The sequence below is a fragment of the Pelophylax lessonae genome, assembly GCF_965119305.1.
Source record: "Pelophylax lessonae genome assembly, chromosome: 4".
Classification (NCBI taxonomy): domain Eukaryota; kingdom Metazoa; phylum Chordata; class Amphibia; order Anura; family Ranidae; genus Pelophylax; species Pelophylax lessonae.
This window is the reverse complement of record NC_138771.1, coordinates 56,896,277-57,184,634: the sequence shown is the minus strand read 5'-3', so window position 1 is coordinate 57,184,634 and position 288,358 is coordinate 56,896,277. Positions and strand designations below refer to the sequence as shown.

The 288,358-nt window shown below is 43.8% G+C and overlaps 2 protein-coding genes across 2 annotated transcripts; one reads left to right on the top strand and one right to left on the bottom strand.

Annotated features, from left to right (window-relative positions):
• The first annotated feature begins 48,732 nt into the window (after positions 1 to 48,732).
• On the top strand, positions 48,733 to 68,719 carry CFAP161 (cilia and flagella associated protein 161). The gene is made up of 7 exons (XM_082253242.1): positions 48,733 to 48,803; positions 52,438 to 52,527; positions 53,366 to 53,604; positions 55,967 to 56,048; positions 62,885 to 63,043; positions 65,097 to 65,170; positions 68,469 to 68,719. The coding sequence occupies exons 1-7, from the start codon at positions 48,735 to 48,737 to the stop codon at positions 68,647 to 68,649; spliced, it is 894 nt and encodes a 297-aa protein (XP_082109368.1). The 5' UTR covers positions 48,733 to 48,734; the 3' UTR covers positions 68,650 to 68,719.
• A 24,748-nt stretch (positions 68,720 to 93,467) lies between these two features.
• ANPEP (alanyl aminopeptidase, membrane) lies at positions 93,468 to 240,858 on the bottom strand. The gene is made up of 21 exons (XM_082253221.1): positions 240,701 to 240,858; positions 220,118 to 220,950; positions 217,053 to 217,195; positions 208,809 to 208,933; positions 174,504 to 174,633; positions 171,494 to 171,648; positions 156,685 to 156,798; positions 155,960 to 156,103; positions 152,918 to 152,983; positions 149,154 to 149,219; positions 146,154 to 146,329; positions 134,865 to 134,941; positions 134,426 to 134,559; positions 132,334 to 132,389; positions 128,306 to 128,453; positions 124,842 to 124,933; positions 119,388 to 119,495; positions 115,389 to 115,556; positions 107,148 to 107,288; positions 97,573 to 97,654; positions 93,468 to 93,649 (listed from the first exon to the last, which is right to left on the bottom strand). Exons 2-21 carry the CDS (start codon positions 220,717 to 220,719, stop codon positions 93,491 to 93,493), a joined length of 2,886 nt encoding a protein of 961 aa, XP_082109347.1. The 5' UTR covers positions 220,720 to 220,950; positions 240,701 to 240,858; the 3' UTR covers positions 93,468 to 93,490.
• Between the last annotated feature and the right edge of the window lie 47,500 nt (positions 240,859 to 288,358).

Genomic DNA, 288,358 nt, shown 5'->3' with positions numbered 1-288,358 from the left:
CAGGGCCACTTGGACCTCGGAGGAAGTCCTCGGGTCACAAAAGATATTGATATCGTTTTTCCATCTGTTGGCTCTCATGGAGCAGACCCGAGGGCCTATAGTCACTGAGACTGGTGCATGGTCCGACCATGTAATTTGGCCTATGGTAGATTCCACTACCTGTTGTAGCAAAAATTTATCAGAGAGAATTACATCAATCCTGGAGTATGAGGAATGAACTTTGGAAAAAAAGGAAAAGTCCTTCTCCGAGGAGTGATGGCATCTCCAGATGTCCTGCAGGTCCGAAGAAGTCAGAAATTTGGATAAATCCGCTCTGCGGGGATGTTTTGGATGGTCTCTTGAAGTGTCCTGGCGACAATTGGGTACCAAGTTCAAATCTCCTCCCAGCAACACAAATCCTGAGAGGTCCGGTTTAATGCTTTTCCATAGCTTCTTCAGAAAATAATTTTGGTTAGCATTGGGGGCATAGACGTTGATGATGGAATATGCGACTTTGTTAAACGTGCACTTCAACAGGATGAAACGTCCTTCAGGGTCAGAGTGATGTGAAATGTATTTATAATCCACAGAGTCTTTAATGAGGATGGCCACTCCCCCTCTTTTCTTAGGGCCATTGGCATAGTAAACATGTGGGAATTGCTTGAACTTGAGCATGGGGTGTGTAGCTGCACAAAAATGGGTTTCCTGAACGAGCATGACATCACATTTTTGCGCTTTAAGTTCTCTGCATAGCATATGACGTTTAAACGGACTGTTAAGGCCTCGAACGTTCAATGATGTCAGTTTGAAAGACATGGTGGTGTGAAACGGTGTGAGCACTTCAAGGTGCGAGCGTCAAAAATAGTCAAAAGAAAGAACAAAAATAAAGTATGAAAAAAGATAAAAAGGATAAACACATACAACACCAGGCGCTAGGAACAGTTGGCGCCTGTAAGTAAAAATAGACGATATCCGGGTGGAAATCTGAGCAGAATGGAGTCTGCTAACTTGGGGCAATTAGTACAAAAATACTATAAGCAGCCGAACAGAACTGCCAGATATTTATAACTTGACGATTTAATGAATGGAGGGTCAACTCCCATATGAAGCAAGTGGATATTTTCTGGCAGGAGTCCTCAATTAGGTGGATGGAGAACAGTTAGGGCCCCTAGATTGGCGTTGCACGTCTGGATCATCAGGGTCCAGTATACCCCACTGACGGAGCAAGTTGATGCCGTATTCCAGGGTCGTTATTTTGAATTCCTTGTCCCCCTTAGTGACTAGAAGTGTTGCCGGATAGTTCCAGCGATACTGGATATGGTGGTTTCTCAAGGGTTTTGTTACGGTGAACAAATTTCTTCTCCTGTTCATGGTGTGGGCAGATAAGTCTGCGTATAGTTACAGGCCTTGCACGCTTGCCGGGAGGTCCACTACCTTCCTCATCCGTGCCATGACCCTCTCCTTCACAGTGTAGAAATGTATCCTGGCGATAGCATCTCTGGGGTATTTGTCTGGGATGTGCTTAGGTTTTGGTAACCTGTGGATCCTGTCAATTGCCAGGTCAGTGGGTGCAGCATTCGGTAGCAAGTCCTGCATAATAGAGGTGAAGTATTCAGACAGGTCTTGAGGTTTAACCGATTCGGGTATGCCCCTGATTTTGATATTGTTCCGTCTGGAACGATCCTCAAGGTCTGCCACTTTAGACTTAAGCCATATTATTTCGTCATCGTGGTCGTTATGTGCATCTACCATGTCGTTAAATGTGTTGGCAAACTCCCCCATCTTGTCTTCAATTTTTGTCACTCTGTCAGTCACAGCAAAAACTGCAGTATTGCATTGAGACATTAATTGCAGCATGTCAGAATGTATAGCAGAGCGTAGTGAGAGCATCATGTCCCTTAACATAGAAGCCATCACAGGTTGATCACCTGCAGGGAGAGCTGCCATAGTCTCCTGGAATTCCAGGGTGTCATTGATGGTGATGCCCTGTGAGGGATCTGTGGCAGCATGGTCCGTTTTTTGTTTAGATTTCACCGGGCTATTGGACTACGAAGTCGGGGAGGACTGTGGCAGGTGGCCCCCCTCGCTGTTTTGCATGCCTGAGGGATTCCCACTGTCTCTGGAGCCTGGGGATAGTAAGCGCTGGGGCTGTGATGAGCGTGGCGGGCCGGCGCCACCCCCCTGCTTCAGCAGTCCTCCAGTGTCATCATGACCGAGGCAGGGACCCTAGCTCTACATTAGATTTGAAGGCAGTGAGGAATAATCCACAGCTGGAGCATAAGGGAGTTCTGTCTGCCAGGGGAATGGAGGCACAGGTAAGTAAAACTGCTTTTCTGCCCCATAGGCATAAACAAACAGCTAAACCTTGAAGTGCGGGAACATCCCTACTGCAAGGGAGGGTTTTTAGGTTTCCTTTTTTGATCCAGAATGCTCCTCTACATTGGTGATCAATGATATGCTCCCTTACATTGGTGGTCAGTAGAGAAGTGCCCTCTTAGATTGGTGTGAGGAAGATTCCCTTACCTGGGTGGACATTAGGAGAGTCATTGAGGGAAGGGCCCCATTACATTGGTAGTCATTTGGAAGAATGCCCCCCTACAGATAGCTAAAAAGATCATTGGTGTCAGTGGTAACTTACCTTTGAGTCTGACATTGATCATAGATCAAGGAACCACTTGCAGCCTCTGGAGGGACCCTAGTTGAGAAAGGCATTACTAGATGGTATTTTGAAGGATAAGGTCTCGAAAAGTCAAATCAACTCTTTTTAAAACTGAAGATATCTTCATGAAACAACTGGAATTACTTCTGTTTTTGTAGTTTTTAAACATCCCTTGCAGTCTTATTAACATGTCTCCAGTCTCTGAATCCTGCAGCAAGGTTTATGGGCGGCACAGTGGTGTAGTGGTTAGCACTTTCACCTAGCAGCAAGAGTGTCGTTGGTTTGAATCCCAATCACGACACTACCTGCCTGGAGTTTGCATGTTCTCCCTGTGCCTGCGTGGGTTTCCTCCAGGTACTCCGGTTTCCTCCCACACTCCAAAGACATGCTGGTAGGTTAATTGGATCCTGTATAAAAAAATTGGCCTTACTATGTGTATGTATGAATGTGAGTTAGGGACCTTAGATTGTAAGCTCTTTGAGGGCAGGGACTGATGTGAATGTGCAATGTATATGTAAAGCGCTGCGTAAATTGACAGCGCTATATAAATACCTGAAATATCTGTCATTTTTAGTATGTCTGCAATCTATGACTGTCTTCTATAGCATTAAATTTACTGAATATAACATACCTCCTAACCATCCCAGATTCTGTGGGACTATCCTGCAATTTCAACAAATTCTGGTGTCCCGCAGCTCTTGGATGCAAAGTGTACATACACGTGCCGCAAGTCTCCCTAAGGTGTTCACCTTTCTCAAGTTCTAAAGTTGGGAGGTATAACATGTTGTGCAGCCTTTTGATGTTGTCAAGGGTCAAAGTTGTGGCCCCCTATACTTCATAAGCTTACACCACAAGCGATGGATCAACACATCCATCATGCCATACCATAGGGAAGGCTTGTGATTCGCCCCAAATGTATTCTGCAGCAGGACAATGACCCCAAACATACAGCCAATGTCGTTAAGAACTATCTTCAGTGTAAAGAAGAACAATGAATCCTGGAAGTGATGGTTTGGCCCTCACAGAGCCCTGATCTCAACATCACCCAGTCTGTCTGGGATTACATTAAGAGATTTGAGGCAGCCTACATCCACAGAAGATCTGTGGTTAGTTCGCAAAAATGTTTGGAACAACCTACCTGCCGATTTCCTTCAAAAACTGTGCAAGTGTACCTAGAAGAATTGATGCTGGTTTGAAACCAAAGGGGGGTCGCACCAAATATTGATTTGATTTACATTTTTCTTCTGTTCGCTCACTTTGCATTTTGTAAACTGATAAAAATAAACAATTAAAATATATATTTTTGAAAGCATTCCTTCTTTACTGCATTTACTCACACCTGCCTAAAACTTTTGCACAGTACTGTGTGTGCGTGTGAAGTAGAACAATACACACTTTACGGTGTGTTATAGAGGTAATTGTGCCCCGTCCATCTTTATTACAGGTTTTTACAGGTCACTGGTTGATGAAGCAGGCGGTTTCATGTCCTGAAGTTCAGAGCTGTAAATGTAGTTGATAGCCGTAGCTGAGAATTTGCAGCAGGAAGTGTTCAGGGCTGTGTGTGCATTCCCTGACTATGATGTCATGCTAATGGCTAAGGGACCAGCATCACACATGAATCTCCGCAACAGCATAGAGATAAATTCCTAGGTATATTTGAGGAAATGTTTCACCATCCTGTGGGCTGTCTGATTTGTCATAGAATTACTGTCTGATACAAATCCAAAAGAGATTTCCTTGGATTAGTCCTTAACTGAAATGCCTTCTAGTATCATCTACTCATCTACATCCATTTTAGTATCATCAACTAGAAGTTATATCTAGTAACTGAGTCCTGGATAAAACACAACTCAACTGTTTATTTTTACCGCTCTCCAAACACAAGTGTAAATCAGGCCTAAATAAAAGTGTCTTATTTGCTCCTAACTTCTAAATAAAATAACAGAGCCTGAGGAAGGGCAGGAGTTGTGTGTTGGTAGTGGTGGGGTACAGTCTGTGTGTTGGTGGTGGGGCAGGGGCTATGTGTTGGTGGTTGTGCGGCTGGAGTTTTGTGGTGGTGGGGTAGGGGCTGTGTGTTGGTGGTAATGGGGCTGGAGCTGTGTGTTGGTGTAGCAGGGGCTGTATGTCGGTGGTGATGGGGCAGGAGCTGTGTGTTGGTGTAGCAGGGGCTGTGTGTCGGTGGTGATTGGGCAGGGGCTGTATGTCGGTGATGATGGGGCAGGGGCTGTGTGTAGGTGGTGGTGGGGCAGGGGCTGTGTGTTGGTGGTGATGGGGCAGGGGCTGTGTGTAGGTGGTGGTGGGGCAGGGGCTGTGTGTTGGTGGGTATTGGGGCAGGAGTTTTGTGTTGGAGGTGGGGCATGAATTGTGTATTGGTAGTAGTAGTGGGGAAGGAGGAAGGGAGAATGGCAGGAGTTGTGTGTTAGTGGGGCAGGGGCTGTGTGTTGGTAGTGGTGGGGCAGGGGCTGTGTGTTGGTGGTATTGGGGCAGGAGTTGTGTGTTGGAGGTGGGGCAAGAATTGTGTATTGGTAGTAGTAGTGGGGAAGGGAGAATGGCAGGAGTTGTGTGTTGGTGGGGAAGGGGCTGTGTGTCGGTAGTGGTGGGGCAGGAGCTTTGTTGATGTTGGTGGGAAAGGGGTTGTGTGTTGGTGGTGGTGGGGCAGGAGTTGTGTGTTGGTGGTGTGGTGGGGCAGGGGTTGTGTGTTGGTAGTGGTGGGGCAGGGGTTGTGTGTTGGTGTTGGTGGGGCAGGGGTTATATGTTGGTGGTGGTGGGACAGGGGTTGTGTGTTGGTGGTGGTGGGGCAGGGGTTGTGTGTTGGTAGTGGTGGGGAAGGGATTGTGTGTTGGTGCTAGTGGGGCAGGGGTTATGTGTTGGTGGTGGGGGGGGTAGGGTTTGTGTGTTGGTGGGGTAGGGACTGTTTGTTGGCAGGGTAGGGACTGTGTGTTGGTGGTGGTGAGGTAGGGGCTGTGTGTTGGTGTTGGTGAAGCAGGGGTTGTGTGTTGCTGGTGGTGTGGCAGGGGTTGTGTGTTGGAGGTGGGGCACGAATTGTGTATTGATGGTGGTGTGGGGGAAGGAGGAAGGGGGATGGATGGCAGAAGTTGTGCGGTGGTGGTGGGATTGGATGTGCAGCTACTAGTGTTGTCCAATGGTGGTCTGCTTTATGCTGGGCTGCATGGTCGACACACATGCTGCTAATCCATTCAGACCTGGACAAGGAGTGGTTCCCCCTAAACACAATGAGATTCTCTTATTTTGGGGCTCCATACCTGGTGGGGACAGATAAGTTGCTACTTCAGACCCACTATGAGCGACTAAAGGACTATATTGCACCTCTTAAACATTCAATATGCTGAAAGAGGAAACGTTACTGTATGTTAAGTAAGTATACCTTTTATGTTGGAATTATTGTCATCATTTTTGGGTTTCCAGCACAAGAAAAAATGTTGTTGAGATTATTTATAGAATGCTCAGCTTGTCATGCTCCTATTTTTTAATTATCACCTATTTCTAGGAAATAAATTGATGTGTTGTGGTGGGAGTGGGGGGTACTCTCCTCAAATTTAAGTCCACTGGGTAAAATCTGGTAATATTGATAATGTTGGGTGGTTACTTAGGACAAATGTTTGTCTTTCAGCATAGTGACTCCACCAGTAGCCCCTACGAACCTATGAAATGTAGAATAGACCTATAGCCCTGAGACTGAGGCTGTTTTCAGAGGGATTTCCCTTTGAATTCTTCACCTAGTATGCTGATCTTACCTCCTAGAAATGCTAGTGGCCTGACTGTAATGTTATGTAATGGTACTTTGGGTCGCTGACTAGGAACAAGTTTGCTGATGTAACACCCTACAGGTAGGTGCTAGGTAAAGGTATAGTGGGCCTTGTCTGCCTAACAGCAGGGCTGTGATTTATTTAGTCAGGGTGTCATGGTTTCCAGATGTGCCTGCTGAAGCGGGAGTTTCCCCACTGGCTCCTGTGAGAGGGTTCTCATAGGGCGGTGGAGGAAATCCAATCCGGGGACACATCCCAGCTTGTAACTACCCCAGAAGGCAGATTATGCTGCAAAGGATTCTGGGAGTGGGTATAAGTTTGGGGGGAAGTGCGTGGCACGGTGTCTTTGGTGGGAGCAGAGTCCCAGGATGGAGAGTGCGGCTGTCTCTCCTCCTGTCTGAGGAAGGTGGATGTCTTGAGGTGTCGTCTGAGTTTCCAGAGAGTGCTGAGTTGAGCTGAGGGCATCCGGTGTGCCGAGAACCTGCGGAGAGAGAGAGGGGTTTAGTCCCAGGAAAGCCTACACATGTCGTGAGAACTGAGGATTGCCCCTGGGAGTCTGCCAGAGTTAAAGGGGGTCACTCCGGAAGAGGTTCTGGAATCCAGTGCCAGCTAGCGGAAAGGGGGTACCTAGGTTAAGGACAAAAGAATGAGTGAGACACACACTCTCTATAGCATGCTATTGCCACATCCATATTAAGAAAAAGGGGTGGGGGGAGGGGGGAAAAAAGAGAAAACCCACACAAATGAGTGGGGTCTCTCACCCCCTCAAATATTATGGGACTTTGTAGGCAACTAGCAATTGCTGATCTCAGTGAGAAGAAATGTAACAATCATTTCATAAAAAATATCATATTAATTAACACGGACATACAAAGATACAACAATAGACATGTGTTCAGTAAAACATAATCAATACATGCACATAAAACGTAGGACAAACTCCTACGATGCATTTCGCTTAGTCGCTTCCTCAGACGATTCCTAAAGAGTTGTCTCAAAAACGATCAATTTAAGTTACCCCATCAGTCAAAGTTAGGTGTCCAGTTTAAATGCACACGTGTCTTGTATGGCTCCACCAATATGTAATTTATTGAGCCCCCAAATAGATCACTGATGATCCCAAAACTTGGTCATAGGACTCATCTACTTATTACAGAGGGGTCGGGTTGTCCACGGCTCCCTTCACTTTCAAGCGAATGTCTAGAGAGCATAAAAAAGAAGAAAAGATCCCGGTCCTGTGTGGAAAATCATCAGCCTCTCCTTGGGAAGCTCACCCTGTCTGATGCTCACCTCATGCTCTCTAGACATTCGCTTGAAAGTGAAGGGAGCCGTGGACAACCCGACCCCTCTGTAATAAGTAGATGAGTCCTATGACCAAGTTTTGGGATCATCAGTGATCTATTTGGGGGCTCAATAAAAGACATATTAATGGAGCCATACAAGACACGTGTGCATTTAAACTGGACACCTTACTTTGACTGATGGGGTAACTTAAATTGATCGTTTTTGAGACAACTCTTTAGGAATCGTCTGAAGAAGCGACTAAGCAAAACGCGTCGTAGGAGTTTGTCCTACGATTTATGTGCATGTATTGATTATGTTTTACTGAACACATGTCTATTGTTGTATCTTTGTATGTCCGTGTTAATTAAAATGATATTTTTTATCAAATGATTGTTACATTTCTTCTCACTGAGATCAGCAAGTGCTAGTTGCCTACAAAGTCCCATAATATTTGAGGGGGTGAGAAACCCCACTCATTTGTGTGGTTTTCTCTCCCCCCCCCTTTTTCGTACCTAGGTTAAGGACCATGAAGTTACAGAGGGAGGTGCATAGACAGTGAAGCTCAAAGAATTCAAGGTTAAAGGGGGCATCTACTATTGGCCCTGAATTGTACAGAACGTGCCAGTCGGGATTTACAGTTCTTCAACATACTACCTCAAGCCAGAGCAAGGCGGGAGGGAAGTATTCAGTGACTTGTTGCAGTGTAACAGTGTCAGTGGTTCTACAATTTCCCAGTCCTGGATCTTTTGGACTTTAAGTCAAGGATTCACCACTTCTATTAAGCTACAATGTATTCTCAGAGTTAGTGAGCGTTGGCTGGCACCGGCTGGCGTCAAGGAAGCTCCAACTGGCATTTTTCAGGAATCAAGTCCCAAGTGTACATAGTTGAAGCCTAAAGGAGTATCCCACTCATTCCCTTCTCCCACCCCCTTTATCTACAAAAAAACAACAAAACAAAGATGCTGGAGTTGTCCATGTCTCAGTCTCTACATCCAGGGCCACAGCTCACATGGGCTGGAAAGGTAACCGGTAACAGTGACAGACCCACATCAGGCCACAGGAATGGAAACCTTGCTACACTGATATGGACTTTTTACTTCACTCTTACTTTCCTGATCTGCAAATTTTTCCTTGTTGGTGAACTAGACATTATTGAAGTAAGTGGGTCAGTGAGCATTTTTAAAAGGTAGTCAGCATTCAGCAACGGCCGCATCTATATTTATTTAATGTAAGGATTTCTTTAAAGATTTGCATGCCAAACTATGCCAGCCATAATCCAGGATTTACCATGTGTGCATGCAGCATTGTGCAGATAATGACACATCGTGACTCGGCAAACCCAAGCACAGAGACTGTTCTTGTATTACAGCTGGGGGGGGGGGGGGGGGATGAACAGTAAAACATCTCATTTGTGAGACATCTCATATGTGAGACATTTATAGATATTTAGTTTATCAATATATTGATCATTAGTTTACCATTGTGCATAATGTGGATTTAAATAAAAAGTCATATTTTATTTAATTGTTATTTAAAAAGACCTTTCCTTTTCAATCTGCAGCTCTGTCATTTTCTATAACATGCAATACAATATGGCTACCTGGAGGCATTCTGTATACAGGTGGTGTACACGACAACCCCCCAGATATGTCTTGACTCACCGATTTTCCCAGATTTCTGCACCAAGATTCAAGTCAGATTCTGAGCATCCCCTGCAAAGAAAATGTCATTTTTAGTGAGATACTCCCAAAGAGAAATCATGTCTGAAGGGATGCAGACCCTGCATCTATCCTCATTAGAGCCCTGCAGGTGCAGCAGCCGACTGATTATTATAAAATCACTCCCATACAGATTCACTTTCCACATAAACACAGACAAACAAACAGTTATTTCTTCAGAATAAAAAATAAGTAGGAATCTGCTGCAAAGTTTGTCAAAATTCTTGCAATGTACATAGATCAGCCAGAGGGAATTTTTTTTTTCTCTACAAAAGTTACTTTTTATTAAGATTGACATATTTATAGAGTGGTGAATGTGATTTTCACCAAACATTCACAGGTGGTTATTCATTCCCTGTCCTTTAAAACATCAGCCGCAGTGAACACTTTGTAAATATCAAAATTAACACTTTCAATATACAAAAATGACCCAACTTCTCATATAAACATTAAAGAGTAATGCCCCGTACACACGTGCAGATTATCTGCAGACTTTTGTCTGCAGACTTACCTTTTCTATGTAGTGCAAGGGCCTGCCGGATTGCATACAAATTGAAAGTGTTTAGGTTTGACCTCATATTATATGGTTTTGGTAAGTCTGCAGACAAAAGTCTGCAGATAATCTGCACGTGTGTATGGGGCATAACTCTACTTTTGTTGAGGGAAAAACATTCCCCTCCGGGTAACCTCTGTACATTGCAGGGATTTTAACAAACATTGTTGCAGATTCCTACCTTTTGTTATTCTGAAGAAATAGCTGTTTGTGTCTGGCATTGATTTTATCATAGGTGTATTTTTTTATTTTTTTTATTGAGAATAAAGCGGTACATACAGTAGTACAACATAAAAAAAGTAGCATAAAGATACAGTAACAGTTTTCATGAACAAAGCAATTAGGATCTTTGGAGATACAACTATTGACTAAAAAAAGAAACTGTAAACTGATAGTTTTAATGTTAAGAAATATATCACATGGATACTATTGGTGAGGAATCCAAGAGCTTAAAGGGGAGTTCCGGTGTTACATAGTTAGTGAGGTTGAAAAAAGACATAAGTCCATCCAGTTCAACCTATGATGTGTGTGTGTGTTTGCTTTTAACCGAACATTGTATACCCCTGTATGTTGTGGTCTTTAAGGTGTCCATCCAATAGTTTTTTGAAACTATCAATGCTCCCCGCTGATACGACTGCTTGTGGAAGAGAATTCCACATCCTTACCGCTCTTACAGTGAAGAACCCCTTACGCACTTTAAGGTTAAACTGCCTTTCCTCAAGTTTTAGTGAGTGGCCACGTGTCTTATTGTATCTCCTTTCTCTGAATAGTTTGTTCCTTATGCTAGGGTCGCCAGTACAGTATTTGTACATTGATATCATATCCCCCCTCAATCGTCTCTTCTCCAAAGAGAATAGGTTCAGTGCTTGTAGTCTTTCCTCATAGCTGATGTCCTCCATTCCCCTAATTATTTTTGTTGCCCTTCTCTGGACTTTCTCCAGTTCCAGCACATCCTTCCTGAGGACCGGTGCCCAGAACTGGACAGCATACTCCAGATGTGGCCGGACCAGAGTCTTGTAGAGTGGGAGAATAATCTCTTTATTTCTGGAGTGAATCCCCTTTTTTATACAACCCAGTATTCTGTTGGCTTTGCTTGCGGCGGCTTGGCATTGCATGCCACTGCCAAGCCTGTTGTCTACCAGTACCCCCAGGTCCCTTTCCATCCTAGACTCACCCAGAGGTTCCCCCCCTAGTGAGTAGCTTGCTTTCTGGTTTCTGGCCCCCAAGTGCATTACTTTACATTTTTCTACATTAACCACTTTACTACCGCTTACGGGAATACTACTGCGGCAGAGTGGCTCGTTCCCGTCCAGTCACGTAGTATTAACGTGACTGGACTCCTCCCCTTCTGGGCGGCGCTTGCGCGCCGCCGGAGGCTCGCTCCCGCTGTTTTCATTCACAGCGGGAGTCGGGCCAGGGGAGGAGCAGCGGCGATCGCCGCTGCTCTTACCCGATCGTCGGGGATCGAGTCTGGAGATCCGCCCGCTGTGTGTAAACACAGCGGGCGGATCTCCATAGTGACAGGGAGTGACAGATCGGACTGTTCAGCATAGCTGGACATCCGATCTGTCCATGAATCACATAGTCACCTCCCCCCCTACACGTCAGTAAGCACCAGGCATACATTAACCCCTCCCTCTCCAATAAAATTAACCCCTTCCCTGCCAGTGTCATTTTTACAGTAACAGTGCATATATATAGCACTGATTACTGCAGTAATGTCACTGGTACCCCCAAAAGTGTCAAAAATGTCAGTCAAGGGTCCGGTCTGTCCGCCGCAATGTCGCAGTCCCGCAAAAAAAATCGCAGATCGCCGCCATTACGCGTTAAAAAAAAAACACCAAAAATGACAGAAATCTTTCCCTTTGTTAGTAAACGCAATAACTTTTGCGCAAACCAATCAAAATACGCTTATTGCGATTTTTTTTACCAAACATATGTAGCATAAAACAAATTGGCAAAAAACTTTTAAAAAAATTGGTTTTTACATCTTTTTTGGGGGGAATTTCATATAAAAAAATGTGAAAAATATTGTTATTTTTTCAAAATAAACGCTCTTTTTTTGTTTATAGCGCAAAAAGTAAAAATCGCACAGGTGATCAAATACCACCAAAAGAAAGCTCTGTTTGTGGGAGAAAAAGGACGTAAATTTCGTTTGGGTACGGCGTCGCACGACCGCGCAATTGTCAGTTGAAGTCGCACAGCGCCGAATCGCAAAAAGTGGCCTGGACGGAAGACAGCAAAATCCTCCGGTTGTAAAGTGGTTAAATCTCATCTGCCATGTAGTTGCCCACCCCGTTATTTTGTTCAGGTCTGCTTGCAAGATTTCCACATCCTGCATAGAAGATATTGGCATGCCTAATTTAGTATAATCTGCAAATACTGAGATTGTACAAGATATCCCCTCCTCTAGATCATTTATGAATAAATTAAACAGGATTGGTCCCAGGACAGAACCCTGGGGGACCCCACTTTCCACACCCGCCCAATCCGAGTACTCCCCATTAATCGCCACCCTCTGTACTCTCCCCTGGAGCCAGTTCTCTATCCAGGTACTCACCTTATGGTCCATACCTACCTTCCTTAGTTTGTACAGTAAGCGTTTGTGGGGAACGGTGTCAAAGGCCTTTGCAAAGTCCAGATACACCACATCCACAGGCTTACCTTTATCTAAGTGGCAGCTCACTTCATCGTAGAAGGTTAATAGATTGGTTTGGCACGAACGATTTTTCATGAATCCATGCTGATTACTACTTATAATACCGTTTTCATTACTAAAGTCTTGTATGTGGTCCCTTATCATCCCCTCCAAAATTTTGCAGACTACTGATGTTAGGCTGACCGGCCTATAGTTACCCGGGATATATCTCGGCCCCTTTTTAAATATTGGTACCACGTTGGCTTTTTTCCAATCAGCTGGCACCATACCCGTCTGTAAACTATCCTTAAAGATCAAGAATAATGGTCTGGCAATCACCTGGCTGAGCTCATTAAGAACCCTTGGGTGCAAGCCATCCGGTCCCGGGGATTTATTTATGTCAAGTTTCTCTAGTTTAGCTCTAAGTCTATCCTCTGTTAGCCATGGCGGCACTTCCTGAGGTGTATTATTTAGTTCGGCCTTACAACTGTAACGTGTAACGTGAGAATTACCTACCCCGTGGGAAAAACCTACCCTCGTCACTTCGGGCCAGAAACAGCTGAGCAGCTCAGCAGTGCGCATGCTCACAGCCCCCGATACGTAATGGAGCAGCTGCGGATCAGACTAGTGCGCATGCGCACTAGTATGAAATTATCACGGTGTCCGTGAAAAAAACCTACCGACGCGGCGGTTAAATTAAAACAGCTGTGCTGCAATATGAGTCATCTCCGCTCCTGTCCCTGTCACTTCCCTGATCTCGGCTAGTAAATATAAAAGCGGCTCTCAGCTCCGTGATTTATCTTTTCATACAGCGTCGCCACTTTTATATTTACTAGCCGAGATCAGGGAAGTGACAGGGACAGGAGCGGAGATTACTCATATTGCAGCACAGCTGTTTTAATGTACCCACCGCGTTATACTCACTGCCGTGCAACCGGAAGTGACGAGGGTAGGTTTTTCTCACGGGTAGGTAATTCTCACGGAACACCGGCCTATTATGCAACTTTAGTGATTCCTGGAGTGCTCGATATGCTGATCAACAATTGGGCTTTTTCAGTTTTTTTCGGGGGTCCCTTACCTTATTTTCAGGGCATTTTTGATTGTACTTCCTCCTTTTCCCCCCTCTGTGGCCACGGCCACCGACATCACTTCCGCCTTTGCATTGCATCCTGGGAGCTGCTTGTCATCACTCCCAGGAGGCTGGAATCAGGAAGAACTCCCAGAACACTCCCTGGAATCAGGAAGAAGGACACAGCAGATTACACTGCGGCTTCAGATGCCCACATCCAAGATGGCCGCGCTCAGACAGCGTTTTTAAAAGTAAGATTTTGACTAAAATCCAATACGGTACACCTTGTAAGTATGAGAATAGCGGTTCTGTAAAGGGCGATGGATTAGTATTATAGGGTGGCACAGTGGTGTAGTGGTTAGCACTTTCACCTAGCAGCAAGAGGGTCACTGGTTCAAATCCCAACCACGACACTACCTGCCTGGAGTTTGCATGTTCTCCCTGTGCCTGCGTGGGTTTCCTCTGGGTACTTTGGTTTCCTCCCACACTCCAAAGACATGCTGGTAGGTTAATTGAATCCTGTGTGAAAAAATTGGCCCTACTATGTATGTATGAACGTGCGTTAGGGACCTTAGATTGTAAGCTCCTTGAGGGCAGGAACTGATGTGAATGTGCAATGTATATGTAAAGCGCTGCATAAATTGACAGCGCTATATAAGAACCTGAAATAAATAAATAAATAATAGGGGTATTTTTAGTTAAAAAAAGGTATTTGAGGCCGGAACTCCGCTTTAAATGGGGTCCAGTAATATGTTACTGGAGGTCGTCTTGTTGGGGAGGCTGAATTATATGTGAGCCATTGAGTTAGTGCCTCCTCTAATATTACTATGTAGATCTTACCAGTGGCGTAGCGTGGGTTGTCAGCGCCCGGGGCAAGGTAAGTAATTTGCGCCCCCTACACAAATCTACTAGACCACTACACTGACACCTACAGAGACCTACCTTATACCTACACTGACCTACCTGACCATTACAGAGACCTACCTTTTACCTACACTGACACCTTCACTGACACCTACAATGACCCCCCCCCCCCCCCACACTGACACCTTCACTGACAACTACACTGACCCCCCCATACACTGACACCTACACTGACCCATCTACACTGACCCCCCTTACACTGACAACTCCACTGACCACCCCTACATTCCCACATACACTGAGGCCTACACTGACACCTACAATGACCCCCCCCCCCCCACACTGACACCTTCACTGACAACTACACTGACCCCCCCATACACTGACACCTACACTGACCCATCTACACTGACCCCCCTTACACTGACAACTTCACTGACCACCCCTACATTCCCACATACACTGAGGCCTACACTGACAACTACACTGACCCCCCCCTAACACTGACACCACACACTGACTCCCCTACACTGACCCCCCTACACCAAGACCTACACTGACCCCCCATACACTGATACCCCCTACACTGACCCCCGCATACACTGACACCCACCCATACACTGACACCTACACTGACCCCCCCATACACTGACACCTACATTGACCCCCCATACACTGACACCCCCTACACTGACCCACACACTGAACTCCCCATACACTGACACCCCCTACACTGACACCCCCATACACTGACCCCCCCATACACTGACACCCCCATACACTGACACCCCCATACACTGACCCCCCCTACACTGACCCACACACTGAACCCCCCATAAACTGACACCTACACTGACCCCCCATACACTGACACCCCCTACACTGACCCACACACTGAACCCCCCATACACTGACACCCCCACTGACCCCTCATACACTGACACCCCCTACACTGACACCACACACCGACTCCCCTACACTAAGACCTACACTGACCCCCCTTACACTGACACCACACACCGACTCCCCTACACTGACCCCCCTACACTAAGACCTACACTGACCCCCCTTACACTGACACCACACACCGACTCCCCTACACTGACCCCCCTACACTAGACCTACACTGACCCCCTTAAACTGACAACTACACTGACCTCCACCCATACACTGACACCTACACTGACCACTACACTGACCCCCCCATACACTGATACCTACACTGACCCCTACACTGACCCCCCCTATACACTGACACCCCCATACACTGACCCTTGCACTAACCCCCCCATACACTGACACTTGCACTAACCCCCCCATACACTGACACCTCATACACTGACACCCCCATACACTGAAACCTACATGGACCCCTACACTGACCCCCCCCTATACACTGACACCTACAATTACCCCCCCATACACTGACACCTACACTGACCCCCCCCATACACTGACACCCCCTACACACTGGCCCCTCCCCATACACTGACACCCCCTACACACTGCCCCCCCCCAGGGGTGGACTGACAACTCATGGGGCCCCCGGGCAATCAGAGATCATGGGGCCCCCTGTGTCCACACTCAAGCCACACAAAGCCCCACCTAAAAATTGCAGCTAAGCCACATAGAGTGGGCATTTAATTATCTACCGCAGCATAGCCTGCATGGAAGTTCCTGGCTTCTTTCTGTAGTGTGTAGCCTCTCATGGGGCCCCCTACTGACCCTGGGCCCTCGGGCAGTGCCCTAATCCCCGAATGGTCAGTCCGCCCCTGCCCCCCCCCATACACTGACACCTACACTGACCCCCCCCATACACTGACACCCCCCTACACTGACCCCCCCCATACACTAACACCCCCTACACTGACCCCCCCATACACTAACACCCCCCTACACTGACCCCCCCCCATACACTAACACCCCCCTACACTGACCCCCCCCCCCATACACTAACACCCCCCTACACTTCCCTGGGCTCCCGGAGCAGCACATCACTCACCTCTTTCTGTGTCCAGACACTGGGGACTTGAGGAGGCGATCTGGAGCAGAGGAGAGAGCAGCAGCAGCAGCCAGCGTGGAGGCGGCCGGTCCAGACAGCAGGGAGAGACTCCAAGAGCGGCACTGCACATGCACAAAGCCACCGGTGTTGGCTGCCATCTTCACCCACGACCAGCCCCGCCCCCTGGCCGCACAGGACACCTTCAGCGTCCGCCGCTCGTCCTGCACAAACAGGCAGTAAAGGAGCCAAGTGCAGGAAAGAGCGGGCGGGCGCCGGACGAGCACTGTCACAATAAAGGGATGGGGACACTATTATCTTGCGGATGACGGGCGTGGAATGCGCCCCCCTAAATGTTGCGCCCGGTGCGAGTGGCCCCCTCTGCACCCCCCACGCTACGCCACTGGATCTTACTGCCCCTAGGTCTTGGATCCCCAATAGAGGGTCGTGGTCTATAGCGTGGTACTGTATGGAGAAATGAGAGATTCCTCGGTGGACGTTTTTCAGTGGGTGGAAATGGATGGGTGATTTTTCAATAGCATTTAGTAGGTTACGTACTAATGCTGGAATGAGGTGCTAATGGCAATACATTTGTTGTACCTGTATTGTTCAGGTGATGTTAAACTAAAGATCAGTTTGCTAAAGGTTAAGGGGGTGGAGGAGTGGGCAGGAAAAAAAGGGTGGGGCAAGATAATCAGGGAAAAAAAGGGGGGAGGATTGATTTTATAATGATCAATCACCCGATGCATCTGCAGGGTTCTAATGAGGAAAGTCTGCATCCCTTTAGACATGTTTTCCCTTTGGGAACATCTCACCAAAAATGAAACTTTTGTTGCAGAGGATGCTCAGAATCTGACTTGTATCTTAGTGCAGACTTCTGGGAAAATCAGTTCTAGGGGGTGCTTTGTAGACCATCTGCGTACAGAACGTCTCCAGGTTGCCATATGACTTGTGTCGCAATTGTATACACTATATTTTTTTTATAATTTGCTATTTTTTTCCCAAGAAAATGGAGTTACCCTTTAGGCACTTAGTGGTCTATTTTTTAAAAATGGTCATAGTCATTCATCCTGTGAATCTTCATGTATGTTGGATCTGTGCAAATTGGGCAAAAACAAATGTTCTTTTGGCTATTTTCACATTTGAACGAATGTCCCTTTATTATGGGCAATAGTAAAATACCGCATTATGGATGTTAGATGGAGTGGAGGAACAAAAGAAATATACACTATATTGTCAAAAGTATTGGGACGCCTACCTTTACATGCACATGAACTTTAAAGGCATGCCAGTCTTAGTCCGTAGGGTTCAATATTGTGTTGGCCCACCCTTTGCAACTATAACAGCTGTAAACTCTAGGAGGGTTGTCCACAAGGTTTAGGAGTGTGTCTATGGGAATGTTTGACCATTCTTCCAGAAGCGCATTTGTGAGGTCAGGCACTGATGTTGGATGCAGGGCCGGACTGGGAATAAAAACCAGCCCTGGAAATAATTTCATACCAGCCCCATAGCATTATTATACCGGCCCAACAGCATAACGCCATTTACGCCAAGAAAATTACGGTTAAAAGTGGTGAAGGTGGAGCAATCCAGGGGGACCCCAGGAACTCTGGGAATGTGTGTGTGTGTGTGTGTGGGGGGGGGGGGGGGGTAATGACATAAGGGGAGCCTTTATATTAATGCCCTCTTACATTATTGTATTCCCCTTTCCCCCTTACATCACTGACCCTCCCCCTTCAGACTTGCCTGATGGCGCTTTCCCTGACCTCCTCTCAACTTTTGCGCAAACCAATCAATATACGCCTATTGGGACTTGTTGTCCTCCACTAGTTGGGGGAGGGTAACATATCCTCAGTTCTGAAGGGTTCATTCTGGGACTTGCAGTTCTTCACTTTAGGGAGGGTCACATCCCCCAAAAGTGACAGATTACAAGTCCCAACATGAACCCCTCAGAGGTGAGGATGTGACACCCCCCCCCCCCAACTAGTGGAGGACAACAAGTCCCAATATGAGCCGCTGAGATTTAGGAATGTGATCCCCCCAAAAGTGAAGGACTACAAGTTCCAGCATGAACACCTGAGATCTAAGGATGTGACCCCTTATATCTGACGGGTTCTGGGACCCCTTATATCTGACGGGTTCTGGGACTTGCAGTTTTTCACTTTAGGGAGGGTCAGATCCCCCAAAAGTGACAGAGTACAAGTCCCAGCATGAACCCCTCAGAGCTATTTGCGCAGAAATTTTTAAAACGCGTTTTTTTGGGGGAAAAAACTGTTTTATGAATTAAAAAAAAAGCAAAACACCAAAGTTAGCCCAATTTTTTTGTCTAATGTTAAAGATGATGTTACACCGAGTAAATTGATACCTTACATGTCATTCTTTAAAATTGCACACTCTCGTGGAATGACGCCAAACTACAGTACTTTAAAATCTCCATAGGCAACACTTTAAAATTTTTTAAAGGTTACCAGTTTAGAGTTACAGAGGAGGTTTTCTCTCACTCTAACGTTCGTGGTGAAACCTCACATGTATGGATTAAACGCTGTTTACATATGTGGCCGCAACGTACTCATGCGTTCGCTTCTGTGTGCGAGCACGCAGGGATGGGAGCACTTTACATTTTTTTTCTTTTTTTTTTATTGTTTATTTATTATTTTATTATTTTTATATTTACACTTTCCCTTAAAATGTATACAAGGAATATAAACATCCCTTGTAATAGGAATAGTGCATGACAGGTCCTCTTTGTGGAGAGATCTGGGGTCAATAAGACCTCAGATCTCTCCTACAGGCTGGAAAGCCTGAAATAAAAAAATAAAAAAATGATCTCAGCTATCCAGCCGAGATCCCGGCAGTATTTACAACTGCCAGGCCTGGCTTGACATCATAGCATCGCGCCCGGGCCTCCAAGAGTCATAGAGACTGCTGGGGACTATGGTGTACTTCCGTTGCCAGGAGAATCCTTCTCTGGCTCTCTGGCGAGCCGGTAGAAGCACCCGAGGGCGGCGGGAGGGGGGGATGTTCCCTCCTACTGCCTGTAACAACGATCAAGCAGCTGAACAGCTGCAATGATTGTTCTTACGGTGCAGGGAAACGCCAGCTGAAAAAGAATTATATCCGAATGATGCCTGCAGCTGCATCCATAATTCAGATACCCCCACTTAAAGCCCTGGACGTCATATGACATACTGCGGTATGGAAGTGGTAGAACACAACATACAGGGATATGTGAAATAATTATCGACACTGACACACATACACATACACAGGTTGAACTGGGTGGACTATTGTCTTTTTTCAACCTTACCTATTATGTGTGGGGTTCTAAGTAATTTTCTAGCAAAAAAAAAACAACAGATTTTTGCTTGTAAACAAAACATGTCAGAATAGGACTGGTTTTTAAAGAGGAAGTAAATTTTCCTCTAACGTTTGTAGCTATAGGTAAGCCTATAATAAGACTTACCTATAGGTACTGTAAATATCTCATCAACTTGCACTGTTTAGGAGATATATACTGTATACTGCACAGATGACGTCATCGGCGCATGCGCTCTGAAGGAACAGCCACCCGTGCCGTTTCTTTAGAGCCCTGTGCCGTGACCGGTGGCTCCCACACGCACATTAGAGAGTGACGTCATGCGGCTCTGGCCAATCACACACCTGGAGTCCACGGACCTGGAAGGAAGACGGGCGAAGATGGAAGCGGCCTCCAGTGGGGACGACGAGTGCTTTGTTTGCAGGTAAGTGTCACCTACCGTGTTAGAATGGAATGCATACTAGCACATTATGCCTTTACTTTGCAGGTAAAAAAATAGGACAAAAAAAAAAGTTTACTTCCTCTTTAGGTGGCTAGAATTGCTACATTGTATCTCTAGTTACAAATATATTTCCTATGCTCCTCAGTTTCTTCTAGTGGCCATAATGCGATATTTACTACTGCCCATAATAAAAGAACATTTGTTCAAAAGAGAAAATATCCTAAAGAACGTTTGTTTCTCTAGCGCTCATCGACAGACGTAGTCCTCGGTGATACACCACCTTCGGGTTATGTTACCTCCGCAGGAGCAGGACTAGACAGGAAATTAAAAAGCTCTGGCCACACCCTAGGGGCAGTCCCAGAGGGTATATCCTCTCTCTCTCTGCCTCAGCAAATCAGTTATTTTCTGTCTAGTGAGGAGTAAGGACCTAGATACCTTGCTGGGATCTTAGGTCCTGGCAAGAAATTTTTTTCTAAAAGGATTTTTGGACAGCTTTTTTTCTCCAGTGTTCCTGTGAGATCTTCAAGCAAGAAAGCTGAACTGGGCGACGGGCTGGATGTTGAGATCCGGTGGTCACCCCAGTTCAGCCTACGAGCGCGTGCAGGCCATAGCTCCACGCTGAGTCGGCCGCGACAAAGTCCCATTAAAGGACTGAACCCGCGAGTTAAACGTCTCGCTGAAACGCCAAAGACCATGAGTCACGGCGTCTGTATCGGTCGACAGCCCTCCCGCCCCGGTGGAGAGGGGTACTGTCAGGAGTTGGTGCCCGCCTGGTTCCGGTATGGTGAGTAGTATGTTCCCCCTGTTTTCCCTGACGGGTTTTGTGGTGAACGCGGGCCCCTCTCTGTATGGTAAGAAAGAGTTTCTTTCTATCCTATAACATGTCACAAATCCTCCTACTTTGAGTGTGATTTTATGTGTGCAAAAGCCAGGAGGCTTGGTTTGGGAGCTAACAATCTATCGTATACATGTTTTAAAGATGTAATCTGTGGCATTCTGGGAATCTTATGGGTTAAGTATAAGCTACCTACCAGTCAGAAGCCATGGACATGTAGACTGCCTTCCAAGTCAGATCTCCAGCTAATAGCAGGCCTCCCGAACGGCCATGCGGTCCGCCAGGGCCGGTACCGCCAAACACGCCATATCCCCATGCAGAGAGAGTGTTGTGTGCCTGCAGCACACCGCTAGTCAGCACAGGCCGCCGCCATTTTTTTTTTGCTGGATCGCACGAGCCGCCATTTTGGCGTAGCCTCGTGTCTCCAGCATGGGGGCGGCCATGTTTTAGGTGATTCTACACCTCGTGGAGCTTGGGGGAGGCGCCGGAAGGCGTACAGAGGGGCGGAGCCGCCTCCTTTCTTCCTGGGCAGCCAGCCAAAAGACTTCCTGTTTGTCTAAGACAGCGCTGTAAGCTGTTGCAGTTCAACTCTGAACATCAAGTGGTGAGCCTGGGGGTCTATCTCTCTCTCTCTCGATCGATAGGGATCCCTAGCAGGTAACACTGAGGGGTTTTTTGTGGCGCTGAGGGTCAAAAAAAAAAAAAAAAAAAAAAAAAGGAAAAAGTTTTTTTTTTCTTTACTTTGAATTATATCATCCAGGAAGTAACTGGAGTTATTATGGACCCTGCCACACAGATTCCCCCACCTGTTTCCCTCGAGGGGGCCTCGGGACCCGCCGGTGTACAGAGTATAGAGTCATTTACAGCAATTTTGGAGTCTATGGTGGCTCGGGTGGAGGCGGCCTGTCAGGGACGGGGGTCAAGGAAGCGACCCCCGCCTACCCCTATACTATCTGACACCTCTGACTCTGATTCAGAGATGGTCACTGCAGTTGCAGGTTCCTCTGCAAGGGCTGCTATCCCAGGTAAAGCCCCCTCAGACAGTGAGGAGGACGCTTCTTCTCCTGCTATAATTCAGGAAGAAGCATTGGTGGACGCACTAGTTGTGGCAGTGCAAGAAACCTTAAAACTTGAGGCTTTACCGGCAGAGGCAACTGAAACAGAGAGGCCTTTTGGGACTAATAAGCCCATCAAGACGGCGAAAGCTTTTCCTGTACCTAAATGTTTTGGAAATCAGATTAAAGGAGAATGGGAACATTCTAAACGTACCTTTACTATTTCCAAGCGTATTGCTAGACGCTATCCGTTTGAGGAATCCATCATTAAGAAATGGACGGTACCACCAGTCGTGGATCCGCCTATTTCCAGGCTGAATAAAGCCACGGTTATTCCAGTGGAGGACACTTCGTCCTTTAAGGATCCGGTGGATCGAAAGATAGAAGCGGAGTCCCGCACTATCTTTTCTCTGATAGGGTCAGCATTTAGACCAGTAATTGTTATTGGTCTAGTTTCCCAGACACTTACAGAATGGGCGAAGATGGTACGCCAAGATCTTAGGGGAAAAGATATTCCCCAGGAGACATCTGATTTGATAGAACAGATCATACAAGGGCTACGGTTTATCTGTGACGCAGCCTTGGACACTACTCCCTTGTTAGGGCATGCATCTAAGTTAGCAGTAATCCTCAGACGTGTGCTGTGGTTAAAATGCTGGTCAGCTGACCTAGGTTCCAAAAAGACTTTGACCAATCTCCCTTTTCAGGGGAATCGTCTATTTGGAGCCAACCTAGATGAAATCATTAAGGATGCCACCGGGGGCAAGAGTACTTTTTTGCCACAGGCTGCAAAAGCTAAGGAACCTCGCAACAAGCGAGGACCTTTCTTTACCGCCCATAAAGGACGCCCGGCTGGTACTTCCGGGAAAGGCAAGACTCCTCCAGGAGGGTTCAAGAAGGGCTGGTCGGACAAGCAGAGGACCAACCCAGCCAAACCCGAAGTAAAGGAGTACACAGCCTGAAGGTGCGCCCCCACCCAATTTCAGGGTGGGGGGACGTTTTCACCGGTATTCAGGACATTAGATCGAGCATCAACCACTACTACCGGTGCGATTCTTCCCTTCCAACATTTAAGTACAGGAGGCGGTAGTTACCGTTCCCTGTATAGATCTTTTCCTTTACCTTTTCCCAAGATTAGTCCCGATACCTCACAGGAATCGGATCTGATTGACCAGATAGGCCAAGTAGCCTCTAGTCGGGTGACTTCGGTCCCTGAGGTTCAACCAGAAAAGATCACCTTGCCTGATAACTATCAGGTATCTGATAAATGTGTGGGAACAGAAAACGACCAGACTTTCTCGGATGGTCGGGGCCAGATACCTCTAGGGACGCCTGGTTCAGATCCAATCAGCGCCAGTGGTCCTAGAAATTCTAGGCTGGCCTCTTCAAGCCGACCTGGCCGACTTGGACAGGTTAGTCGCAGACGTTCCGTGGGAACTACGTCTCAGGGAGTGTCTGTAGTCTCAAGGACCTATTTACCATCGTGCTTTACAGTCGCTGGTTTTAATGGCCTGGCCATTGAGACCCAAGTACTGAAGGACAGAGGTTTGTCTACTTCTGTCATTCCTACCCTTATTAAAGCAAGGAAAGCGACTTCCAGCAAAGTCTATTATCACACATGGAAGACTTATATTGCGTGGTGCGAATCTTTAGGATTTCCTCCACGTACCTATTCGGTGTCTCGAATATTGGCCTTTTTGCAACAAGGGGTTGAGCAGAAGCTAGCCTTGAGCACCATCAAGGGTCAAGTTTCAGCATTAGCAATCTTCTTTCAGAAACCTTTGGTTTTGTCGGTTCTACAGAAACCTCCCTTTGAAAACATCAGGGAGATTCCCTTGCTTACTTTATCCCAGAAGGTGGTCTTCTTGGTGGCTATTACTTCTGCTCGCAGGGTGTCAGAACTGGCTGCATTATCATGCCAGTCCCCATACCTAGTGATTCATAGGGATAAGGTAGTACTTCATCCTAAGCCATCTTTTCTTCCTAAGGTGGTTTCAGATTTTCATCTGAATGAAGATATTGTACTACCTTCCTTGTGTCCTCAGCCCAAGCATCATCGGGAACATGCGTTGCATTCCTTGGATGTGGTTCGGGCAATCAGGGTATACCTGAAAGCTACGGAATCATTCCGTAAGACGGATTCACTTTTTGTGATCACGGATGGCCCCAGAAAGGGTTTGCCTGCATCTGCCGCGACCATTGCCAAATGGATTAGACAAACGGTGGTACAGGCTTATTCTATTAAGGGTCAGAGTCCTCCGTTCCCTGTTAGGGCGCACTCCACTCGAGCGCTCAGTACTTCCTGGGCCTTTCGCCATCAGGCGTCAGTGGTCCAGGTATGTAAGGCGGCCACTTGGTCGTCGGTACATACCTTTACTAAATTCTATAAAATTGATGTGACGGCATCGGCGGATGCCTCATTTGGCCGCAAGGTTTTGCAGGCCGCAATTTGAGGAGACCGGTGGTCTACCTCGAGGGTTTTTTTCTGTTTGAAAAATTTTTTTGTTGAGTCTCATCATTAAGGATGAGCATTGTAAACTTCTAGTTGGCACCGGTTGGGCCTTCTAGATTGGGATTTGATTTCCATTTTCCCACCCCTCAGTCGGGATACTGCTCTGGGACGTCCCGAAGGTGGTGTATCACCGAGGACTACGTCTGTCGATGAGCGCTAGAGAAAAATGGATTTTTGTAAAATCTTACCGTAAAATCCTTTTCTCTTAGCTCATCGACAGACGTAGTCCCCGCCCCTCTGTTTTGGAGTTGGGTTGGGTTAAATTCTCTAAGCACTGCTTTTTCACATAACTGATTTGCTGAGGCAGAGAGAGAGAGGATATACCCTCTGGGACTGCCCCTAGGGTGTGGCCAGAGCTTTTTAATTTCCTGTCTAGTCCTGCTCCTGCGGAGGTAACATAACCCGAAGGTGGTGTATCACCGAGGACTACGTCTGTCGATGAGCTAAGAGAAAAGGATTTTACGGTAAGATTTTACAAAAATCCATTTTTTTGCCCAGATAGTAAAGAACGAATGTACATGCAAACTTGCTGGACAAATAGCCATGATTTTTTTTTTTTTTTTTTTTTTTTAATACATATGTAGCACTGCCCCCTTAAGGACTGCCAAGTTTCAAACTTTTGGGTCCCCCTGAGTTATCAGCATACATAAATGTCAGTTTCAAATCCTTACATTCTCCTTCCTTGGCTCACTCCAATAATCAGTCCAGGGGTATTTTGGTTGTTTTGTATTTAATATAAATAGGCATAGGAGAAGGGAATAGCGGGATACTCCAATTTAACTATTTAACTAATTCAAATATTAACGCCAGGCTGTTGATTCACCCTGCCACTATGGGTGAATTTGGGGATTTAGTCTCTTTTCCTAAGACAACTTGGTGGACTAGCAATTATCTTCAGGACACTCTCACAAGCATCCTCTTTCCTTCTACTGCTTATCCACTGACTATCCTACACATGGGATGGCCCCCCTCAGGTCAGGCCCCTTGACACGAGTCCCTGTACTCACGATACTTTGGTCCCAGGGTCTCCAGTGTCTCCCCCTCAGTCAGCTCTCCTGGACATCTGGGTTCAGCTCCTCTCATCCATTCCTCTGACCCTCAGGACGACCTCCTGCGACCGCATGCCACTGCTACAGAGGAGGAGACAGCTGCCCCCCTCCCTCTGGGACTCTGATCTCCAGCCAAAGACCCCGCAACACATGTGCTTCTGGCTTTTATACAGTATTCCAGAATGCACCGAGGCAACCTGCCCCCTGCCAATCACCAGGACTGTATCAAAGCCTATGCATCCATTTGTCAGGTTTCCCCCACTGTCCAACATGCCTCCTTATTCGACCAGCGTGAAACACTTCTCTAGACATAATGATTTGCATACTGAGCACATTGAGCAGATCTCACTAACAGATCCTGCCCTCTGGTAGGCAGAGAACAATATCGATTTACCTGCATCCCCTCTGGTAAGCAGACAAGGCTCAAAACTATACTTCCCTCACTAGCAACTACTTAGGAGGGTGCTACATATAGACCCCTTAGTTAAAAGTAGTTTATTTCTGCAGTAACTTATAACAATGCTTAAGAACTCCAATATAATATAATGCTTCTGTACATCCATTACTCAAGGGGATCCTTTTTCAACCATTTACTCAATTTCATTTTCAAGGCCACCAGGATTGAAATGATAATTAAATCCTTATCAGGACCTTGAATTAGGTCCAAAAACACTCTTTTTGTGGGGAAGTGGGGAATCTACTCACATTTTATATATGGTAAATATAGGATGACATGGATAACTTTTATTACTCCTTTATGTATATCTGTTTACTTTCATAACTCTGGAGTGCTGGATGACCCAGGAATGATATTGTACAGGATAATGAAACCCATCGGTTTAGCGGTTTTGTCATAGTTGCAACTGTCCACTCAGGATGGGTGTAGTTACCTCTATTGTTCCCTAAATAATGGCAAACTCCTCAAATATCTGTGTTGGGCTGGCGAGGATCCAGCTCAGTGCTCACAGATGCAGCTGCATGGTCTGCTTACCAACACATGAATGTGATTATAGGTGGAGCCCCTTCCTTGCTGAACATAAAAGGGAACTGAAGTTGGGTCAGCATCCTGTAATCGAACAGATAAAATAACTAACAATTTATAAACGACTTACACATCTGCAACACATATGAATGCGTATCAATCTGCATCCAGGCAATACTTGGGTATCATGTGTTGAAATGTATTTATTTTTATACCATGAAATCTCACAGAAAATGGGCTCACCCTGTGACTGTGCAAAGCAGATGTTTCCTGCCGATTTCATGACCACAACCATCTCCCTCCAGGTATGTGTACTGTCACACGTACATGCACACGTTTTTTTCTTTTTCTCTGGTCTATGTAATGGTGGCAATACACACTTCAATAAACTACCAATTTAGTTTTACAGGCTCTTCTGATAGGAGTAATTGAATTATACTCAATGACCCATTCAAACAATATGCGACACGTGAGAAGTGGATTTTAATCCATAGTAAAGATACAATCAGAGTTTGTATGATCTTCCTGTGCTTGCATGGGCTCGACCCGGGTACTCATGTTGCCTCCCACACTGCTAAGTCATGCTGGTAGGTTAATTAGCTCCTATCTAAACTGACCCTAGTGGGGAGCTGGCAAAACCATTAACAGATTTATTTAACCAATCATTAGTAACAGGAGTCGTCCCGGAAGATTGGAAATTGGCGAATGTCGTGCCCATTCACAAGAAAGGTAGTAGGGAGGAATCGAGCAACTATAGACCAGTGAGTCTGACATCAATAGTAGGCAAATTAATGGAAACCCTATTAAAGGATAGGATTGTGGAACATCTTAAATCCCATGGATTGCAAGATGAAAAACAACATGGGTTTACTTCAGGGAGATCATGTCAAACAAATCTTATAGATTTTTTTGACTGGGTGACTAAAATAATAGACGGTGGAGGTGCAGTAGACATTGCATATCTAGATTTTAGTAAGGCTTTTGACACTGTCCCACATAGAAGACTTATCAATAAACTGCAGTCTTTGAGCATGGACTCCCATATTGTTGAGTGGATTAGGCATTGGCTGAGTGACAGACAACAGAGGGTTGTAGTCAATGGAGAACATTCAGAACAAGGTCATGTTACCAGTGGGGTACCTCAGGGATCTGTACTGGGACCAATTATGTTTAATATCTTCATAAGTGATATTGCAAAAGGCCTCGATGGTAAGGTTTGTCTTTTTGCTGATGACACAAAGATATGTAACAGGGTTGATGTTCCTGGAGGGAAACGCCAAATGGAAAAGGATTTAGGAAAACTAGAAGAATGGTCAGAACTCTGGCAACTGAAATTTAATGTGGATAAGTGCAAGATAATGCACCTGGGGCGTAAAAACCCAAGGGCAGAATATAGAATATTTGACACAGTCCTGACCTCAGTATCTGAGGAAAGGGATTTAGGAGTAATTATTTCAGAAGACTTAAAGGTGGGAAGACAATGTAATAGAGCAGCACGAAATGCCAGCAGAATGCTTGGATGTATAGGGAGAGGTATAAGCAGTAGAAAGAGAGAAGTGCTTATGCCGCTGTACAGAACACTGGTGAGACCTCACTTGGAGTATTGTGCGCAGTACTGGAGGCCATATCTCCAGAAGTATATAGATACTCTAGAGAGAGTTCAGAGAAGAGCTACTAAACTAGTACATGGATTGCAGGAAAAAACTTACCAGGAAAGGTTAAAGGACCTTAACATGTATAGCTTGGAAGAAAGAAGAGACAGAGGGGATATGATAGAAACTTTTAAATACATAAAGGGAATCAACTCGGTAAAGGAGGAGAGCATATTTAAAAGAAGAAAAACTACCACAAGAGGACACAGTTTTAAATTAGAGGGGCAAAGGTTTAAAAGTAATATGAGGAAGTATTACTTTACTGAGAGAGTAGTGGATGCATGGAATAACCTTCCTGCAGAAGTGGTAGCTGCAAATACAGTGAAGGAGTTTAAGCATGCAGGGGATAGGCATAAGGCTATCCTTCATATAAGATAGGGCCAGGGACTATTCATAGGATTCAGATATATTGGGCAGACAGATGGGCCAAATGGTTCTTATCTGCCGACACATTCTATGTTTCTATGTGTATGTATGTGTGTTGTATAAGGACCGTAGGCCCCTTTCACATGCCCGATCAGGTCCACCTGTCAGTTTTTCAGGCAGACCAGCAGGTGTAATTGGACTTGTGAACCTTTACACCCACCTACATCTGATCTGGTCTGTTAAAAACAAACAGAAGGGGATCTGTTCTCTATGTAGGCGGATCGTAGGGTAGTTGGGTGTAAATGGATAGTGGAATCCGTTTACACCCAGCCACCCATAAGATAAAGCAGGTCCTGTCCATGTCCGCTCAGTTTACGACCTGTCACCCACCTGCTCTGTTTTGATCAGCAGGTTTTAGCGGACAGATCCCCTGCTGATCAAAATGGAAGGCGCCCGTGTAAAAAGAGCCTTAGATTCTTGGTGCCAAACCTGCAGCCCACATGCAGCCCCCGAGGCCCCTGCAGACACTAATCTGTGTTTCCCTATTGCCCTGTTATAGCAGTGATATCTAGCAGTCTCATGTAATATGTCTCCAGTCTATCACTGTCTCCAGCAGCATGTCCCCAGTCTTCAACAACTCCTATACCATTTCCCCAGTCTCCACAACTCCTATACCATGTTCCCAGTCTCCAACAACTCCTATACCATTTCCCCAGTCTCCAACAACTGCTATACCATGTCCCCTGTCTCCAACAACTCCTATACCATGTCCCCGATCTCCAACAACTCCTATACCATGTCCCCAGTCTCCAACAACTCCTATACCATTTCCCCAGTCTCCAACAACTTCTATACCATGTCCCCAGTCTCCAACAACTCCCATACCATGTCCCCAGTCTTCAACAACTCCTATACCATGTCCCCTATCTCCAACAACTCCTATACCATGTCCCCAGTCTCCAACAACTTCTATACCATGTCCCCAGTCTCCAACAACTCCCATACCATGTCCCCAGTCTTCAACAACTCCTATACCATTTCCCCAGTCTCCACAACTCCTATACCATGTCCCCAGTCTCCAACAACTCCTATACCATGTCCCCAGTCTCTAACAACTCCTATACCATGTCCCCAGTCTCCAACAACTCCTATACCATGTCCCTAGTCTCCAACAACTCCTATACCATGTCCCCAGTCTCCATCAACTCCTATACCATGTTCCCAGTCTCCAATCACTTCTATACCATGTCCCCAGTCTCTAACAACTCCTATACCCTGTCCATAGTCTCCAACAACTTCTATACCATGTCCCCAGTCTCCAACACCTTCTATACTAAGTTCTCAGTCTCCAAAAACTCCTATACCATGTCCCTAGTCTCCAACAACTCCTATACCATGTCCCTAGTCTCCAGCAACTCCTATACCTAGTCCCCAGTCTCCAACAACTTCCATACCATGTCCCCAGTCTCCATCAACTCCGAAACCATGTCCCCAGTCTCCAACAACTCCTATACCATGTCCCCAGTCTCCAATAACTCCTATACCATGTCCCTAGTCTCCAACAACTCCTATACCATGCCCCCAGTCTCCAACAACTCCTATACCATGTCCCCAGTCTCCAACAACTCCTATACCATTTCCCCAGTCTCCAACAACTTCTATACCATGTCCCCAGTCTCCAACAACTCCCATACCATGTCCCCAGTCTTCAACAACTCCTATACCATGTCCCCTATCTCCAACAACTCCTATACCATGTCCCCAGTCTCCAACAACTTCTATACCATGTCCCCAGTCTCCAACAACTCCCATACCATGTCCCCAGTCTTCAACAACTCCTATACCATTTCCCCAGTCTCCACAACTCCTATACCATGTCCCCAGTCTCCAACAACTCCTATACCATGTCCCCAGTCTCTAACAACTCCTATACCATGTCCCCAGTCTCCAACACCTTCTATACTAAGTTCTCAGTCTCCAAAAACTCCTATACCATGTCCCTAGTCTCCAACAACTCCTATACCATGTCCCTAGTCTCCAGCAACTCCTATACCTAGTCCCCAGTCTCCAACAACTTCCATACCATGTCCCCAGTCTCCATCAACTCCGAAACCATGTCCCCAGTCTCCAACAACTCCTATACCATGTCCCCAGTCTCCAATAACTCCTATATCATGTCCCTAGTCTCCAACAACTCCTAAACCATGTCCCCAGTCTCCAACAACTCCTATACCATGTCCCCAGTCTCCAATAACTCCTATACCATGTCCCTAGTCTCCAACAAATCCTAAACCATGTCCCCAGTCTCCAACAACTCCTATACCATGTCCCCAGTCTCCAATAACTCCCATACCATGTCCCCTGTCTCCAACAACTCCTATACCATGTCCCCAGTCTCCAATAACTCCCATACCATGTCCTCTGACCATCTCTTGTGTCATGTATGCAGTCTTGGACCATCTCTTATTACATCAACAGTCTCTGACCATCTCTTGTGTTATATTAACAGTTTCTGACCATCTCCTGTACCATGTCCATAATCTCTGACCTTCTCCCGAATTGTGTCCGCCGTCACTGATCATCTCTTGTATCAAGCCCATAGTCCTTGACTATATCCTGTTGTGTGTCTGCTGTCTCTGACACCGACTATCCACTGAATTGTACGTGTGGCCCTTTGGTGATGTCAGGTGCCACACTTGAGGACCCTCCCTTCAGGAAAGTTGTCAATCACTATAAGCTCCTTGAAGGCAGGGACTTATGTGAATGTACAATATATATGTAAAGTGCTGCATCAATTGTCTGTATTATATGCTTGCTATGAGGAAGGCGTAAAGCCGAAACGCGTCAGCATCTGTCATGTTGTCACCGCTATCCATGTTGGAATAAAGCATTTTACTTGGAAGAAGACTTTTCGTGTGCCGGCTTTATTCATATAACATTTGTATTATATAAATACCTGAAATAAAAAAAATAAACTTACAAACGCAAGCTAGCGATTGTATCTGTTTCCCCCACGTAATCTCATAATCTGATTGATAGAAATATGATCATACTATGAACAAAGTAACTTGGTGCTGCCAATCGATGAAAAAGGATTAAGGCTGGCCATACACGATACAATTTTCTTACAATTTTCTGAACAATTTTCTTGAAATGTACCTTCAACTATGTAGTACAAAGGCCTGCCTAATTAGATACAAGTGAAAGTGTTGTTTAGCTTTGACCTCATATTATGTGGTTTGTGGTAAATCTAACAGAAAATTGTACAACAAAAGTTGAACATGTATGGCCAGCCTATAAGAATTGTTTTGCCCTGGCTGGTCAAAGGGAAGGTATAACCATTTAATTGTGTTCAGATTTGATAATTTCAGTCAAATCACATGTTGATCAAATAATAAAATATATAATAAAATCAAAGCATATATGGCCACTATAAGCCGGCATGTCCAGATGATGACAAAACACCAGACAAAGAACTGTCAGTTGGAAGCTGGGGATTCTGGACCTCTTTTACATCAACTTTTTAAAGTTCAGGCTCTGTCATGTATACTTACTATTAGTTTGACGTTTTCCCATAATAAAATGTGTGGGGTATGGATTTGATTCCAGGCTCTACAATACAAATGAAACAGACGTGATTCCAGCTTCATATGTCATGTCAGAATTACGGGCTACAGTTAGAATCTCGCAGGAAGTAATCTGCCGAGTTTGTTCTAAAATTAGAAGCAGGTGGCGGAGTTCCAGCACTGACACACTGTCCTGATCTCATACATAAGCTTTTATGTGATGTTCACATTACTACAAGCACCCAGCACTGGTCTATATCTACTCTGGAATGCAGCATTGGCTTCCTGTGGGTTACAGTTCTCTGTGTACAGGCTTTACTGGATATCCCATCTCTCTACTCTATGATTTCCCTAAAGCTCACCACACACATTACAAACCGATTGTACAATCATCCACCAACAAGTATGTAGTACAAGGGCTTACCTGATTGTGTACAAATTAATTGGTTACTTTAACCCCTTGGAGCTGGCGCTTCCTGGCCCTTTAAGGGGTTTAGGATCATGTGCCTGCTGTGATTGGCTGTCGCGACGGTCACATGATTAGAAGGCTCCCGATCTCAAGCAGCAATTGTGAGCTTTCCGTTAGCCATCGGTAACTGTGCCGAGATCGGCACAGCTGTATTCCACCAATTCACGCAAATTTACGGCCACTCAGCACCAAGGCCCACCCGCCAATAGGCTGCATATTTGTGTAGCACCCTCCCAGGTAAGTGCTAGGAAAACCCATAGGGGGGGCCCTGCCTGCTTATCAGGGGGGTCTGATTGTTCAGCTAGGCTGTCATGTGTTCCCAGGTGTGTCTGTTGAGCTTGGGGAGTCTCCCCACTGTGTCCAATGAGGGCTCTCATTGGACAATGGAGGAAAACTGACCAACAGCACACCAGGGCTTGTATCTATCCCAGAGGGCAGAATCTGCCGCAGTGCATCCTGGGATGCGGTATAAGTCTGAGGGGAGCTCATGATAGGGTGTCTTTGGCGGGAAGCAGAGTCCCAGGAGGAGGGTGACGGCTGTCTCTCCTCCTGTCAATGCTAGAGAAGGTGTCCTTGGCTGTCGGCCTGAAGGACAGAAGGTTGAGTTGAGCTGAGCTGCAGAGAGGGATCCAGAGTGCTGAGGACTGAGTGGAGGTGCTGAGGCAGAAGTTTCCAGGAAAGCAGTGTCATGAGTACTGTAAACTGCCCAGGGGTCTGCCTAGGATAGGGGACAACTCCAGAAGGTCAGAGGGATCCAGGAGCCAGCTAACCAGTAGAGAGGGCTTGGAAAGGGCGTGCCAGTGATTAAGCCCTGAAGATAAGTGTGTGTGAAAGAAGGTGCCGGTGCCGACCCTGAAGTGTTAAGCAATGCAGCAGTCTTACAAGTAGCTACCTCAGTGAAGAGGGGTCAAGGAAGCTTAGATTAGGAATTTTTGCCACATGAAAGTGTCAGAAATCAGTTCAGCGTTAACAGACAAGTCAGTGTTAACCAGCGTCAACCGGCATTGACCGGCAACTAGCCAGCGTCAAGTCAGTGCCAACTGGCGTTTTTCAGTTGTCCCACTCAAATTGTGTAAAGTTGAGCCAGAGGAGTATCCCACTCATCCCTTCTCCCATCCAAGTTCAAAATAAATACAAAAAAACCCAAAGATACTGGACTGTTCCTTGTCTCGGTGCTCACACTTGGAGAACATGCCTAAATGTGGTGTTGTTGCTAGCGGTAACCCAGGTGGACTCTCATCCAGCAAAATGGCTGGGAATCCTGCTACATTTGCATGCAGGCAACGCCTAGGGGTTAAAAGGGTTAGTTCACCTTTAACAAAAACTGCCATGCAGGTAAGGCTTGTCTGTAGGTTAAAAAAAACTGCACAACTTTGACTAAAGTTGAATAATGCTTTTGCTATAGGTGTAGGCGATTTTCACAACTCCCGAAGCCTGGCCAAAGAACTCCCATGGACGGTGTCTCCCTGTCCTGCCTTGTTGCTATGACATCACTAAGCCCCTCCCAGCTGTTACTACTCACTCAAATCCCCACACGTGTGGTCCACTAGCTCTTCTGTCGCAGTATCACTGAGCTCAGAGCTAACATGGCGGGAAGAAAGAGTATGCAAAGAGGTTTGAAATGAAGAAAGAGCTCACTCCTGGGATGGTGGGGTTAAAGCAGAGTTCCACGCAAAAGTGATCCTCTGACATGCCCCATTTGGCATGTCAATTTTTTTGGGTAGCGGGGACCTAGATTTAACAGTTCTCCTCTCCCCCTCCCTCTCCCTCCCTGCAATCTTCTGGGACACTTCAGAGGTCCCAGAAGATCGCCATCCACACCATCCAGAATGCGCAGCTCGACTCATGCATGTGCAGTGCGTACCCGGATGTAAAGTCGCAAGCTGTCACAGCCGGGTGCCCACATTAGTGATGCCGGCGCCGCTGGGAGAAGAGGGAGAGAACCGAGGCTCCTGCCGGCCGCATCGCTGGATCCTGGGATAGGTGAGTGTGTGTTTATTAACCATTTGCCGACTGCCGCAAGTACATATACTGCGGCGGTCAGCCCCGGCCAGGCAAAGTGACGTACCACCGCGGCTCGTTCCCTAACAAGTCAGTGCGTGTGACCGGCGGACCCGATGTCCTCCGGTCACTCGCGATCAATCGCCGGGAAGGGAGAAAGGCAGGCGGCTAATGTAAACAAGCCGCCTGTCATTCTCCCCTGTGTAAAAATGGAGATCAGACGGTTCTACTATGTAGGACCGTTGATCTCTGTTTTTACACTAGTAGCCATGTCCCATCACAGTTAGAAACACGCCCCTAGGACACACTTAACCCCTCCCTCTCCAATACAGTTAACCCCTTCCCTGCCAGTGTCATTTTTACACACGGATGTGCACACTGATTCTGTCAATATACGTTCTATTTTATTTTTAAGTTTTTTATTAATTTAATTTTCTTTTGCTTACACGTGGCACTTAGGGACTGAAGCTTTGGTCCCTGTTGACACAGATCACTTTATATTTATTTGTTGGTGACATTAGCAAACACATTGGCTCACCACCACTAAGTCATTTATTTGGAGGATTTTTTCACCATCCTTGCAAGATTTTGTCCTAAGTTTTTGTTTACAAATTGTGCACTCTTTTATGTTTATAATCTGCACCCTTTTAATAAATCAACTTCTAAAGCACCTTTGATTATCGCATTACTTTCTCTCACATTTTATATGAATTGGGCAGCACTGTGAGCTAAGCTCATTTTTCAGCACTTTATATTGGCACAGTACTTCACCCAGTCTCACTGTTTTGTGAGCCACGTTTATAGGTAGCGCCCGTAACCAGCCTTCACGCACTATTATTTCCCTAAGTGGTTAAAAGACAGCAGATACACTTTTTGTAGCTGTTGGCTTTTAATAAACATAAAAATGGGTGGAACTCCGCAGCAAGGAAAAAATTGGTATCTTTGGGAGTTTTTCAGCCAGGTGTATGGAACGTACCTAAATGGCCTACACCTATAGCAAGGACATTATTTAGAGCAGAGCTCTATGAAAAAAATGTTTTTTCCCATGCAGTGGGGCTGTGCCCGCACTGCATGGGTTAACTGCCCCTTTTTTTGTCTAGAGGAGCACAGAAAGGATATACTTACTTGATCTCCCCAACATCCAGCGGTGGACTGTTCTTGCCATCTTCACATCCATAGCCGGTCTATGGGTGTGATGACGTCAGGAACAGTCCATTACCAAGGCTGCTAGCGTGCGGGGGGGCAGGAGCGGTCTTGCGCTCGGAGGATCAGTAGATTGGGTAAGTACAGTATATCGCTGCTCTGCAATCCCCTAGAGCAGTGATGGTGAACCTTGGCACCCCAGATGTTTTGGAACAACATTTCCCATGATGCTCAAATACACTGCAGAGTGCATAAGCATCATGGAAAATGTAGTTCTAAAACATCTGGGGTGCCAAGGTTCACCATCACTGCCCTAGAGGTTGTGAAGGTGAACCAACCTATTAAGTTGGGTCTCATATTACATAGTTTCAATAGATCTAAAATTGATTGCATAGGGATTGTATAGTCAGATTAAAATGTGTATGGCGAGCAGTGCCATCTTAGGAGCATTAAAGGGCCCCAGGCAATGCAGTGCACTGGGGCCCCACCTACACAATCACCCACGAGAATAAAAATTCAAATTATCGATAAGGTGATATTTATTGGTACAGCAGTGCAAGGCTAATGACAGCTTCTAAGTTCGGCAGCTGGGTCCAGTGAACACACGAACAGACGGGAGTCAGACTTGACTGTCCTGTGTGTGCCTGTTCCCGTGGAGGTGGACAAGCATTCCTGCAGCTGTGGGCTCCCCCTCCACGGCCCAAGTGGTCTGACAGCAGCGCAGGGCCGACAGGCGCTTGCCACCTGCTAAGTTCAGCGGCGGATGCACACAGGAATCGGGACTGATGCTTGGCTGGGGCTGGACAGATGGGGCCCCCCGGGCAAGTTGGGCCCCTGGGCAACTGCCGAATGTGCCCATTCGGTAAGATGGCACTAATGGCAAGCCTAACAATGCATTTACACTGTGGCACTTTAACACACACTTTCTGGTGCTCTGAAATGCGTGTATCGTGGTTCCCCATATTAAAAAGTTTCAGCTTCCATGTCAACGCTGCAGTTCAGTGTGTTTTGAAAAATAGAAGTCTATTTCTTTTCTTAGTTTTTGTGCATTGGGAGGCCCAAAGAAATGGGGAAAGCAATAAAATGCATATATCAGGTTTTGATGTGTTGGCAAGAGATATTACCAACATTAGTCAATGAGTGTTAACCCTATTTGCTGGAAAGTCTAAATTAAAAAATGCATTGAAATCGCACATTAAAATGCACGTCAACGCATAAAGGAAACACTATGAGATATGACAAAGCACCAAAAAAGACTAAAAAAAAAAAAAAAAAAAAGCATTTTCTCATGACAGCATTGATGAGGCTGCACTGATGTGCACTGATGAGGCTGCACTGATGAGGCTACACTGATGTGCACTGATGGGCACAGATGAGGCTACACTGATGTGCACTGATGAGGCGGCAGTGATGTGCACTAATGAGGCAGCACTGATGAGGCTGCACTGATAAAGAGGCACTGATAGGCGGCACGATGAGCACTAATAGGAAGCACTGATGGGGCTGCACTGATCATCAAGACACTGATGATCAGTGCCCTGATTATCAGTATAAACAACGTACTCACTGTGCCCTGTCAAATTAGCCGGTTACCAGCTCACCTTTCCTCACACACAACATGTGAGGAAAGGAATGCCATTAACTGGCAAGTCGGTTTACATGTGACAAGCTGTGACTGGACACAGCTGATCATATGGTAAGGGGCCCCTGTGATTGGCCCTTACTGCAATCTGTGATCAGCTGTATCCAAAGGATGCGTGTCCCATGGGAGAACTGGAGAGCTGCGCTGCAACTGTCTTTTGACTATAGCGTGGGCAGGGAGGGGTTAAAATGTATTAAACTAGAATTCCACTTTTTTCCATGAGATCGGCTCCATGCCCATTACCACTCATTACAGCATAGGATCAGCCTAAATGTATCCAAAATTAAAGTGGACCATCGTTCTCCTTTTCTTCTTCATAAACAATTACCCCCCTCCTGTAACACAATCAGAAATACTCATCAATCCTCCATAACTTTATGACTAACCACATAATATTGAGTAGGCCCCCCCTCTTGCCACTGAAACAGCCCTGACTGGTTGAAGCCCGTGTACCACCCAAATTTACCGCATTAAAAATCACTCTATGAATGGTGAATGTAGATTTTTCATCCACTCATAGAGCACTTTTCATTCAGTGAAGTGATTGTACAGCTTCTATGAATAGAGGAGGGGGCAGAAAGTAGGGTTGCCACCTGTCCGGAATTCACCCGGACAGTCCCGGGTTTTGAATCATGTGTCCGGGTTTTAGTCCCTCTGAAACCGGACACATTATTCAGACATGAATGTAGCTCGGAACCAAACCTGACAGGGGGGTGAGGGGGCACTATGCCTGCTGCAATACTATTTTATTTAGAACGCCCATAAGGTGTCCCAGGTCTGTTACAATCCTATAGAGTATACTAAAAAAAAAAATTTGCTGTGCGCCATTAAAGTGTTCAGGTTGGGCTTGAAGAAAAAGTGGCAACCCTAGCAGAAAGGGTGGGCATAGTTGACACCTTTGATGAGTGCCTGTGACATTTCCAGCCACCTATTAACCCCTGCAGCACTGGAAGATTGCAGCTGCAGGATTACCAGGGGAGCAGAGAAATGAATAGCAAGAAATTATATCAGCGCAAGCGAATAAAAAAGAGATAAAATAAATAAATAAAGCAGCTGACACCAAGGTAAATACAAAAACCCCAATAATGTAACAATAGTAAAAGTGCAGCGCTAAAATAGATCAATAAAAATTCAGTAAAACACTTCAATGTCCTTGTAAAATTGCAATAACCATCAATAACTGAAAAGGAGAGAAAAAACGTCCATGATAAAAGATCCCAGGAAAAGTGCACAGTGCTCCATATGATAAGGTGCTCACATTGGGTGTCAGAATCCTCCACCAATAATTCAGCCTCTCACCTGAAGGCTGTGAGAAAACAGCCTTATTCTGATATCAGCACAGCACAGCAATATCTCCAGAGTAGGTCATCAGGCATTAAAGATATCCCTTTCTTTCAGGTACAAATGAAGGTGTTCCCCGAAAAAAACAAGAGGCGGATCATAGTGTATTATGTATAATAAGACACATTTATTGAAATAAGATAAGACAGCCTCTTACTTGATATAGGTGATATAACATCGGTTCACATTGGCAAGCTAAGCAGAGTCTCGCTCTGCCGACAGGGACTGCGGGTGACGTCACAATCTCCTCCCCCTTCCGCACGCGTTACGTCCGTGGGCAGAACTTCTTCAGCGAGCAGAGAAATGAAGATTTCAAAGAACCAAGCAGCCACCAGCACAACGAATACTTGCCATTCATGTGAGTACAATCCCTGGTGCTGCTTTATAAAATAAATACAATACTAAACTTCTGCTTTAATCCTTTTACTGCCACCGTCATATGTAGGTCAGCAGTGACAGTGGGGGGATCTTACACACAGCCCCGGCGGCTGCAGCAAATCTGAAAAGTCTACTGTCAGATTGAAGCAATCTGGTGGCTGCAGCCACCGGGAGTGTATGTAAAACCCCCCACTGCCACCACCGAACAACAAAAAACGCTTCCGGACCGCCCCCAGCATATACACTGCGGCAGGGCGGCCCAGCTGTGCAAAATCACGTACATGTACGTGATTTTGTGCACTGGATCAGGGGGAGCCAATCAGCGGGTCCAGGGGCCCGCGATGGACACCGGGACCCGCCGATCGTACGGAGGAAAGGCAGACCAGGCAGACCGCTGTTCTGTCAGGGAGTAAAAGAGAGATTTGTGTTTCAGCTAAGCAGAAACACGGATCCCTCTTTTTGTCCAGTGCACCCCCCCCCCACAGTTAGTAAGCACTCCCTAAGCACACACTTAACCCCTTCATCGCCCCTGGTGTTAGCCCCTTCCCTGCCAGTGTCATTTATACAGTGATACATTTTATTTAGCACTGATCACCGTTTTGGTGTTACTGGTCCCCAAAAAATGTCAGATTTGTCTGCTTCAATGTTGCAGTCCTGCTAAAAATCTCTGATCGCCGCCAATACTAGTAAAAACAATAAATAAAAAGTCTATAAATCCATCCCATAGTTTTTAGACGCTATAACTTTTGCGCAAACCAATCAATATACACTTTTTGGGATTTTTTTTTTACCAAACATATGTAGCGGAATACATATTGGTCTAAATTTATGAAGAAATTAGATTTTTTTACATTTTTTTATTAGGTATGTTTTATAGCAGAAATTAAATGTAGCAAGGTTTCCAGGCCTGTGGCCTGATGTGGGTCTGCCATTAGTACCGGTAATCTCTCCAGCCCATGTGAGCTGTGACCCTGGGTGTGACAACTGAAGCAGCGACAACTCCGGCATCTTTGTTTGTGGTTTTTATTGGAATAAAGGGGATGGGAGAAGGGAATGAATGGGATACTCCTTGAGGCTTGAACTAATTACAATTGGGACTTTACTTCTGAAATGCCCGTTGGCGCTTCCTTGACTCCAGCCGGCGCCAGCCAACGCTCACTGACACTGAGAACACTCTGTATAACAGAAGAAGTGCTGAATCATCGGCTTATAGTCCAGAAGATCCAAGACTGAGAACTGTAGAACTCCTGACACTGTTGTACTATGAAAGTCACTGAATACTTTCCCCCGCCTGGCACAGCTTGAGGTAGTATGTAGTAAACTCTGTATAGCTGTCACTGTAACTGGCACGCTCTGTACAATTCAGGGCCCAAACTGCAGGTGCCCCCTTTGACCTTGAACTCTTCAGGGTCCACTGACTAGGCACCCCCCTCTGTAGCTTCAGGGTCCTCAACCTGGGTACCCCCTTTACAGCTAGCTGACACTGGATCCCAGAACCTCCTCCGGAGTGGTCCCCTCTAACTTTAGGCACTCCAGGGGCAATCCTCAGTACTCATGACCTGTGTAGGCTTTCCTGGGACTGTACCCCTCTCTCTCTCCGCAGGCTCTCGGCACACAGGATCCCCTCAGCTCAATTCAGCACTCTCTGGACACTCAGGTGACACCCCGAGACATCCACTTCCTCAGACAGGAGGAGAGACAGCCGCACTCTCCTTCCTGGGACTCTGCTCCCACCAAAGACACCCCACAACGCAATTCCCCCCAAACTTATACCCACTCCCAGAATCCTTTGCAGCATAATCTGCCTTCTGGGGTAGTTAAGCTGGGGTGTGCTCCCTGATTGGGCTTTCCACACTGCCCTATGAGAAGCTCCTCACAGGAGCCAGTGGGGATACTTCTCCCCTCAGCCGGCACATCTGGAAGCCCTAACACCCTAGCTAAATAAATCACAGCCCTGCTGTTAGGCAGACAAGGCCCACTATACATTTACCTAGCACCTACCTGTAGGGTGCTACAAAAAAATTTTGTTTTTGTTTTTTTCAAAATTGTGGGTCTTTTTTTTTGTTTATAACCCCCCCAAAAAACTGCAGAGGTGATCAAATACCACCAAAAGAAAGCTTTATTTGTGGGAAAAAAAGACATCAATTGTATTTGGGCACAACAACAACACGACCGCGCAATTGTCAGTCAAAGCATTACAGTGCCGTATCAGTAAAAATAGCCAGGTAAGGAAGGGGGTAAAACCTTCCGGAGCTGAAGTGGTTAAATGGTAGCAGTAAAAGGGTTAAAGTGGATTGCTTCCACACACCCCTGTATATGTCGTTTCCCCCCCTGTAAACGGATCAGCATGGTGGGTGCCACCAGGTAGAGGGGAGGACCTTCCTGTAAATGACTCGGAAGCGACATGTAAAAAGCCACCTCCTGGTCCTGGTGACCCCAGTATGGCTGGGGAAAAAAAAAAAAACGAATGGAGTGCGATCTCCACTCCATTAGCTCCATTAGAGGACAGGTGAGACAGGTGGGGTTTAGACACCTGATGTCTCAATAAAAAGAACCTGTCACCAAAAAAAGCATCACATAGGGAACTTTTTTCCCTTATATGATGGAAAAAAGTTTAGTTAAAAAAAGTGTAGACAATTAGGAGTTACACCCAAGAACCTAAAATCCCCCCCCCCCCTCATTTTTGAACCCTCCAACCCCCACATACACATGCACACAAATCTAAATGCATATGTCAGGGGCAACTACACAGGAAAACATTGATTGTGCTACACATGTACATATTGTTGTGCATGCTGGAGTGACAGCAATAATTGTAGGCCAATTATTCATAGTTACCTCTAAACTGAGAACCTGTAGGGGGCCTTTAAAGTGTCCCCGGTGGAAAATATAAGGTACTGACGTTTGTCGCTGTTTAACGGGCGCATACAATTTTAAATGTTGGGTATCTATGTACTTGGTGGAACCTTATCTTTTATATTTTATAAAAACAATGCATTGTGTCTATGTGCCCTATTTTAACACAATTTCTGGCGCTCTAAAATGCGTTTATTGTGGTTCCCCATAATAACAAGCATAAGTTTCCATCTCAACGCTGCTGTTCAATGTGTTTTGAAAAACAGAAGTCTATTTTTTTTTCTTTGTTTTTGTGCATTGGGAGGCCCAAAGAATTAATTAGCAAAGCTATAAAATGCATATATCAGGTTTTTATGTATTGACAAGAGATATTAACAAGCCTTGGTCAATGACTGTTAACCCTATTTGCTCGAAAGTCTAAATTCAAAAATACATTGGAATCTCACATTAAAATGCATGTCAACACACAAAGGAAACACTATGACATATGACAAAGCACTTGCCTAACACTACAAAAAAAAGTACACCTCCATGCACATGCATAGATCTCAATGAGCCCAGTAATTCTGCACAGCTCTTGAGGTCAAAATAATGGCTTGCCCTATAACAGGTGAGGGTAAGATTCCTTCATTCTGTGTATGCATAAAGTAGCTAGGGCTGCACATTTTCTCATGACAGCATTGATGAGGCTGCACTGATGGGCACTGATAAGCTGCACTGATGGGCACTGATAAGCTTCACTGATGGGCACTGATAGGTCTGCACTGATAATTAGGGCGCTGATATAATTATAATTATGATATAATTAACTTAAGTATATTTTTTACAGAATTTTTTTTTTGTTTCATAAACTATTGCACTAATATTGTGTGACAAAAAAAATGTGAACTACCATTATTTTATTCTCTAGGGCAAGGATCTCCAAACGATGGCCCTCCAGCCATGGGCGTCCGCAGAACTTTTTTTTAGAGGGGGGCAACATTTTAAGGTCACCCATGCTCCGCCACTTTTCAACAATGTCATGAAGGGGAGGGGCTAAGTCATTATACTTATTTTGAGTATTTATATTTAAAAAACAAACAGCAGCATTTATTTTAAAGCATTTGTTACCTAACAAAAAAAAAAAAAAATAATTCTAATAAAGCATGTTATACAGCACAGTGCTTTGCTGTGTAATTTGGCCCCTTCTATTACCTAAAATACCTGGCTGATCCTTCTATCTGTAAATTGACCACTGTATACCATGACTGCTAAGCCCTGGCACTGTGGTCCGTTCACGTGCCTCCGCCATCCGCAGCCCTCCTGTCCTCCTCGGTCCTCTCTCCCCCCTCCCTCCCTGCCTGTCTGCTCCTGTGTCAGTGACCACCCCCTCCCCTCCTGCTGCTGTAGTTTTATTTAAAGTTTCATATCCTGTCTAAAGTCTGTTTAATAATCCTGTGTGCCCCTGTGCCTGTGTTTTATAAAAAATAAGCCATTCTTTACAAGTTTTCAGAGCGCTGCTCACATGTCCCGCCACCTCTCGGCAGGCAGGCAGCTGTCAGACGAGGAGAGGAGAGAGCTGATGGGTCACGTGAGCGGCACTCGGCCCCCTGAAAACTGGTAAACTATGGCTTATTTTTTAAAACCCATACACAGGGGCACAGGCACACAGGATTATTAAACAGACCAGACAGGATGGTATAAAGTGGCTTAACAACCACTTGAACAGGGAAGTTGAGATTCCAGGGGGGGCATTTGCCCCTCCTTGCCCCTACCTGCGGATGCCCATGCCTCCAGCTGTTGCGGAACTACACGTTCCATGAGGCATGGAAAAACAGACATTCACAGGTATGACTAGACATGATGGGAATTGTAGTTCCTCAACAACTGGAGGGCCATAGTTTGGAGACCCCTGCTCTAGGGTGTCCACTTTCAGAAAATATATATTGCTTTTTTTTTGGGGGTGGGGATTATGTATTCTTCTGGCCTACATTTTTTCTTTTTTTTCAAATACATTTGCAGAAAATGCAAAAATGGCTCTGGAAGCGAAAGGGTTAAATATTACTATAGGAAGGAACTGAACAAGCGCTATGGAAATCGAATGTGCCTGCAATATTTGTTTTGTCCACTAGATGTCAGCATTGTCCTACGGATAGCTATAGCATGTGGCCATGAACAAACATTATACTTGAGGACATTGTAGCCGTATTAGTGCACTTGCGACAGAGACAATTGAGTACTGTCCGTGATACTTTTTTTATTTGCACTAACATACAATTTTAAGGAAACCCATATCTAAATTTAAGCTGTTATTTTTTGCATCAAAAAGAAGTATCATTCTTAATTCAAAAGTTTTCCTTTCCTGGATAGTTCTGAAAATTCCTTTAAGAACTAAAACATTGAGGTCTTCTATAGTGTGGTCCGGTTGTGAAAAATGATGTCCCACAGGTGTGCAGACACTATCTTCTTTATGTTCCTTGATGGTATGTCTGTGCAAATTCATCCTCGCTTGCAACTTCTGTCCTGTTTAGCCTACATAAGATCCTTTGCTACATCTTTTGCATTGGATGAGTTACACAACATTACTGTAGGTGCAGTTGTATGATCCTGTTATATTAAAGGTCCCATTTGTGTGTGTGACACTTAAGACAGATTGATCTGTTTGCACAGTTTGCAGCGTTTTTTATGGCAGGGTTTGTTCCCATTATTTGTGACTTCATAATCAGAATGAAGTTTCCTGCTGATTAGTTTATGTCTGAGGTTGGGTGGTTGTCTGAAAGCCAGTATTGGAGGTTGTTGGAATATTCCTTTCAGAGTTTCATCTTCTGTTATAATGGGTTGTAAATCTTTGATTATTTTTCTTATCCCTTCTAGTGCTGGATTGTATGTGGTGACTAGAGGTACACGTTTATTTGTTTTTTTCTCTTTGTATCGGAGAAGATTTTCTCTTTGGGTTTTCAAGGCTGTGTTTATGCTGGTGTTGATGGTTTTGTAACCTTTCTTACGGAAGGAGTTTGCTAGTGTTCTGAGATGTTAATCTCTGTCTTCTGGGTCTGAACATATTCGGTGGTATCTGATGGCCTAATAAACAGGCAAAAAATTTGGGGGAGCATACCCATGTATTTCCAAAGCTGCTGCAGCTATGAACCAAAAGACATGTATATTAAAAAAGAATAGCGCGCAAATGCAAAAGAAATTACTACCAAATCTGAAGAGAGTCCATAAATAAAAATGGGGGTTTGGTCCCACCATATGGCCATATCGTGCTCAAGCCCACTACTGCGTCAAAGTACCCCATTATCAGTGGGTCCTACACTATCCATGAAAAAGAGATGAATCCAGCCTTTCTAACCCTTGGAGATAACACTCCTTGCTGGGGAAGATGTGCAAATGCACTACAGGGGACTCCTCTTATATCCACTTGATGGTGGACACTGATTGAGTACAGGTGTGTGTGGGGGGTGGGGAGGGCTGCTCAACCTCGATAGTCTGGTCAGACCGAATACATAATAAACAGGCAAAAAATTTGGGGGAGCATACCCATGTATTTCCAAAGCTGCTGCAGCTATGAACCAAAAGACATGTATATTAAAAAAGAATAGCGCGCAAATGCAAAAGAAATTACTACCAAATCTGAAGAGAGTCCATAAATAAAAATGGGGGTTTGGTCCCACCATATGGCCATATCGTGCTCAAGCCCAAGAGGTTGAGCAGCCCTCCCCACCCCCCCACACACACCTGTACTCAATCAGTGTCCACCATCAAGTGGATATAGGAGGAGTCCCCTGTAGTGCATTTGCACATCTCTCCCAGCAAGGAGTATTATCTCCAAGGGTTAGAAAGGCTGGATTCATCTCTTTTTCATGGATAGTGTAGGACCCACTGATAATGGGGTACTTTGACGCAGTAGTGGGCTTGAGCACGATATGGCCATATGGTGGGACCAAACCCCCATTTTTATTTATGGACTCTCTTCAGATTTGGTAGTAATTTCTTTTGCATTTGCGCGCTATTCTTTTTTAATATATATGTCTTTTGGTTCATAGCTGCAGCAGCTTTGGAAATACATGGGTATGCTCCCCCAAATGTTTTGCCTGTTTATTATGTATTCGGTCTGACCAGACTATCGAGGTTGAGCAGCCCTCCCCACCCCCCACACACACCTGTACTCAATCAGTGTCCACCATCAAGTGGATATAGGAGGAGTCCCCTGTAGTGCATTTGCACATCTCTCCCAGCAAGGAGTATTATCTCCAAGGGTTAGAAAGGCCGGATTCATCTCTTTTTCATGGATAGTGTAGGACCCACTGATAATGGGGTACTTTGACGCAGTAGTGGGCTTGAGCACGATATGGCCATATGGTGGGACCAAACCCCCATTTTTATTTATGGACTCTCTTCAGATTTGGTAGTAATTTCTTTTGCATTTGCGCGCTATTCTTTTTTAATGTATCTGATGGCCTGGCTGTGTATGATGGCCCGTTTAGTGTGTTGGGGGTGAAAACTGGAACTGTGGAGATAGCTGCATCGGTCAGTCGGTTTCCTGTATATTAAAGTATGAAGCTTGTCATCCCTGATGTATACTGTGGTGTCTAGGAAGTTTACATGCCTGTTAGAATAATCAATTTTAAGTTTGATAGATGGGTGAAAGGTGTTGATCAATGAAAAAAATTGTTTGAGATTTTCCTCACCTTCTGTCCATATGATGAAAATATCATCAATATAGCGATAATATCTGTATGGCTTATATTGTATGCTGTTCAGGAATTTGTCCTCCAAATCAGCCATAAATAAGTTTGCATACTGAGGTGCCATTTTACTTCCCATTGTAGTACCCATACACTGGAGATAGATGTCGCTATTGAAAGTGAAGTAGTTGAAAGTGAACAGAAGTTGCAAGCGAGGATGAATTTGCACAGACATACCATCAAGGAACATAAAGAAGATAGTGTCTGCACACCTGTGGGACATCATTTTTCACAACCGGACCACACTATAGAAGACCTCAATGTTTTAGTTCTTAAAGGGAATGTCAGAACTATCCAGGAAAGGAAAACTTTTGAATTAAGAATGATACTTCTTTTTGACACAAAAAATAACGGCTTAACCACTTGTCGACCAGTCACGTTGACTGTACTGCGGCAAAAGTGGCTCGATTCCGTCCAGCGACGTAGACCTATGTCGCTGTACTCCTCCCCCTGTAGGCGGCGCTCGCGCACCGCCGGAGGTGCGCTCCCGCTGTGACTGAAAACAGTCGGGCCAGGGCCGCCGCTGCTCTTCCCCGATCGTCGGGGAATCGAGTTTGGAGATCCACCCGCTTGTGTAAACAGAGCGGGCGGATTTCCTAAGTGACAAACAGAGACAGATTGCAGGGTTCAGCATAGCTGAACATGCGATCTGTCCCTGTGTCACTCAGTCACCACCCCCCACACACGTTAGTAAGCACCAGGCATACATTAACCCCTCCCTCTCCAATAAAATTAACCCCTTCCCTGCCAGTGTCATTTTTACAGTAACAGTGCATATGTATAGCACTGATTACTGCAGTAATGTCACTGGTAACCCCAAAAGTGTCAAAAATGTCAGTCAAGGGTCCGATCTGTCCGCCGGAATGTCGCAGTCCCACAAAAAAATCGCAGATCGCCGCCATTATTCATTAAAAAAAAAACACCAAAAATGACAGAAATCTTTACCTTAGTTAGTAAACGCAATAACTTTTGCGCAAACCAATCAAAATACGCTTATTGTGATTTTTTTTTTACCAAACATAGGTAGCAGAAAACAAATTGGCCAAAAATGTAAAAAAATTTAGATTTTTACATTTTTTTTGGGGGGGAGGGGAATTTCATATAAAAAAAATGTTAAAAATATTATTATTTTTTTAAAAAAAACGCTATTTTTTTGTTTATAGCGCAAAAAGTAAAAATGGCACAGGTGATCAAATACCACCAAAAGAAAGCTCTGTTTGTGGGAAAAAAAAGGATGTAAATTTCGTTTGGGTACGGCGTCGTACGACCGCGCAAATGTCAGTTAAAGTCGCACAGTGCCGAATCGCAAAAAGTGGCCCAGACGTAAGACAGCAAAATCCTCCGGTGGTAAAGTGGTTAAATTTAGATATGGGTTTCCTTACTCATTATCCCACAGTTTTACGAACCCTCTGTGACTATCCCCCCCCACCTTCCCCCCTGTCTTCAGATCTCCCTCTGTCTTATCTCACTAACTATGCTAATTTTATTACCATTGCCAGTTAAATTTGTTTATCTTTCTTTGGTTTTCTCTTTTTTTTCCTTTGGCTTAGAGATTTTGTGTTTTTTTAACATTTTGTGAATCAGTACTGCTTGGACCTTGAAGAAGGGGACATACCCCGAAAGCTTGTCCTGAAAAATTGTATGTTAGTGCAAATAAAAAAAGTATCACGGACAGTACTCAACAAACATTATAGAAATCTAACGTGCTTGCAATATTAATTTTGTCCACTAGGTGCCAGCATTGTCACAAGGCTATCTATAGCGTTGTATTGTGTTCTGTATCTAGGGTAACATGTAAACAAATCGTTCCTATAACAACAGGAATGCTGTGAGAGCTGGTAGAGTGGACAGCGAGTGGAATTTGGAGCCAGGATGAGTGTCCGAACCTTCAACCCATCTGTCCGGGTTGGGAATTGGAATGAAGATGTCTCCCTGGATGAGGTGAGTGACACCCATCATTATACTTTATTACCAGGAAGAGGATACTGGACATTACTCAGAATATGAGTCCTTACTAATGCTGCGTTCACCCTTCTGCGTGCTGGAAACGTGCGCAAAATCACGCACTTTCCCAACGCTAAATAAAAAAAAAAAAAGCACTGCCCTTTAGCAGATGCACAGCAGTGCCATTATTATTTATTAATTCCCAATGGCACCCGCACACATCTGATTACGTGCGTATTTTTGTGCGTGCCAAACTGCATGATGTCACAGTTTCCTGCGTTTTGGCATGGCGCAATTTTTCAAGGAACTTCTTTTCTATGCATTGCGTGTAGGGCAATCCATTCATTTTATTAGGCTGCCCAATGCGTGGAAAACCTGCAGAAGAAGTTCTTGACCCTTTTTGGAATGGCGCCTGGGGGTGGCATTAGGAATGAATGGTACTGCCATGCGTTTTGCTGACGGGCAGCGTGTTTCTGCGCGTGTCAGGAAAACGCACGGTTGCGTTTCCAAATTGCACAAAGTGTGAATGTAGCCTCACACAGGTGAACGCTTACCTACACCCCTGTGAATGAGGCCTTAACCACTTCTGGACCGGAAGGGTTTACCCCCTAATGACCAGGCCATTTTTTGCGATTTGGTACTGCGTTACTTTAACAGACAAATGTGCGGTCGTGCGACGCTGTACCCAAATAAAATTGACGTCCTTTTTTTCCCCACAAAGAGAGCTTTTTTTTGGTGGTATTTGATCACCTCTGCAATTTTTATTTTTTTTGCTCTATACACAAAAAAGAGCGACAATTCTGAAAAAAAAGCAATATTTTTTACTTTCTGCTGTATAACATTCCAAAAAAAAAAAATTATAAATCACATTTTTTTCATCATTTTAGGGCAATTTATATTCAGCGACATATTTTTGGTAAAAAAAAATCCCAATAAGCGTATTTTAATTGGTTTGCGCAAAAGTTATAGCGTCTACAAACTAGGGGAATGATTTATGTCATTTTTATTTATATATTTTTACTAGTAATGGCCGCGATCTGCGATTTTTAGCGGGACTTCAACATTGCAGCGGACAGATCGGACCCTTGACTGAAATTTTTGACACTTTTGGGGGGACCAGTGACATTACTACAGTAATCAGTGCTAAAAATATGTTACTGTAATAATGACACTGGCAGGGAAGGGGTTAACCCAGGGGCAATCAAAGGGTTAGATGTAAGCCTAGGGGTTTTTTTCTAACTGTTGGGGGAGGAGCTTATTGGACCAACATAGGGACCTTTGTTCCTAAATAGGAGGAACACAGGAGCCCTGTGATGATTACTGACAGAACAACGGTCTGCTGTGTTTACAACGGCAGATCGCTGTTCTGTCTTCCCGGGAAGTGATCGCTGGTGCCCGGCGGCCACGCATATCAGCTTTACCTCTCGCCGTGTGCGCGCCCCCCATGCTCGCTCCCGGGGAGCGATATGGGTACAGAGATTTGCACAGCTGAGTCAGCTTGCCGCAGTATATCTGCGGCGGGCGGTTGGCAAGCGGTTAACCGCTTCCAGTGCGGGCTAATTCTGACATTCTTCTCCTACATGTAAAAAGCATCAATTTTTTGCTAAAATTACTTGGAACCCCTAAACATTATATATTTTTTTAAGCAGAGGCCATAGAAAATAAAATGGCAGGTGTTGTACATTTATATGTTATGCGGTGTTTGCACAGTGTTTTTTTTTTCAAACGCAAATTTTTTGAAAGAAATACATTTTAATGAATTTTAATGCAAAAAAAAAAAAACACAATATAATACTCAATTGTTTAATAATATATAAAAAATGATGGTATGCTGAGTAAATAAACTCTATAGTCAAAAGTATTGGGACACATCCCAGTCTTAGTCCGTAGGGTTCAATATTAAGTTGGCCCACTGTTTGAACAGCTTCAACTCTTCTGGGAAGGCTGTCCACAAGGTTTAGGAGTGTGTCTATGGGAATGTTTTACCATTCTTCCAAAAGCTGATTTGTGAGGAAAGGCACTAATGTTGGACAAGAAGGCCTGTCTCACAGTCTCCGCTCAAATTTATCCCAAATATGTTCTATGGGGTTTAGGTCAGGACTCTGTGCAGGCCAGTCAAGTTTCTCCACCCCAAACTCGCCCATCCATGTCTTTATGGACCTTGCTTTGTGCACTGGTGTGCAGTCATGTTGGAACAGGAAGGGGCCATCCCCAAACTGTTCCCACAAAGTTGGGAGCATAAAATTGTCCAAATAGTTTTGGTATGCTGACACCTTAAGAGTTCCCTTCACTGGAACTAAGGGGCCAAGCCCAACCCCTGAAAAACAACCCCACACCATAATCCCCCCTCCACCAAATGATTTGGACCAGTGCACAAAGCAAGGTCCATAAAGACATGGATGAGCGAGTTTGGGGTGGAGGAACTTCACTGGCCTGCACAGAGTCCTGACCTCAACCCGACAGAACAACTTTGGGATGAATTAGAGTGGAGACTGCAAGCCAGGCCTTCTCTACAACATCAGTGCCTGACCTCACAAATGCGCTTCTGGAAAAATGGTCAAACATTCCCATAGACACACTCCTAAACCTTGTGGACAGCCTTCCCAGAAGAGTTGAAGCTGTTATAGCTACAAAGGGTGGGCCAACTCAATATTGAACCCTACGGACTAAGACTGGGATGCCATTAAATTTCATGTGTGTGTAAAGGTAAGCACCAAAATACTTTTAACAATATAGTGTATGTAGTTGGAGGGAGGTGGGGGGGGGGGGGGGCATGAAAGAGGTAATAGAACAAACACTGTCACTGAAACAGAATAAATGGATCTGCAGTTGCTTATCTATTCATTCTTTCCCTATTCATAAGTACTGCATTCTCCTCCCCCTGTTGTAAGTTGTTGCAAGGGGAAGGGATCAGCACTGTAAACAATACTACGTGATTGGTCATCACATCGGTCACATGGTATTGTTTGAAAGGGGAAGGGGAAGGGATCAGCACTGTAAACAATACTACGTGAATCACATCGGTCACATGGTATTGCTTACAGTGCTGATCCCTTCCCCTTCCCCTTACAAACAATACCATGTGATGACCAATCACAGCAATCACATGGTACCCAGCCCCTTGGATTGGCTAGGTACAGTGTCTCTGCATACTGAGCTTCCTAATGACAGCTTGGAACATAGTGAACACTGGGCGGATTGGGCACGTGATGCGTTTATGAACGGCACTGGGTAAATAAAGGGCCTCTGATCCGCTGCTGATAACCGTACTGTGGTAGAGAAGTGGTTTAGCTTTGTTAGCTCTGAGCAACAGTACGAGGGGCTCAGGAGCAATTCTAATATTTGTGACTGATCAGCAGGGATTTCATTCTCACAGAGGAGGTCTGCGGCTGACAATAATTTGATGTTTTTGTTCTCCATTCATAATTCTGTCAAACATTATCGCAGCAAGTAAAAAGACGCATCACAGTAGAAACCGGAGCACAGCAAGTGTGATTGGTCTGTGTGCAAAAGTACACTGAGAGACGTGTCATCATCCAGTCACAAATCTGTTCATAACAGTTCCTTCCTCTGTTTATTTCACTGTATCTTCCCTCTTGGCTTATATTTTTTGTTCTTCTATACATTATAGGATCTCTTGAAAGACTTTTTGGAAAAAAGAGAAAAGGGGGAACTGCTTTTGCAAAAGTCAAGTAATTTCAAGAAACATGTTTTGCAAAAGGTAAGTTGTGTGTATAGATAAGATTAGAAAGTGCTGCGCTACATTTAGTGATATTAAGGCCCCTTTCACACTTGTGTGACCTAAAAGTCACGCGATTTGGCAGAGATTTTGCCGCATTTTAATTGGATTTGAAGCAATGCCTATGTCTATGGACCTCAAAACGCATTAAAATCAGCCACAAGTAGTGCAGGGACTACTTTGAAGTCGTTGCGACTTGAAGTCGTACAGATATGAATGGTACTCATTGGAAATCATGGAATACGACTTGTCATATGACTTTGCAGTCCCAAATCGCAGGACAAGTCGCATAAATGTGAAAGGGGCCTAAAGAGGAACTGCAATCTGCTCACATAATTATAAAAACATATTTGCCATTCTGAAGCTTCCCTCCAACCACTTTGCATATTTTTTTACATATACTGTGATTCTGTACTTGCTGAATATGCTGCAGAAATCTTTCTCCACTAAACTTGGCTACAGCCATTTTAACTGTGGGCAGCTGAAGCCTCTGACTATTCACTTCCTGGATTTACACAGAGGCACACAGACAGGTAGACAGGTATATATATATATATATATATATATACTGTATATATATTGTAAGCTCTAACGAGCAGGGCCCTCTGATTCCTCCTGTATTGAATTGTGCTGTAACTGTATTGTCTTCCCCCACACTGTAAAGCACTGCGCAAACTGTTGGCGCTATATAAATCCTGTATAATAATAATATATATATATATATATTATCATATATATATATATATTATCATATATATATATATTATCACTTGAATGAGGTACACGGGAATTTTAGATATTTTTCCTTTCTTTATATTAGGCAGAGCTTTCCATCTCCAAGGACGGATTCCTCCACATTGGTGATGTAGTCATGCTGCTGAATCCAGAGAACAGCGAGCAGTCATTGAGTAATCCATCCCCGGTATATGGGAACTACACCATCTCTGCTAACCCAGATGAAAGTGCTTTACATTTAAAGAGCCACCTAACAGCACCGTGTGGAGTCAGTGGCAGCAGCAATGTCAAGCCATGTGCCAGGAATGCTTTCATTATAACAAGGTACAGTATATGTTTTCATCACATATATATACAGTATATATATATATATATATATATATATATATATATATATATAGTATCTCACAAAAGTGAGTACACCCCTCACATTTTTGTAAAAATGTTATTATATCTTTTCATGTTACAACACTGTAGAAATGAGACTTTGCTACAATGTAAAGTAGTGAGTGTACAGCTTGTATAACAGTTTAAATTTGCTGTCCCCTCAAAATATTTCAACACACAGCCATTAGGGTCTAAACCACTGGCAACAAAAGTGAGTACACCCCTAAGTGAAAATGTCCAAATTGGGCCCAATTAGCCGTTTTCCCTCCCCGGTGTCATGTGACTTATTAGTATTACAAGGTCTCAGATGTGAATGGGGAGTAGGTGTGTAAAATTTGGTGTTATCGCTCTCACTCTTTCATGCTGGTCACTGGAAGTTTACAAGAACTCTCTGAGGATCTGAAAAAAAGAATTGTTGCTCTACATAAAGATGGCCTAGGCTATAGAAAGATTGACAAAACCCTGAAACTGAGCTGCAGCATGGTGGCCAAGACCATACAGCGGTTTAACAGGACAGGTTCCACTCAGAACAGACCTCGCTATGGTCGACCGAAGATGTTGAGTGCACATGCTCAGCGTCATATCCAGAGGTTGTCTTTGGGAAATAGACGTATGAGTGCTGCCAGCATTGCTGCAGAGGTGAAGGGGTCAGGGGTCAGCCTGTCAGTGCTCAGGTAATGCGCCGATCACTGCATCACATTAGTCCTGCATGGTTGTCCTCCCAGAAGGAAGCCTCTTCTAAAGATGATGCACAAGAAAGCCCACAAATAGTTTGTTGAAGACAAGCAGACTAAGAACATGGATTACCGGAACCATGTCCTGTGGTCTAATGGGACGAAGATAAACTTATTTGGTTCAGATGGTGTCAAGCGTGTGTGGCGGCAACCAGGTGAGGAGTACAAACACAAGCGTGTCTTGCCTACAGTCAAGCATGGTGGTGGGAGTGTCATGGTCTGGGGCTGCATGAGTGCTGCCATCACTGGGGAGCTACAGTTCATTGAGGGAACCATGAATGCCAACATGTACTGTGACATACTGAAGCAGAGCATGATCCCCTCCCTTTGGAGACGGGGCCACAGGGCAGTATTCCAACATGATAACGACCTTAAACACACTTCCAAGACGACCACTGTCTTGATAAAGAAGCTGAGAGTAAAGGTGATGAACTGGCCAAGAATGTTTTCAGACCTAAACCCTATTGAACATCTGTGGGGCATCCTCAAATGGAAGGTGGAGGAGCACAAGGTCTCTAACATCCACCAGCTCTGTGATGTCGTCATGGAGGAGTGGAAGAGGATTCCAGTGGCAACCTGTGAAGCTCTGGTGAACTCCATGCCCAAGAGGGTTAAGGCAGCGCTGGAAAAAAATGGTGGCCACACAAAATATTTGGACCCAATTTGGAAATTTTAACTTAGTGGTGCCAGCGGTTTAGACATTAATGGCTGTGTGTTGAGGTATTTTGAGGGGACAGCAAATTTACACTGTTATACAAGCTGTACACTCACTACTTCATTGTAACAATGTGTCATTTCTTCAGTGTTGTCACATGAAAAGATAGAATAAAATATTTACAAAAATGTGAGGGGTGTACTCACTATTGTGAGATACTGTTTATATACACAAATGTTTTGCCTTTCATTTCTATTTTAAACAAAATGTTTTACAAGGTATTTATTCACATACTGTATACTTTACTTAAGTGATTGTAAACTCTCGTTTTTTTCCCTATTAAAATAACAAACATGTTATACTTACCTGCTCTGTGCAGTTGGCAACCCAGATCCTCCTCTTCTCTGGTTCCTGATTGGAGCTCCTGGCCCCTCCCTCCAGTTGAGTGGCCCCACACAAAGCAGCTTACTATGGGGGCCCCCGAGCTGAGTCACAGCTCCTTGTGTCCATTCAGACATGGAGCTGAGGTTCAGGCCCAGGCCCTCTCTCTCTCCTCATTGGCTAAGTTTGATTGACAACAGTGGGAGCCAATGGTGCCGCTGCTGTGTTTTAGCCAATCAGGAGGGAGAGTCCCAGCTGACTGAGGCATTTGTGGATATTGTTGGATCAAGGGGAGGCTCAGGTAAGTGTTGGGGGGGGGGGGGGCTGAGAGGGGCTGCTGCACACAGAAGGCTTTTTATCTTAATGCATAAAATGCATTAAGATAAGAAAAACACCTCTGAATTTACAACCACTTTAAGACCTGTTTAGGCTGCCACACAGAAGCCTTTAGATTTATTGTAAAAGCTCCTAAACTTTCACTATTCTAAAGTAACTGTATTTAATGTTTTTCCATGTTGTTGGGGAACAGTGTGGATGGCAGTGAACATGGGGAACCTCTCCATTATGGACAGAACTTTGCGTTAAGGACAACAGATGGTTTTATGGGACACGTAAGTGAACAATTTTTATACACTGAGACCATAAAACACACCTTGTTTTTTAATAGTGATAGCTCTTAAATAAATTCCACTTCCATAATACAACTACTTAACTCTTTAGCATTAGATTATGCATTCATTTTTTATTTTTATTTTCAGAGGGTTATGTCACTAAGGCATGTAGAATATTAGAATTGTTCTAGGAGGAGATTACATTGAAAGTGCAGAGCAGTTTGTAATGTTAAACAAAATAGATGGAGTTTCTATCAAAAGTAATCCTAAAATTGACATTGACGTGATGCAAAACCAACCCAAAATATGAAGGTAGAATAACTTTGGGATGGAATTACAACTGCAGTGACAATGTAGTAATTTAGGGATTTTAACAGATGTTGTATACCACATGTGTCAATCACAAGGCCCGTGGGCCTTTTTATGTGGCCCTCGCACCTCTCCTGTAGCTGCGGCAACCCCCTAGTTTCTGCCCCCACCTTGTCCCACCAGCCGGCAGCAGAGAGGATAACAGAATTCCTCTGCCAGATCCTAGGCTTTCTCCGTGCTGCTGTGGAGAGGCTCGTCTCTGCCCTCCCCCATCTCAGCAGTCAGCAGCAGAGAGGAGGACAAGACTCCTCCTACAGATCCTGAGGCTCTTTGTGCAGCACCCCCTTGTTCCTGCTCTCATCCTTTAACAAACTCCAGTAGCTGACTCCAGCCCTCCTCTAGACTCTGCACTTTCTGCTTCCCAACTTTTCCCCCAGTTTCTTCCCAGCAGCAGTACAGTGAAAGGGGGGTGTACAGTCATCTAAGAGAGGGTAGAGGTCTTTTGACTTCTGATGGTAGGAGGGCTCTTGACATCTGATTTAAGTAAGTGGTGTGGTGCTCCAGACATCTAGTCTGACAGATACAACCGGCCCTTTGAAGGAAGCAGTAATAATGAAGCGCCCGCAATGAAATTTAGTTTGATACCCCTGAGTGTACACTAATACAATAACAGTAATAGGGCTCAAACCCTTCTAGTTAACAAGTTTAAGTCCTTAATTAAATTGCAAATATGTTCCAGCAGCAGCAAGAATCTAGTGGATTTCCTCTACTGGATGTAGAGATGGATGTGGACAGTTGCGGCCGCTGAGCCTGTACAAAGTAATGACAACTGACAGAGGCCGCTGCTGTCCGTGGGTGTTTGGATGTAACCGCACAGCCAGTGATTCTCTGCGATAAGAGAATGATGACTGATTCTGGACGCCAACTCCTCTTCTGCCTGTGCCACCAGACTCTGCAATGGGGAAAAGATAATGATATCTGAAGATCCTGTTGAATCCATCAGTTCTGGTAGTGTTAGATTATTGGTCCCTGCTGTGCTGGTTTGATCCAACAGCCTCTAGGTCACTACTGTATCTTGTAGTGAGATGGGGGGTTGACACTCCCAGAAGTGTCAGATTCTGCAAGCTATTAAAGCAATAGTAACCCCAGGGCAGTTTAAGTCATAATGTGTTAGTATGCACCGCAGTGGCGGAACAATCAGAGTCGCAGCAGTCACGGTGGCGACCGGGCGCTAGAGTTCCACCACTGTGGGGGGGCCTCCGTTCTCCTACCGTGGGGGGCCCACCGACACCTGCCAGTTCTGGATGTGGATGTGCTACTCTGCCGTGTGAGTGAGCGCCTCCCTCCTCAGAGTCAGTCAGCGCCGCACGGGGGGTTGGATTAATCTGTGGCTGGCTATTAAGAAAAGGCTAAGCTGAGCTTTCTTACTATGATGAATGAGATAGCCAGCCAGCCAATCCATGTAGAGCAGGGAGTAGAGAGGCGGAGTTTCACAAACACTGAAGGAGAGTCAGCCGACCAGAAGGGGTGGAGCTCTCACCTCTGCGAGGAGACTCTGGCATGTGATTCACATGCATGCATCCCTGGACTGTGGAGGCCCTTTTCGTGACCTCTGAGCTGAGGGGGAATCGACTGACGGGCAGCTATGTAAGTGTCAGTGACAAATTGCTCCACCACTTATCCCAGTCTCCACCATTGCTGCCTCTTACTGATCCCACACAACAGATTTCATCCCTATTCCCCCCCCCCCCCATCACTTCCACAACCTTGGTGGTGGGGGATGGGATCAGTAAGAGGCAGAGGTGGGGGAGGATGGCACCACCACTAATCCCACCCCTCCTCATCCACTGATCCCCCCTCCCCACCATCACTGACCCCCCCCCCTCACCACCATCACTGATCCCCCCTCACCACCATCACTGATCCCCCCCTCCGCCCCACATTATCGCCACCCCTGATCTCACCCACCTCCCCACTATCACCACCACTGATCCCACCCCCTCCCCACCATCGCCGCCACTGATCCCACCCCCTTTGCCGCCACTATTACTGGTCCCATTCCCCCCCTCCCCACCAGTCCTGCCACTGACCCCATACCCCCCTCTCACCACCAGCACTATTATAGGTAATGAAATCATGTATAAATGTTATAATATGAATTAGATCACACAATACAAAATAGAAAAATGTCAGTAGTGCAGGAATGGTGGTACCTCCTAGCAACCTTTAAGTGCTTAAAGTAAATTGAGAAAACCGACTATAATATAATAACTGAATTACTGCACACTTCAGCCTAAAATCAATTAAAAGTCCTTAAAGTCCATAAACTCAAATGGGCAATAACTTGAAGATCTCATCCCGGGAAGAGCAACAAATGTGATTTTAGAGGGGACACCCTCACTCTCCACCTCCAATGTGCCAGAAATAATACGAATGAATGGGAGACTCACCAGACCACTATGCCTACCCTCTCTCATGGATCAGGCACAAATAACGTATTATCACAGATGTATTCCATCCAGAATGGATCAGCTCCTCTCCAGGTGATTTAGTCAGCGTGGAGCTGACAGGGGACCGAAGGTGACCACTACTCGTGTATTTGGTTATTATTGTGCGATTTTCTCATCCACAAAGTGAGTGTAATGTGTGCTGTTTTATTTGAATAATATTAAGTTGAAACGCTATCACTAGTGGAGGGTTGTTTTTATCTCTACATATACTGGTGAGTGGAAACAGTGCTGGAGAGGAGCTGATCCATACTGGATGGAATACATCTGTCACAGATGACGTCACAGGTGACATGAGGGGCGGGGTCTCCTGATGATGTCACCTGTCGGCCACGCCCACAATGGCTATATAACAAGCTGCAGAGACTGACATAATCACCGGAGACATCGTCTGAGGAGGACCGGAGGAAGAAGAAGAGCCGAGGGAAAAGAGCAGAAGATTGGACAGCAGAAGAGCGGACAGCAAAAGAGCAGAAGACAAGAAGAGCGGAGAGGGAGAAGACCAGAGCGGAGAAGTCCGGATGAAGATTTTTAATAAAGTTTCCAAAACGTCTCCTGTCGTTATTTCCATACACTTAATTTTATGGGGTGAATGGGTAGGGGTACAGTGTACCCCATACCCATTCACATAGGGAGGGGGTCCGGGATCTGGGGGGCCACCCTTGTTAAAGGGGGCTTCCAGATAGCGAGAAGCCCCCAGCCCGCAGACCCCCACAACCACCGGCCAGGGTTGTGGAGATGAGGCCCTTGTCCTCATCAACATGGGGGCAAGGTGCTTTGAGGTGGGGGGTGCAGAGCTCCCCCTGCCCCAAAGCACCAACACCCCCCCATGTTGAGGGCATGTGGCCTGGTATGGTCCAGGGGGGGTGGGGCTGCTCGCTTGTCCACTCCCCCTTCCTGCCCTACCGGGCTGCATGCTCAGATAAAGGTCTGGTATGGATTTTGGGCATTTTTTCGGTGTGGGGCTACCCTCAAATTCCATACCAGACCCAAAGGGCCTGGTTTGGAACCTGGGGGGGGGACCCCCACGCAGTTTTTTTTCCCCATTTTTGGTGTGGAGTTCCCCCTCAAGATTCTCACAGCCCAAGTCGCACCGCAAGTCGGATCATCCTGATCCGACTTGCGGTGCGACTTCCATTCAAATCAATAGGCTCCCATAGGGAACCATTGATTTTGAATGGAAGAAAAAAAAAAACGTATAACGTGGCTGAACGTACTTCATCACAAACGCCGGGAAACACACGTTCGAACGCAAATAATTGTGTTCCAAAAAACGTCCCTAAACTCAACTGCCTGCAAATGAATGTAAACGACCCTGTGTACATGGACAGATAAGATAACATTCAGGTGGGTTCAGGGGCTTCTGAAAAAAACGCCCAACTGCTCCTAAATGGCCATTTACAACGTCCCGTGTACATGGAGTTTTAGGAGGACCAAATAAAGCAGTTTGGTTGATATTTTGAGACCAGGTTAGTGATGAAGCTGAGGGCTGAGTTGTGGATGGCTTTTTAAGTTGTTGTTAGTACTGTTTGAATTTTATTCCTTGGGTGAGCGGGCGCTAGTGGAGGGACTGGCAGAGAGGGGTGCTAGACACTGAACGGTTGGTAAGGTGGACAGGTCTGGCAGCAGCATTCGTAAGGACTGAAGAGGGGATAGCCTATGTAAAGGTAATACAATGAGGAGGGAGTTACAGTAGTCGAGGCAAGAGATAACCAGGGAGTGAATTAGAAGCTTAGTGTGTCAATGGTTAAAAAGGGGCGTATCCTGGAGATGTTGTGGAGGTTGAAGCAGCATAATTTGAACAGGGATTGGATGTGGGGCTAAAAGGACAGTTCAGAATCCAGAGTTACCCCTAGCACCCTGGCATGTGGGGACAGACTGATAGTTGTGCCATTGATCCTGAAAGAGAAGTCAAGGGAAAGGGCACATGGGGGAGGAAATATTATGAGCTTGGCTTTGAATAGAATGAGTTTGAGGAAATGGTGTGACATCCAGTCAGATATGTCTGTTAGTAGATCAGTGATACGTAAGGAAACTGATGGGGTGAGCTGAGGGGTAGAGAGATAGATTTGGGTGTCATCAGCATAGAAACTGTACTGGAAGCCATAGAAGGCTATCTATCAGCTGACCCAGGGAGGAGGTGTAGATCGAGAATAGGAGAGGTTCAAGAACAGAACATTGGGGGACCCTAGTGGTAAGAGGAGTAGGAGAGGGGGAAGTAGAATTGTAAGTGACATTGAATGTGCAGGGAGATAGGTAAGACTTGAACTAACAGAGAGCACAGTCACAGAGACCAAGGAAATAGAGTTTTTTGAAGAGGAGGGGATGGTCAACTGTATCAAAGGCAGTGTAGAGGTCCAAGAGTAGGAGTACGGAATAGTGACTGTTGGTTTTAGCTGTTAGTCGTTTGTTAGTTTTAGGAGAACAGTTTCTGTTAAATGTTGCAGCCTAAAGGGGTTCAAGAAGGTTATTCTTGATAAAGTGGCAGCTCAGCTGGTTGTAGACTAGATGTTCAAGGAGTTTGGAGGCAAAAGGGAGTAAGGAGATGGGTCTTAGGTTGCTATATTTGGTAGGGTCCAGTGGGGCCTTTTAAGGTATGGGGGTGACTAGTGCATGTTTTAGAGGGTTGGGGAAGATGCCAGAAAAGAGGGATAGATTAAAGATATGAGTTAAAGAGTGTAGGAAAGAGTGTAGATGACTGTAGTATTTTCAAGGGAACAGGGTCCAGTGGGCAGGTAGTTAGGTGGGCGTTAGAAAAAAGTTTAGTGACTTCCTCTAAAGTAGCTGGGTTAAATGAGGGAAGTATCAATTGTGCAGTTGGACAAGGTTTCTATGGGTAATTGTTAGGTAGCTGGAAGGCAAGGTGGAGAAAGACAAGGAGAGAGTGAAACTAATAAGGTGGTTATCAGACAGAGGAAAAGGAATGATGAAGATGTTGCAAGGGGTGCATAGGTAGGAGAGTACAAGGTCAATGCAGTTCCTATCAGAGTGAGTTGAAGCATATGTCCATTGTTTTAGGTCAAAAGAGGTTAGGCTCAGAAGTTTAGAAGTGGCAGGAGTGTTAGGATTAACAGGGATGTTGAAGTCCCCGAGAATGATTGTGGGAATTTCAAAAAAGAGAAAGTAGGGTTGCCAGGCAGAGAAGTCATCGAGGAAGCTTAATACCGATCCAGAAGGCCAATAGAGCAAAGCAATCCTCAAAGAAACTAGAGAGAAAAGACAAATAGAGTGAGCTTCAAATGAGGAGAGGGACAGAGAGTGAGGTGGGGATAAGAGGATTCCAACTTCACCTCCGTTCTGTCCACTAGTCCTGGGAGTGTGAGTCCAGAGGAGGCCACCATGGAAGAGGGCAGCAGGAGAGGAAAAGTCAGATTCATGAAGCCAGGTTTCAGTAATTTCAAGTAGGTTAAAGGAGTTTGTGATAAAAATGTCATGTAAGTGAGTTTGTCACAGACAGAGTGGGCATTCCCAAAGGCACGGGAGAAGGGGAGGCTGGTTCTAGGAAGAAGAGGAAAAGAAACCAGATTGTGTAGATTGCGGCAGCTGAAAGAAGGTAAGGGTTGCCGGGTATGTTGGCCATAGGTAAATGATGGGGGTCCAGGATTTGGGGAAATATCTCCAGATGTTTGGAGAAGCAGAAAGATGAGAGAGGTAATATGGAAGTATGACTTATATGGGGGGACACATCCCAGTGTCCTGGAGGTTTTATGAGTATGTGGGTTCAGAATTAGCAGGATTAGATGAGTGCAGTATTAAGGTGAAGACAAGAGTGAGAGTGAGATATATAAGCTTTGGGGCAGAGAAGAGGGGTAAAGGAGAGAAAGTTTGAGGATAGAGGATAGAAATGTGTGAAGAAGTAGGGAGTGCATGGTACAGAGTGGTGAGATTAGGAAGCAGACTGGGAGATGAAAAAGATGGATGGGGAAACAGGTCACCCAAAGTCTGTTTGGTGTTTTGCAGTTGTCTGCTGTGGATTGTTGCTTTGTGCATTTATTCTTTATCTATCTATATTTATTCCAGTTATATCTGACAAGTGACCAAAAAACATTTCTAAAAAGCAGTAAGAAATCTCATTTGCAAGAAGTTAGTTTAACAGACCAGCCATCATATGAAACCTGCTGGCAACTTGTCTATTTGGATCCACAAATGAGAATGGAACATGAAGGATTCCCTGTTCAAGTAAGTATACACAGTGTTATTATTCTCCAAGGCTTTAAAAGCTTTCATGAGAAAATTTGGTAATTCATATTACACAGGGCATTATAATATATATTAACATGGTTTTACTGCAAAAGGAATATATCTTGCTCAAGGCATTCTATACATGTGATAAAGCCTAAGTGCAGCCCCAAAAAAAAAAATCATCACAAGGGACATAACTTACAGTAAGTAGGACATGTCCCTTGTGCTGATGTCTGTTTTTTTTTTTAGGTAAAATTCTCCTCTGTCTATGTCCCCCCACCCCTCTACTGCAATCTTCCATTAACCATGCCTACACTTTCAGCCCAGTGCCTCCTTTCATAGAAGCCGGACTACAGCTTTTATGAATGAAATGCGATCTATTAATGGAGGGAGCAGACCTTTCCGTCATCCACCCATCCTCCATTCAAGAATCATGTTTCATTCATATATATTCGATATCGGCCGATATTGTCCGATATTTTCGGACATTTAAAAAAAAAATTATTTTTTATTTTTTTACAGGTACTGTTGTGGAGGGATCTGGGGGTCTAAAATACCCCAAACCCCTCCTCTGCACTTAAAAGCATTCAAAACGCCAAGTTTGGCTGTTTTGAATGCTCACATTTTTTTTTAATTTGCCGCCGAGTACCCGGAAGTGATGTTATGACATCACTTCCGGGCTTTTTACATGGAGACGATCAGAGCCGAATGCGGCTTTGATCGGGTCTTCTCTTCAACGGGCGTGCAGGTAGGATGCCCGGGTCTCCTGGTGGGACGGGAGACCCGGACGAGTCGCAGAAGGCGGCAGGGGGGGGGGGGACGTCCCCTCCTGCTCCTTGTTATGACAGCCGAGCGGCTTCTCAGCCGCATCGGTTGTCATTATGAGACAGCCGACTGTCGGCTATGGACGCCGGTACCGGGGTGATGCCTCTAGCTGCAGTCATCACTCTGGTACAAGCACTTTCTCGAAATATCGGCAATATCGGTAACCTCAGGGGCCGATTCCGATATATCGGGGAAAGTGCATATCGGCCTTGCCGATAATTGGTCGATCCCTAGTTCGTATCAAAGTTGATTGGTGGATTGACTTCAGTACAACCAACCTACCAATAGATGGATTAAATCTTGTCTGGTCCCTGCTGAACCGGCCAAAATCCACTCCTTCTATGGCCGGTTTTAGATGTTGAATTGAAGGAAGGCATTTAGGACAGTTAATGGAGCAAAAGATGATGGTGCCAATATGTCAACATGTTTGGAGAATGGTACAGTTCATTTTATTATTTTAATATAAACCATATGAAAATATATTTTATTAAACAATGAATGTGCATAAAACATAATTAAGAAGCAGCTATACACAAATAAACATTTCTGAATAATTTATAGGTAAAAATAATTAAAAGTTTATTAAAAATTGCAGATTTCATTTCTTAATGGCAGGTTTTGGTTTATTTACTCTGAGCTGGTTCCTGATCTGCTGTATTCTCAGTGAACATCTATATCTAGGTTAATCACTACAAGAAAATCACCCATGTGCACCATCAGCTCAGTTCTGTTGTTTGTAAACATGATAGATAAGTCCCCTTTCACACCAGCGGACCGATCAGGTCCGCCTGTCCTTTTCAGGCAGACCCGATTGGGCCACCCATTGTTCTCTATGGGGCGGCAGATCGTAGCGGACATGTGTCGCCCCCAGGCATCCGATCCGACAAGATCCATTCTCCATCCATCCAAAGGCTTGGATGACAATCGGATGGAAACGGACATGCAGTCTGTTTCTATTTGACCGCCCCAATAGAGGGGAGTGGGCTCTGTCCTCGTCTGCTCTGCATAGTGGAGCGGACACGGACCTGTCATCCACCTGCTCATCCACCTCATCCACCTGCTCAATGAGGATCAGCGGAGAGATAGCCCGCTGAGCAGGTGGATTCCACTCAGACGGATCCGCCCTGTGTGAAAGGGGCCTAAACCTTGTACCCATATCATTTCTGTTCTATTGCTTTTAATTTCCATTCCAATAAAAAAAACTAAAACCAACTTGTATACATAGGCAAATACAAAACTCCTCATCGTTCACAGCAAAACAAACAGATGTCTGGCTGTTCTCAGGAAATACATCCTATGGTAGGTAAAATCATTTTTTATGTCTTGATGTTTCCGATGTATGTCTGGTGATAAACTGTGAATCTTTGATTACTGATGCCAACTTATTTCTGTAATGCATGCAATCCCTTTTAACGCATATATTTCTCTTTCTGGTTTTGAATGGTAAGAGAAAATGGAATGCTATTTATTTATTTTTACTCACATACACTATATTGTCAAAAGTATTTGGACCTCTCCCTTTACACGTGCATGAAATTGAATGGCATCCCAGTCTTAGTCCGTAGGGTTCAATCTTGAGCTGACCCACCCTTTGCAACTATAACAGCTTCACCTCTTCTGGGAAGGTTGTCCACAAGGTTTAGGAGTGTCTATGGGAATGTTTGACCATTCTTCCAGAAGCACATTTGTGAGGTCAGGCACTGATGTTGGAAAGAAGGCCTGGCTCGTTGTCTTTGCTCTCATTCATCCCAAAGGTGTTCTATCAGGTTGAGGTAAGAACTCTGTGCAGGGCAGTCAAGTTCTTCCACCCCAAACTCGCTCATCCATATTTTTATGGACCTTGCACTGGTGAGCAGTCATGTTGGCACAGAAAGGGGCCATCCCCAAACTGTTCCCACAAAGTTGGGAGCATGAAATTGTTCAAAATGTCTTGGTTTGCCTTGTAAAGTAAAGCGCTGCCTTTTTTTTTTTCTGACCTGCAAAGTAAAGGCATAATGTGCCAGTATGCATTGCTTAGCCACCCACCATAGAGGGCGGGTCAGTAACACCCACATTTGAAACAGTTTTCTGTCACTTTGCTTTGTATAAAAGAAGAGTGTAAGCAGTCTTTTTGGTGTGGTTCTGAAGAAGAGGAATTCCTCGAAACGCGTTAGCCCACGGAGGCCTTCAATGTCTGTTGTATCTGTACATGTTGATGCTTTTGGATGGAACATGCTGATATCTGTGATGCGCTTTTTACTATTGCTTTTGTGAGTATATTACTTACCGTGTTTTTATATAATAAATTATTTGTCTCAGGATAATGCACTAGGTCGGTGTGCCCTCTGTGTGTTTTGTATAGTTGCAGTGTTATAGAGTTCCCCAAGTCGTTGAGGGCAGCAAGACCGTGGTTAAGCATAATGAAGATCTAAGCATATCCATCTGGAGGGGCCATTTTCCTAAGAGCAGGAGGCATTGTATGTGTGACTGTTTCATGTATCACATACCAACACAATATGTGAAACTTACCTGCAAATGAAGCCCTCATTGTCACTGCTGGAGGCCGCATCCATCTTCACCCGTCTACTTTCTGGATCCGCGGACTCCGGCTATGTGACTGGCCGGAGCTGCGTGATGTCACTCCCCCCGCCGATCACAGCACAGGCCTTTTAAGAAATTGCACAGGTGGCCATTCCTTCAAAACGCATTTGCCGATGACGTCATCAGCTGCATATACAGTAAATATCTCCTAAATGGTGCATGTTTAGGAGTTGTTTATAGTACCTTTAGGTAAGCCATATTATGGGTTACCTATAGTTACAAACAATCAATTAAAGTTTACTTCCACTTTAAGAGTTCCCTTCACTGGAACTAAGGGGCCAAGCCCAACCCCTGAAAAAAAATCCACATCATAATCCTCCCTCCACCAAAGGAATTGGACCAGTGCACAAAGCACGATCCATAAAGACATGGCTGAGCGAGTTTGGTTTGGAGGAACTTGACTGGCCTGCACAGAGTCCTGACCTCAAACCGATAGAATACCTTTGGAATGAATTAGAGCAGAGATTTAGAGCTAGGCCTTCTCGTCCAACATCAGTGGCTGACCTCATAAAATGCGCTTTTGGAAGAATGGTCAAACATTCTCATAGACACACTCCTAAACCTTGCGGATGGCCTTCCCAGAAGAGTTGAAGCTGATATAGTTGCAAAGGGTGGACCAATTCAATATTGAACCCTACGGACTAAAACTGGGATGCCATTAAAATTTATGTGTGTGTGTGTAAAGGCAGGAGTACCAATACTTTTGACAATATAGCGTACATTGCTCACATACAATTAGTTGTCAATCATATGAACAGATAATATAATTGTAATGTATTAATTATTTACAGTTCAATGATAAAATAATTCATGTTGGTGATTGATCAGATTCCTCCATCCACACAAATGAGAATTTTCCCTGCCAGGACATTGTATTCTGATAGTGGGACTGTCAGAATCCACTGATCATTGGCTGCAGCCACTGAACGACAAAAGTTTTCCAACATTCCTGTTCTAACAATCAACTTCTGTCATACAGGGGCGGCCACACATAGAACTGAACCAGCCAGATTTCAATCCACCTATGGCCAACTTAAGGCTAAGATATGATAATATAAAATGATTATTACTTTTTTTTTTATTAGAGAAGCCTTGCTGCTCTATTTATTGCATAGCTTTTCGTCTCATAAAACTAGCCTGTACATTCGTTCTGTGAGAATGGGGATAAATAGATGTTTTCAAGCTATTTTTTCCACAGGTTGAATGTTTCTTGTTCATGAGAAATGAATGCCACATACCACATGGACATACCACGGTATGGACAATAGATGGCACTGATGACAATAGGAAATACATCTTTATTTGACAGTCCCCACTTTCATGAGACTCCCCTGCGGTGAAGTCCCTTGGAATTTCGGCCCCCCCTCCTCCTTCCTCCGCTGCTGGGCCAGTTAGAAAGCGCAGCATACGTCACGCATGCGCAGTAGGGAACCAGCTGTGAAGCCGAAAGGTTTCTCTGCTGGTTTCCCCCAACACGAATGTCAGCAGCAGCAACCGAGAGCCAATTCGAAAATCGGCTGGGGTGCCGACATCACGGGATCCCTGGACAGGTAAGTGTCCTAATATTAAAAGTCAGCATCTATAGATGAGGAACACAGAAAGTTACAAATTATACTATGTTTCAATGTAACTTTCTGTATTCTTGTCTGAGCAATGTTGTTGATAAACTGCTTTTTTTTTCACAGCTCCTACTGCCGACCTTCTCTGTGTACTCTTCAATGCAGCTATGGTTAATCACAGCTGAATTGCATTGTACTGGGAAAGGTAAAATCCCAGCAGCAAAGCAGAAGGACTGGATGTACTAGACACGCCCTGTGTACAAAGATGACATGTTTTTGGGCGTGTCAAGTATGCCCAAAGTCTGCGATTGGTTAAGAAGGTTTCGGCAATTTGAAATAAATTTAAATACATGGTCATTGTAATGTTGTTTGAATGGCCAAGGCAACATGCAATGGTCACAATTAGAAATGGGTTGGGGTAATTCTTTATTTACAAGTGTCTCTTCTCAACGTTTCAGGACTTTATTTGGCAAGGAATGTGAAGTCACTGCCCACACATACCTAAATGGTCACAAGGCTGAAGAAAATGAAAATCACTGGATCATCGTTACGGGGAATCCAAGTGATGACATAAATACCATGTTTGACAGACCTAAGCCACCCAGTGAAGACATGAATGAAAACAAATGTGTTCATTAAATCCTTGCAGAAATTGTACACTTACCTGGCATAATAAGCTCCAAGAAATAAAGTTAAACATTTTTTATATTAGCTGGTCACATCAACATCATTTGCTTCCAAATTCTGTTTGACATGTACTGGTACAGACACCCGGTGTAACAAATCTGACTATAGTATAGGATGTTTGGAGAGATTCCAACATACAGTGGTTTAACATATAACATATACAGTACTATGCAAAAGTATTAGGCAGGTGTAAAAAAATGCTGTAGATGAAGAATGCTTTTAGAAATAGAAGTGTTAATAGTTTATTTTTATCAATTAACAAAATGGAAAAGAAAAGGAACAGAAAATAAATCCAAAGCAAATCAATATTTGGTGTGACCACCCTTTGTCTTCAAATCAGCATCAGTTTTACTACACTTGCACACAGTTTTTGAAGGAACTCAGCAGGTAGGTTGTTCTAAACATCTTGGAAAACTAACCACAGATCTTCTGTGGATGTAGGCTACCTCATATCCTTCTGTGTCTTCATGTAATCCCAGACAGACTCCGTGATGTTGAGATCAGGGCTCTGTGGGGGCCAAAGCATCACTTCCAGTTCTTCTTTACACTGAAGATAGTTCTTATTGACATTGGCTGTATGTTTGGGGTCATTGTCCTGCTACAGAATACATTTGGGTCCATACACACGGCTCCATGATGATATGGCATGATGGATAAGTATTTGCCTGTATTTCTCAGCATGGAGGACACCCTTGAAACTGAGCAAATCTCCAACTTCATACGCATAAATGCAGTCCCAAACATGCAAGGAACCTCCACCATGCTTCACTGTTGCCAGCAGACACTCATTATTGTACAAATCTTGAGCCCTTTGCAAACAAACTGCCTTTTGCTACAGCCTAATATTTCACATTTTGACTCATCAGTCCAGAGCACCTGATGCCATTTTTCTGTACCCCAGTTTCTTTATTTGTGTGCATCATTGAGTCACTTAGCCATGTTTCCATGTCTTATGGGGCACTGTTTCTTCCACCAACACCAACAATGGGGCACTATTCCTCCCACTGACATCAATAATGGGGCACTATTCCTCCCACTGACACCAATGATGGGGCTCTACTTCTCCCACTGACACCAATGATGGGGCTCTATTTCTCCCACTGACACCAATGATGGGGCACTATTTCTCCCACTGACACCAATGATGGGGCACTATTCCTCCCACTGACACCAATGATGGAGCACTATTGCTCCCACTGACACCAATGATGGGGCACTACTGCTCCCACTGACACCAATGATGGGGCACTACTGCTCCCACTGACACCAATGATGGGGCTCTACTTCTCCCACTGAAACCAATGATGGGGCACTATTTCTCCCACTGACACCAATGATGGGGCTCTATTCCTCCCACTGACACCAATGATGGGACTCTACTTCTCCCACTGACACCAATAATGGGGCTCTACTCCCACTGACACCAATAATGGGGCTCTACTTCTCCCACTGACACCAATGATGGGGCACTACTGCTCCCACTGACACCAATGATGGGGCTCTACTTCTCCCACTGACACCAATGATGGGGCTCTATTTCTCCCACTGACACCAATGATGGGGCACTATTTCTCCCACTGACACCAATGATGGGGCACTATTCCTCCCACTGACACCAATGATGGAGCACTATTGCTCCCACTGACACCAATGATGGGGCACTACTGCTCCCACTGACACCAATGATGGGGCTCTACTTCTCCCACTGAAACCAATGATGGGGCACTATTTCTCCCACTGACACCAATGATGGGGCTCTATTCCTCCCACTGACACCAATGATGGGACTCTACTTCTCCCACTGACACCAATAATGGGGCTCTACTTCTCCCACTGACACCAATGATGGGGCACTATTTCTCCCACTGACACCAATGATGGGGCTCTACTTCTCCCACTGACACCAATGATGGGGCTCTACTTCTCCCACTGACACCAATGATGGGGCTCTACTTCTCCCACTGACACCAATGATGGGGCACTATTTCTCCCACTGACACCAATGATGGGGCTCTATTTCTCCCACTGACAGCAATGATGGGGCACTATTTCTCCCACTGACAGCAATGATGGAGCACTATTCCTCCCACTGACACCAATGATGGGGCACTATTGCTCCCACTGACACCAATGATGGGGCACTATTGCTCCCACTGACACCATGGGACACTATTGCTCCCACTGACACCAATGATGGGGCATTGTTCCTCCCACTGACACCAATAATGGGGCACTATTCATCCCACTGACACCAATGATGAGGCACTATTGCTCCCACTGATACCAATGATGGGGCACTATTCCTCCCACAGAGAACAGTGACGGGGCAGTATTACTCCCACTGACACCAGTTGCTTGTTATTTTTTTCTGTCACAGTCCACTAAGCCTGGGGCATTGTTTTTCTCACTGACCAGTTATCAGCTCATTTTCTACTACCACTGGTCACAGTTCTTTCCCCTTTGGTTCAAAAGCTTGAGGCATGGTTCACACTTATGTAATGCCAGACATCGAATGTGATGCACACCGCATTGTTGTGCACATTACATGCAATGTCTGTGCGATGCAAATTCAGCTTTACAGTTTGTATGGCTGAAATTGCATTGCATTCGCACCAAAATGGTGCAGGACCCTTTTTTTGGTTCGCACTGGAATCAGATTGCATGGGTGTTCAGACCATCCAATTTCACAGTGCGCACTGCGTTCTGCGAACCAATATGGGAGTGTCATTACCAATACATATACACCCACAGGGGATGGCAGAGAGCAGTATGAGCTGCCTGAGAGTCAGATGTGCTGCGGGAACCTGCATAGGAATCACTGTGGTTCCCGCATCTCATAAGTGTGAACCCAGCCTGAAGGCTATTTAGCTGATGATGAATTAAATAAGTTCTTTTTTTTTTCACAATATTAAACTTTATTTAGAAAAATAAAAAGGGCATACATAGTGCAATACAATGAAATAAAGTGCTACATGCACTCAACAGAAAAAAAGAAATACAAAGTCTCTTTCAGCAACTTATGTTAACGAACATTATACAACAACAAATGCAGAGTATGAATTTTGATATAGAATACAAATCTATCTTGTCGGATAAATTTTTTTGAAGAAAACAATTGCCATATTCTCACTTGTTTTTTATCTTAGAATCGCTGTATACAATTGTTGCTCTTTTTAGTTACTGTTTTTCTTAAGGGTACAACTCAGATGGGCCTGGGCAATGACCCATCTAAGAATATATAGAAGTATAGAAAAGTAAAGACTAGTATAGAAAGAAGAGGGAGGAAAGAGGGGAGGAAAAAGGGGGGAGGGGAATACCCTTATAATTTATCAGTACATGGCTTTCAGTTCCACTCCTATATTCAACTTTTCTTGAGATCTAAGTATTCCTGTGATACTGTGAAAGTTCGCCAGGGGTACCATTGTTTATGGAACAAATCATTTCTTTCGTTTTTAATGGCAAGTGTCTCTTCCATTTCGTAGATATAGCCTACTTTAGTAAACCAGTCATTGAGTGTGGGTACATTTTTTCGAGTTCCATGAAAGGGGAATTAAGGATTTGGCTGCATTTAGGAGATGTCGAGTCAGTGATTTTTTATATCTCTTGTATGGGTATGGGGTAATGTGTAACAGGCAGCAGGCTGCATCCAGCATCAACCTTGTCTCCGTGATGTGTTTCACCCATTCCTGGATGTCCTTCCAGTATTTCTGTAATGCTGGACAATCCCACCATAAGTGAAGAAAAGTGCCACGCTCTAGACCACATCTCCAGCAAATTTCTGAAGTGTTTTTGGACCATTGATGCAATTTAATTGGAGTGTGCTACCACTGCGTCCTAATCTTATAGGAGGTCTCTTGTAGTTTAGTGCTCAGTGAGCATTTATGGGAAAAATAACATGCTTTCTCCCATTGGATCGAGGTGAAGGAGCATCCCAAGTCCTTTTCCCATAACGCTTTGTATAGGTCTTTGAAATCAGGAGGAGTAGCAATTAGTCTTTTATAAGATTGAGATGTTGCTCCCTCAACTCGATCACCTTGAATGCAAAGCTCCTCAAAATCAGTCAGTGGTCTGCTTGCTGCATTGTTGAGCTTCTTACGCGTGATATAATCACGTATTTGCATATATGTCCAGGAATTTAAAGGTACATTTGCAGAGCATTCTTGTTTTAATTCGTGGAAGGGTTTAAGTGTTGTACCACGGAGACAGTGTTTGATCCTGATGGGCCCAGTCTTGTTTCCTTGTTGCATGATCAAGGAATGGTTTTTAACGCCAGGTAGAAAGTCGGGGTTATTCTGTAAAGGCATGATTGGACTTGGACTTGGTGACACATTATGTTTAGTCGCAATTTTCTGAAAAACTTTTAAAGTGTTAGCTATTAGGGGATGTGTTTTCATTTCTGACGGTATACTACAGAGGCTCGTCCAAAGGAGGTGATGCGGCGGAATAGTGCTCCACCCCAATTCCATGCCCACCCAGTCCTTGCTTCCAGCATGGCAGTGCCAATCTAGAATCCTTGTTAGATGTGTGGCTTGATAGTATTTGTAGAAATCTGGAAGGCCAATCCCTCCAGATATCTTCGGTAATTGTAGGAATCTGAGTTTAATCCGGGGCTTTTTGTTGGCCCAAACAAAAGTTCTTTGAAGGTTGGCAAGCTTACGAAAATAAAAAGCCGGGATCTGGACCGGGAGGGCATGAAAAACATAGAGAAGCCTAGGCAATACAGTCATCTTTATTATTGAGGCTCTGCCGAACCATGAAAAGGTTTTTATATTCCATCTCTTAAGGTCGTTAGCAATTTGTTTTATGAGGGGATTTAGGTTCTTTTCAACAAGATTTTCTAGATTAGGGGTTAGTTTGATACCAAGATATTTTAGGGCATGTGTTTCCCATTTATAGGGGCAATTATCTCTTGTGAGTTTTAGTGAATCCGGGGAAAGAGTCAGGTTTAGTGCTTCCGATTTACTGTGATTTATTTTGAAGTTGGATAAAAATCTATAGAGTTTGAATTGATTGTTTAAGTTAGGAATGGATATGTGTGGCTGGGAGATGAAAAATAATAGGTCGTCTGCATAAGCTGATAATTTAAACTCTCTCGTTCCTCTATAGAAGCCATGAATGTCTGGTGTCAAATTAATGGTTCTGATAAGTGGTTCCAGTGTGAGTATAAACAGGAGGGGGGAAAGTGGGCATCCCTGTCTAGTGCCATTTTGCAATGAAAAAGGGGTAGACAACACATTATTAACTTTTACCCTGGCCGATGGTTTGGAGTATAGTAGTTGGATCCACTGAAGCATATTAGTTCCTAATCCAATATGTTTACAGGTATGTAACAGAAAGTCCCATGCCACCCTATCAAATGCTTTTTCTGCATCTGTTGAGAGCAAAAGCCCCTCAACAGAGGATCCTTTGATGCTGTGTATCAAATTCAGTGCTTTAGTTATGCTGTCTTTTGCCTCCCTGCCTTGCATGAATCCCACTTGTTCAGGACCTATAATGTGATGAAGAAGGGGACCTAGTCTTTTTGCCAATATTTTAGTTAGGATCTTTAAGTCAATGTTTAACAATGATATGGGTCTATAGCTTGCACATTGTGCAGGGTCTTTATCTGGTTTTGGAATTACTGATATATGGGCTCTGAGAAAATCATTAGATGGGGTTTGATTTCGGAGAATAGAGTTCAATGCGTTAGTGAGGTACGGGGCAAGTGTGTCAGCATATAGTTTGAAATATTGGGAACTAAACCCATCAGGGCCAGGACTTTTACCGGTTTTTAATTCTTTAATAGCATCTAGAGTTTCAGTTAGAGATATTTCACATTCCATGTCTGCAACCGCAGATTTTGGCAGTGATGGTAAACCACTTTTGTTAAGGTAGTCTATTATCAATTGTTCCCGATTGTCCTCCAAACCCTCTGGTTTGTTTTGCAGTGGTATATGGTAAAGCTTAGAATAGAAGTGGCCAAAGCTATCAGCCATTTTTTGTGGATCTCGTATTAGTTCGCCCTGCTGTCCTTTAATATAATGTATATTATTATCGAATTGTGCTTCGTTTAGAGCTTTCGCTAGTAATTTGCCTCCTTTGTCCCCGTGTTCAAAATAAACAGATCTCTTAAGAAATAGGGATCTCTTCATTTTGGCTTGCAATATGTCATTAAGAGATTTTCTTTGTTGAAGAAGTTCCTGTTCAACTTCTTTGGATGCACTGAGTTTGTGTTTAATTTCCAAAGATGAGATTTTGTCTATCAGATCGGTTATTATTTTTTCCCTTTCCCTCTTCTGACAAGCACCGTGTCTGATCAGCTCCCCTCTAATGACGCTTTTGTGTGCCTCCCACAACAGTAATGGGGAAACGTCTTCTGAGGAATTGTCTTTAAAATAATTATTTATTGATTCCTGAATTTTGGCTGAAATATCTTTTTTAACCAGTAAGGAGGAGTTTAACCTCCAGGTGAACTCCCCTTTGTGATGAGACTCCACGTGCAGGGCTATAGACACTGGTGCATGATCAGAAAAGGAAATTATTCCAATATCAGCTTTAGTGAGTTTTGAGATGTCTCTTTGGGAAATAAAGATATGGTCTATGCGAGTGTAACGCTTGTGCAGTGCCGAGTAGAAAGTGTAATCCTTTACAGAGGGATTAAGGGTTCTCCATGTATCAACTAAGGTCAGGGATTTTAACTGCTCTTTTATTCTCTTAAGAACCCGGTATGATATACACGTTTTCCCAGAGGAAGTATCTTGTAGTGGGTCTAATGGGACATTAAAATCTCCTCCTAGTATTATGCATCCCTGCGCGAATTTCTTTAGTTCTTCTGTTATTAAGGTGCAAAATAATATATGTGACTTGTTAGGGAAATAGACGTTCGCTAACGTTATTGGATTTCCATTCAGATTGCCCTTCAGGAAGAGATACCTTCCATCTGGGTCCACAAGTTGCTCAATCAGGGTAAACCTGCAGTTCTTATGAAAAAGTGTCGTGACCCCTTTAGTCTTGGCTTGGGGGTTTGTGGCATGGTATGCTACAGGGAAAAATTTGTTCTTTAGTATAGGTATGTGTGAACTTTTAAAATGCGTTTCCTGTAGAAATATTATTTGTGCTTTAGTTTTTTTAAGGTCATATAAGAGCCGATTTCTCTTTTCCGGGAGATTAAGTCCATTCACATTATGTGAAATGAGAAATGGAGATTTGCCCATGTGTGAATATGCCATCTTTTCTGTCTTCCAACAGAGTTTCTAATTTGGGTGGAATGGGGAAAAGGGAAGGGAGGGTAAGTAAGGGAGAGAAGGAAAAAAAAACAAAAAAAATAAAGATGCAGTAAGGAAATATGAAAAAGAAGTGACAGAACGTAGAAGGAGGAAAAGACTATGTAGTTCTTGTCGATCGTTCCGGAAGTAACCCCCTGGGACGCCAACAAAGGTGGTTAGGATATGTGAGCAATCACCACACCTACAGATAGGTGGAGGGCCGCTCAATCCTATGTGGGGTGAAGTGATTGACCCGCGTAGAGATGTTTGATTCAAGAAAAAATTAATAGGTTAACAAACCATTAAAGGGAACCCCAGTATAAGGTCCCCACCTCGGTCATAAAATGTATGACAAATGCGTTGGTAGCGATATTATAGTGGATAGCAGTAAGTCTAGTATATCTAATGGTTACGACTCTATGTTAACATGTCCCAGCCAGTTGCAAAGGACATAGGACAGAACAAAACTATACAACAGATTAACTATGTGATATTTTAACCACAATGAAACAATTAAACAAAAAATCCCTGAGATTTTACTTTTAGAGCAACAGAATTATCAAGTATTTATCTCTCCTCCACTCCCTCTATGAGACCGTCTACTCTTTTAGCCTAGTAGTCAATTAGTCATACATCATTAAAGAGAGATATCACAGTTAGTGTACCTTGCCCTTTCCAATGAGCCCCTATTAAATCTTCATCCACTTCTCCTTCTGTGGTGTAACCTTCATGAAAATCTTCTATCAGGCAGAAGAATTATGCTAGCATATAGTATAAATAGAAGTGTTACCTATGTCTTCCAGCGAGTTATCATTAGCCACCTCATGTTTCAATGATCGAACAACTGAAAAGCAGTTAACAACAGCATGCTGGGTGGTAGATAAATGATGTTAGAAGGTAACTGTGGGAAAATAGACCTTGAGACAACATAAGATTAAAATCTACATTCAGATAGTAGAAAACTATTCGAAATCTAAGGCTTCCTAACACTGGACATCACAGTATAACTCACTTCCTTCTATTTCTATCATTAATAAATGATTGAACATCGCCACCTAGCGGCATATTTAAGGAATTACATTTCTATGCATAAAGCTCTCTTGTTTTCCTCCCGACTTTAGAATATAAGTTCAAGGCAGTGTTAATTTCGTCGACTAAAACCGACTAAAACGTTTTCGTCGACTAACACAATTCAGATGACTAAAATACGACTAAAACTAAAATGGCATTTTAGTCTTAAGACTAAAATACGACTAAAACTAAAATAGCATTTTAGTCAAAAGACTATAACTAAAACTAAATCGAAATTTGCTGCCAAAAATTAACACTGGTGCGTGCTCAAAGCATAAATAATAACATATTAGATTTTTCACTCCAGGACCAGCAGTAGTATATAATGAGTTTGTAAATTGTAGAGAAATGCCTAAATAATGCATTACAAATTACAATTGAACTACACCCATTTGATTATAGATGACTAAAATGAGTTTTAGTCGACTAAAATGTAGGGCGCTTTAGTCGACTAAAATATACTGGAGTTTTAGTCGACTAAATACGACTAAAACTAAAACACTTGCAGAAGACTAAAATAGGACTGAAACTAAAATGCCATTTTAGTCCTAAGACTAAGACTAAAACTAAATTGAAATTTGCTGCCAAAATTAACACTGGTTCAAGGGTGTCAAAATGTAGGCAAAGATCATCATGAGTGGTCATGAGAAAAAGGGAAAAAGGAAAGGCAGCAAACTGTGTCCAACAGTAATAATTCCCTCTGAATGGATGGGTGTATCCGTCCAAAAAGATGCATAGCAATATAGATTCCTAATGTTATACGAGGGAGAGAAAGCAAAAAGCGAAAGGACTTCACAGATGTCTCTTCTATATGTCATGAGACATAAGCTGTTCTCTATTCCTCCTCGTGATCTCCATGAACATAGGGTGTTGGAAGTCTATTAGTGAAAAATGCACCATGAAGAAAAGTTCTAGGCTCTTTGGAGTTTCTTCAGGAAAGAGGCCAGCCAAGTGGGAGCAGAAAGTGTTCCTGTCTTGAGTATCCATGAATAGTCTCATAGAAGGGGTTAGCTAATAATTAAGTCATATCAGCCTGTGAAGGTACATGGGAGTCTGGAGTGTGATTTCTTCATTAGTGTCAGTCAGTACCAGAACAGGATCTGTATGATTAGCAGATAACTTGAATTGAAGTAAATCCCCAGTTATTTGTGATCTCTCAGTCTTGGTGTCTTGGGAGGTGAAGTAAAGAGGTTTTTGGGTTCTTTGTGCTTCTGTTTTTTCCCGCCCTTCCCAAATGGTGTGCGAGCAGGGGAAATATGAGGGGCTCTGGGCGAGCCTTGTTGCACAGGGGGAAGTAAGAATTCCGCATACCAGTCCGGGAGAACTACAGGTTCCAGCTGAAGAGAGGAGCAAAAGTTAGTGAGTTCTTCTGGAGTTCTAAGTAGAAATTGCCTGCCTCCTTGTGTTGCTTGCAGAGCAAAGGGAAATTTCCATCTGTATGGTATATTTTTGGCTCTAAGTAAATCCAGGAGTAGTTTCAAAGCTCGCCTATTTTTTAAAGTAATAGGGGACAGATCCTGAAATAGCTGAATTTCCTGCTCATTAAAAACGACTTGCTCGTTTTGTCTGGACTGTTTCAAAATTTCTTCTTTTAATGGATGATTGCTCAAACAGCAAATTATATCCCGGGGTGGCGTATTATCGGGCGCTTTTGGCCTGAGAGCTCTATGAGCCCTATCAAAGTCGATGGGGGACTCCGAGGGTCTGCCGAGCAGTCCATTAAAGATGGAGGTCAAAGCAGGTTTGATCTGATCTCCTACAATGTCCTCAGATATGCCTCGGACCCTAATATTATTACGCCGACCCCGATTGTCAAGGTCCTCAAGCTGACGATTCATGTTGATGAGATGTGTGGAATGTGTAACAGAAATCTCCTCAAGTCTATGTATGGCTCTGTCTCTTGATGCTCCTGCTCTTTCCCCCGTGGCCATTTGCTCCTTGATGCTAATAATGTCCGCCTTAAGGTCGGTTATAGCTGCTGAAAAGGAGCCCTTAATGTCGGCCGCTATTAGTGTCATGTCATTAAAAGTTAGGGTGCGATCTGGCATTGAGCACTCACCTCCCAAGTCCTCTGAAGTGGCCACTGAATCGATGTCACAGTCCTCATCCTCTGTGTGGATCTGAGCCGGCGCCATCTTGGCTGCAGCCATGCTTCGTCTGTTATGGGGAAGTGATTTGAATAAATACGGAATTAGTTTACCGCTCGCTGATCCTCCGGTACGCAGATGTTTCGAGTATGTGTTCGGCTTTGTGATTCTGCCCATAGCTGATGCGGATGGCGATGGATTGAGTCGTTGTTAACCGAGGTGGGGAGAATACAGCCAGAGCTCTGTTAGTCTGCTGCCATCTCCTCCGCGCGCCAAGCCACGCCCCCCCTAAATAAGTTCTAATCAGCAGCTTTAAGCCAATATAAGCCAGCATTCAATTAACTATTTGCCTGGGCATACAAACTCCCATCACACAAATGAAGATGTCTAGGGCTCCGCAGGTTTGTTTAGCAGCTTGCCCTTTCCTCAGCTTGTTCTGAGGAAGTGACTGAGAAAATATTAGGCTTCCTTCACATGGGCAATTAGGAGCATAAATAGTATCAAACAGCAGGAATCAGTAGGTTCTTACGGCCAGGGTCATTGGTGTATGCGAACAGCTGTGCCCACTTAGCCTGTACAAAGCAACGACAGGCTGAGAAAAGCATTGTTACTTTGACGTATCTGCACATCTGGCAGTTACCTGTGGTTAAGGACAGATGTCTGAACGTGGATACGCATGTCTAAGTCTAGAGTCACTTATCTGTCCCCAGCCGGAGGAAACTGCTGGATGTGCGGATACATGCAAACAGCAACAGCTCCTCTCAGCCTGTCATTGCTTTGTACAGGCTGAGCGGCATGAAGCTCTTTGCATGCACTTGTGATCCAAGCCGCAAGAATCTGCTGATTCATGTCACATACCCCTAATGTGTGAAGAAGGTCTTAAAATCAGAGGCATATGCATAGCTCCCAACTGTCCCTGATTTGGAACAAAGTCCCTCTGTCCCTCCTTCCTCCCCTTTTCCCCATCATTTTGGTCTGATGTATATAGCTGTATATAAAATGCACCACTTATCTATCAAAAAGTGTTTCCCAGTGCTAAACTGCTGCATTTGTAAACTTCAAAAGCAAATATTAAGGAACAGTAGTGGTAAAAAAAAAAAAAAAAAAGCACTTATGGGCTTAACTGATAATTTGTTGTATAATTCTCCTTTAAGGGGGTGTGGCAGGGGGTGTGTCCAATGCATACATACTTTTGCTAACAGGTGTCCCTCGTTCCCATTTTAGAAAGTTGGGAGGTATGCATATGATTTTCTTAGAAGGAGGTCAGCAATGGTAGCCCCTTGTTTTGTTTTTCAGCACAATGTTCTTTTAACCACTTGCCTTCTGTGCACTTAAACACCCTTCCCATCCAGGCCAATTTTCAGCTTTCAGTGCTGTCACACTTTGAATGACAATTGCGCGGTCATGCTACACTGTACCCATTTGAAATTTTTTATCATTTTTTTCACACAAATAGAGCTTTTTTTTGGTGGTATTTAATCATCTCTGGGTTTTTTATTTTTTACAAAAAGAAAGAATAAAGACAAAAAATTTTTTTTTTCTGCGAGTAAATTTTGAAAATAAATTTTCTCCTTCACTGATGTGCGCTGATGAGGCGGCACTGATGGGCACTGATAGGCTGCACTGATGGGCACTGATGAGGTGGCACTTATGGGCACTGATGAGGTGGCACTTATGGGCACTGATGAGGTGGCACTTATGGGCACTGATGAGGAGGTACTAATATGCCGCACTGATGAGCACTGATAGGCGGCACTGATAGGCGGCACTGATAGGCGGCACTGAGAGGCGGCACTGATGAGCACTGATAGACGGCACTGCTGGGCACTGAGAGGCGGCACTGCTGGGCACTGAGAGGCGGCACTGCTGGGCACTGAGAGGCGGCACTGATGGGCACTGAGAGGTGGCACTGATGGGCACTGGCGGATGGCACTGGACACTGACGGGTGGCACTGATGAGCGGCACTGATGGGCAGCACCATCTGTGCCCACACTCAGTGCCCATAGTGCTGCCAGTCAGTGCTCATCAGTGCCTAGATGAGCAGGCACTGATGGGCACTGACTAGCAGCACTATGGGCACTGATTGTGGGCATTGATGGGGGGCACTGATGGCGGGCACTGTGGGCACTGATGGGGGGGCACTGTGTGTGTGTTTTTACCTTGCAGTAATCAGGGCACTGGTGATCGGTGCCCTGATTACATTGCTGTGTGTCCCCGGCGCTGTGAGGCTCCCCCTCCTTCCTCACACTGCAGGCTCCGTGTGAGGAAGGAGCGCCGGCGATGAGAGATGATCTCATATGTTTACATATGAGATCATCGCTCATTGGACGGCCAGATCACGTGGTGAATGGCCGCTGTGATTGGCCATTCACCACGATCTGTGATTGGACACGGCCGACACAGATTTTCCACGCAGCGCGCTCGCGGGAGCGCGCTGGGGGCGTGTCACTGGGAGGCCGTTTAAAAACGGCCTCCCGAAAATTCGAGTCCGCGCTGCAGCCGTATATAGGCTGTAGAGCGGACGGGGGGTGGTTAAACTCCTGCATCCTGCCTAACTCATATGAGTGTGGACTTTAATACCCACACACTGCATATATGCATCCATAGAGGACCGAGGTTTCTGTTCTGAGAACACACTCACTGCACTCTCCCAGCACAGTGACTGAGCTGTCAAAGACAGCTCCTGATCTCTAGTAATGATCAAGTGGTCACATGATTGGGCAGGTCTTCTCTCTAAAAACCCTGTTAAAGGGACACCTGAGTTGGACGGAAAGGGGTTAACGTGCAATGTGCCTTTTATGCACTGCATTCTGGTGAGAACCGGCCTTCGTGTGCAATGACTGCTAAAACACCATAATAAAGTCATTTTGGGCTTTCAGCTTCTGTGCTATTTCTTTTATTCAAAACAATTTGTTAGTGTAATTTATTGCTATAACATCACAAACTGATAGATTAGAAAAACAAATGACAAAATAAAGGTTTCCTATCAAATTTTTATTTTTACATTCTAGAATTTATAACAAAATAACCATTTTCTCAGTGTGTCTTTTTGAAAAGTCTATATCATAATATTTTACATGGAGTTTTTAAAATGTTTTTTTTTTTTTTTAGGCTCCTATGTATAAAACCTTCATATACTTAATCAGGTCTATGAATCAAGATGGAACATCAATTGTCCAAAGTATAGTCCAAGCAGCAAAGGTAAGACTGAAGTGGAGGCACCAGCCAATACTTGGCCCTGGGATCCAGTGGCAGCTGGTGCTCCATGGGCCAGGGGGGGGCGTCAGGCAGGCAGACCGCACCATACCCCCCCCCCCCGGACCACATCAGGCCGCACACCATACCCCCCCGGACCACAGGGAGAGACCGGGGAGACAGGAGAGGAGAGAGAGGACAGACAGGACCCCCCCCCCTCACTCACCCTGCCTGGATGCAGCAGGCGGTGGCAGCTTTGGCTTCTCCCCCATCTTCTGTGTCTCCTCCCTCTTTCTCCATGCCCAATGGCATGGCTTCTCCTTTCGGCCAATCGGGAAGCGGGTCTCAAAACCCGCTTCCTGATTGGCCAGGAGGAGGATCCATGTGACAATAGCGAATTTTCATTCGCTATTGTCACACAACTGGGTGGGCTCGGGGCGCACTGCTCTGCGCCCTGAGCCCACCCTTTTTTCTAGCCTGTGAGAGCCTTTGGATTTAATCACATTGCTAAAAAAAAAAAAAAGCCCCATTGAACTCCATGCATCCAGCGCCCCGCATGTATATTAGGGGGCCAGACGCATGGATAGGGGGGCAGCGCCCCTGCACCCCGTAGGACCAGCCGCCACTGCTGGGATCTCAGGAGTGACTCTCTTTCAAAATGCTTGCATATTTTTTTGTTAAATAATTGAGGGAACCTCAACATGGAGTGTTTAATAGCAATAAGTGGCTTATATGTTTTAAGTCCTCTGAAAAGCAATCTGTGTTTGTATCCCTTTTCAGAGGCATTTGACAGGTGGAGAGGAGGTGATGTTATGCCTCTTCATCACCTGTTTTATTCCTATAATTGCTGCACCAATGTATTGCAACAGCAGGGCATTTGCGGTGCTTCCTCATTAACTTAAATGGGACGCATTGGGTGGGCTTACTGTCCACTGAATGCGTCAAAAGGGATAGTTTTTGAACAACCTCATCCACTGCCTTTGCAGGTTAAGGGGGGCACTTAGCACTGTGCATTTTTAACACCCACCCAACTGCAAGTCTAAACAAGCCCTAATTAAATGTTGTATAGTTTATATGAATAATTACCATTTTTATTATTTTGTTAATAAAACCTGTTTTTGTATTATCCTTTATACATCAGCCCAACAGATGTCCTGCACCCCCTTTGCAGCCACATACTGGCTTCATTTATGCACTCCAGTGATGGTTATATGGCATTTTTCAGGGCAGATTTCCTGATAGCGGTGGTGGTTTCTGTACAAAGGATATTAGGTAATTAAGCCCTGGTTCACACCTATGCGATTTTGAACTGTCAAATCACATGACAAATTGCACGACAAGCCACACCCCATTGCTGGCAATGGAACCTTTAAAATTGTTGCGACTCAAGTTGCAGCGACTTTAAAAAAGGTTCCTGCACTACTTTTTGGGGATTTTATTGCAACTTGCATAGACTTCTATAAAACAATATTCCAGAGTGCGCTGTCCTTATACAAATTAATACATCTCATAAGAAACACAGTAACATGCGATAAACATATAATAGACTCATCTTATATTATCAAATCCATATCAATCAAGTCCATATATCATGCACAAAAATTGTGCAAAAATTATAGTGCAAATATGTTAAAGTGTTCAGTTTCAAAACATTAGTATTTCGGTGAAACAATGATTATAATGTGCACCACCATGAAAAGGACTCCTGTGATGACTCCTGAAAGGAGTCATCACAAATGGTTAAATTAGCTTCTTACCAGCTGCTCTGATCCCACTAGGAGATCACTAAATGCCTTGCTGCATAGCAGCCATATACACCACGATCCGAAATACAAAAGCTCCCCGAACTCCTAAGCCGAAAAGACTCCATGGAGGGGATTAAAGTACAGAGGGAGATCCCCATAGTGGAGTATTTCACCAATTGATTTGAATAAAACATTGCAATTGCACCTACAATCTCTAAAAAATAAAACAGCATGTGTTACAAACAGCCAGCAGGTCCAAGTGGTCAACAACAAAAGAAGGGCGCACCGTCTTCATGCATTACCACTAAAAAGGTTTAATAAAATCCGAAGACAACATACATTGTACTCACAAACAAATGATGATTGCGCACATAAAACACAATGGAACCGATTGTCTCCAAAATGACTAGGGAGCCCCTGTACTGGATGACGTGCTGGTGTCTGCAAATGTCTGGCTGGGCTGACGCATTTCGAGGGAGAACTCTCTTCCTCAGAGTCAAAACGTGCTACCTGTGGTCCTGACTTGCAGAACGACGTCACCCTTGAGGCCCCTCCCAACGCATTTCTTCCTAACAAGTGTCATCTGGGGATGGCGATTCCTTTTGGGAGCAATTTTCATAGTGGTGAACATTATCGACATTTTTTTCACCGCAAGAGAGAAGAAATATTGATGTTTTGGAACTGAGCACTTTTTGCACTTTATAACATATTTGCACTATCATTTTTGCGCATGATATATGGACTTGATTTATATGGATTTGTTAATATAAGATGAGTTTCTTATATGTTTAAGGCCTCTTGCACACGATACTCCTGTTTGGGCATCTTGCGGCTTGAAAATGCTCAGTACAGCTTTTTGAGCTAAAATACAGCCCATTAATTGTAATGTGCCTATGCACACAGGCGCGTGAACAAGCGCTGTGTATTCTTCAGTAAGAACAAAATAGAAAAATCTGCATTTTTGGTCAGTAATTTGCGCCTGATGCGCGCAAAAACGCGCACAAACGCGCACAAACGGGCGAATGCGCTCAAATGACCCAAAATGTCAATTGAATATCCAGAACGCTAGAATAAATGTGCGCGCATTTTCGCGCTTACGCGCTCGCGCGAATTTGCGTAAATGCGCGCAAATTTATTCTAGCGTTCTGGATATTCAATTGACATTTTGGGTCATTTTAGCGCATTCGCGCGTTTGTGCGCGTTTGTGCAAGTTTTTGCGCGCATCAGGCGCAAATTACTGACCAAAAATGCAGATTTTTCTATTTTGTTCTTACTGAAGAAAACGCAGCGCTCATTTACGCGGCTGTGTGCATAGGCACATTAAGAATGAATGGGCTCTATTTTAGCTCAGAAAAAAAAAACGCTGTACTGAGCATTTTTAAGCTGCAGTGTGCAAGAGGCCTTAGGCTGTATAAGGACAGGGCACTTTGGAATATTGTTTTTCCTGACAGACTCCATGGCAGCATACGTATCGGGTTTGGCCCCGCCTCCAAACCTACCCATAGGACCTCACTCCCATAAATCTTTGCTCCTGTTCAGCACACGTGTTCTTTTTTTGTCCTCCAAAGGATTACCTGATATCCTACCTGAAGATGGATTCCGGGTGATGGATGGCTCTACCAGTCGGGTATGGAGCTCTCCAATAAGCCCCAGCTGCTGCGGGGTATGGAGTAGGGGCGAAGATGTATGCAGCCTTGGCCAAAAAGCCCAGCTGCTGCGGGTGGCCGGTACCCTAAGAATGAGATAAGTCCGGTGTGTGCATCCATCCCTGGTGATCGGCGGTCCGTGAGTACAAAGTCCTCCATGGCAGCTATTTTGTTTATATTATTGCTTGCTCGTGCCTTTATGTCTTACCTGGTTTTTCTCCTGCCTTCCCTGGTGGCTAGTGGTCCGGGGCCGGTCAGCGATTCACTTCCTGACCGGCCTCCGGTGCGCGCTACTGCGCATGTGCGGCGCCTCGGGAACGAGGCTTGGTTCTCGCGCATGCGCAGTGTAAGCACGGCGCATGCGCAGTAAGCTGGCGTCGGTGGCGATCGCTGATGACGTCACCAGGCGCCATATTTAAACCCCAGAGCTGTCAGCAGTGTTGTGTTTGTACACACTGCTGATACTGGGTGTTACACATACGAAGATCGTTCGTTTTTGTGGTCATTTTGCTGTGCGCTGCCGCTCTGCCTGCTAACCTTGGTTCCTGGTGAGTACTGGCCCCAGTTTGGGAGCAACCCCCCCCCCCCCCCCCCCCGCTTTGCTGGTTTTTCTGACATGCTGTCCGGCTCATTCTTGTAGGTCAGCATCAGAATGGAAGCTACTTTGCCCTCCGGTGGTCAGCCCGCCCCTAACAGGTATTTGGGGCTTCTTGGTGGGGTTGTGGGTTATAGGGGGTGGGGGTAGGAACTCAAGTGTTCCTAGCTTCCTGTCTGTGTTTTCTGTTTTTTCTCTTGTTCACAGCCCTCCTCGTTCAGAGACTAGGCACTCTTCTCAAAGAAGTGAAAGGCGCTCAAGCTCTCGCCACCGGCACTCTACTGGAAAGTCCCGTTCGGGCTCACATCATCGTAAAGCGTCCACTTCAGCCAGCCACGCACAGAGACCTGACAAAGCAGGTTGCAGGGGCTGTGGCGCTAGTGTCCCGGAGAGGAAGCTTTTCTGTGACAGATGTTTCTCCCAGGCTGCGGGAGAAAGGGATACTTCCGATCAACGCATTGAGGCTTTGGTCAAGAGAGTGGTAAAGGACTCTTTGGCAGAGTTGGGTGTCAGTCGTTCTCAAGACACTGCAACGGCTTCCCCAAGCCCTTCCCCTGTAGCACTACAGGTACAGGAAGATTTCGAGTCGGCCCACACAAGCCATCAGTCGATGCTCTTGTCGGGTAGCGACTCTGAAGATGAAGATCCCTGCTTGGGTTTTGAATATACCTTGGTGCCTTCCCTGGTTAAAGCGGTCAGAGAGACCTTAAATTGGGAAGAGTCAGCTGTTCCCCCTCCCAAGCAGAAGAAGTACTTTAAACAGCTCAATAAGGAGCGTGTTAATTTTCCCTTCCTGGGAGAGTTGGGTGAAATCATCTTGGAGGAGTGGAAAAAGGTGGAACGAAAGAATTCCTTAGTATCCAAGATGGCTAAACTTTACCCCTTCAAAGAGGATGATGTGAAACATCTTGAGTCTCCTCCCCTAGTTGACGCAGCAGTCATGAGACTGGTCAAGCACGTGACCCTTCCCTTAGAGGATACGGTCTCATTTAAAGACCCGTTGGACCGAAGGATGGACTCTGATTTGAAGAGAATCTACCTTACAGCAGGTATGGCCTGTAAACCAGTCCTGGCTTTGGCTGCTCTATCCAAAGCCATGGAGTCTTGGGCTGATGTGGTAGACGAATCGGTCAGATCGGTTTCGGAGGAGGTGGCCAGAAGCGCTCCAATCCAGGAGCTTAGGCTGGGCGCGTCGTTCCTTGGGGAGGCTTCCATAGACTTGATCCGTCTATTGGCAAGAGTTATGCTGTCCTCGGTCACAGCTAAGAGAGCTCTTTGGCTCCGCCCTTGGGTTGCGGATCCGGCATCAAAGCAAGTTTGGTGCCGTATTCCCTTTGAGGGGTCCTCCCTTTTCGGGAATAAACTTGACGAGGCCATAGCCCGGGCTACAGGCGGTAAGTCTGGGTTTCTTCCCCAGGATCGGCGCCAGTTCAACGTCAAGAAAGGACAGCCTACCAGAAAATTTGTGCCTGACCGGGCCAGGGAAGCTCGTTCTTATAGACCTGGTCGGGAGTTCAACCGGAACTGGAGATCCAGACAGTCTTCCAGGAAGACGACAAAGAACGTCTCCTCGGGGGACCGTGAGCCCACTAAGTCCTTTTGAAGGTGGGCCCGCTCAGACATGTCGGGTGGGTGCGCGTCTACGCTCCTTCCGACATGTCTGGGCGGCTTCGATTCAGGACCCCTGGGCCGTCAGGACGGTGTCTTCAGGCCACAAGTGGGTCTTCAAGGAGAGGCCAGGCTCAAGGTTCCTGCCTACTGCCATACCATGCCTAGAAGAAAGGCGTCAGATTTTGTTTTCTTACGTCGAAGCTCTCATTGCTCAAGGGGCTGTCATCTCCGTTCCAGAGTCCGAGCGAGGCCAAGGAATATATTCTCCGCTCTTTCTGGTCCAAAAGAAGAACGGATCATGGAGACCAGTAATAGATTTGACCTTCTTGAACAAATTCATAAAAAAAGAAAGGTTCAAAATGGAGACCCTGTTGTCCATACAGCAGTCAGTCCAGCCGGCAGATTGGATGGTGTCCATCGACTTGAAAGACGCCTACTTTCATGTCCCTGTGGACGAAGATTTTCAAAGGTTTCTCCGGTTCGAAGTGGGAGGATTACATCTTCAGTTTATCTGTCTCCCATTCGGGCTCTCAACATCTCCACGGACCTTTTCAAAAATCTTATTGGCCGTGGTAGCCCTACTGAGATTGAAAGGTATCCGTCTTCACCACTATTTGGACGATCTACTCCTGTTGTCCCAAGACAGAGACCAACTATTAGTTCATCTGGAGCAGGTCGTGTCCACTCTCCAGAAGTTTGGTTGGTTACTCAACAAGGAGAAGAGTCACCTGATTCCAACTCAGTCCCTGATCTACTTGGGCGCTCTGTTCGACACAGAGAAGGCGACTATCTCTCTTCCAGAGGAAAAGATAGGGACTCTTCGAGACAGGATTCGCTTTGCCCTCTCATCCTCTCATCTTCAGGCACGTCAATGCCTGAAGGTGATCGGGACTATGGTCGCAGTAGTCCCCATGGTGAAGTGGGCCCTGTGGAGGATGAGACCCTTTCAGAAGGGATTCCTTCAGCAATGGGATACGTGGCATCTGGATCAACGCATCTTCTTAACCCCTTCAATGAGAGCGAGTCTCCCCTGGTGGTTATGCAGAGACCACCTGCTGAACTGCCACTCTCTGAGGCCAGCTCCGTGGGTAGTGGTTACCTCGGACGCCAGCAACATAGGCTGGGGTGCCCACTGTCTGTCGGAGGTGGCACAGGGCAGGTGGGAGTTTTCCACTCGAGGAATAGTATCCAACATACTAGAACTCCGAGCAGCATTCCAAGCTCTTTGAGCATTTGCTCACCTGACAAAAGACCAACCTGTCATGCTGCGCCTGGACAACACCTCAGCAGTGGCATACATCAGGAAACAAGGGGGAACACGCAGCTGGTCCCTATTGAGGGAAGTGGAGCCGATTATGTCCTGGGCACAGAAAAATCTCTCGAATCTTTCAGCGGTTTATGTTCCAGGAGTCCAGAATGTCAAAGCAGACTTCTTGTCCAGAGTGGATCTGGACAACAACGAGTGGTCCCTTCACAAGGAAACGTTCAACTGGATCCTAACATTGGGGCTTTCTCCAGAGGTAGACCTCTTCGCCTCCCCCTGCAATCACAAACTGCCGAAGTACTACTCAAGATTCAGAGATCCACAAGCATCAGGGATAGATGCACTCTCGGATCAGTGGAGATTCCACAGGGCATACGCCTTCCCACCAATTCCGATTGTGTTGCAGTTCCTTCGGAGACTCAGGTCGGAGCCAGTGGAGGTAGTGGCGGTGATTCCCTTCTGGCCGAACAGGCCATGGTTTCCCCTTCTGACACTACTCAGTGTCCGAGACCCAATCCCGCTACCCTTCAGACCGGATCTGTTGTCCCAGGGGTCTGTACTCCATCCGTGCCCAGACCGTTTACATCTCAGGGTCTGGATGTTGAGAGGAGGAGGTTACAGGCTTTAGGCTGTCCAGAAACGGCAATCTCGACATTACTTAGTGCTAGAAGAAGCTCAACGAACAGGGTGTATCAGAGAATCTGGGAAAAATTTTCTGCACAACTGAATACAAGGCCTGATCCTCAATCTTCAATTAAGATCCAGGATGTATTGAGCTTTCTCCAATCAGGACTGGATTTGCCTCTATCAGTGAGTTCGCTCAGAGTCCAGGTCTCGGCTATTTCCGCTTTTACAGGGATCTCCTGGGCCACTCATGCCCTAATTCGTCAGTTCTTCCAAGGGGCAGTGAGAATCAGACCTCAGAGAAAACCCAGGTTTCCCAAGTGGGATCTGCCACTAGTTCTGGATTTCCTGGCGAGTCAGATTCAAGACATGTCTGATTCCTTGACCATAAGAGAGCTTACACTGATAACAGTGTTTCTGGTAGCTATAACCTCAGCAAAAAGAGTGTCGGAAATTGGGTCCTTTGGGACACAAGAGCCTTTCTTAACCTTTTTTCCTGACAGAGTGGTGCTCATCCCCATGCTGGATGCGAGACCAAAAAGGACCTCTGTCTTCCATGAAAACATAGAAACAGTATTACCAACCTTTAGACAGGAAGAGGAAGAATCTTCGGTTCATCCGCTGGATGTTGGAGAGTGTATTAAGAAATATTTAGATGCCACTTCCTCTTTCAGAAAATCAGAACATCTCTTTGTTACCTTCTATGGAAAAAACAAAGGTTCAAGAGCCTCGACGAGATCCATTTCCTCTTGGATCATCCAGACCATCCAGTGGGCTTATAGGGCTAAGGGCTTGACCCCTCCAGCAGTAGTTACAGCTCATTCGACGCGGAGCATCTCTACCTCCTGGGCAGTATCCAGACATGTGGCTCCTGAAGTCATTTGCAGAGCAGCGTCGTGGTCCTCTATTAACACTTTCTTATCCCATTACTGTGTTGAGCCAGCGGCTCTTTTTTCTGTGAATTTCGGTTTGCAAGTCCTGTCTGTTTGACAAAATGCATTAAACTTTTCTGTTCAGCACCTGCCCACCCTGTGTGTACGGCGAGTTATTTCCCGATACGTATGCTGCCATGGAGTCTGTCAGGAAAACGGAAAATTTATATCAAATACTTACCGTAATTTTCCTTTCCTGATGGACTCCATGGCAGCAGGAGTTCCCTCCCGGATTTCTGTGGAGGATAGTTACAGAACACGTGTGCTGAACAGGAGCAAAGATTTATGGGAGTGAGGTCCTATGGGTAGGTTTGGAGGCGGGGCCAAACCCGATACGTATGCTGCCATGGAGTCCATCAGGAAAGGAAAATTACGGTAAGTATTTGATATAAATTTTCCGTTTTTTTTTGTAGTTTACTGCAAAGTTTACTTTACTTTTTAATGTTTTACTTAAAGTTTAGTTTACTTTTAGATGCAGCAGTCCTTTTATTTTATTTTAAAACATAAACATAGTTTTGTCACTTAGTTTATTCACTAATGGTGATCTTAATATTTTTTAGCAAGCGCACCAATATTGTTTGGGTTTAAAGTTGCATAGACTTCTGTTAAATTAAATCGCAAGCCACAAATAAACCCCTCTGATCTGCAGCTTTGAAATCGCACTGAAGTAGCACGATTTCAAAACCACATTGATGTGAACCACGGCCTAAAGAGGCAAAATATTGAAAATAATTCGTAAAATTCCAAGAACACATTAAAGCTAATCTGAGATTTTAGGGTTTGTGTTTGCACCTACTTTATGAAGAATCTTTTGGGGTTTATGTAAATGACAGAAAACAGCAACCTGGAAAGTAACAGTCCCAGCAGGAAAGGGGCAGCTAAGGAGAAGGGATGCTGTGACCAAGGCTTTGTGCTGAAACGCACAAGCTGTTTTTTAACCCACCTATATTTAGCAATAAACACTGTGTTTTTTGGACTCTGGAGTTTCCGGCTACCTTTCCTTTGAATAAATGAGAAGGGATGCATCTGGTAATTTGTTGCTGTGGTCATTCCCCATTGCATCATGCTGATATTTAACCACTTCAGCTCCGGAAGGTTTTACCCCCTTAATGACAAGGCCATTTTTTTGCGATTCGGCACTGCGTTACTTTAACGTAATACCCAAATACAATTGATGTCCTTTTTTCCCACAAATAGAGCTTTCTTTTGGTGGTATTTGATCACCTCTGCGGTTTTTAGATTTTTGCGCCATAAACATAAAAAGAGCGACAATTTTGAACAAAACGCTATATTTTTTACTTTCTGCTATTAAAAACATTCCCAATAAAAAATTTTAAAAAATCTAATTTTTTATCAGTTTAGGCCAATTTGTATTCTGATATATATTTTTGGTAAAAAAAAATCCCAAAAAGCGTATTTTAATTGGTTTGTGCAAAAGTTACAGCGTTTACAAACTACGGGATCGATTTTTGGAATTTTTATTTATTTTTTTGTTTTTATTAGTAATGGCGGCGATCAGCATTTTTTAGCGGGACTGCGACATTGCGGCGGAGAGATCGGGCCCCTAACTGACATTTTTGACACTTTTTGGGGACCAGTGACAATAATACAATAATCAATGCTAAATATTATGCACTGTTACTGTATAAATGGCACTGACGGGGAAGGGGTTAACACTGGGGGTGATCAAAGGGGTTAATGTGTACCTAAATGTGCTTACTAAAGCTGGATACACACTATCCAACTTTTGTGGTTAGATTTCCTTCAGATTTACCTTTTCTATGTAGAGCAAGGGCCTGCCAGATTGCATACAAATTGAAAGTGTTTAGGTTTGACCTCATATTATATGGTTTTGGTAAGTCTAAAGGAAAAAGTCTTCAGAAAATCTTATAGTGTGTATGGCCCATAACTGTGTAGCTTAGCTTAGCTGAAACTTCTGATCTCTCCCTGCCTGTCTCACAGAAGACTCACCTGCTTTGTTTACATAAGTCTTCTGTCAGTTTATCTGATGACCAGGGGAGGAAGGCAGCGATCGCCGTCGCTCCTCCTGCGGCCGGCCTCCTACTGTGTCTAAACACACGAAACCTTGTGCACAAAATCACATAATTCTACGTGATTTTGCGCAGCCAGGCTGCCCTGCCGCAGTAATACTACAGTGGGCGGTCGGCAAGAGGTAAATGTCAATTAGACCCCCCGATTTGCTTATGATACAGATTAATGTAAGTTGGGTAAGGATGTTTTTCCATATAAAATAAGCGTACTGTTTGAACCCTGAGCGAAAAAAAAAAAAAATTCCTCGCCATATGTACATTGAAAGTTTGAAATCAATGTTTCTCAGTCACTTTAGAAAACCAAGGATAGAAAAGAAAACTATCTTAAGACTGTATCTTATATTTGCCCTCGTACAACCACTTTCCTACAGGTATTTATATAGTCTTATCTGTTTTTGCAGCTTTTTACATATTGTACAAAGTACATTTACAGGAGCTTCCAGGGGCTCCACATAGGGCAATTTAACCTACCGGCAATACTTTAGAGTGTGGGAGGAAACTGGAGTATCCAGAAGAAGCCCACACAAGCACATAGGGGAACATACAAACTGCATGCAGATAGTGTCCTGACAGGGGTTATGAAACAAAGGCCCCAGTACCGCAAGGCAGAAGTGCTAACCGCTAAGCCATCGCAGCTTCATAATCTGTGGAGAGCGGCAAGCAGTCGTTGTAGGAGGCACAGATGGCTGGTAGACTTGATCAGGTAGCGGCGGTATATCCTTGTCTTCTATGGCTTTAATACCGCATTTTCAAACCAGTCCTTAACAAGAATTTTGTTTTCATTTACCCATTTGATGTTTGCCTTGGTCTTCTCTATTGATTGCTCCAGAGTTCGTGTAGCTGAGCCAAAACCTATGGCTTCATTATCCTTTTTAAATTGTTCAAACTGGTGGGAAAGAGAATGACATCATTATTAGGAGAAAATTAAAACTTTCCATTCCTGCACATCTATGTGTATACGATTACATGATATTTTCTTGTATCAAAGTTACCCCTTTCTACAAACCACAACGGTTTCTATTATACACTGGGCAAAATTATAAAAACGCAACACTTTTTTTTTTTGCCCCCATTTTTTATGAGCTGAACTCAAAGATCTAAGACTTTTTCTATGTACACAAAAGGCCTATTTCTCTCAAACATTGTTCACAAATCTGTCTAAATCTGTGTTACTGAGCACTTCTCCTTTGCCGAGATAATCCATCAACCTCACAGGTGTGGCATATCAAGATGCTGATTAGACAGCATGATTATTGCACAGGTGTGCCTTAGCCTGGCCACAATAAAGGCCACTCTGAAATGTGCAGTTTTATCACACAGCACAATGCCACAGATGTCGCAAGTTTTGAGGGAGCGTGCAATTGGCATGCTGACTGCAGGAATGTCCACCAGAGCTGTTGCCCGTGAATTAAATGTTTATTTCTCTACCATAAGCCGTCTCCAAAGGTGTTTCAGAGAATTTGGCAGTACATGCAACCGGCCTCACATCCGCAGACCATGTGTAACCACACCAGCCCAGGACCTCCACATCCTTCACCTCCAAGATCGTCTGAGACCAGCCACCCGGACAGCTGCTGCAACAATCGGTTTGCATAACCAAAGAATTTCTGCACAAACTGTCAGAAACCGTCTCAGGGAAGATCATCTGCATGCTCGGTGTCCTCATTGGGGTCTCGACCTGACTGCAGTTCCTCGTCGTAACCGACTTGAGTGGGCAAATGCTCACATTGGTTGGCATCTGACACTTTGGAGAGGTGTTCTCTTCTCAGATTAATCCCGGTTTTCACTGTACAGGGCAGATGGCAGACAGTGTATATGGCGTTGTGTGGGTGAGTGGTTTGCTGATGTCAACGTTGTGGATCGAGTGGCCCATGGTGGCGGTGGGGTTATGGTATGGGCAGGCGTATGTTATGGACAATAAACACAGTTGAATTTTATTGATGGCTTTGTGAATGCACAGAGATACCGTGACGAGATCCTGAGGCCCATTGTTTTGCCATTCATTCACGACCATCACCTCATGTTGCAGCATAACACAGATTTAGACAGATTTGTGAACAACATTTTAGAGAAATAGGCCTTTTGTGTACATAGAAAAAGTCTTAGATCCTTGAGTTCAGCTCATGAAAAATAGGGGCAAAAACAAAAGTGTTGTGTTTAAAATGTTGTTCAGTGTAGGTTGAGCTTATCCAAAATGTTAGGCAAAATCTAACAACTTATGCTTCATGCACACAGGGCTCTTCTGAATGTGTTTCTCCTGACAGGACAAAACAACAAAGTGTTTCTGCTGCCCAAATGCTCATTCCATAAACGCATTTTTGTGCCTCTAAACACTCCCCTTCTAATACGCCTGTAAACGCCTATATGTGCATGGACACATAGGGGTTCATTTACTAAAACTGGAGAGTGCAAAGCTTAATAGAACAAGTTGAAGTTAGAAGCTGATTGGCTACTATGCAGAGCTGCACCAGATTTTACACTCTCCAGTTTTAAGTAAATCCACCCCATAGGCTAACATAGAGGCAGAAAAAAAAAAAAACGCCACACACCCTTAAATGCAGCATTTTTAAATTTGTGACACTGTGTGAGGCCTTAAAGTCATTCAGAATGATTTGTGTAAACTGGCACAGAGAAAGTGCTATCATTGCCCATGCCAACCCTTTAAGCTATTTGTACCATATTCCTATAAACACTAATTAGTCAGCGGCTCCTCTGGGAAGCATCTAAGGCCTCCAACACACAGGAGTAAAAAATGAAGCATTTGTTAATCCCCTTTCACACGGAGCGGACTGTATTGCGATCCGCTCCGGCACTTTTTTTTTTTCACAGAGACGGATGACATTTGTGTCATCTGGTTCGTATGTTCGCATATCATCCCCGTTTACGGATGATATACCGACATAATGTATGTCTATGTGAATGCGGATGTCAGCGGATGACACCGCTGACATCCAATTTTGCGTCCGTTCCTTTTTTCAAACGTAAGAAAAATAGGGTTCTGTTCCATTCCAAAAAACGGAACAGAACTGGAAGGATAGTCATCTGCAGACATCCGCAATCCCATTGACATGCATTATGTCCGTATATCACCCGCAAACGGATGGAGTGATATACAGACATACGGAGCACCCGTGTGAAAGGGGCCTTACTGATTTGAAATGAGATGCATTGTTGTCTATGGAACAATGCACACAAAGATCAGTAATACAGCGATGAGGACAGAGCCGAAAAACAAAAATAGAAAATGTTAAATTTGAGTGCAGTAATTTACTCACATATGCGTATTTACGCATTCATAAGCATGTTTACTTGAGTATAAATGAGTATATAACAATACAGGCAATGAAGAAGGATTTACTCATCTATAGAGTATTTACATTATATTACCAAAATTATTGGGACACCTGCCTTTACACGCACATGAACTTTAATGGCATCCCAGTCTTAAGGCCCGTACACACGATATGAAATTCGGAAGGAAAATTTTGTCCGAAGAACGATCTGCCGATTTTCGGATTGTTAGTACAGTGCTTTCAACAGCCGATTACGGATTTTCGGACGACAAAAACTGGATGTGCAGGCTATAAATTTTTTATTGTACGTCAACACAACGTCCGATTTTCGTTTAATTAGTACAGTTTTCGTCGGAAAAAAATCATAAGAGCAAGACTAGGCATGCTTAGAAATGAAAGAACACATACAAAACAATTCAACACATTACATCACTTCTGAAGTTGAATTCTCGTATGAAAGTAACCTTTTCACTTTCCACATGAGACGAGCATGCAAAAAAAAACAGACGACAGATCGTTCGATAATCTGATCGTGTGTACGAGGCTTTAGTCTGTAGGGTTCAATATCGAGTTGGCCCATCCTTTAACAGCTTCAACTCTTCTAGGAAGGATGTCCACAAGGTTTAGGAGTGTGTCTATGGGAATGTTTGACCATTCTTCCAGAAGCACATTTGTGAGGTTAGGCACTGATGTTGGAGAGAAGGCCTGATAGCAGTCTCCGCTCTAATTCATTGCAATGGTGTTCTATCGGGTTGAGGTCAGGACTCTGTGCAGGCCAGTCAAGTTGCTTCACCCCAAACTCGCACATCCATGTCTTTATAGACCTTGCTTTGTGCACTGGTCCAAATCATTTGGTGCAGGGGGGGGGGGGGTTATGGTGTGGGGTTGTTTTTCAGGGGTTGGGCTTGGCCCCTTAGTTCCAGTTAAGGGAACTCTTAAGGTGTCAGCATACCAAGACATTTTGGACAATTTCATGCTCCCAACTTTGTGGAAACAGTTTGGGGATGGCCCCTTCCTGTTCCAACATGACTGCACACCAGTGCACAAAGCAAGGTCCATAAAGACATGGATGAGCGAGTTTGGGGTGGAGGAACTTGACTGGCCGGCACAGAGTCCTGACTTCACCCCGATAGAACACCTTTGGGAAAAAATTAGAGTGCAGACTACGAGCCAGGCCTTCTCGTCTAACATCAGTGCTTGATTGATCGATCGACTTTGGTACAACCAGCCTGCCAGATTTTACATTGTATTATTGCTAGCAGCTGGCAATATAATGGCTCAGTGGGAGGGATTCCCCTGTCAATACTGTCTGTGTTGAAGGGTAAATTGAGTTATTTTATTTCTGGCAACCCATGATTGCAGGAAAGAATTTTGCTCCATGGCTTAGTGTTTTCTTTCCTCTATTTTTAAAAATAAGCCTTGGGAAAACATTACTCTACTTTGCTTCTTGTAAATTCATGCTTTTAAAAGCCTCAACAAATTCTTCTGATGACCTAATACTAACGTATGCACATACCTGCTTTAGGTCAAAATCTGTTGAGAATCTTCTAGTAACTCCTGAAATCAGGTAACCAAATGAGAATGAAGAGCTTCCAAACCTACATAGGAAAAGTGAAAAACAAAATATTCTTTACGCTTGGGTATATACTGTATAGACCTGACTAATTATCACATATTTCATTTTTTGACATTCGGTAAAGCTGGTGTACAATTATCTTGACTAAAGGATTAGTCAACTTGGGTCCTTAAAGCGGAGTTCCACTGGCTTTTGTGTTTATTAAAAGTCAACAGCTACAAAAAGTGTAGCTGCTGACTTTTAATAAACACATAATCACTTGTCCCATAGTCCAGCGATCCGGCCGGAGAGGGGCCTCGGTTTGCTCCCTCTTTTCCCCATGGCGCCGGCATCTCTAGTGTGGGCACCCGGCTGTGACAGCTTGCGGCTTCACAGCCGGGTGCACACTGCGCATGTGTGAGTCGCGCTGCACGTCCTGAATGGACGGGCAATCTTCTTGGATCTAAGACGTGTCCCAGAACATTGCAGGGAGGAAGGGGGAGAGGAGAACTTCAGCCCGAGCCGCTTAGGCGGCCCAAGCGGAAGTAGGAGCGGGCACCTGTCAAGTCTAGGTACCGCCCCCCCCCCCCAAAAAAAAATGACATTCCAAATGTGGCATGTCAGGGGGTCAGAACCACTTAAAGCGGAAGTTCCACTTTTGGGTGGAACTCTATGTTAAGCACTAGAATAAAGACTCAGACTGCGCGACATGGGTTTAATACGGCCACATCAGCCAATTTATTAATCAAAGAATAAATAACATCACATTTACCATAACAATAAGTACAAAATTCAACAATGAACTTCTAACAATGCCCAACAACAAGCAGTCTTTGGGTTTCCTTAAGGCACAATTTTAGCTGTAATTGTCCATGTCCTCAGCCGCGCTCCAACCGGCTTGAAGACGTTACAACCTCACACATACTTCCAATTTTCACCCCCAGGGGACCTAGCTCCTGGTAGAACAACCACAAACCAAATGGGGAGCGCCTTACCCTAGATGGGCCCCCACCATTAGGTAAAATGTAAGTAATCACTGACCCCCCCCCCCCCCCCCCAATGACCCCCTGACCCATCAACTGCTGTGACAAAACACGCAACAGACAATCGTGTATTCTTTTTTTTTATTTTATTTTTTTATTTGTTCTGTAATTTTCTTTTTTTGTATAAACTCAATTAGAGTTGAAAAAAACACAAAAATATTCCCACAACCCGTACTCCTCAGCAACCATTAACATAAGGGCGGGTGGAAAGGAAGTTACCTCTTCTCCTGAATTCTTTGGACTGAACCCAAAACCACCTATCTGCGTTGACCCTAACATCTGCTCCCTGCCCATCCAGCCTTTTCCTTCAATCAGGTAAGGACTACTCCCTTTGCAACCCCTCTGACCTAGCTGACCCTTCCCTGACCCTGTTCCTCCTTAATCATGCTGCCCCTTCGTCCATTTTCTCCTCCGGGCCTCACTTTATAACCTTATAGTAGCAATACATCAGGCTTATTTTAATTGAAGGATTATTTCCAGAATCCCTCAGTGGAATCAATGATAGTTACCTGCTGGAAAACCTATTTCTGCTAGACAAATTCTATCATATTGTATCTCATTACTTATACTTGACCTTTGTGAAGAGCTTGGAGCCCTGCTCTAATCTTCTCTTGATCCTTGGATTGATGGGGTGTCGGCGTCTAAATGTACTCATCTAGAAAGTAATGCTGGCCATACAATAGCCGAAAAATAATTTCAAAATCTGTCATTTGGTCCATTCGTTTCTCGTCCTAGGCACACCTAGAAAATTGGTTTTAACTTTTCAGAGCTGAAAAATCAAAGGAACAGCTTGGAAAATTCTGCCGAATGAACCAGTAGCGGCTGGTGCTTCCCCCACAGTCTCCTCCCCGGGTCGAGCTTCCCCTGCGTCTCCTCCCTCCTCCCTCGCCAATAGGATGGCTTCTCCTTTCGGCCAATGGGGAAACGCTTTTAAGAACCTGGCCAGGAGGAGAATCTGTGTGACAATAGCGAATATTCATTTGCTATTGTCACACAACTGGGTGGGCTCAGGGTGCAGTGTGCTCTGTGCCCCGCGCCCCAAGCACACCCTTTTTTGAAGCCTATTAGAACCTCTGGCTCCAATCACGTGCTTCAAAAAAAAAAAAAAAACCCATTGAAATCTATGCGTCCGGCGCCCTGCATGTAGATAAGGGGGCCGGATGCAGGGATAGGGGGGATGGAGCCCCTGCACCCCCAATCGACGGACCGACTGGAATGAACAATAAATGGAAAGGTTAGTGTGTTTCTCGCCCAAACTGTTTGCACTAGGCATATGTGACAAAATTAACGAAAAACTGATTAATTTATGTCCATTGAACGATTTATCGATCAAAATTCGGTCATTACATGATGGCACGATCGTCTGCTCTCACGGCCGAGTGCTCGTTTTTTGGAAATGAGTTTGAACGATTTTTCTTATAGTGTATGGCCAGCCTAACAGGCATGTGAATAGAAAGAAGTGAAATGCATCAGATGGCGGCGTTGGTGGAGAAGCGTGGACTGAGGCTGCTTCTTATTTCTATACTATACAGGCTGGTCAGGAGAGCGGCTTTCTTTCTATTTACATTCCTCATACTTGACCTGGACATACACCAGAAGAATTTCGTAGGAACAGTATGGAAAAAAATAAATAAATGTGGATTTTATTTAGGAAAAATTGTCGATATTGTAATGAGACCTGTTTAACCACTTCAGCCCCGGAAGCATTTGCCTCCTTAACCACTTGCCGACCGCCGCACGCCGATCTACGTCGGCGGTCAGCCCCTCACAGACAAAGTGACGTAGGGCTACGTCACTAGCTTGTGAGGGTCTAGGGAGCGAGCGCGCGCCGCCGGAGGCGCGCTCCCGCTCCCGCGTGGTCACGGACCCCCCCGTGCGTGTGACCGGCGGACCCGATGTCCGCCGGCCACTCTGCGATCGGCGGGGGAGAGGGAGAAAGTCAGGCAGCTTGTGTAAACAAGCTGCCTGTCATTCTCCCCTCTGTATGAGAGCGGATCATATGGATCTACTATGTAGATCCGTTGATCACTCTGCATACAGCTGAAGCCACAGCCAATCACAGTAAGAATCACGCCCCTAGGGACACACACAGCCCCTCCCTCTCAAATAAAGTTAACCCCTTCACTACCAGTGTATTTTTACAGTAACAGTGCATATATATAGCACTGATTACTGTAGAAATGTCACTTGTAACCCCAAAAGTGTCAAAAATGTCAGTCAAGGGTCCGATCTGTCCGCCCCAATGTCGCAGTACCGCAAAAAAAATCGCAGATCGCCGCCATTACGCGTTAAAAAAAAAAAACAACAAAAATGACAAAAATCTTTCCCTTAGTCAGTAAACGCAATAACTTTTGCGCAAACCAATCAAAATACGCTTTTTGCGATTTTTTTTTACCAAACATAGGTAGCATAAAACAAATTGGCCGAAAATGTTAAAAAATTTTGATTTTTACATTTTTTTGGGGGGGGGAATTTCATATAAAAAAAAGGGAAAAATATTGCTATTTTTGCAAAATTGACGCTCTTTTTTTGTTTATAGCACGTGATCAAAAAATCGCACAGGTGATCAAATACCACCAAAAGAAAGCTCTGTTTGTGGGAAAAAAAGGACGCCAAATTCGTTTAGGTACAGCGTCGCACGACCGCGCAATTGTCCGTTAAAGTCACGCAGTGCCGAATCGCAAAATACCCCCTGGTCGTTTAGCAGCCAAATCCTCCGGGGCTTAAGTGGCTAATGACCAGGCCATTTTTTGTGATTTGGCACTGCGTTATTTTAACTGACAATTGCGCGGTCGTGCGACGCTGTACCTGTATAAAATTGATGTATTTTTTTCCCCCACAAATAGAGCTTACTTTCGGTGGTATTTGATCAACTGTGCGTTTTTTTTTGTTTTTTTTGCGCTATAAACAAAAAAAGCAACAATTCTGAAAAAAAAAAAAAAACAATATTTTTCACAATCTGCTATATAACATTCCCAATAAAAAAAAAATGTAAAATTTAAATTTTTTCATCATTTTAGGCCAATTTGTATTCTGCTACATATTTTTGGTAAAAAAAATTCCTATTTTTATTGGTTTATGCAAAAGTTATTGTGTTTACAAACTAGGGGAAAAATTGATGTCATTTTTATTTATTTATTTTACTAGTAATGTTGAGTACCCCCACAGTAAGCAGCTTTCTATGGGGGCACCCGAGCCGAGCTGCTGCTTTGTGTGTCTATTCAGACACGGAGCTTCCATTCGGCTCGCCCCCTCTATCACCTGATTGGATTCACAGTGGTGGGAGCCAGTGGCGCTGCAGCTGTGTCTTAGCCAATCCTGAGGGAGAGTCCCAGACAGCCAAGGGGCTGGAAAGAGATGGGGCTCAGGTAAGTATTAGAGGGGCTGAGGGGGGCTGCTGCACACAGAAGGTTTTTTATCTTAATGCATAGAATGGATTAAGATAAAAAAAACCTTCTGACTTTACAACTCCTTTAAACTCTTCCTCCCAAATATGCAGCCTTGGCTTCAGGGGGTTGTACCTGGGTGATGCCTGCAGCTAGGGGCATCACCCCGGCATCTTTTTTAAGGGCCGACGGTCAGCTTTCTTGTAATACCAACCGATGCAGCTGAGCAGCTGCTTGGTTGTTATTACAAGGAGAGGGAGTGGGGGACACGTCACTTCCCGCCGCCTTCCGTGGCTTGCCCGGGTCTCCCATTCCACCGGGAGGCCCGATTGACCAGCCAACACGTTTCCCATAGCTGGCTGAAGACCTGAACAAAGCCGAATTCGGCTCTGATCGGGTCTCCTATGTAGAAACCTGGAATCTATGTCATGACATCACTTCCGGGTACTGGGGCCTTAAAGGCACCAGATTTGAAAAAGAAATTACAGCATTCAAAACCGCCAAACTTGGTGTTTTGAATGCTTTTAAGTGCAAAGGAGGGATTTGAGGTATTTTAGACCCCCCCAGATCCCTCCATAAAGAGGGATAAAATGTAAAGGGACAGTGTAAAAAAAATTAAATAAATAAAAAAAATAAGAAAACAAAATAAAAAATTCAAAGCGCCACGTCCCTCTGGGCTCTTGCGCAGAAGCGAACGCATATGTAAATGGTGTTCAAACCACACATGTGAGGTATCGCCGCGATCATTAGAGAGAGAGCAATAATTCTAGCACCTCCTTTGTAACTCTGAACAGGTAACCATTAAAAGTTTTTAACCACTTTACCACCGGAGGATTTTGCTGTCTTACGTCCAGGCCACTTTTTGCGATTCAACGCTGTGCGACTTTAACTGACAATTGCACGGTCATGCGACGCCATACCCAAACGGAATTTACGCCCTTTTTTCCCACAAACAGAGCTTTCTTTTGGTGGTATATGATCACCTGTGCGATTTTTACTTTTTGCGCTATAAACAAAAAAAGAGAGTTTATTTTGAAAAAATAACAATATTTTTAACATTTTTTTATATGAAATTCCCCCCAAAAAAATGTAAAAATCAAATTTTTTTTAAAATTTTTGGCCAATTTGTTTTCTGCTACCTGTGTTTGGTAAAAAAAATTGCAATAAGCGTATTTTGATTGGTTTGCGCAAAAGTTATTGCGTTTACTAACTAAGGAAAACATTTCTGTCATTTTTGGTGTTTTTTTTTAACGAGTAATGGCGGCGATCTGCGATTTTTTTTGCGGGACTGCGACATTGCGGCGGACAAATGGGACCCCTAACTGACATTTTTGACACTTTTGGGGGTACCAGTGACATTACTGCAGTAATCAGTTCTATATATATGCACTGTTACTGTAAAAATGACACTGGCAGGGAAGGGGTTAATTTTATTGGAGAGGGGTTAATGTATGCCTGGTGCTTACTAACGTGTGTGGGGGGAGGTGACTGAGTGACACAGGGACAGATCGGATGTTCAGCTATGCTGAACCCTGCAATCTGTCACTCCCTGTCACTTAGGAGATCCGCCCGCTCTGTTTACACAAGCGGGCGGATCTCCAAACTAGATTCCCCGACGATCAGGGAAGAGCGGCCGCTCCTCCCCTTGCCCGACTTCCGCTGTGACTGAACACAGCGGGAGCGAGCCTCCGGCGGTGCGCGCCGCCCACAAGGGGCGGAGTCCAGCGACGTAGGTCTACTCTGCTGGACGATAACGAGCCACATTGCTGCAGTAGCAGCAATGTGAGCGGAGTTAAAGTGGTTAAAGCGTTGCCTATGGAGATTTTAAAGTATCGAAGTTGTCACCATTCCACGAGTGTGTTGGACTAACTTTATTGTTTTTTTTTTTTTTTTTTAAATTGCATTTAAAAGAACACTGCACAAATACCATGTGACATCAAATATTGCAATGATCGCCATTTTATTCTCTAGGGTCTCTGCTAAAAAAAAAAAAAAATTATATATATAATGTTTGGAGGTTCTAAGTAATTTTCTAGCAAAAAATACTGATTTTAACTTGTAAGCTACAAATGTCAGAAAAAGACTTAGGCATAAAGAGGTTAGGGTACAGTAATATATTCAATTACCTCTATCTCTCTGCCACTCAACCCCTCGGTCTCTAAGTATGAAAGCTCCATTATACCTCACTTTTTAGTTCCACAAACACTTTATTGAAATGTCACATTTATACAAAACCAGGTTCAAGACTGAACGGGTGGTGGGTGGGAGTTAGATTCACAAAAAGTGGAGAGTGCAAAATCTGGTGCAGCTCTGCATATAAACCAAACAGCTTCCAGGTTTTATTGTAAAAGCTTAATTGAACAAGTTGAAGTTAGAAGCTGATTGCCACAGCTACACCAGATTCTGAGTGCTACAGTTGTAGTAAATCTGAGTTGGCCCACCCTTTGCAGCTATAAAATCTTCAACTCTTCTGGGAAGGCTGTCCACAAGGTTTAGGAGTGTGTCTATGGGAATGTTTGACCATTCTTCCAGAAGCGCATTTGTGAGGTCAGGCACTGATGTTGGACAAGAAGGCCTGGCTCGCAGACTCCTCTCTAATTCATTGCAAAGATGTTCTATCTGGTTGAGGTCAGGACTTTGTGCAGGCCAGTCAGGTTCCTCCACCCCAAACTTGCTCATACATGTCTCTATGGACCTTTCTTTGTGCACTGGTGCGGGTCATGTTAGAACAGGAAGGGGCCATCCCCAAACTGTTCCAAAAAAGCTGAAAAATAACCCCACACCATAATTCCCCCTGCACCAAATGATTCGGACCAGTGCACAAATCAACGTCCATAAAGACACGGATGAGCGAGTTTGGGGTGGAGGAACTTGGCTGCCCTGTACAGAGTTCTGACCTCAACCTGATAGATCACCGTTGAGATGAATTAGATAGGAGACTATGAGCCAGGCCTTCTCATCCAACATCAGTGCCTGACCTCAGCTGACTTGAGCTGCACATGTACAGGGCGTACAGGCAGGTAAGGAACTTTATTGCAGATGAGACATAGTATGATCCTGTCTGTTCGCCATTTTTTTCCCTAAAGTTCCTCTTTAATGTATAGAAATTACAATTGTATGTAACAAGACTGGACTACGAGGCCTTCTATGCAATGTAGGCTGGCAAGCTATTCCTCAGCAACTCAGAGGAACACCATGATTTAGGTTCCGCAGTCCTGGCTGGCCATTCATGTACATAGTATTTAATGTATACATATCCTTTCTATATGTGATTCATACAGCTTGGGAATTCTCCCCCATTGTGTGACTATCTTTGTGTCATCTTGTCTCCCCTTATTTACCAATCTCAGTTGGATACGGTCTCTCTTTTCGTCCTTTTGCTGTATCAGAGGTTTATGAAATATTGTTTGATAATATATGAAAATGTGCCTCAAAATTTTTCATTTTATCTGACATATAGTTGTACTCCAGGTATACCTGCTTTTTGTTCTTTAATATAGAAATTGGTAATACAATTATTAATATACAAAATAAAGGTTGAAAGGCACTTGCCCTAAGGGCCCAACAGGACAGTTATCACACTTTGTCCTGTAATGGAACCTGGACTGATAATAGGTAAAGCAGCTCTTGGGGTATGCTAGCCCTGTCCTGTGTATGTAATACGTTAAAAGGTAACTCCACTTTCGCGGGGGACAAAAAAAGAAAATAAAGAAGAAAACAATATAGCGTATACAATTGTGACACAAGTCATATTGTAATTGAATAATATTAAAAATAACTTTATAATAACTAATTTTCTGAAAATGTAATGCAATATGGCTGCCTGGAGGTCTTCTGTACACAGAATTTATACTGACCACACCCCAGAAACATAATTTCCTGCTTGTATGATTGGCCGAATTGCAAAAAGTGGCCCAGGTGTAAGACAGCAAAATCCTCTAGTGGTTAAAGTCCTTTAAACCCAAATATATTAAACTTGTACAGTTGAGGGCATATTGTTTTATGCTTCCCCTGATCACAGCAAAGAGACTCTCTTGCACCAGGGATTGTAGACCTTTACAAGTGTCCTACTTCCCCTCAGCCTGCCGCTGTGATTATACAATTTTTGAAAATCCTATGACATTATATACTATAATTTTTTAAACACTTCCCGCCCTCTGTATGCAAAATGACAGCCGCAGGGTGGTTGTATTATTTTGACTAGACATCATATGACGCATCTCCGATCTAGGTAAAGAGCCCATGGCGCAGGCTCTTTACCACGTGATCAGTTGTGTCCAATTACAGCTGATCGCATGGTAATCAGAAAGTGCCGTTTATCGGCTTTCCTCCATTCGCACTGACAAGGAGCAGGTAGAGGAAAGCTGATCGGCAGCTCTCCTGACGGGGGGTCTGCACTAATAATCAGCACATTGATTATCAGTGCAGACCCATCAGCAATGCCCACCGATGCCTGCCAGTGATGCCTATCAGTGTCCCACCAGTGATGCCCACCTGTACCCAGAAATTATGCCAATCAGTGCCCAACTGTTCCCATAAAGGGTGCCAATCAGTGCCCATAAAGGGTGCCAATCAGTGCCCATAAAGGGTGCCAATCAGTGTCCATTAGTAATGCCAGTCAGTGCCCATCATTAATGCATGTCAGTGCCTCTTCCTTAGTGCTGCCTAACAGTGCCATCTATCAGTGCCCATCATTGCCACCCAACAGTGCCTACCAGTGCCCATCATTGCCGCCCATCAGTGCCACCTATCAGTGCCCATCAGTGCTGCCCATCAGTGAAGGTGAAAACGTACAGTACTTATTTACAACATTTTATAAGAAATACAAAGAAAAACATTTTTTTATTTGTAGCGCAAAAATTAAACAAGCCAGTAGTGATCAAATACCACAAAAATAAAGCTCTATTTGTAAGGAAAAAAAGATAAAAAATGTCATATGGGTAGAGTGTCACATGGCCGCGCAATTGACATTGACAAAGAGCAACAGTGCAGAAATCTGAAAATTGGCCTGGGCAGGAAGGGGGGAAAAGTGCCCGTTTTGTAGTGTTAAAGAAATTCAACACTGTCAAAGTACCTTTTTTCTTTACAGCAGTAACTGAGCACTTACTTTTCACGGAATGTCTTCCAATGGCCTCTGACAAAGTCCCAGGCAAGACTCTGACCAACCGAATTCCCAGCAACATTTAGAATTGTGGAAATAGAGTCTTGTCTACGAATTTTTGTGGTATCCGTTGCATACTGTAACAGTCTAAAAATAAAGCACAATTACAATGAATCTTCAATTCAGTTCTAAAAGAAAACAAATTAAAAAAAATAATTCATTTTGATTAGGTCTCTCATTTCATTTGTCACTTTGATAACTTTGCAATTGCCTGTAACACATTCCTTTTAGCTATATTGCAGAGAAATTGTCTTATCTATACAAGATATGACCATTTAACTGGAATGGACTGTAAAAAAAAAAATTTGTGCAGGGACATTGTCTTAGTGGAGAATCCACTCGTCAGGCCAGAGTTTTGGGCTTTTCTTCCAAACAGATTCCTGTAACATTTTCAGAATTTCCAAGTAACATTGTTGGTTGACCATTGTACCATTTTCTAAGAACTCGTAGTGAATTATCCTCTTATGAAAAGCACTCTTTCCACAATTGCATCCGTCCGTTGTGTTTTTGGCTGTCCATTTCTTGCCTCATCGTGTACATCTTCCCACCCCTCCTTAAACCTCCTATTCAAAAGTATTTGATTTCTTCATGGAATTTTCACCATTTGCCTGTTGTTGTATATACTCTATATTGTCAAAAGTATTGGAACACCTGCCTTTTTTTGCACGCACATGATCTTTAATGGCATCCCAGTCAATCCCGTACGGTTTAATATTGAGTTGGCCCAACCTTTGCAGCCATAACAGCTTCAACTTTTCTGGGAAGGCTGTCCACAAGGTTTAGGAGTGTGTCTTTGGAAATGTTTAACCATTTTCCAGAAGCGCATTTGTGAGGTCAAACACGGATGTTGGGTGAGAAGGCCTGGCTCACAGTCTCCACTCATTTATCCCAAAGGTGTTCTGTCAGGTTGAGGTCAGGACTCTGTGCATGCCAGTCAAATTCCTCCACCCCAAACTCGCTCATCCATGTCTTTATAGACCTTAATTTGTGCACTTTTGCGAATCATGTTGGAACAGGGGGAGGCCATAACCAAACTGTTCCCACAAAGTTATGAGCTTGAAATTGTCCAAAATGTCTTGGTATGCTGACACCTTAAGAGTTCCCTTCACTGGAACTAAGGGGCCAAGCCCAACCCCTGGAAAACAAACCTTCCACCAAATGATTTAGACCAGGGCACAAAGCGAGATCTATTAAGACATTGATGAGCGAGTTTGGGGTTGAGGAATTTGACTGGCCTGCACAGAGTCCTGAACTCAATCCGATAAAACACCTTTGAGATGAGTTAGAACAGAGAATGCGGGCCAGGCCTTCTGGTCCAACATCACAGCCTGACCTCACAAATGCGCTTTTGGAAGAATGGTCAAACATTTCCATAGACACACTCCTAAACCTTGGGGATAGCCTTCCCAGAAGAGTTGAAGCTGTTAGAGCTGCAAAGGGTGGGCCAACTTAATATTGAACCTTACAGACTAAGACTGGGATGCCATTAAAGTTAATGTGCATGCAAAGGTAGGCGTCTCAATACTTTTGGAAATATAGTGTATATGTTGTTGTATATGCCCATTCCAATACTAATAAAAACTCCTTTGGATTACAAAAAAAATCCTTCTAGGTCCTTTATATACAATACAGCTAATGATGAGCTTGGACATGTTCAGACTATACACAAGAGGTTTTTATATGCGCGGCTGCGTGGCAGAGAATGCCCTGGCTGCAGATGATTAGCCCATCCAGGTGACAACTTCCTAGTGGGCTCACACATACAGTGGGGATTGAAAGTTTGGGCACCCCAGGTAAAAACTTGTATTAATGTGCATAAAGAAGCCAAGGAAAGATGGAAAAATCTCCAAAAGGCATCAAATTACAGATTAGACATTCTAATAATATGTCAACAAAAGTTAGATTTTATTTCCATCATTGACACTTCCAAATTACAGAAAACAAAAAAATGGCGTCTGCAAAAGTTTGGGCACCCTACAGAGTTAATATCTCGTACTGCCCCCTTTGGCAAGTATCACAGCTTGTAAACGCTTTTTGTAGACAGCCAAGAGTCTTTCAATTCTTGTTTGAGGTATCTTTGCCCATTCTTCCTTACAAAAGTCTTCCAGTTCTTTGAGATTTCTGGGCTGTCTGTCATGCACTGGTCTTTTAAGGTCTATCCATAGATTTTAAATTATTTTGAGGTCAGGAGATTGTGAAGGCCATGGCAAAACCTTCAGTTTACGCCTCTTGATGTAATCTCCCGTGGAATTCGAGGTGTGTTTAGGATCATTATCCATTTGTAGAGGCCATCCTCTCTTTAACTTCAGCTTTTTCACAGATGGCATCAAGTTACCATCCAAAATTTGCTGAAATTTTATTGAATCCATTTTTCCGTGTGTTCAGGTTATGATGTTATTGATCAGTATTTATTTGTTATTTATAATTTTTGGGTAATAAAAGGCTGCTATGGCCAATTTAACTCCAACCGGTTGTGGTGTGGTTATTTTATTGGAAGGGATGGGGTTTTATCGGTATAGTAGATAATTACAAGCCATATTTTATACCTTAGTCATGGCTACTCCATTTTTATAACACTATACCCAGATGATAAGTTTCATTGTTCAAAAGATCCCCCCACCCACACACCACTGTAGGTGTGCATTACCATTTGCAGGTATTATGTTGAAGATAAAACAAGAGGAAGGGGTATGAAGTCTGTGGAATCCTGTTCAGTACTTTTGCCATTGTTTCAAAGAAGGAAAATATAAATTTTTTGCACTATAAGAAATGTGGTTGCATATTGTAATGCAAAGGTTGGTGCACTTTGTCAGCAGGCTTTGAGATTGTGTCTATCAGTACCAGTACTTGTATGTGAGATCAGTTTGAGAAATTTCTAAGATGATTTGGAGTTCATTGAGAGATGTATTTGACCTCCTTTTAAATTGCATCAACCTGCTTCAAGCTGCTTTTGCATTCCTATTGATTTGGATGGCAAGTAAAGCAGTTCTGACATGAACAAAATCTTGTTGACCCAGGCCCTTAAAGTGGAACCTCAACCAAAACTCTTGAATTAGATAAGGCGGAGAGGTGTTAGAACCCCTGTCAGAACAGAATCATCACTGACTGTGGACCATTTTGCATTTCATTTGGAAATCAAGGTCCCAGGGTCTAGAGGAAAAGTGGAAAGGCACGGAATCCAAATTGCATGAGGTCAAGTGCAAAGTTACCACAGTCAGTGATGATTTTGGGGGACATGTCTTCTGCTAGTGTTGGCCCACTGCGTTTTATTAAGTCGAAAGTCAGCGCAGCCCTCTACCAGGGAATTCTAGAGCAAGTCATGCTTCCCTCTGCTGACCAGCTTTATGGAGATGCTGAATTCATTGTCCAGCAGGACTTGGCACCTACCCACACTGCCAAAAATACCAATACCTGGTTTAATAAACATGGTATCACTGTGCTTAATTGCCCAGAAAACTCGCCTGACCTAAACCCCATAGAGAACCTGTGAGGTATTGTCAAGAGGAAGATGAGAGACGCTAGACCCAACAATGCAGATGGGCTGAAGGTCGTTATCAAAGCAGCCTGGGCTTCCATGACACCTCAGTAGTGCCACAGGCTGATCGCCTCCATGCCACGCCACATGGATGCAGTAATTCATGCAAAAGGAGCCCCAACCAAGTACCGAGTGCATACTATACTGTACATGGACATACTTTTCAGTAAGCCAACATTTCTGTATTAAAAATTATTTTTTTTATTGGTCTTATGTAATATTCTAATTCTCCAAAATACTGAATTTTGGATTTTCACTAGCTGTAAGCCATCATCATCAAAATTAAAAGAAAGAAATGCTTGAAATATATCACTCTGTGTGTAACACATCTATAAAAAAAATATGAGTTTCACTTTTTGAATTTAATTACTGAAATAAGATAACTTTTTGATGATATTCTAATTTTCCTAAGAGCAAAAATACCCTGCAGCTGTGTCTCCTGGCCTCTATGATTAAGCCCTGGACACTGGAACCATGTCTGAGGAGTTCTGTACAGGTGGAGAACTGGAGCTGAAGCCATCTTTTACCCATTTCATTACATTTCTGCAACAGGAAGTCAATGTCAGAGGGCCACCATTTTGATGTGTCTCCTGAGCGCCACAAAAACAGAGGTATTTTGCACTGTACGCAAGAGACCTGATCATTGTTTAAGAGGTCAAAGATCATCTGATGTTGCTGTTCTATCAATTACCTGAGCTCACACATTGGTTCCAAGCTTTTGAGTGTACCATGTGAGTGGACAGATATAAATCTTTCATATATCTGTTCAGATTTTTTTTTCTTTTATAATATATATATATTTTTTAAACAAGCAAGTAGTACAGAGAATATTCAGAAAAAACCATAAGTGAAAGTAAGCGCTGGTTGGTAAAATCAAATAACTGAATCAATCACCCCAGTCCCTTAGGATTAATCAAATATTAGTCATACACATGAATAAATGTGCCATATATAAATTCAATCAGGATAGTGCATAATAACTAGAGAATATTACTCTCAATGAACAGTGATGGAAATAAAAAAATGACACTTGAATAGATTGAAAAGTATACCAGGATACTCTAGATTGCAAAGTCATGTAAAAAAGAACAATAGTCCCATAGGCATGCGTAGCCTATGGCATTAGGGTGTGCACCCCAAAGCTCAAACACACATGCTTGTGTGTGCGTGTATATACAGTGTATATATATATATAAAACACTTTTTCTCAGACAATAGATTCAGGAACTCTACTTCCTGGGCCAAGTTTCCACCCCCCCTCCAATCCCGCCCTTCCTTGGGTGAGATAAGTAAAGCGGTGCCAAATAATGGGTGTGGTAAAGGCTCAGAACTGTGTATCACACAAGGCGTAAGGTTTACAAATGTGTAACACACAGAGTACAGGACTCAGGAATGCAAAGCAAACATGGTGCATCCCACCATCCACGGCTCACCTATGCATCCTGCCATCCACAGCTCACCTATGCATCCTGCCATCCACAGCTCACCTATGCATCCTGCCATCCACAGCTCACCTATGCATCCTGCCATCCACAGCTCACCTATGCATCCTGCCATCCACAGCTCACCTATGCATCCTGCCATCCACAGCTCACCTATGCATCCTGCCTTCCACAGCTCACCTATGCATCCTGCCATCCACAGCTCACCTATGCATCCTGCCATCCACAGCTCACCTATGCATCCTGCCTTCCACAGCTCACCTATGCATCCTGCCTTCCACAGCTCACCTATGCATCCTGCCATCCACAGCTCACCTATGCATCCTGCCTTCCACAGCTCACCTATGCATCCTGCCTTCCACAGCTCACCTATGCATCCTGCCTTCCACAGCTCACCTATGCATCCTGCCTTCCACAGCTCACCTATGCATCCTGCCTTCCACAGCTCACCTATGCATCCTGCCTTCCACAGCTCACCTACTCATCCCACCATCCACAGTGCACCTCTTCTCCCCCCGTCCTCAGCACATTTCTTCTCCTCCCGTTCACAGCCGTCTATTCACCACACCATCCACAACTCACCTCTTCTTCCTCTGTCCACAGCTCATCTCTTCTTCCCCTGTCCACAGCTCACCTCTTCTTCCTCTGTCCACAGCTCACCTCTTCTTCCCCTGTGAACAGCTTACCTTTTGAATCCCACTATTCACAGCTTATCTATGCACCCCACCATCCACAGCTGACCTATGAACCCCACCATCCACAGCTCACCTTTGAATCCCACCATCCACAGCTCACCCATGCACTTCACCATCCACAGCTTCCCTTTTCTGACCCCATCCACAGCTCACCTATGCACCCCACCATCCACAGTTTACCTTTACTCCCACTGTTCACAGCTCACCTCTTCTTCCTCAGTTAACACCTTACCTATGCACCCACCATCTACATTTCACCTCCCTTAACCTCCCAGTCCACAACTTACTTCATGCCCAACCACAGCTTATCTTTTTTATAGCTTATCTCTGCCCCCTTCCACATTTCACTTCTGCACCCCATCTATAGTTTTCACCTCTCCAACCCCCTATCTTTCACCTCTGCACCCACAGATCTCTTACCTCTGCACAACCCCCCCCCCCCTAGCTCACACAAACAGCGTGCTACCTCCACAGTTTTCCCTTCTACACAAATCCTACCCCGCCTCCCCATCTGTACAACACCTCTAACCTATCCACAACTGCCTCTCTGAAGAACCACCCCCACCCCCCACTTTCCATAAACAGTTCTCACCTCTTCATAATTGCTTTATACACCTGCACTGCTCTATAAAGTTGACACAGGCTTTTTTTATTGAACACAGTGCACATTTGTTTGCCTGGATAGCTCTGCCTATCAGACCCGTGTAGCCCAGAACCAAGGAGGAGTTTCAGAACACTTCACTTGGCTCTGTGCTTCAGGGGTCTGATAGATGTTAGGCCAGGACAGGAGATACTGAGGCATTAGATAGCAATTTAAAAAGATGCAGATGCTTACAGCGCTGGGACATGGGGCACCAGAGGAGAGGGCAGTTGGAGGTGGCGGAATGGTGTTCTGGCTAAAAACCAAAGCCCTGCGAGCGGGGTGATTAAGGTGTGCCCCGGCACAGCCAGCACACCCTATGCACATGCTTATGAATAGCCCAATTTCCTGATCTGGTGGTAGTGCAAATAGATATACCTTCCTTCATAGAAGGACAATTGTTGCATAATCCCATCAAGTCACTGAGAGGAATAAGAGGAATAGCAAAGCTTCCCAGGGGTTGGTGCACACAATGAGGTGTTCAGTTTTTTCATGATCATGGCCATTAGAGATGTGCACGGTGGAAAAATGTGTTTTGCTTCATTTTGGATTAATTCATAAAGTAAATCATTTCGTTTTGCCATATTTGTTATTTTAGAATGATTAATTTTAGGAATATGTGGATTCTTGTTGTTTATTCGTTGTTTAGAATCTCAGTTATCCCTGCTAGTCCAACCCACAAAGAGAAATAGAATGAGCAGATTGGACGATATCAAGTCGCGAGTCACGTGCATCCAAAAGTAAAGAATGGAGCGAAATTAATTTCGGATTCATATGTTATGTTATGATTCATAGATTCTATTGAATCCACCTCCATTCATCCCAAACACAAGTAGAAGGTATTACCCTTATTTCACTTTTATACCTTATTGTATTTATTGCAATATTTTTCCATTTCATATGTAGTGCATTTCTTATAATAATGAATAATGAATAATAATAATAATGAATAATGTTAAAGTGTTACTAAACCCAGGAGCCTGCATTCACTATATCTGGTCTCCCACAGTAAACAGAACATGGAAATGCAATTATTTTAGTATATATAAACTGCTATATACCTTTTCTCATCAGCAGTATATAGCAGTCCTGTGACTTATTTTAGTGTCAGGTTAAAGCTTGTAGGAGAAGGTTTCATACTGCTATCACTGTCCTATAAGAATGCAGGACCCCTGACCCTCTGCCTGGACAGTGCTGATTGGCCCTGTGCTGATCACATGCAATCTCCCAAGAAAAAAAAAAACTCTCTAGCAATACACACCAAACTGAGCATGTACAGCTTGTCCCCTTCCCTCTGTACTATTCGGAGATGAGTTGGGGACAGTGGAAGGATGAGAAGATAAGAGAAGACAGGATCAAACAGCCTTTTTACACAATGCAGACGATTAACCCCTTAGGTTCCACAATGTGTATAACAAGCATGTTTTACTGCATATACAGACTGATTTTACTGTTGTTGGTTTAGCAACAATTTAATGCAAAAAGAATCGGCTCACAAGAATTTAAAAAAAATGGATCCGAAGTCACGTCATTCGTTAAGTTGTTACGTTATTACAAATGTTTCAAACATTAAAAAAATGCCCAAACTATTGCATCATGTCATCCAAATGAAACAAAATTATTTGTTGTTTTCGCTATAATTTATTTAAGATTTGTTGAAATTCGTTACTATTGTGATTCAGAGATTCGGATACATCCAACAAAAATGTTGTCAGAATTTTTATTTATAACGAAACGAATAGCAGATGTCTAACATCCATGATAGAAATTGACAAGAAAAGGCAGCTGAAGAGCATTAGCTATAACTATCCATTTCAGTTCTGTAAATTAGTACTGTATCGAAGATTGTTCAGAATATCCTAAAATAATTCTTACCTGTTAAGGATCCAAGGTTCCTTGCTACAGGCCAGACTTGTTCTCAGTTTATCTGCTTCCTGTGCATTGTCTGTCTTTTTAAATTCTTTCCATGCAAAGTTCCACTCTTCTTCCCCTCCTCTTGCTATTGCATTGCAGTAAATAGTGTATCTCAGGTTTGGATGAATTCTGTGGATACATACAAAGGATATTGAAGTATAGTTTTTATATCCGTACTGGAATTATATTCAGATGTGGTCATTCAACTGCACAACAATGTCAGATCAGTGATCATGCATGTCATTTTACCACTGAAAGGTGTGACATTAAAAGACTACAGGATAAGTGGAATTCTGTTATTTGGGAAAAGATTGTGTATTAATACATTCAGTACTTATGATACAATACATCAGGTTTAATTAAATGGCGGACTGCAATCCAGATCCGGATCGAGTCACTGTCCCATCCAGGTACCTGCGGCTATGCCATTTAGGAGCCAGCTCCTTCTCCCAGTCTCTGCCGCTGTCATTCTCACAGCAGAGCGGAGAGCCGGATGCAGGACAGTTCTGGACAGAGGGCGGGAGCTGCCAGAATTTATTTTTCAAGTTAGCAAGCAGGTGATTGGTTGCTAGGAAAGAGGGTGGCCTGAACAACCAATAATCAGCTTGTTAATATGAAAAATTAACTCCGGCAGCTCACGTTTCCACCCTCCATCCAGAATTGTCCTGCTTCCCGCTCTCCATTCTGTGCACCCGTGTAAGGTAAAAAAGTAAAGGGGCAGAAGTTGCTGCTGTCAGGGGCTATGGTGTTAAGGGGGCGCAAAGGACTCCGCTTTGTGAGCTGTGAAGTGAAATGGGGGGGGGGGGCAGAGGAAACTGCTGTGGGAGGGAAGAGGTGTTGATGTGAAGGGGGGCAGAGGACACTGTTGGGAATGAAGGGGGCTGTGATATGATGTGATGTGATGTGATGTGAAGGGGGCAGAGGACACTGTTGTGAATCAAGATGGGTGTGATGTGATATGTGATGTGATGTGAAGGGGGGCAGAGGACACTGTTGTGAATGAAGGAGGGTGTGATGTGATGTGAAGGGAGGGGGGGGGCAGAGGACACTGTTTTGAATGAAGGGGGGTGTGATGTGATGTGTTGTGAAGGGGGGGGGGGCAGAGGACACTGTTTTAAATGAAGGGGGGTGTGGTGTGATGTGTTGTGAAGGGGGGCAGAGGACACTGTTGTGAATGAAAGAGGGGTGTACTTTGATATGAAGGGGGGCAGAGGACACTGTTGGAAATGAGGGAGGGGGGGTGTGATGTGATGTGAAGGGGAGCAGAGGACACTGTTGTGAATGAAGGAGGGTGTGATGTGAAGGGGGGGGGCAGAGGACACTGTTGTGAATGAAGGGGGGTGTGATGTGATGTGTTGTGAAGGGGGGCAGAGGTCACTGTTGTGGATGAAAGAGGGGTGTGCTTTGATATGAAGGGGGGCAGAGGACACTGTTGGAAATTAGGGGGGTGTGATGTAATGTGAAGGGGAGCAGAGGACACTGTTGTGAATGAAGGAGGGTGTGATGTGATGCAAAGGGGGGCAGAGGACACTATTGTGAATAAAGGAGGGGTGTGCTCTGATGTAAAGGGGGCAGAGGACACTGTTGTGAAGGGGGGTTAAGAACACTGCTATGAAGGGGAAACTGTGATGTTAAGGGGAGATGAATATAAGTGGAGGGGGCTGTGATGTGAAGGATCTGTGTCATCGCACAACATGCGATTTGGACCTCAACCAGAAGAAAACTTTACTGATCAGACCTCAATGAAATGTAATTAAAGTGTAAGCCCACCTTAAAAATAAAATCCCTGCATCTATAGACATCCACAATCTAACACTAACCTATCTTGCCCTGTAGAAAAGGAATAAATCTTTTGAAGCCGATCCAGTCCAGTCTTCAGCGGCGGAAGCTCTGCAGAGGACACGGCCGACAACTGCTGTGAAATGAATGGGAAGTGACGTCACCCATAGTTGGATGTGTCCTCTGCACCTGCCTTCACAGCAAAGCCGTGGCTGACAGCTCAGCATGGGATCAGGCCGGATCGGCTTCAAAAAAGGTAAGTATACTGATTTCTTCTTTACAGGACTAGATAGGTTAGTGTTAGATCTATGGATGTCTGTAGATGCAGGGATTTTAGCGTAAAGGTGGACTTCCACTTTAAATACCCCTAAGGCTGCACTCAAACTCCCAGACTTTGTGAATGTGCACAAAACTGTGGGATTTTGCTCACATTTATGACCCCTGCTCACCCCCACCCTCCTAAAGTCTGCAAAATACTGAACTCTGGTACAGTGGGAGTGACTGCAGTGATTTGCAGGCTTCACATGTCTCCTGCCACTATCCAGTGCAAAGCCGGGCAAAAACAAGGATGGTCACGTGACACTTTTTTCCCGTGATTAAAATAAGGAAGAAAGCTGCACAACAGGCAAGGAAGGGGGGGGGGAGGGGTTAGGGGTTATTATAAAAAAGAAAAATACAGATTTGTGTAGACTTAAGTTTTATGATATTTTTTAAGACCAGCTGGATATAAACATAGCACCCTCCTAGGTGGGTGCTAGTGAGAGAGTATAGTTTTTGGCTCTGTCTGCCTATCAGAAGAGCAGTAGGGAAATCTATATTGCTTTCTGTCTAGCAAAGAGCAGGATCTGTTAGTGAGGTCTGCTCAGTGTGTGATTCATTGAGTCTAGAGAGTGTTTCACACTGGTCCAATAGGGAGGCATGTTGGACAGTGGGAGGAAACCTGACCAATGGATACATAGGCTTTGATACAGTCCTGGTGATTGGCAGAGACAGGCTGTTTCGGTGCATTCTGGGATACTGTATAAAAGCCAGGAGCACATGTGCTGCGGGGTCTTTGGCTGGTGAGCAGAGTTCCGGAGGGAGAGTTGTGGCTGCCTCCTCCTCTGTAGCAGTGGCAGGTGGCATCGAGAGGTCGTCTTGAGGGCCAGAGGAACTGAGCTGAACCCAGAGGTTCAGGAAAGCTGACTAAGGAGGAGACACTTGGAGACTGTGGAAAAACAGTATTGTGAGTACAGGGGGTCGTGTCAAGGGGCCTGACCTGAGGGGGGCCACCCCGGAGTAGGTCAAGAAAGAGGATACTAGGAGTGTCCTGAAGATATCTTTAGTTCATCAAGTCATCTAGAAAAAGACTTAATTCTAGGCCCCCTCCCATGAAAGGTACCACAAAGAGCTAATGTGGTGGAACCCGTGGACGCAATGGTACTCTATAATTCCAAACCCATGAATGTATAATCTGTAGATAATATTAAGCTGTGCCACTAGAGGGCACCAAAGATACATGTGATTGTAGCTAATGCTCTTGTTGATGCTGATAATGGAAATGTTGCTTCCTGTTTCATTCTTGCCATTTTGTTTGAATACATGATTATGTATCGTACATGCTTGCTTGCCCTTCTTTCCCTTCCCTTCCTGTTAACCTGTTTGTTTGAAAAAATGCCTGGCTGTACCAACAGATAGATGTCCTTCAAACTTTGTGCACAGTTAATCTGGAGTATCCCACTTATCCCTTCTCTCATCCCGAATTTATACAATAAAATCAAAGCAACCACATACCCCTGGATTAATTATTGACTGAGCCAAGAAGTAAAGTGATAGACTATGAATATCAATGTTGCCAACAGTAACCCAGGGGGACCCTAAAGTGTGAAACCCCAGCAGTCTTTAAGGGGGCAGTGCTACATAAAGATAGGCCATTTAGACCTCAAGCACACAGTACATTCGATTTTCTCTGAATGCTTTTCACTGGTGTAAAAAAGCAGCTTAAAAAATGCATCTAAAGCTGCGTATTGCACACACACTTAGGCACAGCAAGCATTTAAATAAATATTAATTTATTCTGGCCATTGGAATGAATAAACAATCAAGTGCCAAACACCTGTAAAACTGGTGTTTTTTAAGCCCTGTGTGTATGACCCCCTAGATGTCACTAAGAAGCCATGTATTGGTTTTGTAAATACATACTTATTCACATTTGTTTCCATCCAATCTCTGAATTGCTGAGTTGCCAGTTCTCTGCATTCTGTGATGCCATAGGCGCAGGCTGTGCTGACTGCAATTATTTCAGTGTATCTGTAGATAAAATGATAAAAAAAACTGGTAGGATTTTAGGAAAATGGGTTCTTACCAGATATTCAAAACTATTTCCAATACTGTGAATGTCTATTTCCAATACTTCCAATACTGTCAAACATGATTTATGTGATATGTGAGAACTCAAAAACGTAATTGACAACAATGGCAGCAATATGTTAAAATTGTTTAAAGGAAAATATGTTTCTCCACAGTAATCAGATCCCACTTCTGATTTTCCACATTTTGGCCTTGATCACATGGGGGATACTACAGCCATAGTTGCCAACATTTGAAAAAAATTTCCAGGGACACTTTGCAGCACAGCTATCAATTACTTAACACACCCACTTCCCTGAAGCCCTGCCCGCTCTGCATAATCTCAGCCTACTAATCCGATTATAGGCTCTACTCAATAAAGAGAGAATTACAGAAAATTGAAAAGGGAATTTCAAACTTAAGGCCACAGTAGCAGAGTTGGAATAATTCTCTCAATTAGCTGGGAGGACAGGGGGGGGCAAGGAGTTTTGGACAGGGCAAAAAAACAATAGAAAGTTAACAGTTAGGCCCCTTTCGCACGGCCGATCCGATTTCGATCTGCCTGTCAGTTTTTCAGGCGGACCTGATTGGATGCTCCATGCACCCCCATGGGGCAGCAGATGTCAGCGGAGACATCTCCACTGACACCCTCCACTGTCTGATCCGATCCTGTCCGTGAAATCCGGACGGATGGAAACCCTATTTTCCATCCGTCTGGCGGATCGGATGAGAACAGACATGCGGTTCATTCTCATCCGATCTTCCCATAGAGGACAGTGGAGATCTGACAGCTCCGTCTCTGCACACAGAGCAGAGATGGAGCTGTCATCCGCCTGCTCAGCGGGGATCGGTGGATCAATCCCCCACTGAGACAGTACGCCTGTGTGAAAGGACCCTTACAGAAGTGACTGATAGAGGAAGAGAGCAGAGTGCTGTTTATTAGAGAAGAGTGGGGAACAAAAGACAGATATTGAAGAAAACAAGGGGATGCCTGGGATGCTAGAGAGGAGCATAGTCTCAGCAGTGCCATAAAACAAAAATTTTGTCTGGAAGAGAAAGATAGGGAACAGGGAGAAAATACAGAGACAGCTAGTTCCCTATCTTTCTCTTCCAGACAGAATGTTTGTTTTATGGCACTGCTGAGACTATGCTCCTCTCTAGCATCACAGAGCAGGCATCCCCCCATTTTCACCAGTATAATCTGTCTTTTTGTTACCCATTCTTACAGTACTGACAGACTCTGTTCTCTCCTTGTCCCCCCTTTTGGCACACAATCTGTGACATCTGTAAATTCAACAGTAATCTTCCGGCTGCGGCACACACTCACTGTTAACAGGAGAAACTTGGAGAAGAACGTTGGCCCGTAGCTGAAGGCTGAGTGCTGAGCGTGCGCTGGACAGTCACTGACTGCGAGGGAGGGAGGGGCCCGGCTCCAAACCGCCACCCACATTACACTATTAGACAGGGACAGAGGCCAGCCTCCGCCAGAGTTCGCCCAATCACAGGGCGCCCGCCGGCCATCCTGAGCATGAAGATCATGGCAGCTGGAGCCGAGCGCAGGAAGACAAGAGATATTAGGGAATAAAAGGTCAGACGGTCCCTCCTGCCTCCCCCACACTCCCCCACTGGCCAGAACAAGTCCCGGCAGAGTAAATTAGCCGGGACAAGGTCCTATTTGGCAGGACTGTCACGTCAAAAACGGGACAGTTGGCAGCTATGACTATAGCATACATCTGTGCGAAGTTTACCCACATGGGGATGTACAGGTGTTCCCCGTGCAGGCAGTTCTATTCATGTCAATTGGGATGCAGCAGCTGCACAGACATAGCCTTTGCATCTAATTTGACATCCGTGTGCGTGGAGATGTGGGTCCCCGAACTCACATTGTCTGCGTGCAGAGACATTCACCCCCATACATGTCAAATTGGGAGCAGCATCTGTGTCCATGCAGCCGCTGCATCCCAATTGACATGAATGGTACTGGCTGCATGGCAATGCACAGAACGCCTGTATATCCCCATGCAGGTAAACACGACACTCTCATGAGTGTACACTGTAGTACGCCCCGTGTGAACAAGGCCTTAAAAATTAACCACCTTTTGACCGCAAGGCTATACTCTCTTAAAGACCAGGCCATTTTTTTTTTGTGTTACGGCACTGTGTTACTTTAACTGACAATTACGCGGCGGTGTGACGCAGTAACCAAATAACATTTACGTAATTTTTTTCCCCCAACAAATAGAGCTTTCTTTTGGTTGTATTTAGTCACCTCTGTGGTTTTTATTTTTTGCGCTATAAACAAAAAATGACTGACAATTTTGAAAAAAAAAAACCCAAAACAATATTTTTTTACTTTCTGCTATAAAACACAGCCAATAAAGAAGTCAATAAAAAAAAGTTTAAAAAAAATCAAATATTTTTCATCAGTTTAGGCCAATATGTATTCTGCTACATAAATTTGGTAAAAAAAAATCCCAATAAGTGTATATTGATTGGTTTGCGCAAAAGTTATAGCGTCTACAAACAATGCAATATTTTTATGGAATTTTTATTTATTTATTTATTTATTTATTTTACTAGTAATGGTGAAGAGGGACAATGGACAAATTGGACATCTAGCTTATCTTTTTGACACTGGGGACCAGTGACATTAATTCAGTGATCAGTGCTAAAAAAAGAATGGCTCTAATGTTAGCTCTGCTCCTGAGTTTGTTATCTCTGTAACTTTGCTTCTCTCCCTGCAATTTCTCCTATACTCCTTATCCCAGCCTGTATATTTTTTTTACCTCTCTCCCCCTTTGCTCTGTCTTCCTGACAAAGTCACAGCTGATCAGCTGCATTCCCATGGATTAAGAATTTACTGTTACACCGGCTTCATAGCTGCCTGTTATCTGGTCCCAGTGCAGTTTAGTGTGCTTTATGTAGCTGGGCTTTCCACTCCTCTCCCCCAGACTGCTTCCTGACCTATGCAACTTTGCTTCTTCACCCCTTCACTGTCAGTTCCCTCTGCATCCATGTATCAACTCCTTTTATTTAACCATTTACTAACTGATCTGGCAGGAGTTAACTCCATTTTTTATCTTGTATCTACAGGTAAGCCTGTAATAGGGCTTACATGTAGGTTCAGTGAATATCTCCTAAAGTGTACTAGAGTTCATGAGATACCATCCATTCAGAGAGTCGTGCTGTGACCATGACAGCTGCGCGGATGCGTGTGAGTTACATCATCGCAGTTTGGCCAAACCACTGGAGCCCAAGAAACCAGAGAAAGGACCAGATGAAGATGGAATCCCTCTCAGTAGTGACAGCACATTGCTGGAGAGATCTGTTTTTTAGGTTCGGAAAATATAATTAGGGGCTCTCTCCCACAGGTACTCTGGTTGTTTGATGGAAGGGTTTGGGGTGGAGCCATCTGTCATTCTATGGGGATGCAGTGCCTGTATGAACACAGCTACAGACCCTAATTTGACAGGTGTGTAGGTGAGCGGTCCCCACCTACTGTCTGTGTTCCGGCTGTACACCTGCATCCCCACGCCTGTCAAATTAGGACCCCCATTGTATTTTTATTGATATAAAGCTTTAATGTTTTCTTGGGGGGGGCCTGTCAGAGAGTCTGTGCGGGGCCCTGTGATTTCTATCAGCAGCCCTGGGTAGGATGAAACCCACACAAGCACAGGAACTACACACAAACTCCATGCAGATAGTGTTCTGATTGGGATTCAAACCAAGGACCCCATGGCTGGAATACATAAAAGCTAACCACTACGCCACTACAAAACTAGATTCCATCCAGTCAGAGTTCAGTTTAGTTAAAGGGTATCTCCACTTTTTGTGGGGAAAAAAGTTAGCAAAGAAAAAAAAATACCATAGTGTATACAACTGAGACACAAGTCATATTGTATTTGAATGTTATTAAAAATTACCTTTCATTTTCAGTCTGTAGCAGCTGTAATTCTCTGTAAAATGCAATGCAATATGGCCATCTGGAGGTGTTCTGTACACAAATGGTGTACAGAATGCCCCCTGAAAATGTCATTTCCTGCTTGTGTGATTGGCTCACTGATTTTCCCAGAAGTCTGCACTAAGAATCAAGTCAGATTTTTGGCATCCTCTGCAACAAAAATTGCATTTTTGGTGAGAAATTCCCAAAGGAAAATCACGTGTAAAGGGAAGCAGACCCTGCAAGTTTCTATGTTAGAGCCCTGCAGGCACAGCAGTTTATTGATAATTATGAAATAATTTTCATTAGATTCACTCGGCACATGGACACAGACAAACAGCTATTCCTTCAGAATAACAGAATGTAGGAATCTGCAACTAAGTTTGTTATGATCCCTGTAAAGTACATAGATCACCCACCAGGGAATGTTTTTTTCTCAACAAAAGTGGAGTTACTCTTTAAATGGTCTGATTACAGCGCCTGTATTTATCCTCCAGCATAAATAAGCCTGTTACATTTTGAACATGAATTATATGCAAAGCCATACTGTCAGTGACCCAGGAAAATTATCATGATAAAAATGCCTAAACATGCAGTGATTCAAGAAAAAAAAAAAAAAAATAACCTTGGTATACTTTGTTGTAACAAGGAAAAATTCCTTTCTAACCCTTACCGGAAATTAAATACTCACTGATAATTGTATGGTAAATTAAATATATAGTCCACTCAATAAAAATATATCTCAGTACGTATACTAAGTTACACTGTGCCTAAAGAGACCCTGTCATCACACCGATAATTTTAACAAAAACCTTCCCTTACGGTTATATGTGCATTTAATGTATTTATTGTATAGACATCCAGAAGCCCTAAGACTGCCGATGGGTGCCGCAAACTTGGATGTGATGTCATAAGCCCCAGAAAACTCAGAGCTGTCATTCAAGTGAAATTCTACAATATTCCCCTTCGCTTCTAGCCTGGCAGGTGCATTACATTTTATGTAGGAAGTTAAGGCGAGAGGTGGAATAGCTGTGCCAGCACTGAGAATAAATAGACACTGCCAGAAGAGGAGGGGGTTATAGTGTGCAAGGGAAAGGGGGGGTGGGTGCTAGAGAATTACTCTTCCTGGGGTAGTCTAATTTTCTAGCAGAGGCACATTACAAGTGCATGTTAAAAAGAAATATGAAAAGGAAAAACTGCAAGTCAATATTTAAAATACTTAATTTTTGTGATTTTACCTGCAATTTTTTAAATTGGTAACAGGGTCTCTTTAAGGCAGCCTGCGCTGCCTGCCTTAAGCACAAACTACAACTATCGCAGAATTTTTAAAAACTCAGCTAAGATGATGGACATCCTATAATACTTACTGCCCTGTTAAAGTTGGCATTCTTTCAGTAAAGTTATTAGTCTTGTTCTTAAAGTACAAAAACAATGGTGCAACTTGCTGTCTCATGTAGGCCTGTAGAGAAACATTACAGGTTTAGTTTATGCTGGCCATATATTATGTGATATTACATTTTTGACTGAGGAATTACAGACAGCAGCAGCACCCCAATCTACTCTCATTTTTGGGTGACTTGATTGGCAGAAGTAGTAGCCCCAAAATTGCTTAATCTTTTTGTCAGAATAAATCTGGCATTGCTGATGCATTCAATTCCTCCTCCACTAATCCCACCTGAATCTTTTAAGTTGATTAGGACTGGATCCAGCAGAAATATTCAAACACTTCATTTCTGGCTTCTGACCTCCGCCATATAATATAGTAGACATTTCCTGGCTTGGGTTGCCCCAGAGTGGCAGATTCCAAAACACAATTTCCTTATTTATATTTTTACCTACACTGAACAAAATTATAAACGCAACACTTTTGTTTCCCCCCATTTCTCATGAGCTGAACTCAAAGATCTAAAACTTTTTCTATGTACACAAAAGGCCTATTTCTCTCAAATGTTCACAAATCTGTCTAAATCTGTATTGGTGATCACTTCTCCTTTGCCGAGATAATCCATCCACCTCACCAGTGTGGCATATCAAGATGCTGATTATTGCACAGGTGTGCCTTAGGCTGGCCACAAAAAAGGCCATTCTAAAATGTGCAATTTTATTGTATGGGGGGGTCCGGGAACCAGTCAGTATCTGGTGCGACACTGACCACCATTTGCCTCACGCAGTGGAACACATCTCCTTCACATAGAGTTGATCAGGTTGGTGATTGTGGCCTTTGGAATGTTGGTCCACCCCTTCTCAATGGCTGTGTGAAGTTGCTGGATATTGGCAGGAACTGGAACACGCTGTCGTATACGGTGATCCAGAGCATCCCTAACATGCTCAATTGGTGACATGTCCGGCGAGTATGCTGGCAATGCAAGAACTGGGATGTTTTCAGCTTCCAAGAATTGTGTACAGATCCTTGCAACATGGGGCCATGCATTATCATGCTGCAACATGAGGTGATGGTAGTGGATAAATGGCAAAACAATGGGCCTCAGGATCTCCTCACAGTATCTCTGTGCATTCAAAATGCCATCAATAAAATGCACCTGTGTTCGTTATCCATAACATATGCCTGCCCATTCCATAACCCCACCGCCACCAGGCATGGGCAGGCAATGTTGTGGATGATCCACAACATTGACATCAGCAAACCGCTCACCCACACAATGCCATACACGCTGTCTGCCATCTGCCCTGTACAGTGAAAATCGGGATTCATCCGTGAAGAGAACACCTCTGCAAAGTGCCAGACGCCATCGAATGGGAGAATTTGCCCACTTATTGAAAAAAATAAGAAAACAAATCTAAATACATATGATAACATAACATTGCGTTTATAATTTTGGTCAGTGTTTGTTATTTTTGGCATTCTTATTTTTTTATGTTATCATATGTATTTAGATTTGTTTTCTTATTTTTTCTGCATTTTTTGTGGCATTGATGCAGTGCTTGGGTTGCTCACAACAGAGGCCGGGCATACTGTATCTGCAGATCCTCTGCTTTGCCAGCATAGTCTTTCTTCTCGCGGGCTCCCAGTTGTATTTGTTATATACATTTCAATATAGTCAGGGTTTTGGAGGCATAGCTTTAGGGGAAAAACCTACAACCATAGGCCATAAACCCTTTGGCTATAGGCCCACCCTTTCGCAACATAGGGGGAAGGGCAGGCGCAGCAAATGGAAGGGGGAAATTCTACCACCAGAGGGAGCAGGTAGCAGCAAAAATTGCACCAATAAACCTACAGCCATAGGTTGCCTGCCTTTCGCCAAATAAGGAACCATCCTAAAAAAAAAAAAAAAAAAAAATGACAGGCAAGCCTAAAAGGAGAGGCAGAGGTTCTATCACATGGAGGCTTTAGGTGTTTAACATTGCTGCTGTGACCTCTTCCTCCTCTCTCTTCCTATTCTTCCTCCTCCAACTATTTCTCCTTCTGTGTGAATATGGCGAGAGGATTGGCTCTGTGGAGCTGGGATTTTTTGCACCAGTGGCTCATCATCTAAGATTCGCCATTTTGGCCCTTTTGAAGAGGAAACTAAATTGGTAAACTGTGATAAATCCAGACTTTTATAAAGTACTCGAAATTTCTACTTGAGTAAAAGTACAAGTGCTCGATCAAAAAGTGACTTGAGTAGAAGTGGAAGTGCTCGCAGAAAAAGTTACTTAAGTAGAAGTACTAAAGTATTCAACATTTTTTTTACTTAAGTATTGCAAGTAGTTTTTTCAAAAAATTTGCTACTTAAGTACTAAAAGTAAAAAGTACCAGTAGTTTTGAAAAAAAATTTCTACTCAAGCACTGAAAGTAGAAGTAGAAGTACTGTGTTATGTAGTTATTAAAGAAAGAAGTCAAAAGTTTGAACATCATATTGTTTTTTATTATTTCAAATGATTTATTCAAATGATTAACCTGTGTTTGTTAGTAGTTTCGTGATGCACTTTAAGCACTGTAGCACCATTTATTTGTTTGTTTCATATTTTCTTTTTATTCGAAAGATTTGATATAGCAGCTTTTATTATACACAGCCTTTATTTTCATATGCGCTGATTTACAAATGACATTATACACATTTTTTTGAGCTTTATGCAACCTGCCATCTACTGTTCTGGCAGTGGTAATTTTTTTAAAAGTAACGAGTAACTATGCAGCACAAAAAAAAATATCGGAGTAGAAGTATCGAAATCATCGAAAAAATGTAGTGAAGTAAAAGTAGAAGTAGGAGAAAAAAATTCTACTCTAGGAAAGTACAGATACTGCATTTTGGTACTTAAGTACAGTACTTAAGTAGTTCTACTTCGTTACTATACATCTCTGGATAAATCAGGGATTAGTGACACAATCCCTCTTGTGTTCATACTAGACCAGAGTTTATACAGTACATTATGGTTACAAAGAAATTAGCCTGGTGAATTTTCATATTGATTCACTGGGGCTTCAAGTTTTGAACCGGCTAGATCAATCCTCATCCCTAGTTAGGTATAACTTTTATAGCGACTTTGCTATATTTTTTTTATAAAGTGGCTGTTTCTATAATGCTTCACTTGCTGAACAGTTCCCATCCGACATTGAGAATAGACCATACTCACAAAGGAAATAATTTATACTTATCTCCTAAATAAGGAACATTGAGAACATTTTTTCTTGGCTGTAGGTCAGTCACCAACCATCCTATGCCTTTTTCCTTGTTATCAAGATAAAGCAAGTACATACAGTATGCATGAAAAAGATAAAGGGTGCACTAAACTTAGATTGATTGCAAGGTGTTGGTGGAAACTAAGGTGCAATAGCTCAGATGGTGTCATAGGTATATATTAAAATTGTCAAAAGTAGCTGGCTGGTTACCTTCATTGGTCCATACACCTCGGTACGATCAAACATCTGTACAAAGTAGCCAAGACTGTTCAGGGCTGCCTGCCAAGGCATGTACTCTACCTCTTTGGATAGAAATTTGGTGGTGTCAAGTGCTCTTGTTGTGCTTACATGTTTAGCTCTATAAAAACATAAAAAAGGATAAATACATTACAATGTCTAAAATATCTAGTACTAATCAGATGGGGGTCGTAGGAGACCACCAGACAAAATGAGGGCTATGCCACTTCCACAGTCAGATAGTAGATTATTGTGTGGTAAGTGGGTGTAGACTTATGGAATTGGTCCTGGTTAAACAGGCATGGTTTGACCAATGTGATTTATATACTTTTGAGCTTGGTAAATAGTGATGGCTTAGAAAAAACTGTCATGAAAAATATGAAGGCTGACATTTTCGACCTCTCTTTTTGAAATGAATAGTTGCTTCGCTGTCAGACTGACCCAGATCAAGAAAATATACGCAAGTAAGGACTTTGTATATTTCTGTGACCTTTCTGATTTGCTTATTTCAGCAAGATGAGCAACTGAAACATTGTACGTTTTCAGAAGTAGGCCAGCAATGGCAGCATCTACATTTCTCTAAAGACAAGTAGATATTCAGTTTTTCAAAAACATAATACCCAATCCTATCTTCAACTCAATATTAAGGAAGCCATATTCCAAATAATTGCTGCAAACAGAAGAGATAATTGCATGTTACAGGCGGCTGCTTGCAGGTTATAGCAGACCACGTACATGTTGCAAAGTTAGGAAAGTGTCACTATTAAAAATATATTATATTATATTTACAGTATATACACAGGTAGATCTAAAAAAAATTTGAATATCATCAAAAAGTTCTTTTATTTTAGTAATTAAAGTCATCACTGACTGTGGAAACTTCACACTGGACCCCATGCAACTTGGATTCTGTGCCTCTCCACTCTTCCTCCAGACTCTAGGACCTTCTAGGACCTTCATTTTCAATTGTAAATGCAACATTTTCCACAGTCAGTGATGATTTGGGGAGCCTTGTCATCTGCTGGTGTTGGTCCACTGTGTCTTATCAAGTCCAAAGTTAGCGCAGCCCTCTACCAGGAAGTTCTAGAGCACTTCATGCTTCCCTCTGTTGACCAGTTTTATGGAGATGGTGATTTAATTTTTCAGCAGGACTTGGCACCTGCCCACACTGCCCAAACTACCAATACCTGGTTTATTGATCATGGTTTCTCTGTGCTTGATTGGCCAGCAAACTTGCCTGACCTAAACCCCATAAAGAAACTGTGGGGTATTGTCAAGAGGAAGAGGAGAGACAACAGACCCAACAATGCAGACAAGCTGAAGGCCATTATCAAAGCAACCTGGGTTTCCATAACACTTTAGCAGTGTCACAGGCTGATTACCTCCATGCATTGATGCAGTAATTCATGCAAAAGGAGCCCTGATCAAGTACTGAGTGCATACTATACTGTACATGGACATACTTTTCAGTAAGCCAATAATCCTTTTTTTTTTTTTTTTTTTTTTTATTGGTCTTATGTAATATTCAATTTTTTGAGATACTGAATTTTTGGTTTTCATTAGCTGTGAGCCATAATCATCAAAATTAAAGAGCCCCCCCCATTTGGGAACCAAAATGTTGGTTGCCACCGTCCCAATTAGAGCATATAGGAACCAAAAACCCCCCTTGCTAGGCGGGACTTTGAAGGCAACCAAACATCAATTTCAATAAAAACGTAGATTTATTAATTAATATTAAAATCCAATACATTAGGTAATAACAAGAGCAAGTGTAAAACATTAAAAAAAAAGGTATATACAAACAAATGAGCAAAAAAGATCATGGCTTAGTCTGAACGATTATCTGGATGAGTTGAGCGTCTGTCCAAACTACCCGACGAGTTTCAGGTAAAACCTTTCTTCAGGGGTAAGGGGTACTGTGTCACCTCTATCTTTCTCCTGTCCGATGCAGCCTCTGGGGGGGGGGGGGCTACAGCTCCCACCCAGCACACAGGGGGTCCAGATTGAAATTTTCACTCGGGGCCCTACATGTTAGGGGCTCCATCACGGCAATTCTGCACTCTTGTCATTAGCCCGTGTATTGGATTTTAATGTGAATTATTAAATCTACAGTTTTATTGAAATTGATGTTCCTATATAATCATAAAAATTCAAAGAAAGAAATGCTTGAAATATATCACTCTGTGTAAAACGCATCTATATAAAATATATGAGTTCCACTTTTTGAATTAAATTACTGAAATATATTAACTTTTAGGTGATATTCTATATATTCTATTTATTTTTTAGATGCACCTGTATACTGTGTATATATATATATATATATATATATATATATATATATATATATATATATATACATACACATACACATACACATATACACCCCATTCCTGTACACTATGTTGGTACATTCTCCTCTTCTGTGCTTTCCTTGTAAGCACTGTATTTGCCTCCCTCTTCCAAATGTCAGTATGTAGGCATGTGCAGTCTATTTTCTCCACTGCAGGTGGCACTTAACCAGCGGCAATGCAGGGGGAGAGGAAGTCGAGAGGAACCTATATCCTCTATGGTTTCCCAGGTCACTAGGTGGTAGCTATCCAATTGGATGCTGATGCCCCATATGACCATGGCAGCCAACTTGGGTCAGGCTATTTAAGATACATGCCCCCAGGCTTGGCATGCATTTTGTGAGTGGCTAGAGTAGGGACAGGCCACCCGTCAATCTGGGACAGTGCCTAGCATAAGGGAGAGGTTCAAGAGGAATGGGGAAAGTTCAGGGACAAGCCATCTTTCCTGGAAAGCCTTCCCATTTGGGTATGAACTGGCCAGACTGCATTCTGCTCCTCGAGACAGACACTTTTGGCACCAGTGAGACTTTCCACTTCTGACACATCGCTTTTATATCCTGTGAGTGTTCCTGGTTGGGTTGCTTTCCCGACGGGCTTGTTGTATATTGCCGAACTTCAGTTAAAATATATTTTAGTTTCTTTGCACCTGCACTCTAAATGTTTTCTGCCCCCTGCACCATACAGCACCTACTCACATGTATAGGGCCTGTAAGGACAGATCCCTTGCTGAATTGGAGCTGAATGTCCCAATATTTTTTTTCCTGCCATAGCTTAACAGAGCCATGTTCGGGCTATAGGCAGGCAGATGTAAATAGTAATGTATTAATTTACAGCCTTTTTCTTTGATCCTTCATGTTTAGGTCCAAAAAAAAAAAATTAAAAAGGACACAGACCTTGCTGGACCTAGAGAGACTAGGAAGTAATTGAATGTTAAACAGTTGCACGTCTGTCTACATCTGCCTGCATAGACTAACATGCTTCCTGTTTCAATCCGCCAGAAAAGCTGACAGGTGGATCTGATCGTAATGCCTGTGTAAAAGGGCCCTAATTATATTAACACTATTCTTTCTGTTGCTCTCAGCGTGGGATATTTATCAAGTTATTTAGCAACACAGTTGTCCTTTCTTTTAGCAAAGTCTTTGTGAAAGTATTTTTGTGTATTCGTGACCTTTGCACCTGTAATCCCTTGCAGCCAACTGTGACAGAGTTGCAAAGTCTGGGACAGATTTATCACTGTAGATGGGACAGTTTTTAACTCTAATCAAATGCACAATTAAGAAATGGTCAGGGTCAGGTTTCATTCTGTCATAGTGCCACTTTAAAACTAAGCTGTGAACTTGTAAATCTGGTGCTAAATCTGTCTCATTGCTCCTGTTTAGCATTTTCCTCGCCATGAGACAACATTGATAAATGTCCCCCAATGTATCTTTCTCTCTACTGATTTTATTCATATAATAGAGATCTAAACTTAGGAGGGTCTACACTGTTGGGTAATGTTATCACATTACTTACAGTAGCATCTGCAACTGCCAAGACATCCAATGGAATGGGAGTGCTGTCTCCTTGGCAATCATGAGAATCGAAATACCAGAGAGGGGATGACAACCTTTAGCACAGAACATTCCACACAAATATTAAAACATAACTGACCTGGCTAAATTAAAGGCATCATCGATGATCTGAGCACGGTTGATAAGAGGTATTGCCTGCAAAGTAAAAATTGGATAAAGTACTTCTCCTTCCTTGTACTGTACATGCTCAAAAAAATGTACATATGCATATTTATTTTCTCTGCTTAGAGACAGCTGTAATTGTACCAGTAATGGTGCCAAATAGCAATGCATGGAATCAAACTGGTATTACAGTTTAACTATGTACTCGTCCATGTATGGAGGACAGCAATCACAAAAGATCGGCAACATCTGCAGAGATATTGATATCTCAGCTGAAGAAGGAAACCTCTAATGGTGCAAATTGAAGATACAGCAACTTTTTGATATAGTACCTGTAGGTGCAGTGGAATAGTGCACTGAAATCTACTTAATTTAAAGACATTCACATGCTTTTGAAATCATCTGTTTTCATCTGTAATGGCGATATTAACTTATTACATGGAAACAGCAAAGCCCAAAAAACATAATAAAAATAATATCAGTAATAGTTAGAATAATAAGAACACAATTAAGCTCTATTTCTGTTACAGAAAATATGGATACTACCAATTTTACCTACATATAAAGCTGTTCCGGGGAATTTCACATTTACCATGACCCTTACAAGACAGAAGCTGGAGCAGGAACATTTGTTCAGGAAGGTAAGAACAGTCTTTATTATATTAGTAAATTAAAGTGGATGTAAATACTTACATACATCCAGTGAAGTGAACAGCCTCAGTTGGTACACAGAGATGAAACAAATCTCCCTACATACGTTTTATTTGTATATCTGCTGTCTTCAGCTTTCTACACTGTTTAGAAAATGAACATCAAATTTTAATTTTTTTTCCCTGTTTCAGCATAGGATGTGGAATCTTGGCATACACGGTGTGACAGCTGATTGGAGGAAAGGCACCCCCCCCTCCTTCCTCCACATAGGCAGAGGAAGGAAGAAACATGCAGAGCTGTGCTGTGAATAGACCAGCTCTCTGCTAATCTATCTCTATGCACCCACCCTGACACAAATTTCCATCTGCTTTTATCTCCTGTGTCAGAGAACTTGTCATAAGTTATCATGCTGATAACAGAGGAACTGAGCAGCAGAAAGACACGGAAATTAGGGCTTTGGAGAGAGATAAGTAAACACTGCAGATATATATACCCAGGTCAAACTTCATGAATGGGGTTTACATCCACTTTAACCATATTGAGCAATTAATTTTAGCTACCACAACAGGGCTACCATCTGTGACAACATTGAGTTCTGATGACACTGAACTCTGCAGAGAGAATGAAGAGGACATATTGCACACAGAGCTACCCCCAAAATGTGCATGTTGGTAACAGAATGGTTATATTTAAATTTAATGTCTGGGCTATACAGCCAGAAGGGTACACACTAACAAAGGAAAACAATCCAGTATTGGTGCAAAATAGATTACTTAGATTGAAATCTGTTGGGTCGTGAAACTTTTAAAATAATCCTCAAATATTTTTTAATTAGTCTCTGTCATCAAATCACTATGTTGAAAGTAGTGTAGTAGAGCAGTATACACACCCTGATCTTGGGGCTTCCATTTTTGGATGTGTCCTCTGCACCTGCCTTCACAGAAAAAAGCCGCGGCTGACAACTCAGCGTGGGATCGGGTCAGATCGGCTTAAAAAAAGGTATGTATGCTGATTTCTTCTTTATAGGGCTAGATAGGTTAGTGTTAGATCGTGTATGTCTATAGATGCAGGGATTTTAGTTTTAGGGTGGACTTACACTTTAAGCCGAATCTCTGAGTGCTGTAGTCAGAAATTAATAAATCTTTACCCCTGTGAGGAGTACCACATTTAAAATATCTCTGCCTGGCTGTGGCAGTGTATATCATAGACATTTCTTAAAGGTCAGAATTGTAACAGCTGATGCTGTGAGTGGTGAGTTAAAACATGTGTTGGTGGCTACCATTTGCTTGTGTAAATAGTTAATTAGCCCCAATGATAGTCACTCTCAGTCTGCTGGTGCTAAGATTCTTGTCCTGTGAGTTGGAAAATGGCTGTGCAGGATTAGGCTGGGAGCGTAATACATCACACCATCTACTTACTGATACGTCATTGTTCAGCTGATGGAGAAGTCTGTCCCAATTTCCGTCATCATAGTTAACCCTGTAGTATCCAGTGACATCAAGGTTAACCAGAATCCAGTCATTTCCAGATACCTTAAATACATCATTTCTGTCTGGAATGCAGAAGAAATGCAAATTAAAGTTTTTTTCTATTGTCATGTAAAGTAAATCAGCATTATGACTGCACTGATATACAATTTCTGAGGACTGACATTACACTGCTTAAAGGCTAATTCATGCCCGATGCAATGTCATACATTTTAATGTGGTTCCCATCGCTGGCAATAGACATAGAAGCCCTGTGATACCAATGCTTTGCATTGAGGGGCATTATGCATTTGTGGTATGTTGACCTGCATTTTGACATAGCTGTAATGGTACTTGCCACATAAACTAAGAAATAAACTATATTACATACCAAAACGCTGTTGAAGCCACAAGTTTTCTCTTTGTCCACCACTTTTACAATATGAAATGGGTACCTTCCAGGTGTAGCTGAAAATGAAAAGAAACATCAACCCAGTTAAATATTTGGTAAACTACAACTAGTTTTATATAGAAAGATTCAAATTCTTACCCATCAGATTAGTGACTTCCTGTCTACATTACCCACCAATGATTACTCAGTTCTAGGTGGGTGAGAATAATATTTAACTATCTGCTGGATTTTCCCTGCTATCTGGAACCTAAAAGGGAGTAGCCACCACCCTTGTTTGGCCATGACAGACTGAGAATCAGATTTTTAGCTGGTCCTATATTCCTGATACCAAGAGGCTGATTTACTAAAACTGGAGAGTGCGAAATCTGGTGCAGCTGTGCATGGTAGCCAATCAGATTCTAACCTCAACTTGTTCAATTAAAGTGGTTGTAATGTCAGAAGGTTTTTTAACTTAATGCATTCTATGCATTAAATATAAAAAGCCTTCTGTGTGCAGCAGCCCATAGAAGCCCCCCTTATACTTACTGGAGCACCATTTAGATCCAGTGATGTTGCAGCAGTGTCTCGGCTGCCTGGGACTCTCCTCCTCATTGACTGAGACGGCAGCGTGGCGCCATTGGCTCCCGCTGTTGTCATTCAAAGTCAGTGAGCCAATGAGGGGAGAGAGGGGGCAGGCCAGGCCGAAGCTCCATGTCTGAATGGACACACGGAGCTGTGGCTCGGCTCTGGTGCCCCCATAGCAAGCTGCTTACTGTGGTGCCACTTAACAGGAGGGAGGGTCTAGGAGCAGCAATGAGGGACCCGAGAAGAGGAGGATCCAGGCTGTTCTGTGCAAAAACACTTCACACAGCAGGTAAGTAAAAAATGTTTGTTAATTTTAACAAAAGAAAAAAAACCTGAGACTTTAGTATCACTTTAAGCTTTGACAATAAAACCTGGAAGCTGATTGGTTCCTATGCAGAGCTACACCAGATTTTTTACTCGCATGTTTTAGTAAATCAACCTCCAATTGTCCTTTATTAGATACTCCAATATATAGTGAATGCTGGGTGAGTACACCAAGACTTCTGAACATTAACCACTTACTGCATATCAATGTAGCGGTACGTCGGCTAAATTTGCAGGGTTATACCGGGATGATGTCTCTAGCTAGAGACACCATCCCGGTACCGTGGTTTGAAGCCGACGGTCGGCTTTCCGTCGGTAACGACCGATGCGGCTCGGGAGCCGCTCGATCGTTACCCGGGTGAGCCGGAGGGGACGTCCCCCCCCTTCCGCCGCCTTCCGTGGCTTTGCTCGGGGCTCCCGTCCCACCGGCTGGATGGAGTCCCGATGAATGCCGGAAACGGCATCGATCGGGTCTCCGATGACGTAACCCGGAGGCGGCTTCCATGACGTCACTTCCGGGTTACTGTGCTGCAAAAGGGGGCAGATTTGAAAAACGGCTGTATGCAAAAATGACGTTTTCAGCGTTTTGCATACAGGGAAGTGTAGTGGAGGGGTCTAGGGTCTTTTAGACCCTCGATCCCTCCATAAAGTGTACCTGTCACTACATATTGGTGTCACAAGGGATGTTTACATTGCTTGTGACAGCAATAAAAGTGATCAGATTTTTTTTTTTTAAAAACCTGTAATAAAGTTAAAAAAAAAGAAAAAATAAATAGGAAAAAAAAAAATTTAGCCGCCCCTGTCACCGTTAGCTCGCGCACAAAAAAAAACGTATACTCAAGTCGAGCCAGGAAATGAAATCGCTGTTCAAACCACACATGTGAGGTATCGCTGCGATCGCCAGAGTGTGGGCAATAATTAAAAAAAAAGAGCTACACTCTAACTCTAAACTGGTAACCGTTAAATAAATTTAAAGCGTCGCAGATTGAGATCTCTATTGACCGTAGTTTGGCGCCATCCCACAGGGGGGGCGCAATTTTAAACCGTAACATGTTGGGTATCTATTTACTCGGCGTGACATCATCTTTCACAATATATTAAAAAAATTGGCTAACTTTACTGTTTAGTATTTTTTAAATGCAGTGAAATGTGATTTTTCAAATTTTTTCCAAAAAAATGGCATTTTAAAGACCGCTGCGCAAATACCGCGTGACAAAAAATTTTGCAATGACCGACATTTTATTCTCCAGAGTCTTTGCTAAAAAAATATATATAATGTTTGGGGGTTCTAAGTAGTTTTCTAGGAAAAAATACTGGTTTTAACTTGTAAACAAAAAGTGTCCGAAATAGGGCTGGGACTTAAGTGGTTAAACATTTTCCTTATGATATATGTACACTATACTTACCCTCACTTTTCTAGCCAAACAATATTTTTAGTTGCATCTGCAGCTTTAAATATATTTTCATACACTGAAGTAGATGCCTTGGGTTAAAGTTTTTTTTACACATTTTACACATTTCTCAGCTCAAGAAAGCAGGGGGCGGGGATCTGACATCACACACTGCACAGCCAGAGAAGAAAGCTCTGTTTAATTTGAGAGCTGATTGGAGGGAAGGGACATACCCCCTGTACACAGCACAAAGGGGACCATGCACAACTGAGACTATCAATCACAGGCTGTGTGCTGGAGCTCCCATCCTCAATCCCCCCTCCGTCTTTTGGAGTCAGGAAAACTTTTCAGCAGTGAGTCATGCAGATAGCAGAGAGAAATGACACTGAATGCTTTGGATTGAGGCAGAGACACACTATGGAAGGATATGCTTTGTTTATTTTTCATATCAGATATTTAAAACCACTTTAGGTTCACTTGCAGGATACTGCATTTCTGGCAAGATCAATATGTGTTTTCTGTACATGCTGAAAATTTTCTTAGTCTGAAAAAGAAAATGAATGCAGCCACCACTTGTTATGACTGGTAAACTGCTATATAATACATTTTTGTTTTTGGGTTTAGTTATCTATAAACAAAAAGCAAAGCATTAAAGAAAAGCAGCACTGAGAAAGTGTGAGGCTGACAAATCGAATTAATAAATGTGCAAAGAAAATTGTAACTGGCAATGGGCAAAATGGGGGCAATGAACATGAATGAGGGTGGGTTTGTGGCAATTCAGTAATGTGCCAGTAATGTGCCGCTGCACACTCCTCTGCCTTTCGATCACGCTATGCTATTTTATCAATAAAAATAAGAAGCGGAGCTAAATCCTAATAGTGCAATCATGAATAATCATATGGTAAATAATGTAGCATGAAAACAACTAAACATGCAGTGAATAAATTATGAGCAAAATATATCATTGAAAAAATCCATTATATGAAAGTGATATAAGGATATAGATGCAAAATCCAGTGTTAGGTGAACATAAAAAAGTCCTTTCAATGAAAAAGTCCTTTTCAATATTAAACAAAAGTGTCCATAAAGGGCAAAAAAGTGTATAAGTAACATTGATTGATGAAATCCACCACCAAGCACCAACACTTAGCATACACTTCTTACCAGATAGCATAAACCATAAATTATAATGGTCATAAAAGTACAAAATAACCAGGCATCCGAGATAGGTGGTGCCTGCTCAGCAGCAGCTCCAAATGGATTGGGAATAAAAAAAAATGAACAAGCATAGTAAAGCCTGCTAACATTTAAGTCCTCTTATTTAAAATATATAAAAAGTACCTTTGGTGAGTTGTAAACAGGCACAAATGAGTAAAAAACCATCAGACTGTCAGCTCTTGAGAAAGGAACACCGTGAGTGACAGCTAAGCAAGCGTGATGTCTTCAGTAACAGCCAATTCTGACGCTTTTCATCATCGATGACATCTTTCCAGGGGTAAGCTGAATGTCAGATATGTATAGATAGGTATAGATAGGTATCTGACGTTCGGCCCGCCCCTGGGAAGACATCACCGATGATAAAACACGTAGGGATTGGCTGTTACTGAAGACATCATGCTTGCTTAGCCGTCATTCATGGTGTTTCTTTTTCAAGAGCTGACAGTCTGATGGTTTTTTACTCGCTTGTGCCTGTTTACAACTCATCGAAGTTACTTTTTATATATTTTAAATAAAAGGACTCAAATGTTAGCAGGCTTCACTATACTTGGTAATTTTTTTTTTTTTTATTCCCGATCCATTTGGCGCTGCTGCTGAGCAGCCACCCCCTATCTGGGATGCCGGGTTATTTTGTATTTTTTTGACCATTATAATTTATGGTCTATGCTATATGGTAAGAAGTGTAGGCTAAGTGTTGGTGCTTTGTGGTGGATTTCATCAATCAATGTTACTTATACACTTTTTTGCACTTTATAGACACTTTTGTTTAATATTGAAAAGGACTTTTTCATTGAAAGGGCTCTTTTATGTTCACCTAACACTGGATTTTGCATCTTTTTCATTATATCACTTTCATATAGTACATTTTTTTCAATTATATATTTTGCTTATAATTTATTCACTGCATGTTTAGTTGTTTTCATGCCACATTATTTACCATATGATTATTCATGATTGCACTATTAGGATTTAGCACTGCTTCCTATTTCTTTTAATCATTTACAGCTGGTATCATAGTTGGTTAAGTGGCTGCCTACCTTTTCATTCTTATTGCTTGACCTAGCGCGGATTTTTTTCCTGTTTTATACTATGCTATTTTATGTTTAATCTTTGTTTATTATTGTTTTTGCAAACCAGAAGTACATTCATAGCGAAAACAAGAAGAGAAAAGACCGGGCGCCGATCTAAGTGTAGCAATAAAAACTTTTAATAGCAATAGCAAGAGTACTACTCACAGGAGTATGTTAAAAACAGGCATCTCAATAGTGGGTGTGCAGAGTTCGTCCGGGGGGTCCTCCAAAAGTCCTGTTGGAACTGGTGCTGCGAGGGATATGAAGCGGCTTCCTGGTGCGGGACGCGCTGATCTCTCTGTGTTGATCCGGCAGCGTGGGTCCGTAGGATGGAGGGCCGTGGTGTCACTTCCTGGTCGACTCTGCGTGCTTGAACGGCGACGCGTTTGCGGAGCATGCGCTCCTTCTTCAGGCCGTCAGGACGGCCTGAAGAAGGAGCGCATGCTCCGCAAACGCGTCGCCGTTCAAGCACGCAGAGTCGACCAGGAAGTGACACCACGGCCCTCCATCCTACGGACCCACGCTGCCGGATCAACACAGAGAGATCAGCGCGTCCCGCACCAGGAAGCCGCTTCATATCCCTCGCAGCACCAGTTCCAACAGGACTTTTGGAGGACCCCCCGGACGAACTCTGCACACCCACTATTGAGATGCCTGTTTTTAACATACTCCTGTGAGTAGTACTCTTGCTATTGCTATTAAAAGTTTTTATTGCTACACTTAGATCGGCGCCCGGTCTTTTCTCTTCTTGTTTTGGCTCACACAGGGTTACTTCACCCTTTACTGGAGGCGGCCATCGAAGTGTTCAGCAAGCCACACCGGACTTTGTACACTGAAGCCCACCTTGCCATACCTAGCTATATGCATAGAAACTGTTTACAGTTCTGATCATCTGATTGCGCCAATCTCTCCTCTCCTCCTTACATTCATAGCGAAGCATATCCATTACAGAGTAATGCCAAAGAAAACCAAAGACAGGTATTGTCTAAGCAAGATATAAGAAGTGTGCCCCCAAATAAACTGGAGGAACAAGAACAAATAACATCATAACGGAATCACATACACCATCATTCCCAGTGTGCACAGGTATGAAGTTAGGTATTCAAGAGCCTGATATGGGACCCTGGCATATAGAGGGAAGGACAAACGCCTGTACTGCTGTAATGCATGGCCCACCAATAACAAGCCTGTCATCGCCCCCTGGATACACAGGGTCTAGAATATCAACCTGAAGTATAATGGTGAGGGAAAGAAGAACCTGGCACTCAACCTGAGGGAGAGAAGAAGTTAGAAAGGGGGAAAAAAAGAACCAGAATAAAGAAAATGCTCCATATAAGCAGCTTAAGCTCCAATGGACTATATCAGAAAAGAGTGTACATCAAACAACATACACTATATTGTCAAAAGCATTGGGACATCTCCCTTTATATGCACATGAACTTTAATGGCATCCCAATCTTAGTCCATAGGGTTCAGTATTGAGTTGGCCCACCCTTTGCAGCTATAACAGCTTCAACTCTTCTGGGAAAGCTGTCCACAAGGTTTAGGAGTGTGTCTATGGGAATGTTTCACTATTCTTCCAGAAGTGCATTTGTGAGGTCAGACACTGATGTTGAATGAGAAGGCCTGGCTCGCAGTCTCCTCTCTAATTGATTCCAAAGATGTTAGGTCAGGAATCTGTGCAGGCCAGTCAAGTTCCTTCACCCCAAACTCGCTCATCCATGTCTTTATAGACCTTGCTTTGTGCACTGGTGAGCAATCATGTTGGAAATGGAAGGGGCCATCCCCAAACTGTTCCCACAAAGTTGGGAGCATGAAATTGTCAAAAATGTCTTGGTATGCTGATGCCTTAGGAGTTCCCTTCACTGTAACTAAGGGGCCAAGTCCAACCCCTGAAAAATAGCCCCACATCATAATCCCCCCTCCACCAAATGATTTGAACCAGTGCTCAAATTTTATAATTGCGTTCTTGTGCTCTAGTTGATATAGAGGCTTTAGGTGTAAATGTAAGTATCTTGTCCCAGTCTAATTTGTCCTCTGTAAGCATTAAATTTATCCTGCCACTTGAGGAAAAACGGGATCAGAAGGATATGACCTACGCTATGTTAGAGGGCAGGGCAGACTGGGAGCTTGAGATGCTCTTATTATATTTCAGCTAACTAAACATTGAAGTGCACATGGGCTGTTACATGACCAGAGGCCCAGGGAAGAAGCAGGCATAGTGGTCACCGGTCAATATGGAAATAAAGCAGACTGAGCCCTGAGTTCTGTAGAAATCAAGTTAAGATTTATCAGTAGATCAATACTTCTATCATTCTACCAGATGCCATGTTTCAATTAATCTGACGTTTAATGCCAAGATTAAGACTAATTACTAATTATATGTAGCACTCTCTAGTGTGTGCTTCCATGGCTTTAGGGCTAAGCCTGCGCCATGGAATCTGGGTCAGGGTTAATTAAAAATGAGGGCTGGATGACTCCTGGTGGGCTGATGAAGAGTCAGTGGGGTGGACTGATGTTGAGAGGCAGCCAGGAGGGCAGGTAAAAGGGGCAGCTGCAGCCAGGTGGGTTGGCAGTGCCAGAAGAGGTGGTGCTGGGATTAGTGGCCACAAAGAAGTTACATGGTGTTTCACTATATCTGAGCTACACTTAAAGGGGCTGCGAGTTCCTGCCTGTAATGGACTGTTGCTAAATCTGGCTGGGAGCCTGTCAGATCATCTCAAGAGTGATTCACCTGGAGCAAGCAAGTGTTGTGCTGGAGGAAAGAGGAGTAGAGACTGTATATAGATGTATATAGTAAGTTGTCCCTAAAGTTGTTGAGGTCAAGTGGGCATCACATAACCTCCCTTCTCTATCCAAGTTATTAACCCTATAATAAATAACAAGAACAAAGCCACGGACTGTTTTCTAAATCTGGGTGCTTGTGAAGCTTTGGTGTGCCTGGCTGTCCAGGAGTGGGGGATCCCTTTCATCTGCAACTCCTATGGGGGTAGTGCTACATATAGAAGAAAAGATTCTTACTTGATATGTTTGATTACAGTGGAATCACAGAAAAATAGGTATTTGAGCCCCACTTGACTGCCATTCACACCCCTGGCCCAACTGAAAGCGGAGAAATATAGATTTTTTTTGGGACAGATTTTCTCAGTTACTGTTTTTCCTCTCGAGAGTGTCTGGGCAGTCTGCAGAGTGCATAAACATACTTGTTTGGCCAATGTGACTGTATATGTTCCTGCAACAATTTTTCAAGATGGATTGTTCAGTGTTACTTTAAATACTTGAAATAAGAATAGCCTATTGCTGGTTGATCTAGACTCTACCAATGCAACCCTTCTCCTTCTCTCTGCAACCATTTTTCTGAGCCCCTTCCTTCACCCTTCTTCACCTCTCTATCTCTTTACATTGCTCTCCACTTCTCTATGCCCTTATGGTTCAGCTTTAAATCCCCCACCTGTACTCACTTAACTTTATGTCACAAGTCTTTCAATAGTACCACTGGAGACCAGGAACACCCCACTGCTCTTGCCTGTAGCTTGTAAGAAGTTAAATCTTGAGCTGAAGATCAGGTATAGTTAACATTATTAGACAAAACTTTTCAGGAACATTCCCTCATGGGTCACTGTGATTCACTTGCTGATGTATGCATTGTGGTGTACTTAACTCTCTGCAATAGTATCTGACTTTTTCTTTTGCTCAACAAATCCCATGTTCCGTCAAGGAAGGTAACTCTCTTCGCTGGTCAACCAGTGTCTTTTTCCATCATTGGAGGAACATCTTCTCCAATCACAGAATAGTTACACACTATGGTGGGAGCAAAGTAGGTACAAAATTGTAATCCCTGTTGTAGGCCGGGCGCACTGGGGCCATGCTTTAAAGAGTAGGTGCTGTAAGCACAGGGAGAGGCAAAACGACTTTTACTACATTATTCTGTGACTATGCGGCATGTTTAACCACCATACAGTGGAGTGAACTGGAAATCTGTGTATGGGCGAGCATCTGTCTTTTGGATGCCTTGGCATATATGGTTGCCCAAACTGCCATAGTAATAAAAAAAAAAAATCTGCCACTTGTTAGAGGTTCCCCTATGTGTCCTAAGTGTGTATCTGTATGGTGCTGTATATGTGTACCTGCTTACGCGTACATAATGTGTGTATATCTAATTATCTAATTTGTAACTAATTTTATCAAATTTTTAGCTAATGTGCTTATATCTAATTTTTAACTAATTACATTGTATTTATCTTCATTGATATTTGTTACTAATTACAATAGCAACTTGATAAAAGTATAGAAAAAGGGATTTTAAAGGTGCCAAAATTATAACAACAGAAAATACGATCAAATATCCAAATTTTATTACACAATAAACATTGTTAAAAACCACAATTACGCAGTTTTAAAAAAAACATGGCTTGGAAAATGCGTACAGTACTTCAACTCAACATGTTTCTCCAATCACTGGCTTTCTCAGGAGATTTCAAAGCACTGCATAGAACAAAAGAGGGGGAAACAGAACACTATTAAGGTCCCATAAAATGCTACAGATCTCGGTGTTGACAATATAAGATGACTAGTATTCCTACCCAAAAATCTAGACTTATCTTATGTGGTCAACATGAAACCTGTAGCATTTTATGGGACCTTAATAGTGTCCTTTCTGTTTTCCCTTCTTTTGTAGTACTCCTTTTATATATATGAGAGCTGTGTTTTATCTTTTGTGAAAACTCACATTTCATGCATTCATAGGCAAGGTCCCAATTTCCGAATGGAGTGGCAGGGCTTGCTAATTAAGATTTATTGGATCTCCTATGCGTTTTTTTACTTATCTTGAACAGATTGGTGGGTATAATGACATGTGTGTTTACCAATATGGCAGGAATTGGGTCCCCTTTGGTTATTAATGTTAGGTTTATATTTTCTATATTACTTAACATTTTTAGGTTGATGTATGTGTGGGCAGCATCCCTCCTATGGTTCACTGATTTCCCCCTGGGCGATCCTATTGGTGCATTCTTGCCCTTTTTTTTTTTTTGTGATTATCCATCAATGATCCTGACCACTCCTGGTAAGAAATCCTCCAAATGCTCTAATATTGTTCTTATTCTATTTTTTATACAATGAAATTCATTTGCCAAACCTTGCATTATTGTATATGTTTTGTTTGTTTATATTGTTGTTTTTTGTCCTTAGTGGCATTCTACGCAGAGCATTTTATGGGAGCTTAATAGTGTTGTTTCTGTTTCCCCCTATTTTGTTCTATGCAGTGCTTTAAAATCTCCCAAGGAAGCCAGTGATTGGTGAAACATGTTGAGTTGAAGTACTGTACTCATTTTCCAAGCCACATGGATTTTCTGTGATGCCTTATAAAATCTGCGTAATTGTGGTTTTTAACAATGTCTATTTTGTAATATCATTTGGATATTTATTAATATTTTCTATTGTTAATACTTTGACACCTTCAAAATCCCCTTTTCTTTACTTTCAAATTGTCAATTATTGATGGGACTGGTGCTTTGGATCTCCAGGTACTGGGCAGCTCTTTATTTTATTACAATAGCAACAGTATATATGGTTCCCATAATACTGGGCATTTTTTTCTCAGAGAATAGGTGCAGGTACTCCCTGTTTCCGAATTACACCTTGTCTCCACCCCTACCCACCTCCGAGCACCGTCCTTTGGTTCCACTCTTTACCTAGAGAATACAGAAAAGTATAATTTCTTGGAATTTACTAATGAAAGGCAGTAAAATAGGTCCCCTGTGCCAGCAACAATATATCCCTCACAGCAACAATAGACCCCCCCCCCATCAATTATAAATCTCACCATGCAAAAATAAATCCTCCAAGCAGCAATAGATCCCTCCACAAAAATACCCTCAACAACAATAGATCCACCCCAGCAACAATAGATATCCCAGTAGATCGCTCTCATCAACAATTGACCCCCAGAAACAATAGATCCCCCGACCAGCAGCAATATATCCCCCTAGTGACAATAGAGTCCCCAGCAGCCAACATCAATAGACCCCCCCAGCACATCCCAGTACCCTTGGCGTATACATTCAGTGCTGGAGGTGCCGGAACTGCGTTCCCCTGTGTTCCCCTACGTTCCTCCTGAAAAAAAAACCTTGCCATAAGATAATGTTATTGCTCTCTGACTGGCCTTTTTGAGACATTTATTCAGTTCTGAGGCTTAAAGGGACCTATATCAATGTTTCTCATCTCCATTCCTCAAGTATCCCCAGCATGTTTTCAGGTTATCTTCCACATATGATTTCATCCAAGATCTAATTCAAAATAATTGTCACAGCTGTTACATTTGAGAGACATCTTGAAAATTTGAACTGTTGGTGGTACTTACGGTAGAATTATAGAACTACAGTGTGTAGACACCAGTGGAATTCCAATGTTAAATTAATATCACTGGCTAGGAAAAGGTTAAACAAAGGGGCACCTAGTTCACATATGTGCCATTGGTGATTACTTGGTAATGACAGCATGGATTCCGTGGTAAATATGTTTCCTGTTGTGTCCCAGTTTACTCTACAGCACTTATGTTTAGCTCTGTGTGACAGATTTGATTTTAGCATAATACATTCTTCAAATTTTTTTGGTTTTCTTCCTCTAAACATTTCTGCAATTCATTATTTTAAAATATAATTACTCATGCATTAGTCTAATATGTTATTAACACAGCTTACTTAAACGGTGACTGACGAGTGACGACTGATTCTGGATCTAGAAGGAAATGCTTCTGGTCTAAAGAACCTGACGCTGTGTCTACTGTTACCACCGGGAAACCCATCTGCAAAACCCAGGTGTCCATGATGTTTCTAACAGAATCGGGAAGTGTTATGTTGTTTTGTTTAGCTACAGCCTAAAAATGAATAAAATAAGGCTCTGTTATTGATACTGTACAATATAATAAGATGGCTTTGCATCACAAAAAACATTGAATATTAGATAGGCAATGGAGAAGTGAGTGGGCACTTGCCACCTTTGGAAAGCATGACTACTGGAGGAAATATGAAGATCTAATGCTAACTAGGGATGATCGAACTTTTCAAAAGTTCGGTTCGACCAGAACACTAGAACTTCCCGAAAGTTCAGCCCGGATTTCAGAACCCCATTGAAATCAATGGGACCCAAACTTCGGTAATCAAAAAACACCATTTTGAAGCCCTAAAACCCAATAAATGACCCTAAAAAGTGCCTAGGGTTCTGGGTCATGCCCCAGGGACTATTAATCACACAAAAAAAAGTTCTTAAAAATTGTCATTTTTGATAGAGAGCCAATTATTGAAAAAATTATTAAAAAAGAAAAGTGAGATTTCTTTGGATTTAGTGTCTGGTGGGTCTAAAAAGTGTACCTGTGAAGTTTCAGCTCTGTAGCATGTCCAGAACCAGAAAAAAAAGTTTGTTTGTATTATAATTGCAATAGAACAGGATAGTGGCTCCGCTATTTTCACACCTTGCCGGTTTTGTAGCAGGCGTTTTTTTGGGCATTTTTTGGGGGTCTTTGGAGGCAGGCATAACATCAGAACTTCTGTGTAGGGGTATATGTACACACACACATGTATGTATATATACACATACACATATATGGGTGTGAAAGTATGCAGAACACTATGCTTGCGCTAATGAAATAATTAACACCCATATGGCTTCTCTGCTATAACACCTATATATGTGTATGTGTATAAATACATATAAGTGTGTGTGTATATATACCCCTATACAGAATTTCAGATGTTTTGCCTGCCTCCAAAGACCCCCAAAAAATGCCCAGAAAAAAACGCCTGCTGCAAAAACACACCTGGGCGTTTTTGTACCTGGCGTTTTTTTGGACATTTTTTGGGCGTCTTTGGAGGCAGGCATAACATCAGAACTTCTGTGTAGGGGTATATATACACACGCACATGTATGTATATATACACATACACATATATAGGTGTGAAAGTAGCAGAACACTATGCTTGCGCTAATGAAATAATTAACACCCATATGGCTTCCCTGCCTTTAACACCTATATATGTGTATGTGTATAAATACATATAAGTGTGTGTGTGTGTATATATACCCCTATACAGAATTTCAGATGTTTTGCCTGCCTCCAAAGACCCCCAAAAAATGCCCAAAAAAACGCCTGCGCCAAAAAAAAAAAAAAACGCCCAGGTGTGTTGTTGCAAGCGTTTTTTTTTTTGGGCATTTTTTGGGGGTCTTTGGAGGCAGGCATAACATCTGAACTTCTGTATAGGGTTATATACACACACACACTTATATGTATTTATACACATACACATATATAGGTGTTATAGCAGAGAAGCCATATGGGTGTTAATTATTTCATTAGCGCAAGCATAGTGTTCTGCTACTTTCACACCTATATATGTGTATGTGTATATATACATACATGTGTGTGTGTATATATACCCCTACACAGAAGTTCAGATGTCATGCCTGACTCCAAACATGTCCTCAAAAATCCCTATAAACGCCTGCAACAAAAAGCAGGATGACAGGGGCGAAGCCACTATCCGGTTCTATAAGAGTTCTAAGAGAAACGATCTTTTCTCTATAGCGGTCACCGTGAAATGGAAGGGTTTTGTCACCCTGCCATAGCAGTCAGAGTCAGTTAACCCTACACTACACTATGGTCCCCTTACACTTAACACTTACCCTACAGAAACTAGATTATTTAATCTAACTACTGTACAGTGGAAAATAGTACCCTAACTACACTAGATATCCCTTTCCTCACACTAATAATTGCTAAATGACACTTTGAGAGCAGAAGTAACAGAACTGCTTCCACTCTCTTCCACATCCCTGTATTAAAATGGTAGAGATTTGGCGGGGCTATCTTATATACTGGGGGGCGGCGTATTCACTAATGATTGGCCTCTGGACCCCCTAGTCACTCCAATCACATTCCTAGCATTCTCCTGCCCCCTCAATTGGCTTTTACTGATGGTTCTGGTCCAATCACGGGCTTTTAAAGCCCAGTTCCTGTCCCATTGCATTTTGGTCGGTTCTGGTTGCCGAATTCCGAACTTTTTCAGCAAAAAGTTCGGAATTCGGCTGAACCTCAAACAGTCAATGTTCGGGTTGAACCGATGGTCGACCCGAACTGTTCGATCATCCCTAATGCTAACCAGTCTTAACACGTCAATTTTCTATTTAGACAAAGCCGTAGTATGCAATTGTGGTTTAATCTACCTTCTCCAAAAGTCAAATGGGTGAGTCTGTCTATTATAGTATCTCCCATGATACATCATATTCTGGGTACATGTCCTGGAGCCACAATACTCAACTATGCCAAGTGTATGTTTTGTTCTGCCATATGCCTCTGTAGCACTCACGTAGAGTAGCCCAAAACATCTTTTGTTCTAAAGAATTATCATTGAAGCAATTTGTATGAATGGCCTTGCAGGGATGTGTGATTGGTATGTATTATAATGGTATAAATGGTAGTAATGTAAGCTGTAATACTGAATCTCATGGCTGTTCAGTAACTTTAGCAAGAAAATATATTTAAGCTGTCCAGATTCATGATTCACAAACTAGCACGCTTGCTCTTAGGATACATTCTGAAACTAATATGTGTAGCCTATAAAATCTTCTACAGGTACCAGGTGTTATGCATACAATACAGACACAATACACAATTAATTCTTAGGTATGCAACTTAGTTAAATTACCATCTGCAGGTGATCCCATAGGTCAGTATATATTGTATTGGCATATTTGAAAGCTTCCAAATAGCTCTAAAAAACAAAATACAACATTTTCAATATTTGTATTTGTAGAGGTGAATGACATGAATACTGTCATGTTAGAAAACATTTTATCCACACCTACATGTTGCACATTCTACATTGTAAAGTATATCAATAACCACATTTTTTTTAAAATTTACGATTGGGTAGGGAATTTTTTTTGTTGCTGCATCCCTTTGAAGACATTTCTCTTTACTTCCTGTCCTGAGAAACAAAAGGAAGTAAAAGGAAATCTCTCAAAGAGAGACATCGCCAGAATCTTTGTCAACACTGGTAAATTTCCCCTGTATTACTGTGCCAGGGACAACTGTAGAATTTTGGATTACCCATCACTTTCTATCCCAGTGGCCATGGTAAAAAAAACAAATAGAAAGAATGGATCTCCCGAGCAAAGACACTGACACTATTATAATTCTTGAAGAAGAAACAGAATTGTGCCCATGTAACAAAAATATATCAACAGAAAGAACAGGCCAGCACTCTTCTGTGTATCACTCACAGATAAAAATAGCAAATCTATAAATAATGTGCAGCTCTACTGCAAAAAATGACCATATACAGTGCCTTGCGAAAGTATTCGGCCCCTTGAACTTTGCAACCTTTCATTTCAGGCTTCAAACATAAAGATATAAAACTGTAATTTTTTGTGAAGAATCAACAACAAGTGGGACACAATCATGGAGTGGAACGAAATTTATTGGATATTTCAAACTTTTTTAACAAATAAAAAACTGAAAAATTGGGCGTGCAAAATTATTCAGCCCCTTTACTTTCAGTGCAGCAAACTCTCTCCAGAAGTTTAGTGAGGATCTCTGAATGATGCAATGTTGACCTAATGACTAATGATGATAAATAGAATCCACCTGTGTGTAATCAAGTCTCCGTATAAATGCACCTGCACTGTGAGTCAGAGGTCCGTTTAAAGCGCAGAGAGCATCATGAAGAACAAGGAACACACCAGGCAGGTCCAAGATACTGTTGTGGAGAAGTTTAAAGCCGGATTTGGATACAAAAAGATTTCCAAAGCTTTAAACATCCCAAGGAGCACTGTGCAAGCGATAATATTGAAATGGAAGGAGTATCAGACCACTGCAGATCTACGAAGACCTGGCCGTCCCTCTGAACTTTCAGCTCATACAAGGAGAAGACTGATCAGAGATGCAGCCAAGAGGTCCATGATCACTCTGGATGAACTGCAGAGATCTACAGCTGAGGTGGGAGACTCTGTCCATAGGACAACAATCAGTCGTATACTGCACAAATCTGGCCTTTATGGAAGAGTGGCAAGAAGAAAGCCATTTCTTAAAGATATCCATAAAAAGTGTTATTTAAAGTTTGTCACAAGCCACCTGGGAGACACACCAAACATGTGGAAGAAGGTGCTCTGGTCAGATGAAACCAAAATCGAACTTTTTGGCAACAATGCAAAACGTTATGTTTGGCGTAAAAGCAACACAGCTCATCACCCTGAACACACCATCCCCACTGTCAAACATGGTGGTGGCTGAATCATGGTTTGGGCCTGCTTTTCTTCAGCAGGGACAGGGAAGATGGTTAAAATTGATGGGAAGATGGATGGAGCCAAATACAGGACTATTCTAGAAGAAAACCTGATGGAGTCTGCAAAAGACCTGAGACTGGGACGGAGATTTGTCTTCCAACAAGACAATGATCCAAAACATAAAGCAAAATCTACAATGGAATGGTTCACAAATAAACATATCCAGGTGTTAGAATGGCCAAGTCAAAGTCCAGACCTGAATCCAATCGAGAATCTGTGGAAAGAACTGAAAACTGCTGTTCACAAACGCTCTCCATCCAACCTCACTGAGCTCGAGCTGTTTTGCAAGGAGGAATGGGCAAAACTGATAGAGACATACCCCAAGCGACTTTCAGCTGTAATCGCAGAAAAAGGTGGCGCTACAAAGTATTAACTTAAGGGTTTGAATAATTTTGCACACCCAATTTTTCAGTTTTTTTATTTGTTAACAAAGTTTGAAATATCCAATAAATTTCGTTCCACTTCATGATTGTGTTCCACTTGTTGTTGATTCTTCACAAAAAAATTACAGTTTTATATCTTAATGTTTGAAGCCTGAAATGTGGCAAAAGGTCGCAAAGTTCAAGGGGGCCGAATACTTTCGCAAGGCACTGTACATATCCTCAATCAATACATTTAAATAAGAAAAGCAGCATGCACCTTCCAAATCTTCAGTGCATCAAAGAAAGTGAAATCATAAGTGACAAACAATATAGAAAGTGAAAACGTTAATTTATCTTCTGTAACTTGTTCCTTTTATGTGATGTCTCCTTCCTTCTATTTGTGAACCAGTGAGCACCTTCTCCAGATAGAGTATGCCAAATAGAAAAATGCTGCTCATGAACCACACACTCAGCAGCCATACGCAATGACGTCACTCTGTTTGCCCTTACGTGTTACGTCCCTGGGACATAATATCTATTCTTGCATCTCCTACAGCCAGAAAAGCAGCTAATCAAGCGTGATCTATGTTTGGTTATCTGCTTAGAGGGCAGGGGAGATAATAGACCCCTATGGTCTCCATAAAAAAGTACCTTCACCAACCCAAGCTATCACAAAGGGGTCTTGGTAGCCTTGTAATAGCAGTAAAGTTAAATTTAAAAAAAAAAATGTAAAAATGTTACTAAAATAAAAATACTAAAAAATACACGCAAATATAAATGAATGTGTAGGTCCCAAACTCAGAGTAGTATCGATAGTCCCATCTCACACTTTCCTGGAAAATGCTTGAGAAATAGCAGGTGCTACAGCAACAACCAGCTGGAACTGGAGACCTTACAGATCAAATACACATATTCGCCAGCACCCCCACTCTGTAGTGTGCTGGTGAATATGTGCATTAGGTCCCAAAGACATCTGTAAACAGCAATCGCACCACACATGCAAGGTATTGCTGCAAACGGCGGAGCGACAGCAATAATTCTGGGGCCATCATTCCGGATTATACAATGACAACCTGTAAAGGCTTTTAAAACATCACCTATGAAAAATTTTAGGGATTTTGTCTCCATTTCACAGGGTCACTCAATTTTGAGTCTTGACATGTTTTAAATCTATATACTCAACACAACCCCATTTTTATATTTTACCAAAACATTTGGCTATTGTATTGTGTTTTGTGTGTATTTTTACTGACAATTTGTGTTTGATAAACAAATTCACAAATATCATGTGACAAAAAAATTGCAGCCACCATGTATTTCTACAGGGCCTCTGTTTTCAGAATATATAATGTTTGGGGGTTTCACAGCAATTTTCTATCAGAAAATGCTGATTTTAACGTGTGTGAAAAATGAATAAATTGCCCCAGACGGCAAAATAATTTCCCTGTTTACTGAATGCATAGAAAGAATCAAGATACTGAGTATGTGCCATTGTCAGAATCACAGTAGGGCCTAATGCTAAATCAATTTGTTCATTGGTGGATAGACACCTGCCTTCCCATTGTTCTCTCGTTATTTGCTTGTCTATTCTTCCTTATGGCTGTATAATAAAAATTGCAATTACGACTATGAGTAAATGGAGATGTGAAATTATTGGGTGTCCAGTTTTGAGCAGCTTAGCTTGCAATCTCTTCACACCTTTACCTTAGAAAAGCACAGATTCTAAAGTTTTAAACCATTGATTATAGTCAGGAGATACTTACAGCCAGTCCTTCAACAAAAAGCTCTTCAGTGAGAAATGAGGACAACATTCTAATAACTGATGCACCCTGCAAAAAACAGAATATAAGTTCAAAAGAAATCATGAAACAAACATTTGTTATTTTTACTGTTGTTTTTCTTTTACTGAAACTTGTTGAATTTGTGCAATAAAAGAAAAGTAGAAGCAGTACAAAAGGTGATAATACACAGTGTAGAAATATTCCTCCCTAAATTTAGGGCTAGGATGTCAATGGCCTAATAACATAGTATAACACGAATAGAACAAAACTTGCGAAAAATCAATTTATGAGAGATAATTAGTTGATCGTGATATAAAGATCGAACATTCACAAGAAATGCCAAATAAACAAAACCAGGGCAATCCAGTCAATATCATGCTTTCCAATCCACTGACAATTCTTTAACCCAAATAGGAGATTTAAACAAGAGGCCTGGCAAAAAAAAAAAAGGGGGGGGGGGTTTGGGGTGAGTGGAATAGACTGCCACGGCCTATGTTGCTCATCTGAAGCCTACAAAAGCCCAACAAAAAAAAGATGTGCCGCAAGAGGAGGAAGGAGGGAGAGATAAAGAAGGGGGAGGGGGGGAGGGAATCAGATACCCCAGGGGTCTAAGGCTGTGCCACATAGTACCATCACAGTTCTAGGAAGCGAGAGGTCATTTGAGAAGGAGGGAAATGGTCATTTTGGGTTGCCAACTCCGCAGAAATTTGTCATACATGTCCCCCATGCTGACAATCTTTTGTTTATGAGTATTTAGTGGACTCTAAACTTAGGAGTGGTGTTCTCTATGACATTGACCACGCTATTGTTTGCCTCTTCGTCATTAAGATGTAACGAGGGTGCATTCCAGACGGGAAACATCCGTGATAGGTTTGTGTAGAAGTGCTTCCCACTGATCTTTCTGTGAATTTACATGGAGGACCATATTGATCAGCTTGTACCCTAATCCATAGCCCCTGAACCCTGGGGCAGGTCCACTATATGTGTTTGATATCGCCCAAATCTGGACAATCTCTAAAGCAGTTTGACGGGTACGACAGTAGACATTTCACGATCCTAGCTGGTGTAAAGTACTAATGAGACATTGCTTTAAATGAGTTTTCGAGAGCCAGGACATTATGGGAGGATTTAAACAAGGCTTCTCACATTTTAAGCCAGTCTTTGGGCTGTTAGGCAGAGCCAAGGTCTCTCTCCCACCTATCACAATACAATGAGGTTTGTGTTCCAGTATTGTTCAGCATAGAGGAATATAACAAAGAGATCAGACCCTGAGTTGTGGAGTTGGTGTGACATCTGACCTCCAAAGCGGTTGACACTACTGGGAATTCCTGATGTTTTGTTTAAGACTCTATGAAATGATGGATTTGGATATATCAAAAACATTCTGAATCTCATAGGTGTCACATAGATGTTGGTGAAAACAAATTCCTCTAGCAGTAAGTAGAGAATGGACCATGGTGAGACCCTTGTGTTTCCATCATTGAAAACTTTGGGGATTCTCCAGCCCAGGCGGGAAAAGAGGGCAATTGAACAGCGGTAATAGTTGAAGGTGTGGAGAAACCAGACCATAAGTGTATGAGCCAGGATCGGGTTTACGGCTTTAGGACGGTGTACAGGAGAAGGTGGTTATACATTATTGATATGTTTTGATTTTCATTAATATCCTCAAAACAGGTAATATATGACTTTGCATACTTCTTATATTTATTTTTGTTAATATTTATAACAAAAACAAGGAATGTTTTGCTAGACTGTAAAGGTAATACAAGTTTATCAACCTACTTACTCTACTCTGTGTGCTCTGCTGTTTTATATATCCTGTAAATACATATACTGTAGGAATGTATTTTAATAACTGCCTGTTATGATATAGCTGGGCTGTTGACCTGAGTATACAAACCATTGCAGTCTGTTTCCCTATTGTCTTACAGGTATATTTCATTCATATTGTGGCGCTTTCTTTTAGGGTTGGTTCACACCAAGACATCCCTGTGTGATTCACATGTGCTGCAGTGTGGTGAAGCTGTTGAATTTCTTTTACAGGTAGATAAAAGTAATCAACTGTCTGGTTAATTTTTTGCTTGGGTTTGGGTTAGTGTGCAATTAAAGCTGGTAGTTACAGGTGCTTCTAGATTACTGGGACTTTTCATAAATTACCCCTACTGTACAGTACAGATTTTCTTATCCAGGGTTCTTTGGAACCCTAGAGTTCTTCCAGCGGTTTGTAGATTTCCTTCAGCAGTTGCAGATTCATTTCCCATCTAAAATGACCAGAAATGTAATTGTTCACTGACCTACAAGAGGACACTTCTCCACTGGCGACCATTGTAAGGGACACATAAGGGTTTCTTTTAAGGCCATTATTATTATTTATTTTATTTTAAGATTATTATTGTCCTATACAGCAAAGGGTGTGTTGAGAAATGATGTGCCCTGGATGTCAAATCTCTTGGAACTCCATATTCTTCATTCTTTTATATGAACCCTTCTTCAACATACTGATCTCATTAATGTTTCATGAGCTGTAGATATAATACATTTTAGCATTAAGACCTGAAAATGATTTAACAGATTCCTTTAAGGTAAGGAAGTTGAGAAAGCCTGGTGTATTGTGACCACATGTAATTTGCTGGTGCTTATTACTGTTACTTTTGTGCCCTATTCTGTTCGCCAATCCCCCGCTGATCTAAACAGAGCAGGCAAATGACATGTCAATGTTTGCTCAGTTTATGCAGGGCAGACATGGACCAAGCCCGCTCTGCTATTTGGACTGGTGGGTGTAAACGGAATACCCTCTCGTCTGATCAGCCTAGACAGAGAGGGACAGATCCCCTTGTTTGTTTTTAACAGACCAGATCGGATTGAAAGTAGGCGGGTGTAAACAGACAGACGTCAGTTTACACCTGCCGGTCCATAGGGCTAAATGGAGAGTCCAATCAGGTCCGCATAAAAAAACTGACAGGCGGACCTGAAAGGGGCCTTATACAGTACTGGGCATTGGCTTGCAGAAGCTACAACACTCACCTTGCTATAAGCAATGGAATCGAAAAGTTCACTTATTTCTGATGGGGTGTTCACTTCTTCTTCCTTTGATGTAAGAGGATGGGAAGAGGCCAAGGCATCAACTGCCATCACTCTGTGTACATCATAGAGTACTATCAGGTCTTTCTGTAAGAGTGAGATAAAAATTCAGATTAGTCAAATTTGATCTCAATGGCTGCATCAATCAATATTGTTATTCAATGGAAAGGTAATGGAAAGACTATAAATGTAATCTTATAGCATTTATCCACTACGATTGGATGAGAGATTTACTGGGTGAGTAATTTTCACTTTTGGTGACAAAGCTCTGTTTGCTGTTCTACACGTGATAGGAAATTTAAAAGGCAAAGGTGAATAAAACAATTTTCACTCATGAAGTTCACAATTCTCACTTTCAGATTTTCTCACTGGGATTTTACAACAGAAGATGTACTGTATTGTGAGCTCACTACAGGAAGTTATGAGCTTACTGGATTTCTGAACAACAGGTATTTCTATATTTGCAGCTTTTTTTTAAGGGAGCATGTATTGGAGAAATTAACAGGATTTTATTTTTTATTAAGCATATTAAAATACTTATAGTATATACAGTATACATACTCTAGAGTTGTTTAGTCCCTGCCAGAATCCGCCTATCTTTTCATTTTTGTCTCTAATACATCTCTTTATGCATTCATTGTCAAAATAGGGCAAAAAGTCTCACATACTATATTCCATGTGGGTTCTGCAAAATCCGCACCCAGATATTCTACGTAAGAGGCAAAACCTTCATTCAGCCAAAGATCATTCCACCATCGTATTGTTACAAGGTTCCCAAACCACTAAAACAAAAGCAGATTACCATCATTAACAATGTATTTGTCATACCATTACAAATATTACCTTAATGCGGAACTATACTCTCTCAACTATTAACTATTTTTAACCCTTATGTTGCTAGTATTAGTAAATAGATAGGAAAGTATATTATATTTACTTATTTTAAAACTTTTTTTAACATGTCTTCAAATGCTTCCTGGTTTCTGGCCTAGGCCAAAATTATGCCATACATCTCAGGAGTCTTCATGGACATTATTTTCCGTTTATCTGGAGGAGGGGTATTCTCAGCTAAGCATACCCTCCTGTCGGCATGCCTGAACTAAGGGCAGATGGATCCCAGAAAGTAAATGCTACAAGAATCATCTGTCCATACTCAAGATGGTTGTGGCTAGAAATGCTAGTGTTTTTTTTTTTTTTTTTCAAAGTGATTTCTCAGCTAAATAAAGCATGGATACATTGATGGATGGGGTTTACTGTGGATGTTAAAAATTAATCAAATAGCATTTTCAGTTGGAGATGTTCAGATTCATTTAAGTTCCGCTTTTAAGTAGATCTAGAGTATTTTTGTGTAAATGCAAGGACTTTGAAGTTGACGGTTAAAAATAGTGCATGCACACACAGTCTGCAAATCTGTGTTAGCATTTGTTTTATCTATTTTTTATTATAACCATATGCCATCTTACAGAGTCTCTTTTATTTACATCCTCAGCATTAGTGGGAGGTGATAAAGGCATTGCTAGCATCTGAAGTAATTTTAATCTTTTCAAGGGATGCGGGAGGTACCAGGGTGGTTCTAGCCACACCCTAAACCTCCCTCTCTCCTGTTGTTTTATCAACCATGTGTCACTTGTGTTACTAAAGGCAGCTTTTTATCAAATGTGAAGGGGAACACAGCAGAGATTTGGGGGAAGCCACTTTGTTCTATGTAGTGCAAGGGTGCTCAACCTGTGGCCCTCCAGCTGTTGTGTAACTACAAGTTCCATCATGCCTCTGCCTTTGGGAGTCATGCTTGTAACCGTCAGTGGCTTGTAATGCCTCATGGGACTTGTAGTTCCCCAACAGCAGGAGGGCCACAGGTTGAGCACCCATGATGTAGTGTATGCTCTGCTCCTTATGCAAATTTTCAGTAGAAGAGATGTTGTACCCTAAGACCTCTGAGCCTTGCAGCTAGCAGCAAAGAACAAGCCAAGAGGCCATAGAGAATTCTAGGTCCTCCTGATGCTATGTCTGTAGAGCAACCGGGAACCCTATCAAAAGATCTATGTTTAAATGGCAATTTCAGAGTGTTTGCATTAAAAAAAAAAAACAAAAACATAGGTCTGCTTTAAAGTAAGCCTGTGCGTGCTTTAATCCTAACACTGGGAGGAATTTGGCAGATCTTAGAAGTGAAAGTTTCGCTCATTCTCCTCTCACCCCACTCCAACAAAATTGGTGTTTTTTTTCTAGGAATTCGGCCTAGGCAAAAATTACATCAGCTTGGCTCATCTCCCACCCACCCCCATTTTTCAGACTCCTGGGACATGTAATGTGTCCTGCAGTCTGAAAGTGCCTCACAATCAGGCACAGTGGGAAGCTGTCTATAAGAGACATCAGGAAGTCACAGCCAGCTCCCACATCAAAGATGGCATTGCTGGGGATCCAAAGCCTGGCAAAGGATCAGCTCCAGTGAAGATAGGGATAGACTGAAGTGCCTCTTTAATGCGGACCTTTCCCCCAACAGAAAAAATCAGGGTTGCATGCACATCAGCATGCTGATAAGAAATCATCTTAGTTTCTGTGGTGAAAAATGGCATTTGGCTGTTACTTATTTTTTTAACTACATTCCACTTCCTGGTCTCTAGAGGCACTGGTCATGTATCCAGGGCCTCACAGATGCCTCCTGGGAAGACTACCTTCCTTGGAATCTTGTGTATACACTGTGAGATCTTGCAAGATTTCCGGCAAAGACTTTTTTTTTTTCTTTACACAGATGACGTCTAGTGTGTGTAATGAGCAAGGAGGGTGGGCTAGAACTCCAGGAAGTAAAGGGGATTTAATCCTCTGCTCTTTCATAAAACATAAAATAAAAGCCTGCTAGAAAAAGTAAATCTTTCTTTTTTGTATGCCTTTTCACAACCTTTTGCATGTTGGCTTTACTTTCTTTGTGATGGTCCAAGGGAAAGTCCACTTTAAGGCTGGCTGCACATTGGCTCAATGCACCTTTCACGTGTTGGTGACCTTCATTTTGAATGGCACTCCAATGCACCTTCACAATGCACCAGCATTGCAACACACCATAACATTCTAGCATGCATTATGGAATGCTACATGGAAAAAATAGTACAGGTACATTTTTTTGTCTGTTAGTGTTTTGGCATTCCATTTAAATAAATGTGCTTTCTTAATGAAAAACACATGAATGTGCAACATCAAACACGTTAGTGCACGTTATTAATAGTGTTGAGCGAACACGGACTGTATTATTCGTGTTCGTACCGAATAATTGGATTTTTTGTACCCGAACACGGACACGGACACTTTACTGTATGTTCGGGTAAAAATCCGTGTTCGGTCGTTTTATTTCCGGGTTTTGCATGCTTTGGCGCTCTTTTCATGGCGGGCTTTCAACAGCCAATCAACAATCGTTTAACTGGTGTGCCTTAAGCCATCCCAGCCATGCCTGCAAATGTCTCAGTAGCTGTGATTGGCCGTCTGAAGCATGTGACCAAGTCTTTATAAGTTCGAGGCAGCCGCAGCGGCGTCATTATGCTGCTTAGATTCAGGGACAGAGCACACATCAACGTGCTGGCTGCTGATTAGGGAAAGATAGGCAGGAAAAAACCATTTGTGTCCGGATAGAATTGAGGGACAGGTCGGAGTGTTTAGGCAGGGCGAGTTGTAGGCATTTTAGGGATAGAGTCTGCTGAATTATAGGGTCAGTGTCTTCTACAAACTACAATCGATATTGCTGTGTGGGGGGTGGGGTCTGCACTCAATCCTGATCTACGATCTCTTCTCAATCCTGTTAGGGACAGAGTCTGCTGAATTTTAGGGAAACTGTGTTCTACAAACTACAATCGATATTGCTGTGTGGTGTGGGATTGGAGATAGGCAGGTGTCAGTGATCCACATCCATTTTTCTGTGTGTGAGCTGCAGTGAACACAATCTTTTTGGGCTGCAGTGAACACAATCTTTTTGGGCTGCAGTGAACACAATCTTTTTGGGCTGCAGTGAACACAATCTTTTTGGGCTGCAGTGAACACAATCTTTTTGGGCTGCAGTGAACACAATCTTTTTGGGGTGCAGTGAACAAAATCTTTTTGGGGTGCAGTGAACACAATCCTTTTTGGTGTGCAGTGAACACAATCTTTGTGGGGTGCAGTGAACAAAATCCTTTGTGGGGTGCAGTGAACACAATCTTTTTGGGGTGCAGTGAACAAAATCCTTTTTGGGGTGCAGTGAACAACATCCTTTTTGGGGTGCAGTGAACACAATCTTTTTGGGGTGCAGTGAACAAAATCCTTTGTGGGGTGCAGTGAACACAATCTTTTTGGGGTGCAGTGAACACAATCTTTTTTGGGGTGCAGTGAACAACATCCTTTTTGGGGTGCAGTGAACACAATCTTTTTGGGGTGCAGTGAACAAAATCCTTTGTGGGGTGCAGTGAACACAATCTTTTTGGGGTGCAGTGAACACAATCTTTTTGGGGTGGAGTGAACAACATCCTTTTTGGGGTGCAGTGAACAAAATCCTTTTTGGGGTGCAGTGAACAAAATCATTTTTGGGGTGCAGTGAACACAATCTTTTTGGGGTGCAGTGAACACAATCTTTGTGGGGTGCAGTGAACACAATCTTTTTGGGGTGGAGTGAACAACATCCTTTTTGGGGTGCAGTGAACAACATCCTTTTTGGGGTGCAGTGAACACAATCTTTTTGGGGTGCAGTGAACACAATCTTTGTGGGGTACAGTGAACAGAATCTTTGTGGGGTGCAGTGAACACAATCTTTGGGGGGTACAGTGAACACAATCTTTGTGAGGTGCAGTGAACACAATCTTTGTGGGGTGCAGTGAACACAATCATTGTGGGGTGCAGTGAACTCAATCTTTGTGGGGTACAGTGAACACAATCTCATACTTCTGAAGGTTTGAGGGTGCTGCCTGTTCCATACTCCCCCTACTCCTCATCTAGCCTTTTAGGGGTACAAACAATAGTAATTGGGGCCTAGTGTGGTTGTGTACGTGTGATATACATACACTTTTTTGGGATCATATTTTCTATTCCGCTATTTAATCAAAAACCTTTGGGGATCAGTTAAATTGGGGGATAGTCTGTGTTGGTACGTGTGAGAGAGATCCACCTTTCCAAGTTGTTGGGGTTCATCTCATACTTCTGAAGGTTTGAGGGTGCTGCCCGTTCCATACTCCCCCTACTCCTAGCCTTTTAGGGGTACAAACAATAGTAATTGGGGCCTAGTGTGGTTGTGTACGTGTGATATACATACACTTTTTTGGGATCATATTTTCTATTCCGCTATTTAATCAAAAACCTTTGGGGATCAGTTAAATTGGGGGATAGTCTGTGTTGGTACGTGTGAGAGAGATCCACCTTTCCAAGTTGTTGGGGTTCATCTCATACTTCTGAAGGTTTGAGGGTGCTGCCTGTTCCATACTCCCCCTACTCCTAGCCTTTTAGGGGTACAAACAATAGTAATTGGGGCCTAGTGTGGTTGTGTACGTGTGATATACATACACTTTTTTGGGATCATATTTTCTATTCCGCTATTTAATCAAAAACCTTTGGGGATCAGTTAAATTGGGGGATAGTCTGTGTTGGTACGTGTGAGAGAGATCCACCTTTCCAAGTTGTTGGGGTTCATCTCATACTTCTGAAGGTTTGAGGGTGCTGCCTGTTCCATACTCCCCCTACTCCTAGCCTTTTAGGGGTACAAACAATAGTAATTGGGGCCTAGTGTGGTTGTGTACGTGTGATATACATACACTTTTTTTGGATCATATTTTCTATTCCGCTATTTAATCAAAAACCTTTGGGGATCAGTTAAATTGGGGGATAGTCTGTGTTGGTACGTGTGAGAGAGATCCACCTTTCCAAGTTGTTGGGGTTCATCTCATACTTCTGAAGGTTTGAGGGTGCTGCCTGTTCCATACTCCCCCTACTCCTAGCCTTTTAGGGGTACAAACAATAGTAATTGGGGCCTAGTGTGGTTGTGTACGTGTGATATACATACACTTTTTTGGGATCATATTTTCTATTCCGCTATTTAATCAAAAACCTTTGGGGATCAGTTAAATTGGGGGATAGTCTGTGTTGGTACGTGTGAGAGAGATCCACCTTTCCAAGTTGTTGGGGTTCATCTCATACTTCTGAAGGTTTGAGGGTGCTGCCTGTTCCATACTCCCCCTACTCCTAGCCTTTTAGGGGTACAAACAATAGTAATTGGGGCCTAGTGTGGTTGTGTACGTGTGATATACATACACTTTTTTGGGATCATATTTTCTATTCCGCTATTTAATCAAAAACCTTTGGGGATCAGTTAAATTGGGGGATAGTCTGTGTTGGTACGTGTGAGAGAGATCCACCTTTCCAAGTTGTTGGGGTTCATCTCATACTTCTGAAGGTTTGAGGGTGCTGCCTGTTCCATACTCCCCCTACTCCTAGCCTTTTAGGGGTACAAACAATAGTAATTGGGGCCTAGTGTGGTTGTGTACGTGTGATATACATACACTTTTTTGGGATCATATTTTCTATTCCGCTATTTAATCAAAAACCTCTGGGGATCAGTTAAATTGGGGGATAGTCTGTGTTGGTACGTGTGAGAGAGATCCACCTTTCCAAGTTGTTGGGGTTCATCTCATACTTCTGAAGGTTTGAGGGTGCTGCCTGTTCCATACTCCCCCTACTCCTAGCCTTTTAGGGGTACAAACAATAGTAATTGGGGCCTAGTGTGGTTGTGTACGTGTGATATACATACACTTTTTTGGGATCATATTTTCTATTCCGCTATTTAATCAAAAACCTTTGGGGATCAGTTAAATTGGGGGATAGTCTGTGTTGGTACGTGTGAGAGAGATCCACCTTTCCAAGTTGTTGGGGTTCATCTCATACTTCTGAAGGTTTGAGGGTGCTGCCTGTTCCATACTCCCCCTACTCCTAGCCTTTTAGGGGTACAAACAATAGTAATTGGGGCCTAGTGTGGTTGTGTACGTGTGATATACATACACTTTTTTGGGATCATATTTTCTATTCCGCTATTTAATCAAAAACCTTTGGGGATCAGTTAAATTGGGGGATAGTCTGTGTTGGTACGTGTGAGAGAGATCCACCTTTCCAAGTTGTTGGGGTTCATCTCATACTTCTGAAGGTTTGAGGGTGCTGCCTGTTCCATACTCCCCCTACTCCTAGCCTTTTAGGGGTACAAACAATAGTAATTGGGGCCTAGTGTGGTTGTGTACGTGTGATATACATACACTTTTTTGGGATCATATTTTCTATTCCGCTATTTAATCAAAAACCTTTGGGGATCAGTTAAATTGGGGGATAGTCTGTGTTGGTACGTGTGAGAGAGATCCACCTTTCCAAGTTGTTGGGGTTCATCTCATACTTCTGAAGGTTTGAGGGTGCTGCCTGTTCCATACTCCCCCTACTCCTAGCCTTTTAGGGGTACAAACAATAGTAATTGGGGCCTAGTGTGGTTGTGTACGTGTGATATACATACACTTTTTTTGGATCATATTTTCTATTCCGCTATTTAATCAAAAACCTTTGGGGATCAGTTAAATTGGGGGATAGTCTGTGTTGGTACGTGTGAGAGAGATCCACCTTTCCAAGTTGTTGGGGTTCATCTCATACTTCTGAAGGTTTGAGGGTGCTGCCTGTTCCATACTCCCCCTACTCCTAGCCTTTTAGGGGTACAAACAATAGTAATTGGGGCCTAGTGTGGTTGTGTACGTGTGATATACATACACTTTTTTGGGATCATATTTTCTATTCCGCTATTTAATCAAAAACCTTTGGGGATCAGTTAAATTGGGGGATAGTCTGTGTTGGTACGTGTGAGAGAGATCCACCTTTCCAAGTTGTTGGGGTTCATCTCATACTTCTGAAGGTTTGAGGGTGCTGCCTGTTCCATACTCCCCCTACTCCTAGCCTTTTAGGGGTACAAACAATAGTAATTGGGGCCTAGTGTGGTTGTGTACGTGTGATATACATACACTTTTTTGGGATCATATTTTCTATTCCGCTATTTAATCAAAAACCTCTGGGGATCAGTTAAATTGGGGGATAGTCTGTGTTGGTACGTGTGAGAGAGATCCACCTTTCCAAGTTGTTGGGGTTCATCTCATACTTCTGAAGGTTTGAGGGTGCTGCCTGTTCCATACCCCCCCTACTCCTCATCTAGCCTTTTAGGGGTACAAACAATAGTAATTGGGGCCTAGTGTGGTTGTGTACGTGCGAGATACATACACTTTTTTTGATCATATTTCCTATTCCGCTATTCAATAAAAACCTTTGAGGATCAATTGAATTGCGGGATAGTCTGTGTCGGTACGTGTGAGAGAGATCCACCTTTCCAAGTTGTTGGGGTTCATCTCATACTTCTGAAGGTTTGAGGGTGCTGCCTGTTCCATACCCCCCCTACTCCTCATCTAGCCTTTTAGGGGTACAAACAATAGTAATTGGGGCCTAGTGTGGTTGTGTACGTGCGAGATACATACACTTTTTTTGATCATATTTCCTATTCCGCTATTCAATAAAAACCTTTGAGGATCAATTGAATTGCGGGATAGTCTGTGTCGGTACGTGTGAGAGAGATCCACCTTTCCAAGTTGTTGGGGTTCATCTCATACTTCTGAAGGTTTGAGGGTGCTGCCTGTTCCATACTCCCCCTACTCCTCATCTAGCCTTTTAGGGGTACAAACAATAGTAATTGGGGCCTAGTGTGGTTGTGTACGTGTGATATACATACACTTTTTTTGGATCATATTTTCTATTCCGCTATTCAATAAAAACCTTTCTAGGGCAAGATCTTAAATTACAGAAATATGAGGAGACCGTCAAATAAGGGCCGTGGCCTGGGTCGTGGTGCTGCTGGTAGAGCTCCTGTTGCAAGGAGAGGACATGGTCGATCTGTGCCAGCTACACGCACAAGTGAAACACCTTCCTCAAGTGTGAGTAGGCGACAGAACCTGCATCAGTATTTGGTAGGGCATCAAACGCCCCTAGAAGTGATGAGGCCAGAACAAGTTGAGGCGATAGTAGATTGGTTTGCTGCTGACAGTGCCTCCAGTTCCTTCACATTGTCTCCCACCCAGTCTACTGCAGAAAGGTCAGAGTTGGCACCTGCAGCCAATGTCCAACCGTCTTTCACCTCACCCCCTTGCAAATCAGGCCAGCAGTCTGAGCCCCAAGCCATACAGCAGTCTCTTATTCTTTTTGAGGACTCTGTCAGCAGGGTTTCCCAGGGCCATCCACCTAGCCCTGCCCCAGAAGTGGAAGAGATTGAGTGCAGCGATGCCCAACCACTTATTTCTCAAGATGAGTACATGCAAGGATCATCGCAGCACGTCTCCGATGATGACGAAACGCAGGTGCCAACTGCTGCGGCGTTCAGCATTGTGGAGACCGACAAGGAGGGCAGGGGTGAAGACTGGGTGGAAGATGATGTGGAGGACGATGAGGTCCTCGACCCCACATGGAATGAACGTCATGCAGGTGACCTGAGTAGTTTGGAGGAAGAGGCGGTGGTCGCACAGAGCCACCAGCACAGCAGAAGAGGGAGCAGGGTGCAGAAGCGGAGCGGCCGTGCCCTAGACACTACGCCCGCTACTGCCCAACGCAGCAAGGGAACGAGCGCACCAAAGTCAGCTCAAAGGAGTTCTCTAGCGTGGAAGTTCTTTAGAAAATGTGCTGATGACAGGACACGAGTGGTTTGCACCCTGTGCAATCAGAGCTTGAAGCGAGGCATGAACCTTCTCAACCTGAGCACAACCTGCATGATCAGGCATCTAAGTGCAAAGCACGAGCTGCAGTGGAGTACACACCTTCAAAACCAAGAAACGTCTCTGGCTCATCCTGCTTCCTCTTCTGCTGCAGTCTCGGCCGCTCCAGCCACATCTGTAGTGATACCGGCACCTGCCACCCCGCAAACAGACGATCTGTCAGCAACACCACCACCTGGGTCACCAACAACCATCTCCACAATGTCCCGTGGAAGCGTTCAGCTTTCCATCTCCCAAACACTTGAGAGGAAGAGGAAGTACCCCCCTACCCACCCGCGATCCCTGGCCCTGAATGCCAGCATTTCAAAATTATTGGCCTTTGAAATGCTGTCATTCCGTCTGGTGGAGACGCACAGTTTTAAAAACCTTATGTCGGTGGCTGTCCCACAGTACGTCGTGCCCAGCCGCCACTACTTTTCCAGGCAAGCCATCCCTTCCCTGCACAACCAAGTGGGGGAAAATATCAGGTGTGCACTGCGCAACGCCATCTGTGCCAAGGTCCACCTAACTACGGATACGTGGACCAGTAAGCACGGTCAGGGGCGTTATATCTCCCTAACGGCACACTGGGTAAATGCAGTGGCGGATGGGCCTGAGGCGGATAGCAATTTGGCGCATGTCCTTCCACCACCGAGGATTGCAGGGCGCTTCAGTTTGCCTCCTGTTCGTAACTCCTCCTACTCCGCTTCCTCATCCTCTACCGCCTCCTCATCCGGACAGCGTAACACCTTCACCACCAACTTCAGCACGGCCAGGGGTAAACGACAGCAGGCAGTTTTACAACTTGCCTGTTTGGGGGACAAACCACACACCGCGCAGGAGTTGTGGAGGAGCATGGAACAGCAGACAAATGAGTGGTTGCTGCCAGCGAGCCTCAAGCCCGGCCTGGTGGTGTGTGATAACGGGCGAAATCTCATAGCAGCTCTGGGCCTAGCCGGTTTGACGCACATCCCTTGCCTGGCGCATGTGCTGAATTTGGTGGTGCAGAGGTTCCTTAAAAACTACCCCGATATGTCAGAGCTGCTGCAGAAAGTGCGGGCCGTTTGTGCGCACTTTCGGCGTTCTCACCCTGCTGCTGCTCGCCTGGCAGCGCTGCAGCGTAACTTCGGCCTTCCCGCTCACCGCCTCATATGTGACGTGCCCACAAGGTGGAACTCCACCTTGCACATGCTGGAAAGACTGTGCGAGCAGCAGCAGGCCATAGTGGAGTTTCAGCTGCAGCACGCACGCGTGAGTCGCTCTGCGGAACAGCACCACTTCACCACCAATAACTGGGCCTCCATGCGAGACCTGTGTGCCTTGTTGCGCTGTTTTGAGTACTCCACCAACATGGCCAGTGGCAATGACGCCGTTCTCAGCTTAACTATCCCACTTCTATGCCTCCTTGAAAAAACAATTCGGGCGATGATGGAAGAGGATGTGGCACAGGATGAGGAGGAGGAGGAGGATGAAGAGGTAACATTTCCAAGGCTTTCAGGGCAGTCATTCGCAAGGGGCTCCGAGGGTGGGTTCCTGCGCACGCAAACGCCAGGGACGCAATTGTCCAGCAGGGGCACAGTTCTGGAGGATGAGGAGGATGAGGAGGAGGAGGAGCTGGAGGAGGAGATGGAACCATGTTCACAGCAGGGTGGCACCCAGGCCAGCTCATGGCCATCACTGGTGCGTGGCTGGGGGGATACAGAGGACACGGACGATACACCTCCCACAGAGGACAGCCTTTCGTCGCCTCTGGGCAGCCTGGCACACATGAGCGATTACATGCTGCAGTGTCTCCACAACGACCGCCGAGTTGCCCACATTCTAACTTGTGCTGATTACTGGGTGGCCACGCTGCTGGATCCCCGTTACAAGGACAACGTACCGTCCTTAATTCACTCACTGGAGCGCGATCGCAAGATGCGCGAGTACAAGCGCACGCTGGTAGACGCCATGCTGCTGGCATTCCCATCTGACAGCGGGGCCACAGTGGAAGCACAAGGCAGAGGAGGAGGAGGAGGAGGTCGCCAACGCAACCAGGGCACCGCCAGCACCTCAGAAGGCAGGGTTAGCATGGCCGAAATGTGGAAAAGCTTTGTCAGCACGCCACAACAAACAGCAGCACCAGCAGCTCAGATGGAACGTCTTAGCAGGAGGCAGCATTTTACCAACATGGTGGAGCAGTATGTGTGCACACGCCTACATGTAGTGAATGACGGGTCTGCCCCCTTCAACTTCTGGGTCTCCAAATTGGGCACATGGCCTGAGCTTGCCCTTTACGCCTTGGAGGTGCTGGCGTGCCCTGCAGCCAGTGTATTATCTGAACGGGTATTTAGCACGGCTGGGGGCGTTATAACAGACAAGCGCAGCCGCCTGTCCAGAGACAATGTGGACAAGCTCACGTTCATTAAAATGAACCAGGCATGGATCCCATGGGACTTTTCCGTACCTTATGCAGAATAGCAATGGATACCGACCTTACCCACCCATTGTTCCATTTTTGCTCTTTCTCACTCTTTTGGGGTGTACCCTCATTTAAAATTTTTGAAAAGAAGCAGTGTTGGCTACCTCGTCCTCCTCCTCAGGGCCAGATTAATGTAGGGGCTATTGGAGCTGCAGCTCCAGGCCCCTACCTTTTATATAGGCCCCGGGTTGGCCATATTCACTGTTACCGCTCTTCTGTCACTTGTAAACACAGAAGTCTGGCTTCTATGCTCGCTTCCCCAGGCAGCACCCTCAGAACCTCCCCACACAGCGTGAAGGCCGGACAAGGAGGGACAGTTGGCGATGCATGGATGTGTTTATGGGCTTCAGAGACAGCATCCCATGTTGAATTAGGCATGCATGGCTGCACCCTTCCTCCTCTGGGTGCATGGCAAGGCACGGCCCTTAAGGCCCTTCAAAATCCTCAGCACCAAGCCCATGATGCTGTTAATCCGGCCCTGGTCCTCCTCCACCGCCGCTTCCACCTACACCGCCCATAGGTGTGCGCAGCCTATTGCATTAAGGTGTGCACCCCAAAGTTGAAATACACATGCATGTGTTTGCCAGCAGGGAGAGTAATGTATCGGGGCCATGTACCTGTAGGCAAGGAGAAATAGAGCAGAGCAGGTCCCAGGGAGATCTTTCCCATCTCCTCACTGGCAATGCTATGTGCCCTAGGTGATTAGGGTGTGCCCAGGCACACCCAGCACACCCTGTGCGCACGCCTATGTCACCACCACATCCACCACCACCTCAACCTCCCTCCTACTCCATATGGGCCTCGTCCTTCAGAGATGAAGAAGAACATTGTTTTATTTTTCTGTTTTTTTTTTGTTGTTTTAAGTTATTTCCCTATCCACATTTGTTTGCAGAGCACTTGCCATGCTCTTAATTACGTTTTGCTGCCATTTGCAGCACTCTAGCCCTTTCCTTTGGTGTTTTAGAGCCATTTTAGTGCCTTAAAGTTCGGGTCCCCATTGACTTCAATGGGGTTCGGTGTCCGGGAAAAGTTCGGTAAAAGTCCGGGACACGGACCCGGACTTTTTTTTAAAGTTCGGCCGAACCCGTCGAACACGGACATCTAGGTGTTCGCTCAACCCTAGTTATTAACACAACACTTTACATTGGGTAGGTGTGAAGAGGCATAAAGGAAGAACTCTATTAACCTCCCTGGCGGTCTAATTACATCAGTATTTTTGAATGTCAAAGCGGTACATTGTTTTGCATGGAAATCTGTTGTTTTATATTGTAGCCCTGTATTTCTTAGGAATAAAACAGTAAAAGTGAATAAAAATTATTATTTAATTATTAATAAATTAATTAATGAATTCAATTAATAAATTATTCATAAAAATAAAAGGAATATCACAGTAAAAGCGCATTTAGGGCACTGGACAAAGCACTAGGAACAAAACTGAGGTGAAATGGTTAAAAAAAGTAATGTAGTCCTAACAGATTGCAATGTATCATGTCATGTTTTGTTTATTTTTTAAAATTTCCTGCCTGGTTCTACCCCCTGCGTCACGGCGCTTGCAGGGAAGGGAACCCAGAAGACAGATGCCGGCATTGGCCAGAGGACACAGCGGGAGGACATCAGGGGAACGTAGGTACAAGATAAGCTTCACTATAGGGTAACCCTAAGAGTGGCTTGGGGTTACCGCTTTTGGTACTGAAAATTAACCCCAAGCTCAGGATTACCGCCAGGGAGGTTATGCATTGTGTTCATTTAAATTGACCAAAATGTATAAACCCTTGTAGCATTAGAAAGAAGCAATAATAATAAATACTGTTTTCTGTGTCCCCCAACCTCATACATGCTCAAGAATTTAAAATATGCTAGGAGTTACTGGCGGAGTTGGCACGCCCACAGCAGTTTTCCAATTAAAGTGGAAATAAACCCATCAATTTAATAGTTTCAAAAAAGTTACATTCCTGGTGTTATGACGATAAGTGATGCGCTATAGGTATGGGACTATCGCAAACTGCGCATGCGCGTGAGACATACAATCTTCCGATATGCGTCCCATACCCTTGCTTGGCGACAGTGTTCTATCAATATTAAATGCTCCCAATAACGCATGAGCAGGCTTTTCTTTAAATGCGCATACGCTATTCGAGAGGGAGGGGCTTTTCTTTAAATGCGCTATTCGAAAGCAAGCATTTCATGTGGATAGAACACCTGTCACAAAGTGAGTGGAATGCAGAATGAAAGTGGAATGCATATCGGAAGATTGTATGTCTCACGTGCTGTGCAGTTTTGAGCGTTCCATACCTACAGAGCGTCCCATATTGACATAACACCGGCACGTGCTGGGAATGTAAATGTCACATTGGATGTGCTCTCAACCAAATTGTCAAACTATCAAACCGCAGGTGTCATAACTGATCATATGTGCAGCAGTTTAAACTGAGGTCAAGATAGCAGCTTCCTTGGCTGAAAATGATAGGAGGGTTTAGTTCCGCTTTAACTACCAGATCCTATAATAAGGTAGGAGATCAGCTAATTTGCATGTTAGTAGCCATTCCATCTTCAGGAACTGAGACACATATGTTTGTAGACCAGCCTTTTATCAACCAGGGTGCCCAGGCACCCTGGGGTGCCTTTAGGTTTCTTCAGGGGTGCCTTAGCAAAATGCATTCAAATTGCCCAAAAATTGTATACAAGCCAGCAGATAGATTAAGCCTGCCTTTTAGTTACACAAAGCTACAGGTTTTCATTGGGCACCATTACAACCATCTAGCGACTGGCGTAGTATCAAACCATGATGTCATTGGTTGATAAGCAGTAGGTCCGGTGCCAGCACAGAATTCTTGTTTGCCCCTCTCCGCCAGCACATTAGCTGAGTGAAAAGAGAAATGTTGGAATAGTAGTCAGTATCGGTAAAGGTGTATTTGCTTTAGAAGAATAAATCACTAGCATTGGGTATCCTACGAGTGTGGATGTTCCTGGGTTATGTATAGTCCATAGTTTTAGTTTTTACATAAATTAGAAGGGGGTGTATCGAGACAATTTTAAGGGTGCTTTGATTAAAAAAAGGTTGAAAAACACTGTTGTAGTCTACAGATGTTTGGAATAGCTCTACTATTAGAAGCTATGAAAATGCCTCTGTTCAGACTGAGTTTGTTTTATCAACATTTTATATTTAATTCAAATCAATTTGATAGCACTTAGCTGCTTCTGTATATATAATGGTCAAATAATTGCTATATTTTTTTAGGGATAGATAAAAAAAAGCACCTGATGAGCAAGTTCATGAGCTATGACCGTGACCACTCTTTCCTTGTTACCGATGGAAGATTCTCTTTGGTCCCAGAAAAGAGCAGTCTCTCTGTATGTCACCAGCCCCCAGTTCTCCATGGCTCCAGCACCGAAGTCAGGCAAAGCCACCTGGTCTGCAGGATAGAAGATCAGCTGGTGAATTAAAGCGAAACTAATCTCTCTCAATCAACATTAACTATTTTTAATCCTTTTGCTACTAGCATTAGTACAAAGATAGGAAGGTATATTATATTTATGTAGCACGCCCCACGTAGGAGCTGCTGAATTGCTGATGAACAGGGATCCCCCACTTCTGCACCTCCAGGCACATCAAATCTTCACAGGCACAATAGTCAGAAAACAGTCTGTAGTCTTTTTTTTTTTTTTTTCTAGGGGGTTAACAACGTGGATAGAGATAGGGTGGTTATGGGATGCCCACTTGAGTGTAGTGAGAACTTCAGGGACAGACGTCCTATGTACAAATTCTACAACTGCTTCCTCCTGCACACACTTGCTCTACTTTACACAGCTTCTGCTGGTTCACTCCTGAGGGAACTTGACAGACTACTTGTCAGTTCAGTAGTAGCCCGTTACAGGCAGGAACTCCCAGTCCCTTAAGAGAAGCACATACAGAGTGAAGCAGCGTGTGATCTTTCTTTCTCTCTCCCCTTGTGGATGCTGGTCCTAGCTCCACTTCTTAAGGCAATGCCAGCCCTCCTGGCTACAGCTGCCTCTCTACACCAGTCTGCCCGACTGACTCTTCACCAGTCCACCTGGCTGACTCTCTCTGGAGACCTCTCAGGGACAAAGGTGGAAGATTTAATCCCACCGCTGTCTTCAAGGGAGACTGGCTACATGTGGTAGTCTCCCTGCACTACGCACTCTGTGCTTTCTTTGCTTCCGTACCTCAAAGAAAGTTTCCTCCCTTGTGTCTTTGACAGGATCCTTCCAGCATTGAGCCCCATCCCAAAGCAGGACACCCCCCGCTCCCTAGAGTACGGGTACCTCAGACAGCCTCCTCAACACTGCATCTCCATCTTCCACCTGACTGCCCTGCTGGTATAGCCCATGTCTATTTATGAGGTAGTCCAAGCCCTCTGCCAGCCCACTTCTGAGGATTGGCTGAGGCCACACAAATATTCATGGCAGCCCCTTCTAGCCCCCACCCTCTAGTTCTAGAAGGTTCTCCAACCTTCCAGACACCAGGGGGAGGCACCAGAGAGCTGCCACGATGAATCATCCAGCCCTGGCCTCTAGTAACCCTAACCCAATTTAGTGGCTCAGGCTATTCTTGTCTAGAATATAGTTTAACTATTCTACCAATACTAGTAGCACACACCAGAGGGTGCTACATTTAATTTTTGTAGGCTGTTTTTTTCTGGTTTCTGGCCCAGGCCAAAGCGATTTTATGCACCGCGGGAGTCCTCATGTGCATTTTCTTTTTCTTACATCTGAAGGAGGGGGGGGGGGGCTTTCTCAGCTACGCACACCCACCTGTCTGCATGCCTGAGCTAAGGGCAGATGGACTACAGGATGTAAATGCTACATGAATCATCTGCCCTTAAGCAAGATGGCTGCAGCTAGAGATGCATGTGGGGTGTCTTTCAAAGTAAAGGAATGAAGCAGCAGACAAAAATGACAGTTAGTGCTCTTAAATGAGACAAGTACACACTATAGAACACTATAGAAGAATATGCTTTGATCATATTTTATGTCTGAGGTTTACAAACACTTTAGGTGCTGTTTTATTTTTTTTTAAATAAAAACCTTTAAAATAACTTTAAATTTCCATTTCTTATGCATAATCAAAGATCATGTTCACTTTTAAAACACCAGGCAAATGAAGCCAACTTACAACAATAACAGTATATACAGTGTGTTCTTGTTCCTTTGAAAGCTTTCATTATGGTCCTGCCAGTTTGGTTGCCAACATGAATGCTAAGATATCCTGACCAAATTTAGCAGCAATTTTCCCACCTAAATTATTTTACATTGTTTCCGAAGGACATAAATCCTTGTTTTTGGTAGTATTTACCCATCTCAGCATATTTAATATGAGGAAATAAAGTGGGGAAAATGTTTTTGTTATTTTTTTTGTTTTTTTTAAATATTTTTTAGACTTTTATTTTTAGCATTTTTTTTACACACTGTAATGTCTTAATTACAGTGGTTGTAAACGTCAGACATGAAATACAAACAAAGCACATCCCTCTATAGCGTTTACCTGTCTCAATTAGGAGCATTAAGTGTCACTTTTGTCTGCTGCTTTCTTCCTTTTCTATCAGCATGTGTCACTTCTGACAAGTTTTCCTGAAACCAAGAGGAAAAAGGTGACGGGAGGGACCTCAAGCTAACTGACAGCCTCAGCTCTGTTCCTGTGTGCTGTGTGAAAGGGGGTGTCCCTTCCCTCCAATCAGCTTTCAGAGCTCTCCTCACTGAGCTCTGCAGATTGTAACTTCAGCTCTCCACTGACTTTTTGTGAATTCTCAGAGAAGCTTTAAAATTCAGCACTTTGAATGGATGTAGAGAAGAGATGACTGCAGACAGACAGGTACAACTTATGTAAGAGGATTTGATTTATCTCTGTGTATCACCTGAGGCCAGTCACTTCACTGGATATATGTAAAGGTTTATGAAACAAAAGAATAAAAACCTGCGCGCAGATCAACGTGGACAGTTGCACCAAGAAAGGCTGAACTCCAAACCTTACAGCTAAACAAAAAAGAGAAAAAGGTGCGCTTGACCCTTTAAGAAAAATGTGATTCTTATCCTTTAAAATGAAACTCTTATGACCTGATCACTATAATCAGGGTATAATGTCTGTATATATAAACTTTTCAAGGATATATGAATCTGCAAAATTATACCATAAATAATGTGCAAAAAAACCCAGCAAATAAACACGTGCAAAAATTATACATCAATTATCATGAAAAATGTGCAAATCAATATATACAATAGAGTCACAGACAGGAGAACTTCCACGCACCTGATTTTGGCAGAGGGTAAGGAACCCTATAATATTTCTCAAAAAATTCCAGAATTGGCTTTGAAACATTCAGCGCATATTCTGCTTGCATTTGATCTTCAACAGCTTTTTTACGTCCCCAAATTTTAACCTATAAAAGAGCACTAAATGTAACTATCATGTCAAACCACTGAAGATATATATTGATCGTTATACTATTATTCTTCATAGTTACATAGTTAGTGAGGTTGAAAAAAGACATCAGTCCATCCAGTTCAACCTAAACTGTGTGCAGAATCATAGCACAAGTGTAACATGGAAGTTGTCAGCTGTCAAGTAAATTATTCCAGATTGTACATATAAAATATGACAGATTGTTGCACTTGGAAGGGAAGATAAGGAAGTCTATTAATAAAATTTTCACAGAACTTTCACCTAAGATTCACACATTTTTTCAAGGAGATTTGAGTTAGAAAAGTTTGTCCATCTTTGGGGAACCCTTTGTGAATCTTGGGTGGAAATCATTTAGTGCTGTTTTTTATGTTTTCTTTATTTTGTAGCACTGCCCCCTTGAGGACTGCTGGTTGATGGCTGTTCCTCAGCACTACTATGACCCTGTAAACCAGTGGTTCTCAACTCCTGTCCTCAGGACCCACTAGCAGGCCAGGTTTGCAAGATAACTAAAATACATCACAGGTAGTGTTGAGCGAACACGGACTGTATTATTCGGGTCCGTACCGGATAATTGGATTTTTGCTACCCGGACACGGACCCGAAAACTTTACTGTATGTTCGGGTTTAAAATCTGTGTTCGGTAATTTTATTTCCTGTTTTATATGTAATGGCGCGCTTTTAATGGCGGGCTTTCAACAGCCAATCAACAAGCGTTTAACTGGTGTGCCTTAAGCCATCCCAGCCATGCCTACAAATGTATTAGTAGCTGTGATTGGCCATCTGAAGCATGTGACCCATGTCTTTATAAGTTCGAGAGACACAGCGCGGTGCATCATTCTGCTGTAGTGTAGGGAGAGAGCACACATCATACGTGCTGGCTGCTGCTGATTAGGGACAGACAGTGAAAAATTGTGCACGAAAAGAATGCAGGGACAGGTCGGAGTGTAGGCAGGGAAAGATATTTGAGCATTTTAGGGACAGGCTGGAGAGATTAGGCAGGGACAGAACAATCGTCCGTTAGTGATCTACATCGATTTTGCTGTGTGGTGGGTGGTGCAGTGAACAATCTTTTTGCCCTCACTTGAGCCCACTGAGGAGGAGCAGGAGGGAGAAAAAAATATATTTTTATCAGTCTGTTGTGTGCAGCGTTCAGCTATATTTTACTACAGATTGCTGTTCTAATCTGCTATTTAAAAATTACAAAGTTAAAGGGGAATTTTTTTTTCCCTTCATAGCCTGCTGCTGAGCTGACCGTGACATAAAACATAAGACACTGCTGTGTTCACATGTGCTATTGAGTGATTTTCAATTTTATATACTTTTTTCTATTCCACTATTCAATATACACCCTTTTGGGTTAAAAATTAAATTGTGGCATAGTCTGTACTAATCTGCTATTTAAAAATTACAAAGTTAAAGGGGAATTATTTGTTTTTCCCTTCATAGCCTGCTGCTGAGCTGACCGTGACATAAAACATAAGACACTGCTGTGTTCACATGTGCTATGGAAAAATAACCAATTTTATATACTTTTTTCTATTCCGCTATTCAATCTACACCCTTTTGGGGTAAAAAGAATTAAATTGCGGCATAGTCTGTATCGGTACGTGTGAGATACACCTTCCAAATTTTTGGGGCGCATCTTCCACCGCCGAGGATTGCAGGGTGCTTCAGTTTGCCTCCTGTTCCGAACTCCTCCTACTCCTCATCCTGCCTTTAGGGTACAAAAAATTGTAATCGGGGCCTAGTCTGGGTCTGTACGTGTGAGATACACCTTTTTATATCATATTTTCTATTCCGCTATTCAATCTACACACTTTTGGGGTAAAAAAAATTAAATTGCGGCATAGTCTGTATCGGTAGGTGTGAGATACACCTTCCAAATTTTAGGGGCGCATCTTCCACCGCCGAGGATTGCAGGGTGCTTCAGTTTGCCTCCTGTTCCGAACTCCACCTACTCCTCATCCTGCCTTTAGGGTACAAAAAATTGTAATCGGGGCCTAGTCTGGGTCTGTACGTGGGAGATACACCTTTTTATATCATATTTTCTATTCCGCTATTCAATCTACACACTTTTGGGGTAAAAAAAATTAAATTGCGGCAGAGTCTGTATCGGTACATGTGAGATACACCTTTCCAATTTTTGGGGCGCATCTCATACCGCCGAGGATTGCAGGGTGCTTCAGTGTGCCTCCTGCCTGTTCCGAACTCCTCTTACTCCTCATCCTGCCTTTAGGGTACAAAAAATTGTAATCGGGGCCTAGCCTGGGTCTGTACGTGTGAGATACACCTTTTTATATCATATTTTCTATTCCGCTATTCAATCTACACCCTTTGGGGTAAAAAGAATTAAATTACGGCATAGTCTGTATCGGTACGTGTGAGATACACCTTCCTAATTTTTGGGGCGCATCTTCCACCGCCGAGGATTGCAGGGTGCTTCAGTTGGCCTCCTGTTCCGAACTCCTCCTACTCCTCATACTCATCCTGCCTTTAGGGTACAAAAAATTGTAATCGGGGCCTAGTCTGGGTTTGTACGTGTGAGATACACCTTTTTATATCATATTTTCTATTCCGCTATTCAATCTACACCCTTTTGGGGTAAAAAAATTAAATTGCGGCATAGTCTGTATCGGTACGTGTGAGATACACCTTCCAAATTTTTGGGACGCATCTTCCACCGCCGAGGATTGCAGGGTGCTTCAGTTTGCCTCCTGTTCCGAACTCCTCCTACTCCTCATCCTGCCTTTAGGGTACAAAAAATTGTAATCGGGGCCTAGTCTGGGTCTGTACGTGGGAGATACACCTTTTTATATCATATTTTCTATTCCGCTATTCAATCTACACACTTTTGGGGTAAAAAAAATTAAATTGCGGCAGAGTCTGTATCGGTACGTGTGAGATACACCTTTCCAATTTTTGGGGCGCATCTCATACCGCCGAGGATTGCAGGGTGCTTCAGTGTGCCTCCTGCCTGTTCCGAACTCCTCTTACTCCTCATCCTGCCTTTAGGGTACAAAAAATTGTAATCGGGGCCTAGCCTGGGTCTGTACGTGTGAGATACACCTTTTTATATCATATTTTCTATTCCGCTATTCAATCTACACACTTTTGGGGTAAAAAAAATTAAATTACGGCATAGTCTGTATCGGTACGTGTGAGATACACCTTCCTAATTTTTGGGGCGCATCTTCCACCGCCGAGGATTGCAGGGTGCTTCAGTTGGCCTCCTGTTCCGAACTCCTCCTACTCCTCATACTCATCCTGCCTTTAGGGTACAAAAAATTGTAATCGGGGCCTAGTCTGGGTTTGTACGTGTGAGATACACCTTTTTATATCATATTTTCTATTCCGCTATTCAATCTACACCCTTTTGGGGTAAAAAAATTAAATTGCGGCATAGTCTGTATCGGTACGTGTGAGATACACCTTCCAAATTTTTGGGACGCATCTTCCACCGCCGAGGATTGCAGGGTGCTTCAGTTTGCCTCCTGTTCCGAACTCCACCTACTCCTCATCCTGCCTTTAGGGTACAAAAAATTGTAATCGGGGCCTAGTCTGGGTCTGTACGTGGGAGATACACCTTTTTATATCATATTTTCTATTCCGCTATTCAATCTACACACTTTTGGGGTAAAAAAAATTAAATTGCGGCAGAGTCTGTATCGGTACGTGTGAGATACACCTTTCCAATTTTTGGGGCGCATCTCATACCGCCGAGGATTGCAGGGTGCTTCAGTGTGCCTCCTGCCTGTTCCGAACTCCTCTTACTCCTCATCCTGCCTTTAGGGTACAAAAAAATTGTAATCGGGGCCTAGCCTGGGTCTGTACGTGTGAGATACACCTTTTTATATCATATTTTCTATTCCGCTATTCAATCTACACCCTTTGGGGTAAAAAGAATTAAATTACGGCATAGTCTGTATCGGTACGTGTGAGATACACCTTCCTAATTTTTGGGGCGCATCTTCCACCGCCGAGGATTGCAGGGTGCTTCAGTTGGCCTCCTGTTCCGAACTCCTCCTACTCCTCATACTCATCCTGCCTTTAGGGTACAAAAAATTGTAATCGGGGCCTAGTCTGGGTTTGTACGTGTGAGATACACCTTTTTATATCATATTTTCTATTCCGCTATTCAATCTACACCCTTTTGGGGTAAAAAAATTAAATTGCGGCATAGTCTGTATCGGTACGTGTGAGATACACCTTCCAAATTTTTGGGACGCATCTTCCACCGCCGAGGATTGCAGGGTGCTTCAGTTTGCCTCCTGTTCCGAACTCCTCCTACTCCTCATCCTGCCTTTAGGGTACAAAAAATTGTAATCGGGGCCTAGTCTGGGTTTGTACGTGTGAGATACACCTTTTTTTATCATATTTTCTATTCCGCTATTCAATCTACACCCTTTGGGGTAAAAAGAATTAAATTGCGGCATAGTCTGTATCGGTACGTGTGAGATACACCTTTCCAATTTTTTGGGCGCATCTTCCCCCGCCGAGGATTGCAGGGTGCTTCAGTTTGCCTCCTGTTCCGAACTCCTCCTACTCCTCATCCTCATCCTGCCTTTAGGATACAAAAAATTGTAATCGGGGCCTAGTCTGGGTTTGTACGTGTGAGATACACCTTTTTATATCATATTTTCTATTCCGCTATTCAATCTACACCCTTTTGGGGTAAAAAAATTAAATTGCGGCATAGTCTGTATCGGTACGTGTGAGATACACCTTCCAAATTTTTGGGGCGCATCTTCCACCGCCGAGGTTTGCAGGGTGCTTTAGTTTGCCTCCTGTTCCGAACTCCTCCTACTCCTCATCCTGCCTTTAGGGTACAAAATTTGTAATCGGGGCCTAGTCTGGGTTTGTACGTGTGAGATACACCTTTTTATATCATATTTTCTATTCCGCTATTCAATCTACACCCTTTTGGGGTAAAAAGAATTAAATTGCGACATAGTCTGTATCGGTACGTGTGAGATACACCTTTCCAATTTTTTGGGCGCATCTTACACCGCCGAGGATTGCAGGGTGCTTCAGTTTGCCTCCTGCGTGTTCCGAACTCCTCCTACTCCTCATTTTCATCCTGCCTTTAGGGTACAAAAAATTGTAATCGGGGCCTAGTCTGGGTTTGTACGTGTGAGATACACCTTTTTATATCATATTTTCTATTCCGCTATTCAATCTACACCCTTTGGGGTAAAAAGAATTAAATTGCGGCATAGTCTGTATCGATACGTGTGAGATATACCTTTCCAATTTTTTGGGCGCATCTTACACCGCCGAGGATTGTAGGGTGCTTCAGTTTGCCTCCTGCCTGTTCAGAACTCCTCCTACTCTTCATCCTCATCCTGCCTTTAGGGTACAAAAAATTGTATTTGGGGCCTAGTCTGGGTTTGTACGTGTGAGATACACCTTTTTATATCATATTTTCTATTCCGCTATTCAATCTACACCCTTTGGGGTAAAAATAATTAAATTGCGGCATAGTCTGTATCGGTACGTGTGAGATACACCTTTCCAATTTTTGGGCGCATCTTACACCGCCGAGGATTGCAGGGTGCTTCAGTTTGCCTCCTGTTCCGAACTCCTCCTACTCCTCATCCTCATCCTGCCTTTAGGATACAAAAAATTGTAATCGGGGCCTAGTCTGTGTTTGTACGTCTGAGATACACCGTTTTATAAATTTTTTTCTATTCCGCTATTCAATATACACCCTTTTGGAGTGTAAAAAATTAAATTACGGCATGGTCTGTATCGGTACGTGTGAGATACACCTTTTCAAATTAGTTTGGCGCATCTCCTTCCACCGCCGAGGATTGCAGGGCGCTTCAGTTTGCCTCCTGTTCCGAACTCCTCCTACTCCTCTTCCTCATCCTCATCCTGCCTTTAGGGTACAAAAAATTGTAATCGGGGCCTAGTCTGAGTTTGTACGTGTGAGATACACAGTTTTATAAAAATTTTTCTATTCCGCTATTCAATATACACCCTTTTGGAGTGTAACATATTAAATTACAGCATAGTCTGTATCGGTACGTGTGAGATACACCTTTTAAATTTGTTGGCGCATCTCCTTCCACCGCCGAGGATTGCAGGGCGCTTCAGTTTGCCTCCTGTTCCGAACTCCTCCTACTCCTCTTCCTCATCCTCCCTTTAGGGTACAAAAAATTGTAATCGGGGCCTAGTCTGTGTTTGTACGCGTGAGATACACCGTTTTATAAAATTTTTTCTATTCCGCTATTCAATATACACCCTTTTGGGGTGCAAAAAATTAAATTACGGCATAGTCTGTATCGGTACGTGTGAGATACACCTTTTAAATTTGTTTGGTGCATCTCCTTCCACCGCCGAGGATTGCAGGGCGCTTCAGTTTGCCTCCTGTTCCGAACTCCTCCTACTCCTCTTCCTCATCCTCATCCTCCCTTTAGGGTACAAAAAATTGTAATCGGGGCCTAGTCTGTGTTTGTACGTGTGAGATACACAGTTTTATAAAATTTTTTCTATTCCGCAATTCAATATACGTACACCCTTTTGGGGTGAAAAAAATTAAATTGCGGCATAGTTTGCATATTTGACTGTGAGATACACCCGTGCGATACTGTTGTTGTTTTGTTCCGCTATTCAATAAACACCTTTCTGGGGCAAGATCATAAATTACAGAAATATGAGGAGACCGTCAAATAGGGGCCGTGGCCTGGGTCGTAGTGCTGCTGGTAGAGCTCCTGTTGCAAGGAGAGGACCTGGTCGATCTGTGCCAGCTACACGCACAAGTGAAACACCTTCCTCAAGTGTGAGTAGGCGACAGAACCTGCAGCAGTATTTGGTAGGGCATCATGCGCCTCTACAAGTGTTGAGGCCAGAACAAGTAGAGGCGATAGTAGATTTGTTTGCTGCTGACAGTGCCTCCAGTTCCTTCACATTGTCTCCCACCCAGTCTACTGCAGAAAGGTCAGAGTTGGCACCTGCAGCCGATGTCCAACCGTCTTTCACCACACCCCCTTGCAAATCAGGCAAGCAGTCTGAGCCCCAAGTCATGCAGCAGTCTCTTCTTCTTTTTGATGACTCTGTCAGCAGGGTTTCCCAGGGCCATCCACCTAGCCCTGCCCCAGAAGTGGAAGAGATTGAGTGCAGCGATGCCCAACCACTTATTTCTCAAGATGAGTACATGGAAGGACCATCGCAGCACATCTCCGATGATGACGAAACGCAGGTGCCAACTGCTGCTGCACTCAGAATTGTGGAGACCGACAAGGAGGGCAGGGGTGAAGACTGGGTGGAAGATGATGTGGAGGACGATGAGGTCCTCGACCCCACATGGAATGAAGGTCATGCAGGTGACCTGAGTAGTTTGGAGGAAGAGGCGGTGGTCGCACAGAGCCACCAGCACAGCAGAAGAGGGAGCAGGGTGCAGAAGCGGAGCGGCCGTGCCCTAGACACTACGCCTGCTACTGCCCAATGCAGCAAGGGACCGAGCGCACCAAAGCCAGCTCAAAGGAGTTCTCTAGCGTGGAAGTTCTTCAGACAATGTGCTGATGACAGGACACGAGTGGTTTGCACCCTGTGCAATCAGAGCCTGAAGCGAGACATAAACCTTCTCAACCTGAGCACAACCTGCATGATCAGGCATCTAAGTGTAAAGCATGAGCTGCAGTAGAGTAGACACCTTTAAAACCAAGAAAGGTCTCTGGCTCCTCCTGCTTCCTCTTCTGCTGCAGTCTCGGCCTCTCCATCCACCTCTGTAGTGATACCGGCACCTGCCACCCCACAAACAGACGATCTGTCAGCAACACCACCACCTGGGTCACCAACCATCTCCACAATGTCCCGTGGAAGCGTTCAGCTTTCCATCTCCCAAACACTTGAGAGGAAGAGGAAGTACCCCCCTACCCACCCGCGATCCCTTGCCCTGAATGCCAGCATTTCAAAATTCTTGGCCTTTGAAATGCTGTCATTCTGTCTGGTGGAGACGCACAGTTTTAAAAGCCTTATGTCGGTGGCTGTCCCACAGTACGTCGTGCCCAGCCGCCACTACTTTTCCAGGCAAGCCATACCTTCCCTGCACAACCAAGTGGGGGAAAAAATCAGGTGTGCACTGCGCAATGCCATCTGTGCCAAGGTCCACCTAACTACCGATACGTGGACCAGTAAGCACGGTCAGGGGCGTTATATCTCCCTAACGGCACACTGGGTAAATGCAGTGGCGGATGGGCCTGAGTTGGATAGCAATTTGGCGCATGTCCTTCCACCACCGAGGATTGCAGGGCGTTTCAGTTTGCCTCCTGCTCCTAACTCCTTCTACTCCGCTTCCTCATCCTCTACCGCCTCCTCATCCCGTCAGCGTAACACCTTCACCACCAACTTCAGCACAGCCAGGGGTAAACGACAGCAGGCAGTTTTAAAACTTGCCTGTTTGGGGGGAAAAACCACACACCGCGCAGGAGTTGTGGAGGGGCATGGAACAGCAGACCGATGAGTGGTTGCTGCCAGCGAGCCTCAAGCCCGGCCTGGTGGTGTGCGATAACGGGCAAAATCTCATAGCACCTCTGGGCCTAGCCGGTTTGACGCACATCCCTTGCCTGGCGCATGTGCTGAATTTGGTGGTGCAGAGGTTCCTTAAAAATTACCGATATGTCAGAGCTGCTGCAGAAAGTGTGGGCCGTATGTGCGCACTTTCGGCGTTCTCACCCTTCTGCTGCTCGCCTGTCAGCGCTGCAGCGTAACTTCGGCCTTCCCGCTCACCGCCTCATATGTGACGTGCCCACAAGGTGGAACTCCACCTTGCACATGCTGGAAAGACTGTGCGAGCAGCAGCAGGCCATAGTGGAGTTTCAGCTGCAGCACGCACGCGTGAGTCGCTCTGCGGAAAAGAACCACTTCACCACCAATAACTGGGCCTCCATGCGAGACCTGTGTGCCTTGTTGCGCTGTTTTGAGTACTCCACCAACATGGCCAGTGCTGATGACGCCGTTGTCAGCTTAACTATCCCACTTCTATGCCTCCTTCAAAAAATGATTCGGGCGATGATGGAAGAGGATGTGGCACAGGAGGAGGAGGAGGAGGAAGAGGGATCATTTCCAAGGCTTTCAGGGCAGTCATTCACAAGTGGCTCCGAGGGTGGGTTCCTGCACCCACAAACGCCAGGTACACAATTGTCCAGCAGGGGCACAGTTCTGGAGGATGAGGAGGAGGAGATGGAGGAGGATATGGAACCATGTTCACAGCAGGGTGGCACCCAGGCCAGCTCATGGCCATCACTGGTGCGTGGCTGGGGGGATACAGAGGACACAGACGATACACCTCCCACAGAGGACAGCCTTTCGTTGCCTCTGGGCAGCCTGGCACACATGAGCGATTACATGCTGCAGTGTCTCCACAACGACCGCCGAGTTGCCCACATTCTAACTTGTGCTGATTACTGGGTGGCCACGCTGCTGGATCCCCATTACAAGGACAACGTACCGTCCTTAATTCACTCACTGGAGCGTGATCGCAAGATGCGCGAGTACAAGCGCACGCTGGTAGACGCGATGCTGCTGGCATTCCCACCTGACAGCGGGGCCACAGTGGAAGCACAAGGCCAAGGCAGAGGAGGAGGAAGAGGTCGCCAACGCAACCAGGGCACCGCCAGCACCTCAGAAGGCAGAGTTAGCATGGCCGAAATGTGGAAAAGCTTTGTCAGCACGCCACAACAAACAGCAGCACCAGCAGCTCATATGGAACATCTTAGCAGGAGGCAGCATTTCACCAACATTGTGGAGCAGTATGTGTGCACACGCCTGCATGTAGTGAATGACAGGTCTGCCCCCTTCAACTTCTGGGTCTCCAAATTGGGCACATGGCCTGAGCTTGCCCTTTAGGCCTTGGAGGTGCTGGGGTGCCCTGCAGCCAGTGTATTATCTGAACGTGTATTTAGCATGGCTGGGGGCGTTATCACAGACAAGCGCAGCCGCCTGTCCAGAGACAATGTGGACAAGCTCACGTTCATTAAAATGAACCAGGCACGGATCCCACAGGACTTTTCTGTACCTTGTGCAGAATAGAGATGGATACCGACCTTACCCAGCCATTGTTATATTTTTTATCTTTCTCACTCTTTTGGGGTGTACCCTAATTTAAAATGACTAAAAAAAAGCAGTGTTGGCTACCTCGTCCCCCTCCACCGCCGCTTCCACCTACACCGCCACATCCACCGCCACCTCAACCTCCCTCCTACTCCATCTGGGCCTCGTCTTTCACAGATGAAGAAAATAGTTTTATTTTCCTGTTTTTTTTTTTGTTTTAATTTATTTCCCTATCCACATTTGTTTGCAGAGCACTTGCCGTTCTCATAACTACGTTTTGCTGCCATTTGCCGCACTCTAGCCCTTTCCATTGGTTTTTTAGAGCCATTTTAGTGCCTGAAAGTTCGGGTCCCCATTGACTTCAATGGGGTTCGGTGTCCGGGTAAAGTTCGGAAAAAGTCCGGGACACGGACCCGGACTTTTTTTTCAAGTTCGGCCGAACCCGCCGAACACGGACATCCAGGTGTCTGCTCAACTCTAATCACAGGTGATATACAGTAATTTGCTGCTCAGTGATTGCAGTATTCTAGTCTGCATCTCCCCTAGGTAATGCTTAAATTCTGGCCTGTTAGTGGTTCCTGAGGACAGGAGTTGAGAACCACTGCTGTAAACCGTCCAGCCCACCTGACACTCTAGGTTCTGACATTGCGTATATACCTTTAAAAACACACTGACACAGTATAAGTAAAATTTGACTTTTCACTCAATGAATAAGCAAATATAATTATGTCAGTCAGCCGAATCCTGCCCAAGCCAGCAGGGTTCAGCAAAACTGACACAGAACAACAGGAACAAGTGCTAATATTAAAAGAACAATGCTAAGGTAACACTTTATAATATGAAATTGTAACTAATGATCTCTATGATAATGAGACAATACTCAGATTAAAGAAGGACTATAGGTTATTTTATACTGCCAATGCCTTAACTAATAATGCTACAATAAAGTAATACGTGTCCCCTTTAAGAACTAATAGGAATCAGTGTCCCTCCCTTAGAAAGACCTTGCTATATCTTCACCGGCAGTTGTAGCTCTTAAACACTTTCCTTGATAATTTAAGATAGCAAAAGGATCAGATGTTGAATTGTAATCCTAAGGGAGTTGATGTTTTATGCGATGTCCTCAGTCAGTGTGTAGATGAAAAGGTTTTACTTGCAGTCTAAACCCTTCACAGGCACCCTCTCTCCCTCCTGGATGTCCGTCCGTGAGTGCCCTTTAGAATTGGCGATGTGGTCTCTCAAGCTTTAGCATCTGGGTAAGCCACTGTAACGCTCCTGCGTTTCTGTTCTAGTGTGCTGGATTTGCAGCTGCAGAATCTCCACTCAGTAGTCGTGTAGAGATGTGTTGAATTACCAGATCCAACTCTCCAGACTCATCATTGTGGCCCGGCCTGCTTCAGCATGCAAATATACATACACTCAATAAGATGTTCCTGGAGTGATAGGATGTATACGATAGTATAGAGGTGATGTGCTGAAGGGACAGGCGTGAGCAGTGTTAGCAATGATAAGCACTTGATAGTAATGTTCAGGAGAGTAGTAGATGGTAATAGGTAGGATGCAGATAGGTTAACAATCATGTATGGTAACAGGTGGTAGGGGACAGCAGATGATATATACAGGAGAGACTAACCTAGTGCAAGGATATAGATGGTAGTAGACTCAAGAGCTAGCAATCTATGTAACAGTGCAGATGATAGAATAGTAATGCATAGATAGTAACAGTCCTTGGTGTGCAGAAGTAGATAGTGTAAGTTTGTTATGAAGGAATCCCCTGTGGGGTACTTATCACTAGTGAGGTTAGTAAGCAGAAGGGTCCGGTAGTAAGAGAAGGATCCGGTAGCGAGATACGGGATCAATAGCGAGGTTCTGGTCTGTTCCAGGTAAGGGAATTAGCTGGAGGCTCCGGCAGCATAAGACAAGGCTGTTAAGCATGCGGTGAAGATCAGGTAGCGAGATACAAGATCAGAAGGTGAAGCTCAGGCGAGATACAAGTCCAGGTAGTGCGGTTTGAATGAACAACCTGTGAGAGAAAGCCGGCGATTGAAATAGCCGCTCAGAGCGGCGCTCAGTGATGATGTCATGCGGCTTAAAGGTATATGCGTTCCACCTAACTAAAAAGGTGGGACGCAATATGCAAAGGAAAATGGGCAATAAGGGTACCGAAGGTACCAGAATCTTACAGTACCCCCCCCCCTTAAGGCCGGCTCCGGAAGGCCTATAGCACTGGTTTCTCCGGGTATTTGGAGTGAAACCTTCGTATAAGCCTGGGTGCGTGAACGTCAGAAGTATCCAACCAGGTGTCGTCTTGGGGTCCATAGTTCTTCCATCTTATGAGATATTGGAGTTTTCCTCTGTGGATACGAGAATCCAAAATTTCCCTAATCTCAAATTCTTCTCCGCCTTCAACTTATACTGGAGGTGGAGGCAAGATGGTAGGCCTTATTCCTTGGTTAGGAACATGTGGTTTCAGTAACGACACATGAAAGATGGGATGTATTCTGAGATCTGCCGGTAAAGTGAGTTGCACTGCAGCTTTTCCAATGAGTTTCTTAATTGGGAAGGGTCCCAGAAATAAAGGTCCAAGTTTTTTACTAGGGATCTTTAACCTCAAATTTTTTGTCGATAGCCACACGAGATCCCCAATAGCATATTGAGGAGAAGGTTTCCTACGAAGGTCGTAGTACCTTTTTTGTTGACTATGAGCGTTTGAGATGGTGGTATTAAGTAAAGCCAGAGAGTCTTTTATTTGGGTAAGATAATCCGAGGCTACTGGGTTACTTGATGGTTGGATGCGTGGTGGAAGAAGTGTGGGATGAAACCCATAGTTTAAGTAGAACGGACTTTGCTTAGTAGTACTGTGGGTTGCGTTGTTATAAGCAAATTCCGCCAGAGGGAGGAGGTCCACCCAATCATCCTGTAGGTATGAGGTGTAGCAACGTAGATATTGTTCAATGCACTGGTTGACTCTTTCAGTCTGTCCGTTGGTCTGAGGGTGGTAAGGAGAAGTGAGTTTTCGCTCAATTCGTAGTATATGACATAGAGCTTGCCAAAACTTGGAGATGAACTGTGAACCACGGTCAGATAAAAGAGTCTTTGGAATTCCATGTAACTTGAACACATGTTTCACTAGTAATTCCGCTGTTTGCTTAGATGAAGGTAGTCTGCGAATAGAAATGAAATGTGCAGTCTTTGTCAGATGGTCCACTGACACTAGAATGGTATTAAATCCTTTGGAAGGTGGTAATTCTACTATAAAGTCTATGGACGCAACTTCCCATGGAATCTGGGGTATTGGTAGACTGCAAAGTAGACCAGATGGTTTTGTGGTGTCAATTTTGGACCTTGCACAGATGTCACATGAAGAAACTAATTTTTGTACAGACGTCTTCATATCAGGCCACCAGAACTGCCTGGTAAGCAAATTAAAGGTCTTAGTCATACCCATATGTCCTGCCATAGGCACATCATGTGACAATTCCAAGATCTTGGTGCGCATAGTAGGGGGTATGTAGAGTTTGTCGTTGTAGTAGAGGAAGCCTTCTGCATCAGCACTTAGTTGTGGTGGTGGTGAATCCAGTCCTATACTGTGCAAAATCTCTTCCTTCAGGGAACGAACAACACCAATAATACGTTCATAGGGTATTATAGGAATTGAAGGGATTTCGGCGCAGTTATCTTCGGTTAACGATATCTTACTCATATCCATCTTGATTCCGGTTTTAGATATGATGTATCCTAGGAATAGTACTTCTTCTTTATGAAATAGGCATTTTTTTAATTTCACGTATAGATTGTGTGCGAGTAATCTGGACAACACAAGTCTTACATGTTTTATATGTTCAGACAAAGATCGAGAATAGATAAGTACATCGTCCAGATATACCACAACACAAACATCGAGTAAGTCTCTGAAGATGTCATTTATGAATCGTTGAAAAGCTGCGGGAGCATTACACAACCCGAAAGGCATCACAAGATATTCAAATAATCCGTATCTGGTTCTGAATGCTGTCTTCCACTCATCTCCGTCACGGATTCAGATTAGGTTGTATGCCCCTTTTAGGTCCAATTTAGAAAAGTAGGTAGCCCCGCGCACTTGTTCAATGAGTTCAGGGATGAGCGGTAAAGGATAGCGATCCTTTATCGTAATGGATCGTAAAGTGCCAGGTAAATCCGCTCGGGCGAGCTCGTCTTTAACGGCTTCTGACAACCCGAGTCTGAAATGAGTTTGCAGAGATGTATCATTCCACCCTGAATCAAGGGTCCATCTTTTGAACTCTGCTACAAAGTCTTCAACAGGTCTCCTTCCTTGTTTTAAAGCCCTCAATTGGCTATCAGCAGTACTCTGCCTATTGGGGTCTTCATATAAGCAAGCGAGTTCCGCTAGGAATAAAGGATAGGAGTTGAGAAGAGGATCATCTTTCTCAAAGAGAGAGTCTGCCCAGGCCCGTGGATCACCCGACAAATATGAGATAGTGGTACAGACTTTAATTTGATCAGTAGGGTAAGTACGAGGTTTTAGCAAGAAAAGCAATTGACATGCGTTTTTGAATTCACAAAATTTTTTCCGATCACCTGTAAACACTAGAGGAGGGTTTATTTTAGGTTCACGGGGCTGAGCAGCAGTGAGCTGTGAAAGACGGGCTATCTGCTGTCTCAGAGTCTGATTTTCATTTTTTACTTCAGAAAGAGCAAGTATTAATGCATCTACTTTTTGTGTTAATTGTATCACTTGAGTGGATAATTCTGCTGAATCCATTTTTTTGGGTTCGTTCAATCTGTAACGCTCCTGCGTTTCTGTTCTAGTGTGCTGGATTTGCAGCTGCAGAATCTCCACTCAGTTGTCGTGTAGAGATGTGTTGAATTACCAGATCCAACTCTCCAGACTCATCATTGTGGCCCGGCCTGCTTCAGCATGCAAATATACATACACTCAATAAGATGTTCCTGGAGTGATAGGATGTATACGATAGTATAGAGGTGATGTGCTGAAGGGACAGGCTTGAGCAGTGATAGCAATGATAAGCACTTGATAGTAATGTTCAGGAGAGTAGTAGATGGTAATAGGTAGGATGCAGATAGGTTAACAATCATGTATGGTAACAGGTGGTAGGGGACAGCAGATGATATATACAGGAGAGACTAACCTAGTGCAAGGATATAGATGGTAGTAGACTCAAGAGCTAGCAATCTATGTAACAGTGCAGATGATAGAATAATAATGCATAGATAGTAACAGTCCTTTGTGTGCAGAAGTAGATAGTGTAAGTTTGTTATGAAGGAATCCCCTGTGGGGTACTTATCACTAGTGAGGTTAGTAAGCAGAAGGGTCCGGTAGTAAGAGAAGGATCCGGTAGCGAGATACGGGATCAATAGCGAGGTTCCGGTCTGTTCCAGGTAAGGGAATTAGCTGGAGGCTCCGGCAGCATAAGACAAGGCTGTTAAGCATGCGGTGAGATACAAGATCAGAAGGTGAAGCTCAGGAACAGGTAGCGAGATACAAGTCCAGGTAGTGCGGTTTGAACGAACAACCTGTGAGAGAAAGCCGGCGATTGAAATAGCCGCTCAGAGCGGCGCTCAGTGATGATGTCATGCGGCTTAAAGGTATATGCGTTCCACCTAACTAAAAAGGTGGGACGCAATATGCAAAGGAAAATGGGCAATAAGGGTACCGAAGGTACCAGAATCTTACAGCCACACTCTGCCTCCTCAGGATGTCTGGCCAACCTCCACTCTCTCTTCTTCAGCAATACTGTGAAGTCTCCACAGTATGGTGATCAGAATCCGCTCCACTGAGGATGGGTTCCACGAGTTTGTCAGGTCTTCGTGCACTAGGCCGAAGCTGCCATCAGTCCGTCACGCTCAGCAGGCTGCTGTGCGCTCAATAAGTCCCGGGAGGAAGAGCGCTTCCAAACTGTGGCGCAGATAGCTTTATGTTCTCCCGCATGATCCTTCACTTCCCCATTGCTCCCTGGCAGAATAGTTTTCACGACAATCCAGATAATGATCAGTTCTCTGTCAGAAACTATATCTCTCACAATCCCAATCTTCCACTTCCTATGAAATGACACACTCCTCTAAAAGCAGTCTTAAAGGGGCACAGAAACAATCCTGACAACAGTAACAATAAGTATATCTATATATATATATATTGGTAGTCCAATTCCGGCTACATCCTCCCCCCCACTTAAAAGTCTTTGGTCCCCGAAGACAGAGGAACCTTTCCTAAGGTAAACCTATTATATTTCAGTTCAGAAAGAGGCTAAAACTATAACTTCACTAAGTAGAATCTACAGTGTCTAAGAACTGACTGATAGAAAGATTTTCAGATAACAAACTATACAGAGTATCAGAAAAGGTTGAGTCCTCCTCACAGCAGGCCAATAATAAATTAGTGGCCCACCTAGCAGTGTCAGATGGTGGAACAGGGTCATCCTCTACCAAAGGCTTGGTAGAGGAGGCTAGTGCTTGACTAGAACATTGAGTAGTTGCAATAAGTTTATCCAAGCTCTCCCCAAGAGTGTTATATGTAAGTCTCTTAGGTGGATGAATCTCCCTTTCCGAGTCTGGAACACACATTCTCTGCAGACTCAGATCCATGCTCCTGACTCCAAAAACTACATCCAAGTTGTGGTTCTTCTAAGCTGTCGGATACAACTTCACTGTTGTTCAACGGAGGAGAGATCAAACCTTCTTCAACAATGGTTCAACACCATCCAGTGGAAGTGAATCTGAATTCTCTTCAGTACAGGATGGTTCAGGGTTATTCAATGAAGGTATAGCTGGAGTTTCTTCAACACTTGGTGATTCAAGTTGTTCAATAGGTTCCGGTTTAATCTCCCCAATTCCTCTTCCAGGGCATGAGATAGATCTCCTTACTTCCCCCAATTGACGCCTCTCTCAGGTGAGTGTGGCATCTGAACACCTTCCACTGAAGGCCGGGAAACTTCAAATGTATCCTCCAATAAAGGGGCCCATAACCAGCCAGAAGTAATTTCCTCCTCATCACTAGCCTCTTCCCTCTCTTACAAGGCAGGGCACCTAGGCGTCCCCCGAGTCCTGGATTGCAAGTTAGGAGGGCGAGGTACATCAGAACAAGGAGCAATGGGTATTCGAATGGCATTCGAAATGGGTAAAAGGTGATTCCGATGCCAGGTCTTTACTGGACCAGTCTTTCCCTCAGAATGAATCTGATACACAGGTAGTCCAAGCAGCCTTCTGCAGATGATGTAAGGTTGAGAGCGCCAATGATCAGCCAGCTTATGTTTACCGGACACTCCCAGATTTCGTAATAATACCCAATCTCCAGGCTGTAAATCTTGAATTCTCACCTTTAGATCAAAATTCTTCTTGTTACGTTGCTCCCTTGCTGCAGATGCTTCTAAATCTTTCTCATAAGCCAACTTTAATTTCTCCCTTAGTTGGTCCACATAGCCACACTTGGAAGTCTGAGAAGTATGATAAGGAGAGGTTCCAAAAGCTAAGTCCACTGGTAAACGAGCCTCTTTCCCCAACATCAGTCGATAAGGGGAATATCCAGTAGAATTGTTTACAGTACTGTCATAGGCACGGACCACAGCGGCAATGTGATCACCCCACAGTTGTTTCTTTTCCAGAGGTAACGTCCCCAACATGTTTAATAGGGTATGATTAAACCGTTCCGGCTGCGGATCCCCCTGAGGATAATATGAGTAGTTCTGGATTTCTGGATTCTCAACAGTTCACAAAGTTGCCATCTCAACTTGCTCTCAAAGTCCTGACCTTGATCCAAATGGATGCGTTGAGGTAAACCATAATGAATGAAAAACTTCTCCACAAGAGTCTTGGCAACTGTACTAGCTTGCTGATCTCCGGTCGGGAAAGCTTGAGCATATCTAGTAAAATTATCAGTCACAATCAGGACATTACTACGTCCACTGAGGTCAGGTTCAAGACAAAGGAAATCAATGCACACCAACTCCATTGGCCCCTGACTTCTTAGGTGGCCCATTGGGGCATCTTTGCTAGGCAGTGTTTTCCTCTAAATACATTGAATACAGGAATGGCAATAGCTTTCAATTTCCGTTCTCATGAAGGACCAATAAAACTGATCCCTGACAAATTTAAAGGTCCTATCCGGCCCTAAATGGCCATGATAAATGTGAAGGGCTGTCAACACAGTCAGTCGATGCTTTTCCGGCAAGAACAACTGCTGGACTCCTTTAGGTTCTTCAACGGGACACATCCGATACACAAGCCCATCTTCCAAGTCGGTCCCAATCCCTATGAACCACCTTAGCACCTCCAACCGGACTGCTCAACAGTATCTTGGGGTCCCCTGCAGTTAAGGCCTTCTTGACCAAAACACACAGAAGATCCTCCCTCTGATCCTTCCTCAAATCTTCTTTTGTCAAATAAGGAAGTTCCTGGCTTCGTGCCTGAGTCAGATCACAATAAGCAATAGCGTGGCACCCCAGCAGGATTGACCCCTACAGCTTCAGCTCCTGTAGCTCCCCTATGACAGTACTCCACTCCTTGACACACTGCGTGAACCCTTTAAGGAGTCAAATGTATCCAATCTCGAGCACCACCATTAAAGGCATAAGGTCTTCTGAATAAAGCATCTGCATCCAAATTCCCTTTTCCTGGCCAGTACTTCAGACTGAATTGAAACTCGGACAAGGCAGCCAACCACCGATGCCCAGTAGCATTCAACTTGGCAGTACACAGCAGATAGGTCAAAGGGTTATTGTCCATCTTCACCACAAAGGAAGCCCCATATAAGTAATCTCGCAGCTTGTCTACTACTGGCCACTTAAGGGCCAAGAATTCCAATTTGTGTATTGGGTAATTCTTCTCAGAAGGTGTCAGATTGCGACTCACATAAGCCACAGGGCGAAGTTTCCCAGCAGTTTCTTGATATAGCACATCACCAAGACCATCCCGACTAGCATCTACATGCAACTCATAGGGCTTGGAAGGATCAGCATAGGCCAGAACTGGAGCTTGCATAAGACTTTTTTTCAGACATTTAAAAGCTTGCTCAAACTTCGGGGTCCACTGATCTTGAATGGATTCCCACAATCCTCTGGGCCCCATAGGACACCGTTCCTTCAGACTTGACTGCAGTAATTCTTCCCCTCCTTCCTTTTGCAGCAATTCATTCAAGGGTTTTACTATCTGTGCAAAGTTCTTCACAAACCTCCGGTAATAAGAACAAAACCCAAGGAAGGAGCGCAGCTCAGTTACGGTTCTTGGTCTAGGCCAAGTGGTAACAGCCTCCAACTTCTGGGGATCAGTGGCCACTTCGTCGGCTGAGACCACATGCCCCAAGTAAGTGATTGATGTTTGATAGAACTGACACTTCTCTAAGGACAGCTTTATTCCTTCTGCATGCAACCTCTGGAAAATGTTCTCAAGTTGAGCTTCATGTTCTTCCAGTGTCTTGCCAAACACAATTATGTCATCCAAATACACAAGAACCTCAATCAGGTTCATATCACCTACTGTATTCTCCATCAACCTCTGGAAAGTGTCAGGAGCGCCCGCCAGTCCCTGGGGCATACGACTAAATTAGAAGAAACCCAGCGGGCTGATGAAAGCGGTCTTCTCTCAGTCATCAGGATGCATACGTATCTGAAAATACACACTCTTCAAATCCAGTACACTGAACCACTTGGCAATAGACAAACATTGCAATGCATTTTCAATCTGAGGAGCTGTATACTGGTCTGGGATGTTTCGCCGGTTCAGATTCCGGTATTTAATGCACATCCGAATGGTCCCATTCTTCTTTCTTACCACCACAATGGGGAGGCATATGGGCTTTTAGACTCTCTTATGACCCTGGACTTATTCCAGTCAGCTGAATGTTCCCGAAGATCTTCCAGGTAACTCAAAGGAATCCGCCGAGCTTTCTCTCGAAAGGGCGTATCTTCACTCAACTGAATTCAATGTTGAGCACTCTTTGCACAGCCCACGTCAAAGTCATTCTTCGAGAAGATCTCATCCCATCTGGCCAATTGTTCCTTTATCCGCTCCCCACACTTGATAGGTACAGCAGGGCATCCGACTCCAGAATCCTCTATTTGGCCTTCCTCCTCATTCTTCTGGACCAAATCCTTCGGTGTCACTAGGGTGGCGACGCTGACTCGCCCCAACACCATCCGAGGCCCCAGACTGACAGGCTGTCCAGTAACGTTGCCTACGCTGACTGGGACTCTCCCCCCTGTTCTCAACAGCGTCTTAGTGGGTACTATCTCCGGAACCAATTCTAGTCCCATATCTTTTCCCAAAGGGTCTCCTTCCAGCAACGCAAATGGACCTTGCTGGTCCCAGAACATCTTAACAGTAGCCTGCACGTTCTCTCTCCAGGCTGCAATACACGCTCCCAGGTATCCAGTCGCCACAGTTTTTCCACCCCTTCAACTGGGGCCTTCTGTTCCTGGACTACCCGTTGAAAGGCTTTACTCAACTGAGGATGTACTTCTTCAACAGCTAAACCCCTGACCTATCAGCAGGAAGTTCTGCTTTGTCCCAGGAGGGCGGGGACAAACCACTGCCAAGGTAACAAAAGTTTCCGTCTTCCCAGCCAAGGAAGGATCAAAAGTTATCTTGATGAGTAGGTATCCATCATAGGGGAAATTCTGAGTACCAAGGCCCCAAATTTCCAACTCTTCCAACTTGCACAAAGGAATGTGTTTCAAGTGTTTGTCATAAAAGTCTCTGTAGAGCAAGGTCACTTGAGCCCCAGTGTCGAGCAAAGCTTTGGTATAGATTCCCTCCACTTGCAACAAAACTACGGGGGAAGGTCCCACCAATCTTTTGGGCACACTTCTGTCTTGAGCCTCCCCCTTCTAGGTTGTGAACAATCTTCTCCGCACTGTCATAACTGGTTCTTCTATGCGTCTTGGCACGCTCTTCACTGGTGTCCCCATACTCAACCGGGAGGATGGGGTCATCTCCACTTGTTGCCCAGGGAATTCAACTGTCTGTACTTTGACTTACTTCATGGTTGGTGACCAGATCCTTTTTTTCTTCCTTGGAGAAGGTACATTGTCTTTCCCTCAAACCCAGGCGACCCTTTCTCTTTACAAGGCATAGAAGGAGAGGACTGTATAGAAGACCCTGTCCTCCGCCGTCTCTTTGAAATTTTACTAGTGCTGGAGCTCTGTTTAGTGCCGGGACGCTCAATTGGCTCCTTTACTGAGGTCCCCTGAAGTTTTCTGCCTTCTTTGGGAAAAAGATCTGCTGAAAAGCCTTCAGCACTTCTTCCAATAGTTTAGGGCTAACCCCCTTCTTGGGAAATTTGGCCCGGAAATGCCCGACTTCACCACATTCAAAACAGCCTCTGCCTCTGAAAGGAGGGGGTCCTGATCCCCTAGGGCTGCCTCTGGGTTTCTGTATCTTCCTTTGAGCTTCCATTACTTGCATCAACGCCTGACACATTTGAGCTTGGACCTGTGCTACTTGAATTATCAAATCAGCTGAATTTGGGTTGTCATCCAACTTCTTACTATTTGAACTCCAGGTCTGCTTTACTCTTATCATCTGAGAAACTAGGTTCCACATGGACTAGGCGGGCAGAAGCTTTCTCCCTCTTCCCTCCTCCCACCAGCTGCTCTCTGGCCCCTTGGCTCTTGGCACAGCATCTTCTTCCCTCACTTCTCTCATCAATTCTGGGTAAGTAGGGGTAGTTTGAGCTCCTTTTAACAGTAACTTTAAGACAAAGGAGTTATTTGAATGGGCCCCTTGCAGCACCCTATCCAATCATACTTGATCAGCATCCTTGGGGTCTATGCCCTTCTTCTTCAAGATGATCTGATGCAAAATTTTGTCTACCCGAGAGCTGTAATCGGACAATCTCTCCCCTTGATGCTGGTGGGTATGGTAGTATTTGTATAGCAGATCTGGAGTCCTTTCCTCTCTTCCAAAAACAGAATACAGAGCATCGATATAGTCCATGGCTACGCAATCCTTCTTGCCCATCCTCATATTCCGAATCCCTTCGACTGCTGGGCCCCTTAGGCTCTTTTAAGAACTAATATGAATCAATATCCCTCCCTTAGCAAGGCCTTGCTATATCTTCACCAGCAGTTGGAGCTGTTAAACACTTTCCTTGATAATTTAAGATAGCAAAAGGATCAGATGTTGAATTGTAATCCTAAGGGAGTTGATGTCTATTGCAATGTCTGTAATCAGTATGCAGATGAAAAGGTTATACTTGCGGTCTAAACCCATCACAGGCACCCTCTCTCCCTCCTGTATGTCCGTCCGTGAGTGCCCTTTAGGATTGGCGATGTAGTTTCTCACGCCTCAGCGTCTGGGTAAGCCAAGCTCTGCCTCCTCAGGATGTCTGGCCGACCTCCACTCTCTCTCCCTCAGCAATACTGTGAAGTCTCCGCAGTATGGCGATCAGCATCTGCTCCACTGAGGATGGGTTCCACGAGTGGGTCAGGCCTCGTGCACTAGGCCGCAGCTGCCGTCAGTCCGTCACGCTCAGCAGGCTGATGTGCGCTCAATGGGTCCTGGGAGCAAGAGAGCTTCCAACCTGTGGCACAGATAGCTTTATGTTCTCCTCCATGATCCTTCACTTCCCCATTGCTCCTTGGGAGAATAGTTCTCACGACAATCCAGATAATGATCAGCTCTCTGTCAGAAACTATATCTCCCACAATCCCAATCTTCCACTTCCAGGGAAATGACACGCTCCTCTGAAAGCAGTCTTAAAGGGGCACAGAAACAATCCTGACAACAGTAACAATAAGTATATTCATATATATTGGTAGTCCGATCCCGGCTACATCTTTATATTTTGTCCAGAACTAAAAAAATGGAAATGATGTTTACATCTTAATAGTCAAGTGCTAAGAAAGTGATGCATAGGGGCTCTTGCACACAGACGCTCAAAAACACCAGGTTTTTAGGCCGTGTAGCGTTTTTTTTCTTCATTTTTTTTTTTACTGATCTAAGGGCCGCTCACACCAGAACACAGTGTGGGGAAACCCACATTCCATGTGCGTTTCCAAATGCATTGCCACCGCAATATTGAGCAGGTGTATAATATTAAGTTAATGATACCCAAACGCATGTCTCAAAAGCAGTGCTTTTGCTTGCACCGGATCACATGGTACAGAAGTACTGTGCTATCCAGTTGCAGTAAGTTTCCAAAAGAAGTGTAAGCCCTACTTTTGGTGCGGTGCAATTTCAGCCCATTCAAAGTGATTTGGCTGAAACCCACTGCAAAGAACTGCATGAGAATTGCACAGGAATGCACAGCAAATTTCTGTGTGATTCCCGGTGTGAATTGGCTCTAAACGCAGCCCATTCATTTTAATAGGCCTGTACACACAGGTCCCGTAAAAAAGAAACCAAAATTGAGTTGCTGCTCAGTATGTTATGCACTTTTGTGCATATATGCGAGAAGAATTATTACACGCGTATCTGCATTTATGCCCATATATGCATGCAGTGTACAGCCCATCCTCGCTTTTTTAAGCAGAAACTTACTGCCAGAAATAAGTAACGTTCATACATCAGTACCATCTACAAGAACCCTAAGAGTATTTCATATTTGCTACTTGCAAATGTACTGAGTAGTGTTGAGCGAACACGGACTGTATTATTCGTGTTCGTACCGAATAATTGGATTTTTTGTACCCGAACACGGACACGGACACTTTACTGTATGTTCGGGTAAAAATCCGTGTTCGGTCGTTTTATTTCCGGGTTTTGCATGCTTTGGCGCTCTTTTCATGGCGGGCTTTCAACAGCCAATCAACAATCGTTTAACTGGTGTGCCTTAAGCCATCCCAGCCATGCCTGCAAATGTCTCAGTAGCTGTGATTGACCGTCTGAAGCATGTGACCAAGTCTTTATAAGTTCCAGGCAGCCGCATCGTCTTCATTCTGCTGCTTAGATCAGGGACAGAGCACACATCAACGTGCTGGCTGCTGATTAGGGAAAGACAGGCAGGAAAAAAACATTTGTGTCCGGATAGAATTGAGGGACAGGTCGGAGTGTTTAGGCAGGGCGAGTTGTAGGCATTTTAGGGATAGAGTCTGCTGAATTATAGGGTCAGTGTCTTCTACAAAGTACAATCGATATTGCTGTGTGGGGGGTGGGGTGACTCTGCACTCAATCCTGATCTACGATCTCTTCTCAATCCTGTTAGGGAGAGGCTGCTGCTGCTGAATTTTAGGGAAACTGTGTTCTACAAACTACAATCGATATTGCTGTGTGGTGTGGGATAGGAGATAGGCAGGTGTCAGTGATCCACATCCATTTTTCTGTGTGTGAGCTGCAGTGAACACAATCTTTTTGGGCTGCAGTGAACACAATCTTTTTGGGGTGCAGTGAACAACGTCCTTTTTGGGGTGCAGTGAACAAAATCTTTTTGGGGTGCAGTGAACAAAATCCTTTTTGGGGTGCAGTGAACAACATCCTTTTTGGGGTGCAGTGAACACAATCTTTTTGGGGTGCAGTGAACAAAATCCTTTGTGGGGTGCAGTGAACACAATCTTTGTGGGGTGCAGTGAACACAATCTTTTTGGGGTGCAGTGAACAACATCCTTTTTGGGGTGCAGTGAACAAAATCCTTTTTGGGGTGCAGTGAACACAATCTTTTTGGGGTGCAGTGAACAAAATCCTTTGTGGGGTGCAGTGAACACAATCTTTGTGGGGTGCAGTGAACACAATCTTTTTGGGGTGCAGTGAACAAAATCCTTTTTGGGGTGCAGTGAACAACATCCTTTTTGGGGTGCAGTGAACAAAATCCTTTTTGGGGTGCAGTGAACAACATCCTTTTTGGGGTGCAGTGAACAAAATCCTTTTAGGGTGCAGTGAACACAATCTTTGTGGGGTACAGTGAACAGAATCTTTGTGGGGTGCAGTGAACACAATCTTTGGGGGGTACAGTGAACACAATCTTTTTGGGGTGCAGTGAACAAAATCCTTTGTGGGGTGCAGTGAACACAATCTTTGTGGGGTGCAGTGAACACAAACTTTTTGGGGTGCAGTGAACAAAATCCTTTGTGGGGTGCAGTGAACACAATCTTTGTGGGGTGCAGTGAACACAATCTTTTTGGGGTGCAGTGAACAAAATCCTTTTTGGGGTGCAGTGAACACAATCTTTGTGGGGTGCAGTGAACACAATCTTTTTGGGGTGGAGTGAACCAAATCCTTTTTGGGGTGCAGTGAACAACATCCTTTTTGGGGTGCAGTGAACAAAATCCTTTTTGGGGTGCAGTGAACACAATCTTTTTGGGGTGCAGTGAACAAAATCCTTTGTGGGGTGCAGTGAACACAATCTTTGTGGGGTGCAGTGAACACAATCTTTTTGGGGTGCAGTGAACAAAATCCTTTTTGGGGTGTAGTGAACAACATCCTTTTTGGGGTGCAGTGAACACAATCTTTTTGGGGTGCAGTGAACAAAATCCTTTGTGGGGTGCAGTGAACACAATCTTTGTGGGGTACAGTGAACAGAATCTTTGTGGGGTGCAGTGAACACAATCTTTGGGGGGTACAGTGAACACAATCTTTTTGGGGTGCAGTAAACAAAATCCTTTGTGGGGTGCAGTGAACACAATCTTTGGGGGGTACAGTGAACACAATCTTTTTGGGGTGCAGTGAACAAAATCCTTTGTGGGGTGCAGTGAACACAATCTTTGTGGGGTGCAGTGAACACAATCTTTTTGGGGTGCAGTGAACAAAATCCTTTGTGGGGTGCAGTGAACACAATCTTTGTGGGGTGCAGTGAACACAATCTTTTTGGGGTGCAGTGAACAAAATCCTTTTTGGGGTGTAGTGAACAACATCCTTTTTGGGGTGCAGTGAACACAATCTTTTTGGGGTGCAGTGAACAAAATCCTTTGTGGGGTGCAGTGAACACAATCTTTGTGGGGTACAGTGAACAGAATCTTTGTGGGGTGCAGTGAACACAATCTTTGGGGGGTACAGTGAACACAATCTTTTTGGGGTGCAGTAAACAAAATCCTTTGTGGGGTGCAGTGAACACAATCTTTGGGGGGTACAGTGAACACAATCTTTTTGGGGTGCAGTGAACAAAATCCTTTGTGGGGTGCAGTGAACACAATCTTTGTGGGGTGCAGTGAACACAATCTTTTTGGGGTGCAGTGAACAAAATCCTTTTTGGGGTGCAGTGAACAACATCCTTTTTGGGGTGCAGTGAACACAATCTTTTTGGGGTGCAGTGAACAAAATCCTTTGTGGGGTGCAGTGAACACAATCTTTGTGGGGTACAGTGAACAGAATCTTTGTGGGGTGCAGTGAACACAATCTTTGGGGGGTACAGTGAACACAATCTTTTTGGGGTGCAGTGAACAAAATCCTTTGTGGGGTGCAGTGAACACAATCTTTGGGGGGTACAGTGAACACAATCTTTTTGGGGTGCAGTGAACAAAATCCTTTGTGGGGTGCAGTGAACACAATCTTTGTGGGGTGCAGTGAACACAATCTTTTTGGGGTGCAGTGAACAAAATCCTTTTTGGGGTGCAGTGAACAACATCCTTTTTGGGGTGCAGTGAACACAATCTTTTTGGGGTGCAGTGAACAAAATCCTTTGTGGGGTGCAGTGAACACAATCTTTGTGGGGTACAGGGAACAGAATCTTTGAGGGGTGCAGTGAACACAATCTTTAAGGGGTACAGTGAACACAATCTTTTTGGGGTGCAGTGAACAAAATCCTTTTAGGGTGCAGTGAACACAATCTTTGTGGGGTGCAGTGAACAAAATCCTTTTTGAGGTGCAGTGAACACAATCTTTGTGGGGTGCAGTGAACACAATCTCATACTTCTGAACATTTGAGGGTGCTGCCTGTTCCATACTTCTCCTCCTACTGCTCAACCATCCTTTTAGGGGTACAAACAATAGTAATTGGGGCCTAGTGTGGTGGTGTACGTGTGAGATACATACACTTTCTTTTTGATCATATTTTCTATTCCGCTATTCAATTAAATCCTTTGGGGATCAATTAAATTGCGTGATAGTCTGTGTCGGTACGTGTGAGATCCACCTTTCCAAGTTTTTGGGGTTCATCTCATACTTCTGAAGATTTGAGGGTGCTGCCTGTTCCATACTCCTCCTCCTACTGCTCAACCATCCTTTTAGGGGTACAAACAATAGTAATTGGGGCCTAGTGTGGTGGTGTACGTGTGAGATACATACACTTTCTTTTTGATCATATTTTCTATTCCGCTATTCAATTAAAACCTTTGGGGATCAATTAAATTGCGTGATAGTCTGTGTCGGTACGTGTGAGATCCACCTTTCCAAGTTTTTGGGGTTCATCTCATACTTCTGAAGATTTGAGGGTGCTGCCTGTTCCATACTCCTCCTCCTACTGCTCAACCATCCTTTTAGGGGTACAAACAATAGTAATTGGGGCCTAGTGTGGTGGTGTACGTGTGAGATACATACACTTTCTTTTTGATCATATTTTCTATTCCGCTATTCAATTAAATCCTTTGGGGATCAATTAAATTGCGTGATAGTCTGTGTCGGTACATGTGAGATCCACCTTTCCAAGTTTTTGGGGTTCATCTCATACTTCTGAAGATTTGAGGGTGCTGCCTGTTCCATACTCCTCCTCCTACTGCTCAACCATCCTTTTAGGGGTACAAACAATAGTAATTGGGGCCTAGTGTGGTGGTGTACGTGTGAGATACATACACTTTCTTTTTGATCATATTTTCTATTCCGCTATTCAATTAAAACCTTTGGGGATCAATTAAATTGCGTGATAGTCTGTGTCGGTACGTGTGAGATCCACCTTTCCAAGTTTTTGGGGTTCATCTCATACTTCTGAAAATTTGAGGGTGCTGCCTGTTCCATACTCCTCCTCCTACTGCTCAACCATCCTTTTAGGGGTACAAACAATAGTAATTGGGGCCTAGTGTGGTGGTGTACGTGTGAGATACATACACTTTCTTTTTGATCATATTTTCTATTCCGCTATTCAATTAAAACCTTTGGGGATCAATTAAATTGCGTGATAGTCTGTGTCGGTACGTGTGAGATCCACCTTTCCAAGTTTTTGGGGTTCATCTCATACTTCTGAAGATTTGAGGGTGCTGCCTGTTCCATACTCCTCCTCCTACTGCTCAACCATCCTTTTAGGGGTACAAACAATAGTAATTGGGGCCTAGTGTGGTGGTGTACGTGTGAGATACATACACTTTCTTTTTGATCATATTTTCTATTCCGCTATTCAATTAAAACCTTTGGGGATCAATTAAATTGCGTGATAGTCTGTGTCGGTACGTGTGAGATCCATCTTTCCAAGTTTTTGGGGTTCATCTCATACTTCTGAAGATTTGAGGGTGCTGCCTGTTCCATACTCCTCCTCCTACTGCTCAACCATCCTTTTAGGGGTACAAACAATAGTAATTGGGGCCTAGTGTGGTGGTGTACGTGTGAGATACATACACTTTCTTTTTGATCATATTTTCTATTCCGCTATTCAATTAAAACCTTTGGGGATCAATTAAATTGCGTGATAGTCTGTGTCGGTACGTGTGAGATCCACCTTTCCAAGTTTTTGGGGTTCATCTCATACTTCTGAAGATTTGAGGGTGCTGCCTGTTCCATACTCCTCCTCCTACTGCTCATCCATCCTTTTAGGGGTACAAACAATAGTAATTGGGGCCTAGTGTGGTGGTGTACGTGCGAGATACATACACTTTTTTTGATCATATTTCCTATTCCGCTATTCAATAAAAACCTTTGAGGATCAATTGAATTGTGGGATAGTCTGTGTCGGTACGTGTGAGATCCACCTTTCCAAGTTTTTGAGGTTCATCTCATACTTCTGAAGATTTGAGGGTGCTGTCTGTTCCATACTCCTCCTACTCCTCATCCATCCTTTTAGGGGTAGAAACAATAGTAATTGGGGCCTAGTGTGGTTTTGTACGTGCGAGATACATACACTTTTTTGGATCATATTTCCTATTCCGCTATTCAATAAAAACCTTTCTAGGGCAAGATCTTAAATTACAGAAATATGAGGAGACCGTGAAATAAGGGCCATGGCCTGGGTCGTGGTGCTGCTGGTAGAGCTCCTGTTGCAAGGAGAGGACGTGGTCGATCTGTGCCAGCTACACGCACAAGTGAAACACCTTCCTCAAGTGTGAGTAGGCGACAGAACCTGCATCAGTATTTGGTAGGGCATCATACGCCCCTAGAAGTGATGAGGCCAGAACAAGTGGAGGCGATAGTAGATTGGTTTGCTGCTGACAGTGCCTCCAGTTCCTTCACATTGTCTCCCACCCAGTCTACTGCAGAAAGGTCACAGTTGGCACCTGCAGCCGATGTCCAACCGTCTTTCACCTCACCCCCTTGCAAATCAGGCAAGCAGTCTGAGCCCCAAGCCATACAGCAGTCTCTTCTTCTTTTTGATGACTCTGTCAGCAGGGTTTCCCAGGGCCATCCACCTAGCCCTGCCCCAGAAGTGGAAGAGATTGAGTGCAGCGATGCCCAACCACTTATTTCTCAAGATGAGTACATGCAAGGATCATCGCAGCACGTCTCCGATGATGACGAAACGCAGGTGCCAACTGCTGCGGCGTTCAGCATTGTGGAGACCGACAAGGAGGGCAGGGGTGAAGACTGGGTGGAAGATGATGTGGAGGACGATGAGGTCCTCGACCCCACATGGAATGAACGTCATGCAGGTGACCTGAGTAGTTTGGAGGAAGAGGCGGTGGTCGCACAGAGCCACCAGCACAGCAGAAGAGGGAGCAGGGTGCAGAAGCGGAGCGGCCGTGCCCTAGACACTACGCCCGCTACTGCCCAACACAGCAAGGGAACGAGCGCACCAAAGTCAGCTCAAAGGAGTTCTCTAGCGTGGAAGTTCTTTAGAAAATGTGCTGATGACAGGACACGAGTGGTTTGCACCCTGTGCAATAAGAGCTTGAAGCGAGGCATAAACCTTCTCAACCTGAGCACAACCTGCATGATCAGGCATCTAAGTGCAAAGCACGAGCTGCAGTGGAGTACACACCTTCAAAACCAAGAAACGTCTCTGGCTCATCCTGCTTCCTCTTCTGCTGCAGTCTCGGCCGCTCCAGCCACATCTGTAGTGATACCGGCACCTGCCACCCCGCAAACAGACGATCTGTCAGCAACACCACCACCTGGGTCACCAACAACCATCTCCACAATGTCCCGTGGAAGCGTTCAGCTTTCCATCTCCCAAACACTTGAGAGGAAGAGGAAGTACCCCCCTACCCACCCGCGATCCCTGGCCCTGAATGCCAGCATTTCAAAATTATTGGCCTTTGAAATGCTTTCATTCCGTCTGGTGGAGACGCACAGTTTTAAAAACCTTATGTCGGTGGCTGTCCCACAGTACGTCGTGCCCAGCCGCCACTACTTTTCCAGGCAAGCCATCCCTTCCCTGCACAACCAAGTGGGGGAAAAAATCAGGTGTGCACTGCGCAACGCCATCTGTGCCAAGGGCCACCTAACTACCGATACGTGGACCAGTAAGCACGGTCAGGGGCGTTATATCTCCCTAACGGCACACTGGGTAAATGCAGTGGTGGATGGGCCTGAGGCGGATAGCAATTTGGCGCATGTCCTTCCACCACCGAGGATTGCAGGGCGCTTCAGTTTGCCTCCTGTTCCTAACTCCTCCTACTCCGCTTCCTCATCCTCTACCGCCTCCTCATCTGGACAGCGTAACACCTTCACCACCAACTTCAGCACGGCCAGGGGTAAACGACAGCAGGCAGTTTTACAACTTGCCTGTTTGGGGGACAAACCACACACCGCGCAGGAGTTGTGGAGGAGCATGGAACAGCAGACAAATGAGTGGTTGCTGCCAGCGAGCCTCAAGCCCGGCCTGGTGGTGTGCGATAACGGGCGAAATCTCATAGCAGCTCTGGGCCTAGCCGGTTTGACGCACATCCCTTGCCTGGCGCATTTGCTGAATTTGGTGGTGCAGAGGTTCCTTAAAAACTACCCCGATATGTCAGAGCTGCTGCAGAAAGTGCGGGCCGTTTGTGCGCACTTTCGGCGTTCTCACCCTGCTGCTGCTCGCCTGGCAGCGCTGCAGCGAAACTTCGGCCTTCCCGCTCACCGCCTCATATGTGACGTGCCCACAAGGTGGAACTCCACCTTGCACATGCTGGAAAGACTGTGCGAGCAGCAGCAGGCCATAGTGGAGTTTCAGCTGCAGCACGCACGCGTGAGTCGCTCTGCGGAACAGCACCACTTCACCACCAATAACTGGGCCTCCATGCGAGACCTGTGTGCCTTGTTGCGCTGTTTTGAGTACTCCACCAACATGGCCAGTGGCAATGACCCTGTTCTCAGCTTAAATATCCCACTTCTATGCCTCCTTGAAAAAACAATTCGGGCGATGATGGAAGAGGATGTGGCACAGGATGAGGAGGAGGAGGAGGATGAAGAGGTAACATTTCCAAGGCTTTCAGGGCAGTCATTCGCAAGGGTCTCCGAGGGTGGGTTCCTGCACACACAAACGCCAGGGACACAATTGTCCAGCAGGGGCACAGTTCTGGAGGATGAGGAGGATGAGGAGGAGCTGGAGGAGGAGATGGAACCATGTTCACAGCAGGGTGGCACCCAGGCCAGCTCATGGCCATCACTGGTGCGTGGCTGGGGGGATACAGAGGACACGGACGATACACCTCCCACAGAGGACAGCCTTTCGTTGCCTCTGGGCAGCCTGGCACACATGAGCGATTACATGCTGCAGTGTCTCCACAATGACCGCCGAGTTGCCCACATTCTAACTTGTGCTGATTACTGGGTGGCCACGCTGCTGGATCCCCGTTACAAGGACAACGTACCGTCCTTAATTCACTCACTGGAGCGCGATCGCAAGATGCGCGAGTACAAGCGCACGCTGGTAGACGCCATGCTGCTGGCATTCCCATCTGACAGCGGGGCCGCAGTGGAAGCACAAGGCAGAGGAGGAGGAGGAGGAGGTCGCCAACGCAACCAGGGCACCGCCAGCACCTCAGAAGGCAGGGTTAGCATGGCCGAAATGTGGAAAAGCTTTGTCAGCACGCCACAACAAACAGCAGCACCAGCAGCTCAGATGGAACGTCTTAGCAGGAGGCAGCATTTTACCAACATGGTGGAGCAGTATGTGTGCACACGCCTACATGTAGTGAATGAGGGGTCTGCCCCCTTCAACTTCTGGGTCTCCAAATTGGGCACATGGCCTGAGCTTGCCCTTTACGCCTTGGAGGTGCTGGCGTGCCCTGCAGCCAGTGTATTATCTGAACGGGTATTTAGCACGGCTGGGGGCGTTATAACAGACAAGCGCAGCCGCCTGTCCAGAGACAATGTGGACAAGCTCACGTTCATTAAAATGAACCAGGCATGGATCCCACGGGACTTTTCCGTACCTTATGCAGAATAGCAATGGATACCGACCTTACCCACCCATTGTTCCATTTTTGCTCTTTCTCACTCTTTTGGGGTGTACCCTCATTTAAAATTTGTGAAAAGAAGCAGTGTTGGCTACCTCGTCCTCCTCCTCAGGGCCAGATTAACGTAGGGGCTATTGGAGCTGCAGCTCCAGGCCCCTACCTTTTATATAGGCCCCGGGTTGGCCATATTCACTGTTACCGCTCTTCTGTCACTTGTAAACACAGAAGTCTGGCTTCTATGCTCGCTTCCCCAGGCAGCACCCTCATAACCTCCCCACACAGCGCGAAGGCCGGACAAGGAGGGACAGTTGCCGATGCATGGATGTGTTTATGGGCTTCAGAGACAGCATCCCATGTTGAATTAGGCATGCATGGCTGCACCCTTCCTCCTCTGGGTGCATGGCAAGGCACGGCCCTTAAGGCCCTTCAAAATCCTCAGCACCAAGCCCATGATGCTCTTAATCCGGCCCTGGTCCTCCTCCACCGCCGCTTCCACCTACACCGCCCATAGGTGTGCGCAGCCTATTGCATTAAGGTGTGCACCCCAAAGTTGAAATACACATGCATGTGTTTGCCAGCAGGGAGAGTATTGTATCGGGGCCATGTACCTGTAGGCAAAGAGAAATAGAGCAGAGCAGGTCCGAGGGAGATCTTTCCCATCTCCTCACTGGCAATGCTATGTGCCCTAGGTGATTAGGGTGTGCCCAGGCACACCCGGCACACCCTGTGCGCATGCCTATGTCACTGCCACATCCACCACCACCTCAACCTCCCTCCTACTCCATATGGGCCTCGTCCTTCAGAGATGAAGAAGAACATTGTTTTATTTTTCTGTTTTTTTTTGTTGTTTTAAGTTATTTCCCTATCCACATTTGTTTGCAGAGCACTTGCCATGCTCTTAATTACGTTTTGCTGCCATTTGCAGCACTCTAGCCCTTTCCTTTGGTGTTTTAGAGCCATTTTAGTGCCTTAAAGTTCGGGTCCCCATTGACTTCAATGGGGTTCGGTGTCCGGGAAAAGTTCGGTAAAAGTCTGGGACACGGACCCGGACTTTTTTTTAAAGTTCGGCCGAACCCGTCGAACACGGACATCTAGGTGTCCGCTCAACCCTAGTACTGAGTCATTTTACCACTATGCTGTGAATAGCCTGTAATCTACTTTTTTACTTCTTTTAATCTTTATTCGCAATGCACACAAGTGAATGACTGATAAAGGGGGAAGAAAAACATACTCCCCTACTCTTTGTCTACTTCATTAAGTGTTTATTTGTAAAATACATTTTTATTACAAATAATGAGAAATTATGCAAAAGATCTGTTTACAGTTATGCTTTATAAGCATAAAAAATTGAATAGACTGACCAAAAACATTATAGTTTTGCTTTAAAGGATACATGCATTGAGCAATTTATGAAGTTTACCTTAGCTGACCTCTTGTTCTGCAACTGTTGTCTGTCTGTTCTGCTGAATCAAAGGTTTCAGTATTTTCTAAGTCACTGATGCAGAACAAGTGTGTAGATCAGGAGTTCTTACTTCACTATGGCTGTCTTGTACTGTGGACTTGTTCTGGGCCAGTGTCTGAAAAAGTGCTGAAGCCATTAAATCACCAATCATTAGTTTACAAGTGTATACTCTATGTAAATTGCAGAGTGTCTGATCTGAGCCCTGTCTCATAGGTTTTAAAAGATAAGGGCACTCACCTTGTCATCACCAACTGATCTGAACTCTGAGACTATGAAGGCCACTAGGTAAGTGGACATTTTTGAAGTTTTATTGAATGCTGTGACCTGCCATTGCTGTCCTTCCCATATTTCATCAGTAACACCTAGAAGCCAATAATTTGACCAAAAAACAGTTATTGGTAATGTTAAATCGAAAGAAATCATTTTGTAGATAGAAGTGTCACTCTACTGAATGAAGGACATAAATCAAAATCTCTTTGATTGTTATAGGTTAAAGCAGTTCTCATAGTTGTATATGAAATCTTTTTATTCTTTTCACAAGTTCCTGTATACCTAATGGAAGCAATAATCAAACATTACTTGAAAACCTCACTACTAAATATCACATAAAAAACTGGATCATAAACTAGATTAAATCCTCACATCCAGCACTCACAGAGAAGAATAAATAATTTGATGGCCACAGGCAAAAATTATTTCCTTTGTCAGTCTGTGGTGCCTCATGGTTGTAACAATCTATCTCTGAAGGTACTCCTTAGACTAAGGGTCTTCAAGCTATGGCCCTCCAGCTGTTCAGGAACTACAATTCCCATCATGCCTAGTCATGTCTGTGAATGTCAGAGTTTTACAATGCCTCATGGGATGTGTAGTTCCACAACAGCTGGAGGGCCGTAGTTTGAGGATCCCTGCGTGACTGACCAGTGTATTGTGGAGTGGGTGGGAGGAGTTGTCCAAGGTTGAACGTACCTTGGACAACATTCTCCTCTCCAACACTGTTGTTAAAGAATTCAACTCCAATCCAACAACATCACTGGCCTAGCAGATCAGTTTTTTGAGTATGTTAGTGTTGGCTACCCTAAAGCCTTTTACACACGCGTCGAAAATCGTCAGGGAATTTTCGTCCGACGACTGATCTGCCGATTTTCGGCTTGTTAGTATGATAAGGAGATGTGTATAGTGAGTCCTGCGCTGTCTGGGGAAGACACTGCTCAAAGACCAAAAGAGGCTAATCCCAGATGCTGCAAGTACCGAGACTGGTAACCATGCAGTGTCAGACTAAATCAAGGGTGGGGGATACTGCGCTTCTGGGATGTTACTGATAAATCTACTATAAATATGCTTAAGTTAGAGTGTATAAAACCGTGAATAGGGTAAAAGATAAATACGTGTTCAAGCGGTTAAAAAATATATAGATAATAAATAGATCAAGTGTAAGAAATGTCCATCCTTCAATCACATATGTGTAAACAGTATATCACATTAAAAATACAATCAAAGTGCTCAAAAATACAGATGTTCTAAAAAATCTACATAAGGTGGAGAAAAATATATATAAATAAATAAATATGCAACACCGCTTAAAGTGCCTAAAATACAATAAGTGACAGGTAAAGTGCTGGGTGCTAAAGTGTCCTAAAGTGTCCTCTGTGCTCCAAACAATTAGGGAGATTTGGGTTAAAAGTCCAAGAATTGTGTATCCAGGTGAGATAATTCCAAAGGTGATACTCCTTTACCTAACACCGTGCTTAGGGGTGGGGTGCTTCTCCTAAACCCCTCTAAGTGTGCTAGCTGCTCACCTCAAGGTCTAAGAATATAGGCCTTAACCGATATCCAGGGGGCTCCTCTCCAATCCTGCTCTGCTTCCCAATAGGGCCTGTTGTGTGGGCTGGCTCCCTATCCCTCTCCAGGTCCCCAGCGGTCCCCAACGGATCTCAAATTAAAGAGGCTCGAGTGCACTGGAGAGGAGCCCCCTGGATATCGGTTAAGGCCTATATTCTTAGACCTTGAGGTGAGCGGCTAGCACACTTAGAGGGGTTTAGGAGAAGCACCCCACCCCTAAGCACGGTGTTAGGTAAAGGAGTATCACCTTTGGAATTATCTCACCTGGATACACAATTCTTGGACTTGTTACCCAAATCTCCCTAATTGTTTGGAGCACAGAGGACACTTTAGTTATTTACTATATTTATTTATGCACCAGTGGATGCACCCAGCACTTTACCTGTCACTTATTGCATTTTAGGCACTTTAAGCGGTGTTGCATATTTATTTATTTATATATATTTTTCTCCACCTTATGTAGATTTTTTAGAACATCTGTATTTTTGAGCACTTTGATTGTATTTTTAATGTGATATACTGTTTACACATATGTGATTGAAGGATGGACATTTCTTACACTTGATCTATTTATTATCTATATATTTTTTAACCGCTTGAACACGTATTTATCTTTTACCCTATTCACGGTTTTATACACTCTAACTTAAGCATATTTATAGTAGATTTATCAGTAACATCCCAGAAGCGCAGTATCCCCCACCCTTGATTTTGTTAGTATGATGCTTCCGACAACCCGACTCCGACTTTTCGGCCAAAAAAAATCTGGTGTGCAGGCTATAAAAGTTTTGTCCGCCGTCAAAACACGGCCGATGTTCGTGCAGTCAGTACAGATTTCGACAGGGAAAAATCTTATGATCAAGACCGGGTATGATCAGAGAAGAAAGAACACAAAGAAAGCAAACCAACACATGACATCACTTCTGAAGTAGAATTTTGTCGGGCGAGAAAATTCATGTGCAGTCTAGGCACATTCCAACCAACAAAACACCACTCTGGACAAAAGACGGACGACCGGTCGGCCGATAATCGTTGCGTGTGTTCTAGGCTTAAGACTGCTTCCTCGGCATGCAACCGCATACAGGAGAGCACTGTCCACGACAGACTCATAAAACATCTTCAGCATTGTCCGGAAAATGTTAAAAGACCTCAGTCTCCTCCAAAAATTGAGGCAGCTCTGGCCCTTCCTATAGAGCCCTTTAGTGTTCTTGCTCCAGTCCAGCTTATTTCCTATGTGCACCCCCAGATACTTACATGAAACCTCGGATAGAGATGGGGGTCACCGGTGCCTTCCTCCTAAAATTTACAACCAGCTCCTTTGTTTTAGTCACATATAAATACAGATGATTATCCTCACACCATGTAACAAAGTTCTCCATCACAGTCCTATACTTAGTGTCCTCCCCATCCCTGATACATCTCACTACTGCAGAGTCATCAGAAAACTTCTGAAGATGTCAAGACTCTGTCTGGAAGCTGAATACAGTGGTATCGATAATAAATATGAAGGGAGAGAGAATTGTCCCCTGTGAAGCCCCAATATTGCTTACCCCCCTATCCAACACGCAGTCTTGGAAACGCACATACTGTGGTCTCCCAGTCAGGTTAGCCAGCCTGATGGTATCAAAAGCACTGGACTATTAAAAAAAACATTACCATCACAGTGCTCACTGGCTTATCCAGTTGTCTACATACAACTTAGCATCCTCATCTCCCAGTCTTGGCTGTTAGGCAAACTGCGAAGGGACTAAATGTGTACAATCCATGTTGTAAAACTGATGTAAAACAAGTCTCTCCATGGTCTTCGTGATGTGGGAGATCAAAGCCACTGGTCTGTAATCCTTGGAGCCACAAGGACACGGTAACTTCAGGGACCTTTTGTGGACTCAGGCTCAGGTTGAAGACCCATTAAAGGACACCCACCAGCTGGTCTGCACAGTCCTTAAGCACCCTGGGGTTAACGCCATCAGGGCCTGCTATATTTCTTGCCTTAAGTCTTCTCAACTGTCTACCCACCTGATCCTCTTTACAAGACATTGATGTAGTTTTCATGAAGGGGAAATGGAGTTTTTCTCATAAAAAGAACAACTGGTGAAAGTATCTAATAGGGGGAAGCAGAATGCATACTAAAGGAGGAAGGACAACTAGTATGAGGAGTGGAGGGAGCTTGTCTCAACTTTTTCTACTATATATAGCACTGCCCCCCTGTAGTACTGCTGGATTATTCACCTTGGGTTCCCCCTGGGATACCGATAGCAACTACAGCATGCACAATTTAACTTTTTACTCTCTGGCTCAGCCAATGAACAGTCTAGGGGATGTAGTTGTTTTTGTGGTTTTATTTAAATTAGGGATAGGACAAGGGAAGAGTTGGATACTCCAACTTGAACTATTCAAAAAAGATGAGGACTCCTGTCTGAAGATGCAGCCAGGCTGCTGATTCACCTTGCCATTTAGATGAATTTAGGATTACTTGTTAGGATGAATTATCTTCGGGATATGCACCTAGTACCCCCCTTTCACTTGACCTGCTGACACCTATCCTCTTACTATCCTACACCGGGGTGGCCCCTCTCAGGTCAGGACACGATTCCCCTGTACTCACGATACTGTTTTTCGAGGGTCTCCAGTGCCTCTACCCCTCCAGTCAGCTCTCATGGACTTCTGGGTTCAGCTCCTTCCTTCCTGGTCCCCAGGCCGACTGCCTGTGACCGCGTGCTACTGCTACAGAGGAGAAGGCAGCCCCCACCCTTCCTCTGGGACTCTGCTCACCAGCCAAAGACCTTGCAGCACATGTGCTCTTGGCTTTTATACCATACCCCAGAATTCACTGAGACAATCAATCTGTGCCACTCACTGGGGCTGTATCAAAGCCTGTATACCCATTGGTCAGATTTCCTCCACTGTCCAATGTACCTCCCCATTGGACCAGTGTGAAACACTCTCTAGACCAGATGAATCACACACTGAGCACCATGAGCAGACCTAACTCACAGATCCTGCTCTCTGGTAGGCAGAAAGCAATATAGATTTGTGTTATGCACTCAGTAAATCCATAAATGTCCCTTCCATGTGGCTCACAGAGTGCATTCCAATTTGTCCCCTCAAAGCAGCCTTGCAATAATCCAATGGGATAGCTCCCCCAGTGACCCAGGAAACCATAGAGGAGCCAAGTACCTCTTGACTTCCTCTCCCTCTGCAATGCAGCTCACCAACTGCAAAGGAGAAAGTAGAATACACCTGCCTACAAGGGGGATTTCATAAGAGGGGTATTGGTACTGTGAAAAGGGGGGATTTTTGTTTGGGGAGAATTTTGGCTTGAAAAAGGAATTTGTGCTAGGAGGGGTGATTTGGGTAGGTTGTGCTGGGAGAGGGAATGAGGGGAAAAGGATATGTACTGGTGGGGTTGGGGGGAGAGATTGTGCTAGGAGGGGAAATTTGTGCTGGACTTTTTGGGGATTTGTACTGGGAGAAGCAGGATTTTATGCTTTAGGGTGCAGATTAGTGTCCAATTTTTCTTTTTTTTTTTCTGACACATGATGCTCACACTTTGTGAAAGCTGTGGTATGCACCCTGGGTGCTAGATGACATTGTCCCAGCACCGCCACCGAGTAGTGAGGTGGTTAAAGTAACACCCCACATATGTTTCTGTTATGGCTTCCTTTAACTTTCTCTGCCCATGCTAGAGCCATAGATATATATGGGCGTTATTGAACAAAAGTGTAGAAGGAACTGAAGATTGTCCTGCCCAACTTTAAATAGCAAACATTGTATATGAGTCATATTACACAGCATGCACACTTTCTATTGTATACAGCTTAGTAGAGCTGCCCTTTAAAGTGGTTCTAAGGTCTAAAACTTTTTTACTTTAATGCATTCCTTGCATTAAGGTAAAAAATGTTTAGGCATCAGTATCCCCCCCCTCGCTCTCTGTTTTACGTACCTGAGCCCTCATTTGATCCAGTGCTGTGAACGTCTGCAGCTCTTCTCTCCCCTTGCTTCCTGGTCTCTCTGGCTTTGCTGAGGCAATGTGAGCCATTGGCTCTGGCTGCTGTCAATCAAAGTCAGTGATGAGCAAACAGGGGGGGGGGGGTTAAGTCCCCCTGTCTCTGTCAATAGACGCAAATAGTAGGTCTCGGGAGCGAGCCAGCACAAGTACCCCCACAAAAAAACGTTGTTTTTTAGAGCCGAGGGTCGGATTTCATATAATCACACCCGATGCGGCTGAGCAGCCACACGGTTGTTATTACAAGGTGCGGGAGGGGTGCACTTCTGCGGCTCACCTGGGTTTCCACTATTCCCTTCTCCTATCCCAATCACAAATAAACAACAAAAAAGCCAACACCCCTAGACTGTTTATTTGTGGGGTTGTGTAACAACAAGTGGGACACAATCATGAAGTGGAACGAAATTTATTGGTTATTTCAAACTTTTTTAACAAATAAAAAACTGAAAAATTGGGCGTGCAAAATTAGTTAATACTTTGTAGTGCCACCTTTTGCTGCGATTACAGCTGTAAGTCGCTTGGGGTATGTCTCTATCAGTTTTGCACATCGAGAGACTGACATTTTTGCCCATTCCTCCTTGCAAAACAGCTCGAGCTCAGTGAGGTTGGATGGAGAGCGTTTGTGAGCAGCAGTTTTCAATTCTTTCCACAGATTCTCAATTGGATTCAGGTCTGGACTTTGACTTGGCCATTCTAACACCTGGATATGTTTATTTGTGAACCATTCCATTGTAGATTTTGCTTTATGTTTTGGATCATTGTCTTGTTGGAAGACAAATCTCCGTCCCAGTCTCAGGTCTTTTGCAGACTCCATCAGGTTTTCTTCCAGAATGGTCCTGTATTTGGCTCCATCCATCTTCCCATCAATTTTAACCATCTTCCCTGTCCCTGCTAAAGAAAAGCAGGCCTAAACCATGATGCTGCCACCACCATGTTTGACAGTGGGGATGGTGTGTTCAGGGTGATGAGCTGTGTTGCTTTTACGCCAAACATAACGTTTTGCATTGTTGCCAAAAAGTTCGATTTTGGTTTCATCTGACCAGAGCACCTTCTTCCACATGTTTGGTGTGTCTCCTAGGTGGCAAACTTTAAAGAGGAAGTAAACCCTCCTCTGTAACTTGTACCTATAGGTAAGCTTATGACAAGGCTGCCGTTCCTTCAGAGTCTCGTGCCGTGACCGTCGGCTCCCGCGCGCGGGAGTGACGTCACCGCGGCTCCGGCCAATCAGATAGCCGGATGCCGCGATCCTGGAAGACAGGCGACTGGACATGTCACCCATCATACAGGTAAGCGGGCGGGGGCTTGTTCTAAGGTAAGTATTTCATAATGAGCTGGTATGCGGTGCATACTAGCTCATTATGTGTTTCCCTTTCAGGTTGCAAAAAAAAAATAAAAAAATGTTACGGATTTACAACCTCTTTAAACGACACTTTTTATGGATATCTTTAAGAAATGGCTTTCTTCTTGCCACTCTTCCATAAAGGCCAGATTTGTGCAGTATACGACTGATTGTTGTCCTATGGACAGAGTCTCCCACCTCAGCTGTAGATCTCTGCAGTTCATCCAGAGTGATCATGGGCCTCTTGGCTGCATCTCTGATCAGTCTTCTCCTTGTATGAGCTGAAAGTTTAGAGGGATGGGCAGGTCTTTGTAGATTTGCAGTGGTCTGATACTCCTTCCATTTCAATATTATCGCTTGCACAGTGCTCCTTGGGATGTTTAAAGCTTGTGAAATCTTTTTGTATCCAAATCCGGCTTTAAACTTCTCCACAACAGTATCTCGGACCTGCCTGGTGTGTTCCTTGTTCTTCATGATGCTCTCTGCGCTTTAAACTGACCTCTGAGACTATCACAGTGCAGGTGCATTTATACGGAGACTTAATTACACACAGGTGGATTCTATTTATCATCATTAGTCATTTAGGTCAACATTGGATCATTCAGAGATCCTCACTGAACTTCTGGAGAGAGTTTGCTGCACTGAAAGTAAAGGGGCTGAATAATTTTGCACGCCCAATTTTTCATTTTTTTTATTTGTTAACAAAGTTTGAAATATCCAATAAATGATTGTGTCCCACTTGTTCTTGATTCTTCACAAAAAATTACAGTTTTATATCTTTATGTTTGAAGCCTGAAATATGGCAAAAGGTTGCAAAGTTCAAGGGGGCCGAATACTTTCGCAAGGCACTGTAAATACACTAGCTCTATAGGAAATCTTGGCCAGCTTGACATGGCACTGCTCCCAAACCATAAGTGACAGAGACACCAAACTTGGAGAGCACTTTAAGGGGACCCAGGACTATGACATGGTAGATTACCTAGGCAAGCTGGCCAGCCACAAAATATATGTTGTAGTCCTGGGTCCCCTCTCAGTGCTTCCCGAGTTTGGTGTCCCTGTCACTTATGGTTCTGAAGCAGTGCCATGTCAAGCTGGCCAAGATTTCCTGTAGGCGCAAATGTTAAAAACCAGCAGCTGTGCCATGTCAAGCTGTCCAAGCTGTGTCCATGCTCGCGAGTGTACATAAAGTGAGTGTACGTAAAACGGGGTATGCCTGTATCTGATGCTGGGTCCAGTTTAGTGCCTATTTTAAATTTGTATTCTAGTGCACAAAACAGTGAAATAGTCTGTGACTTACTGATAGAATTCATATTGGAGAGCGCCACATAGTTGGGTTTATATCTGAGGGTGATGCTGAAAGTTGCTTTCATTGCTGGCTCATCAAAGCATGGGAATGCCTTCCTTGCGTCGGGTGCTTGCATTTGGGTGGTGGCGATGATTCTGGTAACAAAAAAAGATGGAAACCAAATACTATGAAAACAATTGACTCTAATGCTCTGGTTCAGTTGTATGTTTACAGTCATACAGAATCATCATCTGGATTAGCATTGCTTTTCCTGTGTCTGCGCTGGAAACATAAGTATCTATTTTGCTGGCCATACACTGGAAGATTTCTAACTAACTATCGTACAAAAATGATCTGCACATTTGGTCACTTAAAGGGGTTTTTTTTACCTTAATGCCATTCTCTGCATTAACCACTTTAAGACCGGAAGGATTTGCCCCCTTAATGACCAGGCCCTATTTTGCAATTCGGCACTGCGTTAATTTAACGAACAATTGCGCGGTTGTGCGACGCTGTACCCAAAAAAAAATTATGTCCTTTTTTCCCCCACAAATAAAGCTCTCTTTTGGTGATATTTGATTGCAATTTTTTTTTTTGCGCTATAAACAAAAAGAGAGCGACAATTCTGAAAAAAAAAAAAACGATATTTTTCACATTCTGCTATATGACATTCACCAAAAAAAAAAATTAAAAATCAAAATGTTTTAACATTTTAGGCCAATTTGTTTTCTGCTACATATTTTTGGTAAAAAAAATTGCAATAAGTGTATTTTTGCACAGTTATCGCATCTACTAACTACGGGAAAGATTTATGTAATTTGTATTGTTTTTTTTTTACCAGTAATGGCGGCGATCTGCGATTTTTTGCGGGACTGCAGACAGATCGGACCCCTAACTGACATATTTGACACTTTTGGGGGGTACCAGTGACATTACTACAGTAATCGGTGCTAAAAATATGCACTGTTACTGTGATAATGACACTGGCAGGGAAGGGGGTTAACCCTATTGGTGATCAATGGGTTAAATGTGAGCCTAGGGGAGTGATTCTAACTGTGGGGGGTGTGGCTTCTGAGATGGCCATAGAGACATGTGATCCTATATAGAAGGATCACATGAGCTCTGTGATCATTTCAGGGGGAAGAACGGTCGGCCGTCTTTACAACAGCCGACCGTCCTTCTCTCTTAGCGGGGAGCGATCGCGGATGTCAGGCAGCAATCGGAGCCGCCTGCCCCGTGCATCAGCTTCACCGCTGCCGAATGGAGGCTGGAGCATGCCGCCAGCGGGGCGCGCTCGCCCCCTGGCTTCCCGCGCGCGACCGACGTAGGTCTACGTTGGTTTGCGCAGGAGAGCCCCCTGCCACAGTAAAAAGGCGGCGGGTGGTCAGGAAGTGGTTAAGGTAAAAACCTTCTGTGTGCAGCTCCCCTCCCCCCTTTATTCTTACCAGAGCCTGATTTCGATCCAGTGCTGTGCCCAAGAGCAAAGGCTCTCTCCGCTCTCTCCTCTCTGGTCATTGGCTCCTGATACTGTCAATCACAGCCAGTAGGCAGAGAGCTGGGGTGAGGCGGGGCCAAGCCATGCGCTGTGTGTGCATTGCCCACACGAGTACCCCCATAGCAAGTACTTTGCTATGGGGGGCACTCAGCAGGGGGCAGGAGCCAAGAGAGCTAGCAGGGGACCCCAGTATAGGAGGATCGGGGCTCCTCTGTGCAAAACCATTACACAGAGCAGGTAAGTAAAACATGTTTTTTATTTAGAAAACACATTCCTTTAGAATCATGTTATTAAATGTCATTACACAGCATTTCAAAATTGTATTTTCTTTTAACATTTAATTTTGTAATGAATGGACTTTCTGGAATTAAAACCACAATCACTCTTAAAAATTTGCTTGAGAAAAATTTTCCATTCTGCTCCATCTAATTTTCTTTTCACTGCAGTATGTTTTTAAAATGAAAACTTTTGAACAAGACGGTATAAAACCCAAAAACAAAAAATGCGATATATTGCATTTTACCAATCCTTAAAGAATAACTACAATTCTGTTAAGAAAAAAAAAAATCCCCTCTGGGAGATCTATGTACATTGCAGGGATTGTAACAAACTTTGTCCTACCTTTTGACGTTCTGTTTGTCTGTCTCCATGTGCAAAATGAATGCGAATGGGAGTGATTTTATAATTATAAATTAGATGCTGCAGGGTTCTAATTAGGAAAGTGTCAGGGTCTGCATCTCTTTAGATGTCATTTCCCTTTGTGAGTATGTCACCAAAAATGACATTTTTGTTCATTTTTGATAACATTCAATTACAATATGACTTGTGTCGCAATTGTATACGCTATATTATTTTTTTATTTGCTTTTTTTTTTAAGAAAGCTTTCCAAAGATGGATCGAAATTCAATCAATTTATAGGCAGGCTGATTGTTCTCAAGTCAATCCATTAACCTGAGTACAACCAGCATGTCGGATTTTCAGGATGAGATTATTGCCAGTGGCTATAGCCACTAGCAGTAATCAATGTGCTCTCCCGGCAGGGACGACTCCCTGCCCCCTCGCCGGGAGAACACAATGGCTCTGGGGTAGGTGACAACAATGACTGTGTTGATGGGGGAACCAAGTGATTTTCCTTTCTGCCTAATTTATTTCCCCACATAATCTATGATCTGCCTAAAGGGGTTGATTTACTAAATGCAAATAGGCTGTTCACTTTGCAAACAAAGCTGCACTTTGAAAGGGGATCTTTCCCAGAGATGAGTTAATTAATGTAGTGAAACTTTACCTTGCACTCATGTGTAAGCAAAATAATGGATGATGGAAGTCAACAGAGCTTCACATCATTCACTAAACTCTGGGGATAACTTCCTTGCAAAGTGCAACTTCCTTTGAAAAGTAAACAGTCTTTTTGACTTTAGTAAATCAAACCCTAAACATCACATTTACAAAATCAACAATGATAACACATGTGTGTTCCTACTCATTGTTATAGTTATACTTTATGCTTTGATGTTGTTTTACAGAAATTGATAAAGTATTTCCTTTTTTTTTTTTTTAAATTGCATTTCATTTAACTACTTACTTGGTTACACCATCTTCCACATATTCACTGCGGTAGAATCCTGCCAGATCATCTGCCAGTTCCCCAATAAATTCTGTGTGAAGCTGGTATGTTTTACCAGTTTGCAGATTCTCAGCAAGATGCAGCACCAGGTAATTGGTCTTCTCCACCAGCTGTTCTCGATTTATGATGATGTTTCTACCTGTATCATCCTGGAGCACAACATTTTTGGTATAATTAAGTTTTTTGCTGTGGATAATAACAAGATTGGTGGAATTCTCACATTTGAAATGTGCAACACTTTTTCCGTGAAAGATATAGAGTCCCCGATTGTCCTTCTCCAAGACCGGTCTGAGATCAACATCGTAATGGTCAGGTATTAGAGTCTTTGGAAGCCGGTAGCTGTCCCAAGGTTCTCTTGATGCAGGAGTGGTAGGCATCGATGTACTGCTGAGAGCACTGGGGAAGGCTTCAGTTGTAGATCCACCATTTTCTACGTCTGTATTATTGGCTTTTGCATTAGCATAAGTTACAGATAGTGCAATGATTGTAGCCACAGCAGCTATAGCAAAAAAGATGGCAACAACGGCAACCAGCTTGCTGACGTAGAAGCCTTTTCCCATGGTGTCGGGAGGAGATGCCACAAGAACTGGTATAGGAGAGGTATCCCTTTATATGCTCTCACAAGGCAGAGCCAAGAGTTTGTTCTGTGGTACAGTTAATTGGTGAAACGTTAACTTGTTGGAGCAAAGGTTTCAAGTGGGTCATCATTATTGTTTATCCAAATGTTCAGCTTGGTTTTCTACACAGTGATAGACCACGCTGTTAATCTAAAGCTGATGTGAAAAGTACACCTAAGAAAGAAAAAAGGCAAGGTTACATATTGCTTCTTAAACACTGTAATTTTCTATAACTTAAAATGATATTAAAGGAATTTTATAGAAAAAAAAAATAGCAAACCTATACTTACCTGCTCTGTGTAACAATTTTGCACAGAGCAGCCCTGATTCTCCTCTTCTCAGGTCCCCCCACCGGGTCTCCTGGCCCCTCCCTCCTGCTGAGTCCCCCCCCCCCCAAAGCTAGCAGCTTGCTATGGGGGCACCCAAACAGGCTCACTCCCGAGCTACTGCTCTGCATGTCCATTCACGCACAGAGGCGCGGCCACACAGAATTTTACCATGTGTATCATTAGGTGAGTTTTTAATTGATAATAAAGCTATGTTTGCAACTTTAAACTCCTTAGAATGAGGGTTTGTTGCTATTGTAGCTTGTTTAGCTGCAAAGAAAACAGAATTTTTTGATCTAAAAAAAAGACAGGGATCCCATCTAAATGGGAGAACAACGCAGAGAGAAGGCAAACACTTTAGACCAGAACCTATTTGCTTTAGGACAGGATACTCAGGTTTGTTTTCATATCACCATCAGGTTGCAGTCACAGGTACAAGGTACCATCTCATCATATGGCAACTCTATTGATGAGGGGTTGGAAGAACATTTAGAGATAGCTTGTTAAAAAGTTGTCCGGTCTTCTAGGTATTTCTCTGCATCTAGGCCATTTCTGAACATATGAAGGTTAGGCTGTAAGTTGAGAAAATATCTTAGGGGCACTGAGATCGACAAAGCCTTACCTGCTGCTAGTAATGATGGGTCTGGATTAGGGATGGGTGAACAGTTCGGCCGGAGCATGAGTTAAGGCCAAACATTTGCCTGTTTGGCTGCTCACTGAACACCAGAATTTGCAGGATGTTCGCCCCAATGAACACCCTGCAGCACAGTGCATTCTGTGCCCTGAGAGCTTTGCCCAATCAGGGCGCAGTGTAAGCTGGGAAGACAGACAACATCCTTAACAACCATGAGTCATCAACTGTCAATGGGTTTCCCCGCTGACAGCTGAACAATAAAAAATAAAGTGCCAGTAAAAAAAAAAAAAAAAAAAGACAAAAACAGCGTGGGATCCTGGGATTCCCCCCCCCCCCCCCCCAGTCCATACCAGGCCCTTTGGTGTAGCCAAAAAAATGTTTGCATGGATACATGTCCCCCAGGGCAGTACCCAGAACCCCATACCCCTTTATTGGCCAATTACTTGCATATATGTAGGTCTGTAGGTATATAGTCGTGCGGCGGTCGGCAACCGGTTAAAATGAGCACTTTTGATTTTTTCCTGTTTGGCTCCCATAGACTTCAATGGAGTTCTTCAATGGGGTTCACCGTTCGGGCTAGAACTTTTCCCCAGTTTGGGAGTTCTGCTGCAATAATTATAATAATTCTACAGTTCTTAGATGCAGTGGCTGCATTTGTTTTGTTTTTTCAAGCTATGAACAGATTTACCAAAAAAACAGAAAATACCTGTTGATCCTGTCAGAAATTAAGTGTCCTTGCCACTTCCTGTAAGCTGCACTGAAAAATATCTAATGTAATAGGGATGAAGAGATGTGGACATGTTTGTAGTCCATATCAGGAGAGCAGCCTAGGGTGACAACCATGGCTCCCTCCATTGATGCAGTGGAGTTGTGATGTAGTCACCCAGGCACAGTAAAAGTATTGTTTGCAGGATTACTAGGTTAAAACAAAGCAAAAGAAGCTAGGAAAGCAATACGTTCTACGATTGATATTGTTACATAATTCATAATAGGATTTTTCCTTGTGGTTGAAAAAATAACCCTCATTTACTCTGCACTCCATGTTTTTTATATGTAAAGAAAAAAACCATACTGGTATTGAGGGGGTTGAGTTTGGTAATGGTGCAGTAGGTGCATTAAAAATTCAAATCACACATAGAGGGAGAAGGAAGTGAAGGGTTTAATGTACTGTTCCCATACAGTGCAGGATGAAGGTGAAGGATAAATATTCTGGTCAAATAGAGACAGCATAGAGATTTTTTACTTTTGCTATAACAATATGTGGGTTGGCTGTACTGACTTCTGTGCATGCATTCCAAGAGATGGAGCCTTTGTCGTCGCTTTATCAAATCTTTGACCTTCATCATTTAGATCCTTTGCCGCTGTTACACAGCAAATATGGCCGCACCAATCTTCGTTTGCACCAAAAAAAGAGCAGCAGTGATCTGTTTTTTTTTGTGGTCTGATAGGTGTAAAAGGAGCTTAAAGCCATTAAAGGCTTTCATCACAAAATAAGGACAATGTTTTATCATGGCCTATTGTTGAAAAGTGTTTTGTTCTTGCATGACAATGCATGTTCACATACTGCCATCCATACTGTTCAAATACTTCAGAAACTAAGTTTCAAGGTATTGGAGCATCCTACATACCGTCCAGATCTCGCTTCCTCGGATTATCATCTGTTTGGTCCACTTAAAGATGCCTTAGAATTTGTGGATTTGCCACAGACAAACATGTACAAGAAGCTGCGCTTATATTGCTGAGGGACAAATCAAAAACATTTTCTTGGTTTTTATACAAGCTTGTGGCACACTGGAATGAGTGAATTGAAAAGCAAGGGGACTATGTTGAAAAATGATGTAACTGTACATTCTCTACTGTTGTTCTAATAAACTATTATATTGATAATAGAGTGTGGATAACTATTGACTCCGTATTTTGTCCCTCTTGAGGAGCATGAACTCATCTGATTCTAAACGGTACCAAATATGGTAGGTTTAAAAACTACTGGTTTCTTGGACTGCCAGCTGAGACTTGAAATGACCATAGATTTATAGTCTCTATCTGTATATTGAAGAGCTATATGACCATTTGACGCACCTGTTTCTAATATCTCTCCAGATGTTACCAGTTGTCTTTATGGCCCCAAGCTTTGCCTTCCAGGCCTATCTGCACTATTCCTTTATGATATGTGACATCCTGTGCAGTGGAGCTCAGTGGAGTGCTATTTCCAGAACCTTTTTTGGACCGATGGGATAACTGAGATCTCACCACATGCCTAAAATATGTATAGAGAGTGCCAATATAAAAAAAAAACACCAATTTTAGCCGAAAGAATATGTACACCCCAAATCTATTTTGCAATATTGGAATCATGTTTTGCTGTATTCAGTTTGCTTAAAGCCCCCCACATACACACTCTATAAGCATGAGACTTTTTCTTCATACTTACCTATTTTTGTCCTGCCTCTGTGCTGCCTGGGTCCCGGTTCCTGCACTATTTTAAAAATGCGCAAAACAAAGCGCATGATGTCATAAAAAATTTACCTGAAGGCGATTGTAATGTTACCTTCCCAGGAGGCGACCTTCAGTAGTGGCTTAGCTCTGAAAATTTCACCACTGAAGAGGATAAGCAGGAAGTAGAACAAAAAAAGGTAATTAAAGCGTGAAAAAAAAAAAATTTACGTTGTAAAAAGTGTGAGGCGATTTCATTTCATTGAAATATAGGGAATGGGGGTGTGAAAGACCCAACCAGGACAGGGGCTTTTAGAGCGGATACTAGGAGATAGCCTTCTATCCACTGATTTTGGTCCATGGTGGAGACTAGGGATTTTGTCTGCTTCTGCTGGTCAGAGCATGGAAAAGAGCTAATTTCAGCCTCTCCCATGGAAAGAGCAGATCATTCTCCAATGATGGACAACAACGTGATGAACGCTGAGAGTGAGGCTTGTAATAATTCTCTGAAAAAAGACAATAAAGCTTCCCTTCTGGAGTCGATGGAAAGGTGTAATATTAATCTTGTACAAGTTAATGGTCAGAGGAAATATGGTGGCCCTCCTGCAGACTGGGTTAGAAACGCTCCTCCACTTGGGACAGAAATATTTGTCAACAATCTCCCTCAAGAAATCTATGAAGATAAATTAGTTCTACTTTGTCTTATGATGTCTTTTGTAGTGGACAAATTACACAAGTGGAAGTCAAACACCTGACAGACAGCATGTGTAATGTACTTTGTGTATCTGTGGGCTTGGTGCCGAATTGTCTGGGGTGGACACTAGCAGACTAATCAAAATGTGGGTGCTTGGCTGTTGATTAGCTTACTGTTAATTGTATCACTGTTAGCTGTTAGTTGCTAGCTGTTGATTAGCTTACTGTTTATGTTAATGTTTAGCTGTTTATTAGATGTCCTGTTAGATGTACTGATGATATTACTATTTAAAATTTGCATTGATTAGGATAATGTGAGTAAGCTCTTATCTGATTTTGTGTGGTATGAATTCTGGGTGAATTTACAATAAAGTCAGTTCCAATTTGCACCTAAGCTAGTGTCATCTAGTTCTTGGGTCCAATGCTTAGCTATAATACCTTGCTCCTTGTTCTTGGCAGAGGCACTAAAGCGGGGTGCCAGGCATTCCGTCACAGGGGGAAAGGCCCACTTTAAACAAAGAGTTTTTTATGAATCTGTTGCAAGGTGCAAAATTCCTTTACATGACTATTGGGCTGCCTATTTGACTGACCTATGTGGTAATCTCAACTGAAGGAGTGCACACTTACTTAACATTGTCAGCTTAAAAATCTGCCTCATATTATAATCAATACTGTAGCAAATGAAACTATCTGACAGATAATGATGCTACACTGAACTGATTGTTTCTATAGATTTCTACCTTTTGCAGCAGATGAAATATACATCATGCTGACTTCCCTTGCAATTGAAAGATGTCCAGAGGCACCATTAGCTCAGTCTTGGCAGAAACCAGTGGGACTCTGGTACACCAATCTACAGTCCAGAGACTTGCTTCATGGAAGACTTGAGGCTAAACAGCCATACATCCGATGTTGAAACAGGGCCAGTTGGCTTGCCCATACAAGAAAACACAAGAACTGGTCTGCAGAAAAATCTCAGCATGCAATCAGGATTTATTAGTCCAGATTTGAAACATTTAGCTGTTACAGAATGCAGAGTGTTTGCTGAAGGTCTGGAGAGTGGTAAAACAAGAGGCAACAGTGAGACATGGTGGAGGTTCCTTAAAGATTTGGGGCTGTGTTAGTGGAGTTGGAGATTTGGTTAGAATTAATGGTCTTCCTAAGTACAGGCAAATACGGGTGAGTAGGTGCAGGCTGTAGGGAGATGAGGTGGTCGTCACATCCCTCTTCATTGGGCGCCAACGTAGCAAAGGTCACATCTCCCTGTCACAAAGTCCTTGGCCCCATGGGGCTCTCTGGGCGCCTGCCCATGGTTCCTTTTATAACACACAGAACCAGTGGGTTGGACCCAGCAAAGCCCCCCAGAAAAAAAAACCCAGGAACATTTAAACCATACTCTTTTAAACTGAGGCAGGGTTAACCTCTACCTGCCTACATACATATCATGTTAGGCCATCAGGGAAGCATCTGAACCAGCCCAAATATCGACAGTAGAAAAAAAAGGAATCCTGGAAGAAATGGTATGGTCACCACAGAGCTCCGTTCTCAACATTATTAAGTCTGTCTGGGATTACATGAAGAGATAAAAGCAACTAAGGCAGCTTAAATCCACAGACTGTGGTTAGTTCGCCTAGGTGTTTGAAACAAACCTGCTAGCTGAATTTATAAAATAAAATTGTGTGTAAGTGTACCTAGGTGAATTGGGGCTGTTTAAACTACTTTGCCGACTGCATGCATCCAGAGAAAGAAGGGTTTAAAGCAAGCTTATGGCTGCAGTACCAAAAAAAAAAGGTAACATCATTCCCTAAAATTGCAAACATGCACACGTGCACGTGTATGTATACACCACACATGTGAAGTATTGCTACGAACGTCAGAGTCAGAGCCATAATTCTAGGGCCATAATTCATAATTAATTCTAAACTGATGAGCTGTCATTTTTTGGTGAGTTTTAGAAACTATAGTTTGTTATGATATCACAGGCACACAGTTTTAAGACTTGACATGCTTGGTATCAATTCTTTTATATTTTATCAAAACTTTGGGAATTATATTATGTTTGTTTGCACTAAAATTAAAAAAAAAAAAAATTGCCATCTTTTTATTCTATGAAGACTCTGCTTTCAGAAAATCGATAATGTTCGGGGGGGGGGGGGGGGGTTAAGTAATTTTATGACCAAAAATGCACATTTTAACATGTGTGCACATAAACAAAAAGTTGCTCTAGACTAAGTGGCTAATATCAAAGAGTGGACACATCTAACACTGATCTGAGTTGAGGCTTTGTTCTGTTTCTGAAATTTGTAGTTTCTTAACCACTTTAATACAGGGCACTTCCCTCCCTTCCTGCCCAGGAAAATTTTCCCCTTTTAGCGCTGTTGCATTTTGAATGACAATTGCGCGGTCATGCAACACTGTACTTACACCAAATGTATGTCATTTTCCCCCCACAAATAGAGCTTTCTTTTGGTGGTATTTGATCACCTGTGCGATTTTTACTTTTTGCTAAACAAATAAAAAAAGACCGAAAAGTTTAAAAAAAAAAAAAAAAAATTTTTTTGTTTATGTTATACAATTTTGTAAATAAATAATTTTTTTCCTGCACTGATGAGCACTGATGAGACTGCACTGACAGGCACTGATGAGGAGGCACTGATGGGGTGGCACTGATGGGGTGGCACTGATAGGCGGCACTGATAGGCGGCACTGATATGCGGCACTGATAGGCACTGATATGTGGCACTGATAGGTAGCACAGATATGCAGCATTGGTGGGCACTGATAGGCGGCACTGCTGGGCACTGATAGGCGGCATTGATGGACACTGATAGGTGGCACTGACGGGCATTGATAGGTGGCACTGACGGGCACTAATGGGCACTGATAGGCGGCACTGGTGGGCACTGATGGGCACTGATGGGCGGCACTGATCAGCACTGACGGGCGGCACTGATGGGCACTAATGGGCACTGATAGGCGGCACTGGTGGGCAATAATGGGCACTGGTGTGCGACACTAAAGGATGGCAGTGATGGGCACTTGTGGGCAGCACTGATAAGGAGGACACTGGTGGGCATCACTGATGGGGAGGGCAATGGGGGGCTCCCTGAGCCCTGATTGCCATCCCTGGTGGCCATAGTGGGCATCCCTGGGGTCATAGTGGGCATCCCTGGTGGATCTAGTGGCACCCCCCCCCGAGGGTCTGCACTGGTAATCAATGATCTGATTACCAGTGCCGACCCCCCCCCCCCCGTCAGGGGAGCCGCCGATCGGCGCTCCTTTACTCGTGCCTGTCAGGCACGAACTAAGGAAAGCCGATCAACGGCTGTTCCTGTTTACGATGTGACCAGCCGTGATTGGACACGGCTGTTCACATGGTAAAGAGCCTCCGTCAGAGGCTCTTTACCGAGATCGGAGATGCAGGGTGTCAGACTGACACCTCGCATCACCGATCGCCGCTCTGCGCGCCCCCTTTACTGACTTTTACCTAGAGGTAAGCCTATAATAAGCCTTACCTATAGGTAGTGATAATATTTCCCACACATGCACCGTTTAGGAGGTATTTACATTACATGTAGCCAGTGACATCACTGGCGCCTGCGCTCTGAAGGAATGGCCACCCATGCCGTTCCTTCAGAGCCTAGTGCCATTTACGGTGGCTCCTGTGTGCATGCGTGGGAGTGACACCATCATGGCTCTCGCCAGTCACAGAGACGAAGCCCGCGAACCCAGAAGCAAGACAGGTGAAGATCAGAGCCACTGCAGCACTGACATCGCAGCGCTGGAACAGCTTCGTTTTAAGGTAAGTTTCACATATTGTGCTAATATGCGATGCATACTAACACATTATAAAACAGAAATTTAAATAAGCGTATATACTATAATAGATTGTGGCGATATGAAGATGTCCGCCACAGTTGGAAAAAAAGTGTCCGATGTAGACAAACACATGTATAGGGTGAGTGCAGCCCATCCACCACAGACAATCATAGCCTCTCCCCTCCTTAATAAGACCTAAACGGTCAACAGGTGCTCTCCCACATCATGGGGACAAATAATCCATCAATCAAGCCACAATTCTATTGCAATAGCTCAGGATAGCAGATGCATGTAAATAAAAAGGAAAACGATCTCGGAGCACATGCAGCATATACAATATATGACCCCTTGAGGTTCAAGGAATGGATGCCAGCTGTCTCCCGCACTGTACTTCTTACTGTGAAATATACAAAAGATATCTGGACCACTTGCTCTCACAGACAGGAGTTGTCTTATTCCCGGGCCGAGAGACATGTTGTCAGTCACAGGCTCTCTGCTCTGCACCAACCACCACCCCCCCACGCTTACTAGAGCACTGGGCTGTGGAGGTGGCGCTGAGAGCCTGGGACTGGTGCCAGTCCAGTCATGTGGCCAGATCCCGACCATATGCTTGCGATCTTTCCCGAGCCACGACAAGCACCAGTTTCAGCCTCTCAGTGAGCCGCTGAGAGCCCGACCCTGCTGCTCCTGCCACCTCCACAGCCCAGTGCTCTAGTGAACATGGGGGGGGCATGGGGGGGACATGGGGGGGGGGGCGGCAGAGCAGTGAGACAGCTCTCTGCTCAGGGAGCTCTAGAACCGAGTGATCGGCAGTGTTTGATAGCAAAGTCCTCAGTGTTAGAGCCGATGGGGGACAGATGCAGCATTCACCTGGATAAGGTGAGCTGCATATACTGTATAATTACAGCCTACACAGAGCTAAACACACTGGTAGAAGAAAAAAAGAACTCGGTTCTAGAGAAAGAAAGAAGAAAAAAAGATTGTGCAAGCGTGTCAGATGCTCGCCCTCTCACAAATTCCTGGAAACAACACACACTCTAGAGAGTATTTTTAATACCCAATTGAAGCCAACCCAAAAATCGGGCAGAAGCGTGCAACATTCTTCTGTAGGCTTCAATTGCCATATATCATTGCATGCAGTGCTGTGGTGTATCCCAGCATTAGCGGCACATCAGTAGTACAGGCTGCACAGAGGCATTGCATCTTCCATGTGAGAACAGATGTGTCTGTACAGAAGTCCGACATGTCATCACTACAGCACAACAATGAGCAACACTTGCTTCTACTCAACAATTTTCCAAGCTTCTGACTTATTTATGTTGGCATCAATTGGGCTTTGACTATGTTTTTGTGGGCAAAATATATTTGTACTACAAAAGTAGTAAGTAATATTTACAGAGCAACACGCCACAACATTTCCCAGCCACCAGGACCATTTCTATTTCCTTTGGCTTGAAGAAAATAATTCAGTATGTGGGCCTTGTTTACCACATCCAGACTGAGGCCCTACATAGTACTAAAGTCCATAGCTTATGATAGTTTTCAATGCATAATAAAATGACACATATAGTTACATAGTTAGTCAGGTTGAAAAAAGACACAAGTCCATCTGGTTCAACCAACAAAAAAAAAAACAAAAAACAGTATTGAATACCCAGCCATACAATCCCATATACACAATCCTTTACCCGCAGTTGTGTACACAATCCTATACCCGCAATATTTTTCACATTTGTTTATATGAAATTCAACCAAAAAAATTTAAAATCAAAATTTTTTAACATTTTTGGCCAATTTGTTTTCTGCTACATATGTTTGGTAAAAAAAAATCACAATAAGCGTATTTTGATGGGTTTGCGCAAAAGTTATTGCGTTTACTATCTAAGGGAAAGATTTTTGTCATTTTTGTTGTTGTTTTTTTTAACGAGTAATGGCGGCGACCTGCGATTTTTTATGTGGGACTGCGACATTGGGGCGGACAGATCGGACCCTTGACTGACATTTTTGACACTTTTGGGGGTATCAGTGACATTACTACAGTAATCAGTGCTATACGTATGCACTGTTACTGTAAAAATGACACTGGCAGGGAAGGGGTTAACTTTATTGGAGAAGGAGGGGTTAATTGTGTCCCTAGGGGCGTGCTTCTTACTGTGCAGGGATGTGGCTTTTCATGTAACAGCAGAGATCTACGATCCTACATAGCAGGATTGTATGATCTCTGCTGTTACACAGGGAAGACTGACAGGCAGCTTTGTTTACATTAGCCACCTGCCTTTCTCCCTCTGTAACTGACGATCGGGAGTGACCGGCGGACATCGGGTCCGCCAGTCACTTGCGCAGAGGTGTCCGTGAATGAGCGGGGGCGGGAGCGCGCCTCCGGCAGCGCGCGCTTGCCCCTTATTGGCTCACAGGCTAGTGACGTACCGGTACGTCACTTTGCCTGCATGGGGATGACCGCCGCAGTATATGTACTTGCGGCGGTCGGCAAGCGGTTAAAAGTGAAGTATGAAGAATTAAGTTTTTTTTCAAGATCATGCTTACCTAGCTGGATACTGCATTGTTCTGATGCTGCATCTGTCCCCTGGTGTCTTAAACACTGAGAACGGAGTGATATAACAGCTCAGACTGCTTGGTTCTCAATGCTCCCCGAGCAGAGAGCTGCTGACTGACTCTGCTCTGCCCCCTCCTTGATCACTAAAAAGATGGGCTGTTGAGGGGGGCGGGAGCGGCCGACTCAAGTTCTGAGCGGCTCACTAAGAGGCTGATACAGGTGCCGGTCAAGGCATGTTGGTGGATCCCAATTTCATTGTCGCGATCTTGCCCGAGACTCTGTGACGTCAGCAGACAGCGGACTTCAGCCCGCTGTCTGCTGAAAATGGGTCACAGGAGTGCAGAACGAACTGCACTCCTGTCATCCATAGGAGAAGTACAGCCAAACAAAGCTTTGCCTGTACTTCTCCTTTAATGCTCATGACAGACTGCATCATTGGTGTCATTTTGGATTTTGCCTTTAGTACCACTTTAACCTTTTTATGTGACAGTTGCTTCTTTAGGTCAGAGCACTATTTTCCTGTCACCACCACAGTTTTTAATATAGTGCGTATAATTATTATGCCATGGAAGGATAGTTTCAGTAGAAGCCTGTAGAATGCTGGTCTTAATAATATGCTAGAATGCCAGTAAATAGCATCTGAGGCCAATTTTGGCCACCTGGAACCCACACATCACGTATCTATATTTGGTTTAATAAATAGCATTTATCATAGTATTTATTTTACAAACTTAGCACACTTTTTCCACCGTATTTTTTATGGAACTAGTCACATTAGTCTCACCCTGAAGGATCCTAGCCACACACACCCATACCAAGTGGAGGCAATTGGCTTGTGAGCTGCCAGAGGAAACCCACCGAAATACGGGAAGAACATCAAACTCCAGGCATATAAAAGATCTTAGAGTAATCACTTGCTGAGCGCCCGCCGCAGATATACTGCTGCAGGCTGGTTCGGCTGCGCAAACCGATGTATAGGTACGTTGGTTCGCAGGAGCGTCCCCATTAGGCAGCGGGGAAGGAAACCGATTCACCGGGCCGGTAGCCGCCGGGCAACCGCGATCGCTCCCTGGGGAAAGAGATCGACGGTCTGCTGTGTAAACCATTGTTCTCTCTGGAATGAACATCTGCTAACATCCTCCTATTTAGGATCACAGGTCTCTGTGTTGATTCCACAAGCCCATCCTCCTCACAGTTAGAAAACACTCCCTAGGCTCACACTTAGCCCTTTGATCGCCCCTGGGATAACCCCTTCCCTGCCAGTATCATTATTACAGTAACAGTGCATATTTTTAGCACTGATTACTGTAGTAATGTCAGTGGTCCCCCCAAAAGTGTCAATAATGTCAGTTAGGGGTCTGATCTGTCCGCCCCAATGTTGCAGTCCCGCTAAAAAAAATCGCTGATAGCCGCCATTACTAGTAAAAAAATAAAATAAATAAAAATGACATAAATCTTTCCCCTAGTTTGTAGACACGATAACTTTTGCGCAAACCAATCAAAATACGCTTATTGCAATTTTTTTTTACCAAAAATATGTAGCAGAATACAAATTGGCCTAAAATGATGAAACATTTTGATTTTTACATTATTTTATTGGGAATGTTATATAGCAGAATGTGAAAAATTTGTTTTTTTTTTTTTTTCAGAATTGTCGCTCTTTTTTTGTTTATAGAGCAAAAAATAAAAATCGAACAGGTGATCAAATACCACCAAAAGCTCTATTTGTGGGAAAAAAGGACATCAATTTTATTTGGGTACTTAGTCGCAGGACCGCGCAATTGTTCGTAAAGTAACGCAGTGCCGAATCGCAAAATATGGCCTGGTCATTAAGGGGGTAAAACCTTCCAGTCCAGAAGTGGTTAATAGATGCTTATGCTCCCCAAAGTTATCACTGGCTTTTTTGGTTCATTTTAGCTAATATGGACTCATATGTTTATAATTTTAAAATGAAATATAACAATATTGTAAACAATATTTTCAATCTAATATCAATTTCTGTGCTCACATATAATTTCCAGTTCTAATTTCTATGGTAGAAATGGAAAGCCTTCATTTCCCCAGTACCTGATATTACAGTTACATTGGGGGTAGGAGATCACTGCATCTGCTAGTGTTAAATTTCCACACACATAAAATCCATTTTAACTGTAACCATATGACCGATTGAAATGGTTTATGCAGCTTGCATTGTTTTCAACCTTTTCATAATTCAGGGATTGTTCATTCACATAAACATACTGGAAAAAAATAAAAAACAGCAACTACTAAACTACTAAATGAGGGCATACCCTAATTTCCTATGTTCTTTACTTAGACATACACATTTACTGACCACTTTATTAGGTACACCTGTTTAATTGCTTGGTAACACAAATTGCTAATCAGCCAATCACATGGCAGCAACTCAATGCATTTAGGCATTTGGACGTGGGGAAGACCACTTGCTGAAGTTCAAACCAAGTATCAGAATGGGGAGAAAGGGGATTTAAGTGACTTTGATTGTGGCATGGTTGTTGAGGCCAGTCGGGCTGGTCTGAGTATTTCAGAAATTGCTGATCTACTGGAATTTTCCCGCACAACCATCTCTCAGGTTTACAGATGTAGCACCCTCCTAGGTAGGTGCTAGTGAGAGAGTATAGTTTTTGGCTCTGTCTGCCTATTAGAGGAGCAGCAGGCAAATCTATATTGCTTTCTGTCTACCAGAGAGCAGTATCTGTGAGTGAGGTCTGCTCAGTGTGCTTAGTATGTGATTAATTGAGTCTAGAGGAGAGCTTCACACTGGTCCAATAGGGAGGCATGTTGGACAGTGGAAGGATACTGGACCAATGGATACATACACTTTGATACAGTCCTGGTGATTGGCAGAAACAGGCAGTCTCGGTGCATTCTGGGATACTGTATAAAAAACCAGGAGCACATGTGCTGCGAGGTCTTTGGCTGGTGAGCAGAGTCCAAGAGGGAGGGTGGCGGTTGCCTCCTCCTCTGTAGCAGTGGCACATGGCATCAGGAGGTCGTCCTGAGGGCCAGAGGAATGGAGCTGAACCCAGAGGTCCAGGAAAGCTGACTAAGGGGGAGACACTAGAGACCCTAGAAAAACAGTATCGTGAGTACAGGGGATCGTGTCAAGGAGCTTGACCTAAGGGGGGCCACCCCAGAGTAGGATAGTCAGTGGACGGGTGTCAGTGGTCAAGAAAGCGGATACTAGGAGAGTTTCCTGAAGATAACTTTAACTCATCAAGTCTTTTGGAAAGAGACTTAACCCTAAATCCACCTAAGTGGCAAGGTGGATCAACAGCCTGGCTGTATCAACAGATAGATGTCCTCCAAACTTTGTGCATAGTTATTCTGGAGTATACCACTCTTCTCTTCTCCCATCCATAATTTATAAAATAAAACACAAAACAACTACATACCCCTGGACTAATTATTGACTGAGCCAAGAAGTAAAGTGATAGACTGTGAATGTCGGAGTTGTTAATGGTAACCCAGGGGGACCCGAAAGAGTGCAATTCAGCAGCCCCCAAGGGGGCAGTGCTACACAGAGCATGGTCCGAAAAAGATAAAATATCCAGTGAGGGGCAGTTGTGTGGAGGAAAATTCCTTGTTGATGTCAGAGGTCAGAGGAGAATGGGCAGACCGGTTTGAGATGATAGAAAGGCAACAGTAACTCAAATAACCACTCGTTACAACCAAGGTATGCAGAAAACCATCTCCAAATGCGCAATACATTGAAGCTTGAGGCAGATGAGCTACAGCAGCAGAAGACCACACCAGGTTCCACTGCTGTCAGCTAATAACAGAAAAGTGAGGCTACAATTCGCACAGACTCACCAAATTTGGACAATAGAAGATTGGAAAAACTTTGCCTGGTCTGATGAGTCTCCATTTCAGCTGTGACATACAGATGGTAGGGTCAGAATTTTATATATACGCCCACATGTGTAACTCTATAGTCACATGGGCTGCTCAGGTGTGATAGGGAGGAAATGCTCAGGGTAGAAACTTAATGAAAATTGAGCATGTGCAGAGTTGCTACTATGCTGAATTGGGGACATGGACAGAAGGGGGAGATAGAGAGCAGCAGCATCAACCAGGTTTTATGCAGAATACAGAAAACAAATCTCATAGTGACTGAGTTAGTATGAAAAGCATGTAATACACCTTTTTTTGAGAGTTTTTTATGATGTGGGCTTAGTGACACTTTAACTGAGCCAAAAGATGGCTACAGCGCAGGTTTACTTTGCCATGAGGGCGTCCATGGAGGTCCTCCCCTGATCACACTGCCTCTTCTCCGAGGAGAATAAGTTTAATGTTTGTAGTCGTTACTCATAACTGAGGTCCTCCAATCCTCTAATGAGCTTTGTTGACCTTCTCTGGACTCTCTCCGGTTCGAACACATCCTTTCTGAGGATCGGTGACCAAAACTGAATGGCATACTCAAGAATCAGATGTGCTCACACCAGAGTCTTCTAAAGTGGTAGAGTTATAGTTTTATCTCTTGTAAATACCCTTTTTACTGCATGATAGTAGTCTGCTAGCCTTGCTTGCTGCAGCTTGGCATTGCATACTAATGCTGAGCCTGTGATCTACTAGGCTTAGATAGCTAGGGGTGGAGAAACAGTAGTACACTGATCTTCCTAGCTGTGCAAGGGGTGTCAGCACAAGTCTGACCATTGGAGGACAGGCAGGGTATTCTCCCAGTACAGACAGAAGACTGACCAGGTTGGGAAATTTGTGTTTCTTTGCCTAGCATGGTCAATATTAACTAGGGATGCAGAGGGACCTCCAGGAACACAATGTATTTCACATAAAAGGAAGCAATAAAAAAAGAACAGGATACTGTTTATTACACACACGTGGTACTACAGGCACATATCAGGAATGTGAAATGTTTGGGTAACATATTCTTTAACCACTTCAATAAGGGGAATTTCACTCCCCTTCCTGCCCAGACCAATTTTCAGTTTTCAGCACTCTCACACTTTGAATGACAATTGCTCAGTCACGCTACACTGTACCCAAACAAAATGTTATCATTTTTTTCACACAAATAGAGATTTCTTTTGGTGGTATTTGATAACAACTGGCTTTTTTATTTTTTGATATAAGCGAAAAAAGAGCAAAAAAAAAAACCTTTTTTAGTTTCTATTATAACATTTTGCAAAAAAGTTATTTGTCTTCATACATTTGGGCCAAAATCTATACTGCTACATATCTTTGGTAAAGATAACCCAAATTAGTGTATATTATTTCATCTGTGTGAAAGTTATAGAGTCTACAAGCTATGGTACCAATCACTGAAAATTGATCACATCACACCTGATATACTGGCTGCCTATCGCCTTTCTTGAGGCCCATGCCAGGACAGTACAAATACCCCCAAATTACCCCTTTTTGGAAAGTAGACAGTCCAATGTATTTAGTAAGAGGCATGGTGAGTTTATTGAAGTTGTAATTTTTTTTCCCACAATTCTTGGGGAAATTATTTTTTTTCCCCACAAAGTTGTCAATTTCTAAGATATTTCTAACACATAGCATGTACACAGCAAAAATGACACCCCAAAATACATTCTGCAACTTCTCCTGAGTATGGTGATACCACATGTGTGAGACTTTTACACAGCCTGGCCACATACAGAGACCCAACATCCAAGTAGCACCTTCAGGCGTTCTAGAAGCATAAATTACACATATATCTTTCTGACTACCTATCACATTTATGAAGGCCCTGGAGCACAAGGACAATGGAAACGCCCACAAAATGACCCCATTTTGGAAAGAAAACACCCAAACGTATATTCTATGAGCCATTATAAGTCTTTTGAACATGTCATTTTTTTCCACAAGTTTTTGGAAAATGTGGGAAAAAAATGAAAACATATTTTTTTACGCAAAGTTGATAATTATAAGATATTTCTAAAACATAGCATGCACATTGCAAAAATTACACCCCAAAATACCTTTTGCTACTCCTCCTGAATATGGTAATACCACATCTGTGAGACTTTTACACAGCCTGACCACATAAAGAGACTCAACATCCAAATAGCACCTTCAGGCGTTCTAGGAGCATAAATTACACACATCATTTTCTGACTACCTATCACACTTTTGAAGGCCCTAGAGCACCAAGACAATGGAAATGTCCACAAAATGACCCCATTTTGGAAAGTAAACACCCCACGTATATTCTATGAGGCATTATGAGTCTTTTGAACATGTCATTTTTTTCCACAAGTTTTTGGAAAATGTGGGAAAAAAAGGAAAACCTATTTTTTTTATACAAAGTTGTCAATTTATAAGAAATGTAAAACACATAGCATGTATATAGAAAAATGACACCCCATAATACATTCTGCTACTCCTCCTGAGTATGGCAATACCACATGTGTGAGACTTTTACGCAGCTTGGCCACATAAAGAGACTCAACATCCAAGTAGCACCTTCAGGCGTTATAGGAGCATAAATTACAAAAATCGTTTTCTGACTACCTATTACACTTTTGAAGGCCCTAGAGCACCAATACAATTGAAATGCCCTCAAAACGACCCCATTTTGGAAAGAAAACACCCCAACGTATATTCTATGAGGCATTATGAGTATTTTGAGCATGTTATTTTTTTCCACAAGTTTTTGGAAAATGTGTGCAAAAAATTAAAACGTATTTTTTACACAAAGTTGTCAATTTATACGATATTTCTAACACATAGCATGTACATAGCAAAAGTTACACACCAAAATACATTCTGCTACTCCTCCTGAGTATGGCAATACCACATGTGTAAGACTTTTTCACTGCCTAGCCACATAGAGGGGCCCAATATCCAAGGGGAACCATTAGGCGTTCTAGGGACATAAATTACACACATACATTCCTGACAACCTATCACATTGTTGAAGGCCCTTCATATTTCTAACGCATACAGTAGCATAATACACCAAGTACATTCTGCTGAGCAAAGGGTAAACAAAAGATTACCTGTGGTTTTAGCAGTGCAGTGATCCCCAGAGGAGAGCATTGGTCCAGGAAGCAGGCAGGAAGGTAAACAGCGACAGTGAAAGGATTATCCAGGCAGCCAGGCAGATATTGTAAGCACAGCCAAAGCATTGGTCCAGGTAGCAGGCAGGGATGTGGTCAGCAACAGTGAAAGGATTATCCATGCAGCAGGCAGGAATACTGTCCATAGTTAGTACAGGCAGCAGGCAGAGATATGGTCAATACAGCCCAAGTATTGGTCCGTGCAACAGGCACATGCTCCATAAAAAGTCCTGGGTCAGTGCTGGCAGAGATATTGTCAGCACAGCCAAAGTATTGGTCCAGGCAGCAGGCAAAACCATCAAGCTTAGGGCCTTGGTCAGAAAAGAATGGGGACAGGGGTAGAAGCTTCTTTCACCCAAATCACTTTGAAGCCTCCGGACTCCAGACCCTGTTTTGGGAATTGCAAAAACCCAGAGAAAACCAAAAACTGGTTTTCTCAACTCAGAAGACTATTCTGAAGCCCCTCACATATGTGAGACTCCTGTGTTATTTTGAATCCCAATTCTACAGTAGCAGGGGGCAAAAGATCAGTCCAAATGGCAGGCAAAAAACATGGTCGTAACAGGCCGAGGTCAGTGCAGGTAAAAGGCAGAAATAGGCGTAGGCAAAGGCATAGTCGATAAACAGTCCAGGGTCAGTTCACGTGAAATGCAGAAACGTGGCAGATAAAGAATGCAGACGGCAGGCAGAGGCAAAGTCGATAAACAGGCCAGGGTCGGTTCACATGGAAGGCAGTGAAATGGCTGGTTAAGGCAGCAGGGAAATATTCAGCACAGAAAATGAAAATGGGGAAATGGCAGTCTGTTAGAAATTTGGGCTAATAGTTTAGGGCAGTGTGATAACGTCTGAAGCATTCTCCGATGCATAGGCCAGGTTGGGAGGGACATTGGAGACAATGAAAACTGGTGTTTTTCCTACTAATGGGCTGCAAGTCAGGTACTAATAGGATGCACATCAAGTACTGCTGGGCTGCACGACAGGTACTCTGATGGGCTGGTGATCTGACAGGTGTTATAACTCTCCCTTGCTCTATCCAAAATGAAAAAAAAAGGTTTTGCCTATAGTTCTACTTTAAGCTTAGTACTGTACTTAATACAACTCATCAAATCATAAAATCATCAAGTAATAGCATTAGCTCAGTTTTAAGTCCTATGAAAAAAAACAGGACATCTTATAATAAAGCTGTTTTGTGGCTAGTAATAAATGCAGAAATGACAAATTGCCAAAAACTAAGAAAAGCTGAGAAGATCAATTGCCAGGTGATGTGATCTCTTGAGAGGTTTCGCTTGAGAGTACGGCCTTTCTCAAGCAGGTACAGCTTATTGTGCGTATGACTTGGAGTACTGCATACCTCAATATACCAAACAGGAGATTCAATAGAATCTATGCCCAAACATAATGACGATAAACAATACGTTTTGTTAATATTTAATGAGCTGTTCCACTTTCCTGATTTCATTAAAGCATGCCAAGGCTGCGGCTACCATAGACCTGAAGGCATGAACTTCTGATATTTGGAATATATATCTGTTTGCAAAACATATTTTATAAGTTGGTAAACTAACATTATTATTATAATATATTAGATATGCTTAAACCTCTTTTTCTTGTTATTTATTTTATTAATATTTAATATTATATACATTCAATAAATATTTAGTAGTACTATGACTTATATGGTCTTTAGCTGCACTGTATTAAATAAATTCTATTTAACATAATTTAGCTGAAGAAAATGATTGTAGTAATAGTATAGTAAAATGACCATGGCATCATTGGATACCTTTACACAGATGTAACAAGTTTTATATACACTGGAGAGAGAACATAGATATAAGACACTGTGTTGTATGCTCTTCACTAATTTACTTAGAAAGTAAATCTAAATTCCAATTATTGATCACAGTTTATTTTTGTGCACACTGCATGTAAAAAAGGTACTAAAATATACATAAAGCCTTCAATAGTTTAGTGTGCACTAGATAAACTAACCTATGCCAAGAATCTGTCTCATTATTGATCATTAACAGATAAATAGTTTACAATATGCTTCACCTCTCTGTTTGTCTAAAAGTAATTAATTAATTCATTAACATCAATATACTATGTGGTTTTCACTTTTTAAGTGATTTCAAATTATTATTTTTTCTCTGTGCTAAAGATATTGGCTTTCACCAAGTATTTTTATAATGACTCAAAGATAATGAAAAGTACAATTCTAAAACATGGGTAATCCGGAGGTTTAGGTAATGCTTGGTGTGTGAAGTATAGTTATCATTAACATGCAACTTTTTAGGTATTCATAAACTGTGGGAATGGAGAGATAAAACTCAAATGACCCATTGATAAATGTGCACCAAAGAGAATCTTTGATTGTTCCGAGCAGAATGTGAAACATATACCATCAAGAGATTTGGCTTACCTTTGTCTATTCATTCCATAGAATGACCTGCATAGAGGATTCTTGCTGTGTCCCATCAGCAATTGCAGTGCTCAGGATAAAGTTAGTCTGTTCTTTATAGAAGTTTAGCTCATGGGATCAGAGAGAAAAGTGATTGCATCCAATGATCCTCCTGACTTCTTCAAGTCAGTCTTTTCGCCCACACAGCTGGAGATACACACTCAAGTAGTACGCTGCTGTAAGACACAGCATAAGTTCTACTTCTTCCTCTTGCTCGCTCTCTCTCTCTCTCTCTCAAAATTAGAAACAGGGTAGGCAGAATTTCTCTCAACATAAATGCTAGTAACCTGACCTACTGCCTGAACAGCACATATCCAGAGTTAACCTCTTGTGTGCGATATGTGTTGATTTTGTCCAATGGCTAGTCTTAGAATCTGATGTAAACCATGTAACATTTTACAAAGGTACCTATATGTAACGCCTAAGAAAATATAATCATGTTTTGTCTTGTCTTTTAGTTACTGATACCTAGGCATATATTCATTCAGTGAATATCATTCTGTAAGTTATGTTAGGATTACATTAAGTGTGCTGGAAGTCTTTCTACTGTCATCCAGCCTTTTCATACTTCTTCTCTGCAGCACTTTGTTGTTAATAATAGACAATTCCACTGAAAAAAAAGAAAAATGGTGATTCATATACACCCACCTTCTACATCTAGGTGATATGTATAATATAAATCTAATTTAGACATTTCAACCATTTTATATTAGCTAGGATGTTTCAGCATTTTATGATGATTTCCATTTTAGTACACCAACAATGAAGATTACTGAAATTCATTGAAGCCCATACAGTAGCTTCCAACCAATATCTTACTTCTGCTAATTCCTTGGCTAGAAACCTACAAATCAGCATTTTAGCCATATTGGGGTTTCTTAAGTATAGCACTCTCTCCTGAAGGGTCTGCTCAATGTATTGGGTCACACAATACTAAAAGAGGTAATGTAAAGGACAATGCAAAACAATACCAACAACCTAACTACTATTCATCTGCCCTTTTTAACCAATGGCCGGTGGTGAAGGGTCTTTGAGTTTGAGCACTTAGCTAAGTATACAAGATAGTAGCCAGAGGGCTTACACCACTGATAATTCCTGTTCTTGTCCCAACTGGTCCCTTGGTGGCCAGAAAAATGGTCCTCCCTATCTAAACAGATCTCTGCATTGATAAGTCCCTGACAGCAGCACATGTGGTATTGCAGCTCTCTAGTAGCAGGGTCCCAGCTTAGCTCTGCTCTGCAGATAATGCAATCTTACTGCCATGTGCTCTTGGGTTCCTCTAGCACACTCACTCAAGCAAATAGCGGTAGCCATTGTATGAAGGCCTGGCTCCCCCAGCAGAACAGAGTGCAGTCCAGCCAGAAGCACCATGTGTGCTATAGCTCTTGCAAACAGGCTCTGGACAAATAGATAGCAGGGTCCCCTCTCCCTGCACACAACAGTCTTTCTCTGCAAGCTTACAGCTCTGGCTCTCCAAAGTGGTCCCTGAGCCCTTTGGTTCCTGGGCTCCAGACAGCCTCACATCCTCCCCCAGCTCTGGGCACACAACCCTGCTCTTTTTGTGGATCCCAGGTAAAGTCCCTGAACCCTATGTGGTCCAGTTGCCTAGCTGCAATGGCAGCCAATCAGGGTGCAGTCCCATCTGGTGCTTCACTAGTATCAGATGAGTGATAACCATGCAGTGATTGCAGTGTTTATTTCATCAACAAAAACATTTTCATCAAAATTTTCATTAGCGGCATTTTTACAGTGGCGAAAAGTACACCACATTTTAGTCCACTGACGAAAACTATGACGAAAATCCATACTGTTTTCATTACCGAATGAAAATGAAATGAAAATGTGAGGCAGGGACGTTTATCCTCATTAACTAACTTCTGGTTTCCATGGAGCTACGCCTGCTTCCACTCCCAGCAAGTAACGGACTGTGAAGCCAGCATTACAGGCTTCTGAGTCCTCAGGCAACCATCCAGAGCAGCACTGTACATTACAGGCCTCCCGAGTCCCGACAAGAGTCCCACTCCCGACTCACGAGTCACGACGATGACCGTCCAGAGCAGAGAGCACCCACAGTGTGTATGTACATTACAATTACAGGCCTGAGGCCTCCCCTCAGACCACTGTCCCTCCAGAGCACTGTGTGTGCATTATAGGCCTCCTCTGACCACAGGAATCCAGGGAACTGTGCTATACAGGCCATCCCTCAGACCTGAGACCACCATCCAGCACTGTGCAACATTCTACTCCAGAGGGCCAATTCCAGTGCAAGAAAATGCCCTTTGAGGTACTCTTTTCCCTCAACTACTGTCTACCTGGATGGCATGGTGATCTTCAGTAGTGATTGGGAATTTTATGTTCCCTGGACTTATGCAGTGTTAGTCTCTTTGAGGAGATAGTTTTTTTCTGTCAACCCTTGGAAATGTGTAATTGGTATTAGGGAAACAAAGTATTTAGGGTCCATTCTGGGGACTGGTCTGGTGAAGCCCCAGGGTGAAGGTTTGGGAGCAATTGGAGCAATTATGTCTCAAGATGTCCATGGGGAAGAGAACCCCATTGTTTTCCTCTCAGCAGAAAGCTTGCAGCTGGCAATGGGATGTCTAGCCATAACATGGCTCTGGACTCTCTGCGATACTTTCTGCTGGGTAGATTTGGCTTACTGTTCATTAACCTGGATAAAACCGATTTAACATGGCAATGCAGCAGTGGCCTGATGCTTGAATGAGGCCTCAAAGGATTGCTGCTTAGATCACTTTTGTTTGGAAAACAACTAAAGTAAGGAAAGATGTTCTTGCAACATAAACAGTCATGCAGATGTCTTTTTCATATGGGCGATATGAACATGTGGTTTCGCCCTGTTGTTGTGCTTGCTGACCTCCTAGCATTGCACTACACATATTTTAAATGGACAATGGGTAGTGCTGTTCTTATTTCTAAAATGTTTTGTATTATGTTCCAGCATTCCCAGTGTGTTGGAAGAATAAAACTGATTTTTGAGTTGATGCAATTTTTTATGTCACAGGATATTTTTGCAGAGGTTTATCAAACGCAACTTTTCAGGAAAAAATACACTTTAATAAATTTTAGTGCACACAAAAACAATAAAAAATACCCAATTTTTTGGTAAAATATAAAAGACAATGTTTTTTTCGCAAAATAAAGGTTTATTGTAGTAAACAAAATAATGAACCAGGTGCTACTCCTTTTGCTCCAAATGTGGGTGTTTTTGTTGTTGGCGCACCAGCACTAATAATATTAAAGGCACAATTGCTGTATCCCCTTGTGCATCTGAGGCGCTATTCCTTCTGCTCCAGACGTGGGTGTTTTTGTTGTTGGCGCAGCAGCACTAATAATATTAAAGGCACAATTGCTGTATCCCCTTGTGCATCTGAGGGGCTATTCCTTCTGCTCCAGACGTGGGTGTTTTTGTTGTTGGCGCAGCAGCACTAATAATATTAAGGGCATAATTGCTGCCCCCCTTGTGCATCTCAGGTGCTATTCCTTGTGCTCCAGACATGGGTGTTTTTGTTGTTGGCACACCAGCACTAATAATATTTAAGGCACAATTGCTGTATCCCCTTGTGCATCTCAGACGCTATTCCTTATGGTCCAGATGTGGGTGTTTTTGTTGTTGGCGCACCAGCACTAATAATATTAAAGGCACAATTGCTTTACCCCCTTGTGCATCTCAGATGCTATTTCTTCTGCCTCAGCAGGGGTTTTCTTTTTTTTGGCTTTATTAATTTTTTCTTTATTAACAAAAAAAAAATATATAATAAAATGGTTTATAGTGCACCAAGCACAAAAGAATTGCACACAAGCACCATATTCCCTTTCCACACTCTATTCTAAAAAGTTTTAAAAATCCCCGCCCCCCCAAAAAAACACAATAATAAAACAGTTTATAGTGCACCAAGCACAAAATTATTGCACCCAAGCATCATATTTCCATCCCACATTCTATAATAAGCAGTTATAAAAACCCCCCCAAAATCCACATCATGTCCGAAAGGCAAGCAAGGAGAGGCAGACGCTCACAGACCACTAAAAGAGGGCAAGCAGCCTCTGTCCACAGTAAAAAATGGTGGCCACGACATGCAGAAGAGTTGGTGGAGTGGATAACTAAGACGTCCTCATCCTCCTCATCTTCTGTCACACAGGCTCATACTAGATTGGGCGCAAGTTTCTGTGGTACTCATTGCTATACCATCATCCCTCTCAGTGCAGGTTTTTGAGAAGACATGAGATATAGTAGGGATCCCAGATGAAGAGCAAGGTGAAGTATGCTTTTTTTATGATGTTGGTCTTTCAGGTGCTGTTGCCTCATTTGAGACATGCCCACCAGGTGGAACTCAACATTGGCAATGCTGCAGCGGCTGCACAAGCAGCAGAGGGCCATCAATGAGGACCTGTGTGAGTATGGCACAAGGACAGGCACAGGGGAGCTTGGCCTCTTTTCGCCATGCCAGTGGCTGCTGATAAAGGACACATACACTGTCCTGTCACCATTTGAGGAGGCCACAAGGATGGTGAGCCATGACAATGTATGCATCAGTGACACTGTCTCTCTAGTCTTCCTGCTGAAGCACATGCTTCATGGAATTATGGACAGGGCATTTGAGGCAGAACAGCGGGAGGAAGAGGAGGACTTACTTTCTTCACAAGGCCACCTTTAGGCGGGGCCACAAAACACACAGGAGGAAGAGGATGAGAAGGAGGAGGAGGATTGTGGCAGCATAGATGTAGAGGATAACATATAGCAGTCTTCAAGGGATGGTTTTCATTCCCCAGAAACCCCAGGAGTTATACGTGGCTGGGGAGAGGTTACTCCTGACAATGTCATTCTTAGTGACCCAGAGGAATCGCATGCCTCCTCAAATTTACGCTGCATGGGTTCACTGATTCTGCAAAGCCTGCAAAGGGACCAGAGGATTTGTGGCATCAAGGATAGGGATTATTACTGGATGGCAACCCTTCTTGATCCACGTTACAAGGGTAAAGTTGCAGCGCTCATCCTGCCTTCATAGAGGGAGCAGAGGATGAAACATCTTGAGGACGCCTTGAAGAAAAATTTGTGTAACACCTTTCCAGACACTGGGAGGTTTATGTTCTTTGGACGTGTTTCTGAGACATCGTTCACCCAAAGGAGGAGGGGTGGAGAAGGCGGCCAGCTGACCGATGCCTTTAAACAATTCTTTAGTCCTCAGCGCCCAGGGCTGTCTAAGCAACCACCGGCAGCGTCTTCATAATATGGTGCAGGATTATCTAGGAGAAAGAGCAGACTTGGAGACCTTTCCAACTGAGCATCCACTGGGTTATTGGGTCTTGAGGATGGACCGCTGGCCAGAACTTGCTCAATATACAATCAAGCTACTCTCCTGTCCTGCTTCCAGCATGCTTTCCAAACAGACATTCAGTGCCGCTGGAGGTTTTGTGATGAATAAAAGAGTGCGCCTGTCCACAGACTCTGTTGACCAGCTGACATGTATCAAAATGAATCAGTCCTGGATCAACAGCAGCTATCAAGTCCCTGATGCTGATGTAACTGATTGAATTTGCTAGGGGTCTGGCATGCCTTGTAGAATGCATATGCTACCTATCCTATTCCTGAATCTTTATTATGCTAGCTTCCAACAATGTTTTTGGTTCAGGGCACCACCAACACCCAAGGTCCAATTCTTCTGCACCTGTATGACAAGTACATGCGATTTCAATTTTATATTGAATTGTTAACAGCAGGGCCCCTTCCTGCACCCAGCAAGGGTAACTATGAGGGGTTGCAGTTTTCAGGCACCACCAACACCCAGGGCCCAATTTTTCTGCACCTGTATGACAAGTACATGCGATTTGAATTTTGTATCAAATTTTTAACAGCAGGGCCCCTTCCTGTGCCCAGCAAAAGTAACTGCGAGGGGTTGCGGTGTTCAGGCACCACCAACACCCAAGGCCCAATTTTTCTGCACCTGTATGACAAGTACATAAGATTTAAATTTTGTATCAAATTTTTAACAGCAGGGATCATTCCTGCGCCTTGCGTCTGCGTGTTTTTTTTTTTTAACCACTTAAGCCCCGGAAGATTTTAGCTCCTTCCTGACCAGACCCCTTTTTTCAACTTGGCACTTCATGACTTTAACTGACAATTGTGCGGTCATACAATGTGGTACCCAAACGAAATTTACGTCCTTTTTTTTCCCACAAACAGAGCTTTTTTTTGGTGGTATTTGATCATCACCTCTGCGCTTTTTATTTTTTGCGATATTAATAAAAAAAGAGCGAAAATTTTGCAAAAAAATGACATTTTCAACTTTGTCTTTTAAAAAATATCCAATATATTCAATTTATGTCATTTTTTTGGCCAAAATATATTTAGCTATATGTCTTTGACAAAAAAAAAATTAAATGAGCGTATTTTTATTGGTTTGCGCAAAAGTTATAGCGTCTACAAACTATGGTGTAAATACTGAAATTTACACAGCTTTAATTTCTGACTGCCTATCTCATTTCATGAAGTGCTAAAATGGCAGGGCAGTACAAAACCCCCCCAAACTACCACTTTTTGGAAAGTAGACATCCTAAGGAATGTTCTGAGAGGCATGTTGAGCTCATTGAATATTTCATTTTTTTGTCACAGGTGTTTGAAAAATGACTACAATTTTTTTTTTTTACACAAAGTGGTAATTGAAATGATATATTGCTCACACATGCCATGGGTATATGTGTAATTACACCCCAAAATATATTCTGATGCTTCTCCTGAGTACAGGGATACCACATATGTGAGACTTTTTGGGAGCCTAGCTGTGTACGGGAGCCCGAAAACAAGTCACCACCATCAGAATTTCGAAGGGCTTACATTTTTCATTGCATTTTCTCACTACCTATAACGGTTTAGGAGGCCCTGAAATGTGAAGATATCACAAAACCCCCCCAAATTACCCCATTTTGGAAAGTAGACACCCCAAGCTGTTTGCTGAGAGGCATGGTGAGTCCATGGAATATTTTATATTTTGCCACAAGTTTTGAGAAAATGACAATTTTTTTTTTAACACAACGTTGTCACTAAAAGATAAATTTCTCACACATGACATGGGTATATGTGGAATGGCACCCCAAAATACATTCTGCCGCTTCTCCTGAGTATGGGGATGCCCCATGTGTGAGACTTTTTGGGAGCCTAGCTGTGTACAGGACCACGAAAACCAATCAACACTCTCAGGTTTTCTAATGGCGTAAATTGTGCATGTCACCTCTGCACTACCTGTCACAGTTTCGGAGGCCCTAAAATTCCAAGATAGCACAAAACCCCCCCAAATGACCCCATTTTGGAAAGTAGACACCCAAGCTATTTGCTGAGAGGCATGGTGAGTCCATGGAATATTTTATATTTTGCCACAAGTTCCGGGGAAATATATATATATATATTTTGTTTTTACACAAAGTTGTCAGTAAATGATATATTGCTCACACATGCCATGGGTAAATGTGAAATGACACCCCAAAATACATTCTGCTGCTTCTCCTGAGTACAGGGATACCCCATGTGTGAGACTTTTTTGCAGTCTAGCTGAGTACAGGACTCCGAAAACCAGTCGCCACTTTCAGGCTTTCCAAGGGCATAAATTGTTGATTTCACTCCTGACTACCTATCACAGTTTCGGAGGCCCTAAAATTCCAAGATAGCACAAAACCCCCCCAAATGACCCCATTTTGGAAAGGAGACACCCCAAGCTATTTGCTGAGAGGCATGGTGAGTCCATGGAATATTTTATATTTTGCCACAAGTTCCGGGAAATATATATACATATATATATACATATATAAATATATATATATATACTTTTTTTTACACAAAGTTGTCAGTAAATGATATATTGCTCACACATGCCATCGGTATATGTGAAATGACACCCCAAAATACATTCTGCTGCTTCTCCTGAGTACAGGGATACCCCATGTGTGAGACTTTTTTTCAGTCTAGCCGAGTACAGGACCCCGAAAACCAACCCCTGCTTTCAGGCTTTCCAAGGGCGTAAATTGTTGATTTCACTCCTGACTACCTATCACAGTTTCGGAGGCCATGAAATGCCAAGACACACAGTTTCGGAGGCCATGAAATGCACAACCCCCCCCCCCCCCAAATGACCCCTTTTCGGAAAGTAGACACCCTAAGCTATTTGCAGAGAGGCATGTTGAGTGTTTTGCAGATCTCACTTTTTGTCACAAAGTTTTGGAAATTTGAAAAAGAGGAAAAAAAAATCATTTTCCTGTTTTTTCTTCATTTTCCCCCAAAAATGAGAGCTGCAAAATACTCACCATGCCTCTCAGCAAATAGATTGGAGTGTCTAATTTGCAAAATGGGGTCATTTGGGGGGGGGGGTTTGTGCCATCTTGGCTTTTTATGGACTTCAAAATGTGATAGCTAGTAAGGAGTGAGATCAACAATTTACGCCCTTAGAAAGCCAGAAGGGGCGGATTGGTTTTCCGGGTCCTGTACGCACACATGGGGTATCTCTGTACTCAGGAGAAGCAGCAGAATGTATTTTGGGGTGTCATTTCACATATACACATGGCATGTGTGAGCATTATATCATTTACTGACAACTTTGTGTAAAGAAAAAAAAAATTATTTCCCGAAACTTGTGGCAAAATATAAACTATTCCATGGACTCACCATGTTTCTCAGCCAATAGCTTGGAGTGTCTACTTTGCAAAATGGGGTCATTTTGGGGGGGTTTTGTGCTATCTTGAAATTTCAGGGCCTCTGAAACTGTGACAGGTAGTCAGGGGTAAAATCAGCAATTTACGCCATTAGAAAACCTGAAGATGTGGATTGGTTTTCGGGGGTCGCGTACACAGCTAGGCTGCCAAAAAGTCTCACACATGTGGTATCCCTGTACTCAGGAGAGGCAGCAAAATGTATTTTGGGGTGTCTTTTCACATATACCCATGGCATGTGTGAGTAATATATCATTTAGTGACAACTTTCTGTAAAAAAACAACAAAAAAAAAAGAATTAATAATATTGCCGACACTTGTGGCAAAATATAAAATATTCCATGGATTCACCATGCCTCTCAGCAAATAGCTTTGGGTGTCTACTTTTCAAAAAGGGGTCATTTGGGGGGTGTTTGAACTGTCCTGGCATTTTATGCTCAATCTTATCCACACATCACCCACTCTTCTAACCACTTGAAAACCAAGCTTTTTCTGTGACTTTTTGTTTACATGAAAAAATATTTTTTTTTTACTAGAAAATTACTTTGAACCCCCAAACATTATATATTTCTTTAAAGCAGAGGCCCTATAGAATAAAATGGTTGGGGTTGCAAATTTTTTTGTCACACATTATTTGCGCACAGATTTTCCAAACGCAATTTCTGCAAAAAAATACATTTTTTTAACATTTATTGCACAAATACACTATATAATTCCAATTTGTTTGGTAAAATTTAAAAGATGATCTTATGCCGAGTACATAGATACCAAACATGACATGCTTTAAAAATTGCGCACGCCTCTGCAGCGGCAACAAAGTACGTACATTTTTAAAAACCTTTAAAAGTCTTTACAGGTTACTACTTTAGACTTACAGAGGAGGTCTACTGCAAAAATTACTGCACTCAACCTGTCGTTCGCGGCAATACCTCACATGCATGCTGCAATTACATATGTCACTAGACCAATGCTTGCGTGCGCCATTGCGCGCAAGCACGGGGGGACAGGGGGGGGGGCTTGATTTTTTTTTTTTTTTTTGCTTTTTTATGTTATTTTGACACCTTTCCTTTCATTTTTTTTTAAATCATTTTTATTGTTATCACAGTGAATTTAAATATCCCCTATGATAGCAATCTGTAGTGACAGGTACTCTTTTTTTAAAAAAATTGGGGTCTTTTAGACTCTAGATCTCTCCTCTGACCTTAACGCATCTGACCACACCAAAATTGGTTTGATAAAATACTTTCCCAATTTCCCAATGGCCCTGTTTATTTCTGGCGAAACAGAAGTCATGAAATGCTCGTAGCTTCCGGTATCTTAGGCCATAGAGATGATTGGAGCCATTCTCATCTCCAATTAGCTCTATGGTTAGATAATTGAACCACCGGCTGCACTCTTGGGTTAACCGGTGGGACAGGAGAGCCAGAGAAAAAACACGGAAGTCTGCGGAAGGCGGTGGTGGGGGGGGGGGGAAGTCCCCTCCCACTGCATGTAAAAGCAGTCTTGCGGCCAATTACCTGCTAGGATTGCTTTTACATGTAAGCCGACCGCTGGCTGTAAAAAACGATAACTCTGCAGGCATCATCCTGGTATAACCACTCAAAGTCCAGCAACGTACCAGTACATTGCTGGTCCTTTTTTGGCATATAGGTTTTTTTTTTTTCATGCAGCCTGTGGGCTGAACGAAAAAAAAGAGAACCTATCAGAAATCAGCACAGGAATAATGCGTAGTATTACTCATCATTAACCGTCCAAACAACCACCCACTGAATTTAATGATGGGTACACACGACACTATCCACATATACCAAAATAGGATTTTAACTGCAGTGCTGAAATCAGAAAATCACCACAGCTGCTGCCAGCAAAGGTATCCATATATGCTGAGCGCAAACGCTGTTTGTGTCAGAATATATAAAATCAATGTCATGGCAGCCGACGAGTACCTGCAAGAGAAACAGGTCACAAAAGAATGAAAAAACAAACAAAGTACATTAAACGTACAGTAGGAAGAGTAGAAGAACATATAAAATGACTGACACAACAACAGTTTTGGATCCTTTTATTTTTCTTTCTAACTGTTGTTCCTTGATTTGGGACTGCGATCTTCCAGCTTGGGTCTCTCAAAATGTCGATGGACATCCAACATCTTTCGAGACCCTGTGTTTGTGTGCCCTACACTGTGTCATGCTGTACCCTACACTAAAACTCCACTAGTGTATGGTAGCGCTCGAAACATTCCCCGATGCAGAGACCAGGTTGGTCAGGACATTTGGGACAATAATAACGGGTGTCACGCCTACATCCGCGCCTGCTACAGACACGACATCGTCTTTGGGGTCATCTTTGGGTAGGGGTACTCGGGAGGACATAAGGAAAATGTCTCTCATGCAGCCGGCTCACTGCATCTGGAAGGGGAAGTTGGGCAGGCATGCCTCCTGGGCACAGGTAGGCAAGGATGATCACTTCCTGTAATTCCCGGAAGGATCCAGTTCGTCCTGACGCCTTGTATAGGACAAAGGCGTTCAGCATAGTCAATTGGTAAAGGTAAACAGACACTTTTTTGTACCAGCGTCTGGCTTTACGGGCAACTAAATACGGTGCCAAAAGCTGGTCGTTAAGGTCCACCCCCCCATATTAAGGTTATATTCGTGGACACAGAGGGGTTTCTCCATAACGCCAGTTGCCGTAGGGATTTGGATCGTTGTGTCTGCGTGAAGGGAGGACAGAACATAAACATCCCGTTTATCCTTCCACTTCACCGCAAGCAATTTGTCCGTTTTCAAGCAGGCTCTCGCCCCCCGATTAAGACGGGAATTTACAAGCCGTTGGGGGAAGCCCCGGCAATTAAGTCGCACGGTGCCACATGCGCCAATTTGTAATTCAGAAAGATGACTAAATAGTGGCACGCTTGTGTAAAAGTTGTCCACGTACAAATGGTACCCCTTTCCGGATAAGGGTGACACCAAGTCCCAAACAATCTTGCCGCTGCTCCCTATGTAGTCTGGGCAGTTGGGGGGCTCCACACAGCTATCTTTTCCCTTATAGACCCGGAAACTAACTGTATAACCTGTGGCCCTGTCACACAATTTATACAGCTTGACCCCGTACTTGGCACGCTTGCTGGGGAGGTACTGTTTCATAGCAAGGCGGCCAGTAAATTTAATCAGGGACTCGTCAACGCAGACAACTTGTTCAGGGGTGAACAAGGCTGCAAACCGCTGATTGAAGTGGTCTATGAGGGGCCGAATTTTGTGGAGCCGATCATATTCAGGGTCTCCCCGAGGACGACAGAGTTCATTGTCGCTGAAATGCATAAATCGCAGAATTTTCTCATATCTCACCCTGGACATGGAGGCAGAGTACATGCGCATATGGTGAACTGGGCTAGTGGACCAATATAGCTGCACTTCACTCTGTTTAGTTATGCCCATGTGATGGGAAAGGCCCAGAAAGATTTTAAAATCGGAAACCGTTATAGGTTTCCAGCCGAATGGTCTGGCAAGGGGTGAATTTGGGTTGGCGGCGATGAATTGTCGTGCATATAAATTTGATTGATCCACAATAGATCTGTAAAGATCTTCCGTGAAGAACAGCTCAAAAAAGTTCAGGGCGTAAAACCAGCTGTCTCTACGTAGATTCCAGGTTGGGCAGTGAATGGGGGAAGTTCTGGCGCTGTAGAATCAGTGGGTTGCCAATTGGGATATGCCAGTGCATCAGGGAGGGCACTATGGGCTCTACGGGCCTGTCTACGAATACGCGGTGGCTGCGGGCCACTACTTGTGCTAGCCACCGCACCAGCTTCAACTGCACTTAGGGGACTCGCCACGTCACCAGGTGATACTACAGTGCTGGTTGTACTAGGTCCAGGGTGTACTGGGCCGCTGGCGATTGCCAGGTCGCCAGAAGGATGAGCGGCACTAGTAACCACACTCTGCTCCATACGAGCACCCTGCGATTCCTGCATCTCAACAACTCCAGAATGGGGTCGGTACGCCTAGGTCTAACAGGGACCCATCTGTCGTCGGAGCTATCTGTCAGGGAGCCGCTGCCGTCATCTGGTTCATATACTCACCCTGATTCTGCCAGTGTAGCTTCCCCATCGCTATCATCTGACACGGCCAGTATATTATATACCTCTTCACCACTGTACCAACGTTTGGCCATTTTGGTAACTAAATTTACTGGTACAGTGGTGCGACTCACAGGTAATAAAAGCACCTGGTTGTCAAGGACTATTTCAAGCGCTTCCAAAAAAACTGCTAATGCTAGCAGGGATCAGGGCTGACTCTGCTAACACAGCAGTTTTGTGTGTTGTGTTTTTTTGTAAGTGACAGTAATCTATTGATTACTACACTTGCCTGGGTGAAAGGGTTAAACGCAGGCGCTGGCAGGAATCAGTGCTGACCGTGCAAACACCGCGTTTTGGGAACCCTAAACTATGGGGGCGCTAGTATTTTCTGATCAGATCAGATATTGATCTGATCAAACACTATACTAGTAATGGAAGTGTATGTGTGCGTATGTGTGTGTGTTTGTGTGTGTGGTAATCAAGGGGTTATTTCTAACTATGCGACGGGGATCTGCGGGGACCCTAAACCTCCTTTGGGATAGAAACTAACTCGCTAGCGCAAACTCAAGTCACAAGCACAACTTAGTGTTGAATGTGACAGGGGGTAGGGGTTAACTGGCGGTGATCAGGGGGGGATCAGGGGGTTAAATCTTTATTGGGGGGGTGGCGGTAATTTAAGTGGAAAAGGGGGGGCCGCAAGCGCTACACCTGACCACAAATCACACTTATACGGGTATATAGGAAAATGCTATATACTGTATACAGTGTGTGTTGTGGCAGGGGGTGTAGGGGTGATCAGGGGGGGGGGGGGGTCAGGGGGTTAAATCTTTATTGGGGGGGTGGCGGGGACCCTAAACCTTCTTGGGACAGAAACTTAGTCGCCTGAGCTAATTATGATCACAATCACACTAATACAAAAATACAAAAACACCGTATATTACGTTTGTATTAGTGTTGAATGTAACAGCGGGGTAGGGGTTAACTGGAGGTGATCAGGGGGAGATCAGGGGGGATAAGGGGGTTAAATCTTTAGTGGGGGGTAATTTAAGTGGAAAAGGGGAGGGTCGCAAGCGCTACACCTGACCACAAATCCCACTTATACAGGTATATAGGAAAATGCTATATGCTGTATACAGTGTGTGTTGTGTCAGGGGCTGTAGGGGTTAATTGGGGGGTGATCGGGGGTTAAATGTGCCTATCTACCTGTGTGTGGGTGTGCTTGGTGCAGTACTCACAGTTAGATGTGCTCTCCTCTCACGCTGGATCCAAAAAGAACGTTGGGAGGGGAGGGCACATCTTCTCTAAGCCTGTGTTTACATTTCACAGGCTTAGAGTGTCATTTGATTGGGCAGGACCGATCAACAGGTCCAGGCCAAAAATGATTGGCCTGGACCTGATGACTGATCGGTTCTGAACCCAATCGAGTCATCGGCGGGACCCGGGAGCGCGCGCACGCCATTGCGGCGAAGGCTAGTGACGTACCGGTACGTCACTTTGCCTGGCCGGGGCTGACCGCCGCAGTATATGTACTTGCGGCGGTCGGCAAGTGGTTAAATAAAATTGCCGTACCAGATCCAAATCCATACCAGACCCAAAGGGACTGGGGGGGGGACCCTAAGCCGTTTTTTTCATGTTTTTCTATCTCTATTGCCGGTAGCAGATAATCCATTACAGCCGTGAACAAGTTTAAATGACATTTTTTCCTTTAGAAGTGTCAGTATCACTGTAGCAGGCTACATACATCGTACAAATGCGCCACTTTACAGGCACATCAAGGGGAACCTCCCAGCACGATATTTAAACGAATTCTTCATTTTTATTGTTTCACTTTAAACATCAATAAAATCACTGCTTCTTTAAAAACGACCGTTTTAAAAAAAAAAAATTTCCTTTGGTACATGTCCCCCAGGGCAGTACCCGGACCCCATATACTTTTTTTGGGCAAAAACCTACATTTAAGCCTTTAAAATTAGATCTTTTGATTTTTCATGTTTCGAGTCCATTAGAATTCAATGGAGTTCGAATGTTCTAACAAACTTTTTCCCTGTTTCGGTGTTCTGGTGCGAACCGAACCTAGGGGTGTTCGGCCCATCGCTAATATTTGGATATGTATAAAAACAAATGCCAGGAGCCTAGCTAGTAAAATGGAGGAATTGGAACTGTTATTACACCAAGACGACATAGACCTTGTGTGAATAGCAGAAACTTGGTTTGACCCGTCACACGACTGGCTGGCAAATATTGAAGGGTATTCTGTGTATAGGAAGGACAGGGAAGGCAAAAGAGGGGGAGGGGTATGTCTCTATATTAAAAATAACGTAAGGGTGGTAGAAAGGAGTGACATTATGGAAGGGACAAGGGCGGAGGGGGAATCCGTGAGGGTATAACTCCATAAGGATAAAGAAGGGGGAAAGTAATAGTGGGGGTATGTTATAGACCCCCCAACCAAAGCGAGGAGGTAGAGCTGGAATTTCTTTCACAGTTGGGAATAGTGGCTAAGCAAGGACAAGTCATTGTAATGCGGGACTTCAATTATCCCGATATTGACTGGGAAGAGGGGACAGCTCACTCAGTAAAGGCCCGTAATTTCATGAATGTCTTACAGGACAACTACATGTCTCAGATGGTAGATTCTCCTACTAGAAAAAAAGCATTGCTAGATCTATTAATTACGAGCGTTTCGGGTCTAATCTAAGATGTAGAAGTATGGGACAACTTGGGTCTCTCTCAAAGTCATAAAAATGACTTCGAGAGAGACACAAAGCAGAGGAGAGTAAAAAAAAAACCTAGGAAATTCTTTAAATACATTATTAGCAAAAAAGCGAGCTCAGAGCATGTTGCACACATAATTAACAATGATGGGAGGATGGTTACAGAGGACACAGAGAAGGCAACTGTGCTAAATACTTTTTTTACACATGAAAAGGAGGGGTATACTGACCAAGACTGTATGGTTAGCACATCATCTCAAGACTTGCCGCAGTGACTAACAGAGGGCGAAATCAAGAAAAGACTTGATAACATTAACACTAATAAATCACCAGGACCGGATGGCTTGCACCCGAGAGTACTCAAGGAACTTAGTAGGGTTATATCTAGACCGTTGTTCCTAATCTTCGCACACAGTAAATTGACGGGAACTGTACCAGGTGACTGGAGGAAAGCTAATTTGTTACCAATATTCAGAAAAAGGAGGAGGGATATTGGGACTATATCAAAGAATTTGCTAAGGTCAACAGTATCATCAGCAGTAATCAGCACAGGTTCACAAAAGGACGTTCTTGCCAAACCAATCCGTTAACATTTTACGAGGAGGTGAGCTGTGAGCTAGAGAGGGGGAGACCTGTGAATGTGGTGTATCTGGATTTTTTTAAGGCATTCCACACAGTTCCCCACAAACGCTTAATCTTCAAACTAAGGTCTGCAGGCATCGACCTCAAGGTTTGTTCTTGGATAAAAAACTGGTTACATGGGCGTGTCCAGAGGGTGGTGATAAATAACACGTACTCAGACTGGTCTGGAGTGGTAAGTGCGGTCCCCCAAGGCTCAGTCCTGGGACCAATTTTGTTCAATTTATTTATCAATAACATGAAGGATCAAATCAGTAGCTCAATCTCAGTTTTTGCGGATGACACAGAAATATGCAGGGCAATAACTTTTCATCAAGATATAGAAATCTTACAGAATGACCTGAACAAAATAACAGTGTGGGCAACTACGTGGTAAATGAGAATGTAGAGAAATGTAAGGTATTGCACTTGGGGGTAAAAAAACAAATGCAAATTATGCTCTAGGGGGGAACCTCTGGGGGAATCCAGGATGGAGAAGGATTTGGGGGTTCTAGTAGAAGATAGACTAAGCAATAGCATGCAAAATCAAGCTGCAGCTGTCAAAGCCGGCAGAATATTAGCATGCATAAGGAAGGGGATTTATTCCAGAGATAAAGCTATAATCCTACCACTTTATAAAACCCTTGTCCAGCCACACCTGGAGTATTCTGTCCAGTTTTGGTCTCCAATCCTCAGAAGGGATGTGCTGGAACTGAAGAGTAGAGATGGCCTTGCGGTTCGCCCGGCGGTCGGTTCGCGGCGAATTTTGCTTGTTCGCTACCCGCCAAATTTGCGGACACATGGCGTCACTCGCGGTGGCCATATTTGTTTACATTGGGGAGAACTTTGACCCTTTGACAGCCGTCAGGTGGAACGGGACAGCCAATTAAAACATTCCAGCACATGGACAGTCCCCCCTATCCTATAAATAGACCCGATCTGGCGGCCATTTCACATTACGCTTTTTGCCAGTGTAGGGAGAGGTCTGCTGTGCTCATCAGGGAGAGTTTGCTAGACACATATAGCGCTGTGAAGATCCACAAAAGTCCTTTTCAGGGCTGGTATTGGTCTACTAGTATCTTTTGAGCTTAGGTAGAGGTATCCAGTGGTTGCTTTAGGGGCAGTTAGAGATCGGCTGCAGTCACACACAAATCGCTCTGTCAATGTCCACAAAAGTCATTTAAAGTGCTCCAATGTTCTTCTAGGGTCTATTACAGTCTCTTTACTATAGGGAGAGGTATCCAGTGGTTGCTTTAGGGGCAGTTAGAGATCGGCTGTAGTCACACACAAATCGCTCTGTCAATGTCCACAAAAGTCATTTAAAGGGCTGCAAACTTTTTGGTATTGCTGTGCAGTGCACTAAAAAGGGGGGTGGGGGAGGGGGTTAATCCACAGTATAATATACTTTGTTGAAAGCATATTATAGTGGATTAGTAGTATTATTGTGCACTGTGCAGCATTGTGACAGGTGTGGTGGTGAGACTGAGCGTTTCTGCAGCAACACTACACACAGTGACAAAAGCACTTATAATGTATTATAACTGGTGTGATAGACCAGTGGCCCCCCCAATAGCACATATTGATGTTATCTGAGTATACTTTTACAAGTGTATTTGTGTCCTGCAACAATATTGCCTCTTTTGCTGTGTGAAGTCTGATACACACAGTGCCAAACTCACTGGCCGATTTTTTCAACAACTGGTGTGATAACCAGTGCCCCCCCAATAGCACATATTGAAGCGGGGTGTTATTTAACAGTATACTTTTCTAAGAGTGTATTTTAGTCCTGCAAAAATTTGGCCTCTCTTGCTGTGTTGACTGTGCTACACACAGTGACAACAGTTACTGGCCAATTATTTGTAGAACTGGTGTGATAGACCAGTGGCCCCCCAATAGCACATATTGAAGTGGGGTGTTATCTGAGTATACTTTTACAAGTGTATTTGTTTCCTGCAACAATATTGCCTCTTTTGCTGTGTGAAGTCTGATACACACATTGCCAAACTCACTGGCCAATTTTTTCAACAACTGGTGTGATAAACCAGTGGCCCTCCAATAGCACATATTGAAGCGGGGTGTTATTTAACAGTATACTTTTCTAAGAGTGTATTTTAGTCCTTCAAAAAATTGGCCTCTCTTGCTGTGTTGACTGTGCTACACACAGTGACAACAGTTACTGGCCAATTATTTGTAGAACTGGTGTGATAGACCAGTGGCCCCCCAATACCACAGATTGAAGGCGGGGTGTTATCTGCCTTTTTCCAGATATATTGCGATTCTCTAGAGACTTTTGTCACAGGGTAATTAAAAAACATGACAGGCAGAGGAAGAGGCAGAGACGTACGCAGGGGTGGTAGGGGTAGGACAGGAGCAGTAGGCCGGAGCCTAACTGTGAAGTTTCAAAAGCCGAGTGCAATTATGACATAGGACGCACCAGACTTGGTTGAGTGGGTCACTCAGCCTTCCTCTTCTGCACCCTCCCCATCCTCTCTATCTGCACCCTCTTCACGCTCTGCTGTGTGCACCCCCAAAGACACCACCACCACATACCCTCACTGGAATTATTTTCCGATCCATCACAAGACGTATGCGATGCGTAGCCATTGTTGGCATCGGATCAGGAAGAGGAGGTAGCAACAGCCACCACTCAGCAGTCTGACGACAGTACCCAGATCAACCCAAGGAGGTTGGTCCCCGCTGTTGCTGCCTACTCCGAGATCTCGAATGTTAGTGGTGGGGAAGGTGACGTCGATGATGATGAGTCTATGGACATCACGTGGGTGTCCACAAGAGAGGAAGAGGAAGGGAGTTCAGAGGGAGAGACGGACCGGCAGATAGGGAGGAGAGGCAGGCAGAACTTGCATTGCACAAGAGGTAGAAAGCAGACTGCAAATGTATCAGGAGTGAGCCATCAACCATGTAAGTCACATCTGGCGCTCCCAGGACGCCGACACATGGCTCCGCAGTGTGGGCTTTGTTGCTGACAACAGTGTTGCCATCTGCAGCCTTTGCAGTCAACGCATAAGTCGCTGTAAGCCCAACACTCACCTAGGGACAACCGCCTTAAGAAGGCACCTTAACTCCCATCACGGAGCCCAGTGGGAGCAACACCATCAGAACCCACAAAGCCACACTCCCGGCTCTCACCATCCAGCCCCTTCTCCTTCTCCTCTCTCCTCACATTTGCCCTCCACTCCACCTTCCATGATGCCGTTGTCACGTTGTTCTGGAAAAAGGCAGGCTTCTGTGGTTCAAATGTTGGAGCGGAAAAAAATGATGACGCCAGATAACCCTTTTGCCCAACGTTTGACTGCTGGCTTGTCGGAACTGATAGCCAGCCAACTACTGCCATATGTACTGGTGGACTCGGAGGCCTTTCGTAAATTTGTGGCCATTGGAACACCACAATGGAAGGTCCCAGGCAGGAAATATTTCTTGCAAAAGGGCATTCCAGAGCTGTTAAGCGGCAAGTGAATATATCTCTGGCACAGTGTTGGTGCCAAGATACATCTGACCACAGACACATGGTCTAGCAAACCACGGGCAGGGAAGGTATATCACTTTTACTGCCCTCTGGGTGAACCTTCTGACGGCCGTTAAGCATGTAACCCGTGGCACCCGTGTAGATTTAGTTGTACTGCCACGGATTGCAAGCAGGCCTGCCTCTTCTTCTCCTCCTCCTCCATCCTCCCTCTCCTCCTCGGCTGACTCCTCCTCTTCCGCTGCTATCTTCTCTTCTCCTGCGCCGCCCAAGATCCCCAGAACCTATTCCACATGCCAGGTGAGACGTTTCCATGCTGTGCTGTTTCTGTTGTGCCTGGAAGCCAAGAGCCACACTGGTCCTGCACTCCTTTCAGCTTTGCGTTCACAGGCAGATCAGTGGCTGAGACCGCTGAATTTGTTAGTTGGTAAAGTGGTGTGCGAGAACGGTGGCAATCTGATGAGTGCGCTGAAACAGGGCAAAATAACACACGTGCCATGCATGGCACACGTTCTGAATTTGGTGGTGGAGCGATTCGTTGGCAAATACCCTGGGGTCCAGGACGTCTTGCGGCAGGCCAGGAAAATCTCAGGCCATTTCTGAAGATCTTACCCTCGTATAAAACACATAAAGGCCAAGGACCAGTACTGGGTGGCAACGTACTTAGACCCCCGGTACAAACACAAAATGGTGGAAATGTTACCACAATCACAGAGGGCGGTCAGAATGCAGCACTTCCAGGCCTTGCTGCGGGAAATGCTGCATTTTGCTTTTCCGTGCGCTGGCAGAGGAATTTCCAGTCACAGAGAGACAGTTGCGGGTAGCAATCCAACAGCGCCTGCAAGAAGAGGGCAGTTGGAAGATGTCTTGGTCACTTCAGATATGAGATCCTTTTTTCAGCCGAACCATCTACAGCTGTACTCCCGATCCAGCATGAGGGAACGCCTAGACCGACAGGTGTCCGACTACATCGGGTTAATGGCCGATGTGGACGCTCTGAGGAGTGATGAACCCCTTGACTACTGGGTGGGCAGGCTTGACCTCTGGCCAGAGCTTACACAATTTGCAATGGAAATGTTGGCTTACCCCCGTCCAGTGTCCTGTCCGAAAGGACGTTCAGCGCAGCAGGGGGGATCGTGACCGATAAGCGCACTCGCCTAGCTCATGACAGTGTAGACTACCTCACATTTATAAAAATGAATGAGGCATGGATCTCTGAGGAATTCAACACATGTGACCAGTAGACCAGGTTTCATCGAAATTCCTCATGCCAGGCCACAAATATCCGCCAGACCGCCATCCACCCACAACAATTCCTGGTCCTTGGCTTTGCTACATACAGCGGCATAAAAGGCATTTCATGTCCATTGAATGGCAAATTTTTGGAGCCTTTCAGGGCCGACAATTATTTTTTCTGTGAATGCCTAATGTACCTCTAGCCACCAAATACTAAGTTCTGTGCTGTCAGTTCAAACCATGTGAGCTAATTTTTGGAGCCTATACAGGCCGACACTTACTTCTGTATCCTGTGAACGCCTACCGTACCTCTAGCCTTTAAAAACAAAGTTCTTTGCTGTCAGTTCAACCCATGTGTGCTAATTTTTGGAGCCTATACAGGCCGACACTTACCGTTCTGTGTACTATGAACGCCTACCGTACTTCTAGCCATCAAAAACAAATTTCTTTGCTGTCAGTTCAAACCATGTGAGCTAATTTTTGGAGCCTATACAGGCCGACACTTACTTCTGTATCAGAGTTAATTTCGTCGACTAAAACCGACTAAAACATTTCCGTCGACTAAATTAAAACAGTTTTAGTCGACTAAAATACGACTAAAGCTAAAACAATTCAGATGACTAAAATACGACTAAAACTAAAATGGCATTTTAGTCTTAAGACTAAAATACGACTAAAACTAAAATGGCATTTTAGTTAAAAGACTATACCTAAAACTAAATTGAAATTTGCTGTCAAAATTAACACTGGTGTAGTGCTGTGCTAGTGCATGCTCAAAGCTTAATACCATAAATAACATATTCGATTTTTCACTCCAGGACCAGCAGTAGTATATAATGAGTTTGGAAATTGTAGAGAAATGCTTAAATAATACATTACAAGTTACAATTGAACTACACCCATTCGATTATAGATGACTAAAATGAGTTTTAGTCGACTAAAATGTACTAGAGTTTTAGTCGACTAAATACGACTAAAACGAAAACACTTGCAGAAGACTAAAATGGAACTAAAACTAAAATGCCATTTTAGTCCTAAGACTAAGACTAAAACTACATTGAAATTTGCTCCCAAAATTAACACTGCTGTGAACGCCTACCGTACCTCTAGCCTTTAAAAACGAAGTTCTTTGCTGTCAGTTCAACCCATGTGAGCTAATTTTTGGAGCCTATACAGGCCGACACTTACCGTTCTGTGTACTGTGAACGCCTACCGTACCTCTAGCCATCAAAAACAAATTTCTTTGCTGTCAGTTCAAACCATGTGAGCTAATTTGTGGAGCCTATACAGGCCGACACTTACTTCTGTATCCTGTGAATGCCTACCGTACCTCTAGCCATCAAAAACAAAGTTCTTTGCTGTCAGTTCAAACCATGTGAGCTAATTTTTGGAGCCTATGCAGGCCGACACTTACTTCTGTATCCTGTGAACGCCTACCGTACCTCTAGCCATCAAAAAAGAAGTTCTTTGCTGTTAGTTCAAACCATGTGAGCTAATTTTTGGAGCCTATACAGGCAGACACTTACTTATGTATCCTGTGAACGCCTTATGTACCTCTAGCCATCAAAAACGAAGTTCTTTGCTGTCAGTTAAACCCATGTGGACTAATTTTTGGGGCCTTTTATGGCCGACACTTGTATCATGTGAATGCCTTATGTACCTTCAGCCACAGAAAACTACATTCTTACCTGTTAGGTAAACGCACGTAGGCTTTTTGGGGCCTGGAATGGCCGACACTTACTTCTTTATACTGTGAATGCCTAATTTTCAGACTGGAAATGAAAAACAATGGGTCTGTACAGGTTTCTGCCAAATTGTGGAATGGATGCGGACCCATTTTACAGATGTGTGAATGGACCCTATATGTATTAGACAATGTATTTACCGGCTGCTGTCAGTTCTGGCTCATTTATGAAAAAAATATATATATTTTATTGCTGTAAAAAAAAAAAAAAATTTAGGGCAACTTTTTCAATTGCAATACGTCTGTTATGACATTGTCCATGTGCTAGGACTATTTGTGCACAGCTAGTACGTCTTTTGTGGCTGCAAATATGACCTAAAGGTTTTTAAAGTTCACCTCCCATTAAAGTCAATGGGGCCCGCCGCGAACTCGCGGTTCGCGGACTTTTGAGAAAATTTGCGGCTGGCGTTCGCGAACCGCCCCGGCCGATGTTCGTCCATCACTACTGAAGAGAGTCCAAAGAAGGGCAACTAAACTAATTAGGGGATTGTAGGACCTTAATTACGAGGAGCGATTACAAGTGCTTAATTTAACTTCTGGTTCCGGCGCCACATGTGAGGGAGCGAGAAGCGGCGGCTCCGGTCACGGACTTATACAAAATCGGCTCCTGAGCCTGCTCTTGGTGAGACTCCTGCCCCCCCAACCCCCGCTGCGTCGGGGGTACACCCCAAATTGACAGATTCCTGATCCACAGCCCAGCCAGCTCTTTCACTGCCTCTCGCATGGATCGCTCACAGACAGGCCTCACCTCAGCCAATACGGCACAGAGCTAGGGACTGCTGCCCGGCCAGCAGACCCCCATGCCTGAGACAGCAGCCATGGCCCACTCACAAGATCAGCTCCCCCTCACTCCCCCTGGACCAGTACGCGGGGATAGCGCAGGCAGTGTCTGCCCTGCTATCATCCACCATCACGGCGGCTGCAGACAGAGCTATGGCTGCTGGCATAGCCCAGATAAGGAAAGATCTGGGGAACACGCCATGCAGCTGACAGAATTAGCGAGCAGGGTGGCTGAAATAGAGGAAGAAACACAAGCCTCATTAACCCCAGACCAACAATTGAGACAGACCTAGCAATATCTTTTGGATAAGATAGATGACCTGGAGAACAGGTTTAGAAGAAATGGCGCAAGGTGCTCCAACCTGTCTGCAACGCCTTATACCAGCAAGGCATAAAATTCACCCTAGCCTACCCCGCTACGCTCCGATTCACGGATTCATCTGGAGAACCCAAATCGTTCACACACCCAGATGATGCCTAGAATTACCTTCACTCCAACCTCCATTTACCCATGGATATTGAAAATCACCTTTTTGATAACGTCTTCTCGGACGAAACGCCGTTAGGTCACGGCGTGCTGACGCCATCTCCGGAAGCTTATCGAGGGAACGGATGCGCCTTGCCGTCCGGCCGGCGGCTCTACATCCTTCGCTAATTTTCTTCTATGTTTGTAAGTACACTACCTATGTAAATAAAATCTGTTGGAAGTTTTTTACACTATTGGCGCCTTCTCTTTCCTTTATCGGCTGGTCTGGCGTTGCAACCCTGAGAAACACAGTGGCTCAGCTTGTGGCATAGGGGGTCTGAGAGGCCACTTAGGCACATTAAGCGGTACATCGTGGTACTTATCAGTGATTTGCCCGGATTGTCATTGGGACCTTGAAGTTACCTCTCCATTGGGAAAATATACCAAGTGTTATCGAGCATTTTTCTTGTGGTCTGGTAAGAGGCTTTATGCGCTCTTGGGTGGCTTGTTGATATTGGTGCATGTGGATTCAATGTTCTGCTGGCTTTTCATTTCCATCTGGTAAGAGGCCTTATGTCTGGTGGTGGTTCACCTTTTCTATACTTGGATAGAACACATCTATAAAGATCTATCTGGTAAGAGGCTCTACGTTTGGTGGCGGTCCTTTTCTTTTGTTTTGATTACATGCCTTTTCACTAGTCATTTGGTAAGCGGCTGCACAATTGGTGAAGGATTCACAGTATTTGTAGTCCTACACAGTTATATTATTGACAATTTTTTACGGTATCACGCTATGGATTATTATTTTTCCTTCACATGATACACGACCACAATATTGGGAGTTCCTTACGCTAGAATTCCATTGGATCACCTGGGCTCGTGAACTCATCACATCACATGAATCCTGCAATTTAAAATTGCCGTTCTGGTAAGCACAATTCCTACGGGATCTTTTGGAAGCAGCACAAGATTTCATACATCACCAGTCACTTTATGTTATTTGGGACTGTAAACAGTTGGACATTTATTTGTTTATTTTCAATTTAGCGCGACTTATACAATATATATTACCCATGGATATGTCTGCCCCCCACACACACTCTCAACGAGTACAAGGCCCCAGGGATCAAAGGAGCCCCCGAAAAGACCCAGCCAAAAAGTTTGTTTATCCAACCTATCGGGGAGGCACAAACCAGCCTAAGATGACCTTTCATCCCTCAATCCACAGGGGATGCACCGCTCTTAAGCACCACCGCTTCTTCCTTTGCAGCACTCATAAGTATTTTATCGTTTGTTCCGCTATGTTGCAACTGTTTTTCTCTTTATTTATATGCGTAACGGTCAGGTAAATGCCATATTTTGTTTTGGTATGTTTGACACGTTGGTCACAGACTACTCTACCTCTGCTGTGCTCTCATTTCAGGTCTCATTTTTGCAGCACCCACTACCCTCGTCTACGGTGCTGCCGCAAGTTGCCCTAGTCAATCGCCAATCGAGGAGCCTCACTCGCCGACTGCGTAAGCTCCTGGTTCACTAGAAGCTACCTCGCATACTACACCACTACAAGTAACGCCGTACCTGTAGAACATGTGGAAAAAAGCGAAGTGCTGGCTTCCATGGGTATATAGATACCTTTTCTTTATTTCTGCCTTGTCTTATTTGGTTTTGCCATTTCATCTCCACACCCCTACCTCTGCCGTCCCATCCCCTCCCTTGGTCCCTATTAAGTGCTTAATTTATTCTCCTTGGAGAGGAGACGCCTGAGAGGGGACATGATAGCAACTTACAAAATACCTCAATGGTGATTCCAGCATAGGAGAAAAACGATTTAGTCTCAAGGAGTGCAAGAGGACACGTGGCCACACAATGAGATTAGAGGAGAGGCGGTTTAGCCTAAGCTGCATAAGGGGTATTCACTGTAAGGGCGGTGAGAATGTGGAACTCTCTTCCACGATTGGTGGTAGCAGCGGGGAGTATAAAATACTCTTGGACATGCATCTCACAGATCACAACATTCAGGATATGGGAAATATTCAAGCCACTGACACATACACACACCTGTACAGGTTGAACTGAATGGACTGTTGTCTTTATTCAACCTCAACTACTATGTAACTAAGTAACTATATTGTACTTTTTCCACACTCAGCTATATAACAATCTTTTGGTTCAGTGGCTTTTGGGAAAGGGAAAAATTAGGAACAGACTAAAAGATGTACTCCTTGAAGACAGAATAAGCAATTTACAAACCTAAAAGACAATGTTATGTTGAGTAAATAGATACCAAACAGGTTACAGTGCATCCGGAAAGTATTCACAGCGCTTCACTTTTCCACATTTTGTTATGTTACAGCCTTATTTCAAAATGGATTAAATAATTATTTTCTTTAAATTTGTACAAACAATACCCTGTAATGACAACATGAAAGAAGTTTGTTTGATGCTTGAGAGGTCCCGCAAAGAAGAATTGGAGAAACTTCCCAAAAATAGGTGTGCCTAGCTTGTAGCATCATACTCAAAAAGCATTGAGGCTGTAATTGGTGCCAAAGATGCTTTAACAAAGTATTGAGCAAAGGCTGTGAATACTTATGTATATTGGATTTGGATTTGTTTCGTTTTTTATTTTTTTAAATTTCAAACAACCGTCTTGTTGTCATTATGGGGTATTGTTTGTAGAATTTTGAGGAAAATAATGTTAATCCATTTTGGAATAAGGCTGTAACATAACAAAATGTGGAAAAAGAGAAGCACTGTGAATACTTTCCGGGTGCACTGTACACTTTAAAATTGTGCATGCCTGTGGAATAACAACAAACTATGGTATCTTAAATTATGCATAGGCAATGCCTAAAAGCCCATACAGGTTACCAGTTTAGAATTAAAGTCTGGCCCTAGAATTATAGCTCTCACTCTGCTGTTCATGGAGATACGTCATATGTGTGGTGTGATTACTGATTACATGCATGCAGAACCTACATATGCATTTGCATTTGGGCGTAAGCACAGCAGGGTGGGGCACTTTACATTTATTTATTTTAATATTTCATTTATTTAATTTTTTTTTTTTTACACTGTCTCTTTTATTTTTTAATATTACATTGTAATAGCAATACAATTGACAATCCAATATAAGCTGTCTGCTGGCCATTTTCTTTCACAAATTCATGAATTCTTTGCAGTCTTTTTGGCTTCTCCTCTGCTCATTTATTTGGTTTACTTTTAATTACTAAGGGCTACATATCTCATGGTACTATGCTGCAAGGAACTGGAAGTAGATATGATGAGGTGTGTTTCATGTACAGGCTGTGCCTCCTGTAGTTCAGAAGGCAGCTTCTGTGAAATGTGAGACAGAAGCAGTTCATATTCACTAGGTATAATAAATATGTGTCACATAATTTGAGTAAGGAAATGTGTGGGCTTCTTCAAAAACTAGGTTTAAAAACTTCAAGATCATTCAAATCAGTAGAAGTAGGCTGGAAAAAATAAAAATTGAATGTAAAAGTAACCATAGATACACTTTAAAGTTGAAGTCCAGGCTTTTCCTAACCATGCATAAACCTGCTCCAATCCCCATTCTAACTCTTACTCTACTTCCCTGTGAAAGGAAGATGTGTATACTTATAACTATTCTGAGGGCGCTCTGGTCCAGTCACGTGATCTCCCCAGGGTCCGGCTTCAGGGGAGAGGAGAGATCACAGATGGATGGAATGCCTGGGTAGTGACATCACTCATAAGCTTGCTATGGGGCATCAGTTCTTCCTCCTCTATCCTGAAGCTGCCATTGGGAGTCGATCAAGTGACCAAACTGAAGTGCCCTCAAAATAGGTAAGTATTCACGTCTTCCTTTGACAGGGTAGTTTGAATAAGAGTTAGAATAGGGGTCGGAGCAGGTTTAAGCATAGTTAGGAAAAAGATGGACTTCCACTTTTATCTTTCAATAACTAACTAGATTAACAAATATTTCTATATAAATTATGGGCCTAAATATTTCTGTACCAGCAACTATATTTTTGCAAAATTGTACAAATTTTATAGCTAAAGAGGTAATGATCCAGAAATATATACATAAAACTAAACAATATAGGCCATATCTATAAAAATCTACAATTAGAAATATATTATTCACATAAGAAGCATTTTAGAAATGTAAGTTTCTTGTGCCTGTTCTTGTTTTTTATTTAAATGTTGTTTTTTTGTTTTTTTTTAGCAAAAAGCATCAAAATTTTGTGGAAGTCACTGTAAGACTATTTTAATCTGACCACAATTACAAAACAACTCAAATGAACTAATAGTGAAAATAAATAAATCTAGTGCGCTCAAAGAATGAATAACCAAGACTAGTTCTCCAATAAATTACAAAGAATCATGGAAAATATAAACGTAAATAATAAATATAATGTGGTGTGCAACGTCACCAGTGCACAGTGATATCATACAATATGATAAAATATAAGGTGAATAAGTCCACAAATCATGGTGAAGATGACAAGTGCTGAACTTTAAGAACCAGTTACCCATCACTTTTGATACATTTTCAGTGGATCAGCACTTGTCATCTTCACCATGATTTGTGGACTTATTCACCTTATATTTTATTATATTGTATGATATCACTGTGCACTGGTGACGTTGCACACCACATTATATTTATTCTTATTTACGTTTATATTTTCCATGATTCTTTGTAATTTATTGGAGAATTAGTCTTGCTTATTCATTCTTTGAGCGCACTAGATTTATTTATTTTCACTATTTGTTCATTCCAATAAGGTTTTTGGAATCCTAGTTGCTGCCAATTTCAAACCCATCAGTGCACCCTTTCTTTTTATTTTTATTAGATATCACACTTGCACCACTCACACACAACACGTACTGACACATCAATACAGCATACATAATGTACCCATATTCCAAAGACACTAAATACACACTCTACCATGATCGCATACAGAACATCTACAAACATATGCTACATGCCCCACATACACAACAGACATAGTATCTACAGGGTCTGGGAGAGGTGATCCAATGCATAGAGGGTCTTTCCAACCTGCCACTCCTTCCCCCTCACCCTTTACAAGCAATCTACTGGAACTTGTGAGGTTTATTACTGTAATAGCTCAGGTTTTGTCTAACTTTTTCAAAAGACATTCTCCTGCCTGAAGCACTGTGGCTTACTAAAAATGCATATTATCCAATTGCAGTTCTGAATTTTTATGTTTTTGGTTCAACATTGGAGTCCTGATGGGTTTCTTCTTTATGCCCACTGTCCCCAGGGCCATCTTACTGAATGGGCACATTGGGCAGTTGCCCCACTTGCTGGGAGGGCCCCACCTGCCCAGCGACCCAGCCCTAGCCAAGCATTAGTCCAGATTCCCATGTGCATCCCACCACCAAACTTAGCAGGTGGCAATGCCTGTCGGCCCTGTTCTGCTGTCAGGCCACTTGGGCCATGGAGGGGGAGCCCACAACTGCAGGAATGCCTGTCCGCCTACACGGGAACAGGCACACACAGGACAGTCGAGTATGACTCCCGTCCGTGTGTGTGTGTGTGCACCGGACCCAGCCGCTGAACTTGGAAGCTGTCATTAGCCTAGCACTGCTGTACCAATAAATATCGCCTAATGCATTTTTATTCTCGTGGGTGATTGTTTAGTCAGGGCCCCAGTGCACTGCATTGCCCGGGGGCCTATAATGCTCTTAAGATGGCACTGACTGTCCCTGTGACAAGTGTTGCAATTAGACACTGATCTATTTTGACCTGGTAGTTCATATTGTATATTCTCAGAAATAACCTGAAACTAATAAAAGTAATTGGCATTGATCTTTGTTTATGCTATATTTAATAAAAATAAGACTTTTCTTTTTTTTCCATTCCTCTTCTCTCTTGTAGAGAAGTTGTAAGGAATGACCAAAGTGTGAGTGATTTTACAAACAAAAAAAAAAACAAAGAAAAGAAACTATATACTTTTCTTCTGCTTTTTGAATGAACAGAACATTCTAAGAAACTAAAATGTTATGAGCAAAAATTATGTAAACTTAGCCTAATTTTTTTTGCACAACAGACAGCTGACAAAGTCTCCTCAAAGGAGTCTACCATTAAGCCCAAAACTTGTTTTCGGACATGGATTAAGACCCAAACCTGGGCCTGAAAAGGCCAGGCAAGTAAGTCGAGTGTCAGAAGTTTGTCCTGGGGCAGGAAGGTCCTAGATAGTGCCTTTTTTTCAATTTCAGGCCCAGGTATACTAATTGGTGAGTCAGTTCCAGCAATGACTTCAGATGGTTAAGGATCCAAGTGATTCTCTGCAAAGTCTTTAATTATTAGTATTATTATATAGGATCTATATAGCTCCGACAGTTTACGCAGCGCTTTACAACTTGAGGGTAGACAGTACAAATACAATACACTTTAATACAGTTGGAATCACAGGGCCCTGCTCATTAGAGCTTACAATCTAAGAGGGAGGGTCAAGAGATACAAGAGGTAATAACTGTGGGGGATGGGCTGATGGAGAAAATAAAAGTACAGTTGTTAGGCAGTTGCCAGATAGATTTCTCTGAAGAGATATGTTTTCAGGGAACGTCTGAAAGTGGACAAAGTAGGACATAGTCGGACAGATTGGGGTAGAACATTCCAGAGAATAGGAGAGGCTCGGAAGAAGTCCTGGCGGTGAGCATGGGAAGAGGTTAAAAGGGAGCTAGAGAGCAGGAGGTCCTAGGAGGATTGAAGAGAATGAGTTGGTTGGTATTTTGAGACCAGGTTAGTGATGTAGTGTAACGCTCTGGCGTTTGTTTTAGTGAACTGGATTTGCAGCTGCAGAATTTCCACTCAGTAGTCCTGTAGAGATGTGTTGAACCACCATATCCAACTCTCCAGACTCATCATTGTGGCCCAGCCTGCTTCAGCATGCACATACACAGATACTCAGATAAGATGTTCCTGGAGTGATAGATTGTATGCGATAGTATAGAGGTGATATACTGAAGGGACAGGCGTGAGTAGTGATAGCAATGATAGGCACTCAGGTAGTAATGTTCAGGAGTGTTAGCAGATGGTGATAGATAGTATGCAGGTAGGTTAGCAATCATGTACAAGTAACAGGTGGTAGGGGACAGCAGATGAAGTGTACAGGAGATGCTAAGTTAGTGCAAGGATATAGATGGTAGTAGGCTCAAGAGCTAGCAATCTAGGTAACGGTGCAGATGATAGATATAGCAGTGCATAGATCCTAGAGATAGCAACAGTCTTTAGTATGCAAGAGTAGATAGTGTAAGTTGATAGGAAGGAATCCCCTGCGGGGTACTTATCACTAGCTGGTTTAGCGAGGTGAGGGGTCCGGTAGTGAGGTAAGGATCTTGTAGCGAGATACAGGATCAGGTAGCGAGATACAGGATCAGGTAGCGAGATACAGGATCAAGTAGCGAGACTCCGGTCACTCCAGGTATTGGGAAAATAGCTGGAGGATTCGGCAGCGTCAGACAAGGCTGTATAACAGGCGGTTTGCACGAACACCTTGTGAGTGAAAGCCGGCGATTGAAATAGCCGCTCAGAGCGGCGCCTAGTGATGACATCATTCGGTGTTTAAAGAGATAGGCAGCTATATGCGTTCCACCTAGCTGAATGGTGGAACGCAATGCGGAAGAAATAGGCTAGAAGGGTACCGAAGGTACCAGAATCTTACAGTACCCCCCCTAAGGCCGGCTCCGGAAGGCCTATAGCACTGGTCTCTCCGGGTATTTGGAGTGGAACATTCGTATAAGCCTGGGTGCGTGAACGTCAGAAGCATCCAACCAGGTGTCGTCTTGGGGTCCATAATTTTTCCATCTTATGAGATATTGGAGTTTTCCTCTGTGGATACGAGAATCCAAAATCTCCCTAATCTCAAATTCTTCTCCGCCTTCAACTTGTACTGGAGGTGGAGGCGAGATGGTAGGTCTTGTTCCTTGGTTGGGTATATATGACTTCAGTAGAGATACATGGAAAATGGGGTGTATTTTAAGATCTGCCGGTAAGGTGAGTTGAACTGCAGATCCCCCAATGAGCTTTTCGATTGGGAAAGGTCCCAGAAACAGAGGTCCAAGCTTTTTACTGGGGATTTTTAACCTCAAGTTTTTGGTAGATAGCCAAACAAGATCCCCAATAGCATATTGAGGAGAAGGTCTTCTACGAAGGTCATAGTACTTTTTTTGTTGGCTATGAGCATGTGAGATGGTGGTGTTAAGTAAACCCAGAGAGTCTTTTATTTGGGTGAGATAGTCAGAGGCTACTGGGTTACTTGATGGTAGGATGCGTGGTGGAAGAAGTGTGGGATGAAACCCATAGTTTAGGTAGAACGGACTTTGCTCAGTAGTACTGTGGGTTGCATTGTTATAAGCAAATTCTGCCAGAGGGAGGAGGTCCACCCAATCATCCTGTAGGTATGAGGTGTAGCAAGGCAAATATTGTTCAATACACTGGCTGACTCTTTCAGTCTGTCCACCGGTCTGTGGGTGATAGGGGGAAGCAAGTTTTCGTTCAATACGTAGTATATGACATAGAGCTTGCCAAAACTTAGAGATGAACTGTGAACCCGGTCAGATAAAAGAGTCTTTGGAATTCCATGTAGTTTGAACACATGTTTCACTAGCAATTCCGCTATTTCCTTAGATGAAGGTAGTCTGCAAATAGAAGTGAAATGTGCCATCTTTGTCAGATGGTCCACTGACACTAGGATGGTAGTAAATCCTTTGGAAGGTGGTAATTCCACTATGAAGTCTAAAGACACAACTTCCCATGGAACTTTGGGTATTGGTAGACTGCAAAGTAGACCAGATGGTTTTGTAGTGTCAATTTTGGACCTTGCACAGATGTCACATGAGGAAACTAATTTTTGTACAGACGTCTTCATCCCAGGCCACCAAAATTGCCTGGTGAGCAAATTAAATGTCTTAGTCATACCCATATGTCCTGCCATAGGTACGTCATGTGATAATTCCAAGATTTTAGTACGCATACCAGGAGGTATGTAGAGTTTGTCGTTAAAATAGAGGAAGCCTTCTACATCAGCACTTAGTTGTGGTGGTGGTGAATCCAGTCCTAGACTGTGCAGAATCTCTTCCTTTAAGGAACGAACAACACCAATAATACGGTCATGGGGTATTATAGGAAGTGAAGGGATTTCGGCACAGTTATCTTCGGTTAACCGTGATAACGCATCCGCCTTCTTGTTTTTGTCTGCAGGCGTGTAGGTCACTAAGAAGTTGAATCTTAGGAAGAATAATGACCAACGTACCTGCCGGTGGGAAAGGGTCTTGTTGGTCTGAAGGTATTGGAGATTCTTATGATCTGTATATATGAGTATTGGCAACCGGGTACCTTCAAGTAAATGTCGCCAATTTTCTAGTGCCAGTTTTATGGCAAGCAACTCTTTTTCACCCACTGGGTAGTTCACCTCTGGGCTACTTAGTGATTTAGAGAAGAAAGCAACTGGGTGGAGTGGTGAAGTATTCGTTGGTTGTTGGGAAAAAACTGCTCCTACAGCCATATTTGACGCATCTACCTCTAGGATATATTGGAGGGATGGGTCTGGATGGCGTAGTATGGGAGCAGAAGTGAAGCTTGATTTTAACAAGCGGAAAGCTTTGTTTGCTTCTTCAGGCCATTTGAATGTTTTTTTTACACTTGTAAGTTGTGTGAGCGGTCTCACAATAGAAGAGAAGTTCTTGATGAACTTCCTATAGAAGTTTGAGAATCCAAGGAATCGTTGTAATGCCTTACGAGTTGTTGGTACAGGCCAATCCAGAATACACGATATCTTGCTCATATCCATCTTGATGCCGTTCTTAGATATGATGTATCCTAGGAATAATACTTCTTCCTTATGAAATAGGCATTTCTTCAGTTTTACGTATAAATTGTGTGCGAGTAATCTGGACAACACAAGTCTTACATGTCTTACATGTTCAGACAAGGATTGGGAATAAATGAGTATATCATCCAGATATACCACAACACAAACATCGAGTAGGTCTCTGAAGATGTCATTTATGAACTGCTGAAATGCTGCGGGAGCATTACACAACCCAAAAGGCATCACTAGATACTCGAATAGTCCGTATCTAGTTCTGAATGCCGTCTTCCACTCGTCCCCACCACGGATGCGAATGAGATTGTAAGCCCCTTTTAGGTCCAACTTTGAGAAGTAAGTGGCTCCACGCACTTGTTCAATAAGTTCTGGGATGAGAGGTAAAGGATAGCGATCCTTTATTGTGATAGTATTTAATTGCCTATAGTCAATAATAGGCCTGAGACTTGAATCCTTGTTGCGGACAAAGAAAAGTCCTGCAGCTGTGGAAGAAGTAGAGGGTCTAATAAACCCTTTCGCTAAATTCTCATCCAAGTATTCCTTGAGATGAGAAAGTTCATCCTGAGAAAGAGGATAAACATGACCGAAAGGTAGTTTACTGTTAGGGAGTAGATGAATAGAACAATCGTAGTCCCTATGGGGAGGCAATACTTGAGCATTTTTCTCAAGGAAGACTTCAGATAGATCCTGATAGCATGATGGTGGTGTAATTTCATCTGACACCATGGACAGGATTTTTTTATAAGATTGGAGGTTACACGTGGTCTCGCAATAGTGAGAGGGGAAGGTTAGAGTCCACGTTTTCCAATCAATGATTGGTTGATGTATGTGTAACCAGGGAAGTCCCAAAATAATGGGAAAATGTGGTGAAGATAATACATCAAAAGTGGTGGTCTCAACATGAGACTCATTAGCAGTAGCAAGAAGTGCTTGTGTCTGATTGGTAATTGGACCAGAAGTTAACGGAATACAGTTAATTAAACTAACAGAGACAGGTTTAGATTTTGAAATAATAGGTATTTTATTTAAAGCAACAAAACTAGTGTCGATGTAGTTCCCACAAGATCCAGTGTCGATCATAGCCTTGGTGGAGATCCTATTTTGGTCCCACTGTAAGAGCAAATGAATAAAAAGATAGGGATTAGAAAAGGAAGTCGTTAATCCCCCCAGTAATACATGTGAACACTCACCCTCTTTTTTGCGGACAAGGGGACAGACGCTTATCAGATGATCTGCGGAGGCGCAGTACATACAGAGATTTTGAGTTTTCCTCCTGGCACGTTCAGCAGACGATAATGGTGGGCGTATGGTTCCTACCTCCATAGGAGTAGGGTCAAAGGAAGAAACCCGAGAAGGATTGGGTAATGGTATTCCCATTTTCTCAGCCTTCCTTTCTCATAATCGTCTGTCAATATTGATGCTGAGTTGTATCAAGGCATCCAAAGTGCCAGGTAAATCCGCTTGGGCGAGCTTGTCTTTAACGGCTTCGGATAACCCGAGCCTGAACTGGGTTTGCAGAGATGCATCATTCCACCCTGAATCAAGGGTCCATCTCTTGAACTCTGCTACGAAATCTTCAACAGGTCTCCTTCCTTGTTTTAAAGCCCTCAATTGGCTGTCAGCAGTACTCTGCCTATTTGGGTCTTCATATAGGCTAGAGAGCTCTGCTAGAAACGTAGGATAGGAGTTGAGAAGAGGGTCATTTTTCTCAAAGAGAGAGTCTGCCCAAGCCCGTGGATCACCTGACATATATGAGATAGTGGTGCAGACTTTGATTTGGTCTGTATTGTAAGTACGAGGTTTTAAATTAAAAAGCAATTGACATGCGTTTTTAAATTCACAAAATTTTTTCCGATCACCTGTAAACACTTGGGGAGGGTTTATTTTGGGCTCACGAGGTTGAGTAGCAGTGAGCTGTGAAACACGGGCTATCTGCTGTCTCAAAGTCTGATTTTCATTTTTCACTTCGGTAAGAGAAAGGATTAATGCATCTACCTTTTGTGTTAGTTGCATCACATGAGTGGCTAATTCTGCTGAATCCATTTTTTTTCTTTTCTGGTTCGTGCAATCTGTAACGCTCTGGCGTTTGTTTTAGTGAACTGGATTTGCAGCTGCAGAATTTCCACTCAGTAGTCCTGTAGAGATGTGTTGAACCACCATATCCAACTCTCCAGACTCATCATTGTGGCCCAGCCTGCTTCAGCATGCACATACACAGATACTCAGATAAGATGTTCCTGGAGTGATAGATTGTATGCGATAGTATAGAGGTGATATACTGAAGGGACAGGCGTGAGTAGTGATAGCAATGATAGGCACTCAGGTAGTAATGTTCAGGAGTGTTAGCAGATGGTGATAGATAGTATGCAGGTAGGTTAGCAATCATGTACAAGTAACAGGTGGTAGGGGACAGCAGATGAAGTGTACAGGAGATGCTAAGTTAGTGCAAGGATATAGATGGTAGTAGGCTCAAGAGCTAGCAATCTAGGTAACGGTGCAGATGATAGATATAGCAGTGCATAGATCCTAGAGATAGCAACAGTCTTTAGTATGCAAGAGTAGATAGTGTAAGTTGATAGGAAGGAATCCCCTGCGGGGTACTTATCACTAGCTGGTTTAGCGAGGTGAGGGGTCCGGTAGTGAGGTAATGATCTTGTAGCGAGATACAGGATCAGGTAGCGAGATACAGGATCAGGTAGCGAGATACAGGATCAAGTAGCGAGACTCCGGTCAATCCAGGTATTGGTAAAATAGCTGGAGGATTCGGCAGCGTCAGACAAGGCTGTATAACAGGCGGTTTGCACGAACACCTTGTGAGTGAAAGCCGGCGATTGAAATAGCCGCTCAGAGCGGCGCCTAGTGATGACATCATTCGGTGTTTAAAGAGATAGGCAGCTATATGCGTTCCACCTAGCTGAATGGTGGAACGCAATGCGGAAGAAATAGGCTAGAAGGGTACCGAAGGTACCAGAATCTTACATGTAGCTGGGCGCCAAGTTATGGATGGCTTTGTAAGTTATGGTTAGTAACTTGAATTTAATTTGTTGGTTGAGTGGCGGCCAATGGAGGGATTGGCAACGAGGGGTAACAGACACAGAGCGGTTTGCAAGGTGGATGAGCCTGGCAGCAGCGTTCATGATGGACTGAAGGGGGGATAGCCTTTTTAAAGGTAAGCCAATGAGAAGGGAGTTGCAGTAATCGAGACAAGAGATGACCAGGGAGTGGATTAGAAGCTTTGTGGTATCATTGGTTAGGAAGGGGCGTATCTTGGAGATGTTGTGGCGGTTGAGGTGGCAAGATTTAGCCAGGGTTGTAGCGGTCAGGGCTGAATTCTGTGTGTAGTGAGGGGAGCAAGCTTGTCTAGGGAGGATGACAGTGAGCTGTTATAGATGGAAGTGGCTAGGTTGGGGCATGCCAGGGGTGAGATTTTGTCATATAGATGGTCAGTAGCAGAGTAGAGCATAGAAGGGTTGAGGTGGCAAAGGTTTTTACAGGTAATTGTTAGGCGGTTGGAGGGAAAGGAGGAGGAAGGCAGGGAGAGTGTGAAACTAATAAGGTGGTGATCTGAGAGTGGGAGAGGTTTGTTGGAGAGGTTGCATGGAGTGCATAGATAGGAGAAGACAAGGTCAAGGGTGTTGCCAGTGGAGTGTGTAGGAGCCGGCATCCATTGCTTCAGGTCAAGGGATGCGGATAGCCTAAGAAGTTTAGAAGCAGTATTAATATTAGCATTAACAGGGATGTTGAAGTCATCAAGAATGATTGTGGGGATTTCAGAAGACAGAAAGTAAGGTAGCCAGGCAGAGAAGTCATTAAGGAAGGTTGATACCAGTCCAGGGGGCCGGTAGATGACAGCGATTCTTAAAGAAGCAGGAGAAAATAGACTAATGCAATGTGCCTCAAAAGAGGAGAATGTCAGTGAGGGAGGTGGGTGAAGTGCTGTATGGGGCTAGAAGGATTCCCACTCCACCTCCCTTCCATCCACTTGGTCTAGGGGTGTGAGTCCAGAGAAGGCCGCCATGGGAGAGGGAAGCAGGAGAAGTAGTATCGCAATTATGAAGCCAGGTTTCGGTGATGGCGAGTAGTGATGATCGAACGGTTCGGGTCGAATATCGGTTCGACCCGAACATTAACAGTTCGAGGTTCTGCCGAATTCAAAACTTTTTGCGGAAAAAGTTCGGAATTCCGCAACCAGAACCGACCAAAATGCAATGGGACAGGAACTGGGCTTTAAAAGCCTGTGATTGGACCAGAACCATCAGTAAAAGCCAATTGAGGGGGCAGGAGGATGCTAGGAATGTGATTGGAGTGACTAGGGGGCCAGATCAGAGGCCAATCATTAGTGAATATGCCCCCCAGTATATAAGATAGCCCCGCCAAATCTCTACCATTTTAATACAGGGCTGTGGAAGAGAGTGGAAGCAGTTCTGTTACTTCTGCTTCAAAGTGTCATTTAGCAATTATTAGTGTGAGGAAATGGATATCTAGTGTAGTTAGGGTACTATTTTCCACTATAGTTAGATTTAGTAATCTAGTTTCTGTAGGGAAAGTGTAAAGTGTAAGGGGACCGTAGTGTAGTGTAGGGTTAACTGACTCTGACTGCTATAGCTGGGTGACAAAACCCTTCCATGTCAGGGTGACCGCTATAGAGAAAAGATAATTTCTCTTAGAATACTTATAGAACCAGATAGTGGTTTCGCCCCTGTCACCCTGCTTTTTGTTGCAGGCGTTTATAGGGCTTTTTTGAGGACATGTTTGGAGACAGGCATGACATCTGAACTTCTGTGTAGGGGTATATATACACACACACATGTATGTATATATACACATACACATATATAGGTGGGAAAGTAGCAGAAACTTATGCTTGCGCTAATTAAATAATTAACACCCATATGGCTTCTCTGCTATAACACCTATATATGTGTATGTGTATAAATACATATAAGTGTGTGTGTATATATGCCCCTATACAGAATTTCAGATGTTTTGCCTGCCTCAAAAGACCCCCAAAAAATGCCCAAAAAAAAACGCCTGCTGCAAAAACACACCTGGGCATTTTTGTAGCTGCCGTTTTTTTGGGCATTTTTTGGGCGTCTTTGGAGGCAGGCATAACATCTGTACTTCTGTGTAGGGATATATATACACACACACACACACACACACATGTATGTATAAATACACATACACATATATAGCTGTGAAAGTAGCAGAAACCTATGCTTGCGCTAATTAAATAATTAACAGGCATATGTCTCCGCTCCTATCACACCTATATACGTGTATGTGTATAAATACATATAAGTGTGTTGTATATATACCCCTATACAGAATTTCAGATGTTTTGCCTGCCTCAAAAGACCCCCAAAAAATGCCCAAAAAAACACCTGCGCCAAAAAAAACGCCCAGGTGTGTTTTTGCAGGCGTTTTTTTGGGCATTTTTGGGGGTCTTTGGAGGCAGGCATAACATCTGAACTTCTGTGTAGGGGTATATATACACACACACTTATATGTATTTATACACATACACATATATGGGTGTTATAGCAGAGAAGCCATATGGGTGTTAATTATTTCATTAGCACAAGCATAGGTTTCTGCTACTTTCACACCTATATATGTTTATGTGTATATATACATATGTGTGTGTGTGTGTGTATATACCCCTACACAGAAGTACAGATGTTATGCCTGCCTCCAAAGACGCCCAAAAAATGCCCCAAAAAAACGCCTGCAACAACACACCTGGGCGGTTTTTTTTTTGGCGCAGACGTTTTTTTGGGCATTTTTTGGGGGTCTTTGGAGGCAGGCAAAACATCTGAAATTCTGTATAGGGGCATATATACACACACACTTATATGTATTTATACACATACACATATATAGGTGTTAAAGCAGAGAAGCCATATGGGTGTTAATTATTTCATTAGCGCAAGCATAAGTTTCTGCTACTTTCACACCTATATACAGTATGTGTATGTGTATATATACATAAATGTGTGTGTGTATATATACCCCTACACAGAAGTACAGATGTTATGCCTGCCTCCAAAGACGCCCAAAAAATGCCCAAAAAAACGCCAGCTACAAAAACGCCCAGGTGTGTTTTTGCAGCAGGCATTTTTTTGGGCATTTTTTTGGGGGTCTTTGGAGGCAGGCAAAACATCTGAAATTCTGTATAGGGGTATATATACACACACACTTATATGTATTTATACACATACACACATATAATTGTGAAAGGAGAGAAGCTATATGGGTGTTAATTATTTCATTAGCGCAAGCATAGTGTTCTGCTACTTTCACACCTATATTTGTGTATGTGTATATATATACATACATGTGTGTGTGTGTATATATACCCCTACACAGAAGTTCTGATGTTATACCTGCCTCCAAAGACCCCCAAAAAATGCCCAAAAAAACGCCTGCTACAAAACCGGCAAGGTGTGAAAATAGCGGAGCCACTATCCTGTTCTAATACAAACAAACTTTTTTTTTCTGGTTCTGGACATGCTACAGAGCTGAAACTTCACAGGTACACTTTTTAGACCCTAAAATCAGACACTAAATCCAAAGAAATCTCATTTTTTTTTTTCAATAATTTTTTCAATAATTGGCTTTCTATCAAAAAAGACAATTTTTAAGAACTTTTTTTGTGTGATTAATAGTCCCTGGGGCATGACCCAGAACCCTAGGCACTTTTTAGGGGCATTTATTGGGTTTTAGGGCTTCAAAATGGTGTTTTTTGTTTTTTGATTACCGAAGTTCGGGTCCCATTTATTTCAATGGGGTTCTGAAATCCGGGCCGAACTTTCGGGAAGTTCGGGTGTTCTGGTCGAACCGAACTTTTGAAAAGTTCGATCATCCCTAATGGCGAGTAGGTTAAAGGAGTTTGTGATGAAGAGGTCATGGAGGGAGGTGAGTTTGTTACAGACAGAGCGGGTGTTCCAGAGGGCACAGGAGAAGGGGAGGCTGGTATTGGTAAGAAGAGGAATGAAGACTAGGTTCTGTGGGAGCGTGGTGAAAAGCCAAATAGAGTCCCTGGGTTTGGGGATATGTCACCAGAGGCAAGGAGAAGGAGAAGGGTGAGGGAGATAATGTGGGAGTGCAATTTTTAAGAAGGGACATGCCCCAGAGTCCTGGAGGTTTTCTCAGTATGTGGATGTAAAATGAGTTGGTAGGAGCAGTAATAGCGAGAGGACAGAAGACAGGGTGATATATATAAGCGGTGGGGGGGGGGGGGGGGAGGAGGGGTGAAGGTGAGTGAGTTTGAGAAGAGAGGACACAACTGTCAGCAGGAGTGGTAGAGAGTGCATGTTACAGAGTGTGAAAAGAGCTAAATAGAGAGACAGTGTCACCTGCAGCCTGAGTGGTGCTTGTTGGTGTAGTTTGATGTGTATTCTCGCCTCGTGTAATCGCTGAAGTGCAGAGCTTGAAGTGCATTCAAGTGATTATTTCTACAGTGACTTGTAGAAATAATCACCTAGACTAGAGAAAGAAGCCTTGAGGAAATATGTCCTGCAACGTGCTCCTCCAGCAACGTGCTGACCCCTTAAGGGTGCACTAAATTTTTACTGGTATAAGGGGGGGAGGGTGGAAATTGGTTAATTAATCATGAGTGGACATAAGGATGCCTAACAGGGTGGACCTTTCACTTCTAAAGTCAGAAAAGTAAGGGGCAAGAATGACTATAAAGATGAGGCCTACTCATAAAGCATTGTAAGACATTTCAGAACAACAAATACATCATATTAATGCACACAGGGCAACAGATGTAAAAAAAGGCACATACCAAAAAGCACAGATACACAGAGAGAATAAACAGGTTCCAGTTGCAGTTAAAGGTGGATGTCTATTAGCAGCTTACACATACCTGTGGAGGGACAGAGAAAAGATGTTCAGATGAAGCAGAGCTGAAAGTGCATATTACTTGTAGAAAGAATCACTTCGAGAAAGAAGCCTTAACCACTTGCCTACAGTGCACTTTCACCCCCTTCCTGCCCAGACTGATTTTCAGCTTTCAGCGCTCTCACACTTTGAATGACAATTGCTCAGTCATGCAACACTGTACCCATAAAAAAATTGTGTCCTTTTTTTCACACAAATAGAGCTTTCTTTTGATGGTATTTAATCACTACTGGGTTTTTTATTTTTTGTGCTATACGCATTTTTCTTTGTTTCTGTCATAAAATTTAGCAAATGAGTAATTTTTCTTCACAAATTTTGGCTAAAATTTATACTGCTACTTATCTTTGGTAAAAATAACCCAAATAAGTGTATATTATTTGGTCTTTGTGAAAGTTATAGAGTCCACAAGTTATGGTGCTAATCATTGAAAATTGATCACACTTGATGTACTCTCATTTCTTGAGACACTAAAAAGTCAGGAAAGTACAAATACCCCCAAATGACCCCTTTTTGGAAAGTAAACATTCCAAGGTATTTAATAAGGGGCATGGTGAGTTTTTTGAAGTTGTAATTTTTTCCCACAACTCTTTGCAAAATGAAGATTTTTTTTTTTTTACAAATTGACGTATTAACCTCCCTGGCGGTGATCCCGAGCGTGACTTGGGGTTGATTTTTTCCATCAGGAGCGGTAACCCCGAGTCAAGCTCGGGGTAGATGTGCAGAGAGCACAGCGGTGTTCTCTTACCTTCTCCTGGCGATTCAGCGATGATCTCTCATTGCTGTGACCGCCAGCCAAGAGTCCCGCCGCTCCTCCGTCGGTGTGATGACTTCCTAGTTCCGTTCCCTGCAGCAGCAATGCTGCATGGGAGCGGAACTAGGGAGGGAAATTAAAAAAAAAAAAAAACGTTGCACCAAACACAAACACATAACACATTTTATATTATATATATATATATATATATATATATATATATATAAATATATATATAAATATATATATATATATATATATATATATATATATATATATACATATATATATGTATATATGTATATATATATATATATATATGTATATATATATATATATATATATATGTGTATATATGTATATATATATATATATATATATATATATATATATATGCACACACACACACACATATATATATATATATATATGTATATATATATATATATATATAAAATTATATTATTGATTCAATTATAATTCATGCGTTATATATTACATACAGTGGGTACGGAAAGTATTCAGACCCCCTTAAAGTTTTCACTCTTTGTTATATTGCAGCCATTTGCTAAAATCATTTAAGTTCATTCTTCTTCCTCATGAATGTACACATAGCACCCCATACTGACAGAAAAACACAGAATTGTTGACATTGTTGCAGATTTATTAAAAAAGAAAAACTGAAATATCACATGGTCCTAAGTATTCAGACCCTTTGCTCAGTATTTAGTAGAAGCCCCCTTTTGATCTAATACAGCCAGGAGTCTTTTTTGGAAAGATGCAACAAGTCTTTCACACCTGGATTTTGGGATCCTCTGCCATTCCTCCTTGCAGATCCTCTCCAGTTCTGTCAGGTTGGATGGTAAACGTTGGTGGACAGCCATTTTTAGGTCTCTCCAGAGATGCTCAATTGGGTTTAAGTCAGGGCTCTGGCTGGGCCATTCAAGAACAGTCACGGAGTTGTTGTGAAGCCACTCCTTCCTTATTTTAGCTGTGTGCTTAGGGTCATTGTCTTGTTGGAAGGTAAACCTTCGGCACAGTCTGAGGTCCAGAGCACTCTGGAGAAGGATATCCCTGTACTTGGCCGTATTCATCTTTCCCTCGATTGCAACTAGTCGTCCTGTCCCTGCAGCTGAAAAACACCCCCACAGCATGATGCTGCCACCACCATGCTTTACTGTTGGGACTGTATTGGACAGGTGATGAGCAGTGCCTGGTTTTCTCCACACATACCGCTTAGAATTAAGGCCAAAAAGTTCTATTTTGGTCTCATCAGACCAGAGAATCTTATTTCTCACCATCTTGGAGTCCTTCAGGTGTTTTTTAGCAAACTCCATGCGGGCTTTCATGTGTCTTACACTGAGGAGAGGCTTCCGTCGGGCCACTCTGCCATAAAGCCCCTACTGGTGGAGGGCTGCAGTGATGGTTGACTTTCTACAACTTTCTCCCATCTCCTGACTGCATCTCTGGAGCTCAGCCACAGTGATCTTTGGGTTCTTCTTTACCTCTCTCACCAAGGCTCTTCTCAGTTTGGCCGGACGGTCAGCTCTAGGAAGGGTTCTGGTCGTCCCAAACGTCTTCCATTTGAGGATTATGGAGGCCACTGTGCTCTTAGGAACCTTAAGTGCAGCAGAAATCTTTTTGTAACCTTGGCCAGATCTGTGCCTTGCCACAATTCTGTCTCTGAGCTCTTCAGGCAGTTCCTTTGACCTCATGATTCTCATTTGCTCTGACATGCATTGTGATCTGGAAGGTCTTATATAGACAAGTGTGTGGCTTTCCTAATCAAGTCCAATCAGTATAATCAAACACAGCTGGACTCAAATGAAGGTGTAGAACCATCTCAAGGATGATCAGAAGAAATGGAAAGCACCTGAGTTTAATATATGAGTGTCACAGCAAAAGGTCTGAATACTTAGGACCATGTGATATTTCACTTTTTCTTTTTTAATAAATCTGCAACAATGTCAACAATTCTGTGTTTTTCTGTCAGTATGGGGTGCTATGTGTACATTCATGAGGAAGAAGAATGAACTTAAATGATTTTAGCAAATGGCTGCAATATAACAAAGAGTGAAAAATTTAAGGGGGTCTGAATACTTTCCGTACCCACTGTATATATATATATATATATATATATATATATATATATATATATATATATATGTGTGTATATATTTATTTTATTTATTATTTTTTATTTTTTACACAGTTTTAAAAAAAATGTTTTGATCATTTTTATTCCTATTACAAGGAATGTAAACATCCCTTGTAATAGAAATAGGCATGACAGATTCTCTTTATTGTGAGATCTGGGGTCAAAAAGACCTCACACCTCTCAACTACACTAAAAAGAAAAAAAAAAAAAAATGTTGAAAAAGAAAAAAAAAAAAAAAAAAAAAAAAGCGGCCCTTTAAACCGGTTGCTAGGCAACGACTTTTGACGTAGCTCCGGTCCTCCAAGACCATAGAGTCGAGTGAGGGCCATCTTGCCCTCACTCGACTTCCTGTCTCTGAAGATCCGGGATCGGATAGTTTTCCCCGCTGCCGGCGGGTCCGGTAAGCTGGGAAAACGTCTGGGACGCGGCGGGAGGGGGGGGGCACCTCTTCCCCTGCACCGTAAGGGTAATTCCGCGGCGAATCCGTCACTGGGACCACCCTTATCTGAAAGCCGACCGCCCACCGTTTAAAAAAATACCGGGGTTATGGCAGCTATCTGCTGCCATAACCCCAGTATTTAGCTTTTAATGGCCGACGCATATAGTCGTTAGGCGGTCGGTAAGTGGTTGCATGTATATGGCAAACAGGTGACGATGACTGATGGGGTGACAGGTGATGATGACTGATGGGGTGACAGGTGACGATGACTGATGGGGTAACAGATGACGATGATTGATGAGGTGACAAGTGACGATCACTGATGAGGTGACAAGTGACGATGATTGATAGGGTGATAGATGACGATGACTGATGGGATGACAGGTGACGGTGATTGATGGGGTGACAGGTGACGGGCGATGGTCACTGATGGGTGACAGGTGACGGGCGATGGTGCACGGAGGTACTGATGGCAGTCTCTGGTGACCAGTGAACTTTAGGCTATGTTCACATGTGAGCGTAGCGATCGCGGGCAGAAACACTGCGATTTCCGCCTGCCGAATCGCGGTAACATTGCTCAAACTACGCATGACGCCCCAAGGAAGCTCTTGTACCTTTTTTGGGAGTCATGCGTTGTTTGGGCGATGTTACCGCGATTCGGCAGGTGGAAATCGCGGCAACATCGCACATCGTTTGGGGTGCTATTGCAAATCACGGGCAACGCACAGGCGTCCCGCAATTTGCAATGATTTCCGGATCGCGGGCAGAATCGCGGTGATTCTGCCCGCGATCGCTACGCTCACATGTGAACGTTATGGGTGTCAATTTCTGGGCACTGATGAGGTGACTGTTGGGTGACAGGTGCAATTGAGGGGGGGGGCTGAGGACTGTGTGGGGACATTTATTTGTGTGATTTTACTTTGACAGGTGTACAGAGCAGTAACTCACTATTTCTAGCTCTGCTCTCCTGACACTGGAAACTGTGTAAGGGGAGAAGAGATAGTAACAGTGAGTTACTGCCCTGTGTTTACATTTTGTGATCGGCTGTGAATGGATTCACAGCCGATCACATAGTAAACAGTCACTGCCAGTGACTGTTTACTACTGCCGGTGACTAGCTGTGTTCCTAGGGAACACAGAGCCACCGACATGACCGCGCTGCGCGCTCCCGATCGCGCATGCGCGGTCTTCTCCTGCTTTCCTCTATTGTGATCGGCTGTGTCATTGGAACACAGCCGATTACGTGGGAAACAGCCATGCCCATTGGCTGTTTCCCCCCTGCCGGTGACAAGGGGTGTCCCGGGGACACGCCGACACCGGCAGTCCAGGGCGGCGAACACGCGATTGCGCGCCTGCCCTGCTGAATGGGATCACGTCATATGACGTCTTCCCAGAACAATGGCCACACCGTCCTGCCATCAATTGACGGTGGGCGGCAAGTGGTTAAGGAAAGATGCGCTGCATTGTGCTCCCCCAGCAATGCGCTGACCCCTTAAAGGTGCACTAAATTTATACTGGTATAAGGGTGGTGGTGGAAATTGGGTAATTAATCATTAGTGCATATAAGGATGCCTAACAGAGATCTCCCTTGAAGAGAAGCTGCTCAAGGAATTTCTTGCATGAGAGTTCCTCTGACAAGCTTTTTAGCCATAGAATCTGCCACATTTGGATGGAGAGAAGGCTCATCCTGCAAATCTGGCAAAGACTATCTAACAAGCCATTCACTCAGTAGCGTAAGACCATAGGTAAAAGCTATAGGTGGTAGTGAATAGAGGGTCAATAGATGAAGCTAGGGTCAGCCAATTAAAATATGGCTCCAAAGAGGGCTTCTAAACTTTTGTCCACTGGGTCCTTAAACACGGGATTATCCTCCACAGGGACTGTTAATGTAATGTCTTGTGAAAAAAAGAAATAGCTAGATCCACCACAGGGACTGTCCATTTCTGCATGAAAACATCTTCAATAGGACATTGTTGTGAAATGTTTAAGAGGAGCAATGGTTTTACAGGGGGAAGACAGTAACCGTGAAAGAGCTAATGGACTGCAAAGGTCTTAGCAGATTTGGTAAATTTAGAGAACCCATGCTGGAGAACTTATGGTGCACAGACTTAGGCTGCTCTAAAACTAACCAGATCATACCACATCAATAAGGATAGCAATGGTATTCTTAAGCTTGGATAAAATCTCAGCTGATGGTGTCTCATCTTTATCCGTTTTCACTGAAGAAGAGGGGAGATATTCTTGTCTACCTCCTCAAGCAGTGTATCAGCCGCAAGAGCAAATTCAATCTGAGCTAGCAAGGCCATCTAACCCCTTGTTTCTATGCTTGTAATCTGCCATGTTCGGTGTGAAATGTCCCCTAAGGGGTTCTTGCAATCTTTGCTGCTGCATAGGGTAAAGAGTCAAATCTCATGTGGCAGACACTATAGGCTGCTGAACCCAGGAAGGATCGCTGTGCTGCACTGAGTTAGCTGGAAGCCAGATGCCAGCTGAGAGAGCGTGACAAGAAAAAGAGAATGGCATGGGCATGTGGAGTAAACTCACTAAAGCTGAGGCTGTGCAGACTTGTGACCGAAGGCCAGTGGAAAATAGTGGCAAATCTAAATATCCGGTGCTCCCAATCTATGGCTGCGGAATATAATTTTAAGTGTCAAAGCTTACGATCTGCTGAAGCCAAAGTCACAGGCGTGTTTGCTCC

What these genes read in the sequence shown, in the direction of transcription:
- CFAP161 (XM_082253242.1), top strand. Translation starts at nt 48,735, where the DNA reads ATGAGTGTCCGAACCTTCAACCCATCTGTCCGGGTTGGGAATTGGAAT. An exon ending in CAGATGGTTTTATGGGACAC is followed by an intron (nt 56,049 to 62,884) that starts GTAAGTGAACAA and finishes TATTTATTCCAG; the next exon opens with TTATATCTGACAAGTGACCA. An exon ending in CTCAGGAAATACATCCTATG is followed by an intron (nt 65,171 to 68,468) that starts GTAGGTAAAATC and finishes TCAACGTTTCAG; the next exon opens with GACTTTATTTGGCAAGGAAT.
- ANPEP (XM_082253221.1), bottom strand. Translation starts at nt 220,719, where the DNA reads ATGGGAAAAGGCTTCTACGTCAGCAAGCTGGTTGCCGTTGTTGCCATC. An exon ending in CTCATGAACTTGCTCATCAG is followed by an intron (nt 156,799 to 171,493) that starts GTGCTTTTTTTT and finishes CTTTTGTTTTAG; the next exon opens with TGGTTTGGGAACCTTGTAAC. An exon ending in GTGGCTTCAACAGCGTTTTG is followed by an intron (nt 134,560 to 134,864) that starts GTATGTAATATA and finishes TCTGCATTCCAG; the next exon opens with ACAGAAATGATGTATTTAAG.